Here is a 288,358-nt window from a genome sequence, read left to right as displayed (position 1 = left end):
TCTTTATTTTCCTTTAAGAGTTGATTTTATTGCAGTTGTTGTTCAAGCTTTCTTGTAGAATACTTTTTAAGTTTTGAGAAATCATTTAGAGATCACCACAATCATCCACATTTCACTTGCTTTATTACATTTCCATCACATCACAGTAGGAAAGATACATTCGAAAACAAACTTAAAAAGCTAAAAACGACAAAAGACTAAGAAAACGGTTACCTAAGTACATATAGTACACCTCACTTCATCACCTTACGAGCCCCGGGTTGACATTTAAAAGTTGCAATTTAGACATCACTAAATTGACCAAACATTTTGGCACCGTTGCCGGGGAAGTGAAATTAGGTAGCCAAATTCTTAAAAAAAAAAACAAGAAAATTTCAAGGAAGGAAAATTGATAACATCTCAAAGTATGCTCTCCTCTTGCACTTAATGTGATCTGGAGGATCAGAAAAGAGAAAGTTATTGGTTTAATAGTTTCTTGAGTATGCTCTCTTCTTGCACCTAGAGTGACTTGGAAGATCAGAAAGAGAATTATTAGCCCGACTTGAAGAAAAAAAAAAAAAAAAAAATGACATGCATAGAGCAAGAGATTCTAGGGGAAGGTTTTTAGCTAGAGCCAAAAGTTCGATTTTTACAACTCCATCTACTTCAAGGAATAGACAAGAGACACCTCCATCATCTCCAACTTACACTCCTAGCCCTAGGATTCCTGGAATTCAAGAGGCAGGAGTCGACTCTCCCACACCTTCCATCAAATCTGAACTATAAAGAGATCCTTTCCTTCCTTCTACAGAGAGACAAATTGTAATTGAAGAAGTAGAATCATCTGAAGAAGAGGGAGAAATTCCTTCTCATACACCCTTAGTAGAAGAACCAGAAGACTCTGAAGTCTCCAGGGAAACTACCATGACAGAGGAAGGAGCAACTGGATTTGGTAGAGGTAGAGGTAGAGGAGGAGGAGGAAATAATGGAGGAGGTAGAGGTAACATTGGGGGAAATAGGGATGGGGATAACTCATTCGGATTTCCTATAGTCGATGAGGACTCCCGAGCCACAATGAAAAACATCTCACCATCTGTCCTCCCAAACTTCCATGGGTTCAGGAATGAGGACCCTGAAACATTTCTATTTGAGTTTGAGGTAGTGTGTCGAACTTATGATTATTTGGAAGACTCTCAAAAACTCAAATTGTTTCCTTCAACATTGAAAGGAGCAGCCTTGAAATGGTTCATGGGATTACTCACTCAATCCATTAGGTCTTGGAATGATATGAAACAAGCATTTTTGGATAGGTACCTGGACTATTGTATGCCCACCAATCACAAGGATGAGGTATTCAAAATGATGCAAAAAGAAGATGAAAACTTGGAGGAGTTACTTGAAAGATTTCAATATAACCTGAAAAGAGAAAAAATGAGTAACTTGGATGAGGAGACCTTGAAAGCCCTTTTATTAAAAGCCATTAGAGATGAATGGATAGATATTTTGAACATGATGGGAAAGGGAGATATATCTCAACTTCCACTTTTTGATATAGCAGAATTATGTGTCCATCTCTCAAGGGGGAAATCTAAAACTCAAAAAGGGCCTAGAGATCCTTCTCTCATCAGAGCAAATAAATCTGCAACTGGATCGGTAAGTAGGGCTGAGATTGGCAACATGCTTGATGAATTCAAAACTGATATCTTAGGGAGTCTTAGTGAGCAACTAGACACCCTTAAGATTCACAATAAGCAGAAAGCAGAAGCTGAGGCTTTGGCCATCTTTTGCCCAAAGTGTAGGAAGAAACATGCTCTAAGGGAATGTCCCTTGGATGCAAAAGTTGTAGAAACATGTGTAATTTGTTCAGAGAATCATGAGACCAAGGATTGTCCTTCAATTCCTGGGCTCAAAGCTGTCTTTCAAGAAGATCCAAATACAATCGAATCTCTCTGTTTTGTTGCAAGGAGACCTTGGCAGGGGCAACAAAATCAAGGGTTTAGCAACTCTATGAATTTTCAACCCCCACCAAATTGGAATCCTTGGCAACAACCTTGGTCCCAACCTCAAAATCCTTTTCAATCATGGGTACAAGGTATGCAAAATCCTTATGGGAGATTTGCTCAATTTTACCAATATCCTCCATCTTTTCAAAACCAACAAGCTCCACAACTTCCAAATCAAAATCCACAACTATCATTGCCATTTCCACAACAACAACAACAACAACCTTCTCAACAGAATCCAAATTCTCAACTCTTGCTTCCATTCCAACAGAAGTCAAATCAACTTCCTTCTCAGCCATTGCCAAACCCCAATAATAAAAACCCTCAAAATGCTTACATGATGGAAGGTCAACAATTTCCTACCTATATGATTGTTCCTCTCAATGATGTACAACTCAGATCAGGTAGAGTCCTAGATAAACCTTCTATAAATGCTCAAGAGCAAAGCATTTTTGAGGAAGAGTCTCTTGAAGCCAATAAGGGTTCTGAAGCATCTCTTCAAAACCCAAACACTCAAAAAGAAAAAGAAAAAGAGTTAACCCCCACAACTCCCATAGTTGAGCAACCTGCATCTTTATCCACACCTCCTTTTCCTGAAAGATTACAAATTGACAAAGGAGTGGAAAAACAAATTTGGTTGCCTGACTATAATTTTCTAGATGAATTGAAGAATGTCTGTATCAAGATTCCCTTGTTACAAGCCATTAAAGAGATTCCTATTCTAGCAAAAACAATAAAGGAGTTGAGTCTTAAAAGACCAGGAAGGAAACCAAGAGATACCAGAAGAATCCACCTGGTAGGGAAAATTGCAGATATCATGATGGGAAAAATTACTATGCAGAAATATGTAGATCCCGGTAGTCCAATTGTCAAAACACATATCAATGGGGTAGAAATACCAAATACTTTGATTGATTTAGGGGCTGCTATCAACATCATGAGTAGACAGACTATGGAACAGCTAAAACTTCCTAACCTTCTTTTTACACCTACTTTATTGCAACTTGCAGATCGATCAATTATTAAACCAGATGGTGTATTAGAAGACATTCCAGTCTCCTTAGACTCTTGGGAATATCCAGTGGATTTCATGATTTTAACTCCCAAGAGTAATCTAGGAGGACATCCTCTTATTTTAGGAAGACCTTGGCTAGCCACAGCTGATGCTTTCATAAGTTGTAGGTCTGGGGATATGTATATTTCTGATGGTAATTCGACAAAGAAGTTCAATCTGTATCCTCCAGCAAAAGCAATTACAGAAATAGGAGATAATGAGTGGGTTGATGATGAAGATACTATACAACCTGTCTTTACCATTTCTGAGATCAGTGAAGATAGTCAAATTCTGAACACATTAGAAAACTTTGAACCATTTTCAGAATATGACCACACACAATTTCAGTTGGATTCTGACATTGAGTGTCTATCATCTAGACAAATGTCTCTTTTCTCTATGGAAGAATTTGGTAGTTCTGCCATTGAGATTTTTCCAGGAAAAACATTGAATATCAACAAAAACTTGGAAAAATCACAACAGGAAGAGCTAACCAAAGTCTTGCAAAAACATTCTACTGCATTTGCATGGGAGTATACCGATATGAAAGGTATTGACCCGAAGACTTGCATTCATCACATCTACATTGAGGAAAATAGTAGACCAATCAGACAATCTCAAAGAAGGATGAATCCAAACCTTAGGGAGATAGTGAAAGAAGAGCTCCAAAAGTTACTTAATGTAAACTTCATTTACCCCATTTCAGATAGCCGGTGGGTTTCTCCTTTGGTTATAGTACCTAAAAAGAATGGTAAATGGAGGGTTTGCATTGATTACAGGGAATTGAACAAAGCAACTTTGAAGGATCACTTTCCTTTGCCCTTTATTGATCAAGTATTAGATACTTTAGCAGGCAAAAAGTATTTCTCATTTTTGGATGGTTTTAGTGGTTACAATCAAATTCAGGTAGCACCTGAAGATCAGGACAAGACCACATTTACCTGTCCATGGGGAACTTTTGCTTACCGAGTACTTCCTTTTGGATTATGTAATGCACCCGCAACATTTCAAAGGGCAGTACTGGGAATCTTTTCTGATCTAATTCATGATTGTGTAGAGGTCTATATGGATGATTTTACAGTTTATGGTAATTCATTTGAAGAGGCATTAGAAAATTTGGAAAAAGTCCTTATAAGATGTAAAGAAACAAATCTTTCATTAAGTCATGAAAAATGTTTTATGATGTTTACTGAAGGGATTGTTTTAGGACATCATATTTCAGGAGATGGAATTAAAGTTGATAGATCAAAAGTTGAAGTCATCTCCAAGTTACCTATTCCAAATTGTCAAAAAGATGTTAGAAGTTTTCTTGGATTTACTGGATATTATAGAAGATTTATTGAAAACTTCACTAAGATAGCATCTCCGCTTTTCAAATTACTTACAAAAGACTGTGAATTCAATTGGGATCCTGACTGTCAATCTGCATTTGAAACTTTAAAAACAAGAATATCTGAAGCACCCATTTTGAGAGGGCCAAATTGGAAACTTCCTTTCCATATTTCTACAGATGCTTCAGATACAGCTCTAGGAGCTGTGTTGGGTCAAAAGGATTTAGTTCCTTATGCCATTTACTACACCAGTAAAAATTTGACTCCCACTGAGTTAAATTATACTGTGACTGAAAAAGAGTTCTTAGCTGTTGTGCATGCAATCAACAAGTTTAGACATTATATAATAGGCTATGAAACTTTTGTCCATACTGATCATTCTGCAATTAGATATCTCATGAACAAACCTGTTACTAATGGCAGAGTTACAAGATGGCTTTTACTTTTACAAGAATTCAATATTACTGTGTTAGATAGACCAGGGAAACAAAATACAGTAGCTGATTTCTTGTCTAGAATCCAAAATACTAACGAAGATTCTCCTGTAGAGGATAAGTTTCCAGATGAATATTTGTTTGCAGTAACTACTAAAACTCCTTGGTATGCAGATATTGCTAACTATTTGGTTACAGGGAAGCTACCTCCACACTTATTTCCTAATGAGAAAAGGAAAATTATTCAGGAGAGTTCAAATTATTCATGGATTTCTAATGAATTGTTCAAAACAGGGCTAGATTGTGTGATCAGAAGATGTGTTCGGGAAGATGAAATGCCTGACATCCTTAAGGCATGTCATGATGAACCGTGCGGTGGACACTTTGCTGACAAGAGGACGGCCTATAAAATCCTTTCTTTAGGATATTATTGGCCTTCTCTCTTCAAAGATGCAAAACAATATGTTAGAAGGTGTGACAGCTGCCAAAGAGTTGGGAGACCAACTCTTTCAAATGAAATGCCATTACAGCCACAGGTACTCATCGAACCCTTTGAAAAATGGGCTTTAGATTTCATTGGACCTATTAATCCACCATCTAGACAAAAGAAGTATATATTGGTTTGCACTGATTATGTTACTAAATGGGTAGAAGCCAAGGCATTGCCTTCTGCCACTGAAAATTCGGTTGTTCAATTTCTTTTTGAGGATATTTTTACTCGTTTTGGTGTCCCAAGAGAAATTGTGACAGATCAGGGAAGTCAATTTACATCTTACTTGATGGAGAAGCTGATGGAAGAATACAAAATCAAGCACAGAAAATCTACTCCATACCATCCGCAAGCAAATGGTCAAGTGGAATCTACAAACAAAGTTCTTGAGAGCATCATCACCAAAACTGTTCATCTCCACAGAAGAGATTGGGCAGAAAGGCTTCCTGAAGCCTTATGGGCCTATAGAACTACATGGAGGAACACAACAGGACATTCTCCCTATGAACTTGTTTATGGGAAAGAAGTCTTGCTCCCCATTGAGTTTCAAGTCAAGACCTTCAAGATGGCAGTTCAGTTGGGGATGAATCTATCAGAAGCCCAAAAGCACAGAATGGAGCAGCCGAATGAGCTAGATGAAATAAGACAAGATGCAATTTTAAGGACTGATCTAGTTCAGCACAAAAGAACTAAGTGGCATGACAGATATATCAAAGAGAAAAAGTTTCAAAAGGGAGATTGGGCGTTACTGTTTGATTCCAAGTTTAAAGACTTCAAAGGAAAATTTCAGACTCATTGGCTTGGACCATATGAGATTGATGAAGTCTTTAGCAATGGAGCAGTTCGAGTCAAGACTATTGATGAGTTTCAAACTCCTCTTATTGTGAATGGCCACCGATTGAAAATTTATCATAAGCCACTCTCAAAAGAGGACTTTGTCAAAATGTTTCAAGAAAATTCTGCAATGAGGCTGGTGGAGAAGAATTCTTCTCCTCCATCAGCCTAGTCTTTGTTTCTTTCAGTTGAAAAAAAAAAAAAAAAAAAAAAAAAAAAAAAAAAAGAAAAAAAAACTTTTGTATAAGCCTGAAAACCAATCATAGATTGGCAGTCTTATACAGAAAATGTAGAGTGAAAATCAGGGACACCTGACACTCTATATTTTCCAAAAAAAAAAAAAATCTCTCTTCCTTTCCATCTTCACTCCACCTCACTTGTCATTTCCATCTTCATCTCCATTCCACTTCACTCCACTTCATTTCCATCTCATTCCACTCATTTCATTCCACTCCATCAATAAAAGTCCCTCTCAGGACTATTTTCATTCAGTTAGTTCTTTTTCTAACTATCTTTGTGCAGTTAAAGGGGTGTTGTCTTAGTTTCTGCAGCTGGAAACCGTTTCCGCAGCTAGAACCAGTTTCCGCAGCTCGAAACGATTTCCGCAGCCAGCATCACTCTGTCTCTACAGCCAGCAGCACTCTGTTTTAAAAAAAAATCACAGTCAAAGGTTAGCATCATCATCACCAAAGGCAACAAAGATATGAGGCATCTGCAAGATCAAAGAGCAATAATGGTTCAGAAGCCTTAATCAACAAATGGCAAAATTCCAAAGGTATGATCAAAATCTCTACCAAATAACAATTTAATGTCATTGTATGCATAGTTATTAGATCATGGAAATTTCACTAAATACAATGATTTGATACGGCAAGATCCATATCACTCCTCTTCCACGATGATAATCCATCCACCTCATTCCTTTCTAACGGTCCCATAATCACTATTAATTCAAACTCGAAATGGGGCTGCTCTTTCATTTATTGGCCGTACGTGGAAGAAGTGACCTACTGTACTACGGCTCTCCTCCACCATAATTTCCGCAGCATTTATCACTTCACTCCCGCATGCATTTGAAACTAAACCCGTGACTGTTGCTTACCTCGGTGCTCATACCATTCTCTGCTCTCCATTTCTGCTGCAACCTCCATAGCTTTGCTCTAAACCCTGATTACAGCCACATGCATACGCTTTGCATTTCAATTACGGCCACTCCACTTACCTTAAGAATCCCGTAATCAGTTCGTTTTTCCCTTGAACATCCACACACATTAAAATTTTCAGCCGGGGTTGAAAGCCGAGAATGGGAAAGTTACTCAGAGCTGAACCTGAGGGCCCAAAATACCTGGAGGGGTATCCGCAGACGAAGGAGTCATTGAAGAAAGCAAAATGGCTGAAATTTATTCAAAAGTTCAGAGGTTATAATAAGGAAGTCACTAAAACCTTTTCTCGGTCCTTTAATGGACACGTAGTGGAGGTAGGGGACTTGAAATTTACAATAACAGAGGCCACAATAGCAGCAGCAACCAGTTTACCACAAGAGGGAGACAGATGGTTTAAAAACAGAGGTCTGGATGATCAAGGATGGAAAGTCATGCTCAAAAACCTAGGTATGGATACTTCTATATTTACTAAAGGAATTCCTGTGCATGTAATCAAAGAGGAATGGTCTGCACTGTTATTACTTGTTCAGAAGTTTATTACATGCGAGGGTCATTTTGGCACCATGTACATGTATCATGCAAGGATTATGATGAATTTTATGGAAGGCCATGCCCTTAATTTACCTTACTTTCTGTTAGCAAGCCTGAAGAAAATGAGCTCTACTGTTCAGAAACATGTAGGCCATATTGAATCCCACCTTTACCATCACGGGCTCATCAGAATTCTCATTGAAGATCAATTGAAAAATAATAACGATACTTGGGAAAAGTTTTTGATCAGAAATCACTTCCAAGAAGTGACTGAAGCCTCTGCCAGCAGTTCCCCAAAAATCCCAAAAAGAAGTAGGAGGAAAGAAAGAAATGTTACAGCCCAGGACCTTCCTACAGTAGACACTCAGGAAACTGTTCAGGAGGAAGAAGAAGAGGGAGCTAGAAATAAGAAGCAGAAAAAGGACAAAGGTAAAATAACTATTCAAGAGACATATCCATCCCCTGAACCATCTGTAGAAGAAGAGTCTCAAACTCTGGCCGATAGATTAGCACATCTTCATGCTGCTGCCATCAAAAAGAGAAAACAAAAAGAAAAACACAGTGCACAGAAAGAGAGCACTAGTCCACATGTGAGGAGGAGCAGTAGGCACAAAGGAAAGAAAAATGTAACCCAAGAAAAATAATCACACTTTATTGATTTAGGTGAAGGAACACCTGAAAAAGGTCCAGCTCAGCAAGACATTGAGGCAAGTCCTCCACGTGAGGAAAGTCCTTTTCAGCAGGAAAGAGAAAAAAATCCTCCTTTACCAGAATTTGAGTTCAGGCCGAGAAAAACACCTGAGGTAGATTCCACCCAGCAAGAAGCATATAACTACTTAGAGTCCTTGGAACAATCAGCTGCAGGACCAAGCACTACCTTGCCACTTGATGCACAAGTACAGTCTTTAAAACAGGAAGTGTTTGAGCTAGAAGTCCTAAACAGGCACATTAAACAAGAAAATGAAGCATTAAAAGAGCAAAGTAAAGTGGACAAGATTGTCCATGACAATACCATGCTTCACTTAGGACTGTGGCAGAAGAAGAATAGAAAGTTGAAGAAAAAGTGTAAGAAGCTGAGCAGGGCATTGATTAATTTGAAGTTCAAGTGTCTAGTTAAGAAACCAAGGACCATTTTGGCATCAAGAAGAAAGAGAAGAAGGCTGGATGTTCTTGCAGAAGCATCAGAGCACATGGATTGAGGAAAAGAATTAAGTTTTGGTTGCATGAGGACATGCAACACCTTCACAGTGGGGGTATGTAGAGCCTTGAACCTGTACCTTCCCATACACCTCTCAGCCTCCTTTTCCCACTCATTTCATCCACCAAGTTGATTAAATCATTGTATTTTAGGACTTTTTACATGGTTTTCTAACTATGCTAATGACTGTTGTTTGGTTTAGAATTTTGGTTCAGAGTGCTGCGTTTCCGCAGCCAACACAGGTTTCCGCAGCTGATCCAGGTTTCTGCAGCCAGCACAGGATTTCGCAGCCATTTTATTAAATGATATGTTACAGGTGTCCTCTGAGAAGATGAGCCACATGGGCAAGTTCCAGGGGTCAAGGACATGGCATGTGTCCCTCCAGATCACCCAGAACAGCCATAAAAGCCCTCGATCAACGAGGAGGCAAATACCGGTCAACAGGAGTGTTCAGCGGTGGCACGGCTCTGCGTTGCTCTGTTTTTGGGCACGTGAAGCTAGGTGGCATCATTTTCAGCCACAGAGACAATCTAGAAGCACGAATCCAACAACCATACTCTCCAGATTGAATGAACACGATGACAGTTACCTAGATCCGGGGACGCAGAGGATTCACGTGTTTTTAAACAGCTGGTTGAATAGCATAGATCTCGTTAAAGTAGTTTGCTTTGTCCTTATAAATAAAGCGTCCTTGAACGATGTAGAGTTAATCGTTTTGTAATCGTTTTTAATGTAATTTTGAGCTCCCCACCGTACTTTTACGTTTGCTGTCAATACATGAGAAAACTGTTTTGCATTTAAGCGTATAACTACTCCTTGAACCGACTGAAGTAGGCAGAGGGCCCCTGTTTGCTGAAGCCCCGTACAGTAACCTTTAATTTCTTGCATTTCTTTTTCTTGTTTCATGTATATTAGCTGTACAAATGTCTTTTAAATTGCTATGTTTTTATTTCTTTTCAACATGTATATTAGCTGTACATAAACTTTGATTTCTGTTGATTTACATTTCTGCACTTTTATGTTCATGACTGATCAATGTGTTATGCAGGTTTCTTAGGCAAGCCCGGGACAATTTTCCTTCTTTTCTTTTCATAACTAGTGGCATGCGTGATCATCTTGTCTATGTTGCTGACCTTCATTGTTTTGCAGTTTTGATTTTCCTTACTGTCATTTCTTTAACTTGCATATTTACTTTCTGCTCTTAGATATCAAGTTGTTCATCTATTGATGGTTCCTTTCCATAATCAAATAACTTTATTGGGAGCCAAAATATCACTTAGTATAGCTTGATTTAGTTTGCTTTAGAACTCACATTACTTGACTTATTCATAACTGTTTCTTACATGATAAATTCAGCTGAAAGGCAAAAGGTTAAGAGAAAGTTAAAGTATTGTGACTAGTCTCTTTTATGTAGTTTCACTTAGATTTCACATTGCTTAACATTTCATGATATCTTTTCATAGAGAAGATTAAGTTGAAGAGTTGAAATAGTGTGAGATAGTTGTTCTTACTTCTAGTTGGATTTAATATAGATTTCATTTTCATTTTCATTTAGCAGCAGAGATACTGGGCCGATGTCATTAGTCCTTTATTTGATGTCTTTATTTTCCTTTAAGAGTTGATTTTATTGCAGTTGTTGTTCAAGATTTCTTGTAGAATAATTTTTAAGTTTTGAGAAATCATTTAGAGATCACCACAATCATCCACATTTCACTTGCTTTATTACATTTCCATCACATCACAGTAGGAAAGATACATTCAAAAACAAACTTAAAAAGCTAAAAACGACAAAAGACTAAGAAAACGGTTACCTAAGTACATATAGTACACCTCACTTCATCAGCTTACGAGCCCCGGGTTGACATTTAAAAGTTGCAATTTAGACATCACTAAATTGACCAAACAACCGGTTCACGGCCAAAAGGTGAAAATGGTCAAAATGAAATGCAGTGGTACAACTCAACACAAAGGAGCCTCTAGGGTATAAGGCCAGAATGAAACGAAGAAGCAAAGAGGAATGAGGCTTCATCACATAAGTCATGGTGGGACTAAAGAGGACTCCTGAGCCTACTCAGATCAGAGCAGCATGGGCAACAAACGTCAGTGAGGTGCTAACTACGATGCCCATGTAAAGGATGGCTTCTACCATTGTGTCATGATTTAAGGAATCGGCGAGTGAAGATGGCTTATGAACCATAACATGATGGGATCGAACCTATGGCAGATGTATCGAAAAATGGAGGCTAGTATGCATAATGCAACGGAAAAATGGCTTCCCTAACCTATATGCCAGTGAGAAAATGATACCTGCCATGACGGGTCAGCAGTCATGGAACCGTCTCGAAACTGTCGAAAAAACGTCCAAAATGTCCTGAAAATCAAACCATTCTTGACATTCCAAGCTCCCAAGTTAAAAGTTACATGAGGCCAAACAAAATAAAATTTTGAAAAAAGTTTTGCATTTTCAAAACCTATAAAAGAGTTTTTGGACTCACCATTTTCACCATTTGAGTTTGAGAGCAGAGAAGTGGAGCAAAAGGAGCAAACTTTCCATATGCCAAATTCAACCGTTCAGATTCTTCAAAAACCTCCAGGTAACTCTTATACTTGTCTTGCAATCCATTGTGACTAGTTTTAGGATTTTTAATTAATGTTTTACCATTGAATTTTTTGCCAAAAATTTCACCGTGGCGTATACGCGGGTTGGTAATATGAAACCCGCGTACATGCGGGCCCTATACGCGACTGTGTGCAAAGGGACCCGCGTATACGCCGCGAACATTTTAAACAAAAAACGAACAGTTAAAAATCATTTTTCCTTCAGGATGCCAGTCACTTGGCGAGAAAGAGAGCATACTGCAGTGGATGATGAGGTCATGAACGATCATGATGCTTTGGATGCCCTACGAGGATGTGGTTTGCTTAAATTCTTCAAACTGTCGAATATGAAAGCAAACACACGTCTGCTTTAGATGCTCATTAGTTACTGGAATATCGAGGAGGATGCCTTTATGATTGACTAGATGCCACTCTGGATAGAAGTGGAAGATATCTACTTCATCACAGGCCTTTCTCGAAGGGGAGAGGTAGTACATTCCCGGGGCAGGACACGGAGTAGTATCTCGATCGAGGACTACGTACAGATATATTGCTCGGGACATTCAAAGAATGTTGGAAGTCAAATTTCCATCACACATGTGGCGAGTATATCGCTGAGGATAATCCTGTTCACCATAGCTAGGGTGAATAGATCAGCTTCTCTGCACCAGGCATCACGACTAACCATGAGCTTGGCGGTTGACTGTCTCTCCACTGCATTTGACTGGTGTACTCCTCTTCTAGCCAGCATGAAGAGCCAGCTCACTTCTATCAAGAGGGGGTAGACCAAAAACTTTGGATATGGGACTATTCTGTGTTCTTTCTTTCTTAAGAGGGTCCCTGCACTCCGTCCTAGGGTAGCAGTTTCCATTAGCACCCCACGAGATCCACGCATGGGTAGGTGGGCCGACCTGATGAAACGTCTAGGGGGTGGGGAGGTCCCATAGACTGCATTTGATGATGACTTCTTTACCTGGTGGGATCAACACATCATTGCCATAGATGACTACCCTTATGCTGGGTTGGATTTCCGAGGAGATCCCGATCTAGCATTACCACCGACCGCAGCATGGGGCGACATTGGTAAGTATTTTTTGATTTTATGATTTTTTTGATTTTTCAAATATAATAATGAATTTTGAAAAATATTTTTGGTGGGATTCGAATGACTAATATGATGATCATGTTCCAGATATTGGGCCGGTACGACCAGATGGGTTCCCGCGGCATGGACGGCGCGACCAAGGAGCCGAAGAGGTGGCTGCTGATACAGAACGACTTCTACATACAATTCAATGATACTTGGTGAGACATACTCATCGAGTACCGATGGCTGCCGTAGAGGACCTTCCGGAGGATATGCAGCGTCATGTGGTTGGCATGCCACGTGACTGGGTTCGCACTTTTAGGCGTGTAGCCAATGCGATAGCTACCTACTTAGCCGCTCATCCTAAGCCGGGGCATTAGATATACCGGACATGATTATGGGCATTTGAGTCCCAATTTTGTATATTTTTTGGACAGACTTATGTACACTCGAGATGTTTTATGATATATATATATATATATATATATATATATATATACAGTTCGACTTTTTGATGCTTGATTTTATTGTGATGAATGATTGATGTGCTAGTCTAATGCTTGATTAGCGATAGAATCTGCTAACCAATTATGAGATCTTGGAATGTGCAAATAATTAATATAAGTAAATGATCTTTGCAACAACCTCACCCTTAAATACTGGCGATATAAACATGGATCCCTTACCCGATAAATGTTGTTCAATTGTGACACTATCAATTGTGAATCAAGATAAACTACCAACGAGTCGATTCCATAAGAAATTGCCTCGGATAGTAAATTAATGACGACAGTATACTCAGCCATATTATTTGAAGCGGGACCAATGCATACGCCCCTTGATACCATCAATTGACTAGTTGGATAGTAGAGTACCCAAGCTGCGGAAGCGAGATTCCGAGTGTGCCGACTAGCACCATCGACGAACCCAAAATAGACCAAGTCATCCATCAACACCTGCCACAATAGACCAAAAAGTGTTGATATCAAAAACTCTCGATGAGATATGTACAAATATACATAATGTACAAAGAAGCCATTGCCTAACTCCTACTTAAGAAAAGTACTTCTTTAGGTAGAGCCTGTTTTGGGGCTCCGCCAACTTGTTTCCCTCAAAATCGATTAACTCATACGACCCTTTTTCTAAAACTCGTTTAATAATGAAGGGACCGTACCACATAGGCTTAAACTTGCCTACCCCCAAGGTGTCCTTATCTTGGTCATAGACCAAGACAAGGTCACCTTCAGAAAAGAGTCGAGGACAAACAACTTTATCATACAGAGTTTTAACCCTTTTCTTATGAGCCTCATTCATTGTGGTAGCATCTCGACGCTACTCATCGAGATGTTCCAAATGAAGGAGGCGCTCTTCGAGACTCGAAGTCTCTGGAAGGAGCTCAACAGCTAACTTAAGAGATGGAATTTCACATTCAATAGGGAAGATAGATTCCATCCCATAAACTAACTGAAAAGGTGTAAAACCAGTAGCAGTCTTCACGGAGGTCCGGTATGCCCAAAGAGCTGGATACAACATAAGATGCCAATTGGACTGATTTTTGTCGATTGTCCGTTGCAGGATCGTCTTAAGAGTTTTGTTAACTACCTCGACCTGTCCATTGGCCTGAGGATAATAAGGAGATGAATGCTCCTGTCGGAAACCCAATTTGAGAGCCAATTCAGACATCAGTTGATTCTGGAAATGACTGCCATGATCAGTGACAATCTCTCTCGGGATACCGAATCTTGAGATAATTTGATTAAAAAGGAACAATGCTGCCGTGTCACTATCATTTTTATAAGTGGGCATGGCCTCGGCCCACTTCGTAAAGTAGTCTACAACCACGATAATGTACCTGTGATTCGCCGCTGAAGGCAGATTACAAGTTGTAAAATCGATACCCCACTTAGTAAAGGGACCGACAGCGACAACGGGAAAAAAAGGAGCTGGATGAGGGCGCATCTTTTGAGTATAGATTTGATAGGGGTGACAACGTTTGACCGCTTCAACAGAGTCTTTAAAGAGCGAAGGCCAAAAATAGCTGGTACGCAAGATGCGCTGGGCTGTAGCAAGCCCTGATAGATGACCACCACAAGCTCCACTGTGGCAGTCATTTAGCACTGACTTTGCTTCCTCTATGTTAAACAGAGCCGAAGGATTGAATCAACCCCTCGATGATATAATGTATCACCAGTGATAACATAATTTTTAGCCAGGTGACGTAATTTTCGACGTTCATCCTTAGAGAAAGTAGAGGGAAACTTCGAAGTCTGGAGATAGACAATGATATCTCCATACCAAGGGTCGAGTGAAGAGATGAGGAATAAATGTTCACCGGGAAAACTTTCCTCATAAATAGTGTCCTCTCCACAAGGCAGCTCGAAAATTAGCTCGACAAAAACCATAGATCTCTTAGACTTGGCGGACAAGAACTCGAGATCAAATTCTTGTAAAATGACTATCCATCGATTATATTTGCCCCCAATCACTTGCTTACTGAGGACAAACTGAAATGGATTGGCCGCTGCTAAGACAAAAGTTTTGCGTAGCAATATATAATGACGGAGTCACTGGACAGCTGCCAAGGCCAACTTCTCAACCAGAGAATAGCGAAGTTTAGGACCTATCAAGCCTCGGCTCAAATAATAAATCACATGCTCTGTGAGAGCATTGTCTTCCTGAACGAGAACCATACCAATGGTTGATTCTGCTGCAACGAGATATAAAAGGAAGTCCCTACCATAATCCGGTGGACTCAAAAGCGGGGCAGAGACTAATGCCTTTTTCAAATCATCGAATGACCACTGCGTGTCCCATACAAATGGAACTCCTTTCCATAGCAAACGCATGAACCCTTTAGTGATCTTGGCATAGTTCACTATAAACCGTCTTAAGAAATTAACCTTCCCTTGAAGACTTTGAAGTTGTCGAATTGAGGACGGGGGAGGCAACTGAATTATTGCCTCTACCTTGAAGGGATCAACCCTAATACCTTCATTTGAAATGATGAATCCTAATAACCGACCTAACGTAACCGCGAAAACACACTTGTTGGGATTCAACCAGATTTCATAGAAACGACATCGCTCAAAAACCAATCGAAGATGACTAGGGTGATCAGTTCTCTTTCAAGAACGAGCAGCGAGATCATCCAAGTATGCTTCAATGATATGTTTGATTTCGTTGAAAGCATATGACATGGCCTGCTGGAAAGTGGCTCCATTGTTTTGAAGACCAAAAGGCATCTTTCTGTATGCAAAAGTACCCCAGGGACATATAAAAGCTATCTTATGTTGATCTTCAGGACGGATAGAAATTTGATTATAGCCGGAAAAACCATCCATGAAGGAAAAAATCTCATTACCCGCACACTCGTCAATAATCTGATTAATGAATGGCGTGGGGTAATTGTCTTTCGGACAAGCCTTGTTTAGGTCCCTAAAATCGATGCACACTCGGATTGTTCCTTGATTTTTATCCACAGGGACTAGATTAGAAACCCAATCAGTATGAGGAACAGGGTATATAAAACCTGCCTTTAGCAGCTTCTCAACTTCAGCTTTAATTGCTGCTGCTTTCCTAGGATTAACCGGTCGAAGCCTTTGACGGACCGGTTTGGCACTTTCATACGTCTTGATCTCATGTTGAACTATAGAAGGATCAATGCCAGACATTTCTTCATAAGACCAAGCAAATACATCTCAAAATTCCTTGAAGAGGTCGGTGTAAATTTGAATTTCTTTAGGGGAACATTCGATTCTGATGAAGAGATTATCGATCACGTTAGGGTCCCTAGAGATATTTATAGATATCGTTTTTAAAATCACCGACATATTACCTTCGACACGAAAGTGTGCTGGAGCCAATGGACTTGATATCGTACAAACATCACTAGTAAAGAGCTCGAAGAACCTAGATTCTACTTCCTGCAATGGAGGAAGAAAGTATGAAAGATGGTGTAAGTCTTCCCAAGGTTGATCTATACCCATCATCGCTTCGAGGATTGCTTCTTCAGAAGGTAAAACCGAATCTATGCAGTCCAAGGCAGAGGTAGAATCAAGGCTCTAGGCTGGGGCCACATCACCATCTAACTCCTCTTCGGAAAAAGGAGTAGAGTGGTCGTCTGCAGAGTTAAAGATAGCCTGATATCTCAACTCAGCTGCAGACATAGGGAATGCCAGTCCATTTACTTGTCCTTCAGCTAATGTGGTCGTAGGTGAAGGCAAGCTCCAAGGGTCTGAAAAATAATGAGTTCGGAAGAACTCTTCTTGAGGAGACTCCTTAGATGATGAAACGACATTGATTTTAGCGATAGGAGAGGGAAGATCAAAGGTACCCATCAATGAGGAATACATCCCAACTCCTAGATTCTCAGTAGGCGGACGAGGGTTATCCACTAAAGGAATAGTAGAGTCAGAGATTGCCTGGGGATCGACTGGACAATAATCCAATTGATCAACCTTAACAATTTTCCCTTCATGAGGAAAGCAAATGACATGAAACAGAGTTGAAACAATGGCGTCCATTTCGTATACCCAGTTCCTTCCTAAGAGGAGATTGTAGTCTAGGTTAGCATCAATGACTTCTACTTCAATGTTAACGACCTTCCCCCCAACACATATGGGAAAGGCCAGGATAATCCCATGCGGCTTATGAGAATGACCATCAAATGCAGTCAGGACGGTAGGTGAAGGAACAGCCGAAGGCGATCCAATAGCCTTCCAGCATGACATCGCCATGATGCACGTGGAAGCTCCTTCATCAATAACGATACGAAAAATGTTAATATTCCGGTACGTAGAATTTATTTGGAAAGCCATATGATGAGGGAGTCGCTTTTTGACATTAAACATGTCGAAAGTGAGCACTAAAGAGTTAGTTGGATCAACTGCCCCAATCGCGGAAAGTAAAGCACTTTGTTGAGCCGGACACGAACTGGAGAACCTCTAAAGTGGACATGGCGCATGGACTTTGAGCTAGATCCTCAACAATGGAGTAGTTCTGGGCGGCCCTAGCATTAGGATTAATAATCGTGCGTTTAGCGGAACCTTTCAGTATCCGTGGTATAGTCTCGACAGGGGGTCACTCAATATGAAGGTTGGTATTTTCGGGAGCAGTCTTGTCCTTGGAAGTTTTGGCTTCACCGTAATCACGTGATCGAGTGGCCACATGGAAATTGGAACCCATCATGAAAACATTGGTAACTTTTCCCCTTCCTGGTTGCCCCCTGCGGAGGTTCCAGGGTTTGAACTTGCGCCAACAAGAAGTTGTTGCCCTTGGGGAAAAGGGTTGGTTAACATAGCCTGAGAACTAGAAGTCCCTTGCTACCCTAACAAGCACTGAGCATCTTCAATCTTGGGGTAGAGGTGAGTTAAATGGTCTCCACCACATAACTTGCATGGAAACTTGACTTTCTTTTTAGACTCATTTCTACCACCACCAGCATTATTGCCAGGATTATTTGCATCAGTCTTCCCATCTTGACTCTTTTTCTTACCTCGTCCTTTATTCTTCCCATTGGAATTTTGATTTCCTTTGGGGTTGGATTAGATGGCATTAATTGAAGAGGGTTGGGAAGACAGAGGGTTAGACGATGTGACTTGGTTGTAAGGAGCAGTTTGCAAAGACAACTGCTGCCATTGGCTCAACAAGTTCACCGCATTTGTGTCTATCGATCCAACAATACCATCCGCATGGGGACTTGGCTTCGACTTGGATATATCAACCTTAGACCCAGGAGCATCTGGAAAGTATTTTTGTAGGATCCCAGACTGAGATTAGATCAATTCTAATTGCAGGACCCTAAAAATGGCTTGCTCCTCAGAATAGACTCCGGACATGGAGACATCCTTAGAGATCTTAGGTCGTAAAGATTTCAAAAACCATTTGAGACACTACTCTGGAGGGATTTCGGCTTTAATGAGACTCTTTCTCTGTCTCCATTCCTGAATATGATCAGAAATGTGAGCTGCGGTGTCCTGACGAAAATTGGCCAGAAGTTCAGTTCTGGCATCATAACGGACAGACTACTGAAAATGATTTAAGAAAATATTAGCTAAGTCGGCAAAAGATGTAAAGCTTCCCCCTGGCAACTCTATATACCATTTGGCTGCATTACCAGTCAAGGTGCATTGAAAAAGTCTCAACCTAACCGAGTCATTGATAAGGGAGTTAGATCAGCACCACAAATGGAATGTGGTTACATGGTTGCCTGGGTCTTCACCACTCTTCCCTTCGACTTTTGGAATGTCCGAAGGGATTTTGGTTGGGACCGGAGGCTAGGCTGGGTTGTATTTGATTGGATCGTTTGTTAATTTAGTGAGATTCGGCAAGTTCAAGGTTGCCAAAAATGGAAGCCTAGGAGGACCTTGGGGATTCCACCTAGACTAGTCGGAGCTCCCAAAGTTCTGAAAAGATTGGCCTGGATTTTGGAAGGCACTAGGCTGCCCGAAGTAACCAGCAGAACCAACTGAACCAAAAGGCAAGCCTTGTGATCCAGCAAAATTCAGAGTTTGACCAACTCCGACCGCAAAACCTCCATAACCGGAGAAGCTTCCTCCTAAAGGATTATAAGGAGTGGATAACCCCTGATAAGGATTCCAAGTAGAAGCTAAGGGAGGAATACTTCGAAATGAACTAACTGTGGAGTACGGACTATTCCCTTGCTGGCCAAGAAACGGATTCCCAATTCCCATGCCACTAACCACAGGGTTAGTCCAACCTTGAAAGGGATTGCTACTTTGCCCTAAAGAAGAGAAAGGCATAGATCCAATTGTTGGGTTGGAATGTGGTATATGACCACTTCTAAAATGAAAACCTTGGAATGAAGCCGATCCACCCATCATGGATGTGGCGGCACTAAATGGAACTGACAGAATACCCTGTGAATGGGTGCCAAACGGGAAGAATCCAAAACTAAAAGCATTGGTTTGGGAATTTCCACTCATGGAAGGAATGGAGGTAGACCCAACTAAAGATGTGCTAGCAAAATACCCAAACAAAGAAGTAGAGGAGATGGAAATCGTTCCTCCCCCTTGTACTGATGTTGGAGTCTGCATAGTTGTAGCACTTGTAGTAGAAGCCATGCTTCTAGTAGTAGTCATCGACGGTAAGTGCGTAATGTGACCTGGACTTGACGGTCTATGCGTCGGAGTCCCAACATATTGTAATACTTCCAGATGGCTAGATGGTAGGGGAGAATTCAGAGCCGCTAATGACTCTGAAAGTTCTTCTACCTCTATGTTATTCTCTGTTTGAAAGAGAACTCGAGAAAGAACTGGAGTGTTCCTCCCTTGTTCTGCGGAAGTGCCAGGCCTTACTTGAACACTAATGCCCCCGAGAGGAGGATCAATCCCCGATGCATCAGCTGCCGTGGGACAAAACCCACCAGCAGTATTACCTCTGTGCCTTCTAGGAGAAGGCTCTAAACTTGGTGGTGAAAGAACACGAAGTCTTCGAGACCGTTTAGATGATCGATCAACCACTTTGAATTTTTTATTAATATCTAACTAAAGACTCAAAAAATTGAAAGCTAGGCCAACTAAGAGCACAGAGCACACACTATAAAGTCCCTAAAAGATATCAGCCAGTCAAACAACTTCCAAGTATTTTCGCTCTGGGTGGTTAGGACCGGACACCAAAATACGAGAAAGTGAATTAAGGGGCCTTCTGAAGATAGTCTGGGATAATGATGGCCCAGTCCTATCAGCGAAGGTAATAGAGGAAGTTACACTGACCTCCTAACAACAGCCTGCGCCGGTGCAAGCCCCCAAGCTTCGCAAGGGTGCCCTCCAATAGTACTGTTGAGAGTGATGCAACGTCGACCTCAGGTGCCACGGGATTCCCCTCTGCAGCCACCTGTGTAGATCCCTAGGAGTAGCAACTATGGATACCAACTCGTTTAAGAAGCTAGGCAAAACAGTCGCGAGGTAGGATCGGACAAGTAGGAGAGGGGGTATCTCTCTTCCCTGTCTTCAAAAACCCTCGTGTTTAACTCCCAGATCCGGAGCTTTCCTGGTCTTCCTAACGCTATTGGATTTTCACTCACTATTCAGACTCCTATGTTTGACAGCTTAAATGGCCTCGGAGAGTTATCTCTCCACTCGCCTAATCCAAGGCCCTAAAATATCCTAAAACTTGTTGGTGTGTCTAACTTGACAATTATAAAAAGTTCTAGTATATTTTAATTAGCGCTTGTTTTTAAATGGGTTGTTCTTTAAGTCAACGGATAAGTGGAAGTGAAACTAATGGTGTTTTGACGCAAAAGAAATTAATAAAAACCAAACTACATGCAAATGCACTTGTTTTGGTTTTTCGATGAAAAGAAATTTCTATAGGGTTCAGAGGAACTTCAAGAAAAACAACAAATTTTCTTTTCTTCTCTTTTACTCACACTTCACACTCACAAAAGTTAACAAAGCTATGGATGCTTAAAAATATGTGCAAATCTATTCTAATGCAATGAGTACATGCTAATGCAAGACTTAAGACTACTCTAAATCAAGAAATGAAAGTTGTTTATCAATTTTTATTTTGCCACTTAAAATGTTTAGATGGAATATGAGCCACTACCATTCATTTATTCTAAACACTAAAAACAAGTTTCAAGACAAACAAACATGCACTTTCATTCACTAAAAGGAAACTAAATCAAAACAAAGTTCAAGAAAGAAAAACCAAGTTTTTCAAAAAGTTTTCTTCAAAAGCAAAAACAAAAATGTCTTTTAAAAATTTCTCTCAACAAGACTGGAACTTTATGATTGAAGAATAGGCAACAAACACTTTTGCAAGTTGTCAACACACAATGGATGAAAACTCAACAAAAAGAAATGTGTTTAAAGATGCTCTTAACAATCAAAAGCAGGAACGAAAGCTTTGGCAACAAAGACCAAAATATAAAAAAGACAATTTTCAAGAAAGCGTCAATCAACAACTTTCGTGAAACAAGAAAAGTAGATGGTAACAAAAAGCAGTTTTGTCAAGCAAACAAAAAGGTAACCAAAACAAGATTTAACACAAAGATTGAGATCAATCTTCCTGCCCCGACGAATCAGAGCAACCAAGATTCCAAGCAAGAAATCTTGCGTGCTTAAACAAAAAATGATGACACTTGCAAAAACAAAAACAAGACCAACACTTCACAATCAGAGAGAATTTGAAATCAGATACTTGCTGTAAAACTAACAACTGACACTGAAAAGTAACTGTTCAGGACTGAATCACACTAGCAGACAGACCTTTAGAGACAAAAAGATTTAAAAAATCTTGAAAATTGCAAGATGTACGCGACTGTATTGATGTACAATTGCGTGTATACATGACTGTGCCTAAATAAACCTGTGTATACGCGGGTTCACTTAAGGAAACATGTGTATATACACTTCTGTAAACAAGAAAAACAATGTATATAAAATATTTCAAGAAAAAATAAAAAACAGTCTGAAGGAACTGACCAAACTTACAATTCAAGTTCCTACAAGAACAGACTACACAGCAACAGCAAGCAAACAGACAGTTGAGCCCTGATTGGCTTGAACACACCCAAACTAGGAACAACAATGATGTTGTCCCCAGTGGAGTCGCCAATTCTGTTAAGGGAAAAGTTCCCCTTGGGTCTTGGGCTGATACCCTAGTAGACTGAAAGTTGTCTATACAGAGAAACACAAATACCATACAACCATAATGCTAATATAAGCAAACTCTACGATAAGGGGCGTACCTGAGGTCCTACGTTTGAGAAGGTCCTTCCAGGGTCCAAACCCTTCTTGGAGTTCCTTTTGCTCCTTTGACCTGAAAAACAACTAATTCAAGAAAGTATAGCAGTATATGGACCAAACATCATAAAGAAACCATCTTCATATTATAAAGAAAGGTAGTTAGTTATGAAATTAAACAACCATTCATACATGAATCATAACATGGATATCATAAACATGAAGAAGATTTATATCAGGAACAAAGACATGTGTTTCTTTTATTATAGGCAAATAAAGTACAGAAAGGAATAATTTCACCTGAGTCGTCCTTTCGCAGGCTCCAAGCGGAACCGACCTCCGGATTCGTCTAGTCTCAAGCCTTTAACAAACTCCTTCGATGACTTACTCCATGATATCACAAGTAGTAGATGGACATCATCACCCAAGGAAATAAGGGTTTCTTGTAAAAATGGGGGAAGTGCAGGAGGCACTAGGATCTTCAAACCTGATTAGGGAAATCTCAACATAATAACCTTTCTCTCTCTTCTCTCCTCCCTTAGGCCTTCCCATTGAAGCCTTTTTATAATTGTCCCAAAGTAGTTTTTTAGTTGGGAATTCATTGGAAACAGTTGGGCCACAGACACTAACAGATGATCAGCAGGTAAAACCTATGATCTCCGCCCGAAATTAAGGAGATTTAATTTTTTTAAAGTGTTTTAAGACATATACGCAGGTTGGGTATACACAGACCCGCGTATACACGTGTTTAGCTCAGGGAAATGTCGCGTATAGGGAATAAAACATTGTTTTTTAAAATTTTGGACCAAGTCTAGAAGGAGGGGTTGCCCCGGGCCATGAGTACAGCATCACAAACCATAAGAGTGAGATTTGGAGCTATAACATTAATGTGGGAGAAATATCTTACTTGTAAATTTATTTAATGAAAATGACATTAGTAATATCTAATATCTATTATTAATCATTTTAAAAATCAAAGTGAATTGTGAATAAGAATAGTAATGGAGTCATTTTTATCAAATACTAGAGGAAAGAGGGTAAACTAACTAAATTAGTTATTGCAAGTGTTTAATATTTATGCTTGAAGTGTATGAATATGTTATATTAAAAACAACATATAATCGATATTCCTCTAAAACATAGATTTCTTACATTATTTCTATTATAATTAATATATATCGTTTTGTTTTAAAACCAAGTTCATCAAGATTTAACACATCAGTAATTGATTGTGTAAGGAATTTCGTACCTATAAAACTATTTCAGTACATTTAAATATTGTGTTTGTTACTACTATTAACTATTTTAATGTTGACATTAAGTAATTATTTTCTTTATGTTTAATATACGTTATTATACTAGTACAATGTTCACATGCCTCTAAAGTCTAGAAGTGAAAATATTTTGTAAGTTTACATGTGTCATTTGATGATCAAAATTATTTCTTTTTTAAATAGAAAGCAACAAAGTAGTACTATTTGATTTACATCAAATATAATAATAAATATTAAGGAAAGATCACTTCAAAATTTATTTCAATTGTCTAGAATCTATTCATGAAGTGTTTAAATGGTTTATATTGAAATTATCTACTTTAATATTATTTTAATATACCAATTCTAAAAGATATTGTTTTTAAGTGTGCCACTAAATTTGACTATGTGCATTTGATATAGCAAGAATTTATAGTCGTTTAAAAAATATTTGAACTTAAAAGTTGAATGAAAGTGTAATGTAATTCGCATAAAGTATAATGCTACTGTTGTGGAGCTCCTGGATCACCACTTGGCAATGTTTGGTGTTTCCCTTAGAATTTCTTGATCATGTTGCTGGATGGTGCTGTGAGGATGCTATAATGAAGGGACATAGGGAGTAGGAGTGTATGTGGATGCAGAGATGATGGTAATGGTTGAGGTGATTATGTTAGAAAACACAATCTTCACCTGAATTGAAGCAATGAAGTGAAAAACAATAGAATTGATGGAGGGATGCATGGTAAGGAGTGGAGGAGATGAATATAAGTGAGGAAGGGTTCCCTTTGAATCTTCTCTTTGCTCCTTGCTTGTCTTTTTCACCCACCTGCAAAAATCAATTATGTTTTTTCTTTTATTATTATATTTTTTTAAAGAAACAACTAGGCTACCTCAGAGAGGTTTTCACCCTAGATATCTGCCCTGGGCGCCTCAAGGAAGGTTTTCACCCAAGTATATTCTTACTCTTTTTCATTTTTTCTCATCCTTGGGCTGCCTCATGAGGTTTTCAACCAAAAGATGGGACTTAGGCGCCTCATGGAGGTTTTCACCCGAATCCTGATTCTTTTGTTTTTTCCTTTTTCAGTGAACTGATGAGGGAGGCGCTGGAACTTGATCTACCATCATCACTGTCTTATTGATACTATTAATGAACTCTTGTTTTCATAAAGGCCTCTTGTACATTTTCAATCTGTGTCCATTAACTAACAATGGAATGGATTCTTCATTAATAGTTCTGATTTACACTGAACCATTGTCATGGCATTTTTCCACCACATAAGGTCTGACCCATCTTGTCCTTAGCTTGCCCTTGAAATATTTAAGCCTAGAATCATATAACAATGCCCAGTCTCCTTCTTGAAATTGCTCCTCCTTGACGTTCTTGTCATGCCAGATCTTGCTCTGAAGCTGAACTATATCTGTATGTAGGAGGGCCTGCATTCTGAATTCATCAAAGCCATTCAAATGTAACAATCTTTCTTTCTGTGCATGGCTGAGAACCAAATCTAGTTGGGCTGCTATCCTCAATGTGTTATATTCAAACTCAATGGACAATAAAGCCTTTTTCCCATAGACCAACTCATACAGTGTAAATCCAATGGTGGTTTTCCATGTTGTATTATAGGCCCAAGTGGCCTCAACTAGTCTCTCTACCCAATCCTTCTTGCTGCTACTCACTACCTTGGTTAATATGTTCTCCAGTGCCCTATTGGTCACCTCCACTTGCCCATTAGCTTATGGATGATAAGGAGTGGAGGTCCTATGCTTGATTTTGTGATGGCTGGGCAGTTCTTCAATCATGCTGGAGGTAAATTAGCTTCCTTGGTCTGTGACTAGCTCTCTAGGGTACCCAAATTTGTCGAATAGATTCTCGCTTAGGAACTCAGCCACCTTCTCTTCTGTCGCTGCCTTAATTGCCTTGGCTTCAGCCCACTTAGTCAAATAATCAGTGCACACAATGATGTGCTGTTTTTTGCTTTGAAGGAGGGTTGATAGGCCCAATGAAGTCAATGCCCCACTTGTCAAATGGCTCGAAAGTCACTTGAGGTTGTAGGGGCATTTCATCTCTTGGAGTAGGCTTTCCCATCCTCTAGCACCGATCACACTGACTAGTATACTTTTTCACATCCTGATGAAGAGTAGGCCAATAATAGCTTGCTTGCAACACTTTGAATGTTGTCCTCTTTGCTGCAAAGTGACGTCCATAAGGCCCATCATGACAGGTCAGAAGGATGTCAAATAATTCCTCTTCCCTTACACACCTTCTTAAGATTTGATTTGGGCCAAGTTCGAATGGATTTCCCCCAATCCAGGTGAAGGGGGCGTTCTTTCTGACTATCTTGCTCTTTTCTTTGGAGGGCAAGTTTGGTGGGAACTGTGATGATACCAGATAGTTTTCTATATCAGAAAGCCATGGGGAGAGAATTGAAATAGCAAACAAATGCTCATCTGGTAACTGGTCATCACCTGCAGGTAGATTTATACTAGATAGAAAGTCAGCAACAACATTTTCCTTACCAAGCTTATCAACAATAGTTAGATCAAACTGCTGTAATAAAAGAAACCATCTTATGATTCTAGCATTCACATCTGGTTTATTCATTAAATATTTGATTGCATCATGATCAGTATGCACAAATGTTTGATAGGCTGTAATCTAATGCCTAAATTTGTTCAATGAATTCACAACAGCCAGGAGTTCCTTTTCGATCACAGTATAGTTTAGCTCAGCCTTTGATAGGTTCTTACTGATAAAATAGATAGTATAGGACAATTTCTCCTGTTCCTGACCTAAGGCTGCTCCTATGGCTTTGTGTGAGGCACCAGCATGAATATGAAAAGGGAGGCCCAATTTGGGCCTCTAAGGATTGGTGCAATGGTTAACTTACCCTTTGGTATGTCTAAGGCCTCTTGATAGTTCTTTGACCATATAAACTCAAAATCTTTGGCCAACAACCCATACAAAGGAGAGGCCAAGTTGTTGAAGTCTTGTATGAACCTTCGATAGTATCCAACTAACCCTAAGAAACTCCTTACATCTATCTGGTTTTGTGGAGGTGGGACCCTTTAGATGATTGCTATTTTGTTTGGGTCCACCTGCAGTCCTTGCTGAGATATTGAATGAGCTATTACAGTCCCTTCAATCATTAAGAATTCACATTTTTCTGGACTAAGAGACAGATTCATTTCAATGCATTTGTGTAATACTTTGCCTAGGTTAGTTAGGGCTTCTTAAAAATCATAGCCATAAGGTGTAAATTCATCCATATAGATTTCTACTACATCATGTATTAATTCATAAAAAATACTCAAGACTGCTCTCTCGAAGGTGACAAGATCATTGCATAGGCCAAAAGGAAGGACCCTATAGGAAAAAGTACCCCAAGTACAGGTGAATGTGGTATTATCCTGGTCTTTTGGGCAGATTTGGATTTGGTTGTACCCACTGAATCCATCTAGGAAAGAAAATAACTTCTTCCCTGTCAGGCCATCTAACACTTGGTCAATGAAGGGTAGGGGAAAATTATCTGTCTTTGTAGCTTTGTTCAACTCCCTATAATCTACACAAATCATCCATTTACCATTTTTCTTGGAAACTAACACTAAAGGAGACACCCACTCATTGTCTGAGATAGGGTAAATGAATCTTGCTTCTAGCAGATTTTGCAGTTCTTCTTTGCCTATGTCTTTAAGATTTGGATTCACCCTCCTTTGTGGTTGCCTGACTGGCTTGCAACCTTCTTTGATTTATATGTGGCGAGTACACACTAAGGGGTGTGCTCCCTTCATTTGCTTATAACTCCAAGTGAAGGCTTCTAGGTCCTCTCTCAACATGTTGCATAACTTTTCCTCTTCTAAAGTGGAAAGAGATGGATTAATTTGCAAAGTTTTATCTAGGCCAAATTCTATGGTTTTAACACAGAGTGGGTTGGAATTGGCCAAGAATAAGTCCATGGGATGATTTCTTTGGGTTTCCCTTACCTCTTCTTCTAATGGTAATGAGCTAGGAGTTGGACTTTGGAGCAGGTGTTCAATTAAGTTATCCTCATCTTGTTTTCCTCCTCCTATTATTGCTTCCTGAGTATAAAGCTAGGCAGAATAACCCTCATCTTCTTCCTCCTCCTCCAACCATAAAGGTAAATCATGCTCTAGAGAAGGTTGAGCAGGATGGTATAGGACTAATTGTTTGGACATATGCCCATCCTTATGGTCATATTCCTAGCTCTACAGCTAATGTAAGCATCAGATATGGCCAACCATGGCCTCCCAAGGATGATAGGGTAACCAGTAAGCTTAGCTTTAGGGTGGAGAACTAGGAAATCTGCAGGGTACTCCAAGGAGTCAATGGAGACCATCACATCCTCCACAATTCCCTCAGGGGTGACTGTGGAATGGTTTGAAAGTTGCAGAACTGTTGTGGTCTTCCTCAATGACCCTTGGAGGTTGAGGTTGAGCATGGTGTCCTTGGTCATCACATTAATGGCAGCCCCAAGATCAATCAAAGTGTGTGGGACAATGGTGCCATTGATGTGTACATCTACTACAGGGTTTCCAGGGTCCCAATATTTTGGATATATTACCTACCCCAACATTAAGTCAAACAACTGCCCAATGACATTAATGGTAGGGGCATCCCTTTTTCTTCTTCCTGGATGCTTGAAGCACTTCTCCTTAATCAATTTATTGCAAATGGGAACATCTTTGATTGCTTGGAGAAGTGGGATCTTTACATAGATTTTTCAATTCTCCAAGAAGTTCAGTTTCTTTTGGGGCAGGCTGGAGTGGTTGGGTTAATCTCTCAGGAAAGGGTGGATTTACTTTAAGGTTACTTTCCTCTTTTTCTTCCTCAACCTCCCTATGTGGAGAGGGAGGTTAGTTATCAGCGAGAATTCTCCCAGATCTTAGGTTGATCTCCTGGATTTCTACAACATAAGCTGGGTCTGATGTCTCTCCACTGTATGCTTCTTGAGCCTACCTATTGTTTGGGTTCAGATTTGGCTAGGCAGGCATTTGGGGTTGTTTGGGTGGAGCAGAGTGCAGGAGTTGTGGTGGGGTAGGTAGTGGATGCAATAGGGTTGGAACGTTGTTGAATTGGGGCCTCCACCCCTGGTGTGGGGTATTCCACTGATGTTGTGGCTGAACATAAGGTTGAAATGACTGGCTGGGATTGATACTGAGATGCATTGGACCAAGGAGGGGGTGTAGACCAGGAAGGATGAGCAGGGGGTACCCAAGAAGGTATATTTGTGGTTTGGTTGGGGTTGTAATATGCATGGGTTGACCCTTGCATACCTTTCTGGTATGGTCTAGACTTAGGGGGGTTTCCTTTGGTTGATGTAGCGAAGCTGCTCAGTGACCCCTTCAGCTCCTTGATATACAACTTTGAGTCCAGGTAAAGAAGGGCACTTGTCTATGGAGTGGCTTTCTTCACAGACTGAGCAAATCTTAATACAGTTCAATGGACATTCATTCCTAGGATGTCTCCTGGTGCATCTATGTCAAAATATGGCCAAGGCTTTCTTTGCTTCCTCTTGCTTCCTTTTGATGTTCATGGTTTGTAATTACACGACAAGGGTTTGCATCATGTCACTTTTGAAATCTTCCAACATATTTCCAATTTCACCCTTGATGGATAAGTTGGAGGATGATGTAATGGCCATAGGCTGACTACCCCTACCATTTTTCTTGGCTGCCCTAGAATTGTTTCTAAAGACAGTCTCAATATCCTCATAGGGTAATTGGTAGACATCTCCTCCTGCTATCATATTTTACGTATCCAGAAGATCCTCCCTTACTCCTCTAAGTAGGACTAACTTTAGTGACTGAAGGTCAAGTGTGCACTTGACCCTTTTCTAGGGATTCATCCTGGCCTATGGTCATCCTGAAAATCTCTTCTTTAGTATCCTTTGACCTACAACAGTCCATATATTTGTTGTTAAAATTTTGTTGCATCTAAGCCCAAGTTGTGATGCTATCTCCAAGTAAACCCATGAACCACTTCAATGCTGCATCCTTGAGGGTAGATGGGAATAGTTTTGACTTTTTCTCATCATATGTATAGTCATAGGTTTGGCATATAACAACAAACTCAAATAGAAAAGTGTCTGTTGGAAATAATACTGAGAGGGGGGGGGGGGGGTGAATCAGTATTATCAAATCAATAATTTTTTTTGATTTCCATACTTTAGATACATATACGCTACTTCAGTTAATGGAACCCGCGTGTATACGCAATTGTGTCTAATGCAACTAGCGTATATCCAGAATACTTGTGATTCAGTTAATCCATTAAATGTTGATCTTTAGTTAGTGCATCAGAACTTTATTAACCATATGAACAGTAAGCAGGTGTAGTAAAACAGAACAGATCATCACACACAAGAAGCACACATGAACACCATGATATAAGGTGGAAACCCAATGTGGGTGAAAATCACCTGCTGTAATATGTCTCTATCTTCTTTCAATTAGAAACTTCTTTTTACAATGATTCTGTACTGGTGCAGTCCTTTACCAGTACGTAGGCTACAACCTGTAGAGGGCTACAACCCTCTCTCGTTTTCCAGACTCTCCTGGATGGGAGCTACAACCCCCTTAGCTCTTGTACTAGCCAATCCATTTACTAGTACGTAGGTGCCTGCCTACTGAATGCTCCAATCTTCACTCGTTCTCTAGCTGCTACAGGAAGGGAGTTACCACCCCCTTAGCTCTTGTACTAGCTGATGTACTAGTACGTAGGCGCTGGCCTACAATCTCCTTTCATCCTCCAGGGACCACATTTCATACATTTTCAGACTGGATACTCCTGAAGCACAACACTATAATCTGAAGGTCATGTTTCATCCAATTTTCATACTGGACCGATTAATATCATTGAAGCACAAAATCAATCAATACTAGCATCATCAATCTCTGAATTACTGAAACACTGAAACCCTGTCAACAACACAGTCACCAGAACAGATAACAGAACTCTGTAATAACAATCAGACCCAATTGCAACTTCAAATATCATACTTCATAATGTGTACGCTACTACGATGAACCAAACCCGCGTACATAAGCGCTTTCACCAAAGCCAACCCGCGTACAGATCTATAAATATTCAATCATGACTTGCAGCTATTTCAAACTTAAGTTATACCCAGTTCAGAACATTACATGCGTCAGTATATAGATCTAAAATAAGCATAATCAACCATATAGAGATAGTTCACTTCAAACCATTTGATCCCGATCTATCCTTAGATTTTGTTCTCCATCAACCGATGAGATCCCTCCTTAGCTCAGATCATGCAATGCATCATAACCCATATCCTGCATACTGGATCTCATACTTCATCAGATATTCAAGAATTTCTCCATCCATTTGCCTAATGATCTTCTTCTCCTTTTATAGTCTTAGGCCTTACTCAATACCATGGTCCAAAACCATTGAGAACCAATACTAGGGACCCAATACCTGGGTTCAACACTTCGAACGCAATATTAAGGACCAAAACCATAGGTCTAAATACCACAGACCCAAAAATAAGCTTTCCCACATGTACGTGCTTTTCCGTGCATGAAAGTGCGTGCATACGCATACGCGACTTTTGATCAGCAATCCCGCGTGTATATGCATCTTTGTATATAGAGAACCTGCGTGTATACCCTACTTGGTATATAGCGAACCTGTGTATATATGCGACTTGGTACATAGTGAACTTGCGTATAACCTGCCTATGTACGTGACTTGGTATATAGTGAACCTGCGTATATACTCATCTTTCTTCATTCTTTGTAGTCTGATCATCAATTCTTTGCTACTGACCTGCTGCACTATAATCTGTCGTCTTGCTATCAAGGACAACACTTGTATCATAATGCCAACAATCTCCCCCTTTGGACTTGATGGCAAAGCTAACTTGTCATACTGAGAACTGTCATCTGATTCCTTTGAGCTGTGCTGCATCCCATGTATTCTGTCACATCTGGTATCTCTTCTGTAGATTCATCTAGTTATATATAAGTGAGTTGTTCTTCTACGAGTGGGTTGCCATCAAGTACAACACATGCATCATAATGCCAACAATCTCCCCCTTTGGACTTGATGGAAACAACACCAAATCACTCTCCCCCTTTGACATCAAGGGCAAAGGGCGGACCAAGATATTCTCTTTCCTTGATAAACATTTTGCTGTCCATACTCCCCCTGAGTACCTGTTGAAATCTCTGAATGAGCTCCCCTTTTGTATATATAGAGGTGTACCAATCTGACCATGCTACCTCTGAGTACACACTGAAGTCTCTGCTCTGCTGAAGTGTGCAGTTCATGCTCCCCTTGACTGTAAGCAAGGTCTGCAAAAATATGTTCTACAAGACAGAACATGACTCTATACATCATAAGTGACCTTCCTAGCACCGAATACTCATACATACATCCATCTCCAAACCAAGTGGGGATATACCAGAATTGACTCATCTATCCAACCAAGTGGGGATACACACCAGAAGTTTACATATGACAAATAAGTACATTACATTATTGATCCCAGCATAGTGGGGAAACCAACATAGGCCGTTACATGACCTTGATAAGAAAATATATACATGACATAGAGATGAAATATTTAAAACAATTCTATGAGAGTCATCAGCAGCATCTGTCAATCATCATTCAGATCAACTACCATGTTCTCCTTCTGCACTTGTTCTACCTGAAATCAAACCAACATATACGTGACATTTGTGAAAAACACCATGGTCATCTCATCATCATCAAGATCTGCATGATCCAAGTATCATCACTTTGGGAACATCTGCATTAATCAACATATGTAAGTATCAACCTATCATCATAGAGGTAAGAACTCATCATCAACATGTCTCCAACAATGAAAATTTGAGTAATCATTCATGTATCCAGCACTATGTATCTTGAGCTCAAGATCATCTGTCAAGACTTCTTGATATCATCAACAACAACAATCCTCATCCATGTGAGCGACAATAATTATAGGAAACTTGCATCATAACTGTATTATATGATCTTTATGCATATGATGACAGCAACATATGAGTAACTCATCATCAAGTAAAGAAGATGTGTATTCAAGCTTTGTACTTCTCCTTATCCTTATGAAGATCACAATGTAAACACCATATATGCATCATCAGAGAATCAACCACAAATATGATCTGAACATCACTATGTAACCCCAAGAATCATATGAGACCATATCATAGCAAGATATATCATTTAGCCACATAAGCATCATCATCAAGGACATAATGCCAAAAATGCATTATTCAAAACATAAACTCCCCCTGAACCTGTGCCATCTGTTTACTGTTAGATCCTTTTTCTGAGCCTGTCCCTTCTGCTTTTCTTCATACTGACATATACGTGACTGTGCAATGTATAACTTGCGTATATACGCGACTTCCCTTTATGAAACTTGCGTATGAGATTTAGGACACTAAGTTTTTACAATTTCAGCTCCCCCCGAGTCTGTTATGTCTGTGCTGTGCTGTGTCTGAGTACATTGTGCTGTGCCACATCTTTCTAACTATACTTCCTTCTTCTTCCATATCTTTAAACGTGATGATGCTTTCTCCTTTTGGTATGGTGCCCGTACTTTGTTCCTACATTCCTTTGCTATATGTCCAAGCTTGTTACATGCATAACATCTTACCTGTTTCATATTCTTCTTGTAGCAATCAGCAGCTTTGTGACCAAACATATTGCAAGAAAAGCAATATCCATTAAAGTACCTGGAATGTGATGATCTTTCTGCATGACGGTCTTGAACCACTCTTCTTTTGCATCTGGCTGCAGCATGTCCAAGATTATGACATACATAACATTCAACATTATTCATTGGAGGAGTAAAAGATTTTCTTTGAAGAATTTCTTTCCTTGGCTGTTGATGGGGTTGACCTCTCATCTCCTTGTTGAGCATTTCAGATTTTGCACTAGATTCCCTTGTCTTACTTTGTGAACTAGATTCTTCTTTAACAGATTCATGAAAACCAAGACCAGCTTTGATAGCAGGAGATCATTGACTACTAAGAATACCATCCAAGATCTTAGTACTATCTTGAAATAGTAAGAGCTTATCTTTTTCTTCTAATTTATCTTTTAGAGTATTTACCTCAACCTGATGTTGCTCTTCCTTTTCAAGATACTGCTTCTTCATGTTTTCTTCAACATTTCTTCCTTCTTCCAACTGATGTCTTAGATCAATAACTTCATTTTCTTGTTTTTCATGAGCTTGGAGTAGTTATTTATTCTGCTTCTTTGATTCTTCAATATCTTCCTTTAGCAAGAGGATCGTAGCTTCAAGCCATTCATAGTAACTGGATCTATCTCCGAGTTTCTTGATTGTTGTGCTTCTTTCATTTACTTCATTTCTTAATGATGTCACTTCATCCTGCAACTTTTGATATTTTTCCTTGAATAGCTTCCTTACCTTGTTACCTTCCTCTAGTTGAGCTTTTAGTTTGGTAGCTACTTCCTTGAAGGCACATTCCCTTTTGTTCAATAGATCTTGTTGATCTCTAATTTTGTCTTTTAGCCTTTTAAATTCTGCCTCTATTTGATATCTTTCTTGCTCACCCATAAGAGCAAATTCAGTTGTTTCGCTATCGCTTTCATCGTCTTCAAATGGATAAATAGATGTATCACCAGAGGATAACAAATTCATACCTGATAGATCTTCATCTTGAAGTGATTCTGAATCTGAAGTGCTTCTTCCACATATTCCCCAATTGATGCTCCCACTATCATAGTCTTTCTGAGATGTCTTCTTCTTCTTAGATGCTTTCTTCTTAAGATTCTTTCCTATTATTCCACGGATCCCTTCAAGAGATCAAGCTTCTACCAAACGACTTGCTTTGATTCCAATTGTTGGAAATAATACTGAGAGGGGGGGTGAATTAGTATTATCAAATCAATAATTTTTTTTCATTTCCATACTTTAGATACATATACGCTACTTCAGTTAATGGAACCCACGTGTATACGAAACTGTGTCTAATGCAACTAGGTATATCCAGAATGCTTGTGATTTAGTTAATCCATTAAATGTTGATCTTTAGTTAGTGCATCAAAAATTTACTAACCATATGAACAGTAAGTAGGTGCAGTAAAACAGAACAGATCATCACACACAAGAAGCACACATGAACACCATGATATAAGGTGGAAACCCAATGTGGGTGAAAACCACCTGCTGCAATATGTCTCTATCTTCTTTCAATTAGAAACTTATTTTTATAATGATTCTGTACTGGTGCAGTCCTTTACCAGTATGCAGGCTACAACCTACAGAGGACTACAACCCTCTCTTGTTTTCCAAACTCTCCTGGATGGGAGCTACAACCCCCTTAGCTCTTGTACTAGCCAATCCTTTTACTAGTACGTAGGTGCCTGCCTACTGAATGCTCCAATCTTCACTCGTTCTCTAGCTGCTACAGGAAGGGAGTTACCACCCCCTTAGCTCTTGTACTAGCTGATGTACTAGTACGTAGGTGCCGGCCTACAATCTTCTTTCATCCTCCAGGGACCACATTTCATACATTTTCAGACTGGATACTCCTGAAGCACAACACTATAATCTGAAGGTCACGTTTCATCCAATTTTCATATTGGATCCATTAATATCGTTGAAGCACAAAATCAATCAATACTAGCATCATCAATCTCTGAATTACTGAAACACTGAAACCCTGTCAACAACACAATCACCAGAACAGATAACAGAACTCTGTAATAACAATCAGACCCAACTGCAACTTCAAATATCATACTTCATAATGTATACACTACTACGATGAACCAAACCCGCGTACATACGCGCTTTCACCAAAGCCAACCTGCGTACAGATCTATAAATATTCAATCATGACTTACAACTATTTCAAACTTAAGTTATATCTAGTTCAGAACATTACATGCGTCAGTATACAGATCTAGAATAAGCATAATCAACCATATAGAGATAGTTCATTTCAAACCATTTGATCCCGATCTATCCTTAGATCTTGTTCTCCATCAACCGGTGAGATCCCTCCTTAGCTCAGATCAAGAAATGCGTTATAAACCATATCCTGCATACTAGATCTCATACTTCATCAGATATTCAAGACTTTCTCCATCCATTTGCCTAATGATCTTCTTCTCCTTTTATAGTCTTAGGCCTTACTCAATACCATGGTCCAAAACCATTGAGAACCAATACTAGGGACCCAATACCTGGGTTCAACACTTCGGACGCAATACTAAGGACCAAAACCATAGGTCTAAATACCACGGACCCAAAAATAAGCTTTCCCACATGTACGCACTTTTCCATGCATGAAAGTGTGTGCATACGCATACGCAACTTTTGATCAACAATCCTGCATGTATACGCGTCTTTGTATATAGAGAACCTACGTGTATAACCTACGTGTATACCCTACTTGGTATATAGTGAACCTGCGTATATACGCGACTTGGTACATGGTGAACCTGCATATAACCTGCCTGTGTACGCGGCTTGGTATATAGTGAACTTGCGTATATACTCATCTTTCTTCGTTCTTTGTAGTCTGATCATTAATTCTTTGCTACTGACCTACTGCACTATAATCTGTCATCTTGCCATTAAGAACAACACTTGTATCATAATGCCAACAATCTCCCCCTTTGGACTTGATGGCAAAGCTAACTTGTCATACTGAGAATTGTCATCTGATTACTTTGAGCTGTCCTACATCCCATGTATTTGGTCACATCTGGTATCTCTTCTGTAGATTCATCTAGTTATATATAAGTGAGTTGTTCTTCTACGAGTGGGTTGCCATCAAGTACAACACATGCATCATAATGCCAACATTGTCAGGGTCCTCTGTGGTTAGGCCATGGAAATGAGGTAGAGTAGATTGGCTTATATTCTTCATCTTAGTGTTCCCATTGGTTTCCCTGAAGGGGAAGGCACTCTCAATTCTCTCTCTATCTCCTCTTTCATTTTGGTTTCCAGCCATTGGTTCAGTAGGAATGGGTTCTTCCTCTTCTTCTTCCCTTGTAGATTCTTCAAATATGTAAGGTTCCTCACCTAAAGGTTCTTCCAGTTAATAGTCACCGAAGAAGATAGAAGGTTGATTGTTGGATGCAGTGGGGGTATTTGTCAAGAATTTACCTGAATTGTCCCTATTCCTATGAGGCATGAAAGGAAATATTTTTGGGTTGGTTTTTGTGAGATTTTGTTAAAGCTAGAAAGTACTTGCAGAATGAAATTGCTGATAATGACAAATGAAAGAAAGGAAGCTAGATTAATTTTGCAGAAATAAACTAATGGAGGAAAATTGAAGAGTAGAAGTACAAGAAAAGAAGTTTGTAGACTAGAAAATAGAAGAAAGCAGTAATTACTTCTACTTAGACACCTCCCCGACAACGGTGCCAAAAAGTGATGAGCCTAGGTATTGCAACAATAATGTTGCAACTCCCAAGGCTACCAACTTTACTTATCAACCTAGGGTTCGTACAAACTTGGAGGTGATAGTGCTATATGCATAAGTAGAAGTGAAGGTCCTACCTGTTGTCACTATTTGTCTAGAAAGAGACCCTAGGGGTTCCAAGCAACTTCTATAGGGTCCGAAGAAGCTTAATTCTTTGATGGAAGGAAAGCAAACCTATTCTAAGAGAGAGCTACTCTACTGCAGTAAAGAAGAAAATAGCATGAAATGCTAAACTTACACCATAACCTAACTAACCAATTAAACAACTATGCTAAGCAGAATTGCTAAATTAACACTAACCTAATGCTAATTATCTAAGTTGCAGAAGTAAAGAGCATCAAAACTAGACTAAGGTGTAACAAAGAAACTTAAGCTAAATCGGGTTTCAAGCAGAAAAAGAAATCAAAGGTCAAAATTAGTGAAAGGAGGACGTGAGGAAGCAACAGTAGATAAGAACCGTTGGATCAGTCGGGTGAAAGGAAAATGAATGGCGGAGATTGGATCACAAGAGGTTACGTAGATAGGGAACAAAGTAGATGAACGGTGGAGATCGTGTCATGAGGGATTAGGTGAGTGCATGGATGAACGAGGTTAACAAGAGATGAATGGCTGAGATCTAATCGCGTGGGTGAAGTCAAGAGATGGACGGACGAGGCTAACAGAAATGATGAATGGTTAAGATCTTATCACGCAGGTGAAGTCAAGAGATGGATGGTGGAGATAATATCGCGGGGAAAAGAAACATGCAGAAATGAGGTAGCAGGTTTCTAAGGCGGTAAGTAGTTTCTCGTGTGCCCTTCAGGCTGTAAGCGATATTTGGAAATTTCACGCAATTAGCCTTACTTTGCGACACGTAGCATGAGAAAAACACTTTTCTTGCATGCTCTCTGGTGGATAATGTTTGTGCACTAATCCGTGTGAGATTGTGCGATAGCCATTGAATCAAGAAGGGCTGATCAACAGTGGAGATCAACCAAGATAGCTGGTGATCGGGTGAAACGACAACCATCAGATTAGGCAAGGTAGATCGACGATGGGGGTTAAAGCGTCTAAAGTGATCGGGTGACACAATAGTCATCAGATCAGGTGAGGTAGATCAATGGTGGGGATTTAAAGTTCATAAAATAAGTGGTGGACTCAACGTGAGGCAATAATTGGAGAAAATAGTGAATCGGACGGTGATTGTGAAGGTTTGTTAGTGAGCGGATGATGAGGAAGTGATGCATGAGGAACGTGCTGAAGGCGGTTTCAAATGAAAATGACAGAGAAAACTAGTGAAGGTGAACAAATAACTGCATTAAATAACGAACTCCATAGCTCATTTGAGAACCATAAATTATGTTTTTTGGGTTGTTGAAGGGTGTCATCCTCATGTCATGGTCCCAGAGGGAGGAGATGAGGCTGAGACACCTGTGCACAACCTGATAGTGATCTTTTTCCTCTAACTAACCTGTGAACTAAAAAAAACACAAATGGAAGTAAACTTAAAGGTAATGTAGCTACTGAAGCAAATGAACAGAAATAGGAAGCTATTCAAATAAATGAACAGAACAAAAAAGCTACTTAAACAAATGAATTAGGACCAAAAAACTACTTGAGAAAATGAACAAAACATAACTCTATGCTAGCAGATATGTACAATGAAGAGGAGCTTTGGCTGCTTGGGTCGGGCCCTAATCCAAGAGATTTAGCCCTTAGAGTTAACTCAGAGCTGGCTTAAACATAACTCATTCTTATTATAAAAACAATGGATTACAGAGCAAACTGTCACAAGTCTTTGCGGCTCAGAAACAAAATAGAGTTTTACAATAGAAGTTTGAATCCTACTGAGGTCCTAGGCCTCTCTATTTATACATTTGAAGTCTCTAACGACTTCCTTCCCTTTAGGGTGGCTTGGCCTATAACTCAAGAAAAACTAGCTTCTGTCCCTTTCCCTTGCTTGACTATCTTTTAGTCTTCAAAGTGATGGATGTGTGCACTTCGAGTTGATGGTGGAATATTCGAATGGAGGGGTAGTAGATGAGGAGGATTTACCTCCTATAGTTACTCTTCCTTGTCCCATTCGAGTCTTTACCAAAGTCTTTGACATAGTTCCTTGTTGTTATCCTTTATACTTGCATTTCTCCTTGCTTTTATCTTTTATTCCTGCATTTACATGCACATTAGACCACAAAGCCAAACATCCAACTCTAAATCATTTCATAAACAAAATATAATCAAAAGTATGCAATAAGTTGAGAGAATAGTTGGTTTGACTAAGCTAGGAGGTGAATTAAGGCCAATTAAGGCCCATATAATTACTCAATGATGAGGCTCTTCAAGAAGACGAGACCATCTTAGAAGAAACACAAGTACATCCAACGATGTAGTTAGACGACTAGCACACAAATAAAAACAAAGTATGGAAATTATACTTTGATGGAGCAAGTTCCAAAGAGTGAAATGGAGCAGGAGTATTGTTGGTATCTCCTGAGGGCAGCTTGATACCCCTCTCATTCAAGCTGGAGTTTGAGGCAACCGACAACGTGGAAGAGTATGAAGCATTTCTCCTTGGAATACAAATATCAAGGAATATGAAAATTGAATGCTTAACTGTGCATGGAGACTCCGAGCTGATTGTAAAGCAGATCTGAAATCAATGCCAGGCTAAACACCTCAGATTGAGGATTTACCAGAGTGAAGTATGGGATTTAATTGATAACTTCTTCCTGGCCTTTAATATCCAATTTCTGCCAAGAGAAGGTAATAGAATGGTTGATCCCCTTGTTGTAGCAGCAAGAAATTTCAAATCTCCTCAAAATTCTCTTCTCATGTACGAGGTGGAGGTGAGACATAGATCCTCTATACTTGATAATGTCAAGCACTGGCAAGTATTCAAGGACGATGATCAAATCAAATGATTTATAGAAGTAGTTGGGGAGTTCACTAGCTCAACTATTGATCAAGGAGAGGAAAAAGAGGTAGATCAAGAACCAACTTCGTGGGAAGACATAGTGGCTGGACAAAAAATTATACAACTAGAAGGGAATACTATTCCTCGTGGGCTAGTCCCACTGGAAATATTATTTAATAAGAATGATGTAGCCTCCGAACCAATGGATCTGCAGATGGATGAACAAGTAGAAGAATGAAATATCGGTTTAGAAGATGAACCCTAGATGGTGAAACTATCAAAAGGAATCCCCTCACAATATAAACAAAGGTATTTAAATCTCTTCAAAATCTATAAGGATGTTTTTGCTTGGTCTTATGAGGATTTAAAAGCATTTGATACTAACATCATGCAACATAAGATTCCTTTAAAGATTGGAATAAAGCCATACAAGAAGAAGCTCAAGCAGATTAATCCACTCTTACTCCCCTTTATTGAAAAGGAAGTGAGGAAAATTCTACAATCTAAAATCATAGTGCCTTAAGGTACTTAGAGTGGGTGGCCAACCTAGTCCCAGTCCAAAAAAAGAATGGAGAAATAAGGTTATACGTAGATTTTCATAACCTTAACAGGGAATATTTGAAAGACAATTACCCACTGCCCAAGATGGATTACATATTACAGAAGGTGGTTGGATCAGTTAGAATGTCCATGATGGATGGGTTCTCTGGTTACAACCAAGTGGCAGTCCACCCTGATGATTAGAAGAAGATTGCTTTCACCACCCCTTGGGGAACTTTCATGTATGCTCACATGCCTTTCGGTCTTATTAATGTAGGGGCCACCTTTTAGAGAGCTATGGATATAGCTTTTGTAGGAGAGAAAGACAAGTTCGTAGTGGTATATTTGTACAATATCACTGTCTTCTCTAAGACCGATGAAGAACACGTCCTCCACTTGAACCTCACCTTTGAGAAATGCAGGAGGTATGGGCTATCTTTAAATCCCAAGAAGTCTCAATTTTCCTTGAGTGAGGGGAAGCTACTAGGACACATAGTAGCACAATAAGGAGTGAAAATTGATCCTAACTGATTCGAAGGTATCAGTCACATTCCTTTACCCAGAAATAAGAAAGAGGTCCTAGTATTTTTGGGGAGAACCAATTTCTTGAGAAGGTTCATACCCAACTATGCAGAAATAGCGAAGGGTATTATAGATATGCTAAAAAATGAAAATGAACTCAAATGGAGCCCCACCTATCGAGATTAATTTACTAGAATTAAAGAATATTTTATTGAAGCACCGATACTAGTTAGCCCAAACTACTCAACACATTTCTATATCTTTTCTTTTGCTTATCCACATACTATTGCCGCAGTCCCGCAATAGAAGAATAAATACAGTTATGAACAACCCATCACCTTCTTCAACCAAGTCCCGAGGGATGCTGAGCTAAAATATAACATCTTGGAGAAACAAGCCTATGCTCTCGTCAAAGCTTTGAAGACATTTCGAGTGTATGTGCTACAGTCATAAATCACAACATTTGTCCCAACGACAGTGGTCAAGGAAATTCTTGTGCAAGGAGACAATGAAGGAAAAAGGGGTAGGTGGATAGCAAAGATACAAGAATATGAGTTAGACATAAAGCCTACTAAGCTCATAAAAGGCCAGGGGTTGGCCAAGATTTTATCAGAATCAGCCTGCCAATATTTGGGAACAAACCTGATAATAGAGGAAGACTGAACATAAGTTCAACAGAATGGAATTAAAACAACAGAGAAAAATATTTGTGTTATATATGAGGGATCACCTTGGTATAAGAATATCATCCATTATCTCTTATTCCCGAGGTGCCCACTAGGGATGGATAAATCCAAATACATGACGTTGAGATTGCAAGCTCAAAATTATACCATATCCAATGGTCAACTCGATTGGAAAGACCCGATGGGAGTTTCACTATTATGTTTAGTAGAAGGCGAAACTCATAAAGTGATTGAGGAATTTCATGGAGGAGTTTGTAGAGGTCATTACAGCTGGAAGACCACAACTCACAAAATCCTCAAGGTAGGATTCTAATAGCCTACCCTGTTTGGAAATGTGCATTTACAAGTTAGGTCATGTCGGAAGTGCCAAGTATTTGCTGAGAGAAAAAAAATTTCTTCTCTTCCGCTGATCCTAGTGGATGTGGAAGAACCCTTCAGACAGTGGGGACTATACTTCATAAGAGAGATAAACCCACCTTCTAGTGGCCAGCATAAGTGGATATTAATGGCCACAGATTATTTGACCAATTGGGTAGAGGCCATCCTAGCCAGAAATGCTACAGAATCAGTGGTAATTAAGTTTATGGAGGAAAACATATTATCATGTTTTGGTTTCCCTACCAAAATCATCACTGGCAATGCTCAAGTCTTCAAGTATACAAAATTCATTAGCTTCTATCAGAAATTCAATATCATCATCGGGCACTCCACTACCTACTATCCTGAAGGAAATGGTTTAGCTGAGTCCTCAAACAAAACTGTGGTGAGAGTGTTGAACAAGACCATCACCGAAAATTAGAGGAATTGGGACACCAATTTGAAGTTTTCACTCTGGGCTACCCGAGTGACTCCTAAACGTTCCACTGGAAAAACGCCTTTCGAGCTAGTGTATGGTAAGGCTGTAGTATTCCTAATCCAATTAGCAATGCTAGTGGAAAAGTTACTACAAGAAGATGAGAAGGGGCCAAGTGCTTTGACACGAAAGATAAACCAACTGGTTGAGATTCATGAAAACAGGGAACAGTTGGGGGCTAAATTGGCAAATTACCAATAGAAAATGAAATCCCTGTTTGAAAAAAAGGCCAAGGATCGACTTCTTCAACCGGGAGATTTAGTTCTCCTACGGTATGTCCGACATGAAGAAAAAAGTAAACACGGAAAATTTGGTTCACTTTGGTTTGGCCCTTTCAAAATTTTAGAGGAAAAGGAAATAATACGTAACTACTCGAAAGTCTGGAAGGTGAATCGTTGGAGCTGCCAGTAAATGGTCAGTTCCTCAAACTCTATTTCCAGAGTTAAAGGTACCTATCTTGCGCTCATTGTAAATATCGGTGTGTAAATTGTAATTATCATATGAAATTTCCAGTTTTTTATTTAAAATTTCACTTTCCCAAAATTTTCACTTGTTTGAAAAGACTCCATGCCCAAAAAAGAGAATTTCACATAATGCATGTTCTCAACGCATTGTAATCCAATTCCTCGTCCCAAGGTGGATCCAATGTTGTCACCTTCTGCAAAAGGAGTTCCAGTTGTACAAAGAGGGAAAAAGAACAAAGACATTTGGAGCTTGCCTGTAATGCGACATAAGCACTCAAAACTAAATCAGACCCTCTCCACTAGAATGTTCTCTGAAGCATCTTTCCAATAGTATACAGAACTCCCCATATGGACTCTAGAATCAAATGTTAGCATAGATTGAAGGTTACCTTTGAAAATCAGAAAATCAGAAGTCTCGACGTATCAGAGGTCCCACACATTGGAGGTCTAGAGCACTATTGGCATATTGACGATCGGGGGTCCATGGCGCATAGTATATCGACATATTGACGATCGCACTCAGAGAAGCATGGCATATCGACCCATCGCATGTCAGATGCCCGATATATCGGAGGTCCTGTATCAGTGGGATCACATATCGATGAGGTTAGAGTAAACTTGATATTAGTGATCACCGATATCAAAGATCACATATCAGAGGTCCGAATGGTGCACATATAGTGCATCACACTTCATCAGTCTACAAACCTCGGTTGATAATTCATGCAAGAAATTTAGGACACTAAATTGACTAAAAATTTTGGCACCGTTGCCAGGGAAGTGTAATTAGGTAACTTCATCTCTTACATAAAAAAAAAAACGATGTGCGTAGAGAAAGAGACTCTAGGGGTAGATTCATAGCTAGAGGCAGGAGTTCAATTCCTACAACACCACCTACTCCACCAAGACTAAGAAGAGCTACACCTCCATCTCAAACTCATATTCATAGCCATAGACCTCCTGAAGTTCTAATGTCAGAAATTCAATCAAGAGGATCTCCTACTTCATCTACTGAGGCAGTCCTAGAGGAAGAAAATCTTGGATCTCCAACATAAGGAGTAGCCTTTTTCACCTCTATAAGAGAACATATTTTAGTTGAAGAATTAAGAATACCTAGTGGAGAAGAAGAAGTAGAACCTTTCTTCCACATATCATTGATAGAGGAACCAGAGGAAGAGCAATTAACCTTGCAGGTTGAATCTTATATTAACTCTGAAGAAACTATAATGGCAGAAGAAGAAGAGGATGGAGAATTTTAACTATTTGGAGGAGGAGGAGGTAGAGGAAGAGGTAGAGGAAATAATGGAAGAGGTAGAGGAAATAATGGAGAAGGTAGAGGAAATAGGGAAGTTGATAATTCTTTTGGATTCCCTACAGTTGATGAAGAAATAGATGCCACAATGAAAAATATCTCACCTTCTGTCGTCAAAAATTTTCATGGATTAAAAAGTGAAGATCCTGAAACCTTTTTTTGAATTTGAAGTCTTGTGCAAAACTTATGATTATTTACAAGACTCTCAAAAACTCAAATTTTTTCCTTCAACATTGAAAGGAACTGCTTTAAAATTGGTCATGGGATTGGTCACTTAGTCTATTAGAATATGGAATGACATGAAGAAAGTGTTTTTGGATAGGTATTTGTATTATTGCATGCCTATCAATCACAAAGATGAAGTGTTCAAAATGATGCAAAGAGAGGATGAAAATTTGGAGGATTTAATTGAAAGATTCAACTATAACTTAAAAAGAGAAAAAATGGTTAACTTAGACCAAGATACTTTAAAAGCTCTTTTATTAAAAGCCATTAGAGATGAGTGGATAGATATCCTTAACATGATGGTAAAGGGAGATATATCTCAACTCCCATTGAGTGACATTGGAGAATTATGTGTTCATCTCTCAAGAGGAATGTCCAAAACTGGGAAAGGTCCAAGAGATCCTTCTCTTGTTAGAGTGAATAAATTTGCAACTAGATCAGTGAGTAGGGAAGAAATTGGAAACATGCTTGATGAATTTAAAACAGATCTTCTAGGGAGCCTTAGTGACCAGATAGACACCCTTAAGTTACAAAACAAGCAGAAAGCCAAGACTGATGCTTTGGCTATTTTTGTCCCAAATGCAGAAATAAGCACGCTTTAAGAGAATGCCCTTTGGATGCAGAAATCATAGAGACTTGTGTGATTTGTTCAGAAAAACATGAGACCAAAAGTTGTCCTTCAATTCCTGGTCTTAAGGCTGTTTTTCAAGAGGAAACAATTTCAAATCCAACAGAATATCTTTGCTTTGTCTCTAGAAGACCTTGGCAGGAGCAACAAAACCAAGGTTTTAACAGCCAAATGTATATGCAGCCCCCTCCAATTTGGAATTCTTGGCAGCAACCTTGGCCTGAATCTCAATCTCAAACTCAACCTTGGGCTCAAGGAATGAAAAATCCTTATGGAATATTCTCTCCATACTATCAATATCCTCCATCATATCCTTACTATCCTCCCCAACAAATTCCTCAACAAAATCAATAGCCCCAACTTCAAAACCACAACCCTCAACTTTCACTGCCATTTCCACAGAGACCAAATCAGTTACCTGCCCAACCATTACCAAACCCCAACAATAAAAATCCTCAGAATACCTATATGGTGGAAGGACAACAATTTCCAACTTATATTATCACTCCATTAGATCTCAATGTTGTCCAACTGATATCTGGTAGGATATTAGAAAAGAAAAATCCTTTTGTAGTTATTCAAGAACAAGACAATTCTGAGGAAGATTCTCTACAACAAAATAAATTTTTTGAAGGAATATCTCCTCAAAACTAGAATACTGAAAATGAAAAACAGAAAGAACCAAAAAACTCAACTCCTGTCATAGAGCAACCACTAGTATCCACTTCTACACCTCCTTTTCCAGAAAGGTTACAAGTTGATAGAGGGGTAGAAAAACATATTATGTTGCCTAATTATGATTTTCTAGATGAATTGAAAAATGTATGTATCAAAATCCCTTTATTACAAGCCATTAAGAAGATCCCAATTCTAGCAAAAACAATAAAGGAGTTGAGCATGAAGAAACCAGGAAGAAAAAAAAAAGAAGTAAAAAGAATTCAGCTAGCAGGAAAAATAGCAGATATAATGATGGGAAAAATTGCCATACAAAAATATGTAGATCCAGGAAGTCTAGTTGTAAAAACACATATCAATGGAGTTGAAATTCCGAATACACTGATTGATTTAGGAGCAACAATAAACATCATGAGAAAAAAAACCATGGAACAACTCAAACTTCCCAATCTTCTTTATACACCTACATTACTGCAATTGGAAGATAGATCTATAATCAAACCAGATGGGATATTAGAAGATTTTTCAGTGTCCTTAGACTCTTGGGAGTATCGTATTGATTTTATGATCCTAACCCCAAAGAGAAATATAGGAGGACATCCACTTATATTAGGAAGACCTTGGCTGGATATAGCTGATGCTTTCATTAGCTGTAGATCTGGTGATATGTATATCTCGGATGGTAATTCAACTAAGAAATTCACTCTATATCCTCCAGCTAGAACAATCACAGAGATAAATAAACAAGAATGGATTGATGATGAAAATGATATTCAACCTCTATTTACTATTTCAACAATTAGATAGTCAAATCTTAAATATAATGGAAAATTTTGAATCATCTCCAGAATATGAACATGATCAATTTCAAGAAAAATCCAATGTTGAATATTTTTCATCTAGGTAGATGTCTCTTTATTCTATGGAAGAATTTGGTAGCACTACAGTTGAAATCTTTCCAGGGAAGACATTGAACATAAACAACAACTTGGAAAAATTACAACAGGAAAAGCTAATCAAAACTTTACAACAACATTCTTCTGCATATGCATGGGAATACATTGACGTGAAAGGAATTAGTCCTAAGACTTGTATATATCACATCTACATTGACGAAAACTGTAAACCTATCAGACAACCTCAACGAAGGATGAATCCAAATCTTAGGGAAATTGTGAAAGGAGTTGCAAAAATTGTTGAATGTAAACTTCATTTACCCAATTTCAGACAGCCAGTGGGTTTCTCCTCTAGTGATTGTGCCTAAAAAGAATGGTAAATGGAGGGTATGTATTGATTATCGAGAATTGAATAAAGCTACCCTAAAAGATCATTTTCCTTTTCCCTTTATAGATGAAGTGTTAGATACATTAGCAGCTAAGAAGTATTCTCATATTTGGATGGTTTTGGTGGTTATAATAAGATTCATGTAGCACCTGAAGATCAAGATAAAACCACATTAACCTGCCCATGGGGAACTTATGCCTACCAAGTAATCCCTTTTGGATTGTGCAATGCACCTACAACATTCCAAAGAGAAATACTAGGAGTTTTTTCTGATCTAATACATGATTGTGTAGAGGTGTATATGGATGACTTCACAGTTTATGGGAATACATTTGAAGAAGATTTAGAAAATTTAGAAAAAGTTCTTAAAAGATGTAAGGAAGCAAACCTTTCACTAAGTCATGAAAAATGTTTTATGATGTTTACAGAAGGGATTATTTTAGGAAATCACATTTCAGGAGATGGAATTAAGGTTGATAAATCTAAAGTTGAATTCATCTCTAAATTATCAATTCCAAGTTGTCAAAAGGATGTTAGAAGTTTTCTAGGATTCACAGGATACTTTAGAAGGTTTATAGAAAATTTCACTAAAATAGCATCCCCACTCTTCAAATTACTCACCAAAGATTGTGAATTCAATTGGAATTCTGACTCCCAGTTGGCATTTGAGACTTTAAAAGCAAAAATTTCTAAGGCACCCATCTTCAGAGGTCCAAATTGGAAACTACCTTTTCATATTTCAACAGATGCTTCAGATACATCTCTGGGAGCTATATTAGGACAAAAATATTTGATCCCTTATGCCATCTATTACACAAGGAAGAATTTGACTCCCACTGAGTTAAATTACACTGTAACTAAAAAGGAATTCTTAGTCATTGTTCATGCTATCAACAAGTTCAAACATTACATAACACGCTATGAAACCTTTGTTCATACAGATCACTCTGCAATTAGGTACTTAATGAATAAACCTATTACTAATGGCAGAGTTACAAGATGGTTATTACTCCTGCAAGAATTCAACATCATTGTTCTAGATAGACCTAGAAAAAGAAACACAGTTGTTGATTTCTTGTTTAGAATTCAAAATATTAAAGATGACACTCCAGTTGAAGATAAATTTCCTGATGAATATCTTTTTGCAGTAACTACTCAAACCCCTTGGTTTGCAGATATTGCTAATTACTTAGTCATAGGAAAATTTCCTTCACATTTGTTTCCTAAGGAGAAAAGAAAAATCATTCAAACAAGTGCAAGTTGCTCATGGATTACTAATGAATTGTATGAAACAGGTCCAGATCTCATGAGCAGAAGATGTGTTCGAGAAGATGAAGTGCTTGAAATTCTTAAGGCATGTCATGATGAACCTTGTGGTGGACAGTTTGCTGACAAGAGGACAACCTATAAAATCCTTCATTTAGGATATTATTGGCCCTCCATCTTTAGAGATGCCAAGAATATGTGAAAAGGTGTGACAACTGCCAAAGGGTAGGGAAACCTGCTCCTTTAGATGAAATTCCACTAAAAACTCATGTACTCATTGAACCTTTTGAAAAAGGGCCTTGGATTTTGTTGAACCAATTAATCCTCCATCTAAACAAAAGAAGTATATTTTGGTATGTACCGATTATGTCACCAAATGGGTAGAGGCTAAAGCATTACCTTTTGCTAATGAAAAATATGTAGTTAATTTTCTTTTTGAGGACATCTTCACTCGTTTTGGTGTTCCAAGAGAAATTGTGACAGATCAAGGATCTCAATTTACATCTAAAATGGTGGAGAGACTTGTGGAAGAATACAAGATAAAACATAGAAAGTCTACTCCTTACCATGCACAAGAAAACGATCAAGTTGAATCTACCAATAAGGTGATTGAAGGAATTCTCACTAAGACTGTACATCTACACAGAAGAGATTGGGAAGAAAGGATTCCTGAAGCCTTATGAGCCTACAGAAATACATAGAGGAACACAACAAGACATACTCCCTATGAGCTTGTTTATGGAAAGCAAGTCCTGTTCCCTATAGAGTTTTAAATCAGAACCTTCAAGATGGCTGTCCAATTGGGACTGGATTTATCAGAAGCACAGAAACATAGATTGGAGCAACTCAATGAGCTTGGTGAAATCAGGAAAGATGCAGTTCAAAGAACCAGTTTAGTCCAACAGCAAAGGGCTAAATGGCATGATAAGTATGTCAAGGAGAAGAAGTTTCAAGTAGGGGATTGGGCACTTTTGTTCGATTCAAAATTCAAAGATTTTCAAGCGAAGTTTCAAACTCATTGGCTTGGGCCATATGAGATTGAAGAAATATTTAATAATGGAGTAGTGAGAATAAGGACAATAGATGAAAGAAAGGTACCTCTTCTTGTGAATGGTCATTGGTTAAAGATATATAATAAGCCAATTTCAAGAGAGGATTTTGTCAGAATTTTCCAAGATAACACTGAAATGAAGTTGGTGAAGAAGAATTCTTCTTCTCCACTAACTTAGTTTTTCCTACTATATATCTATATCTATATCTATATCTATATCTATATCTATATCTATATATATATATATATATATATATATATATATATATATATATATATATATATATATATATATATATATATAAATAAAATAACATAAAAAATATATAAATGTATAAGTATGAAAACCTATTGTTCATTGGCATACTTATACAGGAAATATAGGGTGAATATAAGAGATTTCTGACATCCTATATTTCTTATTTTCTTTCTGTAATAAGTAGTGACATAAAGCTACATTCATTTGCAGTTCCTAATATGAAAATTCATTTCATTTCATTTCAGCTCACTTCACTTTCATTCCCTTTCACTGTTATATTCCATTTCTATTTCATTTCACATTCATGTTCCATAGCCATACTTCATCTTTATCATATTTTGCAACTAATTCCATTCCATAGCTAATTTGATTATGTAGCCATATCTCATTCCCGTAGCTTTGTTCCAATCAAATGATGACTATAGGGAATTGAAGAACCTTGTTTTTGAAGATCGATATGCTAAAAAGGGTATCTACAGATCAACATGAAAGAAAACAACAAACAAAAAGGTTAAGTTCTAAGAGGTAAAGTGCCAAAATTTATTTTAAATAGCAAGGTTAGAACATAAAGCATGTATAATATGGGCATTCATATGTTTCCTTAGCGAATCATCATTTGATTTGATTGCAATCTCCATCTTACTGCATATCTACCACATCCTCCATATTATTATCATATAATGGTCCATAATTAACTCCCTCATTGTTTTTAACGATCATGACTACGACACATACTTGTCCTCGTTTCTCCAAAACCCTTACCATCTACTTATTTCATACAAAACTGCAATTCCTTTCACCATATTCGCAGTCAGTTCATTTCATAAACCAGGAAGGGTAATTCTGAAGGTTGAGGAACTCTGCGTAGTAGAAGGCATGGGGCTCATTGTTAGATCAGAACCGGTAGGAGCAAAGTATATGGAAGGATACCCATAACTCAAGGAAATGTTGCAGAAGGTTGGATGGCTCAAATTCATTGAGAAATTTGATGGTTTTCATAAGGAGATCACAAAATCCTTTGCTAGATCTTTTGATGGCACAAAGGTAGAAATTGGAGATATTAAGTTTGCAGTAACTGAGTCATTCATAACCGAGGCTACAGAACTTCCAAGGCATGGTGAAAGATGGTTCAAAAACAAGGAATTCCATAGTGAATCATGGAAATTAATACTCAGAAAGCCAAGTATGGATGTCTCTATTTTTAGAAAAGGAATTCCCATTTCAGCTCTTAAAAGTAAGTGGAGGAACATGCTTTTGATATTACAGAAATTTATCACCTGTGAAGGGAGATTCGGTTGCATGTATGTCTACCATATCCGTTTACTGATGAATTTCCTAGAAAACAGAGAAATCAATCTTCCTTTCTTCCTGCTAAATAGTTTAAGAAGGATGGCCTAAAATGTGCAAAAGAAAATAGATTTCATAGATACAACCATGTATCATCATGGGTTGATAAAGGTATTGATTGAGTTTCATTTAAAAGGCATAGGAGATACCTGGGAGAATTTCCTCATTACAAACCATATCCAAGAAGCACTAGAGTCACCTAAAGAAGATAATGTTAGAAGAAGTAGAAGAAAGAAGACTGGTATAACTATTAAAGATAGACCTAAGTCTTCAATACAGAAAGATGATGAAAAATTAATCTCTTAAGAACTGAGAGAAATCAAGAAGCAAATCAGGGCAAGAGTAAAAAAAGAAAGGAGAAAATGGTCAAAGAGGAGGAGAATGTAAGTCATTCACGACCTAGAAAAAGCTCTAGACTCCGAGGTTTGGTAAAGAAAACATCGTCAAAAGGGATAGAGTTTATAAACTTAGACGAGGAAACCCCAGAAACATCTCCTGTTAACATCCCTTCTGCACACAGTCCTCAAAATTCTCTTGATCATCATTTTGAAGGTAGCCCAAGTAGAAGATCTCTAGGCATAGACCTAGTGCAGCAACAAATATATGATTATATAGAATCAATGGAGAAGAGAAGTGCCTCAATGAACCCAAAACCTTCTGTCAATCCACAAGAACCTCTAATTGACTCTCTCAAACAGGAAATTTATGAATTAGAGATATTGAACAGACATATCAAATAGGAGAATGAAACCTTGAAGGAAAAAAATAAATTAGACAAGGAAATTCATGATAATACCATTCTGCATCTAGGACTGCGTATAAGAAAAACAGGAAGTTGAAAAGAAAGAATAATATTATGAACAAAACAATCATTAACCTCAAGTATAGGATTCTTATGAGGAAACCCAGAATGACAGTCACTTCAAAGAAAAGCAAAAGAAGAAAATTGGATGTACTAGTAGAGGTGTCTGAGCAAATGCATTAGAGAAGAAGAACTCACATTTTTGGCAAATTTCATGAGGACATGTAATGATTTTGCAGTGGGGGTATGTTGAACCTTAGAATTACCTTCCTCTTGAGATTTTTTCTCACCTTTTTCTCTCATTTTATCATAAGACTATATATCTAATTAATGATAAATGCTAGGTTTTGTCTTAGGAAAGCATTAAAATCGTCACCATATTATATTTTCATGTTCTTGCTATTTTAATAGATTTTTTCAAATTAGCTACAGAACACAGCCAATTCTACAACTAACTGTGGATTTTGTAGCTACTCTCTTGGTTTGGTAGGTTACAGGTGTCAAATAAAGAACTACGCCACATGGGCATTTCCATAATCATATCCACATGGATTCTATCCTATTCACTTGGTCCAGATCGGCAGAAAAGCGTGCCTAAAGTCATGGTCAAAGGTGGAGTCAAATACGTTATGTAGAAGAAGTAGGACTCTTGATTTTCTCTTTCGTAGCTAATCAAGAGTCTAGTAGTTTTGTTGAGGAGTTAATTCGAATTAAGCTACTTGTAGCTGATCAGAAGTTGGACAGTCCTATTACAATTTGAATTAAGCCACTTGTAGCTGATTAGAAGTTGAATAATCCTATTACCATTCGAATTAAGCCACTTGTAGCAAGTTTTTCTCTTAAACCAATTATGTTATTTTCCTATAAATATCGGTTGCATGAAACCGAGAAGTAGTTAGAAACTAGAAGGAATTATAGGCTTTTTGTTGATACTCTATATTCAGACTTCGTTTTGTTCATAATACAAATTTTGTTTTGTCAATGGTGGTTTAAAGTGCATCTTTAACTAGCTAGCATTCATCCACATCAATTGCAGAGGGCCCCTGCACTGAAGGAGGTTTTTCACTTGTTGTTTTTAGTTTAATTTCTATTACTCTGTTTTCTACAAGTCTGTTTTCTCTAATTTAGAATGATGTTTCATTTCAGTTTGTAACCAATAGTGTAGGGATAAAATCACCACTGTGTAGCCTTGTTCTTCTGAGATATTTTATGGAAAAATGACTGAATGAAGATTAAAGTAATAAGAATACATAGTTTCTTAGTTTTCTTACTGTTTTGTTACTCATTTCCTTAGCATAAAACTGTCAATTAGCTGTATTAATATATGTTCTCAAAACCATTTCAAAATGATGATGATTCTAACTTAAATGGTTAAATATCTAATTCATGCAATGATTGAATTTAATCAGTACATTGTTAATTTTACATGCTTTTACCTTTTCTTTTTTGCTTTCGGGTCCTTACTTAGTTGCATCACTTGACATTCCAAAAAATCATTTCAAGGAGATTGATTCCATCATATTCCAAAATTGAATGGTTGAATGTTTAAATGAATGCAATTACTGAGTTACCTTCTGCATCAATATCACTTCTGGTTTTAAGAATTAGATTGATGGATTAGGACTAATGATAAGATAAGGTAGATGCTCTGTTTTCTTATTAGGTTCTAACTAGTCAACAATTCTTGGTCCATTTTTAGGAGATTAGACTAACTCAGGAACCTTCCCTTTTCTTTAAAATTCATTAGATCCATATAAATCTATCATAGATTGTATATTCTTAGACATCAAATGATCTAAAAATGGGGCACTTAGGCTTCTTTCCTAACTTGTAATAACCTCTCCCACTTCCAAAGCTTAAATATTCCCAAGTCTTATTGATTAACCAATGTGGAATTGATAATATGCTTGACAATGTAGTGTATGCTTGTGTTTACTTTAAACTATTCAGGTGCTGTAAATTGATTTGCTTAAACTGATATAAAGCAAATAGCAACAATTAAGACAACAGATACAAAGCAACAATGAAACACACACAGAACAGCTATATTAATTTGGAGTTCACCCAAAACTCTTGGGCTATGTCTCCATGAGCTCTAGTCAACTCGACTAGGATCTTTGGGATTATATTAAGGTCCTTTTACAAGCTCCCTGGCTCAAATCCATGGGTTTTACACAGAAATAATGGGTTTAGACACCATTTTATCCCCGGCTCTTGAAGCTCTTGTATTTTTGGCTCTCAGCTCTGGCTCTGGATCTTGGCTCTAGCTCTGGCTCTGGCTTTTCACTTGAACTCCAACTGGCTTCCTTGGCTGCTCTGCGCATTCAGCTTTTGCTCTGCCTTTTGCTTTCTGTGCTGCTCTCTTTCTCCTTAGCTTCTTGCTTTGGCTTAGCCTTCTACACTCCTGTCTCGGCACTCTCCTGTGCCTATTCTCTTCTCCCCACCCTTTTTTCTTTCTCTATCATTTTGTGGCTTTAACCCAATCGGTGTTGTCCATTCACTTCCTTTTCTCGGCTCTCTGGCTTCTGGACTCTCTTCGCTCAAATCCCCTTCTGAGCATTAGAAATCATGGGATAACGTCTCTAGGGAAGGTGGCCACCTGTTCTGCAACGGGAGGGACCATCGTTGCATTAAAAAGCCCAAAAATAGTGTTCTCGGCTTACACAGGAAAATACACTAAACACGAGAAAAATCCACAGAATCAATGTTTATCAGACTTCAAATGTTATGAATTCCACCTGATTTTCCTTTGGGTCCACCTTTATGTCGCTTATCGCATCCCCACCATTGATCTGGGAGATCTGGATCCAACGGCTGAGGTTCATTTCGGGCGACTCGTTCATACGGTGGTTAACCACCCAAAAAGGGTGGTTTTCTCTCTCTAGCACCTAGACACGTGGCAGCCAGTGTATGGGCTTGGGCGGACCCAGCCAAAACCACTTACCGCCTACAGTCTGCCCGAAATCCCGCTTGTTTTATGATTTGCCTTTGTATTTAAAAATACATTAAAACGTTGCAAAATCCCATAAAATGGCTTTATATGGACTTGAAATATTATATATTTGCATTCCTAAACCCTTTCGGGTCCGGTTTGATCGCATCGGCGCTTCCCTTCGTATTTTGTTTAATAAATGAAATATACGAAAATACATAGAAAACTGTTGTTTGATGGATCACAAAATATATCAAATATTGTCTATAGCCCCATCGGGTCCGACGATCACATCGCATATATATAACAGCCCTGCTCCTTTGTAATGCTCCGACACGATATTGCAATGTGATGTCGCAATCGCATATCACATAAGCCTAAGGTCTTTTCTTATGGTATGGCCTATGCCAACGCTAATTGCGATTCGTCGATTTCAGCGATCGTGATATCGCATTGGCCCAGTCTTATTGCATGTATGCCTATGATATCCTCTGCCTGTCACCGCTGATTGTGATATGCTAATTGGATTTGGACCGTTGATCGGCCAGAGCCAACGGCTCCTGTGCGTTTCTCCTTTGACCATCGATAAGTCCGTTTTCCACTATTTCTTCATATTTTTGGGTCCCAAAAATGTTTTCCGCCTTTTTTGAAGGTTCTCCTTTTGCGATAGTTTTGGTCTTTATAAGACTTAGAGGGTTTTTTAGGACCCATTTTTAGGGGATTTTGCCCCTTTTTACAAAGGATAAAGGGAAGCTTCATTTTAGGATAACTTCCACATCCTAAGTCCATTTTTTCCCATTCAAGTTGCAGTAGATTCAGAACTAGACGATCTCTGCAATGGGGCTAGTTCCAGGAACTTCCTTGGACTTTTATTTTCCTCAGTGAGGAACACTTAGACTTAGGAGTCTATCCAAAATCCATTTTGGATCACGCCTTCCCACTTAAAGAACTTTGGTCTCCAAAAGACTGATATACTGATCTGAACAGTAAATGAGAGTGACTCACCCTCTTCTTTCAACCTCCACACACTTGCCTTGCATAGTGTCTCTGAACCAAAGTCTCTGACCACTTCCCCTCCTGGATGGGCTAGTCTTCCTGGGAAGAACTATCTTCCTCCTTGCATTCCTACAAAACTTCTGCTGAAATGGTCATAGAAGGTGGTTTGAACTTCTTCACCTTGATCATTGATCCAAGGTGGCTCAAACAAATGTGAAGTTCATCTGCTCCACAAAACTTTCATTTGTATCTATTTGACAAGCTGTCAACAACAACTGTTAACAACAATAGAAATACAGACAACGACTAGATGGCCTAAACTCCTGCTTCAACAAAAGAAACATATTTCACAGCTTGTGAACACCTCCATGTCTTACATCTGCATACAAATTATGGACTAGATAATAAACCCACAAAACATGCCTTTAAACAAATGACTCTTCAAGTCAAGCATTTAGAAAAAGACCATTAGGACTCTTATTAAAATATGAAACACTTCATTATTAACTTCTCCCAAGTCAACATTGCATCATATGCATGTCAAAGCAATCAACCCTATAAGTTAATTACACATACATGTTCAGAACAAGGAGAACATCAACATCCCTGTGTTCATGCACATCATGCTTATGCATGCATTTCATCCTTCAACTTTCACTTAAGAACATCATACTTTCAAAGCTGAAATGAAATATAATGTTGTAGCAACAAAGTGAGTCTCCTACTTAAATTCTCCCATTCACCTTCTTGGTAAAATCATGCAACTTGCATCTGATCAACAAATAAATGCAAATAGATGCATCAATAGACATGCAACCTTAATTGGAAAAGAACTCTAGCCATTTCTTACCAATCCAATTCCAAGGTCTTTCCTTTGTCTGCACATCAACATCAACATGTAAATCATTCTGAGACACATCATTCATGGAAACTTCCTTTCCATTTATTCCATCTTCTCTTTCCACTTTCCTCAGCTTGTGTGGAAGCATTGTTGGATTCAGAGTCTAACATCTTTCAACAAGATGCCCTTGCTTGTGGCAGTAAGTGTAACACATGTGCATCCTTTTGACAACATGCTTTGCCTTGTCCAATGGACCTTTGGCTTTCTGCTTCTTCTCCTTCAAAAGTTTCTTGTATGTGGCCATTCTTTTCCAACATCTGGAAACATGATGGTTATCCAAACCACAAAAGGAACATGCAATTCTTCTCCCATGCTTATGTGGAAATTTACCATGCTTTGCAAAATCCAAAGGAGTATGTTTTGAACCAGATTTATACATGCCTCTTTCACCTTTATTGCCTTCATGAGGAGGTGAAGCAAATGAAGAAGTGGCTCCCTTTGGAACACCCTCAATCTCTTCAATGCTTTCAGAATTTCGACAATTCTCTGGTTCAAGTGTGTGCTTCTGAACACTTGCATCCTGCAAGTGATGTGTCAAGCTATTGCATTCCTCCTGAACACAATCTTCACACTATGCAATGCAACTCCTTCTTGGAGCTATTCTAATGGTCTTCATGGTAGCATTGGAACTCTCTCCATAAGACTGTCCATAGTCAAGACCCAAATACTTAGGCCTTTCCTCAACCATTATTGGTTCAACAATACCTTGTGCATGCTTTCCCAAGCGCTTTCCTTCATAGCCCATCTTGGACATTAGCTTGGAACCTATGCCTCTAGTAAGTTTTTCATAAGAACCAATATAAGCATTCTTAGAAGAATTTGAAGACAAACTGGAATGGCTTACCTCTTCTTCAAGCTGATAATTGAACAAATCTTCTTTGGCAACAAAGAGCTGTGACTCCAACTCATGCATCCTCTTCAGGTTCATATTTGCAATATGAAGTTGCCTCTCCATTTCCTGCAGTTTGTTAGAAAGCAACTGCTTCTCTTCCTTCATGCAATTGAATTTCTCTCTAAGTTTGTTGCTTTTCCTTCCACCCTCATACATTTCTCTCACCATATTCATCATGGTGGACAAGTCTTGCTTCATGTCTTCATCAAAGAGTCTTGTGATGAAGAAAGAAGAATTCGAGGACTCACTTGTAGAAGTTGTCATTATGCCAATGACAAAAGAACTTCCAACAAGAGTAATAAAGAGCTTATTCAACAACCTTTTGCAACAAACCTCTTGTTCTCCAAGGATTGATCTGAGGTCCTTTGGGATAGAAGAATGCCTTAAACCCTTCTTCCTTCTTGTCCTTCCTGGACTGAGCTATCAATAGCTTTCCCTTCACCTCTGCAAACTTAGAAAATAGTCAGTCTGCAAACAAGCATACAATCAACCTCTGACTGTTTAAACACCTTTTAGACAAGCAATCTTTGCTTTGTCAATCAAGAATTCTAATATAACCTTCTTTGAAGGTGGGTTTAATCAAACTTTGGCTCTGATACCACCTGATCTGAAAATGGGGCACTTAGTCTTCTTGCCTAGCTTGCAAGAACCTCTCCCACTTCCAAAGCTCAAATATTCACAAGTCTTTTTGATTAACCAATGCGTAATTGATAATATGCTTGACAATATAGTGTATACTTGTGTTTGCTTTAAACTATTCAGGTGCTGTAAATTGATTTGCTTAAACTGATATAAAGCAAATAGAAGCAATTAAAACAACAGATACAATGCAGCAATAAAACACACACAGAACAACAATATTAATTTGGAGTTCACCCAAAACTCTTGGGCTACGTCTCCATGAGCTTCAGTCAACTCAACTAGGCTCTCTAGAATTATAGTAAGGTCCTTTTACAAGCTCCCTGGCTCAACTCCATGGGTTTTACACAAAAATAATGGGTTTAGACACCATTTTATCCCCAGTTCTTGAAGCTCTCGGATTTCTGGCTTTCAGCTCTAGCTCTTCGGCTTTGGCTTCTTTAGTTCTCAGCAATGTACAACTCTCTAGCTTTTCACTTGAACTCCAAGTGACTTCCTTGGCTACTCCGTGCATTCAACTTTTGCTTTGCCTTTTGCTTTCTGCACTTCTCTCTTTTTCCTTAGCTTCCTACTTTGGCTTAGCCTTCTATGCTCCTGTCTTAGCGCTTTCCTATGCCTATTCTCTTCTCCTTTTTTTTTTTTCTCTTTCTCTCTCATTCTGTGGCTTTCAGCCAATCAACGTTGTCTGTTCACTTCCTTTTCTCGGCTCTCTAGCTTCCGGCCTCTATCCGCTTGAATCCCCTTTTGAGCATTAGTAATCATGGCATAACATCTCCAAGGAAGGTGGGCACTTGTTATGCAATGGAAGGGACCATCGTTGCATTAAAAAGCCCAAAAATAGTGTTCTCGGCTTACATAGGAAAATACACTAAATACGGGAAAAATCCGCAGAATCAATGTTTATCGGACTTCAAATGTTATGAATTCCGCCTCAGTTTCCATTGGGTATGCCTTTATGTCGCTTATCGCATCCCCACCGTTGATCTGGGAGATCTGGATCCAACCGCTGAGGTTCATTTCGGGCGGCTCGTTCGTACGGGGGTTAACCGCCCGAAAAGGGTGGTTTTCTCTCTCCAGCGCCTAGTGATGTAGGAGCATGAGACTTGGAGGGAAAATATTCAAACTTATTCCAAAAATCCAAAAAAATCTATAGGCAAAGGAGTGGGGTCCTTTAGCAAGCAATTTTCATGTTTTTTTTAGTTTAAGATAAGGATAGAATAAGAATAAATCATGCTCTAATAATCGCTTATGGATAAGCTGTAACAATCTTTATGCATAATTTCTTTAAATCGATGTAAAAGGCATGATTTTGTGTGGATAAGGACCGAGAGAGCTTATCTATTATTTATAAAATGAAATAACAGGACGCTCTGAGTTAGAGAGGGGGACTGAAGCATTATCATCTGCAAAAACTCTTTTTGTGCATCTAATTGATGGTTCTCTGTTAAACTGTTATTTTATGCGTGTATCAGTTCGATTCTTTTCTTCTAAGTTTTATATCAGTGATTTGGCCTAAAATTTCCAATTAACACAACAGTTGAAGCCTTTAACCTATTTTCCTTCATATTGGCGAGTTTGGCTTCTTTATTTGCTTAATAGAGTTTCGCGGCAAAGCTCTGTTTTACACAGGAAATCGTGAAATTACTTAGTCGGAACAGAGTTCTAGACCTGAAATATTATCACCTCTGGACTATAACCTCGTCGGGTCCGAACCCTTTATCGCATTGCTATGTTGGCGCGGGGAGAGACTAGCCTTTGGAAGCATCAAAGTCTGAAGTGCAACTTCCAGACCCAAAATAATATAGGAGTGATTGGATAGTCTATCGGATCCATAAGACTATCGCATCATAAGTTTAGTAGGGAGGAAGATCTATATTAAAGAGACCATTGTCAATCGCCAATAGAGATAGCGATGTCACGATGGACCTCCATAGCGCTGATAATTGGGAGTGATAGTGACTGCCGATAGTATATCCCCGTGTGTGGATTATTTCCCTTGCAAAACCCGCCGATAGTGTATTTTCATTCCTTTGGAACGAAAGCCTCCACCTATATATATTTATTGCATTTTAAATGCATTTTCACTTATTTTAAAGCAATGATAGTCTATCTTTATATTTCCTATGGGATTATAATCCTGATAGAAGAAAACAGGTCTATGAGATTATTTGTGCCCAATAATAAGGGTTGGGGTGATAAGAGGAAAACCTCATGAGACAGTTAGTCTAACATTAGATGACCAATACACCTGGGGAAGCAGAAAGAGGAATTCAGCCAGAAATTGAAGAAATTATATCAGGCTTCAGCCGTTTGTCCATATCACATGCACCCAGGCCACCATTAGTGGTATTAGAGCAACTAGCTGACATTGAATTGAATCTCAGAAGAAGGAGAAGGAAAGTTACTATGGCTTTGAGAGTTGGAAGAGGACGAGGACATGGTGGAAGAGGATGGCTTGTTGCAAACGCTGAAGTAATGAAAGCTGTGCAATAGATGCAAGCTAGATTGGATTTATTAACAATAGGCAGAAATATAGATGATGGAGATGTTAGTGAACCCGAGGTTGAAGCTGCAGAGGAGGAAGCTGTAGTAGTTACCCTTGAGAGGAGATTCTTCCAGTCAGTGTTGAGATCCACAAATATGCCAAAGACCGAGGTTCCAATATATGAAGGAGGACTGAATCTAGAAGAATTGATAGACTGGATTAATGGCATGGAGAAATTCTTCGATTATGAAGAAAAAAAAGATGAGAAGAAAGTCAAGTTTGTTGTCACCAAGCTAAAAGGCCATGTAGCACTTTGGTGGGATGGTGTGCAGGTAGAAAGAAATAGACTTGGAAAGCAACCTATCAAGAAGTGGAGCAGGATGGTAACAAAGCTAAGAGGTAAGTTTTTACCAAGTAATTATCAACAAACCTTGTTCAGATAGATGCAGAATCTTAGACAAAGGTCTTTGACAGTGAAAGAATATACATAGGAATTCTACAAGGTAAGCAGAAGAGCTTGAGAAGCAAAGGATACATATGAGAAGGTGGCTAGATATGTGAATGGACTTAGGATGGACATTCAAGATGAGATAAGTCTACTGTCTCCTAAAATAGTAGAGGAAGCTTATCAGACAGCACTAAAATCTAAAGAAAAACTCATGAGGAAGTAGTCTGCCAGAGGGAGAGGTACTTTCCGAGAAAGGGAAGTCAAGGTGGTAGAGGGAGATCTAAAACACCTAAAGATGGAGCTAGCAGTAGCTCAACCCAGCATGCACCCATAGGAGGTGATGCAAAAGGTAGAGGGATTTTTTCTAGAGGAAGAGGAGGCAGAGGAAGAGGAAGAGAATTAAGATGTTACAGATGTAACAAGCTGGGAAACAGAGCTTTTGAGTGCCCAGAGAATGCGGGAACAAGCCAGAGGAATGCAATTTTTGCTCCAGTTGAGGGAGAAGCACCAACAACAGTAGTGGCAGAAGAAGAAAATATACCAGAGAGAGGAGAATATTTGGTAGTTAATAAAGTTTTTCTCAAGCCAACAAAGGAGATAGTTGAACCATCACAAAGAAAGACTTTATTTAGAACAATGTGTAAAGTTCAAGGGAAATGTTGTCAGATGATCATTGATAATGGCAGCACTGATAATTTGCTCTCTATAGAAGTGGTGGAGAAATTGAAGCTGAAGACAATGAAACATCCAACACCTTACAAGGTGTCATGGTTGCAAAAGGGATATCAACTGTTAGTGAATGAATAGTGTGAATTGGAATTTCAGGTGGGAAAATATAAAGATAAAATTGTATGTGATGTGATGCCAATGGATGTTTGTCACATATTGCTTGGAAGACCTTGGAAATATTACAGAGGAGCCATGCATGATGGAAAAAGAAACACCTACAAGTTTGGAAAGGATGGTGTCAATCATACGTTGCTGCCGTTGCAAGAAGAAGATGTACCAGGAAAGAAGACTGATCCAAAAACTCTGTTATTAGGAGGAAAGGAATACTTGAAGTAGATTGAAGAGAATGAGGTAAATTTTGCTGTAATTTGCAAGCCCAAGGTAATAATGACTTCTACTAAAGTTTTGATTTACCCATTGAAATTCAAGAAATGTTGGAAAAATATTGTGATATTGTTGTTGATGATTTGCCAAATGAGTTGCCACCCATTAGAAGAATTAGCCATCATATAGATTTGATTCCTGGAGCAAGTATACCTAACAAAGTATCTTACATAATGAATCATACAGAAAATGAAGAGGTTAGAAAGCAAGTGCAAGAATTGCTTGACAAAGGGCTGATCAGAGAAAGCTTGAGTCCTTGTGCAGTGCCATCAGTGTTGAGTCCAAAGAAAGATGGAGGCTAGAGAATGTGTACAGATTCAAGAGCCATCAACAAAATCACAATTAGGTACAAATTTCCTTTACCTAGAATTGAAGATTTAATGGATTTCTTGAGTGGAGCAAAGTATTTTCCAAAACTAGATCTTAAAAGTGGGTATCATCAGATAAGTATAAGAGAAGGGGATGAGTGGAAAACCACTTTTAAGACAAATGAGGGATTGTATGAGTGGAGAGTAATTCCTTTTGGGTTGTCAAATGCACCAAGTACATTCATGAGACTCATGAATGAAGTTTTTAAAGATTTTATTGGTAAATTTGTAATAGTATATCTGGACGATATATTAGTTTACAACAGGTCTAAGGAGGAGCATATGAGGCATTTGAATTATATCTTACAAAGGCTACAACAGGAGAAATTATTGCTGAATTTGAAGAAGTGTTCATTCATGAAAGAAGAGCTAGTGTACTTGGGCTTTGTTATTTCTGCTGAAGTGCTGAAGATGCATCCAGAGAAGATCAAGACAATCATGGAGTGGCCTTCACCCAAGAGTGTTTTTGAGGTAAGAATTTTTCATGGTCTTGCTAGCTTTTGTAGAAAATTTATTAAGAATTTTAGTAAGATTAATGCACCTATTATTGAGACCATAAAGAAGGACAAACATCCATTTAGATGGACTGCTGAAGTAGAAAAAGAATTTCAGTTGTTAAAGAAAAAAATCACTAAAAAACCTATTTTGGTTTTACCTGATTTTAGTAAGCCTTTCCAAGTGAAGTGTGATGCCAGCGGAGAAGCTATTGGAGGTGTATTAAGCTAGGAAGATAGACCTATAGCCTACTTTAGTGAAAATATAAATGATTCCAAAAAGAAATATCCTTCTTATGATAGGGAGTTCTACGCAGTTGTACAATCATTAAAGAAATGGAGGCATTAACTAATGTCAAAGGAATTCATCCTTTACTCAGATAACCATGCACTACAGTATATTATGTAGCAGCCAAAGCTTAGCCATAAACATGCTAAATGGGTAGATTATCTTCAAGGTTTCCATTTTGTTTTGAAGCATATAAATGACCAATCAAACAAAATTGCAGATGCCTTAAGTAGGAGGAATGTATTATTTCAAGAGAGTCAAATCCAAGTGTTGGGTTTTGATTTTCTTAAAGAATTGTATGAAACAGATCCAAATTTTAAAGAGGCATTTGAAGCTTGTAAAAATCATATTTTGATGGATAGGAGTAAATGGTTGGATTACTTCTTACAAGATGGATTGTTGTTTAAGAAAAATCAGCTGTGCATACCAAACTGTTCAATGAGGGAGAATTTAATCAAAGAAAAACATAGTGGAGGACTTGCAGGACATTTTGGCATAGAGAAGACTTTTGAACAGTTGAACATATTTTATTTTTGGCCGAAAATGAAATCTGAAGTGGAGAAGTATGTGAAAACTTGCAAAGTCTGTCAACATGCAAAGGGAAGGAGCCAAAACACAGGTTTGTATATCCCATTACCAATTCCAGATAGGCCTTGGGATATGGTAAGTATGGATTTTGTTTTGGGCTTACCAAAGACTCAAAGAGGTAATGATTCAATTTTTGTTGTAGTAGATAGATTTTCAAAAATGGCACACTTTATTCCATGTTATAAGACTAGTGATGCTTCTCACATTGCTAATTTTTTTTTTGAGGAGGTTGTAGGATTGCATGGGTTGCCTAAGAGTATTGTCTAAGACAAGGATTTCAAATTTGTTGGACTTTTATGGAGGACACTATGGAAGAAATTAGGAACTAAATTAAGTTTCAGTTCTGCCTATCATCCACAAATTGATGGACAGACTGAAGTTGTGAACAGGAGTTTGGGCAATCTTTTAAGGATCCTTACTGCAGAACATCTAAAGCAATGGGATCAGGTGTTGGCACAAGCTGAATATGCATATAATGACTCACCTAATAGGAGTACATGACAGAGTCCATTCCATATTGTTTATGGAATGCATCCAAGAGGAGTAGCTAAGTTAAGAAACTTGGGAAAAGAAGAGATGAGAAGTGCAGAGGGTGAAGATTTTGCTTCAGAAATGCAAGCAATACATGAACAAGTGAAACAACAGTTGCAGGATAACAACATCAAGTACAAAACCAGAGCAGACATGAGAAGAAGAGAGGTGAACTTTGAAGTTGGAGATTTAGTTTTAGCACATCTCAGAAAGGAGAGGTTTCCAAAGAGGGAGTATAACAAATTGAAGTTCAAAAAAATTGGTCCATGCAAAGTGTTGAGAAAATTTTCTGCAAATGCCTATGAGATTGAATTACCCCCGATGTTGGAATATCACCAATTTTTAATGTTGTAGACCTGTACAAGTATGAAGGTGAAACTGTAGATGATACAACACAAGATCAAGAGACCCAAGAGATTGACTGGGTAAAACAGTTACCCATAGCAAAGAATTTTCAGCCAGAAAGAATTCTGGACAAGAAGGTGTTTAAGAAAACAGGGGGATAAGAATACTTCCAGTGTTTGGTAAAATGGAAGGATTAGCCAACCGCTGAAGCTACTTGGGTTACAGAAGACATGCTATAGAAACTGGGCAATTCTGTAGATGAGCTCATGGATAGGAGCCCATGAAGAATTTTGTCCTTAGGGGTTTGATGTAGGAGCATGAGACTTGGAGGGAAAATCTTCAAACTTATTCCAAAAATCCTAAAAAATCTACATCAAAGGAGTGGGGTCCTTTAGCCAGAAAATTCCATTTTTTTTTTAGTTTAAGATAAGGATAGAATTAAGAATAAATCATGCTGCAATAATCACTTATGCAAAATCTATAACAAGCTTTATGCATAATTGCTTTAAATCGATGTAAAAGGCATGTTTTTGTATGGATAAGGACCCAGAGGGCTTATCTATTATTTATAAAATGAAATAACGGGACGCTCTGAGTTAGAGAGGGGGCCTGAAGCATTATCATCTGCAAAAACTCTTTCTGTGCATATGATTTATGGTTCTCTGTTAAATTGTTATTTTATGCGTGTATTAGTTCGATTATTTTCTTCTAAGTTTTATATAATTGATTTGGCCTAAAATTTCCAATTCACACAACAGTTCAAACACTTAACCTGTTTTCCTTCATATTGGCGAGTTTGCCTTCTTTATTTGCTTAATAGAGTTTCGCGGCAAAGCTCTGTTTTACACAGGAAATTGTGAAATTACTTAGCTAGAACAGAGTTATGGACCTGAAAGATTATCACCTCTGGACTATAACCTTGTCGGGTTCGAACCCTTTATCGCATCACTGTGTTGGTGCGGGGAGAGACTAGCCTTTGGAAGCGTCGAAGTCCAAAGTGCGACTTCTGGACCTGAAATAATATAGGAGTGATTGGATAGTCTATTGGATCCATAAGACTATTGCATCAGAAGTTTAGTGGGGAGGCGGATCTATATTAAAGAGACCATTATCAATCGCCGATAGTGATAGCGATATCGTGTCGGACCTCCATAGCACCGATAATTGGGAGCGATAGTGACTGCCAATAGTATATCCCTGTGTGTGGATTATTTCCCTTACAAAACCCGTCGATAGTGTATTTTTGTTCCTTTGGAACGAAAGCCTCCACCTATATATATTGCGTTTTAAACACATTTTCACTTGTTTTAAAGCAATGATAGTCTATCTTTATAATTCCTATGGGATTATAATCCCGATAGAAGAAAAAAGGTCTATGAGATGATTTGTGCTTGATAATAAGGGTTGGGGTGATAAGAGGAAAACCTCATGAGACAGTCAGTCTAACTTTAGATGATTGATACACCTGGGGAAGTAGAAAGAGGAATTCAGCAAGAAATTGAAGAAATTATATCAGGCTTCAGTCATTTGTCCATATCGCCTGCACCCAGGCCACCACTTGGCATGTGGTAGCTAGTGTATGGGCTCAGGCAAAGCCTGGCCAAAACTACTTACCGCCTACGGTTTGCCCGAAATCCCACTTGTTTTATGATTTTCCCTTGTATTTAAAAATACATTAAAACATTGCAAAATCCCGTAAAATGGCTTTGACGGACTTGAAATATTATATATTTGCATTCCTAAACCCTTTCGGGTCTGGTTTCATCGCATCGACGCTTCCCTTCGTATTTCGTTTAATAAATGAAATACGCGAGAATACATAGAAAACTGTCGTTTGACGAATCTCAAAATATATCAAATATTGTCTATAGCCCTATCAGGTCTGGCTATCGCATTGCATATATATATATATATATATATATAATGGCCCCGCTCCTTTGTAATGCTCCGACGTGATATTGCGATGCGACTTATCGCAATCGCATATCACATAAGCCTGAGGTATTTCCATATGGTATGGCTTATGCCAACGCCAATTGTGATCTGCTGATATCAGCGATCGCGATATCGCATCGACATGGTCCTATCGCATGTTTTCCTCCAATATCCTCCACCTATCACCGCCGATTGCGATATGCCGATTGGATTTGGACTGTTGATCGGCTAGATCTGACGGCTCTTGTGCGTTGCTCCTTTGATTGCCGATAAGCCTGTTTTCCATTATTTCTTCATATTTTTGGGTCCCGATAGTGTTTTCCGCATTTTTTGAAGGTTCTCCTTTTGCAATAGTTTTGGTCTTTAGAAGACTTAGAGGGTTGTTTAGGACCCATTTTTAGGTGATTTTTCCCCTTTTTCCAAAGGATAAAGGGCAACTTCATTTTAGGATAACTTCTGCATCCTAAGTCCATTTTTGCCCATTCAAGTTGCAGTAGATTTAGAACAAGACGATCTCTGCAATGGGGCTAGTTCGAGGAACTTCCTTGGACTTTTATTTTCCTCAATGAGGAACACTTAGACTTAGGAGTCTATCCAAAATTCATTTTGGATCATCAAAGAACAAAAACCCCTAAAACAAACATAAAAATACAAAACAACGAAGTAAGAGAAAAGTTAACTAAGCACATATAGTGCATCACACTTCATCAGTCTACAAACCTCGGTTGATAATTCATGCAAGAAATTTAGGACACTAAATTGACTAAACATGTGGCATGCAGATATAGAATTTTCAAGGGTCCAAAGGGGGCATATCCAGGATAAACGTGTCACCACTAAAAAAGTGACACGTGGCAGAGTGATGATGTCACTAATCAAAGATCGATGATCACAGGATGAGGCATGTTGTTACATCAAAGTTGAAACCTCGATTGTGATCTGCCAATAAAGGGTCTCCGATACAGGGGCTAGCCCATGGTCACATAAAGAGCCAAGGAATCAAGGGCTAAACACAAAGGATAATCGACGATCACAAGTTTCAGGAGGATTGTTTCTAGGAAAATTATTGTCTTTTCGAACGACTAACCCTCTAGGTTTGGCAACTACCATAGAAACAACAGTTTAAATCAATTCAATGATTTTTCCTATGTGTAACAGATAAGAGAAATATAGTGGAACCAACCTGGAACTTCCGCTTAATCCCTTGCTTGATCTCTCTCTCCTTTGGTAGATCCTGTAACTCCTCCCTATACTTAACACACTTGGAGAGTACCTGCACAAGTACAACAACAAAAAACCGTCAAAGCATCATGATCTATTACAACATAAACATTACAGAACATATATATAATGAACAAAACGATAGCATTCACAATTGCAAAATCATATGGGAGAAAACTTGAAGAGCTTTATTAATAGAAAGGATAATTACAACCCAGTTGTCTAATCCAACGCCATCCTCCCAGCTTCAATCCTTCTTCACTTTATGAAATAACAAGATCACAGCAACAAGAATACAAAGCTCTCTCCTCAATTACAAACTATCAACACTTGCAATTCACAACATTCCAGCCTTCTGATCTCTTGGATTGGAGATCCATTTATAGATATTTGCAAGGGTGTGAATCATCCATGGGGTTTGATTAGTGTCATTCCACTTGTTACAATTGGTTCCACAAGAGAGGGGAATTGGAGATGGTTTCCTAATTCCCTTGGTCATCCTTGGGCGAATTCAGAGAGGCAAGTGGCACAGGAGAAGTTTCTAGAAGATTCCATGAGCAACCAACTAACAAACTATCCCGAAAATTGGTCCATCCTCACCCATCGCACCCTATAGAAGGCCTAAACAGTATGCATCACACCTTGACAGTGTAGCAGTAAGTATGCATCGCACTTTGACAATGAAGCAGTCAGTATGGTTTAGTTTAGGTAGTTTCTGGATGATTTCTGAGATGGAACTTTTGGGGAATCATGCACTTAGATGACTAAGTTCCTTTAGGTATGAAACAACTCTTTTACGGGTTGATGAGCCCTAATACATCGACATATAAGTTTGGGGTTGATGTGCCCAAATATGTCTATAAAAATTGCCCCCTAAAGCATGAGGTTGTAGAATTCATGTCGGATGAAATTCTTTATCATGAGGATCCAAAGTTTCGAACTGGAAGGTGACCTGCATAAATTACAATACAATACATCATCATAATATGATTTTTCATGATCTAGCTGAGGGAGGCATTCCCATGCTCAGCTTTATATATTTTCATTTCATGTATATAGATCAGATAGTCATCTGCAAATACAGACTTGTGATTCTACAGATATAGAGTTGCAATCCATGATTAGGATGATCATCTGTGTAGAGCCTTTGTACATTTGATGTTTTTGTATCTCTGAATATATCGCAGCTCGGATGGATGAAACTAGATCCGGGGTCTTCAAAACTCGTTCAATCTTCACTCGATGTACAAGTCAAACCATGTGAAAAGATGTCCTGAAGTCGACCATGGAAAGACATCGCCTGATTACCAGCCAATGATGTGAGCTGTTAACAGAAACGAGAGGAATCACCTATAATGATAATGATCCTCAAGGTACTACAGTACATTTCACGTGGTGTGAATACATGATCCGATGTTGAACTCCACACAAAATCTTTCGGTCGAAGGCCATTGATGTCAACCTGTCGCCAGAAGTGAGAAACTTGCCATTGATGTAAACAAGCTTCAAAGCACTGAAAGGGTGTTTCTAAGTCAACTTCTTGGATAATGAGCTGATGTCAACAAGAAGCGACTTGCCGTAGGAGGGCCTTGATGTATCCCACATCTAGGACACAAAGCAAAGCAATTGATTTCTGGAGGTGAAAATGAACTGACGACATAAGGTTCAGGAATGGCGGTCATGAAAAATGAAGGTTGGAGGTATTGCAGTGTATAAGACATTAACTGGATGATGACTTCTCAACTGAATGACTTCTCTTGAACATGTCGGCGACAATGAGATGAATTGGTAGCGTTAACCCCAAAATATGGATGGTATGAAAGACCAATGGTATGATGACCGGTGAATGGAATAACCCAACCCAACTCAATCATGGAGATGAAGTGAAAGTGCCATGTTCAAGAGTGACTTGCTAACATAAATTCTTCAATTATTTTCCCTTTTTTCCAAATCATTGCTGACCAGTACCTCTTTATTTTTGTCAGGCTTGAGGAGGATAACATATGCTTGTTCTATAATTCGCCATTCTAGAAAACTTGTCGCTATTTAATATTTTAACGAGTCTAGCAACAGTGAAACTCGGTCTCGTCTAGATGGACAAGTTTGCCGCTATTATTTTAACGATTTAAACGACAAGGATAACTCGGTCCTTTTCATGTTTAGAGAGTTTGAAAAGGGATGAAAAGAAAACTTCATAAGTTCTTTTTCGTTAAGTAATCCCTCAGGTCCGAAAAAGGATAAAATAATACAGGAGGGATGACATTTCCAATACTTTAACGAGCTGGAAAGGACAAGCACTCAACAATCTTTTCATGTTTAATGAGTTTGAAAAGGGTTTAAATAGGACTCTATTTTGAGGAACGATTGGTGTCTACGGTAGCAACTGGTTTCGGTGATGTTGGAACTTCTCAAAACATGTTGATTTATGTGAAGAGGCTGGCTAATTAGACCACTCATTACAATTGTTCCTCAAAAAAGGGTAAAACAACCAAGTGAAAATGTATGATCGGCCAAAGAGATGGTGGTGATGGGATGAAAACAACCAAGGCTCATATGATAGAAAAGGATGATAGAATGGAAATCACGAGGGTTAAAAATTGAAAATGGGTTCATTTTTAGACAAGCTTGAACCATAGGGAATTATTCTTGGATTCAGTTTCATTTTTACACAAGCTCGAAATGAAAAAATATGCTTGAATTCAGTTTCATGTTTATAGAAGCTTGAAATGAAAAACTATGCTTGAAAATGGTTTGCATGCCCCTAGCATGATGAAAAGGAGAGTGTCCTGTAACCAGATGGAAGTCACTGTGGTGAAGCAGGATGGTTATCCAACACCTATTGTCTTCATCTAGATAGACAAAGGTGAATGGGGTGATTCCCTTCACATAACCTACAAGGAAACTTAACTTTACCATTAGGTGGATTCCCCCCAAGCTTCATTACATTCACCTAAGTAGATGACTCATGGCTATCAAGTGGATAGAATGAAGGTTCTTTTACGAGATCAAGTGAAAGACTTGACTGGGATTTTACGAGATCTAATCATAGACTCCACTTTGAACTTGGGACCTTGTTCCATTTTTAATGAGGTTGACAGAAGACAACGAATTGTCCTTGTATGCCCTTGATTCCATTTTTTTTAACGAGGTTGACACAAGACAACGACCTTTCCTCGGATACCCTTGATTTCATTTTTTAACGAGGTTGAGACAAGACAACGAAATCTCCTCGTGGGAGCCGTTTCATTTTTTTAACGAGGTTGACGCAGGACAAGGAACTCTCCTCATAGGCCTGTTTCATTTTTTAACGAGGTTGACACAGTAAAAGAACTATCCTCATAGACCCTTGATCACAACCCATAAGAGGTCATGAAGGAGTGATCCGATTCTAATGCCCCTAGTACATGATGTACAACATCACTGAATTTATCATCAGTTGATGTAGGTATGGAACAGGTTGCCACATAATTAACCCATGGCGGGGATGATACCATTGGTACATAAGGACCATTTAGGGAAGATGATTGACTAGGAGCCATATTTGGACTGGGAAATGAAAGTTGGTCAACTGTGATAATTTTACCTTCATGTGGGAAACAAATCACTCAAAAGAGTGTTGAAACAATAGCTCCCATGCCATAAACATAGTCGCACCCTAGAAGTAAATTGTAATCTAAAGATCCTGGGACTACCATCACGTTCAGATAAACGGTTTTTCCTCCCAAAGTGATAGGTAACTGAGGAAGGATCCCTAACAGTCGACTGGTTCCTTTGTTAAAGCCCAACAGATTCTGTGTAATAGGCACAAGCGGTGGCGAACCGAGTGCTTGCCAAGCAGTTGAGGAAAGGATACTCACTGATGCACCTTCATCTATAATAGTGCTAGATACAATCATTTTACAAACTTGTATTATGATCTGGAAAGGAACATAAGAAGGAAAGCAGAATCCTGCCAGTCGACTCCAATCAAACGAAGTGACTAGACTACTTGGAGGGGGTACCATAGAAACAGGAGAATTAACCCCCTGAGTTATGAGAACTTGAGGATTTTCCTCCTGTCTTGATGGAACAGGTGGACTGCCCCCAAGCTCATTTGAATCCGAGGTAACAAAAAAAACTTGAGTGGTATGATTTTCACTCTCTTCGGGAATGGTACGATTAGCTGAAGGTGAAATCGGGTCAACTGTTACCTCGACTTTTTGATTTGGATCAGGCATAGACTCATAGGATTCACTTTCAGAGAGAGTGGTTTCGATCGATGGTTGATTTTGGTTAGTCGGTTCATTAACTAGTGAAGGATTTAGGGAGAGTTTCCTGTAACCAGATGGATGTCGCTGCAGTGAAGCAGGATGGTTATCTAACACTTTCTTGGCTTCATCCAGATAGGGACAAAGGTAAATGGGGTGATTCCCTTTACATAACCTACATGGAAACTTAACTTTTCCTTTCTTTCCATGAACTTTACTATCACTAGTTGATGGTGTGTCATCAACATGATCTCCATAGGTTGATGACACGGAATGATGTGAACGTGAAAACTATTCTTCTAAAATCTGAGGAATATCAAGAAAATTTCGAAGAAGATGGTCTCCCACACAAAGTTTGCATGGATATTTTCCTTTGTGAGCTTAATGAATGAATTTTCATCAGATGTTGCATTCAAAGCAATGGTTGCTTAGTTGCCCCCTTGCTGAATTGGCTTCTTCTTCTTCTTCTTCCCTTTCTTCTTCTTCTTAGCCACCTGGTTACTAGTACCAATACTTTCACCAAGCGAAGAGGAAGAGGGGGAGGGAGAAACAAACGAGGAAGAAGGCAAAGGGTCAACTTTAGGATCAACTGGAGGTTGATTTTGTCTAGTTGGAGGTGTACTCGATTGCGGAGAAATCACGACATTTTGAACCAAGGAGGTTGAAAACAACCATACGGGCAAGCCAATGGTAAATCTCGGAAGGGACAATGTAACGATATAAGGAGCACCAATATTTTCGAAAGAAGGAAAAAGACTAGGATTCCCATCAAAAGGGATTCCTTGATCGGTGGAATCTGGATTTGTCGCCATCTGTTCCAACCTAAGATCAACTAAGGAATAGGGATGTTATTCGCGGTCAATTAATTTTAACGACACCTGGACACAACTTTTCTTTTTTAGTTTTAAAGAGTCGAGAAAAAGCTAAAGATGACTCTAGTCTCCTTCGATTTTTAATGAGCCTGAAAGGACAAGTGCTCAGATGGACCTTTTCTTTTAGAGAGTAAAAAAGGAACGAAAGTGACTACTCTGGAGAATATAGACAAAGGGTTTACCAAACCAATCACAAAAATTCAATATACACCTTGGTGATAAATTAATGAGAAATTACCAAGGACTTATGTATGGCAATCAATCTTCCCAAATGCTGTGTTCAGTGCATTGCGATCAATAAGGCGACAGGCTCAGTTTCCTATGGATAAATGATTTAAGCCTATGGGGGTCTCCCAATATATACACGACAGTACGGGGAGCACAAGTCCATGCTAGCACTTGTCATACAAGGAGGAGGAATCACCCAACCTTCAATGAAAACGATAGCCACTATTTTTAACGATGCTGGAACACGTCTCTAGCCTAGAGCTCTAGATATGTTGTGTTAAGTTCCAAAGTGTTGTTAAGTTAATTGAGGTTCATTTTAAGTTGATCTTGCTTAAAATTTGCCTTTGAAGGTTCACCATGTGATGTATGTTCGCAATTCCTAAAATGCAACTATCATGATAAACAAACTTTTGATTTAGTTTGAATGATGAAAACCTTAGCTACTAAAGGATAGAGCAATAAGATCTTTGACAAAGAGCAAAGAGCACATCTAATGCAATTTCCCTAGCTATTCCTATCAAGCATTCACAAAATTTAATATGAATAATGCAAAATGCATGTATTTCTTTTCATTTTCCCTTAATGTGAATGATACAGAAAGGAAAATTAATGCACAAACGATCAAAAATCTCTTTTCATAAAAGCGACGATTTACGACAATTTCTCTTAAACGAAAAGGAAGACTTTACGACACTTTCGATTTTAAAGAGATGAAGAAATACAACACTTTAAATGAAAAGACAAATCATATGCACATATAAATCAATTGATCTTTAATGAATGAAGACTTTACGACAATTCAGAATTCGAAAGAGGAACGACTTTATGACACTTCTTTCGACAAAGATCAATCGACAAGAAAAACAACTTTCAACTAAAAATTGCAAATGATAAAGTAATACATAAGAAACATTTAACAATCCTAGTCTAAGTGGGGCTGAATTAAGTGATGCAAGTAAGCTTTAGTGAAGAGACATTGTTCATTTGCAGCAAAACAACCAAACAAAACTGAAAACAGGTAAAAAACCCTCAATTTCTAGATGGAAAAAGAGTTCACTCAATCATCGCACCTAGGCTTCACAGAAATTGAGATGCATCACACTTTCTGCACCCTGGAGGTGGGATGCATACTCGGACATAGTGGAAGACAATGCAATGGTCCAGGGAGCACAATTGAAGAGGTTTTTGGCTCAAATGTGGAGCAGTTTTCAATGAAATCAAGTTTGGTTTTGATGAACAATAATGAGCAAAGTATGATGGAATGCCTTGAGAGGTTATTGAGGTACCAAAAGGGCATCTAGATGTGCTTGCAAGTCAAATGTTTAATTCATAAACTAAACCAGAGATTGACTGAAGCAACATTCATCTACTATGCAATTGCAAAGGAAGAGCAGTTCGAAAGCTACCTGGCTACCTTCAATCTCTGTCTATAGTTTATAAAATTGAACATAAAACAAACAATAAAAACAAACAAACATCTGGTTTCCCCAGTGGAGTTGCCAATTTGTTTATGGGAAAATTAGTGTCTTGTCGAACGACTAACCCTCTAGGTTTGGCAGCTACCCTAGAAACAACAGTTTAAAGCAATTCAATGATTTTTCCTATGTGTAACAGATAAGAGAAAGATAGTGGAACCAACCTGGAACTTCCGCTTAATCCCTTGCTTGATCTCTCTCTCCTTTGGCAGATCCTGCAACTCCTCCCTATAATTAACACGCTTGGAGAGTACCTGCACAAGTACAACAACAAAGAACCATCAAAGCATCGTGATCTATTACAACATAAACATTACGAAATCAGATATATAATGAACAAAATGATAGCATTCACAATTTCACAATCATATGGGAGAAAACTTGAAGAGCTTTATTAATAGAAAGGAGAATAACAACCCAGTTGTCTGATCTAGCGCCATCCTCCCAACTTCAATCCTTCTTCACCTCATGAAATAGAAAGATCACACCAACAAGAATACAATGCTCTCTCCTCAATTACAAACTATCAGTACTTACTTGCAATTCACAACATTCCAGCCTTCTGATCTCTTGTATTGGAGATCCATTTATAGATATTTGCAAGGGTGCGATTCATCCATGGGGTTTGATTAGTGTCATTCCACTTGTTACAAGGATGCACCAAGGACGTTTATAGGAAATCACCGATTTTCCAACCTCCAATATTTGGCCAAGCACCCGGTCACAGCCTCCAGCCATATGATGAATAAATATCGAAAGGGATCAAAGCAAAAGGGGCTTAAAGAGATCGAAATTCACAATTTTACAAATCTTGTCCAGTTTAAAGTTCTTGAACAACCTGATCTCCAATACAACTGTAAAACTATTTCACAAGGCATGTATGGCTCTGATAATGTTCTGTAGGAAGTCTAGAGGGAGAGATAAATTGGCAGTGGTGTTCAGGATATTTCATGGCCACTACGTAGAACCACTTTCGAGTTCCGGTAAGTGTAGAATTGAAACTGTTGAGACCGAAAGCGACAGGGAATTGGCCAAGAGAGAATGAGGCATAATGCAGCAAAAGCGTGGTTGGACCAAAGGCCAACAAAGAGAGTGGCGTGGAGATATTTTTTCAGGACCATCATTTCACTTCACTTGTTAATTCTGTTTTGTTGATTTTGATTGCTATTGTTATTCTATTTTATTTCCAAGAAAAGTACCTTTCTGTTGTAATAATTGGAGGTGACAGAGACTACATGCCTAGACAGCTAGTCATGTTGACCACTAGAAGCTCTTGCATGATATGTTTTGTAACTAATTTCCATGTTCTCCCTCTCCTTATAAAATGGAGGAAGAAACACTTAGAAAAGGTTATGAATCCTAAATATTAAATACGTTATTTTTGAGACAGTATGACTTCAAGATTTGCATCTTTTAGAATATTAATGGTGTTGATTCCTACCTTCGAGTAGTACAGTATGTTACCTCTCTGTTAAAATTCCATTATGTTCATGTTTCTTCTTTGATCTCATGTAATTGTAGCTACTAGAAATGTTTGATATGTTCTTACAGATTCATTTGTGTTGACTCGTTAATGCACATGCTTGTATGGATCTTTTAGATTATATCTTTAAAATTGCGCTCCATGAATCATCCCACCCAATCCTCTTTCATCTGATATGTCTATATTTAACTCAGATAAGTGTAGAACTCCTTATGTTTCAAGCTCTATATGATGAATTATTCTATCTCCTTCTCTTCTTTCATTGCTCTGCCAAAGATGATTAAACTATAGGTCCTTGAACAACTCAACCTCCACTAGTTTATACATATATTTCTTTGAGTTGTATATGTGAAAGAGTACCAGAAATACATGGCATATGTCCTTGGATGAATGAACCAACCCATGCTATGTATTGTATATATATAAATATAGGTTCAACATATATGTGATGTCTCCAGACTCCTGAGAATCATATGAGACACACGAAAATATAGATGTCCGAGGCATTGGTCTTGTAAGAAATCTGAGGCTGTCTCTGGAAGCGACAACACTTTCCTTCAAATTTGTAGGTTCATCACCATTTTGAATCTGTGATAGGTGATCTGGTCCAACATTCAGTTGTCCTGGCTTCACAATTACCTCAAAGTCATATTCTTGAAAGAGCAACAACCATCTACATATTCCCCCCCACAACACAAGCTTGTTGACCAACTACTTCAAAGTAGAATGGTCTATGTACATATTGAAGTGTGCATGCAACAGGTAGTGCCTGAATTTCTGTAGCACATACACCATTGCTAGTCCTTCGCGCTTTATGGTTGAATAATTTTTTTCTTCCTTCGATAACTTTCTACTCGCAAACGTTATTGGATGATCGATATCACCTTCACCTGGTTGGGTTAGTACAGCTCCTAGTGTTATGCAAGATGCATCTACATGGACGTGGAACTCCTTCTTCCAGTTGGGGAACACTAAAATGGGTGTAGTGACCATTTTTTCCTTCAAAACATCCAAACTCTTCTAGCAATCATTGTCCCAAAAAAATGTCGCATCCTTTTTTAGAAATATTTCCATGGGTGTAGTGATCTGCGCATACACTTTGATGAACTTCCTATAATATCCTGTGTGGCCTAATGTTGTGCATAATTGTTTAAAATTCTTTAGAGGCTCCATATTAATAATCACTGCAATTTTGGTAGGGTCTACCATCAACCCCTTCTTACAGACTACATGGCCTAACAGTATCCCATATGGTATGCAAAATATGCATTTCTTCAAATTAAGGGATATCTGATACCTTCATCAAGTATCCAACATGAGGTGAAGACTGGAAACATGTCTCTTAACTAACTGAAACATTGTCCAATCATCAAAGTAAATATCCAAAAACTTGTGAATAAATTCCTTGAAGGTTTTGACTACCACCCTAGAGAAGATTGCAGGGGAATTCTTAAGTCCAAAAGGCATAACTGTATATTGGAAACAACCCATTCATTAACAAAGGTAGTCTTACTTCTATCCTCTGGCACAATCTTGATTTGATAATACCCTGAGAACCCATCAGTAAATGAATAGGCTTGTTGACCTCCAACATTTTCCACTACTTCGTTTGTAAATGGCATAGGAAATGGGTTATGGACACAAGCATCATTCAACTTGCTTAAGTCTATGCATATCTGAATCTCACCCTATGTCTTCTTCTTCTGAATAACCATGGGACTAACCGAGTATGATTCCTTGAGAGGTTCAATAATCCCAGATGCAAGCATCTTATTTAACTCTTCGCGCACTTTTTCTTTATACTTAAGATTCAACCGGTAAAGGTGCTGCTTCACTCGCCTCGCATATGGCTTTAGAGCGATCTTCATGACACCTAGATCCCCTACTATCCATTCCAGGTCAGATAACTTGGTGGGAAACAAGTCTTGATACTCTCGTAGTGGCTCCGCGACTTTTTCCACTGTATCCTCATCCCAATAGTCGCCTGTATTTGCAAACTTCGGTTGCACTTCCGATCTAATATTCACTTGCTTGGTCTTCAAGGGTTGTGAGATATTGGGGACTTCTAACATAGGACCCATGACTTGGTGTTGTCCTTCTGATTCAGGAATGTTGATGTTCCTAGGATCTTCTTCTCCTTCCTCAGTGGTCACATTGTAACATTTGAGTGCATGGTGCAGCTATGTACTCCAATCTAGTTGTACCCATGCAATAGGTTCTTCAGGCATTCTGAATATTGCAACTTTGATCTCCTGTAAAGCTTCATGAATACACTCAAATCCATCTTCAAAGCTAAAAGTGAGTAGAAAAATTTCCTTGAGAACATCTCATTCTACAGTCTCGTGTCACAACTTCATTTCTAGATACCAGTTCATCAAAACCGTATCCAAAGTATGGCAGAATATATGAACCCATTATGGCTATGGTTCTTCTCCCCATGCTTTCATCCATCAAGCTAGATGTTTGCACAAATTGTCGTTCCCGTATGTTTCTCTGTAATGCACGTATTGGCATACCCAAACCGCAACTTCATTGTTATGAAACCAGCTCACAAAAAGATAGAAAAAATAGATCAACTCCTTAGAATTCAGCCTCTTCGAGGGGGCAACCTCCTTTACATTACATAAATGAACAATTCTTGGATGATTCAAATGACAAAACCTCCTTTCTATATATAGGAGTCTAAGGAGTCACAATATAACCCAGCCGACCTAACAATAATAATATAAAGCCACAAAAATAACAATAGAGGGATTCTATGGGGCACAATAATAACAATATGGGGACAATAGGGGCACAAAAATATTAATAAGGGATACAACTATAGTAATGGGGCAATCACTAGTATTATAGGGACCTAACATGCCCCTCTCCTTCAAAAAAAGTGTTGTCCTCAATGCTTGAGTAGTTTTGGATGCTTCTGTATAAAATTCTCATCCTCCCATGTGGAATCTTTAGCGGATAAGTTCTTCCACTTGATGAGATACTCTGAAATTGATCGATTTCGTAGCTATCGAGTTCTTGTTTTAGTGACTGCTTCCGGTTCCAATATAATTTTTCCTTCCTCGTGAAGTTCTGGCAATATTGTTTGAACTGGGAGCTTGTCACCTATAACCTTCTTTAAACATGAAACACGAAAAACTGGGTGCACTCGAGAAGCTGCAGGAAGCTCAAATTTGTATGCCATAGTACCAATCTTTCGCAACACCTTGTACGGACCATAATACTTTGGTGATAATTTATTATCCTTCTTAGCTTGCTTGAGGGATATTTGTTTATATGGTTGTAGCTGTAGGAATACCCAATAACCTACATCAAAACTTCTTTCACTGCGATGCTGATCTGCCTGTTGTTTCATTCTATTCTGTGCCAACATGAGGTTATCTTTTAAGAGTTGGAGGACTTGTTGTTGATGTTCGATGTGATGTTCCACTGCTTGAACCTTAGAATTTTCTCTTAAATATGATGTGATGGATAGTGGCTGATATCCATAAAGTTCCATAAATGGGGTCATTTTTGTTGTTGTATGGAAGGAAGTGTTATACCACCATTCAGCCAGGGGCAACCATTTGACCCATTGTGTCCGTTTATCAGATACAAAGCAATGAAGATATCCTTCCAAACATTTGTTTACTATCTCAGTTTTCCCATCAGATTGAGGATGATAAGATGAGCTATGAGCTAACTAAGTACCAAGACAAGAAAATAATTATTTCCAAAAATTTCTAGTGAAAATGGATCTTTGTCACTTACAATAATCTTTGGATTTCCATGTAGCTTTTGAATTGTTTCCATAAATGCAGTAGAAACTGTATTGGCTTTAAATGGATGTGATAATGCACAAAAGTGTGCATACTTGGTAAGTCTGTCAACTACCACCATGATGCATTCTTTCCCTTTGACTTGGGTAAACCTGTGATAAAATCCATCCAGACCTCCTCCCAACGTTGGCTTGGAATGGATAAAGGCTGTAATAGACCCGGGGTCTTAATTGTTTCAACTTTATTTTGTTGGCAAACCAAAAGTTCTGCCACAAACTTTTGAATATCTGATTTAAGGCCATCCAAAAAAAATTCCTTCTTAACCCTGTGGTAAGTTTTTAAAAATCCTGAGTGCCCTCCTAAGGGAGAAGTGTGCAATTCCATAAGAATATTTTGTTTGAGTTGGGAATTCTTACAATGGTATAAGCGATCTTTGTACCATAACAAATCATTTTGCCAGCTAAATGTATCAGATGTACTGGAATCTTGTCGTAACTTTCGAATAAGTGCCCACACTTCTTCATCATTCTTCCATTCCTCCCTTGCTTCATTTATCCAATCTGGTTGGATAATAGAAATGGCACACAACAATACTTCCACATCCTCATCCTTTCTTGAGAGTGCATTGCCACCACATTTTGCTTCCCTTTTTTGTAGATGATTTCAAAGTCATAACCCAACATCTTTGTAACCCACTTTTGTTGCTCTTCAGAGGATAATCTTTGTTCTAAAAATTATTTAAGGCTATCATGATCTGCTTTTACCTTGAAGTGTCTCCCCATTAGGTAGGGTCGCCATTTCTTAAGTGCATGTAGTATTGCCAACATTTCCTTCTCATAAATAGATTTGTGTAAAAACTTTCCCTTGATTGGACGACTTTCAAAAGCAATGGGTATTTCATCTTGCATTAAAATAGCACCAATTCCATTTCCTGAAGCATCACATTCCACAATAAAGGTTTTTGTGAAGTTCGGTGTAGCTAAGACCGGTGCTTGGCACATTGCTTCTTTAAGATATTCGAAGGCCTTTGTTGCTTCTGGAGTCCATGAAAATGCATATTTCTTCAATAATGTTGTTAGAGGTGCTACTATTCTCCCATAATTCTTAACAAACTTGTGATAATAACCTGTCAACCCAAGAAATCCTCGCAGATGCTTTATGGATGTGGGGATTTTCCATTCCTTAATGGCTTTAATTTTGCTAGGGTCTACCTTAACTCCTTCATGAGATACAATATGACCCAAATATTCCACCTCTAGTACTCCAAAGAAACATTTGGATCTTTTTGCATATAATTGTTTCTCCTCCAATAGTTGTAGCACCCTGTCAACATGTTCAACATGATCCTTCCAAGACTTGCTGTAGATTAGTATATCATCAAAAAACACTAACACAAATTTTCTAAGGAAGGGTTTGAAAATGGAATTCATCAAACCTTGAAATGTAGAAGGTGCATTGGTAAGGCAAAAAGGCATGACCAAAAATTCATAATGACCCTCATGAGTTCTAAATGATGTTTTCGGAATGTCTTCAGTCTTCATTTTGATTTGATGATATCCTGAACGAAGATCCAACTTGGTGAAGTAAATTGATCCATGCAATTCATCGAATAATTCATCAATGACAGGAATGGGAAACCTATCTTTAATAGTGAGCTTGTTAAGCTCTCTATAATCCGGACACATGCGCCATGATCCATCCTTCTTGTGCACCAATACTACTGGAGCAAAGAAAGAACTTTGACTAGGTTGAATTATACCAGCCTCTAGCATTTCTGCAACCATACGTTCAATTTCACTCTTTTGGGCATAGGGATATCTGTACGGCCTGATGTTTGGAGGAACACTTCCTGGAATCAGATGAATAGCATGATCATGATCAAAAATAGGTGGGAGACCTTTGGGAGTCTCAAATACTTTGGAATGATTGTTCAAGGCTTTTTGGATATCTGGAGAAATAGATGATTGCAATGTGGAAACATCTAGCGAACATAATTTTGAAATTACACCTCTTTGTTCCTTTTTTAGAAGCTTTGTCATACCGCTAGAGCTGATTATCTTTCCTAGTTTCTCTGCAATACCCCTTAATTCAACTTCCTTTCCTTCCGCAGAAAATTTCATGAAAAGTTCTTGAAAATTAAAAGCTATTGTACCCAAGGATTGTAGCCATTGGACTCCTAGTACAACATCAACACCTCCTATTGGAATGGAAAGCATTGGGCTAGTCAATACATATTCTCCCATGGATAGCTTGATATTATGGCACTTTCTAGAGCAATTTATCGTTCCTCCATTTGCAATCATCACTTGACACTCTGGTGCTGGATATAGGAAGCAATTCAATTCTTTTGCTACCTTACAATGAATAAAATTGTGGGTACTTCCTGAATCAATCAACACTATTACCTTTTTCTTCTTGATTTGTCCTTCTATCTTGATGGTTTGAGGAGTGGTAATTCCAGCCAATGCATTACAAGCTATGGTCGGATTAATTTATTCTTTATCTAGGATTTGTTCCTGTAGTATATCCTCTTCTTTTGACCTTTCTTGCTCCTTTTCTTCTTCCTCTTCACAATCTATGTAGAATAGTTTCTTCTCAGCACACTTATGACCTTTAGTGTATTTTCTATCACAACTGTAACAAAGCCCTTTTGCTCTTTTTTCTTCCAATTGTTGTGGTGTCAACCTTATAGGTTGTGGAAGATTAGGGGAAACAACACTTCCATCTTTATAGTTGTGAGTGGTATGCTTCCTGGTTGCCATAATTTTGCTTTCCATTTTTCTTGCTAACCTGAATGCCTTCTCTAATGAATCAGGTTCCCAAAGGCGAACATCATGTTGGATATTATCCTTTAAAGTCCCTATGAACACATCAATCCTATGCTCCTCTGGAATGTTTTTTACCCTTATGTTCAATTTTTGGAACTCCTCAATGTGCTCCATTATTGAACCCTTTTGTTTGAGACTTATCAATTGGCTAAAAAAAGTGTTGCTTTTTGTATCCTCATAATGCGCTGTCAATTATTCCGTAAAAATTGCCCAAGTGATAATTTGTTTACGAGAGCAAAGCCATTGATACCATACAAACTGATTTGGTTCCAAATATAAAGTTGCAATATGTACCTTTTGTGTGTTTTGCACATTATTGAGATCGAAAAATTGCTCCATCTGTAATAACCATGTTGCGGGATCCTTGCCATCAAAATTCCTCATATCGATTTTTGGAATATGGTGGGTATTCAATCCAATATTAGAGTCTATGAAATCATGATTAACATTTCTTTTTTTCTAATCATGAGTTTCCTTTACTACCCTTTCACCATTAGTAAGAATTTATTGTAGAAACTTTGTTAAATCTGTCTTCAAATCTTCCATGTCTGTCTTCAAATCTTCCATGCTTTTCTTCAAGTTGTCCATCTTAGCTTCCCCGTCATTCATCTTAGTTTCTACGCCTTTCTTTAAACAATCCATCTTAGCTTCTACGCCTTTATTTAAACCAACCATCTTAGCTTCTACATCTTTCTTTAAACCATCCATCTTAGATTCTGTTGCTTTTTGTGCAAGTGACACTTGTTGCACTTGGTCTCATAATTTTGATATATCATGTTGCATTTCTTCCTCTTCTTCATGAGTCATGCTAGAGCTTTCAGGTTGCTTACTAGGTGTTTGCATTTTATTTCCTCTGGGCATCAATTACTGATAATAATGCTTTACTATGCCCTTTCAATTCCTTCAAACTAATTTTTCAAACCAAGCTTATTAAAAAATTTGAAAAAAATTACAGACCTTTTTTCACTTTGTAGGAGCTAGATATTGAATCTGATGTATCTTTGTAATTTCAAATCATCTAGTTTTGAAATTGCAAACTATGGTAGCCCTCTATGTCCTCTTTCCAATGCCACCAGTCTAATCCAAATTGGATTCTCCAGGGAAGAGCTATGCCAAATCTCCCACAGTGACTTGATTATAGACTAGTTTAGTAGAGCGAACTTGTATGACGTGCCACGAGTCACTGTTTTAACCTTTGGCTCTGAAAAATATATGCAAGAAACTACAGTCCATCCTCTTTCTGTACCTTCTTACTAAATTTCAATTCGATGCTCAAAGAGAAAGTTATGACGATTTTCCCCAGGTCACCTGTTTTGAATGTAATTCAGGAGTCTGCAAAAAGACCAACTTCCTCAGATCATATCTCCGAAAATATAGTGCGAAAAGCTCTGAAATTTGGACCCGAGGTTTAGCGCGATGTCTTCTCAAATGGGTTTTTTTTCAAATTTTGAAACGTCGCAGAAAAAATTTATAGCGAAAATGCCGCGATGACTTATTTGGAGCAGCGAAACCCTAGAATCCAAAGCTCTGATACCAAATGTTATGAAACCAGCTCACAAAAAGATAGAAAAGATAGATCAACACCTTAGAATTCAGCCTCTTCAAGGGGGCAACCTCCTTTACATTACATAAATGAAAAATTCTTGGATGATTCAAATGACAAAACCTCCTTTCTATATATAGGAGTCTAAGGAGTCACAATATAACCCAACCGACCTAACAATAATAATATAAAGCCACAAAAATAACAATAGAGGGATTCTATGGGGCACAGTAATAACAATATGGAGACAATAGGGGCACCACAATATTAATAAGGGATACAACTACAATAGTAATGGGGCAATCACTAGTATTATAGGGACCTAACAAAGTTGTCCTTTTGATTCAGGAATGTTGATGTTCCTAGGATCTTCTTCTCCTTCCTCAGTGGTCACATTGTAACATTCGAGTGCATGGTGCAGCTATGTCCTCCAATCTAGTTGTACCCATGCAATAGGTTCTTCAGGCATTCTGAATATTGCAGCTTTGATCTCCTGTAACGCTTCATGAATACACTCAAATCCATATTCAAAGCTAAAAGTGAGTAGAAAAAATTCCTTGAGAACATCTCATTCTATGGTCTTGTGTCACAACTTCGTTTCTAGATACTAGTTCATCAAAACCGTATCCAAATTATGGCAGAATATATGAACCCATTATGGCTATGGTTCTTCTCCCCATGCTTTCATCCATTAAGCTAGATGTTTGCACAGATTGGCATACCCAAACCACAACTTCATCATCTGTCGTATTCCTTCCAGTCTGAAAAGTTTTTCTTATGCATACCCCACCATCTGGAAGGTGTAGCTCTCAGCACGATGTCTAATGCTTGGAACCGATGTTCTTCCGGTACATCTCTTTCAAATTTATCCAAAAATAAATTGACATCTTCTAAACCATCATAATATGGTAAGTTGCGTACGTCAGTGGATATACATCATAGTGACTTTGTAATTCTGTTGCATCACAACGACGATACCTCATGCAACTTGTTTTTCCAGTGTTCGAGCTCCTTGTCTGAATCTAAATTGCAGGAGCTGTCCTTCTCCCACATAATTCGTCCATCCACGGTAGGGTTGATCCAATCTTCATCTTGCACAGTGAGCGTATAGATTTTCTCAATATTGTCTTCCTCATTATAATCATAGACTAGTTCAGTATATTTCACACCGTCGTTAGGATCAAATGGAATAATAACCCTTAGTTCCTTCCTTTCAAATGTCATATTGTGCTTTATAAGGTTGATGATTGCATTCATATCAAATGCCCAATCAATTCCAAGCAATGCTGGTTATGGGATACTGTTGTCCACTATTTCAATCAATTTAAAGTTAGCTATGGAGCGTGCCCCTTCAATATCCACAATCACCCCATGTAGGCACCCCATAGGAATAATCTTTTGCTGATTTTCCATTCTCAGTTGGATCAGGGACCATTGTAGTGCTGGTCTTCCCATTCGTTCCGAAGTTTGCTTCAATAGAATATTTGCATCAAACCCCAAATAAAGAATTACCTGGTCCATTTCGAATTCCCCAATGTGGGTAGTCAATCTCATTTCATGACTAGTCCTTTTCTTGCTTTTGTCCACCTTATGTACCGCGTGTTGTTTCGGTAGTGGCTTATTCTTTCCAGTGCAATTATATATCAATTCTTGCAGTCCCTATACTTCCTTCTTATCCTTTAAGAGCTTCTTGCAAGTTTGTAAAAATGATGCTAATAATGAGGGGTCTGCCTCTTACACAATACTAATGTGTTCAGGCTTCCCCGTGCACGTACCTTAAGTCCTTGATGTAGAAGCTCCTACATCCATGAAGCTCCTTTTTTCTTCCATAAACGTTTCCTTTACTTTATTTACATTGAATCCAACCTCCTTGTTAGTAGCCTTGCAAACCCATACATTTTCCTCTTGTTGCTTCCTTTATCCTCCTCGGTATCTATGACACTTCGCATGATGATATTAACACTATGAACCTCTACGCACGGTTCAGATCTCATCATCTAGATGTTCTGAGTAGGCTGTTGGGTCTGAGTCTTATTTTCTTGCATCTTTGCGATGAGCATGGGACAATATTCTATGACATGATCAAACTATCGACAATATTGACACGAGGGGTGCATTGGATTCTGACAGTCTCGCACAAAGTGACTTGGTTCTCTACAATTGTAACAAATGATCTGGCCATGACCTCTTCCAACCCCTCCTCCTTGTCCTCCTCCTCGACCTTGAAATCCTCCACGCCTTACAGTTTCACCTTGATCCTGACGAAGAGCCTCCATCTGTACTCTATATGTTGGTGTTTTTTCCATCATAAATTCATAACTTTAGAAATTTCACTCATCATGACCCACAAACTTACAAAAATTGCAAAACAACTGCTGGGGGTCTGCACAAACTTCTGCAGCAAATGAAATTATCCATCTTGTGTTTTCTTGTAATATGACAAATAGCGCACCAGGGTACTACTCCTGTACTTGTCCTAGTGGTGTTTTCTGGCTTCAGGGGGACATGGCGCCCCCCACTAGATAATTCTGGTACACTGGGCAATGATCCTTATCATGACCATGTCCCTTACATGTCAAACACCATACTTCCGCGCAGGTCTCATTCTAGACTTCTTTTCCCTTTTTGAGGCTCTGCAACTCCATATGTAGGCTAGCTAGCTGTGACTGAATCTGTTGTACTCCTAGATTTGTATCATGAATAGGTGAGGCTTCTAATTTCATAGCAATATCTAAGGCCTTAACCTACGTTCCAATTTGCTGTTGCGACAATGGAAATCTCAAATGGGGCAATAGCGAAGAAACGTACTAGTCCTTGTGTTGGTCATCCGTGATCTGCATATTAGCCTGCTAGGGTAGACATTTCAACCTCTAATCAAAGTCCCACGTGGACTCATTCACCTTCTGTTGAATCTCTTTGACCTCCATTACTGTCTGGTCTTGTGAATTAGGCTTCTTGAATTCATTATTTAGCGCTTCCTTTGTTTCCTTTAGTGTCGCATTGGGATGAGTCGAACAATACTTAATATACCAGCTCAACGCTCAATCTTGCAACCGCTGTGACTAGCTGTGCTTTCTTCAGGTTGTCATCTATAACCTGTTGTGACTTCCACACAACATCTGATACAAACCAAAACTTCTCAAGGTCTTTTGTCCCTAGACCCTTAAATACAGGCATCTTCATAGCTTTCGCCATATTAAATAGTGGAGGCAGAGGTGGAGGAAAAGGTGTAGGTGTAGGTGTGTGAGGTGGAGGTGATGGTGGAGGTGGAGTGGATGAATGTGGTATTCCCATGATACCCTTATTTATCATCTACAACAGACCTAGAGGTGTTTTCAGAATACTACTTTCTTTGTCACTATCAAACACTCCCAACAAAGCACTGTACTCAACACCTAAATCTAGATCCCTTCTAAATGTCTTTCCACTTCGTGTAGTTCCTGTAAAATATCTTCTAAACATTAATTAAATGGCATAACCCTTTTCTCACACAATAGCATTTTAATACAGGTTTTTAGGGATTTATGATACTTACCTCTTGGTCCCTTGAAAAACTGGCTTTTAGCTTCGTTATAGCTAACAGATGTTTCGATTTCAAACTCAGTAATGAAACCACCCAAAATGTTATTGATCCAGTAATCAACAACCTTCGCGATATTGTTCTTGGACGCTTCCAAGTGCTTCACCAAATCTAGAGTCCACACAATAGGGTTATCCAACTTCCACGTACCTTGGTTTTCCACCAATTTAGAAAACTACTGGAGTAATTCACACGGAAAGGATGGATTCTTCTATATATAGGTATCTATTCAACCACTCTTCTTTCAACAAGTATGGATTCTTGTTTTCTTGGGCTGCAAATTCGTGCAGTTTCCGATCTATCCACTTATTAATTTACTTATTAGTTCATAACCATTTATTCAACATCACACATTCCTGAGATAGATCTTGGTCCTAGAAAGAGAACCATTTGTTGGCTTAAGGGGGTCTGGACCCAGGTTCAAAGTTACTTGTGCCAACCAAAAAAACCCTACACTATCGGCCCTTTCGGCAACAACCTGCGTAGCATAGGCTGTAGTCTCACCTGAGGCAGTATTAGGGGATGATAGAACTAAGTTTCTAAATTCATAGGTCCATGTGATGGGTTTCTGTTACTTCTAGGGCCTTATCCTGACCTTCACGAACCCTAACCCTTGAAATGCAGAAATTGTGATAACTTACAGATAACAACATCTAACTTTGTGCATCAAGTAAAATGACAGATCTACTGCTTTTGTGCATCAATTAAGTGTTTCTTATGATTAATGCAAAAATAGAGCGAATACACAGAAAATGCAGATGTAAAAATAGAGACACAGATACACAGATATTGCTCCAAAACAATATTTATTAGCTTTAGATCTTTTGTTACAGATTTTTTCTTCCCTACACACATAGCTATAGGGGCCCATGCACTCAGTTGTGGACTTACCAAGGTCTCTGCGAACAAAACTATAGGAGCCTTCCCCTTCGCCTAAGTACATAAAACAGACCCTTCTGACATAGATCACTTGCCCATATATATATATATATAAATTTTTATTATTTTCTATGACTCGTTATGACTCCTTTTTATATGATCTTTCTTTACAATACCATGGTTTGCGAACCATGGGCAGGTCACAAAACAACTGAACTTCTAACACATTAAGGGGCTTTGACCTTCCTAAATCCCCTTTGACTTCTAATGACCTTCACACCCCGCTCCTCAAAATGTGGAGACTTTACAAAAATAACAAAAACTATTACAAAATTGACCCCAGGGGACCTTGTCCCAACAATTTCCCATCATATTCTTTGCCTTTTTTATCAATGACAATAGATTTCTAACAATTTCCCCCTTTGGAATTAATGGCAACACCACGATCAAACAAAACAACACCACCAATAATCAAGAAAATATGAGTGTACTTATCTTCTTTTCTCTTCTTCTTTGTGGATGTTTCTCCCCATATGATGCATTTCTCCTTTGGGTACAACTACTCTAGTATACTTTTGGTAGTGGAATTCTCCTTTTGATTTATCACCAATACTTCTCCCCATTTTTGTTTTTGTTTGAGATACATATCTTCCTTTGAAATCAATGAGAAACATACCAACATGCTCCCCCTATAAAAAATATCCCCATTTCTTATTGATCATGGGGACCTTTCAACTACTTCTTCTTGTGTTGAAAACTTTGGGTATCTCTAATTTGATCCAAGAAACTTCCTTTCTATCCTATGAAAAAGACTGAGTTCAAAGGAGTAATTACTCCTAATCTCTACCTCAAGTAGTCAAGAAGGATCTTTTACTAAAGAAACACATGCTTGTACAATTGAGTCATAGGAAAAATCATGCCCGTTGGTCTAAGTCTCACGTAGGATTATATTCATACTAGTGCCTATTCCTGGACACATACACCTGACCTATAGTAACAAAAACAACCTATCCTATGCATGACTAACACCATCAACTTTTCAAGTGCTGAAAAACAAAGTAAAACACGTAGAAGTGCTTATATGTCGAACATAGAGGGACTCTCACCAATGCATGCCCAGACAAACAACTCGTCATATACTCTACTTGACATACTTATAACGGTAGCAGAATCACCACATTAAACTTGGCTCAACATGAATATTAGCATGTAAGTCAGGTATCTTTCAACAACACTTGGATTGATAATATCCTACTAATAATAAGAACACCATATTTTGACAAAAATCTAATGACAATTAATACAAATTTATAGTACTTGATACCAAGTGTCAATACCTTTGAGATACCAATAGTTTGATTATTGCCACTAATACTAGTTGTTGAGCACTTTAACATTGAGTGTTCTCCCCTTGTGATCGTGATATTTTCACTAAGATTCATTCTCTCTACAAATCTTATGTCTGATACTAATTATTAATTAGAACTATCTAAAGGCATCAAAATAAACATAGCATTCATCATATATGCAACTTAAACTCTAATCATTAAAAAACATTAATTTGTAGCAACCACCATTATCCATTTTCTTCCATGCTTGTCCTTAAGAAGAAAACAACTGATACGAATTAATGATACCAATTGTTAATAGAAAAATCTGATACTCAAATATTAATTTGAATATACTCCCCTTGTGGTTATGCCCCCTCTTTGGCATAAGGAATCTATAAGCATACTTGCATAAGACAAGGAAAAGAAAAAAAAAATTGACAGTAAACATATCCATATTTTGTCATCACCATCTATACATAGACTAATAATATGATTTGACAACAACATTAAATCAACCACAATAATCAACAACACCAATGTTGCATCTAAATTTGAAGGAGCTATTGCTCCGCGATCTTATGTCCAAATAAGATCAACGGACAGAAAAAGGAAAGACCAATAGAAACACAATAACGTCCCAACCTAAATGATCAAACATGCGTCAGGCAGTCGGTTCTATGCACAACAAGGAAATATGTGTGCACCTGGCCTCCTCGCAGGCTGGGGAAGTATTTTGGGTTTGATGTATATTCCCGCACTTTGCTCGAGTGATCTATCTCGTCTGCACCTGATCTCGATCTGCACCCTCTTTGGCATTAGGAATCTGTAAGCATACTTGCATAAGGCAAGGAAAAAAAAAACTTTGACAATAAACACATCCATATGCTGTCATCACCATCTATACATAGACTAATAATATGATTTGAAAACAACATTAAATCAACCACAATAATCAATAACACTAGTGTTGCATCTAAATTTTCGAGGAGCTATTGCTCCACGATCTTGTGTCCAAATAAGATCAACAGACAGAAAAAGGAAACACCAATAGAAACATAATAGCGTGCCAACCTAAATGATCAAACATGCATCAGGCAGTTGGTTCTATGCACTACAACGAAATATGTGTGCACCTAGCCTCCTCGCAGGTTGGGGAAGGACTTGGGTTTGATGCATATTCCCACACTTTGCTCGAGTGATCTATCTTGTCTGCACTTGATCTCGATCCCTACATAAAACCACAAACAAATAAAGACAACAAGTGACGTTTCTCAGAAGATTATTAGATCAAAATATCATAGAAATCACCATAAATCATGTTGAATACAAATGGAAATGGGGGAGGAACATATGTTTCTATTAATTAGGAAAAATTAGATTACAAGCATATACCTTCACCTCAAAGCCTCCTCTCTCTGATCCGACAAAGTCCCCCCTCTATAACAAGGAAATGAGCATGAAGAGAAACACTTAAGTAACAAGGACCTCACAACATCTCTCTCTAGATGCAAGATAACAACATAGACTTAAGATCTCTAGCTCTCTAGAACTTTGGCACTCCAAAACTCTCTGGTCCAAAAACTTCCTGGACCCTCTCAAATGGTCTAGTATAAATGGGTAGAAGAGATGTCTTAAGAGGATGTATGTAGATGCTCAAGACAACAAGAAATCATATAAACTTCTAAATGATAAGTCATGGCCAACTCGAATAAGTGATAAGTCGCACTAATCCCCTAGGGACCAAGGAACTTTAGAAGACATCCCCAGTCACAGGCATAGAAAAAAGTGAGAAAGGCCATAGTCACATGCATAAATAAGGCTTGTGAGTGACTGGGAGGCTCTAGTCGCTCTCATAGGTCAACATCCATGCAAATATGGATTAAGACTGGAAAACGAAGTTCTAAGGCCTGGAAAAAATCAAACAACCATGACGATCAAGGAACACTAACCCTGGGGTGTAAAATAAGTTGATAACATATGCCCCCTAATGTATTAGGTCAGTAGAGAAGCTGATGGCCAAAATACATTATGATAAAGCTCAGATGTCAAAACAAAAGTGAGGAGACAAATCCAGGAATGTGGATTAGAAGACTCTGGAGCTGAAGTCTCATCTCTAAATATAGCATCCCCAAGGTAGGAATACTCATGCTCAGTCATAAGAAAATACTGAACATGGCCACCCAAACATACCTTGCGATCCATGACATGAAATGATAGAGCATGACCAATAATATATACATAGTGGATCCATGTGAATTAAGAGAATGAACATAACCACTAACCAATACAATTGTGGATCTATGTTAGAGTATACATCAGTAGGACTATGGACACATGATAGACAGAGACGTGTCCTAGGATAATCCTCAAAGTACATAAATGATACATAACTCAAACATAGTCTGTGAAGGATTCCATATAAGGGTGATATGTCCCTAATGCAAGGTCTTCGACATAACCCCGATGGTACAAATGTACATCATTAGAATATATGAGTTGATGTTGAGCATGGTAGAAAATGTATGATTACTAACCAATGAGGTAAATTAGTAATAGACGTGAGGGAGACCATCAATGAGGAAAATGGACCCTAAGGTACCTAGTACAGTATACTAAGTGTGAATAGATGAGATGATGCCAAACATGAGTGAAATAAACCAATCAAGAACCAATGATGTATAGCCATGGTCGATCGCAAGGAAGCCTGCCAGTGAGGTCTACAAGCTCCAAGGTACTACTGGTTCCTAGATCAAACTTGTGGATAATGAGCTGAAATCGATAGGAGAATATCCATTGAAAGAGGGCCTTGATGTATGCCCCAACAATCGACACATAACATGCCAGGATGATGTGATGTATATATGAATTCATGAAGCGATTAAGTACAACTGACACAGGGATGGTCGATGCAAAAAGGACAATAGGCTACTGCAAATGGTTGACACAGGCTGATACTCCCCTTGAACACATAGCAACATGACATGAAAGTGACTTGGTAGCATGATGAATGAGTACCTTGTGTTATCATTTCAAAGATGTAGGAGGCATCGAAGCATGCTCCATATGACTAGAAGAGTAACTAGCCGGAAGAGTAAAGAGACTCATATGGATGGTATGGCTCTTGCGCAAGCTAAAACCCAACTATGAGATAATGAAACAGATAGGTGCCATGTTCAAGGGTGATGAAAATAATGCTTTCATTTGATTACTAATAGAAATAAATGTTCTCTCCCTTTTCTTTTTATACGTTCCTTTTTCATATAGTTCTCCCCCAAACCCGAAAAAGAGATAAAATTATACAAGGGAGAACTTCCTAGCCACAGTAGACTAGAGTATTCATTTTTTGTAACTAGTCTATCCCATTATGGAAAAGGGTTAAACTTATACTGGGTAGACGATCCTTCAAGCACTTTTATGATCATGAAGGAGACAAGTTCACTCAACAATCTTTTCTAAATTAAGGAGTCTGAAAAGAGCTTAAAGAAAACTCCTCCTAGAGGAACAAGTGGTATAGATGATAGAGACTGGTTCCGATAATGATGCAACTTCTCATGACATAAAGAGAACAAGAGGTTGGCTAATATGACCACTCCTGGTAGTGGTTCCTCCAAGAGAGGGTAAAACACCAAGTGAAAGTGAATGGTCAGCTAAGCAGATGTTGACGATGGAATGAGGAAACCAAGCCTCATTGTGCAAACTAGGCTAATAAAGAGTGGAAATCACAAGGGATAAAAGTGGTGGAATCCTCCTGGGTATAGCCATAAAAAATACGAAGAAGAGGACATGAGGCTCAGATTCTAAGTCATGGCAGGTCGGAAGGAGGGATTCAAAAAGGTAATACAAATGACTATATGGACACCAAGATGAAAAAAAGGTGTTAACTAGGGTATCCATGAGAAGGTAAGCTCTACCTCCAAGCGACGACATGCATAGAGGAAAGAGGCTAAAGTTGCAACTTGACAGGGTTGGACCTAAGGCATAAATATGGCACTAATGATCAAAATGAAATGGTGATGGCGAAAATAACCTACACTTATATGCTAGGTTCAAGAGAAACATACCTAAGGTCCATAGGATGTTACAATAAAAACACCACCATGTCCTGTAAAAACCATAGAGGACTAAACCAATGGTTAAATCACATAATGAAAGAAATAAACATGGATGAGGTAAAAACTGGACCATATATTTTTATTGATTTTTTTAGTTTTCTAATTTTTTTTGGATTTTTGGCATATATAAGGCATGAAAAATACTCACATCACACACCAAACCAAAAATAATATAAAGCGTCACACTCCTAAGTGCAATGTGTACAAGCACAACACAGTCTAGTAGGTCATGTTATTGTGTGCCCAAAGTAGGGCACAGGCCAAGGGTTTTTATATGAAAACTCATGGAGGGTAAAGGTACTATATGTTTCACCAATGTAGTTCCATGCCAAAGGAAATAAAACTTCCTAAACCAGAAAGGTTGACCATGCCAGGGACATTCTAACATCGTCGTGCTCTCGAAATTAACCTGATGACATAAAAGAGGATGAAGACATAAAATGTTAGGCCCCTATAATACTAGTGTAACCCCTTATTGTTATTAGTACAACTCCCTTATTATATTTTTGTACCCATGTAGTCCCCATATTGTTACTATTGTGCGCCATAGAAGCCCACTATTGTCATTATTGTGCCCTTACATTATTATTGTTATGTCGGCTCTAATTATATTATGACCTCTTAGACTTCTATATATAGAAAGGAGGTATTGTCAATTGTATCATCCAAGAATTGTTCATTTATGTAATGTAAAGGAGTTTCCCCTCGAAGAGGCTTATTTCTAAGGCATTCATCTATCTTTTCTATCTTTTTGTGAGCTGGTTTCATAACATTTGGTATCAGAGCTATGAATTATAGGGTTTCACTGCTCCTGTTAGAAATACTGAGAGGGGGGTGAATCAATATTTCTTACCTTTTTTTTATTCCAGTGATTGCCAAAGCATATATAGATATGTATATGTATACACAGAACACAGAAACCAGCAGTTGGAATAAATGCTTTTATTAAAAATTCAAGACAGTATAATGAAATAAATACAATATAAATATATATCGGACTGTGAATAATTGCCAAGCTCCAACTTGGACTTCAGTGAGGCTCCAACCTCTAGAGCACCAACTCTGTTTTGCAGTGGTTCTGCACTTAGGAGCATCTACCCCTAATGACTTTAGTCCTGTTCAGTTCTGAGTCTCCAATCTCTTGGGCTCCAACCCAATCTTAGTATCAGCTGTTTTGCTATAGTTTTCTACACCCAACCCTGCTGAGCTTCTTCCTTTCTCCAGTTCTCCTGCTTCTCTGGTCTCTCCTGCCTCTCACCTGTTCTTCGGCTTCCTCTCTTATAGATTGTGCATACATTCACAACACTTCACCTTGTGTTTCTATTTTTATGTGTTTCAGGCACCTCTGACTGATCATTTCCAGTTTCCACTGCCTTTTTGGCTTCCTCCTTGGTCACTATAGATTCCTCTGCCTCACTTGATCCTTGGGCTTCCCTCCACAGTCGTTGTGGCTTCCTTTGAGCTGTTCAAGTTCACTACCATCCAATCATTTATCAGGCAATCCGACGACGTTAAACCTCTCCGCCGTTCTCCTGTCACAACAATCAGAAACCCGTGCGATTGAACGTGCACCATTCGATCATCGCATCATGATCTCACGGTCTCCACAGCTTTCGTCACGCACGTTAAACGTCATTCTCTTTCCCACAATTGATCACATCCATCGTGAAATCTAACGGTAGTCGCAAGCCCCGATCGCGCCACTTGCGTGCGCGTTAACCTGCGGGGGTAGTGTTAAACCCCGTGCACTTTCCTCATCATTTGACCGACCATCGCACGATCGGACGGTAGTCATAAGCCTCGATCTTGCGACTTGCATGCATGTTAACCTGCGGGGGTGGTGGTTTTTGTCTGCCACGCATCGTGATCTTACAGGATCGCACCATTGTATATGGATACCGCTGAGCTCCGGTAAGCGGTGCGGGGGAACCTCCTACCGCTCGAAACTGCTGTTCTCTCGCGTGTTAATCTCCATGCATCTTCTGCCTCCATCAACCGTTAGATCTGCCACATCCAGATCCAATGGCCTTCGTTCCTCCATCCATATTTCCTCACGATACCTCCTTCTGATGCGATCTCCATCGTTGATTTATATGATCCGACGGCTCATAATGCACTCCAAGATTTTGTCCTTTGTCTTTCTCCCCCACAAACCATTGGCTATTCGGTAGGTAAATTCCACCAATTTTCCAAATCTTAAGGTCATGGATCAACCAGTTGATGGAGGTATCAATATCCAAAATTCCATTTTTTCAGTAGTACTTAAACGGGGAACTGCAAATTTGATGCGGAGTTTGCGTTGCAAATATGCAACAACAGCATCCACAGAATAGTTTTTTTCTTCTTATCGTACGGGTGTCCAATGTGACTCATGATTATGAGCCTTCCACCTCGTTCCACTATGTTGTACATAGTTGGTAGAGTCACGTCGATTTTGTACTGATCTAGTACTTTCCCTTCCTTGACGACATTGTGGCCGACTCTAAGAAGAACGACTTTGTCTTTGAGATCGGCCTCCTACAACAGAGGCAACCTCGGATCTAGCTTCATTTGCTCTGATGGCTTTGTGTGCTCCTCTTCTTTAGCTTTGTCTACTCCTCGAATATTGCCATATTGACATCAATGACAATCTGTGTCCAACAATCTCCCCCTTTGTTATTGATGGTAATATTCTTTTGCTTTCTCCCCCTTTGAAATCAATGGAAAAGGGATGCATATGGACTCCCCCTGTCAAACTGCTTCCCTTGTCCCGCTACATCTTTATGAATGAACTTTAGTGATGATAAAGAAATAACCCCCATCTTTTGACACAGATGTTTGAATGCTTCTCGACGAAGAGGTTTTGTGAAAATATCAGTTATCTACTGCTTAGTACTGATATATTCCAGGACGATGTTTTGTTTAGCTACTTGTTCACGGATGAAATGATACTTGATTGGTATGTGTTTGGTTCTTGAGTGCATCATAGGATTTTTGTTGAGATTGATAGCACTTGTGTTGTCACAATAGATGGAAATTGGTTGATCTGTACATATGTCGAGATATTTTAGAGCTTCCTTCTTCCATAGTATCTGAGAAAAACAGTCTGCTGTAGCAATATACTCAACTTCGGATGTGGATAATGATATGGATGACTGTTTTTTGCTAAGCCAGGATACCAAACAGTCTCCTAGGAAGAATGCATTTCCACTAGTGCTTTTCCGATCATCTATACTTCCAGCCCAATCAGCATCGGTGTATGAAGTTACAGGTAGTGTTGAGTCCTTTGGGTACCAAAGACCAAAATCAGAATTTCCCTTCAGATATCTGAGAATTCTTTTTACAGCTAATAAATGGGATTATTTGGGAGCAGATTGAAATATTCCCACCATTCCTACTGCTTACATTATGTCTGGTCGTGTAGTTGTTAAGTATAGAAGGGCTCCAATCATTGACCTGTAATGAGTTGCATCTACTAGAGGGGAGTCATCATCTTTGCTCAGTTTGCAGTTTGTGGTCATAGGTGTGCTCATGGGTGCACAGTCCTCCATTCCATATTTTTTGAGCATGTATTTTAGATATTTGGTTTGAGATATACACAATCCTGCTCTAGTTTGAGATATTTGAAGTCCAAGGAAGTGGGACAACTCTCCTATCATTGACATCTCAAACTCTTTTGACATGTTTTGAGAAAATTCATGGCTCATTTCATCATTATTACTAGCAAAAATCAGATCATCGACATAAACAAGAGCAACTAGTAACTTACCTTGATCTATCTTTATGTATATATTGCTTCCAGCCACTCCCTTTTTGAAGCCTTGTTGTTGTAGATAGTGATCCAGTCTTGCATACCAAGCTCTAGGAGCTTGTTTCAGCCCATATAAAGCCTTTTTCAACTTACAAACTAAGTCCTTTCCTGCTGTTAGATCAAAACCTTCTGGCTGCTCCATGTAGACTTCCTCCTTGAGTTCCCCATTTAGAAATGCTGATTTCATGTCCATTTGATAGATTTTGAATCCTCTTGAGCAAGCAAATGCCAAGAACATCCTGATAGCTTCCATATAGGTCACTGGTGCAAATGTCTCTTCAAAGTCAATTCCTTCAATTTGTGAATAGCCTTTGTAGACAAGTCTTGCCTTGTTTCTGATAACCTGTCCTTCCTCATTCATTTTATTTTTGAACACCCATTTGGTTCCTATTATGCTTTTGTCCTTTGGATGAGGTACCAGCTCCCATGTCTTGTTCTTCTCAATTTGGGTCATTTCTTCTTCCATGGCTTTTACCCAATGAGGATCCTTACTTGCTTCTGCAAATGTTTCTAGTTCTATCATGGATAGGAGGGCAATGACTATTCTCTTGGGTGTGATTGTTATCCTTCTTCGGGTCTGCACACCTTCATCTCTATCGCCAATGATCTTCTCTTCTGGATGATGTCTTTGGACATACTTCATCTTTGAAGGGGTATTAGGTGGTTCTCTTTCCTCTTCTTCTTCTTCTTCTTCCTCATCTATTTCTTCTTCTTTAGGTTCTTCTTCTTCAATGAGAGAGTCATCTTGATGTTAGTCAATTTCCCTTTCTAGAAGATCTTCATCAACCTTTACATCAATGCTTTCCACTATTTTCTTCAGTCGATGATTGTAGCACTTGTAGCCTAGATCCGTGTAGAGTATCCAAGAAATATCCCTTCATCAACCTGAGAATCAAAATTTCCAGGTGAGCCATCATTTATTTTTCTGAAGCACTTGCTTCCAAAGATCTTGAAGTGCTTCACCGAAGCAGGTCTTCCTTTCCATAGCTCATAAGGAGTTTTTTCACAATTTGGTCTTAATTGAGTTCGATTTAGTGTATAGACAACTGTTCCTACTGCTTCTCTCCAGAATTTAGGTTGTAAGTCTGCTGCTAACAGCATAGTTCTCACCATTTCTTGGACTGTTCGGTTTCTTCTTTCAACTACCCCATTTTGTTGAGGTGTTATGGCAGCCGAGAATTCCCTTTTAATTCCATGAATATTACAGAACTCACTAAACTCATTTGATGTGAATTATCCTCCTCTGTCTGTTCTGAGGCACTTAATTTTTGAATCTTTTTCATTTTCTACAAGGGCTTTTAGATTCTTAAAACACTCAAAAGTTTCAGATTTATACTTTATGAAATATATCCACATCATTCTAGTATAATCATCAACAAATAACACAAAATACCTTTCTCCTTGGAGTGCTTGATTTCTAGTCGGCCCACATACATCAGCATGGATGATCTCTAAGGGCTTCGATGTAGAGTGTTCCTTTGTCTTGTGGCTGATTCTGGTCTGTTTTCCATATTGACATGGACCACATACTGCTTGATTTGGTTTGAACAGCCTTGGGATGTCTCGTACATATTTGATCTTGCTGATTTAGATCAGATTTTCGAAGCTTGTATGTCCAAGTCGCTTGTGCCACAACCAAATCTCAATTGTCTAACTCAGGTAGCATTTATTTTCTTGAATCTTGTTCAAAATGTAAATGTTTTCTGGTGTCCTCACCCCTTTTGCCACAAGTTTCCCTGAGGCAGAGTTCCTTATTTCACAGTCTTTGGTGCTGAAAACGACCTTATGTCCTTGATCACAGATTTGGCTGACAATCAGGAGGTTGTCTTTGAGTCCGTCAACTAGCAGAGCATCTTGAGCTTTTCCTTTTCCATTGATTAGAGTAACTGTTCCTTTTCCTGCAATTCTGCCAGATCCACTTCCAAAGGACACATTCCCTTCCTTTTTGCTCAGTGAGACAAACTTTCTTCTGTTTCCTGTCATGTGTTTGGAGCACCCACTATCTATAAACCACTGGTTTCCATTATTTTGAGCATATAGAGCCAGGCCGCATTTATCCATGCTGGAGTTCTTGCTACTCATCTTTCTTCCTTTGAGTGGGCAGTCTTGTTCATAGTGTCCATTATTGTAGGAGAAAGAGCAAATCAGATCAAATTTGGTCAAGGGATCAAATGAATTAAAGGATTTGATTTGTCCCTGCCTTTTGGGGGCATATGAGTTGATTATTCTATCCTTTAGCTTTGTCTTTTCACTTCTACGAGCCATGCAATGTTTGGCTTGATGACCGAATTTTTTACAGTGAAAACAACGTCCAAGAAATATGGTTTTATACTTGTTGAAGCAACCACGATTTGAGTCGATTTCCATCGTCGAAATTACTCCTCCTTCATTCTTCGGATTTGCATTAGGCCTTTGGTGGAGTACAGGTTTGTATTTGCTGTATTTTCCATGATTCGACTCCACATTCTTCTTTGGAACAACTCTCTCTTCATTCTTGGGATCTGGGATGCACTTTTGATAACACACTTTTTCATCTTTTGAATTGCAGGAAAGTGCATCGGCATAGCTTTTCGCATTATTCTTAGTGCTTGAGGATTCTCCTTTGAAACCTATTCCAGACTTGTCATGTTGAGGTTTTTGATTTTTCAGAATAGTCTCAAGTATTTGAGAGCTTTTACAACCCTTTTTAATTTGCTCCAACTTCTTTCTCAGAGACACTATTTCGGCCTCACGTTCTTCACAAGTCTCTTCCTTTTCTTTAAGCTTTGCTTCCAAGAGATCTTCTCTCCTTATTATTTCCTCGTTTTCCACTTTGAGAGAAATGATTTTGTTCCGTAGTTTCTCATTTTCTTCAATGGCACTTATTAACAGTTCATCTACATTTCCTTCCAACCCTAAGTCATCATCATCTGCTAGTGCCATGAATAATGCTTCTTGGATTTCATCATGATCACTTTCCTCATCTGATTTCTTTTTGATGACCATAAACTCATCCTCATCGGACTCATCTTGCTTGGAGAAGAAGTTTTCTTATTGAACCCTTTCTTATTATGTGCCATTCTTTTAAAATTTCCTTCATCATCACTGTCATGTTTATGAGGACATTTTGCTGCATAATGACCTATTTTACCACATTTAAAACAAATAAGAGGATACTTGACTTTAAGCTTAGATCCTCTCTTTAGCTTTTGTACAAATTGTGCCAATTTGGATTCCACATCTAAATCATCACTACAGTCATTCCTTTCTTTCCCCTTCTTTGACTTTGAGGCCTTGAATGCTGCATCTTTGGATCTTGGGCCACCTTTCCTCATTTCATAGGCATTGAGAATTCCATGGAGTTCATCCATTCTGAGGGTATCTAGATCCTTTGCTTCTTCTATAGCGCTTATTTTGGAGTCAAATCTGTCTGGAAGAGACCTTAATACCTTTTGAACAATGGTACTTTCTTCCACTTTTTCGTCCAATCCTTTCAGGGAATTTACCACTTCAGCTACTCGGAGGAGGTATGCTGCAATATCTTCTTCATCTTCCATCCTCAAACTTTCAAATTGTCTTCTGTGGGTTTGAAGCTTTGCCTTTTTGACTTTTGAGTCTCCATCGTACAGGCCAACTAGCTTCTCCCACATTTCTTTGGTAGAGGTACAATGCATGATTTTTGTAAACTCAGAATCAGTGATTCCACTTGTGATGGAGTTCATGGCCTTTGCATTTGCGATGTAGGCTTTCCTCTCGTCTTAGTCTGTTGGAAGAGTGGAAGTAGTTTTGTATTCATTTTGAACAAAATTCCAGACTTCAGGTCCAAGGGACATTAAGTAGTAGGTCATTCTTTTCTTCCAGAAACCAAAGTTAGTGCCATCGAACAAAGGAGGTCTTCCTGATGCTTCGTGATTTCTCATCATGGCTGCAGATACTTCTTCAAGTTGTTAGGCTAGTATGAAGAAGCCTGCTCTGATACCAATTGTTGGAAATACTGAGAGGGGGGTGAATCAGTATTTCTTACCTTTTTTTATTCTAGTGATTGCCAAATCATATATAGATATGTATATGTATACATAGAACACAGAAACCAGTAGCTGGAATAAATGCTTTTATTAAAAAATCAAGACAGTACAATGAAATAAATACAATATAAATATATATCTGACTGTGAATAGTTGCCAAGCTCTAACTTGGACTTCAGTGAGGCTCCAACCTCCAGAGCACCAACTTTGTTTTGTAGTGGTTATGCACTTAGGAGCACCTACCCCTAATGACTTTAGTCCTATTCAATTCTGAGGCTCCAACCTCTTGGGCTCCAACCCAATCTTAGTATCAGCTGTTTTGCTGCAGTTTTCTACACCCAAACCTGCTGAGCTTCTGGCTTTCTCCAGTTCTCCTGCTTCTCTGGTCTCTCCTGCCTCTTGCCTGTTCTTTAGCTTCCTATCTTACAGATTATGCATACATTCACAAAACTTCACCTTGTGTTTATGTTTTTATGTGTTTTAGGCACCTCTGACTGATCGTTTCCACTTTCCACTGCCTTTTTGGCTTCCTCCTTGGTCGCTGTAGATTCCTCTACCTCGCTTGATCCTTCGGCTTCCCTCCACAGTCATTGTGGCTTCCTCTGAGCTGTTCGAGTTCACTGCCGTCCGATCATTTATCAGGCGATCCGACGACGTTAAACCTCTCCTCCGTTCTCCTGTCACAACAGTCAGAAACCCATGCGATTGAACCCGCACCGTTCGATCATCGCATCACGATCCGATGGTCTCCGTAACTTTCTTCACAAGAGTTAAAAATCGTTCTCTTTCCCACTGTTGATCGCGTCCATCACGAAATATAACGGTATTCGCAAGCCCCGATCGCGCAACTTGCGCGCGTGTTAACCCGCAGGGGCAGTGTTAAACCCACACACTTTCCTCATCATCTGACTGTCCGTCGCACGATCAGACGGTAGTCGCAATCCCCGATCGCTTGACTTGCACGCGCATTAACCCGCAGGGGCGGTGGTTTTTGTTTGCCACGCATCGTGATCTTATGGGATCGCGCCATCGTATACGGATACTGTTGAGCCCCAGTACGCGGTGTGGGGAAACCGCCTGCCGCCCGCAACCGCTATTCTCTCGTGTGTTAATCTCTGTGCGTCTTCCACCTCCGTCAACCATCAGATCTGCCGCGTCCAGATCCAATTGCCTTCATTCCTCCATCCATATTTCCTCTCGATACCTCCTTCCGATGCGATCTCCACCGTTGATTTATATGATCCGATGACTCACGATGCACTCCAAGCTTTTTTCCTTTGTCTTCCTCCCCCGCAAACCATCGACTATTCAGTAGGTAAATTCCACCAATTTTCCAGATCTTAAGGTCATGGATCAACCAGTTGATGGAGGTATCAATATCCAGAATTCCATTTTTTCAGTAGTACTTAAACGGGGAACTGCAAATTTGATGCGGAGTTTGCGTTGCAAATATGCAACAACAACATCCACAGAATCATCCTCACGTATAGAGATAGTTTTTGTCTTCTTATCGTACGGGCGTCCAATGTGACTCATGATTATGAGCCTTCCACCTCGCTCCACTATGTTGTACATAGTTGGCAGAGTCACGTCGATTCTGTACTGATCTAGTACTTTCCCTTCCTTGACGACATTGTGATCGACTCTGAGAAGAACGACTTTGTCTTTGAGATCGGCCTCCTGCAACAGAGGCAACCTCGGATCGAGCTTCATTTGCTCCGATGGCTCTGTGTGCTCCTCTTCTTCGGCTCTGTCTGCTCCTCTCGTCTCTATCTGCTCCTCGAATATTGCCATATTGACATCAATGACAATCTGTGTCCAACAGCTCCAAATAGGTCATCGTGGCATTTGCGCTATAACTTTTTTTTCTTCGATGTTTCAGACGCTAAAAAAAGAAGAGAAAAGGGCTTTGTTATAGTTGTGATAGAAAATACACTAAAGGTCATAAGTGTGCTGAGAAGAAATTATTCTACATAGATTGTAAAGAGGAGCAAGAAAAGGAATAAGAAATGTCAAAAGAAGAGGATATACTCCAGGAACAAACCCTAGATAAAGAAGTAATGAATCCAACCATATCTTGTAATGCATTGGCTAGAATTACCACTCCTCAAAATCTCAAGATAGAAGGACATATCAAGAAGAAAAAGGTTCAAGAAGTGAAATATCACATCGAGAAAGAAGAAATGAATCCAACAATCGTTCATTTGTGTAATGTAAAGGAGGTTTCCCCCTCGAAGATGCTAAATTCTAAGGCGTTGATCTATATTTTCTATCTTTTTGTGAGTTGGTTTCATAACATTTGATGTTAATCATGATTTCATAGACTCTAACGTTGGATCTAATAACTACTGAAGCATTGAGGAGAACATTTTTTGAAGGAGAGGGTCATGTTAGACCCCTATGCTACTAGTGTAACCCCTTATTGTTATTAGTACAACCCCCTTATTATATTTTTGTACCCATGTAGTCCCCATATTGTTACTATTGTGCCCCATAGAAGCCCACTATTGTTATTATTGTGCCCTTACATTATTATTGTTATGTCGGCTCTGATTATATTATGACCCCTTAGACTCCTATATATAGAAAGGAGGTCTTGTCAATTGTATCATCCAAGAATTGTTCATTTATGTAATGTAAAGGAGGTTTCCCCCTCGAAGAGCCTTATTTCTAAGGCGTTCATCTATATTTTCTATCTTTTTGTGAGCCGGTTTCATAACATAAATAGGGTACAAGACACTCGTTGACACGTGGTGAGGATTTGGACACTTTATTGGAAAGTTAAGTAGTGGAATCCTAAGAATTGAGTTGGTCCATGGGTGGAATTTCCAAGGAACACTGAGGAAATTTCCCTTGAGTCGATTCAAGATTTTGTATGCCATGTTCTTCCTTTTCCATTTCAGGGAGACTAGAGACAGGAAGAGGCATAATATCCTTATGATTATCAATTGATAAATCCATGAACTCCAAATTTACAAACTTGGGAGGATCATCATCGAGGGAGTCATGTGGAACATGCGGAGGGGCGGCCTGTGTGGGAAAATAAGCCTGGTCATATTCCATATTGGGATGGAGTTTTTGACTAGCATCAAGAGGTACTGATGGGTCTACCGAAGAGGCAATATCTTCCACAATAGGTGGCAGAGGGTGTTCCCTAGCTTGATCGAATTCCATAGAAATAAATGACACCACCCAAGGATCAAAAGGTCTATGGGGTCCACAAGTGTCAGAAGAGATCATATGCATAGGAGCTTTGGAAGAGGATGAAGGAATTTTGAGCAGCGAAAATTGAGGAAATACCCCAATAAGAGATGATATTTTAAACAAGCCGATGCCAACACTCTAATACTAACTAGGGATATCTACCACAAGTGGAACTGAAGTCCCTGTAGTGGAAATTGGGGCTGATGCTTACAATAGTCAAGCTGGTCAATGGTAACAATATTGCCTTCATGAGGAAAGAAAAGTACATAGAATACAAATGAGACCACTGCGGTCATGGAATAAAACCAATTACGGCCAAGGGAAAGGTTATAATCCAAAGGAGCATAGACAACTTAAACATTAAAATATACATTTCCCCCCTAACTCAATGAAAAAATTTGGAAGAACCCCCTTAGGTACAAAGTTGTGCCTGTCAAAAGCTTGGAGAGTAGTGTTGGATGTGGGGAGTGTCGAAGATCCAAGATCCTTCCAGCATGATGCAGATATGGCACTAGTGGAAGATCCTTCATCCACCAAAGTGTGATGAATATTCTTGTGGAAAAAATGTATGATAATCTAAAAAGTGATCTGATGGGAAAGGTGAGGAGCAACCTTGTTAGCATAAAATGTGATGAGACTTGAGTTAGATAGATCGAATCCATCAATCGTAGACAACAAGGCCTTGCGCTACTGAGGAAAACTTTGTAAAACCTCTAGGGTAGACATGGCACAAGGATCCTGGGCAAGATCTTCAACAATACTGTAATGCTGAGTGGCTTGGGCAGAAGGATTCTGTGTTTTCTTACAAAGAACACCCTTTGGGGGGCAATAGACAGGTTCCACAGGATTATCCAAAATGAGTGGTCCAGTGGAAATAGGTGGAGTTGGTGAGTCCTTAGAAGAAGAACTCGACTAAGAAACATCATATGATTTAGCTCATATGGTCACATTCACATCTTCCTTGCACATAAAGATAGATGAAATATGGGTGGGATGAAAAAATGACCCCTCATGGCCCCCTTGCGGAGGTGGAGGAGGTTGAGAAACCATCTGTTGCTGAGGTTGCACAGGGAATGGATGAGTCAAAACAATAATTTTTTGAGTGGATGGTGGTGAAAGGATCCTATGGACTTCATCCATCCGAGGGAACTCATGAATGAGGTGGTCACCTTGATAAATTTTTCAATGGAATTTGATTTTACAACAATTTTCACTGGTGTCCCCTCCCTGACTTTGAGGGTTGGTTTGGGGTTCCTGAGTAGTTGGTTCTTTTGTTTATTCTTCTTATTATTATTTTTACCACAAGATCGTTGGTTTTTATTCAATTGAGTTGACTTCACCATAAGAAATTCAGTGGACTGCTAAGGAGATGGTGCTTTAGCAGAGCCAGACACACTTGTTGGGGCTTGATATGTAACTATCAAGTGCCCGAGTTGAGCAGAAATATAGCTCGAAAAATCATAAACATACCCAATCATGCCATTGACATGTGGGCCAGAAGCAGGTTTAGGAAGGTCAATAGAAGGCCTAGGGGCATTAGGCAACACTTTGTATAGCGTAACTGATTGTGAATAGATAAGATCCAATTTTTGGGCAACTAAAATGGCTTATTCATTGGTAACAACTTGAAACATGGACACATCCTTGGCAATTTGGGGTTGGAGAGAGTGAATGAACCATTTATGTAAGATTTCATCAGGGAAATTGGTTCTCAATAACCTCTTGCGATGACACCACCCATGCATGTGGTTAGAAATTAACATGGCATCATCTTGCTTGAAATTTGACAAGAGATCAAAGTCGATATCATACCGAGTAGGCAACTAGAAATGTGTCAATAAGGTTTGAGCTAAGGAGGAAAAGTCATTGTAGGATGCAATATCTAACTCGATATACCACTTTGCAGTATCCCCAGTTAACGTAAATTGGAATGAGTGAAGTTTAATCGAATCAACTACCAAATAATTATAGGAACACCATACATGATAGGTGGTAATGTTGGTGGATATATTCTCCCTAGGCTTCCCTTCAAACTTGGGAATATCATATGACAATTTAGCAGGCATGGGTGGTCACCAGTGATCATGTCATATGGGGTCATTAGTCAGCTTTCCCAACTTGGGTAAATTAAGAGAAGATAAGAATAGATTGTGGAGTTGGCTAAATGGATCATAGGCAAAATAAGCCCCTGACCAACCTTATGGTCCCCCTATATAGGGATTGTGATGCATGGATTGTTAATGAAGGAATGGGTTCACCCAAGCATATGACTGTTGCGGGCCAAAGTGAGTGGTGTAAGTATTCTTCCCCCTACGGTACGTGCCCTTAGAGAGAAAAGGACCCCCAAGAGCATGACTCCTCACAGGGTTGTAACTAGGAGAATAAGATGGACAAGGCTGTGTGGTAGGACCGACATAAGGAGAATAACCTATATGAGTGATAACACTAGCAATAGGGTTGCCTCCAGGTAAATTAAAATCTCCAAGAAAAATACTAGTAGGTGGCACCCCTCCAATCAAAGAACTATACCAAGCTTGCAACATGCTAGAAGAAACGTTGCCCAAAGGCTGACTAGGAACAACGAATGATTCCCCCCACATATTTCCAGAAGTAACCACACCTAATTAAGGAACAAGAATCATGGTTGAGAAAAGTTGGGTGAAAATATTCCTGATCCTACCGGATGACTAGGGTGAGGCACCATGGCCAGCATAGGAGATCATGTAGGCATGGAAACATTCGAGAAATTTCTAGGAGCTATAGATGAGACCAGTGGAATGCCCCAAGAAGATGTGAGAGGTGCAGACGAACGAGTAGGTATGGCCACACTAAGAGGTGGAAATGATGCTATGGTAGCTGATACTGTCTATGTAGAGGGTAAAGAGGTCTCAAACTCCACCATAGGATAGATAAATCACAAAGTTACAAAAGTATAAGTAGGTGTAGAACCTTTAGTTTTCATTCGCAACTACTGAGGTCCTAGTGGACCGGTCAAGGGTGGATTGGCAGGAGTAGCATAATAATTTGCCAAAGTCTCAATAGAGATCATATCACTACCAGAAGGAATAGGTATAGATTCCAAGACTATGTGTTGATCTAAGTCTTGAGCACTGACAGACACTCTCCATGCAGGAGTGATAAGTCCACCTCTTTCTTGAGGAAAACCATGAAGATGTCGTGACTAATGGTGAATAAATTTAGCTAGGGTGAAAAAGTATAATTTAACACAATTATGTTAGTGCAAACACCCTAAGTCCAAAAATATTGACTCATACCAGACATCACACACTAGAAATGTCCTAAAAGATAGCACATGCAAACCAAAAAAAAAACTTGGCAGTGGAACAATTATACTAGCGACCTGCTTCCCAACCCTTTTAGTTGCGAACTTGGTACAAGTGCCCTTATTAGCCACGTGGCACCCTTTGAGATGACTGAGAGAGTATGACTAATATTTTTCTCAAGTATAGAGAAGACGAACCTGACCCTGCACCCATGTATGACACCTAAGACATAGGCCACTATGGTTACCACCGACAATAACACAACCTGGGGGGAGAGTTGCAGGACAAATCCACACACAAGGGATGGACACTTAAATCATATATCCAAGACTGGAACCCCCTTGAGAGTGTCCTCCCAAGTGGTCCCCAAGTGCTAATAACACCATTTGTATACGTGCAAATTCCGCTATATTGTGCCACCTGAAACTAGGTGAAATGGGTTGTATCACCTCACCTAGCCCAAGTGTGACCTCTTGATTAACCCTATTGTTAGAAGGTTTCCCAGACTACACTACTGCAAATGGATTAACTCCCTACCACAAGCTGCTATGTTTTTTTTGTAGTCTTGAAGCGGCTCACTCACACACCTATCTCCAAGATCCTAGCCTAATATAGTGTTGGTATACTACCAGTCCGTTGATGGTGTTGGACCCACCAACATGTCAAGGGGATCTACTTGGTAAGAAGTCCCAATTAGACCTCAGACTGTTTGGTGTAGGAGTCTCGGAAGTGGGTCGTGAGGTAATGCCTTGACCGCGATGTTACACAGAGGCAAGTAATATAACTCTGTCAATAGCAAGGGTGTGACTGCTGCACTGAGTCAAGGAAGGTGAATGAGAGGTTCTAACACATGGGGGGTGAGATGAATGCGCCCCTTAGAAACCTGTAGTAGTACTCAGCTGAGAAGGGAACACATGAAGATGCATCACAATCTAGAAAGAAGATTAGTCGACAATCCAAAGTTATGTTAAACCAACAACAAATCTTTAACAAGATTCATATACTATCATACGAAGCAGTTCATACACAAATACGTAAGTTAAAAAACATATATTGCTAAGGAACCGAAGCATTCCAACTACAATAACAACATATGCATGAAAATGTGTTGGCTCTTATTATATAAAGAAGTGTAAGTCCCAATCATACAATACATCCATGTAAACCTGCTAGCCCCAACAGTGGAACATTACAGCCACATCTGCCTGCTCCTCCAAAGAGATGAACTAGCTCCATGCAGTGGAGAAGCCAAGGCGTGTTACAATATTGTCCAAGCTTTCTTCAAGATAGTCTTATCAGAAGCTTAGTTGACCAAAAGCCTATACAATGAGTTATGAGGGACTATTTATAGCAAAGCGTGGGGTGACCCTTGACATTCCCATTTGTGACAGTTCATCTACCCTCATGACTCTTCATCTACTCTATGACTGTTACATCCAACTGTTGACACTTGACGTACACTTGACATGAAATTACATTACAATGAACATGTACTCATGTGAGACAACATGGCTTGAGCAAGCCACGCAAAACATCACTTACACTTGGTCTGTTGTGATGAGACCAACTCTTTGGCATGCTTGTGATGGTGAAGGTGGTGAGTTGATGCCAAGCTTGGTCGTCTATGATGGTGTGCATGCATCTCATGGTGACATCTTGCTGAAACGAACTCTTGCCTTCGTTGCAATCGATGCATTGGTTTGGCTCCGTCATCCAACTCATCTGCTAGCGCATGGTCTTCTTGGGTGCGGTTGAACTGGAAATAGATTGATGTATAGTGTCCATGCTGATCTTCAAGTGTGTGCTGGTGGTCATGCACATCAACTTTTCGAAGTACATGTTTAGCTCCAGTTGGACTTGCCTCTTGTCTTCACCTTGGTGAGTGTGTTGAATTGGCTGGATTGCATGCATGCGTACAATGACATGCATGCTGCTGAATCCCCTGCATCAAATCAACAACACTACTCACCATGTCTACTCTGTGTCAGCTATTGGAATGGATCTTTAACTTGTACAGGTGCAGTTTCATCCGTGAGTGCATGTTGCGCCCAATGTTATCCCTTTTCTTGCTGCAACTCATTCGTCTGTCTGTGCAACTTCATTCTCTTCCTGAGTTGCTGCTTCAGCACATGCAACTCCTTCTTTGTTCCATTATCTGTATTCACGTGATCTTCATGTTTCAATGTCACCTCATAGCTTGAGTCTCCAAAGTTTCTTTCATTATCAGTGGATCTGCTTGATCTTGCAACTTTGTTCTGTCTCTGTGTTATCAACAACCTTCCACTTGCATTCAATGCATTCGCTGCATTGGGTATGATACCTTTAGCTTCTATTCATGATGCTGCTCATGGTGATGTTGTTGCTGTCATATCTTGATGTCCTTGTCTACGAACAACTTGATGTCTTCATGAGTAGGCAAGCTCATAGACACTTGATTGACTGCGTCCCCAAGTGTGCTATGAACGATGTCTCTAACTTTTCTCTCTTGAAACCATTGTACCTACACTACTGAGAGGCAGATGAACACCTACAATACTTGGAGACATGGCAACACTCATGGAAAGAAATCTGTCAGTTGAAAACCAAAATGAACTTGAGAACTGACTTGCATCATACTTGTGTGATTGATCATGAAGATTGCGCAATTTCAGCCAGGAGGTCGGAAGACTAACTGCCAAGAATGTGCAAGACATAGTCTGGGATGCTAGGAGACTAATTGACTACAGGAAATGCGTAATGCACAGTCCAGTCTGGCTCCTAACTATTGGAATTGTGCAATGAGCAACCTCAACTGGAAATGGCTGCAGGCTCAGTGACTGCATTTCACAATTTTCTGGATCAGCAGTCACTGTCCCTCAGAAATGCGCAAAACATTCCTGGGGGATAGTCATTGGGTAGAAATGTGCATTTCCTAAGAGGAGGACAGAGCCTTTCCTCTCAGTATTGTGCAATGATTTCTTACTGAGGCTCTTAGTGAGGCAAAGTTCGGGCCAAGGCTTTCTAGACTCGCCGATGGGAAACTGAAAGTGAATGTGAGTGTGAATGCATGGTGATACTGAGTGTAAGAATAAGTGAATGATCATGCATGAAAATGGAAAATGACTCATTCAGAAAATGGAACAACATGCATGTGGGTGAGGCGAGTCACCAAATCGGCGACCGTTCGTGAAAAATAGTTTCATGCATGCGACAACAGTGAGATAGAAACGAAAACTGAAACAGTGCTAGGACAAGCTAATATACATGTAAATGACAACAAGCGCTCACTGAAATCAAGCAAACAATACTCACATAAGCGAAAACACAAAAAGTGACAGAAATGCAACACAAGGCATGGGAAGTGAGCTTACCCCAAAACAGCTGAGCTGAATGTGCCGACAGCTCCTAGATGTGATGTGGGATGCCAGAGTTGAAAGTTTGATGTGAGGAATGAGCTTTGCAACGTCCGGTTGATGAGTTTTGATAACATTGAGGTTGTGACGCACATGCCACAAATCTAGGGAAAGTGACACTTGGTCGGAGGTTTTTGAAATGATCCTTGCATGTAACCACCAACTACTAGAAAAATATTCCTAAAACAAGGGATGCCTTTGCATGCTACCTTGGGAGAAGAAACCCATGCATGCAAGTCAGTTTTGCTTGGTCCCAGAGGGAATCGGTTAACTCAGTTGCACATGCAGGAGACTGTTCTACTGCTGGGAGAAAATGCCCATTTCTAGCTATGAGCTGGGCTGGCTGCCCAAGAGATTTGCACAATTTCTGGGCAGATCAGTTGATTGCTACCCAAATTTGTGCAAATTATAAGCTAGGTAGCCTTGCTAGGGAAAATTTCACAATTCCTGCTTGGAGTGTTGAGTGGAAGAATTGCGCAATATTGGAGCCCAACAGGCTGTCGGGTAGGATTGCGCAATTTTTGGAGGGAAAGATAGTTTCCCTCTAGAAATGCGCAATTTTCTTGGGGAAGTTGCTTAGCTTGCACCTGGACCATGTCTGGGTGAATATCTTGTGAGGGGAATGCATCAAGCTGTGATCGACACACTGCCTTTGTGCAATAAAAACACTGAAACTTTTGAACTTGATGAAGTAAGACAAGCTGCTATAAAGGTTGGAAGGGAGGCTCCAAAACGAAGCTAAGGAAAAATTTCGGAGGGTGGTTGTAGCCGCTACAACACTTGGTGAAACACTCATAGAACTCCAACTCTTTGAATGGACCTTGTTCAAGAAAAGAAAGTATAAAACCTCCAGAAGTATTACTCAGTTCTCAACTCCTCCTGGTTTCACACTAGCTTGATTGTAAGATGTAGCATCTACCAAACTCTTAGTTGATTGACACACATTCCAAGCCAAGTCAACACAGTTGTTTTGATTGGGGCTGAGGGGTATACTGATGCACAAGAAGTATAGTCATCAGAGTCTTGGTTTCATCTTTGGTGTTGCTCCGCTGCCAGTGGGCCTGGACAGTACCCCCACAGAGTCACAAGGGAACACAAGCATGGCTCTACCACCAGAGATCCTAGCCAATACCCCGGTGGAGTTACTTGCATCACCCCTTTGCGTAGGAATCCTTTATCTTATTTCGCCTTATTCATTTTCATTTTTTTCAAACTTTTTTCACCTTTTCATTTTTTCATTTTTGTCTACGTAACTGTGCATATCACTTATTCATTTAGAGGCAGAAGAGGGATCTCGACTTATTGAGAGCAGAAGAGGTTGCTCCTACAAAAAAGTAGTTCATTATACCTCTGATGCACCTGTTAAGGTTTCCCCCCTCACCTTACTCTACTTGACTGAGCTGACAAGGGTTAACCCAAAACAACCGACTAGAGTAGGTGACACTGGTTAGCACGCAAGCATTGTGCTTTCACCAAGGTTCACTTCGAATAATACGTATTTTCCATTGATGTATCATGGAATGAAACTAACAAGTTCTTCATACAGAGGGGGGTTAGTAGATAACGAACTAGTGATAGCAGGACACGACCTCTTGTACTTTACCCAACTTGCTTCATACATGGTTTCATGAAAAACAATCATATGAAATGAAACAAGCGAACTAACAAATAAACAAAGCAAAGCAAGAGCAGAAGCAAAAGCAAAAGCAAAACAAGTAAGAAAAAAAAGCAAGTAGACAAACAAATCAAAAGCAAACACTACTCCTACTCCTAAGCTAACAATGCATGGGTCATATCACATGAAATGATACTTCCAATGCAGCCGCTGGTGCATTGGTTGACCCATGTTGGTGAAGGCAAGGTTCGTGAACAAGACTGTTGTGCGAACCAACAAACAAGAAAGATGTAACAATGAAGAAAAACACACTTTGAGCTTAAAAGTGACCATAAAACAAAGTTGAGTGATAGTTCATGACCTGCATTCTGTGGTGCTACCATGATGTTGTGCTACACTACGTGCAAATGTTGAGTGTATGCATTCTCTTCACTGTGACATGCAAGCAAACATGAGAAAGGTAGACCACTTGTGTCATGTATGTGTGCTTGCTATGTAAGATTCCTCCAATGCATGAGCAATGGGATTGTGTAGTTCGAGTGGAGGAAGTGAAATCTAGGTGTTTGGTTGATCTTTAGTGCAAAGCAGAGAGTGATGAGGAACCTTGAGTGTTTCAACAATTTCCTGAATGGAAGTGAGAGAAACCTCAGTACAACGAGGGCTTGACATTACCATCAGCTTGGGCTGAAGTGCCTCGACAATCTAGGGAGTTTTGACCTCAAGGATAGATATGTCATCATAGACCAGTGTCTTGCATAGATTAATAATGGTTGAATCAACATTGTGATCAGATGAGGAAGTGAATAGATCACGACAACCAAGATCAGAAAATTCAAGATTCTTGTTAGCATCCTCATGATTTGATGAACCGGGTAGAGGGATAGATGAGAAGCAAAGATGTTAAGCCTCTGTGTTTTCAAGAAAGATAAATGACAGATTGAACAGATTTTCCGAGGAAGATGTGTCCTCTCTACACTGTAATGATAGACTGACATCCAAGGTGTCTTGTGAATGATTAGAAGTAGAAGCATCCAAAAATGAGTTTTCATAGGGGAAATCAGTAGTGGTAGAACCACAAGGGATGTTAGGATGAAGTGGATGAGGCACAACAGGAAGGGAGTCACCCTTCACCGTGGGCTCTTCTTTAGATTCCAAAACACACTCATCATCAATGATGGCACAGGCTGGTTGCATAACACCAACTCTGTCGACAGCTTGATCCTCATTCACAATAGGTGAGGAGTCCGAAATGGAAGAACACAAGATAGTACAATCTGAAGGATCAAAAGAACATGAGGACGGAGGCCGAGGGAACGATTCCATGTGACAACCAGCAGGCTTGCAAGCCAAATTTGTGCAAATATCAAGAGCAGGTGGGGTGGGAGGATGTGACAGTGCAATCGAGGTGTGTGTATTATCTCCCACATGACTCCACGGTGGTGGATTTGTTTGATGAGCTGAAGGTGGACAATCACTTGTGACAGCAATTGTGCCTGCCTGTGATTGTGTAGCTCCATCACTAAAGTGTGCTGAGTGGGGCTCAGATATGTGGAAAATATACTCAAATCTTCCATCAAGAAATTCCCAATCAATATCATCTTCCAGGAATCGGTATGCAAGATTACAAAAGCGCGTGTAAAACTGTTCAAAGGATTGATCGGGTTCTTTTCGTAATTTTAGAATTTCTTTGTTGAGTGCTTGACAGTCGGAGTGATTGAAAGAATGATCTATCTCTGCGACCAGATGAGTAAGAGAATGAATGTATTTTTTGGGCAGTGTGGCACACAAGTGCATTGGGTGCCCTTGAAGCGTGTAGATGAACAACGCACAGCTCATGTATTCTTCAAAGAATCCATGTCTTTCACATGAGCCTACAACATCGTCCGCATGCCTTACCAAGGCCTTGTAGCCTTCACCATCAAATGTTTTATGAGACAAGTTATCTGATAGCTTTTTCAAGATGATGAAATTGTTTCCATAAGAAATACATTTCGGAAGAGAAACTTGGTAGTTAGTCATGATAGATGTGTAGACATTCAAAACAGATGTAAGGACTCAGCTTGTCATCTAGCCCTCCTTCTAGCGCCGGAAACGTTGACAATGCTGGACCCACCAACATGTCAAGGGGATCTCTCTGGTAAGAAGTCCCAATTAGACCTCATACCATTTGGTGTAGGATTCCCAGAAGTGGGTCGTAAGGTAATGCCTTGACCGCGATGTCAGACAGAGGCAAGTAAGATAACTCTGTTAGTAGCAAGGGTGTGACTACTGCAGTGAGTCAAGGAAGGTGAATGAGAGGCTCTAACACATGGGGGGTGAGATGAGTGTGCCCCTTAGAAACCTGTAGCAATAATCAACTCAGAAGGGAACACACAAGAAAATATGCATCACAAGTTGGAAAGAAGATCATTCGACAGTCCAAAGTGATGGTTAAACTAGTAGTACATTTGCAACAAGATTCATATGATTACATACGAAGCAATTCATACACAAATATGTAAATTAAACAACACATATTTCTAAGCAACCGAAGAAGTCCTAGTACAATACTCACATATGCATGAAAATGTGTTGGCTCTTATTATATAAAGAAGTGTAAGTCCCAATCATACAGTACATCCATGTAAACCTGGTAGCCCAATAGTGGAATGTTACAGCCACATCTGCCTACTCCTCCAAATAGATGAACTAGCTCCGTGCAGTGGAGAAGCCAAGGCATGTTACAATACTGTCCAAGCTTTCTTCAAGATAGTCTTATCGGATGCTTGGCTAACCAAAAGCCTATACAATGAGTTATGAGGAACTATTTATAGGAAAGGATGGGGTGGCCCTTGACATTCCCCTTTGTGACAGTTCATCTACCCTCATAACTCTTCATCTACTCTACGACTATTACATCCAACTGTTGACAGTTGACTTACACTTGACATGACGTGACATTACAATGCACATGTACTCATGTGAGACAACATGGCTTGAGCAAGACATGCAAGACATCACTGACACTTAGTCCATTGTGATGGGACCAACTCTTTGGCATGCCTGTGATGGTGAAGGTGGTGAGATGATGCCAAGCTTGGTCATCCATGATGGTGTGCATGCACCTCATGGTGACATCTCGTTGAAGTGAACTATTTCCTTCATTGCAACTAGTGCATTGATTTGAATCCTTCATCCAACTCGTCTGCTAACAAGTGCATGGTCTTCTTGGGTGAGGCTGAACCGACAACACACTGATGCATAGTGTCCATGCTGATCTTCAAGTGTGTGTTGGTGGTCATGTGCATCAACTTGCCGAAGTACATGTTCAACTCCATCTGGACTTGCCTCTTGTCTTCGCCTTAGTGAGTGTGTTGAATGGGTTAGATTGAATGCGTGTGCACAATGACATGCCTACTGTTGAATCCCTTGCATGCGATGAAAAACACTACTCACCATGTCTACTTTGTCTCAACTGATGGGATGGATCTTTAACTTGTACAAGAACAATTTCATCCGTGAGTGCATGTTGCGCCCACTGTTGTCCTTGTTCCTACTGCAACTCATTCGTCTATCTGTGCAGCTTCATGTTCTTCCTGAGTTGTTGCTTCAACACATGCAAATCCTTCTTTGTTCCATTCTCTATCTTCACACAATCTTCATGTTGTGCCATCACCTCATAGCCCGAGTCTCCAAAGTTTCTTTCATTATCAGTGGATCTGCTTGATCTTGCAACTTTGTTCCGCCTATCTGTTGTCAAAAACCTTCCACTTGCATTCATTGCATTCCCTGTGTTTGGTATGCTGCCTTCAGCTGCTATTCATGATGTTTCTTGATGGGATGCTATTGCTTTCATATATTGATGTCCTTGTCTACGAACAACTTGATGACTTTGTGAGTAGGCAAGCCCATAGACACTTGATCGACTACATCCCCAAGTGTGCTCTGAACGGTGTCTCCGACTCTGCTCTCTTTAAACCATTGTACATTCACTACTAAGAGGTAGATGAACACCTACAATACCTGGAGACATGGCAACACTCATGGCAAGAAATTTGTCAGTTGAAAACCAAAATGAACTTGAGAACTGACTTGCATCCTACCTGTGTGACTGATCATGAAGATTGTACAATTTCGGCTAGGAGGTCAGGAGACTAACTACCAAGACTGTGCAAGGCATAGTCTTGGCTGTTGGGAGACTCTCTGACTGCTGGAACTACGCAATGCATAGTCCAGTTTTGCAGCTGACTACTGGAATTGCGCAATGTGCAATCTCAGTTGGCAATAGTTGCAGACTCAATGACTACATTGCACAATTTTCTGGACCAACAATCACTGTCACTCGAAAATGCACAAAACAGTCCTGGGGGACAGTCACGGGGAAAGATTACGCATTTCCTAATAGGAAGATAGAGCCTTCCCTCTCAGGATTGTGCAATACTGTCTTGGTGAGCCTCTTGGTGAGGCAGACTCTGGGCCAAGAATGCCCAAACTCGCCGATGGGCAACTGAAAGTGAATGTGAGTGTGAATGCATGGTGATACTAAGTGTAAGAATAAGTGAATGATCATGCATGCAAATGGTGAATGACCGATTCAGAAAATGGAACAACATGCATGTGGGTGAGGCAAGTCACCAAATCAACAACCGTTCTTGAAAAATAGTTTCATGTATGTGACAATAGTGAGATAGCAACGAAAATTGAAACAATGCTAGGACAAGATAATATACATGTAAACGACATCAAGTGCTCATTGAAATCAAGAAAACAATATAATATACATGTAAACGACATCAATTTTTCACTGAAATCAAGAAACAGTATAATATACATATAAACGAAATCAAGTGCTCACTGAAATCAAGCAAACAGTACTCACATAAGTGAAACAAAAAAAGCGACAAAAATGCAACACAAGGAAGGGGAAGCGAGCTTATCCCAAAACAGGTGAGCTAAATGTGCCAACAGCTCCTAGATGTGATGTGGGATTTTAGAGCTACAAGTTTGATGTGAGGAATGAGCTCTGCAGCGTCTGATTGATGAGTTTTGATAACATCGAGGTTGCAATGCACATGCCACAAATCTAGGGAAAGCATCACTTGGTCAGAGGTTTCTGAAATGATCCTTGCATGTAACCTCCAATTGCTAGAAAAAGATCCCTGAAACAAGGGATGCCTTTGCATGTTGCCTTGGGAGAAGCATCCCATGCATGCAAGTCATTTTTGCTTGGTCCTGGAGGGAACTGGTCAACTCAACTGCACATGCAAGGGACTACTCGATTGTTGGGAGAAAATGCACATTTCTAGTTGGGAGTTGGGTTCGATGCCCAAGAGATTTGCACAATTTCTAGGCATATTGGCTGACGCTACCTAGATTTGCGCAAATTCTGGGCTGGGTAGCCCTGTTGGGGAAAATTGCATAAGTCCCGCTGGGAGTGTTGACTGGCAGAATTATGCAATCTTGGAGCCCAACAAGTTGCTAGACAGGATTGTGTAATTTCTGGAGGGAAGGCTGGTTGCCCTCCAAAAATGTGTAATTTTCTTGGGGAAGCTGCTCAACCTATAGTTGGACCAAGTTTGGGTGAAAAACCTATGAGGGGAATGCATCAAGCTATGATCAACACGCTACCTTTATGCAAGAAAAACGCTGAAACTTGTGAACTTGATGAAGCAAGATAAGCTGTTGTAGATTGTTGGAAGGGGGGGTCCAAAACGAAGCTAAGGCAAAATTTTGGAGGGTGGTTGTAGCCGCTACAACACTTCCCAACACACTGGTAGAACTCCAGCTCTTTGAGTGGACCTTGTTTGTGAAAAGCAAGTCTAACACCTCCGGAAGTATTGCTCAGTATTCAACTTCTCTTAGTTTCACACTAGCTTGATTATAATATGTAGCATTTGCCAAACTCTTGGTCAATTGACACACATTCCAAGCCAAGTCAACACAGTTGTTTTGATTGGGGCTGAGGGGTATATTGATGCAAAAGCAGTTTAGTCTTCAGAGTCTTGGTTTCATCTCTGGTGTTGCTCCACTGCTAGCAGGCCTGGACAATACCCCCACGGAGTCACATAGGAACACAAGCATGGCTCTGCTATTAACGAGCCTGGTCAATACCCCGATGGAGTTACTTGCATCACCTCTCTACACAAGAATCCTTTCTCTTCTTTTGCCTTATTAATTTTCATTTTTTTCAAACTTTTTTCACCTTTTCATTTTTTTCATTTTCATCTTTGTAACTGTGCATAGAACTTATTCATTTCAGCGGCGGAAGAGGGATCCTGACTTATTGAGAGAAGAAGAGGTTTTTCTTGCAGAGAAGTAGTTTATTATACCTCTGACGTTACTATTAAGGTTCCCCCCCTCACCTTACTCTACTTGACTGAGCTAACAAGGGTTAACCCAAAACAATCGAATAGAGTAGGTGACACTAGTTAGTGCGCAAGCATTGTGTTTTCACCAAGGTTCACTTCAAATAGTACGTATTTTGCATTGACGTATCATGGAATGAAAGTAACAAGTTCTTCATATAGAGGGAGGGTAACATATAACCCAGTAGTGATAGTAGCACACGACCTCTTGTACTTTACACGGCTTGCTTCATACATGGTTTCATGCGAAACTATCCTAGGAAACAAAACAAGCAAACTAACAAACAACAAAGAAAAGCAAGAGCATAAGCAAAAGAGAAAGAAAAGAAAGTAACCAAACAAGAAAACAGAAAAACAACTCAAAAGAAAACACTACTCCTACTCCTAAGCTAACAGTGCATGGGTCATCACACATGAAGTGATACTTCCAATGTAGCCATCAGCACATTGGTTGACCCATGTTGGTGAAGGCAAGGTTTGTGAATAAGAAAACTGTGCGAACCAACAAACAAGAAAGATGTAACAGTGAAGACAAACACACTCCGAGCTTACAAGTGACCACAAAACAAATATAAGTGATAATGCATGACCTGCATGCTGTGGTGTTGCCATGATGTTGTGCTACACTACGTGCACATGTTGAGTGTATGCATTCTCTTGATTGTGACATGCAAGAAAATGTGAGAAAGGTAGACCACTTGTGTTGTGCACGTGTGCTTGTTGTGTAAGATTCCTCCAATGCATGAGTGATGGGATCATGTAGTTCAAGTGGAGGGAGTGAAATATTGGTGTTTGGTTGATCTTTAGTGCAAAGCAGAGAGTGATGAGGAGCCTTGAGTGTTTCAACAATTTCCTGACTGGAAGTGAGACCAACCTCAGGACAACAAGGGCCTAACATAACCATCAGCTCAGCTGAAGTGCCTCGACAGTCTAGGGGGTTTCGACCTCATAGACAGATAGATAAATGTAGACCAGTGTCTTGGATAGATTAACAATGGTTGAATCAACATCATGCTTGGATGAGGAAGTGAATAGATCACGACAACCAAGATCAGAATATTCAAGATTCTTGTCGGCATCCTCATGATTTGATGAATCGGGTAGAGGGGTAGATGAGAAGCAAATATGTTCACCCTTTGTGTTTTCAAGAAAGATAAATGACAGATTGAACAGATTTTCCAAGGAAGATGTGTTCTCTTTGCATTGTGATGACAGACTGACATACGAGGTGTTCTGTGAATGATCAGAAGTAGAAGCATCCAAAAATGAGTTTTCATAGGGAAAATCAGTAGTGGTAGAACCACAAGGGATGTCAAGATGAAGCGGATGAGTTGCGCCCAGAAGGGAGTCACCCTTCACCACAGGCTCTTCTTTAGATTCCCGCACACACTCATCATGAATGATGACGCAAGTTGGCTGCATAACACCAACTTCGTCGACAACTTGATCCTTTTTCACAGTAGGTGAGGAGTCTGGAATGGAAGAACACAAGACAATACAATCCAGAGGATCAACAAAATGTGAGGGCGAAGGTCGAGGGAATGATTCCATGTGACAAATAGCAGGCTTCCAAGCTAAATCTGTGCAAATATCAAGAGCAGGTTGGGTGGGAGGATGTGACAGTTCAACCGAGGTGTGTGTATGATCTCCCTCATCACTCTGCGGTGGTGGAGCTGTTTGATGAGGTGAAGTTGGATAGGCACTTGTGACAGCAATTGTGCCTGCTTTTGATTGCGCAGCTCCATCACTGAAGTGTGCTGAGTGGGGCTCAGATACGTGAAAAAGATACTCAAATATTCCATCAAGAAATTCCCAATCAATATCATCTTTTAGGAATCGGTATGAAAGATTACAAAAGCGCCTGTAAAACTATTCAACAGATTCATCGGTTGCTTTTCATAATTTCATAATTTCTTTGTTGAGTGCTTGATGGTCGAAGTGATTGAAAGCATGGTCTATCTCTTCGACTAGATGAGCAAGATAATGAATGGATTTTTCAGGGAGCGTGGCACAAAAGTGCATTGTGTGCCCTCGAAGCGTGTAGATGAACACCGCACAACTCATGTATTCTTCAAAGAATCCATGTTTTTCGCATGAGGCTACAACGCCAACCACGTGCCTTACCAAGGCCATGTAGCCTCCAGCATCAAATGTTTTATGAGACAAGTTATTCAAGGGATTTTTAAGGATGATGAAATTGTTTCCATAAGACATACATTCCGGAAGAGAAACTCAGTAATTAGTCATGATAGATGTGTAGAGATTCAAAACAGTTGTGAGGACTCAGCTTGTCATCTGGCCTTCCTTGTAGCACCAGAAATGTTGACGATGCTAGACCCGCCAACCTGTTAAGGGGATCTTCCCGGTAAGAAGTCCCAATTAGATCTCAGGTCGTTTGGTTTAGGAGTCCCAACAGTGGGTCGTAAGGTAATGCCTTGACCGCGATGTTGCACAGAGGGAAGTAAGATAACTCTATCAGTAGCAAGGGTGTGACCACTACACTGAGTCAAGGAAGGTGAATGAGAGGTTTTAACACATGGGGGATGAGATGAGTGTGCCCCTTAGCAACCTGTAGCAGTACTCAGTTGAGAAGGGAACACACGAGAAAAAGATGTATCACAAGATGGAAATCAGATCAGTCGACATTCCAAAGTGATGGTTAAACCAACAACACATCTGCAACAAGATTCATATAATTTCATACGAAGTGGTTCACACACAAATACTTAAGTTAAACAACATATATTTCTAAGAAACCAGAGTAGTCCAACTACAATAATAACATATGCATGAAAATGTGTTGGCTCTTATTATATAAAGAAGTGTAAGTCCTAATCATACAATACATCCTTGTAAACCAGCTAGCCCAACAATGGAATGTTACAGCCACATCCACCTGCTCCTCCAAAGAGATGAACTAGCTTCGTGCAGTGGAGAAACCAAGGCGCATTACAATACTGTCCAAGATTTCTTCAGGATAGTCTTATCAGAAGCTTGGCTGACCAAAAGCCTATACAATGAGTTATGAGGGACTGTTTATAGCAAAGGCTGGGGTGACCCTTGCAATTCCCCTTTGTGACAGTTCATCTACCCTCGTGACTCTTCATCTACTCTATGACTGTTAGATCCAACTGTTGACACTTGAATTGCACTTGACATGACGTTACATTACAATGCACATGTACTCATGTGAGACAAAATAACTTGAGCAAGCCATGCAAGACATCACTGACACTTGGTCTGTTGTGATGAGACCAACTCTTTGCAATGCTTGTGATGGTGAAGGTGGTGAGTTGATGCCAAGCTTGGTTGTTTGTGATGGTGTGCATGCACCTCATGGTGACAACTTGTTGAAGCGAACTCTTTCCTCCATTACAACCAGTGCACTAGTTTGCCTCCTTCATCCAACTCATCTGATAACATGTGCATGGTCTTCTTGGGTGTGGCTGAACCAGAAACACACTGATGCATAGTGTCCATGTTGATCTTCAAGTGTGTATTGGTGGTCATGCGCGTCAACTTGTTGAAGTACATGTTCAGTTCGAGTTGGACTTGCCTCTTGTCTTTGCCTTGGTGAGTGTGTTGAATGCGTTGGATTGCATGCGTGCACACAATGACATGCATGCTACTGAATCCCTTGCATGTGATCAAAAACATTGCTCACCTTGTTTGCTTTGTGTCAGATACTGCGATGGATCTTTAACTTGTATAGGCATAGTTCATCCGTGAGTTCATGTTGCACCCACCTCTATCCATGTTCCTACTACAACTCATTCGTTTGCCTGTGCAGCTTCATGTTCTTCCTGAGTTGCTTCTTCAGCACATGCAACTCCTTCTTTGTTCCATTATTTGTCTTCATGCGATATTCATGTTGTGTCGTCACATTATAGCCTAAGTCTCCAAAGTTTCTTTCATTATCAGCGGATCTGCTTGATATTGCAACTTTGTTTTGCCTTTGTGTTGTCAACAACCTTCCACTTGCATTCATTGCATTCGCCGTGTTTGCTACGTTCGGTATGTTGCCTTCAACTACTGTTCATGATGCTACTTGTTGTGATGTTGTTGCTGTCATATCTTGATATCCTTTTCTACGAACAACTTGATGTCTTCGTGAGTAGGCAAGCTCGTAGACACTTGATCGACTACATCCCCAAGTGTGCTCTGAACGGTGTCTCCAACTCTGCTCCCTTGAAACCATTGTACCTACACTTCTGAGAGGCATATGAACACCTGCATCATACCTGTGTGACTGATCATGAAGATTGTGCAATTTCGGCCGAGATATTAGGAGATTGACTGCCAAGATTGCGCAAGGTATAGTCTGGGCTGATAGGAGACTGACTAACTACTGGAACTGCGTAATGCATAATCCAATCTGGCTATCGACTGCTGGAATAATGAAATCCAGAATCTCAGCTGGCAATGTTTGCAGGCTCAGTGACGCAATTTTCTAGATGAGCAATCACTGTCCCTCAGAAATGTGCAAAATAGTCCTGGGGGATAGTCACTGTGCAGAAATGTGCATTTCCTAAGAAGAAGACAGAGCCTTCCCTCTTAGGATTACACAATGCTGTCTTGGTGAGCCTCTTAGTGAGGCAAAGTCTGGGCCAAGGCTGCCCAGACTTGTAGATGGGCAACTGAAAGTGAATGTTAGTGAAAATGCATGGTGATACTGAGTGTAAGCATAAGTGAATGATCATGCATGCAAATGGTGAATGACCGATTCAGAAAATGGAACAACATGCATGTGGGCGAGGCAAGTTGCCGAATCGACGACTATTCGTGTAAAACAGTTACATGCATGCAACAACAGTGAGATAGCAACGAAAAGTGAAACAGTGCTTGGACAAGCTAATATACATGTAAATGACAACAAGTTATCACTGAAATCAAGAAAATAGTACTCACATAAGTGAAAACAAAAAAAGAGACAGAAATGCAACATAAGGCATGGGAAGCGAGCTTACCCAAAAACAGCTGAGCTGAATATGCCGACAACTCCTAGATGTGATGTGGGATGTCAGAGATGCAAGGTTGATGTGAGGAATGAGCTTTGCAGCATTTGGTTGATGAGTTTTGATAACATCAAGGTTGTGATGTGCATGCCACAAATATAGGGAAAGCGACAATTGATGGGAGGTTTATGGAACGATCCTTTCATGTAACTTCCAACTGCTAGAAAAAGATCCCTAAAACAAGGGTTGCCTTTGCATGCTGCCTTGGGAGAAGTAGCCCATGCGTGCAAGTTAGTTTTGCTCGGTCCTGGAGCGAATCGGTCAACTCAGCTACACATGTAAGAGGCTGCTTGATTGTTGGGAGAAAATGTGCATTTTTGGCTGGGAGCTGGGCTGGCTTCCTAGTAGATTTGCGCAATTTCTAGGCAGAGCAACTGACTGCTGTCCAAATCTGCGCAAATTTAGGGCTGGGTAGCCCTGCTGCGGAAAATTGCGCAGTTCCTACTGGGAGTGTTGACCGACAAAATTGCGCAATCTTGGAGTCCAACAGGGTGCCAGACAAGATTGCGCAATTTTTGAAGGGAAGGTTGGTTTCCCTCTAGAAATGCACAATTTTCTAGGGGAAGTTGCTCAGCCTGCAACTGGATCAAGTCAGAGTGAACAACCTGTGAGGGGAATGCATCAAGTTGTGATCAAGAGGTTGCCTTTGTGCAAGCAAAACACTAAAACTTGTGAACTTGATAAAGCAAGACAAGCTACTGTGAAGGTTTGAAGGGAGGCTCCAAAACGAAGCTAAGGAAAAATTTTGGAGGGTGGTTGTAGCCGCTACAACACAGTAAAAGAAAAAGACAAGTCCAGTTGCTTTTATTATTGCGTTAATTTAAAGTGGTTGTTGTTTACACAGTCAGGTTGCGGTGCGAAACTGAAATGGTATGAATGACTCTTTGTTAGTAACCATGATGAAACTATATGAAAATTCTTGTTTTATTTTGATGAATTCTAAGTACAGGAGGGTAAGAGTTTTTCCACACAACACAAGAATGTCTATTAATGTACCTCTCACTAAATTTTAATATGAAAATTATCCCAACTTTTGTTTTATATTGATGATCCAAAAAAAACTGAAAATGAAAATCAAATTAACCAAAAATAGACCAAAGAAAAGTTCCCAAGCAAGAAGACAAAGCACTCCAAAAGCGTTACAACTAGGAAAGCAAAGCCAAATAAATAAACACACTCAAATTAATCAAAGCAAAAGCCAAAAGTGAAAGAGGGAAGGAAATGTCAATAATGCTAGTGTCACACGGAATGAGTCGATCTTGCGGATAAGATTGACCTTCCTAGAATCTAACGATATCTAGTGACAAGCAAGCCAATAAAAAACTATCCTTCTCTAAATATGCAATTCATAAACAAAGGCAAACAAGTGTTTTAGGCCTACCTTGGGTTCAATGCAAGTTTGTGGAAGCCTCGCTCCTTTGATCCAAATGAGCTCCCTTGTAGTGAATCTGCTAACACAAACAAGCAAACAATTAAATAGTACCTGAAAAGCCAATATCATAAAGCATACTTATCACGATGATCAAGGAATTCATGAAACAAATGACATAAGACAATTTGTTGATAAAAATGAATCTGATTGTATTAATTAAAATCAAAGAAGAACTTTACAACCTATGCCTTGATGCTGTACAAGCTCCTCCCAGGGTCCAACAAGAAGTCTCTTCTACTTTGACAAGTTTCACTCTCTTCCCAATGAAGCCAAAAGGTATGTGATCTCTCCTATCAAGCTTAACTAGGAAGTCTCAATTCCACTAGCATTTACCCTAAAAAATGTTCAACTTCTAACCTCTCTAGCAACCAGCCCAATGCCTTAATTTATAGTGCAATGGAGGGAAGTTACTAGGTCCTTCTTCAAAGGGATAAAGCCCTCCTTCAAAGGGATAGCTCCTCTCATCAAGGGATTAGCTCCTTATCTTTTGGGATGCATGAACCACCTAAGAGCGAACAAACCACGTCAAAATTCCTTCTAGAATCATCTAGAATTAACCCAAAGTGAGTTTTTTAGAATAAACTTGCACCTTTTTTACTTTCACAGGGGTCCGCACCCACTCCCTTAGAGACAGAGTAGGTAGGTCCGCAAGTATTGTGAACAGGGGGTGCGAGACTGCAGGCAACAGTGAGAGGAAGTGCGGAACCTGAGCTTTGTTGATTTTTAATGTCTTTCTCTCATTTTCAAAGCTTGACTTGAAGAGCTGAGGTCTGAGACTTGTTTAGGAGGATAGTATAAGTGATGATAGACCCATACTAACTGTACATAGTCATGGTGACGATATTTTTGTGTAACAGATTGCCCCCTAAAGTGCGAAGTTTGTAGTAGATGAGGATTTCATTTATTATCTAGGAAGAGTGAAGTACTTTATCATTTCGAGGATCATCTTGTGGAGAGCCCGGTTGGAACCTATAAAAACATTCAATGCAAAATATATATATGAGATCATATCATCGCTGAGGTAGGCATTCCCATACTCAGATCAAAACTGACTAGAAAACTAACTACTGCTCTGACATAGGAATGATCTTGTAATACATCACAAGTATAGACACATGTAGACACAGTATGGACGCAACCATCTATTTATGAATAGTCCACAATATAATGAATACAAAATTCCTCGCAGTCTGGATGGCGGAAACTAGATCCAGGGTCTTCATTTCTACTTCCCGAAATAGTACAATTCTATCCATGCGAATGAATGTGTTGAAGTCGAACATGGTAGAAACCGCTTGATTACCAGTCAATGATGTAAATTGTTAACAAGCGTGAGAGAAACCACCATTAATGTCAATGGCTCTCAAAGTACTCAGTACAATCCATGAGATGTGAATAGATGTGTTGATGTTGAACATGTCACAGAGTCCTTTGATCGAAGGTCAATGATGCAACCTATCGTCGAAGGTGAGAAACCTGCCATTGAGGCATGCAGATCCCAAGGTACTGACGATTTCTAGATCATCTTTCTAGATAATGAGCTGAAGTCGATAGACAACGATCTGTCGTAGGCAAGCCCACAACACGAAATCATAGATCAAGTTTGAAGAAATTTAGTTGCAAGGAATGACTCAGGGATGGTTAAGATGGATGACAGATATTTTGCAGATGAATGGCTTATTTGCACTGACCTCTTGAACACATAACGACAAGGCAGATGGTTTGGTGACAATTGACCCAAAGTTAATACCAAGAAACCGGTTGAAGACTTTCAATGTGGTTTGATCAACTGTTAGGCAAAGGATTTCCCAACCCAGGTGAATAAAAGTGTCATGTTCAAGAGTGATTACAAAGTATGACAAACAGGCTCATTTTTCTCTCTTTTCCCCCACCATTTCTGGCAAGTACCTCTTTATTTTTGACAAGCTTGAGGAGGATAACATTTGTTTGATTATAAGCTCATCCTTTGGATGAGTCCAACTTAGTTTAAATTCGAACCCTAAGAAGGAGTGGTCCGTTCCTATTTGTAAATGAACAGGTCCTTTACTGTTAAATTTTAACGAGTCCAGTATAGGAGAAACTCGGCGTTTTTCAATTTTAGAGAGTCTGAAAAAACTTAAGAAGTCTCCAGGGTTGACCTTTTTCGTAAATTTGTGTCTCCCAAGCCCGAAAAAGTATAAAATAATACTTGAGAGAACCACTTGATCATTACGAACAAGGAGTACTTTTCGTAATTAGTGCCTATGATCTGAAAAAGTAAAAAAGTGATCAACGAATCTGCAAACACAAACAAGCAAACAAATTAAATAGAACCTGAAAAGCCAATATCATAAAGCATACTTATCATGATGATCAAGGAATTCATGAAACAAATGACATAAGACAATTTGTTGAGAAAAATGAATCTGATTGTATTAATTCAAATCAAAGAAGAACTTTACAACCTGTGCCTTGATGCTGTACAAGCTCCTCCCAGGGTCCAACAAGAAGTCTCTTCTACTTTGACAAGTTTCACTCTCTTCCCAATGAAGCCAAAAGGTATGTGATCTCTCCTCTCAAGCTTAACTAGGAAGTCTCAATTCCACCAGCATTTACCCTCAAGAAGGTTCAGCTTTTAACCTCTCTAGCAACCAGCCCAATGCCTTAATTTATATTGCAATGGAGGGAAATTACTAGGTCCTTCTTCAAAGGGATAAAGCCTTCCTTCAAAGGGATAGCTCATCTCATCAAGGGATTAGCTCCTTCTCTTTTGGGATGCACGAACCACCTAAGAGCGAAAAATCCACGTCAAAATTCCTTCTGGAATCATCTAGAATTAACCCAAAGTGAGTTTCTTAGAATAAACTTGTGCCCTTTTGACTTTCACAGGGGTCCACACCCACTCCCTTAGAGACAGAGTGGGTAGGTCTGCAGGGATTGTGGACAGGGGGTGTGGGACCACATGCAACAATGAGAGAAAGTGCGAAACCAGAGCTTTGTTGATTTTTAATGTCTTTCTCTCATTTTCAAAGCTTGACTTGAAGAGCTGAGGTCTGAGACTTGTTTAGGAGGACAATATAAGTGATGATAGACCCATACTGACTGCAAATAGTCATGGTGACGATATTTTTGTGTAACAGCTAGGGCTATAGCACAATGGCTCAAATAAGGTTAATGTTTTACAAAGGTCAAAACCAAACCCTAGAGGCACGAAGGCTTAAACAAGATCAAGTGAGGTTGATAAGAAGCAATGAAAACACACTCAAAATAACTTTTCTAGATGACAACTACACAACCAATTACAACACCATCAATTTTGCCAAAAATAACCAAAATAAGAAGGATATCACTAAAAAAAAGTGACAAAAGTGCACAAAGGCAACAAGAAACCCAAAATGGGATATCAAATAGATCTAAGTAGACATTGAGAGCAACCAATCAAATATGAAATTGCTATCTAAAGATGATAACACTAGTCCTCAACTAAAGTACAAAAGGAATCCTTTAAGGGAACCTTGAAGAATAGAATAAATGGAGGTCCAAGCCAATATATAACAAATGGCTCAAATCTGATAGATATCAACAACTAACAACAACAAAACAAATAAATTCAACAAATCTCCAATAGATTAGCAAAAAACATGAAGATCAATGCCCAATACAATACAAAACCCCTCTCCCATTTGAGGATATAAAGTCTAAGGAAATAAAGCAAAATAAAACAGATTTGGACCAGATCAAGCAAGTAAGTAGGAAGCTCAGATTGATTAAGAATAGAAATAGGAACTTCTAAAGACAAAAATTGATTTTACAAGGCTAGAAACCCAGTCCCATGCACAAGATAGGAAAATTTCGGACGATCGCACTGTTGCCAATTGAAAGGGAGTGAATGGGATCCTCTAGTTGCACATATGACTCCCTGTAGGAGAAACTAAGGGAAGAAATTATTTTTTTTGAAAAACGAGTTCAAAAGCTGAGAAAAAAGAAAAATATTTAGAAAAGAAACCTTGAAAATTGCTGCAAAGAGTCGGAAAAATTGGAGAAAAATCAGGAAACCAAGATGGGAGAGAAATCAATAAATATTAGAGGCAAAGTTGAAACAAAGAAAGTATGCTATCATTGAAATCACCACTTTTGTTGCATCTAAATTTGCAAGAAGTTATTGCTCTATGGTCTTGTGTCCAAATCAGATCACCAGATAGATTAAAGAAAGACCAATAGAAATACAATAACTTCCCAACCCAAATGATCAAACATGCATCAGGAAGTTGGTTCTATGTACTACAAGGAAATATATTTTTACCTGGCCTCCTCGTAGGTTGGGGAAGGATTTTGGGTTTGATGTGGATTCCCACACTCCACTCGAGTGATCTACCTCGTTTGCACCTGATCTCAATCCTTACACATAACAACAAACAAACGGAGACAACAAGTGACATTCCTCAGACGATCATTACATCAAAATATCATAGAAATAACCATAAAACATGTTGAATACAAATAGCTTCATGGAAGGAACATACATTTATAAGAATCACGAAAAATCAAATTACAAGCATATAGCTTCACCTCAAAGCTTGTTCTCTAGGATATAGTAGAGTCTCTTCTCCATAACAAGGAAATGAGCATGAAGAGAAAAACTGAAGTAACAAGGACCCCATAAGCTCTCTAGCTCTCCAGAACTTTGGCCCTCTGAAACTCTCTGGTCCAAAAAAATCCTCTAACCCTCTCAAATGGTCCAGTATAAATAGGTATAAGAAAGGTCCCAAGAGGATGTATGTGATGCTCAAGATGAAGAGAAGTCATAGGAACTTCTAAATGATAAGTCATGGCCAGCTCGAATAAGTGATAAGTCAAACTGATCCCCTAGGGACCAAGGCAATCTAGAAGACATCCCTAGTCACATGCATAGAAAAGAGTGAAAAAGGCCATAGTTGCACGCATAAAGAAGGTCTGGGAGTGAATTGGAAGCTCCAGTTTCTCTCATAGGCTTCGATCTATGCGATTGGGGGGTAAGACTAGAAAAAAGGAGGTGTAAGGCCTGGAAAAATTCAAACAAACATGAGGACCAAGGAACACTGAATATGGGGTGTAAAATAAGCTGATAACAACTAGTCTTCTTCAACAATTTTATAAACTAAGAAAAAAAGGTGGCATGCTTCCCTTATCCTTTAGATGCATTACTTGGCATGTTCCTTTATTCTCCTTTCATCTATCTTTTACAGCTTCTCTTGAAGCCAACCTCTTCTTTTCAACGAGGAGGAAAAAGGGATCTACTCCCCCATAGTAGATTATCTCCCTTTTTCTTCCATACTTGGATATGTTGAGTTTTTATTGGGGAAACACCATGAGTTGATTTCCTACATTGATCTGGTACTCTTTCCTAACTAAGTGACTTTTTAGCATTGTCTAAGCATACAAACCACTGGCTATTCCTCTTGTTAGCACCGATTAAAGACAATATTAAAATTAATTGTTGCTCTTCTTTCTCACTGTTTATGCCTTCTTTATGTCTGTACTATATTGGAGAAATTTCTAGGTTGTTGTTGCTTCTTTTATCTAATTGAAGTCTTTTCTTATTGAAAAATATGTAAGAGAGATCAAACACAAGAATTTCTGGTTCTGATCTACTAATATTTTTTTGATAATCTTGAAATCCAAACAATGGTTTGTGTTGCCTCCATGCAACCTTAGGATCTTGACCCATCAATAGAACTTATCCTTCTCCTTACGCTTAGGTTCCTCCTTGATTCAGATCCATCTATGCACCATAACCCAATGACTAGTGTTCTAGATCTTGCCTTTCATAAGATATTCAATACTTCGGTGAATGCCTTTACCCAATGTTCTCCTTCCCCTTTGATAGTCTTAGGCCTTACTCAATACCACGGTCCAAAACCATAAAGGATCAATACCATGGACCCAAAACCTGGGTTCAACATTTCAGATGAGATACCATGGTCCAAAACCATAGGTCCAAATACCAAGGACTAACTACCACGGGCCAAAAATAAGTTTTCCCACATGTACGCGCTTTTCCTTGCATGAAAGTGAGTGCATATGTATACGCGCCTTTTGAACGTCGATCCTGCGTGTATACACAACTTGGTTAAGAGGAAACTGCGTATATATATTTTTCCTTCATTCTGAGAGCCTGAACTGTGATTTGTCATCTGAGTGAGTTGCCATCAAGGAAAACACCTGTGTCATAGCGCCAAACCTGTGTCATAGTGCCAACAATCTCCCCCTTTGGACTTGATGGCAACCCCAAGTCACTCAAAGTCATTCTCCCCCTTTGACATCAAGGGCAAAGGGTTCTGCTCCCCCTAAATACATGCTAAAATCTCTGCTCTGCTGTGCTGTCCATGCTCCCCCTGACAGTAGGCAAGGTCTGCAAAAAGATGTTCTACAAGATCAAGAAACATGACTTTATACATCATGCATGACCTTCCTATCACCAAAGACTTATACATACAACCATTTCCCAACCAAGTGGGGATACACCAAAAGTTTACATAAGATAAACAAGAACATTACATCATCCATCCCAGGCATAGTGGGGGAACCAACAAAGGCCGTTACATGACCTTAATAAGAAAACATGACATAGAGATGAAATATCTACAACAAGACTAGCAACCATCAGCAGCATCTGTCAATCATCATGCAGACTAGCAACCATGTTCTCCCTTTGCACCTGTTCCTCCTGAAACCATAAACAACTGTGAACTTTGAACCAAGATCTTCTAAAATAATGCCAACAATGCATTATTAGAAGTATATGCTCCCCTTGAGCCTGTGCCAAATGATCTCTGTCAAACCCATATCAGACTCTTTTCATCCTGAGTCTGGCCCCACTGATTTTATTCAACCAAAATATACGCGAATGTATCCACAGAAACCTGCATATGTACGTGGATACGCTTCAAGAAACTCACGTACAACCATTGTTCTCTGAAACAGATAATTTCAACAGCAAGATGATGCATCAAATACTCCCAGCTTCTGTATGAGGTATTCAAATGTCTCCCTGGGAAATGGTTTGGTGAATATATTAGCAACTTGTTCCTTGGAGGGGACATACTCCAATTTGACCTTTTGTTCAAGCACTTGTTCTCAGAGAAAATGATATTTGATAGGTATGTGCTTGGTCTTCGAATGCATGACTGGATTCTTTGAAATACTGATTGTACTTGTATTATCACAAAAAATGGAGATAGGTGGAGTACAAGTGATTTGTATGTCTTGCAATGTTTGCATCATCCAAAGGAGTTGTGTGTAGCAAGATGCAGCAACCACATATTCTGCTTCAGCCGTAGATAATGCAATTGAACTTTGTTTCTTGCTAAACCAAGATACTAATCTGGAACCCATAAAGAATGCCCCACCACTAGTGCTTTTTCTGTCATCCATGCTTCCTACCCAATCTGCATCTGTATATGCATGAAGTGTGAGATCTGTGTCTCTAGGATACCATAAACCATAGTTTTGAGTTCCTTGAAGATACTTTAAAATTCTCTTAACTGCCTGAAGATGAGTTTCCTTTGGATTTGCTTGAAATCTTCCAACTATTCCCACTGCATGCATGATGTCTGGTCTGGTACCTGTTAAATAGAGCAGACTTCCAATCATGGATCTATAGGTTGGTTGATGCACTGCTGCTGATTCATCATTTGCACTGAGGCTGCATCCTGTTACCATAGGGGTAGATACTAGTTTCGAATCCTCCATCCCATATTTCTTCAAGATTTGTTTGAGGTACTTGGTTTGTGATAGAAAGATACCGTCTTTGTTTTGTTGGACTTGTAAACCAAGAAAATATGTGAGCTCACAAAGCATGGACATTTCAAATTATTTTTGCATCACGAAGGCAAAATTTTGACTCATGTCTTCTTCGTTGCTACCAAAGATGATATCATCAACATACACAACAAGTATTAGCAACTTATCATTGTCAATTTTTATATATAGATTGCTATCTGTTGAACCTTTTGTAAAACCTTGTTGATGGAGGTACTTATGCAAGCGATAATACCAAGCCCTTGGAGCCTGTTTAAGGTCATAGAGAGCCTTTTTGAGTCTAAATACAAGTTTTGGATCGTTTCCAAGGATAAACCCATCTGGTTGTTCAATATACACTTCTTCTTCTAAGTCTCCATTTAGAAATGCAGATTTCACATCCATTTGATATACTTTGAACTTCTGAAAGCTAGAAAGAGCAAGGAACATTCTTATGGCATCAAGTATAGCAACTTGTGCAAAGGTTTCTTCAAAGTCTATACCTTCTTGTTGAGCATACCCTTTGCAAACAAGTCTGGCCTTGTTTCTAATAACATCTCCATTCTCATTCATCTTGTTTTTGAATATCCATTTTGTTCCTATGACATTCTTATCATTTGGTCTAAGAACTAACTCCCAAGTATTATTCTTTTCAATCTGCTCAAGTTCTTCATTCATGGACTTGACCCAGCATTCATCTTTGCATGCTTCACTTACATTTTGTGGTTCACTGGAGGAGAGAAATGCTAGATAGCTTGAAGCTTCTGAAATAGTTCTTCTTGTTTGTACACCTACCTCTTTCTGCCCCAAAATTTGAGTTTCTGGACGATTCTTTTGAACGTACCTAGATGGAGTCTTTTCTTCTATCCTTATCTGTTCTTCTAGAGCCTCATGGGTTTCTTCTTCATCATAAGTCTGATTTGATGTTGAAGGATAGTCCTCATCATCTTCGAAATCTTCGGATTTTACCTACCTAGGAATGTTTCCTTCTTCATCAAACACTACATCAATACTTTCAACAATTTTTCCAAGTCTTTTATTGTAACACTTTTATGCTTTGCTGTGGGGAGAGTAACCAAGGAGAATGCCTTCATTTGCTCTAGGTTCAAACTTTCCAAGGTTTTCATTAGTCCTTTTGATGTAACATTTGCTTCCAAAAATTTTGAAGTATTTTACCGTGGGAGTCTTATCATACCAAAGTTCATGAGGAGTTTGAGTGCTGTTCACCCGGACGTTTGTCTTGTTGGGAATAGTAACGACAGTGAATGCAGCTTCACCCCAGAAGGTTGCGGGAGTTCCAGACTCATCAAGGATAGCACGAGCCATTTGTTGAACTATTCTGTTCATCCTTTCCACTACTCCATTTTTCTGAGGAGTCCTTGCGGTAGAGAATTCCCTTCTTATTCCATGTTCTTCAAAAAAATTGAAAATTCATCCGAGATAAATTCCCCTCCTCGATCAGACCTGAGGCATTTGATTCTGCGATTTGATTTGTTTTCGACCAAGGATTTGAATGCTTTGAACTTTTCGAAATATTCATCTTTATGCTTCAGAAGTCCTATCCAACACATCCTATAAAAGTCATCAATAAACAATATAAAGTATTCTTCTCCTCGAGGTGACATTTTCCTAGATGGACCACATACATTAGTATGGAAAATTTCAAGTGGCCTGCTAGCTAATCCTTCCTTCTCTAGGAAATTAGTTCTGGTTTTCTTATGAAATTGACATGATTTGCATATTGTATTGTCTAGAATTCTGATGTCAGGGAGATCACGAACTGTCTGATATTTGCATGCTTTCCTTATATGAGAGAAGCTTAGATGCCCCAATCTTTTGTGCCATAGCCAGTGTTCATCATTCTTGCTTAGATAGCATTGTTTTTGTCCTCCCTTGAGTATGTATAAATTATTTGGAGTTCTTATGCCTTTGATCACTGTTTCTCTTGTATCAAGCTCACGAACAATACATCCATTTGATCGAAATATTACCTCTTTCCCTTGATCACACATTTGACTGACACTCAATAGATTATGCTTTAGGCCATCAACATACATAACATTTCCAGCTTTGAACTTTTCTTTCGAAAGAACAGAACCTTTACCTTTTATGAGTGCAGCGGTGTCATTTCCCAATGATACCTTTCTTTCCTTTTCTAAGGCACTATATGACTGAAGTTTTTCTTTATCACCTGTCATATGTTTCAAGCATCCATTGTTGATGTACCACTTATTTTCCTGTCCTTATGCATATAAGGCTATCCCACATCTTTTTGCTTGCTGTTCTTTCTTTCTCCATGTTTTGGGACTCAATGAAGCTTGCTCCTTCTGAGTTGTTTGTCGAAACCTACTCCTACATTCAGAATCTTCATGACCGAAGTTGTTACAAATAGAACATTCTATTTCATTCTCAAGAGTAGAAAAGTTATTATAGGTCCTTTTCATGATCCCAGTCATACTCCTTTGTTTTTGAGCTTCTCTAGTCATGATGGTCTTGTAGGAAACACATTGAGCAGCTTTGTGTCCAAAGTTATGACAAGAGAAACATTGGCCATTGAAGAAATTCCTGTGATTATCAAACCTACCGACTAATTGATTGTAGTTTCCATTGACATTCATTCTTGAGGCAAATTGAGAATGATATACCTGTGGTTGGTTGTAGCTTCTGTTTATCCTTGAAGTAGATTTCCCCCAATTTACTTGGTGATCTCTTTTCATTCTTGAAGTAAATTGTCCCTGATTTACCTGGTGATCTGCATTATGCTTTTGCTGTCGATTGTCAACCTGTTCACTTCTCCTTGCTGCATCAAGATAACTTTTGGAGGTGGATGGCTTCTGTGCTTCTTCAGTATATCCAAGACCTGTCTTGATAAGAGGAGAACGCTGCACTTTGATAATCTCATCTAAAGTTTCATATCCTTTATCAAATCTAAGATCAAGAGCTTTTGATTTCTAAATATCTTTTCTAAGTCCCACAATTTCACATTCTAAATTTTCATTGTGTTTTTCCCATTCAGCAAGTTCGAATGTCAGAGTATCTATAATCATATCCTTTTCTTCTAAACAAATTTTAAGTTTAGAAATTTTTTCATAAAGACCTTCTTCATTTATAGCATCGAAGAAATCATCATCTTCAAAGGCCATCAAAAGTCTATAATGATTACATTGTTCATCTTCATCACTATTTGAAAATCCATCACTGTCTTCATGTGTATAATAGCTCTTCTTACTTACATTCTGTTTTCTATTCCATCTAACTGGTTCCTTACCTTTGTCAAGCTTATCTTTATGAGGACACTTGGCAGCATAGTGACCGACTCTTCCACAAGAAAAACATTTGAAAGGTAGCTTACCTCTGAATCTTCCAGAGCCCCATTGAAGGTTCTTGACAAAGTTTGATTCTTCCTCTCCTTCTGACATATGTCCTGACTCATTGTAATCTCCTTTTCCTAAGGCATTGAAAGCAGCTTCTCTCCTGTCTGATGGTCCCCCTTTTCTCATTTCGAAAGCAGTTAGGATTTCGTGTAGCTGTGACATGGTAATGCTCTGTAGATTCTACTTTTCTTCTATGGCAGAAACTTTTGATTCAAACTTAGAAGACAAAGATCTTAGAACCCTTTCAACCAAGGTAACTTATTTTATTTCTTCACCCAAGTTTTTCATACAATTAACAATCTCATCTATACGTAAGAAATAGTTAGCCACACTTTCATCATTGTGCATTCTAAGATTTTCATACTGAATTCTGAGAGTTTGTAGTTTTTCCCATTTTACCTGATCATATCCTTCATAGCTCAGAACGATCTTGTCCCATATTTATTTTTCAGTTTTGAGCTGCATAACCTTGATGAATTCTGATTGAGATAGACTCCCTAATAGAGTATTGATAGCCTTTGCATCTGTTTCATTCTGCTTATTACCAGCCGCATCTGTAGGAGTTGTTGATGGAAATGTGTATCCTGTTTCCACGATATCCCAAACTCCTGTACCAAGAGATTGAAGATAGGCTGTGATTCTTACCTTCCAATAGACGAAGTTGCTCCCATCAAAAATTGGTGGCCTAATCGATGCCTCTTTTTCATAGTTGCTCATGATGATAGATCTTCCTTCAAGCGATCAAGCTTCTTCTGAAGACCTGGTCTGATACAAATTGTTGGAAATAATACTGAGAGGGGGGGTGAATCAGTATTATCAGGTCAATTATTTTTTATTTCACAATCAAATTTGTATACACTACTTCAATTAGTGAAAACCGCGTATGTACACAACTATAGTTAAGGAAACTAATGTATAACTAGCAGACTTGTAATTTAAATTATTCTTCAGATGTTGATCATTAATCTGTGCATCAAACATTATAAATAGTAACTAGGAACAGTAAAACAGAACAGGCAGTCACACATAAGAACACAAGATATAAGGTGGAAACCCAATGTGGGTGAAAACCACCTACTGCAATTCGTCTCTATCTTCTTTTAATTAGAAACCTCTTTTTACAATGTTTCTATACTGGTGCAGTCTTATACCAGTATGTAGGCTGCTACCTGCAGAAGGCTACAACCTTCTCTCATTCTCTAGCTTCTTCTGGAAGGGAGCTACAAACCCCTTAGCTCTTGTATTAGTTGAGGTACTAGTACGTAGGTGCTAACCTACAGAAGGCTACAACCTTCTCTTTTCTTCCAGGGACCACGTTTCATAAATTTTCAGGCTGGATCCATAAATAACATCAATCAAACATCAAATATATCTGCATCAACCAATCTCCATTGCACCAAACAAAACTGAATCAAATAGTCACCTCTCTGAATGCAGTACCTAGAAAACAGTAACAGTAACTAGACACCAATTCTGAACCCAGAACACTGCAACAATTAACAGAAGTAGCTAAAACATATTTCAGGAGACGTATGCTACTTCAATGTGTACAACTTGTGTGTATACGCTGCTAAATTAAGGCCAACTTACATATACGCTATTTTGAATTACCGAACCAGTGTGTATACGTGCCTTTGCTTCACTGAACTTGCATACAGATCTATAAAAGATAATTTATCCTTTTCACTTATTCAGACATCAATTATACCTAGATTATCATATTTATAGATCAAGTCATGTGCCAAATGTAACAAGTCAAAATCACACAAAGATACTATTATTCAAGCCTTAGGATCTTGACCCATCAATAGAACTTATCCTTCTCCTTGCGCTTAGGTTCCTACTTGATTTAGATCCATCTATGCAGCATAACCCAATGACCAGTGTTCTAGATCTTGCCTTTCATAAGATATTCAATACTTCGGTGAATGCCTTTGCTCAATGATCTCCTTCCCCTTTTATAGTCTTAGGCCTTACTCAATACCACAGTGCAAAACCATAAAGAATCAATACCATGGACCCAATACCTGGGTTCAACATTTCAGACAAGATACCATGGTCCAAAACCATAGGTCCAAATACCAAGGACTAACTACCACAGACCAAAAATAAGTTTTCCCACATGTACGTGCTTTTCCTTGCATGAAAGTGAGTGCATACATATACACACCTTTTGAACGTCGATCCCATGTGTATACGCAACTTGGTTAGGAGGAAACTGCGTATATATCTTTTTCCTTCATTCTGAGAGCCTGAACTGTGATTTATCATCTGAGAGTTGCCATCAAGGACAACACCTGTGTCATAGTGCCAAACCTATGTCATAATGCCAAAATCTTTTTATTGTTGTAATAAATCATGTGCAATTGTACTTATTGTCTCCCAAGATGATCCATATCTCTGTTTGACTTGTTCCAGAAAGAAGGTGAATTCTTTCCAAGTTTACATATAGATGCATAGTGCCAAAAAATTCCACCCCTATATAATTCAACATTGTTCAAGAAAGGGGCAAAGGAAATATTCTTCTTACCAAAGCTTTTTCCCATCCAATTTCTTAGAATGATACTCACTCTATTGGTGCTTTTGGTCCACTAGAAATTTTTCCTTTGAGGGAAAGGAGCTCCCTTGACATGTCTATTCGAATTTCTCTTAGAAACTTATGACTATTGCTGAAACATATAATTCCACCTATGTCGTTGCACCTTCTTTTTCCTTGTTGGACACTTAGAGGTAAAGTTCCATGTGTTACCATACTAAAGCCATATGAGGGGATGCATACCTTTGCCTTTATTTCTGGAAGTCTTTTTGGCTCCTTGGTGTTGCATTAAATTCTCTTCTACTGTAGTGTTGTAATGTATTTCTTTAAAAAATATAGGTGGCCCCTTTAATGATGTTGGTTAGTCACTTCCACCTTCCAATATTGTCTCGACCTGAAGGGGACTTTGGCTAGTTCAAATCTCTTCCAAAACTTTATAATTTTGAAACCTGTTCAACTTCTCATTTAATATTATGTTATCCACTTCCAACTCCATATTGATGACTATGAGATTAATGATCTCCTCAAGTTTTGTTATGAGTTTTTTTTCAAATAAGTATTTTATTCATGATCTTCTTGTTTAATACAGGGGATACTAGATTCACAACAAATGTCTATTTCACTCACTTCTTGTTCAATAACTTGTTCCCTTGCTGACTCTAGGGATTCTTCTAATGAAACTAGATATATTTTATCTTCTTCTCTACTAGGGGTGCGCCCATTGAGTTCTTGAACAATAGTTAGATCCTCTATTTCTATCAAAGTAGTTCCTTCTTTACTACAACTAGATGAGTAACTCTCTCTTTCACCATAGCTTACATTGTGCAACTTCAAGATAAATGGCTTCTTGTTATACAATAAAAACAAGATAAAAAGTTACTTGTAGATTGCATCTCTTCTGAATCCTCTCTGTGTTGATCAACAACTTGGCCTCTTGATACATGGGAATAATCCTATGATTCATGATATTCAATACGCTTCGAATCTTTCACTGATCCATTCTTTGGAGGAAGGGTCTTGAAATCACATGCAACTTCTATGTCTATATCATAGATGGATTGTAACTCATTCCATATCTCTTTGGTAGTCTTACACCTGATTACTTTCTCGAGATCTGACAAAGATAGTCCTTTCATGATTTCCTCCTTGGCTTGTTCATCAACCTCATTGTCTGTTAATCAATTCTCCACAAATAAACATACATCCAAATCAAGAGATTGAAAGAGGATTCTCATTATTACCTTCCAAATTATATATTTTGGCCCATTAAAAAAATGGAACTCCATCTGAGGTAATCCAGTCCTAGTTCTCCATGATCCCTGATCTTCCTTCTAGCTATTAAAATGATCCTCAAGGAAGCTAGTTCCTTTGATACCAAATGTTAGAAAAAATGGAAACCATGACACTACTAAGGAGGGGGGGCGGGGGGGGAGGTGAATCATTAGTGTGACTAAATTATACAACTTTTCACAAATTACACTTTTCATTTACTTTAGAAACCACTCATGTAATCAACAACATAACGCAATCATGTAAAACATAGCATAATACATTATCATACACATGTGAAACACACACAAACACACACACATATGACATAAATATTATTTTGACAAATATAGATTTCAACTTGCTATTACATCACTGCCACAAAAGCTTCACTTGTAGGTTTATCAACTACTATTAGAAGGAACTTCTATCCATGCTCATATATCAACTACCACTAAAATGGATTGTTTCACTTGCTCTTTTATCAATTTTCATTGAAAGGGGCTACGTCCATTGCTCATTTATCAACACTACTGAAAGGGACTATTTCCTCTACTCGTTTATCAACCACTGCTGAAAAAGACTATTGCCCTAAAATGCAATCTTCTACTTGCTAGCCTTGTTGATCCATATTTCATTCATTTTTAAATTCGAATTGATAAGCCACAAACAAACTGCTCATATCAACTACACACCAAAACCACCATTAAAACTCCTTCAACAATATCTGATTACTAAACAAATCACCAAACACACCAGCAACATCAAACCCTAATTATTACTAATTTCCACCAAAAAATCACCTTTGTTTAACACACCAAAACACCATTCACCAATTCATTCTAAACCTTCTCAAACACCTTTTGAACACCAAAATTGATCTCTAATTCACCTTTGGTGCATATTCACACTATGCACCTCGTTTCACCAAAAACAACTCACACACAATCCTTGGTTGCTCGAATTTTTCTTATAAATATATTATGGACTGATATTTTTGGTTATTGAAATTTAGTAATATTCAACTATTTTATTGCATTGATCTTTTATTTTTTCCTGTATATTGATTTTTTAAAGTCTTCTAAATCTTCTCTTCAAGTCATCAATCACTGCTTACCTATTTCTGTAAGAAATGTTTAGATATATTGTTGTTTTCCTCCATTCTAGTAAGTTGCAGGATTTTTCAATGCTTCTTCTATTTTTGACAAATCTCCAAACTTAGCGTTTCGACCAAATTTTCCTCCAAACATATCTAGGCCACCAAACACTATCACTAACCCATTCATGTTTTCTTTTAAGCTTTTAGTGTTGTGATGTTATATTTGGCATAAACGCTAAATTTTAAAGTTGTTGACTCCTTCATCCAAATATGGCGTATAATGCCAAAATTCATGTTGTTGACCCATCCATACATAAGCCCTTTAGCATAGGACCGAATTAATTTTCATATAAAACACCAAGTTGTTGACTCATTCATTCATGTTCCCAAATCAATTTAATACCAGAACACCACAATATATATATATATATCTTCGTTGGGCCTAGGTACCTTATTTCAAAAAATCCACATATAACTTTCCGCAGGCCTATTTCCCTTTAAGCCCCATGGACTTATTTCCTTTTTAATTCTTCGATGCCCTTGGTTTTACACTTGCACACAAAACCACATCTTGGTCCTTTAAGCTTAGTCTTAACTCCTTCTAGGATTATGTGCCTGTGTGGGTTTGCCCTAGCCCTTTTTCAATTAGTCATTGGCTTTGTTGTCAGTGACCAACATTTCTTGACACTTAGTCATACCATCCTCCTCTATTGTACTCAATTGAATTCTTATGGGTTTTGAGAACCAATATGAGGTGTCTTGGTAGGTACCACCACCAATATTTTGCACCAATTAAATGCAAGATGAGCTAATTATTTTTTACAACTGCCACATACACCTAGTGCCTAGTTAGCATGAAGCTCTTCCTTTGAGATAAGTTAAATCCTTCTAGGGTCTAGGTACCGAGATGATGTCATTCTTACATCATAGACCCCACGTGGTGCCATCTAAGTGGTGATACGTGTCACTCATATTTTTCGCACTAGGCCACCCAAAAATTCCAATTTTGCATGCCACATGTCTCATGTACCAACATCATGCTGATGTCATCTCAGGTCAATAAATTTTTTCCACACACCTATCGGAGTGGAGAGAGAAAAAGGTTTCACAAACCTTGGTTTTTCGATAAAATTTCTTTGTTAATTTTATAAGGGTCCCGAACATATATTTTAAAAGTCTCGAAACTTGCTACATTGTTCCCACGTTTCCCATCCATATATCATCACGGGCCTAAACCTCTATGCGCACGCATTTCTTTTGGTCTAGCTTTCCCTAGTTAAGTTGTATAGTGGGGACCTCCTGCATTGAACCTTAGCCAATTAAAATTATTTTCATTATTGTTTACTTTGCTTGGAGTTATGTCATATCCAGCTTCACCTACTGCCAATAAAAATACTTTCGCTACTCCTTTGTCAAACCACTTTTTCCCGGTCCTTTGAATAACTTCTTCACTAAAAGTCTCCACCACGCTTGTCAAAACTACTAGACTGAACTTTCTCCAATGCCAATTTTGTCAACAAGTTTAGCCCTGCTACCAAATTTATCTCTACAAGTTTAACTTTTTGGGGTATCTAAGTTTGATTGCGAATAACTTGTGATCTAGGAGGCCATTCAAGAACTTCTATATACCACTAGAAATATCTTCCAGAGATCTATCCATGTCAGTGGGTTCCAACCACATTTAAAGTGATATACTATTCTATAAATGGATCCAAAGTCTATGCACCTTTACCAATTATCTCCACCACTATTGTTCATGAATTTGCTTGGAAAAATATGAGCTTTGCCTTTTCCATACACATGTTGATCTTCATTCTTCCTACAATCTTCTATTCTTTTTCCATAAAATTACCTTTGATCTAGATACTACACCATTAACACTTATGACGTCAATGAACTAATGAAAACACATTTTTCAATTCTTGACCAACATCCTTCTTATGCCAAAAACACCTTTGACTATAAAAACATATCAATACTTGCCGTCAATTACTTGACACCAATGAGCACCTCCTTGGAAAACATATTTAACAATATCCCATTATCTTCTTTGCCTTTTCCATCAATCAAAACACATTTCTAACACAGCGTATAAGTATGAGAGGATTGAGTGGAAGCTTACATAGCTAGTGGATGAAGGAAGAATGACCTTGAGTCATCCTAATTCAACTGTTATTTTGGTTGAAGTTTCCCTCTAAAAGCACTCCACCTCAAGCTTTGGAATCTGGCTCAGAGGTGACAACTATAAGTAATAGTGGTTGTAGCTCTTCTATGGTTGGGTGGAGAGTCAAAGTCCTGATCTTAGTTGCATGTTTATTTGGTTGTATAAGATAAGTATTTTTGCATACTTCTTATATTTGAATATTAAGTACATGTCATTTTACTAGTTGAATGCTTATGTTGATGATAACAAATGTGATTTCCTAAGTGTTAATGGACATTGGATTTGTTGGATGTATGGTTAAGGAATGGCTAAATTTCACTAAATTTTATGTAAGCACGAAAATTTGTGGTTATTTCATTAATTAGACAAGTATGAGTTGTTGGTTTTTACTATTTATTTTCTCGGTGTATGTGAGGTGTTTGATTAAAGGAAACATGTTTTCTACTATGTGAGGGAGCTAGTCAAGCTCCCTCTAATTATGGAGAAATGTGCTCGAATGCACCTTTATTTAGTGTAATCTCTAGTTCATGTGTTTTTCCAATATTCTTCATTGAATTCTTGTGTCTTTGAGCAAGTAGTCGCATGTTGTAGCACCGGTGTAAACTAGGAAGAAACTCGTAAAATTTTCTAAGTGTTAAAGGCCTGAAAAACTAGTTTGAGGTCTCTTATAGGACCTGCCAAGTCGGGGGTCAAGAGGTTGGTGGCGATGCAGGTTTAATACTAGTTGTGCCAATATGCCGTCTTAAAATACCCATAGTACCAAACTCATGCCAAAAGGTTCTTCCTTAATCAATTAATGGAAAATAATCCCCTTTTCATACGCATTTAAAATCTAAGTGGGAGAAGCCATAAGGTTATAATCCAAACACTTTTTTTAAAACCACTAGATCCAAGGCCTCTTTGTAGTAATTGCCACCAGAGCCAAGTGCATATGCACATCATATATAAGTGTGAACTTTATTAGCTTCCAACACTTAAACTTTCCTCCCACTTCGCATTATGCAACCAAGGCTCATGACCTGATTCCAATCCTTTTCCTTGGTGCGCAATTCTTTATCTGCCCAAGACATGTTTCCCAACCCTTTGACTTTCTTTGCTCTCCTTTTTAATACTTAGCCACTCGTGGAAAAACCTTCCATGACACATCAATTTATTTCTTGGTCTCACAGACTAGTGCACTTGCTCCATGTCGCCACTCATTACATGTCATCCCAACTTGACACCATCTTGACTTGTCCAAAAATGTGTGCAATAGTCGAGAAATAGACTCTGTGTAACATGAATATTTTCCATCATCAACTGATCCCGGACTCTGTTAAATAACATTTTGGACCTTTGACCTCTTCTACTACATTGACCTTTTGGGAAGAGTAAGCATCCTCCTGGCCCCCTTGTCAGTTGTGCATCCAATAAATAAACTTCACATCACTCTGACATTTGGCATGTTGGTTGTCTTATATGTTATTCGAATCTTTTAATTAATGCACAAAAGGCTTGTGATTCCAGGAGGAGTCAACACTCCCCATGGCTTCTTGTTCATCATGCTATCTAATAGAATGGTTCCAAATCATCCTTGTGTTTTACAAGTTAAGTTACTTCCATGTCCGCTGAGCATCTAATCGTCCACGCGATCCTTTGGTTGGTCCCTCTTCGACCTTCTGGGGAAGAAATTCCAGGACATATCACCCTAATGTCATCTCTTGATGGAAATTTTCTGAAAGAACTTTATGTTTTGTTTTCTTATGCCAATTTACGTACTCCTAATAGCTTAAAAAAAAACTAAGTCTTATGCTCCTTTCTCCTTTATGCCCTTGATTATTATTGTGATACTCCTACACAAGAATCACTCCAAACTTCCATGCACTAATCTCTATGGCATCCTTTTGACTCTTTATAGCTTCCATGCCTCCTTTGCGTTACTCTGTCTCTGTTCAAGGAATAATATGTTCTTCAAAGTATCTACAATCTTTGTATACTCTTGTGTGTTCCTTCCATGTTGAAATCATTCCCCAACTTAATTTCATTCAATCATCATCACATATGACTAACAACGATTACAGGAAAACATTCATAGTAATGTACATAGGCTCAATTTCACACATTCAACGCTCAAAGTAGAGTGCTTCCTCTATTAATGAATATATATATATATATATATATATATATATATATATATATATATATATATATATATAATTTATAGAAGGCCCTCCTATGTCCAAGTTTACATTGTATTGGCCTCATGACCATACTTGGCCTCTAATCCTCTCAACTCTCTCTCCTCTCTGTGATCATTCTTTGAATTCCTTTTGGCTTACAAAATATACAAAAGGATCCTGAACTAGAATTAGTTCAGATCCATAATTCACTCAACTAATAAGCTCCTAAGAATCCTCTAGATCCACAAAATCTTCTCAAGAAATCTAACCTATCCCAATATCTCTCTAACTCACTCAACTTCATAATACTTCTTCTTAAAATAATATCTGATTACACGCCAAATTATATCAATATTAAAATCGTTATAGATTTCCTAAAAACATAGAAAAATACAAATAATTGACAATTAGGGAACCAACTCCCTTAGTAAATGAAATACCCCTAGGTCTTAGTCAAAGGTATTTTACTTTGAGGTTGGATGCTCTTGCACAATACTCCCAAGGTGAAAAAAAATCATGATCTCTTGACCATGTGCTTTCATAACTTGATTGAAATCCTCCTAGATCCCAAACTTTATGTTGTAGTTGTTCTGCTTCCTTGATGCAATATGTTCTTTGTTTTCCATCTTGATGCATTTTCTGTTGCACATTCTCCTTTCCAAGATCCCATTTCTTGTTTTTCTACCTACTCATAACCCTATTGATACAATCCCTCTTAGTCCATGAAAGCTTATTGCTGACTACACTTTCCATTCTATGGAAACTCCATCAGGTTTCCTTCTTCATTAATCTCCATGCTCCATCAAGTCCAATTTAAAGCTTTGTCTTCCATTGGTATACCTCATTTTTAAAATTTGTTTGTTGTTTATTTCTGCATGAAATTTGTATGACCATTATCATTTCCAACTCTTTATACTTCTGCTCATTCTAAAAAAATTTGTGCATCTAACGCCGCATACCCTTAAGTTGCAAATTTAGATTGTCTGTTTGCTCCAACAAATTCACATTTTGAATCTTTCTATAATGACAGATTTTCCACAAATAGTTTATACCTTTCTACAAGGTTTCTTCCAAGGTTTTTCTCTATTCACCTTCTGTGTGCTACCCGAAACAAGATTATTATGACCAAATTTAACATAAAACATCATACTTCACTTATAATATCCATGCCAAGATTTTCCTTTGATTCGTTCTACTGAATCTACTTTATGTTAATCTTGCTTCTGTGGATTCCATAATTTCTTTAATATCCCTTAGCTTGTGATATTCCTCCTTTTTATTATTAAACAAGATCTGCAACTTCAATTTCTTCCTTAGGAATTCATCTTATAATCATCAATCCCCAAATTTAATGTTAATTGCAAAATGAAACAATTTACCTCATTCAGATCCTCCAAATATGACTCCGCGACCCTATTTCTGAAATAACTTTCTATTCTACGATCTCTATATACTTTTCTTTCTCCATTGCTTCTCCAAATAATTTAACCTCTCTATTTTGAGGTTCATAGAGCATTCTATCTCTGATACCACATGATGTCGACTTAGTATTGGTTGTGCCAATATGATGGCTTAAAATCCCCATAGTACCAAACCTAGGCCAAAAGGCACTTCCTTAATCAAAATTAAGGGAAAATAATCCCCTTTCCATATTCATTTAAATTCTAAGGGGGAGGAACCATAAGGGTATATTCCAAACCCTTTTATAAAACTTCTGGATCCAAGCCTCCTTCGTAATAATATCCACCAGAGCTTAGCGCGCACACACACACACACATATCTCACATATAGGCGTGACCCTCTTTATTAGTTCCCGGTGGCTAAAATTTCCTCTTGCTTCACATTATGTGACCAAGACTCATGACCTAGTTCTTGATCTTTTCCTTGGCATATGGTTCTTTATCTTCTCAGGACATGTTTCCTAGCCCTTGAATTTATTCGCTCTCCTTTTTAATACTTTGGCACCTGGCGAAAAAAAATTCTGGGACACATCACTGTCTTTATTGGTATCGCCAACTAGTGCACCTACTCCATGTTGTCACCCACTAAATGTCATCCCAACCTGTTTAAAAATACGTGCAATAGAATCCTCTAGGAAACAAACTTTGAGGAACAACACTATTTTCCATCATCAACTGATCCCGACCTCTGTTAAATAAGATACCTAGCCTTTAACCTCTTCTACTGTATTGAACTTCTAGGAGGAGTCAACATAATTGTGACCCCCTTGTTAGTTGCATGTCCAATAAATAAACTCTACATCCCCTGACATTTGAGATGTTGGTTGTCTTCCACATTATCCTACTCTTTTAATTAATGCAAAAAAGGCTTGTACTTCCAGGAGGAGTCAACACTCCGCATGGGTCCTTTTTCACCATGCTATCCAATATAATGATTCCAAATTATCCTGATGTTTTACATGTTAGCTTACAACCACGTCCTCCCAACGTCTATATATCCCAATGCTCCTTTGGTTACTCCCTCATTGACCTTCCACGAAACACCTCCTGGGACATGTCACCCTGATGTAGTCTCTTGATAGAAATTTTCCAACAGAACATTGAGTTATGTTTCCTTTGCATAATTCTATTGACATACTCTCGATAGCCTTAAGAATAAATAAGTCTTCTTCTCCTTTCTCCCATATGCCTTTATTCATTGTTGTGCTTCTCCTAACACAAGAATCACTCCAAATTTCCATGCACTCATATCTATGGCTTCCTTTTGTTTCTCTATAGAGTCCACACCTCCTCTACACTAATCTAGCTCTATTCAAAGAAGAATTATATTCTTCACAATATCTGTGATATTTTTATACACTCTGGTGTTCCTTCCATGTTTAAGTCCCTTCTGAGCTTAATTTTGTTCATTCTACATCACATATGACTAACACACATTACATGAAAACATTCACAATAATGTACAAAGGCTCAATTTTGTATATTCAAAACTCAAAGTAGAGTGCTTCCTCCATTAATGAATATAAATACACATAATTTACAAAACACCCTCCTCTGGCCAAATTTACATTGTATTGTCCCTTATTGGCCTCGTGACAATACTCAACTTGTAATACTCTCGAATTTCTCTCCTCCCTATGGCTTACAAAATATACAGAAGGATCATAAACTAGTATTAGTTCACATCCATAATTCACTCAAATAATAAGCTCCAAAGAATCTGCTAGATCCACTAAATATTATGCAGAAATATAACCTTTCTCAAGATCTTTCTAAATCACTCAACCTTAAGAGAATTCTTAAAACAATATTTGATTACACAATAAACTAAATCGATATTGCAATCTTTATAGAATTCCTCAAAACATAGAAAAATACAAATAATTGACAAGTAGGAATTGTAACCAACTGTCCCACATTTACCCAGTTTCACTGGCTCGCCAAGGTAAACATGAGAGGAGGAGCCACTATGACATGACCCGACCTCCCAGGTTCCATTAAGGAAGTGGGGCCAACCATGGAAGATAAAATGACATCCCATAACATTCTACAGGGGCTACAGGTCACTTAGAGGTTGAGTAACCAACCCAGGTGGCCAAAACCTGAGATGGAAACCCTTTTCTCTGACCTAGGTCCTAGACTGCTACCACAACAAGGCATCCATGTGGTTGGGAGCCTCTAACTTCATGTACAAGCCTACCTCCACACGGTTGTAACCCAAATTTATTAGTTAGAAGCATGCGGTCCTGAGATCTAATCCTAGATTCCAGTTCAACCTCCGTACCACTAACCAAAACTTTCTGTAACTTCTTAGAATCAATAATGACATGAAAATAATGCTAGAAATATAATTTTGAAGGAATAACTTGACCTATGATTCCTAGAACATGAAAGCCATGTCCTCAAACACATTGCAAACAAGTAAGCTATAGGTCATAAATTCATATCTGATATTAAAAGTTTGAGATTCATCTGAGAATCACCGAGAACAATGTGTGTCCTCTCCACATAACTGCAATACCACTGATTATTCTAATAATTCATCAACCATCCATATATTCATCAAACATGTCAAGAACCATATACAATATACATAATATAGCCAACATATAACCAACACAGAAACCAACAAATAAACAACATATAAACCATGGAAACTCAACCATAATATCACCAACCTAATCAATACATATGTTCATAGATCAAAATAGAAAATACCTCATATTAATATATGAAAATTCCAAACAAGTTAGGGACTCTCACGTACCACCTGACCATAGATTGGGTTGAACCAAATATTTCTTTCAACCAATCACCCCCATGCCATATTCCAAGCATGAATGTGGGATCTCATGGAATAAACCAAATAAAAACCAAACTAGGGCTTGCAGAGGTCAAACCACTTCAACCCTTAACCAGTGACTCCACCTTACAGTCAAACATCGATAAAAACAACCAAATGGGTCTCTACCGAAGCTATCTAGGGCTTTGTATTATTTTTTACAACTGCAGCTCTAGGAACTAATAACTCAACCCACAACCTTCCAAGGTTCTAGAGAGTTTTTCCAGCCTGACTCCAGGGACTAGTAACTCAACCCCACCAAGGGTTCCATATCATTTGTCCCAACCTAGGCTCTAGGACTAGTAACTCAACCCAAGTTTTTCTAGGGCTTCCAAAGCATTTATTCCAATCAACCACTTTAGGAACTAATAACTCAACCCAAAAACATAAGGAACTTGAGTACCAACCAGAAAACAACAAGTGAAAAAACCCACAACACCATAGCTATCTAGGTAATGGCAAGGGAAGGCTAAAAACACTGTCAATCTAGGAAAATATTCGTGCCAATAACAACACATAACCAAGAAACCACATACATATGCCATGCATGCCAAAAATAGCAAGGAAATCATACATGAAACTCAATACATGCAAAGAAATATAGTAGTAGCTACTATCCAACTATTCCCTTGCACTTTCTTGCTTTCCCTTTCCTTATTTCTCAAAATTCAATGTATGCCAAAGTGCTCCAAGAATAATCCAAGTGTGTAAGATTATGAGAGAATGAGATAATAGGATAGAGATCCATGCTAAACCTGACAAAAGTTTCAACCAACAATAGGTATGAACTGATCCTCAGAATCCTTTTTATCATTGATGCCTATATTTTCTTCATTTTCATTCATTTTTCCTTGAATTTCCCTCTCATGCAATCTATGTCTCTTCACCATCCTTTTGTCCTATCTTCCTTTATTTCATAAATAAAATGCCAAATAATGCCACTTTTCCTTTTCCAATGCCTTTTTACAATTTCCTTAGCCATAATAAACTGAAAGTGACACCCACTAGGATCCTTTACCCACCATTCAACATGGAATACATGTCCCGTTACCTTGGTCTTATATTTTTTTTAAGTGGAAAATCAACTAGGGGTTATGACAAACTCCTCTGCCTTGGGTGTTATAGACATTTTTGGGCACTACAACCCCAATCATAAATGTCCATAAAATAAGGGATCCTAAGTCCCTAAAGGTGTTGTTCCAACCCCTAAAAGAACAAGGTCAACTGATTACATCATCTCCCAGAAGTTCTCCATGAAAAACTACTCAGAACTGGTCAAAACTGGATCATTTCACTTGCTCCATGGCCAGGGTGCGATGCATCTCAACTTGTACACATGGGAAGTGCGTTGAATTTCAAAAAGCCCTTCTATGGGGTGCGATGGACGAGAAAAGACAAGTTGCGGAGACAGTTTGTGAGGTGGATGATCATGGAATCTTCCAGAAACTTCTCCTGTGACACTTGCCTCTCAGAATCGCCCAAGGATGAGTAAGAGATCAATGAGATCTGCAAGTGGAAGCAAGAACTATCAGAGAGAAGACACTAATAAAAAACCCAGAGCTGACTCACACCTCTACAAATATCTATATATAGATCTCTCATCCCAGAGATCCAGAGGGGGGACGCTGGAATTTTGCATCTTGTAAAGAATTGCTGTTGGTTTCTTGAGGCAACATCATAGTGTCGGGTGATCTAAGCTTTGCATGAGGTGAAGAAGGGCTTACTTGCTGAGAGGATGATGCTGGGTCAGAACAACTAGTTGTAACTCTCTTGGCTCTTTCTTGATTATCAATAAAACTATTCAAGTTTTCCTCCATACTCTTGTGTAATTTATGTTTTGTGCATTTGTATGGTCAATTTACATCTGATCCTAGATTGTTTATGATAATAGATCCATGTTCTCATATAGTGTTATGCTGCTTTGATTCTAGAGGTACTCTGTGAAGCTAGGTATACAAGAAAGCAAGTAGCAAAGGACTATCAGAAGAGAGAGGAATCGAGCAAGGAACCAAGCGCAAGACAGAGGTTGGTCTCCTTTATTCTTCTCTCATCTATCTTTCATAAAGGAAAACGAAAGTAGTTTTACTTTGTTTGTTTCTAAGGTAGCTACCCACCTTAGTGGGATTAGCAGTTCTGCATAGAAACTTTTCCCTGTAACATTGGGGGAATACCGTCCTCATCGTTCTATGATACCTATGACCAACCAACCATTGAAAAATAAAACATACTGCCTATGGAGCTTTATAACCCAGCTCGTTGCGGTATTTACAATGACCATTATTCAAAACATAACAAACATATTGTTTAATAGAGCTTTATAACACAACTCATTACCATATTTATAATAACAACCACATACATAGACATGCACATTTTCTTCAACCAACAAATAATTGTACTATCTATGGAGCTTTATAACCACAAATTGATACAATAATTATAATAATATACACATATGCACATTTTCTCTAACCAACAAATACAAGGATACAATGCTCGCATTAGTCAACAAGGGAATCCAGAGGCCCACACCTCCACCCTCAAAAGTAGTACTAGGATTCACCTCCTTCCCAGTAATTCCAGAATGCACTGCCAAAGTCAAACTTGCATCCAATGTCCAATGATATGACCCTTGCGATGCTTGTCCTTTCAGTGAATAGTTACCAACTCATTGTTCCAAGGCACACTCCTAATGTGAATCTTTTTCCATCTAGCAATGATAATGACAAAAAAAAATGCATCCTTGACCTTCCCTTCTCTGCTTCATAGTCCATTGGGAAATCTGGTCACCCCTTTCTGTGCAGTCACACAACTTCCAAGTTTCGTTGGCATCCCATTCTATGCTAAGCAGTCCCTCATGCGATCCATCTCTTGGCAAGTTTTCCTCGCATCAGAAGTCCCAAAACCAAGGCATATCCCTACCTCAAAACCATCATACCGGTCATAGCATGCCCAATCAATGGACACTAGGTACTAGTGTTCCACAATGGCCCATATCCTAAATTTCTTTACCAACATATTGTTGCCTTTTCCAATACCTTTTTCCACTGCTACTAATTCTTATAATATGAGTTTCAACCACCAAAACCAGGCATTTTCGATGCTTTCCTATAACAAGCACATAATTTTCATTAGATTCAAAATGAATTGAAATAAATTCAAATCATACCTCATTGGTAGCTCATCAATAAGGTACACCTACAGTTTCGTTTACTTCCTGTCACAACAAGTCCAACTAGCTCTTTGATCAAATCATCATGTGTAAACATATCACATCTAGTTAGCTCAAAACTCAACCATCATAAATCAAAATCATAGATCACATGTAACCATCATAAATCATAGTCATGAATCACATGCATAATTAAAATAAAATAAAATATTAATACTTATCTCTCAATCGTTTCTTTGCTTCTATCTTTTTCCTTCATCCTTTCCGTACACACACTGGATTGGTTGCCACACCCGACATGCACCCAATACTTCTCTTCTATTCAATCACATACACATACACATAGTTTACATTACATGCATACACCCACACACCACGTACAACACTACACATAAACCTACACTTGGTGTACAAAACAACACATACACCTACACCTGGTGTGCCACAACACATACCTACCTCCAGTGTACAACACAACACATAAACCTACACCTAATGTACAAAACAACACATACATCTACTACCAGTGTAAAACACAACATATACATGTACACAAAGTAAAACACAACGAATACACATATCACCATTAGGGGAATTTTGAGGTGTAAAATGGGCCTCCTAAGGAAATTATAAAATAATAGTCGAAATAATAAAACAAGATTATATTACATAATCAAATTTTAGAGGGAAAAAAAATCAACTCGTATTTTCAACTTATCTCCTTATGGGTTTACTCAAATTTTGAGCAGAAACACTAGTTGGATGCAAAATTTGATTCCTCATCCAAGGTGTTGTTAGGTCTAGAGACAACCTCAGATTGCTACAATACTAGTGCCTAGAACATCTAGATCTCAGTTGTCTCAGATAATTCTTCAAATACAAGAGACATCACATATACATTTCTTATACAAACATATATATATATATATATATATATATATATATATATATATATATATATATATATATATATATTAGATATCGTAAACAACATTTGTTTGGTTCATTCATCTAAAAGACACTCTCTATCTATTTATGGATACATTCACATACACAGGTAACACCCAAAAACATTTACGATAAATTATGGAGGCCGAGTAGCTCAACGATTTATAGTTCAATTAATTTAGCAGGGGATGAAGGAAGATGAAAAGAAAAATAACTCATCACACAGAGCTTGAAATATCAAGAATTCTATACGTTTCTGAGTTAAGAAAGACATAATGGATCAGTAAGATATGAGTGTGATGATTCACGGAGCACAATTAAAGAGTTAATTTTGAAGATTCATACAAGCATCATCATTAATACTTTAATACAAATGAATTTGTAAGAACATATGAAACATGTCTGGCAACTACAATGATGTGAGATCAGAGAAGAAAATTAACATAATGAAATTTCAACAGAGAGAAAACATATTGTGATACTGGAATGAGGAATCACCACGATTTCATTAACATTCTGAGAGATACATCTTCAAAAGCAATACATTCTCAAAAATAACATAGATTCTCTTCCGGATACATCGCATGAGGTTTCTTTTTCATTGACGTTTCGAACCAGCAACGGTGGTTCATCTTCAGGATGTGAAGATGAACCACTGTTGCTGGTTCGAAACGTCGATGAAAAACAAACCTCATGGGATGTATCCGGAAGAGAATCTAAATAATAATGAAACTCGTAGAAATATCAAAGACAAAATAACATAGAGTTTCTTCTTTCAGATTCTGAACTTGTTTTCCTTTTTTAGGAATGTATATATACCAAAAATCCTCTGGAGTATAGGTCGTTAAGAAGATATTCCTTCTTGATCTTGCACAAAGGTACAACTCTCTTAACCATAATAGAATGTATTGTTAAAAGCATAACAAACATAAGGTAAAAATAACTAAAAACTAAAATTGAAATCCATCACTGGGTCAATAATCATGATATTCATGGTCGACGAGACAATGTGGATGTTTGGTGCAAAGCTATAGAACCCTGTGGGCAAACCATTTCAAGCATGGGAGGAATGGAAAATTGCTTGCATCGCTACCACATAGCTAGAGGAGGAGGTGGAATAGAATTGAATTGTCGATGGTGGAGTCAGAGATTAATCACCCATGCATAGTCTAGTTTATGCTGAGAGAATTCTTTAACCAAGTCGAGGAGGTGAAATTCCTTCTTCAAGAAGTTTGTTATAGTTGTTCCTTTTAGGACTGGTGTTTTCTTAGGAGATGCACCTGTCCTCCTCTTGCTCTTGGTCATTTTATGGTTGTATTCTTCCTGCATGAGAAATTATCCATTTAATCCCCACCAGTTAGGTAACCCGACCTCGAGATGCTAATTGAACTTGACATCAAAGCTTGACAACTCTTTCTGTAGCTTTTCCAAACTTTGTTATGCCTTAGCCCTGGCTTCCTCTTTCGAGATAACCTTAGAAATCTCTGCTACTATTTCCATCCTATCTAATATGTCAAGTGGCCTCAACTCCCTGATTTTTCTTTTAGTTAAGAACTGAATGTACTTCTTAACATATTGGGAGTTAGTAATACTGAATTGCTTGTCATTTTGAAGAGAAGGGGAATATTCATTACAAAGCTTCTTCTGATCATGTATCAGAGCTACTTTCTCCCAGCTGCGATTAACTTCCTGGATGATCTCATCCCACACCCCCTGATTGGCTTCTATGAGGGCTAGATTTCCTTTTAGTTTGGTCTTCAACTCCTTGATCTCTTTAGATGTACTCTATAAATATTGTGTAAGCTTGTCTATTTTCGAATTTGCAGCTGGGAGTTGTCTCTCTTTCTAGGTCACCTGGATTTTGGTTGAATCCAACTCCCTTTGAACTCTCACTAACTCGCCCTCAGAAATTTTCAGTTATGTTAATGCCTTGTAAGGTGATCAGTAGGGTTCTGAGAATCATCTGGGATGAATACAGTATAGACATGAGAATTAATCCAGTTATGTAAATCTTCCATTGTTCGTTCCATGGCTACAACACTTTCTTTTCTTGTGTTCAACTCCTGTATTAGCACCTCCTTTTCCTTATCACTTTGGATCATCTCAGGGGTTTGAATATGCTCACCTCCAAGCATCTTTAGTTTCCTTCTCAACTCTACTTTCTCCCTCTTGGTTTCCTTTAGTACTGCGTCCACTGCTGCATCGTCTCCAAGGTCAAGTCCCATTTTCATGATCATTTCTTTGTAATATTCCTTCTATTTAAAGAGAGTGCGAGAATTGACCTTCTCAACCTTTACATTCTCGATGATTTTGTCTATGTAGACTTGACCCCAATCAATAGTCTTCTGGTTCTTATTGATGTCATTGTATAACATTTCTCCCACCTGCCTATGTAGGTTGACCTAGTCTGCCAGAGGGACAATGGTCAAAGCCAAAGACACATCCAGGTATTGAAACTGGGAACCTGAAGGAAGGGTTTGGACAGATGGGTTTTTCAACCTAATTTTCATCTCTTCTTTCTCTAGATCCATTGCAGCTAATAACTGAGTGTGTCGAGGGGTGATCTGTGAAGTCATGTCTTGATGTAACTTCTCCTTTTCCCTCCTGTTTCTTACTTGGATATTATTTCCTTGGGCCCAACCTATTCCTACTACATAAAGAATTTCCTTTGACTCTGGGATGACTACTTCAGTCAAGGATGTTGTTGAGACTTCTAGAGATATTTTCAAATTAACCTGAAATCCTGGGTTCTCATACACTTTTTTTTGGAGCTGGATGCTTGGTTCTTCCACTTACTGTCTTTGTTCATGCTCCTGTTCCTACTCATGCCCTTGACTTCTGTCCCTTTTATGAGTCATTCCTTCTTCCATTTCAGTTGTCTGTAAAATGTCGGCAGTCCACTTTTGTGTCTTGTTTGTGCTGGCTAGGGACTCAGTCTCCACGTCTGTATTAGGGGGCCAAGAATCAAAGTTAGCTTTCCATTTGACCTCAGGCTTAGGATCATGAACATAAGTTGAGGCTTTAATATTTTCCCTTCTTCGAGAAAGGAGACCTCGAGGATTGTAATGTTAGATTTGTCCTTTCTCAAATTCCATGGCTTTAAGTATGGCCTCCACTATCTTGAAAGCTTGTCTAGTGTTTATCACAAAAGTTCCTACCAACTGTCCCATTTTAAAGATGGTACCTTTCTTGTCCGGTTCAAAGTGAAGCAGGTCAAAATTGAGGATCTGCCTTATGAGCTCGAGGGTGAAGACCCTCATTGGTAGAAACACTGGCAATTGATAAGGAGGGAGTTTGCACCTGTAAACTCAAATCTCTGTATAGTCCTCATAGAGGTGCCAATCTCCAATGGAAACTTTCTCATGGAGTTGGCGAAGTTCCTTTTGCTCAGTGAAGATCCTAGGGGGTGACACTTCATGGATGATTGGTAGGAAATAACCATGAAGGATGAGAGGAATTGAGAATATCCTCCCAAGCCGGGTCTCTTTCTTATGGAGGTATTCTAGTCAAAGTCCGAATTTCTCTCTTTATCAGGGGTAAACACATCCAGGTGAAGACTTTAGAATTCTTCAATGTGAGTATAGATAAACAAGTAAAACAATAGCGAGTAATAGCGAAAGCATGAGGAGGCTCTAAGATAGCTAAAATAGAAGCGAATAGATGTCGAGAGGTATTTAGGGATGCTTAACTGACATCCGGGTTGCCTCATCTTATGTAGACACCTGTTATAGATCTAACCCAAAAATATATGATAATGGAAATAAACCTAGAAACACTAAGATAGAAATAGATAGAAATGCTTCTTTATTGATATCACTTGTTATAGAATAGAAATACACCCAAGAAATAACAGATAGAAGTAGATAGAAATGATTCTCTTTATTGATCAAACCCTTAAGGTAGGGCAACACCATACATTCACTCCTTAAGGAAGGAGAACACTCCACAAGCCATATGCCTGTTCATACAATAATCCTTGACAATATTTCTTGACATCCCTCCATGTGGAGTCTCTAGCCTCTATATAGGCATCATACATACAATACCATGGGTCATTACCATGGTTCCCTCATACCATCAAACTGATACCATGGGCCCATTACCTTATTACTAACTACTTGTGGTCTCTTACATGATATGGGTTAACCACCTTATTTATTACTATGGCCCATTCCATTATTACATTATTACCTTGGGTACCTCCCTTTGTACCCCATATCCCCCCTAGGTATATAACATTCCACCCCCCTTAGCATGTTTCGTCCCTAAAACATGGGAAGAACAAAAATAATAAGATCTACTCAAAAGAGTAGTCAACTGGTACCATGCACGTGCATCTAGCCATCCAAGAGAAAGGTGACCATAGTAGCTCTTCTGTGTTGATGTGTAGTAGGTGGATCATCATTCCTCTCTATCTGTCCTACGGGGGTTGTTGTCCTTGTGGCTAATTGGTTGCCATCTTGATGGTTGTTGTCTTGCGGGGTGATGTGGGTGATGATATGTTGAAGTTTTAACCCATGGTGTCTTTTTTTTTAATTCACCCCTTACTGGAGCCTGACTGTTATGTTGTGGTGCTTGCTGTGGTGTCTTATCTTCCAATATTACTTCCACCACTGAGCCCTCATCAGATGTATCAACACCTGTAACCTTTTCGGCTTTAGCCTCTGTTTGTGTTTGATTGTTGAACATCAACTGCTCATTATCTGATATGTCAGTCCCTGGAACATCTTCTGCGTCAATCTCCGTGGACTCTACCTGTTTATTGATGGAAATATCCTGTAATGTAATTTTCTTCCTTTTATACCAGAGATTCAGGAATTTCTTCTGCACATTAATATTGATAGTACCCACTGATTCCATCCAAGGATATCCCAAAAAAACATCCATATTATCCATCTCTAAAGTATAAAAATCACCATGCAACACATACTTATCCATAGAAATCTTCAAATCCTTATACACTTGAACATTCTCATCATCCACCTGTGTGTGTTCAATGTGTTTTGCTGGAATTTGCAATTTTTTTGCCAAATTAACATTGATAAAATTATGCTTGCAACTAGGATTTATAGAAACAATGATCTTCTCCTTCTAAATCAATCCATGAACCTGCAATAAGGACATACCGGCAGAAAATAGCCCTTTAGGTTTCTTGGTTTCCTTCTTTCCTGTAAAAATAAAATCTTTGCTAGGCCGTGTGTCTGTCTGTGTGAGCTTATCCACAAGATTAGCTTTATGGTCAAAGTGGTCCATAAGAGCTTTTGTGAATGTGTCCCAAGTCAAGGGCCTTCGATAGTAACGTTGATGCCATTGCCACCATTGCTATCTTTCATTGTCCAAGTACATTGTTCCCACACTCAGCTGAGTCTCATCATCCATGATGTAATGAAATCTAAAAAATTTCTCCATTCGTGCTATCCATTTGGCTAGATGAGAGCCATCAAATTTATACAAGTCCCTCGAATTCTGATCTAGGCCCGCCATCACAAAAAAATTGCCGAAAACTTGAAATGGCCACAATTATGTCAATATTGCTCAGAATCCTTATTATGACCTATTTTTGGAAATGAAACAACCATTTTTCATCTACCCATGTGATAGAAATCCTGATCCAGGCACTAGAATTTCATATCTGCGCTGCAACTCTCCCGTCGTCACCCAAAAATTCTGGAAAAAAAGCTGATTTTAAATCAGCGATATCTCCCTCATCCGGACTCCGATTCAACTGATTTTTTTTTTTTGAAATCGGGAGTTTTTCACAAAGAATTTAGATCTACAACCATATTTTGTAGATCTTGCACCAGGACGTCCAGATCTGCGCTGCAAATTCACTGCCCTGAAAAATTGTCTGCAACCCCACTGATTTTTAAATTAGCGATATCTCCTTCATCCGGACTCCGATTCAACCGAATTTTTTTTTTTTTTTTTTTTTTTGTTTTTTAAATCTGGTATTTTTTCACATAGAATCTAGATCTACAATTAGATTTTGCAGATATTGCACCAAAACATATAGTTCTGATCTGAAAACTTGTCGCCCCCAAAATCCTGCAAAAATAAAAAATAAAAAATTCTCCACTTTTTTGCCCAAGAAAGTGCTATGATACCACTTGTTATAGATCTAACCCAAAAATATATGATAACGGAAATAAACCCAGAAACACTAAGATATAAATAGATAGAAATGCTTCACTTTATTGATCAAACCCTTAAGGTAGGACAACACCATACATTCACTCCTTAAGGAATGAGAACACTCCACAAGCCATATGCCTATTCATACAATAATCTTTGACAATATTCATTGAAATCCCTCCATGTGGAGTCTCTAGCCTCTATATAGGCCTCGTACATACAATACCATGGGTCATTACCATGGTTCCCTCATACCATCAAACTGATACCATGGGCCCATTACCTTATTACTAACTACTTGTGGTCCCTTACATGATATGGGTTAACCACCTTATTTATTACTATGGCCCATCCCATTATTAAAGTATTACCTTGGGTACCTCCCTTTGTACCCCATATTATCCCCCTAGGTATATAACAACACCCGTGAGCCACCCTACTTAATTGCAGAGTGGTGTGTCCACCCAAAATACCAATTATAGTGGCTAAGATTGGTTGAACACCGAGTCTAAAAAGAGCTAATGAGAGTTGGATATTTGAAGGCAGGGTTTTGGCTCTGAGAGCGAGGATTTTCTCTAGGAAGGGTTGTAGCTCTTTCACAGGGAGTGCTATAAAATGCCCATCTAGTGTTGTATCATTAAAGGTGCACATAGAGGGAGATGAAGGGAAATTAAGAGCTCTCTAAATTAAAAGAGGGGTTATTTCAAGGATTACCCTTCCTAAAGGAGAAACAAAATGGTTCTTCTCACTTTGATAAGAATCCATAAACCAAGTTATGAATTCAGGGAGGTGATGAACTGGGGGAGAAATTTGGTAGTATAACCCAAAAGCCACAACTGTAAATGGGTCCCCAATCTTCACATGGTCTGAGAATATTTCGTAATATAGGTCAGCAAGGGAAAAGGGGTAGATGGGGTCAACAATGTGGGCTTCAGTGTCGGTTAGAATACTGTCACCAGTGTTCTTGACCTCATGAGTATTGGGGGTCATAGGGGCCACGTGCTTCATTCCTTCGAATGAAACAAAACAAGCAAACAAGGAGGCTGGGGGTGTCGGGTTACCTGGAGCCCACAGGGGAATGAAAGCAACTTGGGAGGGCACATGTGACTTTTGGGATAGTGTACAGAAGGCTCTTGTGTAGTTTTTTAGGCGAGAGATTCTTTGACAAGGATGAATAATCGTTATCGGTAATAACCTTAGGGCTTTAGGTGTTTTATGTAGAGACAAAGATGTGTAACTAGGTGGTGGGAGACAAAGGCAAGTGGGGACGACACGTGACAGTTGAGGGTTGGCTCGGGAGTACAAGGGATGAACTCATACAATCAGTGAGTAACTTTATCTTTCACCGTTTACTCAGACTTCACCATCATACCTGACACTTGTACCTTTGAGTGGAAAATGAGGGGAGACCACCTGTTAGGTGGTCCCTACCTATTATGACATATTATATCATGGAGTGGGAGAATCCTTTGTCGTGAGCTAGAGTTGATCTAAGCCATTCATCGAGCACTAACTATTCAATGACGGGGGCCTGTGGTGGTGTTAACCCGCTTGTCCCTTCACTGTTGGAACTGCGCTTGGATGTGATCATATTTAGATTACGGGGGGGGGCGCCTAGGTCTTTAAGTGTATAATATTTTAAACCATGGCCCATTCTATATATTTAGTTTAAACTTTTTCTCATCACTCGAGTTTGGATCTTTTTATTCTCCGATTGCGGACACGTGATTTTTAAACTTTGTAGGTTAAGTTGCTCACTTCAAACCTTTCTTGCCACTTTTATGCGAACAACATCTCATCTCGTTTCTATGAAGAGGCCTTATTGTGAGATGGTGATAAAATTTGGCTCCACCTGGGGATGAGGCATTATATTGCAATGCGTCGAGAATTTGCAGTCTGGGAACTTCTCTCTTGGGCATGGAGTTTTATTTAACAAACATTTTTTTTATGAAAGTGAACATTTTAGCAAAAAACTATAAATTTCATATGATACTTACAATGTACACACCAGTATTTACAATGTGTGAAAGAGGGGTACCTTTAATTCTAAAAATAGAGTTTGAGGAATTGACCATTTAATGGTAGCTCCAATAATTCTCCTTCCAAATTTTTGAGCAGGTACGTATTATTTCCTTTTTATTCTGAAATTTTGAAAGGGCCAAACCATAGTGGGTCAAATTTCCTGTGTTTACCTTTTTCCTCCCTTTGGATGTCCGATTGGAGAACTAAATCTCCTGGCTGTAAAGGTCGATCCTTGGCTTTCTTTTCAAACAAATATTTCATCTTCTGTTGGTAGTTTTCCAATTTAGTCCTTACCTGTTCCTTGCTTTCATGAAGTTCGACTAGTTGGTTTATCCTTCATATCATAACATTTGGTTCTTCTTCTGCTTCTTGCATCAAATTCACTATGGCCATTGCCAATTAGATTGGGAAGATTGCAACCTGTTGTGGTCACCAACAACCCCCCTCTTTGTTTGATATTAGTAATAACATCAAGCAAAGGGGGACCCTTAACCAAAAATCCAAAAAAATATTTTGTTTAAAAAATATTTTGTATTAACTCCGTAAGAGCTGTATCGCGTCGCAAAGGTAGAGAGAAGCGTTTTCCCTAAGCGCATAAATACACTGAAAAAAGAGCGACGCGAGAACCCATCGCATCGCGTGCATTAAAAGTGCTCAAAAAGGGAAAACCTAAGGAATCGCCGACGGCCGATATGCGACGTCGCACGTCGCGATGTCGCATAAGCAGCACAAAGTGATAAAGCGAAAATCTTGCGATCTTGCGATCTGCGATCTTACAGATCTGCGATCTGCGATATTGGCAATTTGCGATAACACTTAATGACGTCGCAGTCCTCGATACTGCGATTCCAATCGTAGAAAGGACTCATCGCAAGAATTCTCTGACATAAACGGTAAACCCAAAATTGAGCGCACACCTTAAGGGAAATTAATGATCGCATGCTTCAGTATCCAAGAATGATTGTATCGCGTTTTTCGAAGAGTCAAATCATGATGAGTGTCAGAATTACGCATTCATTAGAACTTAATGCTTTCATGTCAATCTTTTCGTCATTTCTCTTCTTCTTTGCGTAAACTGCAAGACATGTAACTGATATAAATCTATATGCAGGAAACATCTAAGGAAAAGAGGAAAGCGCCAATGGGGTAATAGAGAGAAGATGCCTCCGCAAATGGATGCCGCATGCAGCAGGACTGCGGATTCCAGAGTATCACCCAACAGGCGCTGATGAAAATAGACTATCTAAGACTCAGAGTCAAAGGCACACAAAAGCAGCGTGTTTGCAAAAGATCTTGAAGCTCAGACTGGGTAAAGAAAAAAGAGAAACGCAAAAGAAGGAGGACGTTCCAGAAAAGCCTGGAACAAAGAACGGAAGCAATTCTCGATACAGGGGATTGTCCATACAACGCGACTCCTAACTCATTGAGTCATTCGCACGACCGGAAACCGAAATAGCAACAGCAAAATTAGTTCGAAAGGAACCTGGGTTGTACTAAGTATACGCACAGTGAATACACCCAGCTAGAGAAAGGTTTTCGAAAATATCTTCTAGTCTGTCAGAAAGAGGTGCCAGCTCTTGTCATTGCTAATTTTCAAGCTCGAACAAAAGGAAAGGACAACTAGCCGACTCTTTCACGGCGAACAGCGCATTGCTTACAGCACTAAGGAGCAGATACAGAAACGGTTAGAAATTAGATTTGATTTTTAGAAATAAATTTGCTTTTAGTAAAAGGGCGGTCATTTGAAGCCGTTCCCTAAATTTGTGTAATTAAGATTAATTAGTTAGTAGTATTTAACCCTTCTCATGGCATTTGGAGAAGGGTCCGGAAATCTGTCAAAAAACTTGTCCTCAGAACATGCACTTTTGCACCCTCGGAGGGGGTTTTTGATGAATGGATGGATCAAGATTTATTTATGTTTGCATTTTAATGTCTGTTACTGATGTTGCACTTCTGTACTCTTAGCAGATATTAGAACAAGTAGAAATAAATCGTTATTGCTTGAAGTTTATTAGTGAAATCAGTCATAAATGGTACTTTTATCTCTTGATTGATTTCTTCTTATATTCCTAAAGTGATATGCAGCTGAGTTCTTTATATGTTAATGTATGAATGTGTGTATTACCATTTGGCACTTTTGTACGGTGGAGTCATTTATTTATGCTTGACATATGAATAACTAATTATGCGATATGCTGTTCACAACTGTTTCGCCTAACTTTTTATGCAGAATGGTTTATCTTAATGGATTTCTATTCTTATGATAGCTGAATGATCTTTATTACCAGCTATTGTTCGAAATCTTTTTAGATCGCATAATAGAAGAAAAATACCCCGGGTTAGCGTAGATTAGATGTATTGTTTTTCATTAGATTACAATAGCATAGAGTTAGTTTAGAAGTTAGAATTAAATTAGCTTAAAAATACCCCTAGATCAATACCATCAAACTCTACACACACACACACCCCTCACATTGGGAAACTGGTCCCATTACCCCCAGTCGGACCCGCTACTCCAAACGGGCAAGGAGCCGCCAACCAGGTTCCGGACCGGGTGGGTATCACCCTTGTTGTCGACCCGATTTCGGGGCCCTAACCATATTTGGTGCTAGAAGGAGGGCATGAGCTATGAATGGCGCATAAATCAAAATCTAAATACCATTCCGAGAGAAAATCACCCTCACCAACTCCCCCGACTTCTCCGGTACGATTAAACTCGGAGCGAGAAGTCGCTCGGGCATCCACCGCTGCTACACACTCTAATATATCAGACCAAATTATCATTGATCCCCCTGAACTTCAAACTTTAATTCGTAAACTCTAGGGATACTCTATTTTTACTCAGAGGTCTGATAAATCTAAAGGCAGCGTGACTTCACAGTACAATCCTGCTCATCCCCTGACCAGATTGAAGAGTGAAAAGTTTGGCATCCAGCCAACTGAAATCCCTCTCCCCACTAGGAAAAGAGCAAGGAAAGCACTTCCAGAGTCTGACAGAGAGACTCTTTCATCTACCTCGTCCATTTCAACTCCCTCACCGCGAAGTCAGCCACCCACATCTTCACCCCAGATCACTCACCCATCTTCCACAACCCTTCCTCTTCAAACATCAAAGACCTTAATATCTTCATCTTCTCAGCATCAGGGATCATCTTCTGCACTTCCATTGACTAGCAGCTCAACGATGGCCCAGTCTCCATGGAACAATCCTGGGGCGGTTTTAATGCCTCCACCCCTGAGCCCTATACCGGCCCATCCTGAGAAATGGCTGCCTAAATTCAATCCAGAAGCAGGCATGCTAGCCGAAGAACATATCAATAATTTCATGCTTTCTGTTAATCTCAACGGAGTTACTAACGAAGACGCTGTTGTCTGGCTTTTCCCTTATACAATGCAAGGAACAGCCGGGTCGTGGTACTTTTTGTTACCTTCTGGATCCATCACAAGCTGGGACATTTTTCAAAGTCAGTTCCTCACCAAGTTTGGTGATGACAGATCCACGGCGACATTGATCAATGACCTATCTAATCTTAAGGTTGAGGCTAGAAAACCCATTAAAGATTTTAACTTACGGTTCAATAAGATCCTCAACAAAATCCCCACTGCTTCACAACCCAGCGAGGAAGTAAGATGTGAATGGTACATCATGGCCTTACCATCTAACTTGGCTATCTTCGTAGATAGGGCAAGCAAGACAACCTTAGTTGAAAACTTAACAGAGGCGTTAGCAGTTGAAAAACGCGTAGTAGCCCTTGAAAAGAGATCTGCAATTAAAGAACGTAAATCTAAGAAGATCTCTTTCAAAGAAGACACCAAGAAGAAGCAAACAAAAGATCCTTTCGATATGGAAGGAATACAAAAAGTATTAAACGCCATGTCCAATGAGATGATTGATATAAGAAAACAAGTAGCAGAAACGTCTTCAAGAAAGCCTTTCAGGACTTTTAAAAGAAACCCTCCCATGGAGACGAAGCCACCCAACGCTGTCTCAAACGTTGAATCTGAAGAAGAAGAAGAAGAGAATACCATCGAAGCACAAACCGACGATGAAGAAGTGGTGGAACTACAAGGAATGTGGGATTTCATCCTCCCACAAGAAGAGGATCAAGAAGCATTTCCGGTTAGCACACGAAGCAAAAATCAACTTGATCCTCCCCAAACTACCCCTAAACAGAAGGGCGCAAGCCCTGCAGCAAAAGATAAGGTCGCAACAAAGAAAACAATCGCCAGAGCGACCCAATTTAGCCCAGTCCAATCAGACCAATCGCCTCCATCAAGAACACTGATAGTGTCGGATGAAATGGAGTATAACATCATCGATGACATGAAAAAGACTAGGGCTAATATCACCCTTTATGAATTGAGTAAATTGAAACACCAGCAGAAAATAATGATGAAAGAATTACATGCTGTGCCTACTACACCTTTACCTACGGCTGTAGCTTCCCACAATGTGGGAAGACCTCCAATCAACACGATCAATGAGATTGATCCAAACGACATCGCCTTGATTGGAGGAAGATCAAGATCTCATACTCCTCCTTTTCTTCTCACATATGAAATCTTCAATAAAAACGTGCACAATTGCTTGGTCGATTCTGGTGCTTCAACGAATATTTTACCCAGGTCAATATGTGCCAAATTGAATGTGCAACCTCAAAAATCCGTAGCACGTATAGTTCAACTTGATCGATCCCAAGTCGAAGTGATTGGTGAACTTAATCAGGTGACCATAAGATTGTCGTCTAACCCAAAAGTGTGTCAGGTTATCGACATTCTAGTAGTTGATATCCCTGAGTTCTATGGTTTGATTCTTAGCAGGGATTGGTCGGAGAAACTCCACGGATATTTCTCAACCGACTGGTCGCACATGTGGTTACCATACAATGGTAAACCAAATCAGATAAGGGTTGAACGAGAGTTGCACCAAAAATACATAGTGACAGAACTGGAAGGAGAAAATGAAGCCATAACATACAATAGCAGCATTGTAGGCAATTACGCAGTAGATTCTTTCCTCGGCAATTTCAATGCTCATATTTCACCTTACTTAGAGAATTCAATTTTATCCCAAGTTGAAAATTTCTCCCAAACTGATGACTCAAAATGTTTTAGTTTTTTAGATAATTCTGTAAATACATCTTTATTTTGGAAATTATATTTTGACGGGTCTAAATCCAATGAGGGAGCAGGAGCAGGATGCGTTCTGATTAGCCTAGACGGGAACAAGATTATGCTCACATGCAGACTTGAGTTCGATTGCACGAACAACACAGCGGAGTACGAAGCCTTGGTTCAAGGCCTATACAAAGCAATCGGATTGAACGTTAAGTATCTTCAAGTCTTTGGAGATTCTGAGATCATCGTAAAACAGGTACGTAACACCATACATTGCTTGTCAAGTCATTTAAAGCACTATCAATCGTTAGTTCAAGATCTCACTGCACATTTCATAGCATTCAACATCTCGTCAATTCCAAGAATTCAAAACGCGAGCGCAGACCTGTTAGCTAACGTAGCCTCTAGACTTATTCCTTCTGAAGATTTTAGTCCTGATAGGTTTTCAATAGAATTAATCTTTAGACCATCCATCCCTGACAACATCACCAATTGGAGAGTATTCAACGAAGATCCTGACATCGTAAATTTCCTTACTTCTGAAGGATCCTACTCAAACCAGATAATCGACGAAGACTGTCATGATCACCAAATAAAGCAAAGTAGCACTGACAATGCTATACCGAAATCAGTGGTCAAGTTAGAAGATTTATATGATTTGAAAAGTCGGTTTAAAAGGTCCGCCAATGCTAAACTTTACAGTTCTACCCTGAACTATGAATTAGTAAACCTAGGGACCGATCAGAAGCCACAAAACGTTAACCTAGGCCACGACCTAGCCCCTGAAGAGAAATCAGAATATATCCGTCTTCTGAGACAGTACAAAAACGTTTTTGCCTGGAATTACGATGAGTTGAAGACTTACAACACTTCTATCATTCAACACACTATCCCTATGATTGGCAATGAAAAACCTGTCCAGCAGAAGCTCAGAAAAATACACCCTAACTTAGAAAATCAGATAAAAACTGAGCTTAATAAGTTGTTGAGAGCCAGAATAATTTTCCCCGTCAGGCATTCCAAATGGGTATCCAATATGGTACCCGTTAGGAAGAAAAATGGAGACATTAGAATCTGTATCAATTTCCGAAATCTCAACAAAGCCTGTCAGAAAGATAACTTTCCCCTCCCACCTATGGAACAAATATTACAGGCAGTAGGAGGCTCAGAATTAATGTCTTTCCTGGATGGATTTTCAGGATACAATCAAGTACTGGTGCATCTCGATGATCAGTTAAAGACTACGTTCCGAACCAAATGGGGCACTTATGCATATCGGAAGATGCCATTTGGTCTGATCAATGCCAGAGCTACCTTTCAGAGAGCCATGGACATCGCGTTTAAAGGGTTAGTCAATAAATCGGTAGTGATTTACCTGGACGATATAACAGTGTACTCCAAGAATCGAAGCGACCACCTCAAAGATTTGAAGCAAATCTTTCAAAGATGTTTGAGGTATGGGATTTCGCTCAACCCAAAGAAATCTTTCTTTGCATTAAGCGAAGGGAAATTGCTAGGATTCATAGTGTCAAAATCTGGTATTCACATTGAACCTGACAGAATCAAAGAAATTTCCGAGATATCCATGCCCCATAACAAAAAGACCATGCAATCCTTCCTTGGACAGATCAATTTTGTCAAAAGATTTGTCCCGGATTTTTCACGTATTATTTCTCCTTTACAAAAAATGATAAAAAAGAATTCAAACTTTAAATGGGGTCTAGACGAGCATGAAGCATTCAACTTGATCAAACAAGCCATCATCAACGCTCCATCTTTAGCAACCCCAAATTTTTCAGAACCTTTTATCTTATACACGTTTGCCTCAGAGAAATCTTATGCTGCGATTTTAACTCAAGCAAATCAAGAAAAGGCAGAAGCTCCAATCGCATTCTTTAGCTCGAACTTATAAGGTGCTGAACTTAATTACTCAGACGTAGAGAAACAGGCGTATGCCGTTTTCAAAGCGATCAAATATTTCAGACCTTTCTTGCTAAAAGCCCATACCAAAGTCATAGTACCGTTCCCAGCGGTAAGAAAACTCCTGATACAGAAGGACGTGGGCAAAAAGAGAGTGAATTGGATCACCGCCTTACAAGAGTACGATCTTGAGATCAAGCCAGCACACATCGTGAGAGGTCAAGGCTTCTGCAAGATGTTAGCTGGAGCATCGCAAATTCCTGAGAACTCATCTGAAGAGGTACACACGTATGAGGTAAGCCTAAACGATGCAAAATCATTATATGCTGACACCATTTATTTTCTTAAGAACGGGTATGCTCCATTTCACCTGGATCACACCAAGAAGAGAGCCCTGAGATTGAAAGCTAAACAATACCAGCTCATAAATGATGTTTTGTTTAAAATAAATTACGATTCTGTGCTTCTTAGATGTCTTGAGAAAACTGGAGCCGCAAAGGTTTTGCAGGAACTTCACGATGGACCAGCAAGTGGACACTATGCTGGAGAAGCCACCGCACATAAAATCTTGCGTGCAGGATATTACTGGCCCACGCTGTTCAAAGACTCATACAATTACGTAAGGAAATGCCGAGTCTGCCAGACTGCTGCAGGGAAACAAAAGAAGTCATCCATGCCACTGCAGCCGGTTAACATTGAACAACCGTTCAGTCAATGGGGCCTGGACATAATAGGTGAGATCGTTCCTCACTCTTCTAAATAGCATAGGTATATCCTCACGGAAACTGACTATTTTACCAAATGGGTAGAAGCAGTTCCTCTCAAGACAGCTAATTCTGAAAACATTATTGAATTCATAGATCAGTTTATCATCACTAGGTTTGGATTGCCAACGGCCTTAATGTTTGATAATGCATCATATTTTTCTGGAAATGCAATGACTGAGTTTGCGCTCAAAAGAGGGTTCAAACTGAAGTATTCTGCCAACTACTATCCGCAAGGTAACGGGTTGGCCGAATCAACAAACAATAACCTAATCAGGATTATTAAAAAGACAGTCGACCAAAACCAAAAGAATTGGCACAAAGCGCTGGTAAATGCCTTATGGGCAGATAGAATTACAAAGAAAGCTTCTATCGGCACTTCTCCCTTTAATTTAGTTTATGGGAGAGAAGCGGTTCTTCCGACTCACCTAGTCATTCCCTCTTTGTCTTTAGTGCAATACATTGATGAATTACCTACTTCCTCCTTACAATTAAGACAAATGGAAATAACCAAACTAGAAGAATGACGAGAACAAGCTAAGAAAACCCATGCTCACCACCAAGCGCTAATAAAATCCTCTTTTGACTCAAACATAATGACCAAATTTTTTTTTCAGATGGGAGATTTAGTTTTAAAATGGGATAAGGCTCATGAAGAAAAGGGAAAACATACGAAATTCCAGAAGCTGTGGCTTGGTCCTTTTCAGATTGTAGAGGTCATAGGCCCATCGACTTTTGTGTTGCAGGATTTAACAGGCAGGAGAGATTCTCTGCCTGTGAATGGACAAATTCTCAAAATATATTTTCCATAGAAGAGAATTCTTCTAGTTTTTGTAGGATAGATTTAATTTTTAGTTTTTATTTTGTTTTTTTTTTCTCTTTTTATGAATAAAACCCGTTGTAAATGATCATTTAAAAAGGATTCATGAAAGAGCACGCCAATTCTCTATCAGATTTTGATTTCGCTTGTACAAATAGCAAAATTTTTGAAAATCTGAATTTTATTATTAACAAATAGAGTTAACTTCACCTTGATTACGATGCTAGTTTCAACATCAAAAAACTTTGACGAAAGCAACCTTTGGTAAAGAATTGTTTTGTATCAGCACAATGAAAGGTATCATCAATAATAAAATAAGTATTCTCTGCAAAGCTGTTGTTTTCAAAAACTCTATTATTGTCGTCCAGAGCTTTCTTAAGGAAAAACAATGACTTCCTCCCTGCTAAAAGGAAATTGCAGCATTCAGAGAAACAATCCAAGGAAAACACTATATCTCAAAGAATAAGAGGTCTCATCACGAGCCTGCTTATCATGATCACAGATATTATAACTTGCTGACTTTGCCAATACTGTCTATCAAAACAGGGCAACGACTTAAGATTGTTGCAATCAAAAGACAAGAGGTCTCATCACGAGCCGGCTTGTTCAGCAAAAGTGTAAATCAAGTGAATGACTGTGTCATAATTTGGCCACCAAACCAAGACATTGTTCTTTAGAGAATTAAAAAAGGAAAAGTGTGTCAAAAAGGATTTTTTTTTCTCTGGAATGTTGCGAGTAACCTCAAGCAGGAAAAAGGATCATTGCTGGATAACATGGTAACCCTGTCGAGGCTATGGACGCTTGCGGGCAGCAGAGGCTCTACCTACGACAAATGAGCATACTTTTAAGCCAGTACGCAGAGAAGACCTTATTTTATCTTTAATCAAGACCAAGTAATGTCTGGTGCGAATGCAAGAAAAAGCCTGAGGAAGCAAGCAATTGGGATATAAAAAGGTTGAGACAAAGTATCGTTGACGAGGTGAGGGGTAATCTACTCTATCTGTCCATAACAAAATTTAGACATATAAAAATTTTGCTGTTTCGGAAGTGAACGGTCAATAGAAAAGCAGAGATAACTGGTTCTTCACAGTGAATCGCCATTGTTGTGGTCACCAAAAACCCCCCTCTTTGTTTGATATTAGTAATAACATCAAGCAAAGGGGGACCCTTAACCAAAAATCCAAAAAAATATTTTGTTTAAAAAATATTTTGTATTAACTCCCTAAGCGTTGTATCGCGTCGCAAAGGTAGAGAGAAGTGTTTTCCCTAAGCGCATAAATACACTGAAAAAAGAGCGACGCGAGAACCCATCGCATCGCGTGCATTAAAATCGCTCAAAAAGGGAAAACCTAAGGAATCGCCGACGGCCGATATGTGACATCGCACGTCGCGATGTCGCATAAGCAGCACAGAGTGATAAAGCGAAAATCTTGCGATCTTGCGATCTTGTGATCTGCGATCTGCAATCTTACAGATCTGCGATCTGCGATATTGGCAATTTGCGATAACACTTAATGATGTCGCAGTCCTCGATACTGCGATTCTAATCGCAGAAAGGACTCATCGCAAGAATTCTCCGACATAAACGGTAAACCCAAAATTGAGCGCACACCTTAAGGGAAATTAATGATCGCATGCTTCAGTATCCAAGAATGATTGTATCGCGTTTTTCGAAGAGTCAAATCATGATGAGTGTCAGAATTACGCATTCATTAGAACTTAATGCTTTCATGTCAATCTTTTCGTCATTTCTCTTCTTCTTTGCGTAAACTGCAAGACATGTAACTGATATAAATCTATATTCAGGAAACATCTAAGGAAAAGAGGAAAGCGCCAATGGGGTAACAGAGAGAAGATGCCTCCGCAAATGGATGCCGCATGCAGCAGGACCGCGGATTCCAGAGTATCACCCAACAGGCACTGATGAAAATAGACTATCTAAGACTCAGAGTCAAAGGCACACAAAAGCAGCGTGTTTGCAAAAGATCTTGAAGCTCAGACTGGGTAAAGCAAAAAGAGAAACGCAAAAGAAGGAGGACGCTCCAGAAAAGCCTGGAACAAAGAACGGAAGCAATTCTCGATACAGGGGATTGTCCATACAACGCGACTCCTAACTCATTGAGTCATTCGCACGACCGGAAACCGAAATAGCAACAACAAAATCAGTTCGAAAGGAACCTGGGTTGTACTAAGTATACGCACAGTGAATACACCCAGCTAGAGAAAGGTTTTCGAAAATATCTTCTAGTCTGTCAGAAAGAGGTGCCAGCTCTTATCATTGCTAATTTTCAAGCTCGAACAAAAGGAAAGGACAACCAGCCGACTCTTTCACGGCGAACAGCGCATTGCTTACAGCACTAAGGAGCAGATACAGAAACGGTTAGAAATTAGATTTGATTTTTAGAAATAAATTTGCTTTTAGTAAAAGGGCGGTCATTTGAAGCCGTTCCCTAAATTTGTGTAATTAAGATTAATTAGTTAGTAGTATTTAACCCTTCTCATGGCATTTGGAGAAGGGTCCGGAAATCTGTCAAAAAACTTGTCCTCAGAACATGCACTTTTGCACCCTCGGAGGGGGTTTTTGATGAATGGATGGATCAAGATTTATTTATGTTTGAATTTTAATGTCTGTTACTGATGTTGCACTTCTGTACTCTTAGCAGATATTAGAACAAGTAGAAATAAATCGTTATTGCTTGAAGTTTATTAGTGAAATCATTCATAAATGGTACTTTTATCTCTTGATTGATTTCTGCTTATATTCCTAAAGTGATATGCAGCTGAGTTCTTTATATGTTAATGTATGAATGTGTGTATTACCATTTGGCACTTCTGTACGGTGGAGTCATTTATTTATGCTTGACATATGAATAACTAATTATGCGATATGCTGTTCACAACTTTTTCGCCTAACTTTTTATGCAGAATGGTTTATCTTAATGGATTTCTATTCTTATGATAGCTGAATGATCTTTATTACCAGCTATTGTTCGAAATCTTTTTAGATCGCATAATAGAAGAAAAATACCCCGGGTTAGCGTAGATTAGATGTATTGTTTTTCATTAGATTACAATAACATAGAGTTAGTTTAGAAGTTAGAATTAAATTAGCTTAAAAATACCCCTAGATCAATACCATCAAACTCTACACACACACACACCCCTCACATTGGGAAACTGGTCCCATTACCCCCAGTCGGACCCGCTACTCCAAACGGGCAAGGAGCCGCCAACCAGGTTCCAGACCGGGTGGGTATCCCCCTTGTTGTCGACCCGATTTCGGGGCCCTCAACACAACCTTACCATTTACTAGCTCGAAACGTGATTTTCCAATAGAGAGTTTAGGATTCACTTGGTTAGCCCAGAGGGAAAACTTCAATTGAGTGTCCCTGTTTCTCTGATTCTCAATGATGGTCTTCTTCAACACTCTCACTACAATTTTATTTGAGTATTCAACTAAACCATTTCCTTGAGGATAGTAGGTAATGGAGTGCCCAATGATGATATTGAAACTCTGACAGAAGCCGACGAATTTGGTGGATTTGAAGACTTGAGAATTGTCCATGATAATCTTTGTAGGGCAACCGAAACGTGATAATATGTTCTCCTCCATAAAATTGATTACCACAGAGTTACTAGCCTTTCTGGCCGGGATAGCCTCTACTCACTTCGTGAACTAATATGTGGTCATTAATATCCACTTATGTTGGCCACTAGAGGGTGGATTTATCTCGCTTATGAAATCTAGTCCCCACTGCGTGAAGGGTTTTTCCACATGTATTGTGATCAGGGGGAGAGGGGAATTTTTTTGCTTCTTAATGAAGACTTGGCACTTCTGACATGATCTGACTTTTGAATGAACTTCTCTAAAAAGCATGGGCCAATAGAACCCCACTTTGAGGATTTTGTGAGCAGTGGCCTTCCAGCTGTAGTGGCGTCCACAAACCCCTCCATGAAATTCCTTAATTACCTTATGAGTTTCACCTTCTACCAATCATAACAACAAAATTCCCATCGGGTCTTTCCCGTAGAGTTGGTCATTAGATATGATAAACTTTTGAGCTTACAATCTCAATGTTCTATATTTCGACTTATCAAATGCTAGTGGACACCTCAAGAATAAGAGACAATGGATGATATTATTATACCGGGGTGACCCTTCATATTTGACACATATTTTTTTCTTTAAGGTTTTGATCTCATCCTATTGAACTTATGCTCCACCTCCTCAGTTATTAGGTTTATCCCCAAATCTTGGTAGTTAGACTCTGATAGAATATTGGTTAGTCCCTGGCCTTTTATGAGATTAGTAGGTTTTATGTCTAATTGATATTCCTAGATATTAGCAATCCACCTACCCCTTTTCCTTCACTGTCCCCTTGCACCAAGATATCCTTGACTGTTGTTGTTGGAACATATGTTGTAATTTATAACTATAGTACATATACTCGAAATGTATTCAAAGTTTTGACTAGTGTGTAGGCCTATTTTCCAAGATATTGTATTTCAACTCAGCATCCCTCAGAACTTGGTTGAAGAAGGCAATGGGATGTTCATAACCATTTTTATTTTTTTGTAACAAAACTGCAGCAATAGTATGCGGAGATGCGAAAGAAAAAATGTAGAAAGGTGTTGAGTAGTTAGGGCTGACTAGTACTAGTGCTTCGGCGAAATCTTCTTTGATATTAGCAAAATATTCCTAGGAGGCATGCCTCCATTTAACCTCATTTTCCCTTTTTAGCATATCTGTAATACCCTTCACTATTTCTGCATAGTTGGGTATGAACCTTCTCAGGAAATTGATTCTTCCCAAAAAGACTTGGATCTCTTTCTTGTTTCTAGGTAGGGGAATGTGATTGATAGCTTCTACTCTCTTAGGATCAATTTTCATTCCGTCTTGTGCTACTATGTGTCCTAGTAGTTTCCCCTCACTCAGTGCAAATTGAGATTTCTTTGGATTTAAAGATAGCCCATATCTCCTATACTTCTCAAAGGTGAGTTTCAAGTGTATGATATGTTCTTCATCGATCTTAGAGAAGACTGTGATATCATCCAAATATACTACTACAAATTTGTCTTGCTCCCCCACAAAATCTATATCCATAGATCTTTGAAATGTATCCCCAACATTTATTAGGCCGAAAGGAATATGAGCATACATGAAATTTCCCTAAGGGGTGGTGAATGTCGTTTTCTTTTGATCATCCAGATGGATTGCCAATTGGTTATAACCTAAGAACCCACCCATCATGGACATTCTAGCTAATCCAACCACCTTTTGTAGTATGTAATCCATCTTAGGAAGTGGGTAGTTATCTTTCAACGATGCCTTGTTAAGGTTCCAGAAATCTACAAATAACCTTATTTTCCCATTATTTTTCGGACTGGGACTAGGTTTGCCACCCATTCCAAGTATCTTAAAGGTACTATGATTTTAGATTGTAGGAGCTTCCCCACCTCCTTTTCAATAGAGGGGAGTAAAAAAGGATTAATCTATCTGATCTTTTGTTTACATGGTTTCATTCCACTTTTTAGAGGAATCTTATGCTATATAATGTTAGTGTCAAGTGTTTTTAAATCCTCATAATACCAAGCAAAAACATCCTTATAGACTTTGAAAATATTTAAATACCTCTGTTTATATTGTGAGGATTCCTTTTGATAATATGACCATATGGGGCTCATCTTTTGAGCCAATATTATAATCTTCCACCTGGTCGTCCATCTCCGGAGCTGTTGGTTTGGAAGCCACATCATTCTTATTAAATAATCTTTCGAGTGGAACAAGCCCAAGAGGAATGGTATTCCCTTTCAGTTGTAAAATTTTATGTCCAACCATCGTGTCTTCCCACAAGGTTGGTCCTTTTTCTACCTATTTTTACTCTTCTTGGGTAATAGTTGAGCTAGAAAATTCCCTAACCACTTCTATAAAGAATTTGATCTATTCATCGTCCTCGAACACTTGCCAGTGCTTGACATTATCAGGTATAGAGGGTCTGTGTCCGGCCTCCACCTCATACCTGAGAAGAAGAGTTTTGAGAAGGTTTGAAATTGCTTGTTGCTAGCAAGGGAATTGACCATTTTGTTTCCTTCCCTGGGAAGAAATTGAATGTTAAAGGCCAGAAAGAAGTTGTCAATTAAGTCCCCATACCTCATTCTGGTAAGTCCTCAATCTGGGGTGTTTAGCCTAGCACTGATTTATCATCTTCTTTACAACTAGATTGGAGTCTCCATATACAGTAAATCATTCAATATTCATGTTTCTTATTATTTGTAGTCCAAGGAGAAGTGCTTCATACTCAGCCATGTTGTTAGTTGCCTCAAATTCCAACTTAAATGACAGTGGGATCAAGCTATCCTCAGGGGAAACCAACAATACTGCTTCTCCATTTCCCTCTTTTTGAATTCACCCCATGAATGAAAGTATAATTTCCATACTTTTCCTTTATCTTTGTGTTGGTCATCTAATTGCATCATTATATATACTTGTGTTTCTTCTGAAATGATCTCATCTTCTTCTAGTAGAAGGAAAGAGATGTCACTTTCTTTCTCATACACAGGATAATTCTTGGAACCTTCCACTTGGGTCACTGTTTTTATGAATCTTGACTCCCTATACAACCTTCCTTTTTCACCTCCAAAAGTGGGAATAATGGCATAAGTTAGATCTAACTTGATAGAAGCCCCCACTTTGGAACCCCACGACCTAGATAGGAGCATGCCAAATCGAGTAGGGATATCTACTACCACAATATCCATTACTAGGTTTTTCACAAGAATCTGATCCACATTCACTACCAGGTATTTTATCATTCCCAAGAATTTTACCCTCTTAGAGTTGAAGGAGTAGAGTTCTTTGTAAGGTCTGGAGATTTGTAAACCAAGTTTTTCCATCACATCCAAGGGCATGAGGTTATGCGAAGCTCCATATTCCAACATACAGTTATGGAATGAGATGTCATGAATCACCAGGGTCACATAGAAGGGTGAAGTGGAAGGGTCCATCTCTTCAACATGAGGCCCAAGAACAACCATTGGTCTTTCTTCCTGAAGGTTTAAGCAATCATGAGATGATATTGAGGTGGATGGAAGCATGAACTAAGAGACTTGGGCTTTTTAAGTGGGTTGCTTTAGAAGTTCAATTAGAGGAATACGGATCTTTATCTTTTCAATTTCCCTCTAAAGATTAAATATAGATTTACCTTTATCCACTCCTCTTGATTCTATCTCCCTTTCCTTTTCACAGATAGCTTTTACCAGAAAATGTGTCTTCTCTTCTGTAGGTTCCTCATACCGATTGCATTCCTTATTAAAGGGGGATTTTACCTTGGATGTGCCATGATCCATCTTCCCTTTCCCTTTATTTGGTGTTGGGGGAGTATCTTGGGGAGAATCTCCCTCTTGTTGTTCAGGTTCCCTTGACCTCTACCTTGAATATCTGAGATCATACCTTCGGTGTAGTTGTCCTTGCATGAAGTTGGTGAATTGTTTACAATAATCGTCCATGTCCTCCTCATTTACTGTTTTTTCCTATCATGACCCATCTCATGATGAGTCATGTCATCCTATTCTCCTTCAAAGAAGGAGGAGTACAAGTTACCCTACATCTCATGGGTATCTTGTGGTTGTTCATCTGGGTCATCTTATATGTATAGTGGAGGGAAAATTTGATCGAGTTGATCTTTTCTTTGCCTTTGAAGTATCTGCAAAGGTGGCCTTCTATATTGTGCATTATAGCCTTGATTGTTACCTTGAGCAGTCTATTTAGGGAGATTTTTGTTCTCTAGCTCAAGCTTCACCAACTTATGTGATAAATTCTTAATCAGTTTATCCATTTCTTCCCACTTGAGATCTTGTGATTCTTTAGCCTGACTAGAGGAGGATGTTTCCTCTTTCCCCTTTTTCTTCTCAGTAGAATCATTCTTTCCTTTGGACTTCCCTGCCGAGGTGAAATTTGCTTCTACCTCAAGAGCATCAACCTGGAGTTGATCCAAAGTGTTAGACCTCCTTTCTCTTAGGGTAAAACCAAATTCTGATTCAAAGGCTCCCACAAATACCACGCGGGCAACAACTTGAGGAGGTTTTATCTCAATAGGCAGGTTGTTATATTGCTTATTGAACCTTTTTATAAATTCTGAAATATCCTCTTCTGGCTTCTTCCTTATAGCATTGAATTCTGCAAGGACATATTCATGATCCCTCTTTTCACCCCACTTTTGTGTGAAACAGCGTTCGAGTTCCTCCTAGGTGGTGATGGAAACATTAAGAAAGGATTTAAACCATTTTCTAGCTTCACTGTCAAGGGATTGTACAAAGAGCCTCAGGACAACATCCAATTGTTCTACATTTAGATTCTTAGCAAAATCATAGAAGGTTTCAATATGTCTCTGTGCAGTGTTCTTGTCCTCCCCATTGAACCTAGGTAAAATTTTTAGGTAGTCCCGAGGCATGGCACTCAGGGGTTGGGGAAAATCAAGAGGGGCATACTTATTCAATAAGAAACCTGGAACAACCATCTGTATTAATGTGGGAGGAGTGAGATTTGCTAAAGGAACTTGGGTCAGGATAGCAGTGGTCGAAGTGGCTAGACTAAGAGCAGTGGAACTGAATGCGCACTGAATATTGCAGATAGTGGGGATAATTTTAACTTTTCCAATCTCAAGAGGAGGAGGAAATGAAAAAAAAGAAGTTTTAACTGAGACTTCTTCTTCCTTAACTTCTGATTGGAGGATATGATGTCCTAGGTCATCTTCTGTAGGGTATATTAGGACCTTAGGAGTAAAATATGAACAATGAATGATCTCACGCTGAGAGCTGGATGAGGAGGCTTCAAGGAATGATGAGACAATATCATTTGTAGCGGGGGTTTTCTCCTTCCACACTCTTTTGAAAATTAGTTTCTCTGGGTTAGATACATGTAGGGTTCTCTATTGAGAGGTATCTGAACAAGTTTTGGGCTTTCTAAAAGCCAGGACGATAAATGAGAATGGGATTTGAGGAGTCGCCAAGTTGATGAATATGAAATCAGGATGTCTTTTCTCACCTTCACAAAGGGTGCCTTAATGTCATATCCTAGGGGAAAAGTCCTCTAATTCAGTCCTCAACAATGACGCCAAAAGATGTTGTCGATTCTAAAGACAACCTCAGATTGCTACAAGACCATTGCCTACACATCTAGATCTTAGGTGTCTCAGATAATTCTTCAAAGACTGGAGACATCACATATAGATTTCTTACACACACACACACACACACATACACATATTTAGATATCGTAAACAACATTTGTTTGGTTCATTCATCTAAAAGACACAGTCTATCTATTTATGGATACATTCTCATACACATGTAACACCCAAAAACATTTACAATCAATCGTGGAGGTCGAGCAGCCCAAGGATTTATATTTCAATTAATTTAGTAGAGGGATGAAGGCAGATGAAAAGAAAGATAACTCATCACATAGAGCTTGAAATATCAATAATTCTATATTTTTCCGAGTTAAGAAAGACATAATGGATTAGTAAGAAATGAGTGCAATGATTCACGGAGTGCAATTAAAGAGTTAATTTTGCATATTCATACAGGCATCAACATTAATACTTTAATACAAATGAATTTGTAAGAACATATGAAACATGTCTAGCAATTACATTGATGTGAGATCAGAGAAGAAAATGAAAATAACGGAATTTCAACAGAGAGAAAACATATTGATACTAGAACAAGGAATCACCACGATTTCATTAACATTCTGAGAGAAACATCTTCAAAAGTAATACATTCTCAAAAATAACATAGAGTTTCTTCTTTCGGATTCTGAACTTGTTTTCCTTTTTTTGGAAATGTATATATACCAAAAAGCTTATGGAGAATAGGCCATTAAGAAGGTATTCCTTCTTGATATTTATCATCATTACAAAAATCACTAATCAAAATTTGATCATGCGCAAAGGCACAACTCTCTTAACCATAATATAATGTATTATTAAAAGCATAATAAACATAAGGTAAAAATAAATCAAAAGTAAAATCAAAAGCCATCACTGGCTCAATAATTATGATATTCATGGTTGACGAGACGACGTGGATGGTTGGTGCGAAGTTGTAGAACCCTGTGGGTGAACCATTTGAAGCATGGGAGGATTGGAAAATTGCTTGCATCGCTGCCACATAGCTGGAGGAGGAGGTGGAATAGAACTGAATTTCCGATAGTGGAGTCAGAGATTAATCACCCCTACATAGTCCAGTTGTGCTCAGAGAGATCTTTAACCAACTTGAGGAGGTTAAATTAATTCTTCAAGAAGTTTTTTATAGTTGTTCCTTTCAGGACTGGTGTTTTCTCAGGGGTTGCAACCATCCTGCTCTTTCTCTCAGTCATTTTCTAGTTGTATTCTTCCCGCATGAGAAATTATCCATTTACTCCCCACTAGTTAGGTAACCCGACGTCGAGAAGCTGATTGAACTTGAAATCAAAGCTTGACATCTCTTTTTATAGCTTTTCCATACTTTGTTCTTCCTTAGCCCTAGCTTCCTCTTTCGAGATAACCTTAGAAATCTCTGTTACTGTTTCCATCCTATCTGATATGTTAAGTGGTCTCAACTCCTCAATTGTTCTTTCAGTTAAGAATTGAATGTACTTCCATTAGAGGAATTTTGAGGTCTAAAATGGGCCTCCTAAGGAAATTATAAAATAATAGTGGAAATAATAAAATAAGATTACATTACATCATCAAATTTTAGAGGGAAAAAAGAAAAAAATATTTTTGAACTTGTATTTTCAACTTATTTCCCTATGGGTTTACTCAAATTTCAAGTGGCAACACTCGTTGGATGCATAAATTGATTCCTCATCCATGGAGTGCCCATGTTGCATACTTTCTATGGACCCTGCTACATGAAAAATGTGAAATACATTAAAAACATGATTTCAATCATGTTTTTTCATGTATTTCTCACTTTTCATGTAGCAAGGTCCATCGAAAGTATGCAACATGGGTAATCCTTGGATGAGGAACTAAATTTTTCTTCCAACAAGTGCTCCCACTCGCAATTTGAGTAAAAACTTAGGGAGATAAATTGAAAATACGAGTTGAAAAGGTAGTTTTTATTATTTTATTATTTTTTATTTTTTACTCCAAAAATGGTGAATCATCCCCCATAGTTGACATCATCATATTGAATCCTATTGGTTCTTATAAACTTTATTTTTCTTGTACATTTTCCTTAGGAGGCACATTTTAGACCTCAAAATTCCCCTAATGTTAGCATATTGGGAGTTAGTAGTACTCACTTGCTTATCATTTGGAAGAGAATGAGAATATTCATTACAGAGCTTCTTTTGATCATGTATTAGAGATACTTGCTCCGAACTGCGATTATCTTCCTGGATGATCTCATCGCACACCCCTTGCTTGGCTTCTGTGAGGGCCATATTTCCTTTTAGTTTGTTCTTCAACTCCTTGATCTCTTGAGTTTCACTCTGTAAATCTTGTGTAAGCTTGTCGATTTTTGAATTTGCAGCTTGGAGTTGTCTCTCTTTTTGGGTCACCTAGATTTTAGCTACATCCAACTCCCTTTGAACTCTCTCTAACTCACCCTAAAAAAGTTTCAATTCTGTTATTGCCTTAGTAAGGCGATCAGTAGGGTTCTGTGAATCATCTGGGATGAATACAGTACAGACAAGAGAATTGATCTAGTTTTGTAAATCTTCCATTGTCTGTTCCATGGTTGCAACTCTTTATTTTATTGCGTTCAACTCTTGTATTACCACCTCATTTTCCTTTCACTTTGGATCAGCTCAAGGGTTTGAATATGCTCACCTTCAGACATCTTTAGTTGTCGTCTCAACTCTACATTCTCGCTCTTGGTTTCCTTTAGTATTGTAGCCACTATTGTGTTGCCTTCAAGACCCAGTCCCATTTTCATGTTTATTTCTTTATAATATTCCTTTTGTTTAAAGAGAGTGCAAGACTTGACCTTCTCAACCTTTACATTCTCGATGATTTTGTATATGTAGACTTGAGCCCTATCAATAGTCATCTGGTTCTTATTGATGTCATTGTATAGAATTTCTCCCACTTGCATGTGTAGGTTGACCTTGTCTACCAGAGGGACATTGGTCAAATCCAAAGACACATCCAGGTCTTGAAGCTGGGAACCTGAAGGCAGGGTTTGGACAGATGGGTGTTTCAACCTGATTTTCATCTCTTCTTTCTCTAGATCTATTGCATCTAATAACCGAGTGTGTCAAGGGGTGATCTGTGAAGTCATGTCTTGATGTAAATTCTCCTTTTCCCTCTTGTTTCTTATTTGGATGTTCCTACCCTGGGCCAAACCTATTCCTAGTGCATAAATACTTTCCTCAGAATCTAGGATGACTACTTCAGTTGAGGATGTTCTTGAGACTTCTTGGTCCAAACACTTGTTTTTGAAGCTGGATGCTTGGTTCTTCCACTTCCTGTCTTTGTTGATGTTCCTGTTCCTGGCCCTACCCTTGAATTCTGGCCCTTTTATGAGCCGGTCCTTGTTCCATGTTAGTTTTCCCTGAAATGTCAGCAACCCTCTTTTGTGTCTTGTCTGTGTTGATTGGGGACTTGGTCTCCATGTCTTTATTAAGATGTTAGGAATTAGAGTTAGCTTTCCATTCGACCTAGGGCTTAAGATCATGCACATACTTTTAATCTTTAATCTTTTCCCTTCCCTGAGAAAGGAGACCTCGGGGATCGTAATGCCAAATTTTTCCTTTCTAAAATTCCATGGCTTCGAGCATGGCCTCAACTATCTTGAAGGCTTGTCTAGTGTTTATCACATAAGGGCCTACCAGCTGTCCCATTTTAAAGATGTAACCTTTCTTGGCTTGTACAAAGTGGAGCAGGTCAACACTGAGGATCTATCTTATGAACTTGAAGGCGAAGACCCTCATTGGCAGAAACACTGGCAACTGATAAGGAGGGAGTTTGCACCCATAAACTTGAATCTCTATATAGTCCTCATAGAGGTACCGGTCTCCAATGGAAACTTGCTCATGGAGTTGGAGGAGTTCCTTTTGCTCAGGGAATATTCTACGGGGTGACACTTCATGGATGATATGGTAGGCAATAGCCATGAAGGATGAGAGGAATTGAGAATATCCTCCCAATCCGGGCCTCTTTCTTATGGAGATATTCCAATCAAAGACCAAATTTCTCTCTTTATCAAAGGTAAACACATCCAGGTGAAGACATTGGAATTCTTCAATGTGAGTATAGAGAAACAAGTAAAACAATAGTGAGTAGTAGCGGAAGTATGAGGAGGCTCTGAGGTAGATGAACTGGAAGCTAATGGAGGCCGAGAGGTGTTCAGGGATGTTTAACTGGCATCTAGGTTGCTTCATCTTATGCAGACACCCGAGAGCGACCCTGCTTAATTGTAGAGTGTTGTGTCCACCCAAAAGACCAATGATAGCAGTTGATATTGGTTGAACAATGGGTTTAAAAAGAGATAATGGGAACTGGATATCTGAAGGCATCGTTTTGGCTCCAAGAGAGAGGATTTTCTCTACAAAGGGTTTTAGCACTTTCGCGGGGAGTGCCGTAAAATTCCCATCTTGGGTTGTATTAATAAAGGTACACATAGAGAGAGATGCAGGGAAATTAAGAGCTCTCCGAATTAAAAGAGGGGTTATTTCAAGGATTACCCTTCCTAAAGGAGAAAAAAAATTGTTCTTCTCACTTTGGTAAGAATCCATCAACCAAGTTACAAATTCAGGGAGGTGATGAACGAGGGGAGAAATTTGGTAGTATAACCCAGAAGCCACAACTCTAAACGGGTCCTCGTTCTTCACATGGTCTGAGAATATCTCGTAATGGAGGTCAACAAGGGGAAAGGGGTAGATGGGGTCAGCAATATGGGCTTTAGTGTTAGTTAGAAGACTAGCACCAGTGTTCTTGACCTCATGAGTGTTGGGGGTTACAAGGGTCACGTGCTTCATTCCTTCGAATAATAAAAAAAGCAAACAAGGAGGTTGGGGGTGTCGGGTTACCTGGATCCCACAGGGGAATGAAAGTAACTTGGGAGGGTGATTGTGAGCTTTGGGAGAGTGTACAGAAGGCTCCTGCGAAGTTTTCTAGGCAAGAGATTCTTTGACCTGGATAAATAATCATTGTCGGGTAATAACCTTAGGGCTTTAGGTGTTTTATGCAAAGATAAAGATGTGTTCCTAGGTAGCAGGAGACAAAGGAAAGAGGGGAAGACACGTAACAATTGTGAGTTGGCTTGGGAGGATAAGGGACAAACCAATACAATCAGTGAGCAACTTTACCTTTCACCGTTTACTTGGACTTCACCAGCATACTTGATACCTGTATATTTGAACGAAGAATGAGGGGATACCACCTGTCAGGTGGTCCCTACCTATTACGACAGAGTATATCATGGAGTGGGGGAAGCCTTTGTTGTGAGCTAGAGTTGATCTGAGTCGTTAATTGGGTGCTGACTAGTCAACGTCAGGGGCCTGTGGCAGTGTTAACCCGCTTGTCTCTTCATTGCCTAAACTACACTTGGATGCGATCATATTTAGATTATGGGAGGGGAGCTAGGTCTTTAAGTGTATAATTTTTTAAACCATGGCCCATTTTTCATCGTTAGTTTAAACCTTTACTCATCACCTGAGTTTGGATCTTTGTATTCTTCACTTGCAGACATGTGATTCTTAACCTTTGTAGGTTAAGGTGCTCACTTCAAACCTTGCTTGCCACCTTTATGTGAGCAACATCTCATCTTGTTTCCATGAAGAGGCCTTAGTGTGATATGGTGATAACAGAAGGAGTACCCATGTTGCATACTTTCGATGGGCCTTACTAAATGAAAAATGTGAAATACATGAAAAACTTGATTGCGATCACACTTTTTCATGTATTTCTCATTTTTCATGTAGTAGGGTGCATTAAAAGTATTCATCATGGGTACTCCTTAGATAAGGAATTAAAATTTTCATCCGACGAGTATTCCCGCTCGAAATTTGATTAAAACCTTAGGGAGATAAGTTGAAAAAGTAGTTTTATTATTTTATTATTTTTTAATCTTTTTACTTTTTTACTCCAAAAATGGTGAATCATCCCCCATGGTTAACATCATTATATTGAATCCTATTGGTCCTTATGAAGTTTATCTTGGTTGTACATTTTTCTTAGGAGGCCCATTTTAGATCTCAAAATTCCCTTAATGGATACAACAACTACATAATACATGTAGCATAGTACCATGTACACAACACAACATGTACGACATGCACACAATGCCACATGTACAACACGTACATAGTACCACTTACAAAACATGTACACAACACCACATCTACATAACACCACCTGTGCAACCTATACACAAAAACTCATGTACATAGCACCACCTACACAATGTGTACACAACATCACATGTACACAACGCCACCTACACAATGTGTACACATCACCACATGTACACACCACCACCTACGCAGTGTGTGCACAACACCACATTCACATAGCACAACATGTACAACACATTCACAACACCACATGCACAGAACACGACATGTACAACATGTACACAACATCGCATGTACACAATATCTTATGAGCAACATGTGTACCACACCACATGCACACAACACCATATGCACAATGTGTACACTACACCACATGAACACAACACCACATATACAACATGTGCACAACACCATCTATACACAACAATGCATATACAACCATCGATACACAACACTTCATACACAACATGTACACAACACCAATACTGCACATTTGAAGACCACAATGTCTCTACCATGAAACCTTGCTTCTAGTGTCTTTCCACTATCCATACTTGTCCCAACATGCCTCAGATTGCATTACTTTCATTATGTTGATGTATCCTTCAGTGTTACCTACCATAACATAAGCATATGCATAATATAAGCACATAATATTAATTCATATCCACATGATACTGACCTCATACATCTGTCAGGGCTACTCTTCCCACTTGATCCCTCATAAGACCAAGAACCTCTTCATGTCATTCACCTGCATAAACAATCATTCCTCCACAAGCATGATCCCTGATGATCCTATACGACAATGGCATACATACATACATACATACATATATACATATATAAACATTAGCAAAAAGAAATCATGATCCTTGATGACCCTATCAGACAACGACATAGGTACATACATGTATATACATCTATAGACATCAACATAATCATAATCACAACAAAATTAACTGATATCATAAGGTTGAGGTTAAGATAACTCCCTTTATTCATGCACAATATGCAAAACATTGAGAAAAATAGTCCCCGACATAGCCAAGGCATCTGACGCCTCAAATCCATTCATTTTACATTTCCTGTTACATTTCTCATGATTGTTCTCCCATCATCCATTTACCCCAATGGACCCAACCAATCCAACGGTTGTCACATTCTTGCCTTCAGCTACCTTTATACATGCATCGAGCTTCATTTGGGTCTTACATTACCTATTGGGTTTCATTTAGCTTTCCTGGAGCTCCATTAACTTCCCTCTTTCCCTAACCAATTCCAAAGACCATCAAAACATAAAAGTCAAGACAAGAAACAAATAAGAAGAAAACCATGGAAAACCAATAGAAATACAAAACCATAATCAAAATGGCATGGTCATGCACCAAACATAAACAAAAATGAAAATCAAGTACAAAAAAATAAAAAATCACCGAAAGGACAAAGCTAGCAACAAACACCATGACTCAAATCCCCACGGGTTCCCAATGCTTCCAATGGATAGCTCAACCTGAGCCTTATTTCCAATTCATGGAAGTCTCTTTTTCCATGCAATCCCCTACATCATATTGCCATAAACATTTAACTCTCAGTGCATAAATAAACATAACAATATACCAGTTACCTTACCTCTCTGTACCTAGCATGCTGCCTATAACTAAACACGTACATATATAATCTCTCAAGTGGCTCCAATTCCTTGACGAATCGAACCATAACTTGAAACCAACTGTTATACCTATCAAATACATGTTCATGAATATAGCACATATCCGCATAATGTTAGATAAAATCAATGTTAAGAAGACTTTTTTTTTTTTCATGCAACACACTTATTCGTTTGAAACTATGGTTTCCAAACATAGCCAAAGGACTTCTCACCCAATTACTTTATTTTAATTTTTACCTTGTTGCAATTGAGTCTTTTTATGCCTTGTCACATCACCCAACTATTAGTTATATAAACAAATCACTTGTTACCTTGTCATGCTAATGCCAAGCATTTTTCCTTGCAACTATCCACTCATGCCATTCACATGTTCCAAAGATCAAGACATCATGTCTATTAACTTGAAATTGGTATTTACCAAGACTAACAACCATGTTGTAATCAATAACCAACTCACAATCATTAGTCATAATACTACGACTAACACAAACTTGTACTCAAGTGCATATCAATTATATCAACACATAATGTGCTAGTACAACTAGCTTAAAATAAGATCATTCCTTCATGCAGTGTTATAGACACATACTCATACCATGCAATTAATAAAACATTCAAACAACCTGTAAACATACCATGTTAGAAAACCAAATAGATGGCATAATCAAACTCATACCTCAATGTATCTTAGCAGAGGCTATCACATATGGACAAGTCAGTCTAGATTAGTATGACACAATATCACAAGTATATCGACTCATACCTAAATACCATAACCATAACCATCTAGAAAGGACAATCTAGATTAGCACGATGCATGTAACATCAAGATCTTAGCTACAATGACCACAATGCATATAACAACAATTTACTAGCATTCATGATTGTCTGGTGCATGTGCATATGACCAGACTGATTAACTAGCATCTATCATGCATGTAACTACAACAAAAATAGAATGAAAAGCATGTACATATCCATAATGCCTATAACAACCATTAACCAAGGTACCTGCATGCCCTACATGTGAACTTGTATGATGACCTGCTCTTACCTCGAGGTCTCGTGTTGCAACCTCGCTCTGATGATCTGCATCTCTTGCTCTATCTCAATAAAATGTTAGCCTCATAACATACCAACAACATCATATATTGCATAATGAACGCCATGATGCATGAAAAATAAACACATAGACGACTAACATGCATGCATGACAAACACATTTCACCCATCTAGTCCAAGTACTTGAACCATGCTTTGATACCACCATGTAACCACCCCTCCCACATTTACCCAGTTTCACCATCCTACCGGGGTAAACATGAGAGAAGGAGCCACTATGAGATGTCCCAACCTCCTAGGCTCCATTAAAGAAGTGGGGTCGACCACAGACGACAAAATGACATCTCATAACATTCTACAGGGGCCATAGATCACTCAGAGGTTGAGTAATCATCCCAGGTGGCCAAAGCCTGAGTTGAAGACCCTTTTTTCTAACCCGAGTCCTCAACTTCTCCCAAAACAAGGCATCCATGCAGTTGGGAGCCTCCAACCACATGCACAAGCCTACATCCATGCAATTGCAATCCAAATTTCTCAATTAGGAGCATGTAGTCTCGAGATCTGAGCCTAGATTCCAAGTTAGACTCTAGAACACTACCCATAACTTCTTGTAAATTTTCAAAATCAATAATGGCATGAAAGAAATGATAGACATACAATTTTGAAGGAACAAATTGACCTAGGCTACCTAGAACATGACAAGCATATCGTCAAACATATTGAAAACAAGTATGCTACAAGTCATAAATGTATATTTGATCATCAAAGTCTAAAATTCATCTGAGAATCACTAAGAACACCTTGTTCCCTCTCCACATAGATGCAACATGATTGATTAGTCCATGCATTCATTAACTATTCATATATATTAATTAAACATGTCAAGAACCATATACAATATACATCATATAACCAACATATAACTAGTAAATAACCAACATAGAAACCAACAAACGACCAACATATAAACCTTGGCAACTCAGCCATAATATCACCGACACAATCGATACATATGCTCATATATGACAATAGAAAATACCTCATATTAACATATGAAAATTCTAATCAAGTTAGGGACTTCCACGTACCACCCAACCATAGATTGGGCTTAACTAAATCTTTCTTTCAACCAATCACCCTCACACCATATTCGAAGCATGAATGTGGGATCTCATGGAATAAACCAACAAAAAACAAAACCAGGGCTTCCAGAGGCCAAACCACTTTAACCCTCAATCAGTGAATCTACCTCACAGTTAGATATCACTAACACCAACCAGATCAGTTTGTACCCAAGCTGTCTAGGGCTCTAGAGCATTTATTACAACCATGGATCCAAGAACTAATAATTCAACCCACAACCTTCCAGATCTCCAGAGCATTTGTCCAACCCTACTCGAGGGACTAGTATCTCAACCCACCAAGGGCTCTAAAGCATTTTTCCCAACCTAGGCTCCAGGACTAGTAACTCAACCCAAGTTGTTCCAGGGCTTCCAGGGCATTTGTTCCAACTAACGACTCCAGGAACTAGTATCTCAACCCACAACCATAAGGAACCTGAGCACCAACCTGAAAACAAAAAGTGGGAAAACCCACAACACCATAGGTATCCATGAAATGACAAGGCAAGGCTAAAACCACTATCCATCAAGGAAAATATTTGTGCCAAAGACAACACATAACCAAGAAAACACATGCATACACCATGCATGCCAAAACTAGTAAGGAAATCATACATGAAACTTGATACATTCAAATCAATCCAGTTGTAGCTGTTGATTCAACTGTTCCCTTGTTTTTTCTTGCTTTCCTTTGCGTTCTTTCTCCAAATCCAATGTATGCCAAAGTGCTCCAAGAATAATCTAAGTGTGCAAGAGTATGAGAGAATGAGAGAATAGGAGAGATCTCTAAGCTAAAAGTGGCAAAAGTCTCAACCAACAAAAACTATGAACTGATCCTCAATTTTTTTTTATTTTTTTTATTTTTATCATTGAGGCCTTTATTTTCTTCATTTTCCTTCAATTTCCCTCTCATGAAATCTATATCTCTTCACCTTCCTTTTCTTCTATTTTCCTTTATTTCATAAATAAAATGCCAAATAATGCCACTTTTCCTTTTCCAATGCTTTTTCCAATTTCCTTAGCCATAATAAACCGAAAGTGACACCCACTAGTATGATTATCCCACCATTCATCTTAGAATATGTGTCCCATGACCTTGGTCTTATATTTTTTTTACATGGAAAATTAACCAGGGGTTGCTATAGGAATCAAATACCTTAGAAAATGAAATATCTCTAAGTTTTAGTCAAAGGTATTTGACTTGGAGGTTGGATGCTCCTACATCAGGTGGAAAGGTAAGAACTCAGGTGAAGTTGTGGCCGGTCTAGAGTGTGTAGGCTTAAGACATTGGTGGGACCCACAACTCGAGAGTTGGGCCAGGTCGGGCTGGACATCCTGATCGGGGGCTGGGTTGATCGAATAGGTTGGGTTCAACTAATCAATGCCTAAGCGAAGATATTCCTAGAGGGAGGTCGAGGGTCAAGGGTTGGGCCTCATTGTTAAGTTTAATGTGTTGTGGAGTTGGAATAGGCATACCTACAATTTCTTGGAGGAGTGTGCTTTTCCACATGGGTTTGTCCATAGTGGAGAAGTAGGCACGTTAGTTTCCACGCATGGCATTGTATGATTTCCACCTGGAAATTAGTGATGATGTGGAAATATTGTAATTGGCCTATCTTTGAATGATCATATCTCACCGTTCGTAAGTTGATTCGAGGTAAACTTTATATCGTTGGAAATATATTGGTGAGACGAACGTAATGATTTCATTTATTTGAGGTTTTCGGAAATTGCTAAATGTAAAATAATTTAAATGTTGTATCCATAATTGAACCTTGGAGGTTGGGTCAGCATTGTACTTGCCTCTTTCTGCACTTAGCCATGGCTAGAATTAGAAGAGGGTGTGTTACAGAGTGGTATCATAGCTTCGAGGTTCAATATTTGGATTGGATGGGCTCTATTGCATAAGAGACATAGACAATGGTTTTAACCCTAGAGCTCAGGGATTAAATAATGCTCTGTTATAACTTAACAAAGAAGTAGATCTAGTGCTTGGATCTTTAGAGCTAGGGTGGGACTGTAGCTCTAAGCGACATAGTTGAATATGGATAATATTACATGTCATTATAACACTAATTGAGGATTGTAGGCTGATGGTAAGGATGCTTTATTTCTTGGAAAATGCAATGGCATTGCATGTGTTTGCTATTAGGCATTGTGAAGGTCTCCATAGTCTATTGTTGTGACTATGGATGCATGTTGATTTTCATTTTTGGTAGAACTTCCTACATAGTTTTTAGTATAATTGTTTGAAGGGTAATAGTGCTACTGGTTAAGTGGTGTAATCTTACAAACTTGGAATAAGTGTGCATGTGATTTATCTCGTGATATGAGGGATGTGGGGAAATCCCTGTGTTGTTGTAGCTTGGATAACATGGTTTGTTTCTAATAATATGTAAATATATGTATATGTATATATTGATTGGGATGTGGGAGTCCCATGGTTTGATTGTTGTATGGAAAAGAACCCGGATAGAGGTTGACTATTTTATATGATTATTTCTTGTTATTATTTTTTTCCTTATGAATTCTTTTATTTCATCGTTAATGCCTTCCTTGTTTAAGGAATAGGGTGTAACATATGGAAATGGTTGGTTGAAGCCTATAAAGTTTGTTATCTCAATATGTGATAACACCTCCATGTTCAATACTTGGACGTGATGAGTTCAAAGGTAAGGGTCTTGTCTAAACCTTGAATATAAAGGATTTATAGTCCTACCAGATAGTGATGTGCCTGATGATTGCTTGTTTGTGTTGGTTATGGCACTGTGTATGTGAATGGTATGTTGATTTCTTTCCTGTGCAAGTAGGTGCTAGAAGTAGAACAATGATTGAATGTCTCTATATATACATTGATTGTGATATTTCCTTGATATATATGACACATTTCATAATTGTGAAAAGTTATAAGTTATAAAGTGACAAATGCTTATATGTTAATTTTTTAGATTTTTCTATGTTGTTTCAATTACTTCAGCCCAATTCAATTCTTCATTTAGCATTGCATCCAGTTATTAACAATCTTTCCAATCATAAACAATAATTGAAGTTAGAATAATATATGCAATGAAAAAGGAGACAATAGCACAACCACAAGGGACACTAGATTGGTCAAAGACAAGCGAAAAATCCCACTAGGGGGAAAACCCTTTCAAATATTCTTCTTATTAGACTGTCATAAAATGTTTCAGGAAAGAGTACAACGAGTCCAACACATAATCATCCAAAAAAGATCTACCCAATACAAATTATAAGTAGGGTTCCAAAATTACCGTACAATAGAGAGAAACCTTCCAGCCATCAGTCATCTGAGGTCAACTGTAAAACCCTAGTTTAGAACCCCATTCAAACTAATCAAGTTATTCTATGAGTGACTGTGTCTTCTCGGTCGCTCCCTGAGACATTGTGAGCATGCAACTATGACTTCCTAGTCGCTCTCCAAAGCACTGTAAGTGAGCGACTATGGTTGAATTACCTCAAAGCCTCAGTCACACCTTTTAAGATTTTATGCGAGTGATTGTGGATTCCTAGTCACTACAAGCATGAGACTGCAGTCATATTTGACCTGTGACAAGAATTTTACCGTAAAATAGAAACCCTAAACAAGTGTGAGCCTCATACCTGTAATTTCGGACCTTGTGTGAACATCCTCTGTCAGACCTATGCGAACCAAACAATAGAAGAAGAGAAGAATATGCTTGATGATAATGATCAAATGAGCTTGAGTTCTATTCTACTTACAGGCTTCCATGGGGGTTTAGTTGAAGTTGAGGCCGACTTGTAACAATGTACATGAGTGGGTACATAAATTCAAAAACCAACTTCTGCTTTTCCAAATGAGGCGATCTTTAGGTCGATTTTGGTCCTATAAAAAAAAGGAATTCAATGAAATCCTTATCTCCATCATATGAGCTATCCAAGGTGGAATTTGACCCTAATTTAATAAATTAACACTCCCTCTCTATTGATCATATTATCACCCTGCCATATTGTCATCATGCCATGTCGATCTCTATTCAACTCTATCTTTAGAAACATTCTTGAATCTAAAAGAGGAAGAATCGGGGAGGATTAGCTTCCACCCTCTATCTCATGGGGGAGTCACATATATCAACCCCATATCGAGAAATATGATATCCAAACACACAGGGGAGCACATCTCAACCTTGGAATCACATCATAGAGTGCATTATCAACCCAAAACCACGAAGGGGAGAAAATATCAACCTAGTCCTATTTCATTTTGATCTTCCCATCAATGACCCTCAAGAGTCATGAGGTAGAGCACCTACATTATAATTAACTTGGACTGTACACCCCAAGTACTCTCTCAACCTGTTGGACAAATGGGGTGCAGTATTCCCAACAAGCTTGGCTTGTGGGTGTGATGCCAATGAAGGTATACTCTACATAAACAAGCTAGGGGAGAAACATCTCCAACCCTATAAGTAGATAGGGGAGCAACATCTCAACCATATGGGTAACAGATAGGGGTACTACCCTATTTTCCGTTGATCCCTCAACCCCAAGAGCACTCTATCTCAATTCTTCACCTTGGGACCTCAACAGGGGGGAAGAGTTGGCTCAGTATCCTAGATTAGTGTTTGCCCTTATTAGGAGGGGTCACATCCATTAGTCTAAGCTACTATTTCAAGGATAAGAACTTATCTTTCGATAAATAATTTGTGAGAATATCTGCAATCTATTCATCTGTCAATATGTGATGGAGTCTAACAACTTCTCTCGGCACCATGTCTCGAATGAATTGATATCGAATCTATATGTGCTTGGAATTGTCATTAAATACATGATTCTCTGCCAGGTGGATCCCACTCTTTTTATCACAATATATTATTGTAGTATCTAGCACCCACTCAAATAACTCTCCAAACAGCTTCCTTAACCAAACTACTTCACAACTAGCCATGTTAGCGATAATATATTTTGCTTCGGCGGTACTCAATGCTACATAATTCTGCTTCCTGATCATCCAAGTTATCATTGTAGATCCAAGAATAAAATAAAATCTAGACATACTCTTCCTGTTGATAAAATTTCCTTCCCAGTCAACATTGGTGTGTCGATGAAATCGAACATCTCGAGTAGAATATATCAGACCAAGTGTGATCATCCCATGCCAATATCTCAAAATGTGTTTGGAAGTGATCCAATATGCATGGAGAGGCTTGGTCATGAATTGACTCAATGTGTTCACTGCATAGCATAGGTCTGGACGAATATTTACTAAGAACATTAGAGCCCCAATGAACTATCTATACTTAGATGTATTCACCAAATCGGGTCCTACAACTTCTCCACATAACTTCTTGAATTTCTTTCCCATCGGTGTGGCCATGAATTTTCATTCTGTCATTCCAAATCTCTTTAACAACTTCACAACACATTTTCATTGTAAGGGTGTTTTCCACACCTCAAGGCCTAGAAAGTAGTGCATGAGTCCACTGTCCTTCATATCGAATTCAAAGGCTAGCTCCCTCTTACACTCAATCATTAGAGGCTCACTACCTGTCAAGAATATATCGTCAACATATAAAACCAAAATCGATAACATACCTTGGACTACTTTGAAGTAGAGGTTGAAATCAACATTTATTCTTGTGAACTTGATTCAAACCATACAATTCCTTCTTCAACTTTCAAACATGTGTCTTTCGATACTCTACTTCAAATCCCTGTGGTTGCTTAACATACACTTCTTCTTGTAACATGACATGGATGAATGTAGTATTTACATCCATCTGATGAAGAGTCCATCCTTGACTAAGGGCTATTATGAAACAAATGGTTGTGTAGCAATCCATAGATACAAAGATATCATCATAATCCTCTCCCTATTTGTGTAGAGTCCCTGAGCCATGAACCTAGCCTTGTATTTCTCAATGCTACCATCAATTCCATGCTTGGTATTGAATATCCATTTTGAAGTCACCACAGATTTCCCCTTCAGTCTTGGCACAACATCCCATACACAATTCTTCATAATTGGTTCATATTCCTCGGCCATATCATCTTTCCAAACTTGTTCTTTTATGGATTCTTCAAATGTGGAAGGTTTGGTTTGAATCATAGTGCTCATGGCTACAATATATCCCTAGTACCTGCATGGCGGCTTCCTTTCTCTAAATGATCTTCGAACGAGAATATGTCTCTCAGCATCCTATAGAGTGTCACGAAGCCAAAGTGGTATCTTCCTAGTAGGAGGATCACTTGGAGGAGGATCTAAGGGATCCATATGCTCCATGGGATCATCAACAATATCATTCTCAGACTTGGGCATGGAAGGACCATCTAGAATATCCCTATCATCATTCCTCTTCTTGGGAGGAGGAGGTGGAGGAAGGTATTTTCTTTTCCAATAGCAACATCTTCATCGAATGTTATATCCTTGCTATTTTCAACTTTCCTTTGAACAAGAATATATATTTTATATGATTTATAATTTTCACAATAACCAACAAACATACTTTTCTTCCTATAGCTTCCATCTTGTTCCTTTTATTCCTCGGTACCTAAAATTATATGGGGCATCCAAAGATATGGATATGGCTAATGTCGGGCTTGACACCCATGAACTCCTCTTCAGGGGTCTTGTTTTCCAATGCTTGATGAGGCACCCTGTTTTGAACATATACAACATCATGCGTTGCTTCTCCCCAAAGGAAATTTGGAAACTTTTGATCATGGAGCATGGCACATGAAGCTTCTAATATAGACTTGTTCTTCCTTTATGCTAATCCATTTTGTTCACATGTATATCGCACAATTGTTTCCTTTTTTATTCCTTATTTCTTGCAAAATGATATGAACTCATTTGACATGTATTCCCCACCATTATCAGACCTGAATACTTTAATTCTCTTCCATGTTTGATTTTTGACCAAAGCTTTGAACTCCTTGAACATGTCGAAGGCTTCATCCTTTTGTTTCAAATAGTATATCCCTGTCTTTCTTGAGTAGTCATCAATGAAGGTGATATAGTAGAGATGGCCACCAATAGACTTCACAAGCATTGGACCACATATATCAGAATGGATGAGATGGAGAATGTCAGTTTTCTTGTTCTTTTTAGAGGGGAATGGTCCCCTTTTCTTTTTTCGACTCACAAAACCTGGACATACTCCATCATGATGGGCTTGAACATCGGGAATACCAGAGACCAATTTCTTTAATTTCGGAAGAGCATCAAAATGTAGATGATCCAATATCCAGTACCATAAATCGCTTAGCATTATGAAACAATGCTAGAAGTGGTCTTCTAGTGACTCAGTAGAGTCCTTCAAATCTTGATCCTAATGTGAATGCATCTCTCATCGGTGAACTAGAAAACAAAGCCATAAATTTTACCTTAATGAAGGCAACCCTCATAGCTTTATATTCCAAAGCGGATATAGATACTAAATTCTTCATTAATCTTGGCATATACATAACATCATGAAACAAACCAATTCCCCAGAATTCAAATGAAATTTGACAGACCCAAAACCTTTCATGGGATGAGTTGAGCTATATCCAAGAATAATCTTCATCTTAGTCTCCCTCTCTATTAGAGAACTTCCTTATATCCATAGAAATGATGAGTGGCCCTATCAACCAACCAACTATCCCACTAATACAGAGGAGAAGAACTAGTAAGGGAAGAAATACAAATGTATTCAGATTGATTTACAACATTACTTTCATACCTAGGAAATCTTTAGTTCTTTCGAGGACGATGATCTTCTTCACGATCACTTGAGGTATCTCTTCTTCTTCTTTCATATCTTTTATTGAGGTCATTTATTTGATCATATTTTCTTCTTTGATTATTGTAGTTGTTGTTTTTTCTTCTAGTTGTTTAATGCAGTCCTTTGTTCTTCTTGAATCTCGAGCATAATGATCCTTCTTGTGACAATTATAACATTCAATATGAGATGGTGTTCTATCATTCCTTCTTTTTTCATTTTGAGGAGAAGGCTTTCTTGATGGACCTCCTTTTCCCTTCTTCTTCTTTTTGTCATCAGTGATATATGCAGCAGGCTCTCCTTCTTCATGTTTTTGAATTCTTCCTCTTGATATCATCCGTGATTCTTCTTGTGTAATATTTCCAGCAATTTCATCAAATGACGGGAGGACATTGTTGTCGCTTATAGTAGTAATGAAGGTTTCCAAAATAAGAGGGAGACCTTGAGTCACAATTACTAATTCCATGTCAGGTACAAATTATCCAACTCTCTGCAATTGATCTCTAAGGCAAGATATCCTCATGATATAGGATTTTACAACTTCTCCTTTATTTATCTTGGTGTCTTTGAGTTGATCGTTTAAAGTGATGATATTGTCGAGGCAAATTATAGACTTATAATTTGACAAACATAAATTATCAACCAGGGATAATCATAGCCTTGTGAGGTGCAATGAAAAATATATGCAGGTTGAAACTTTCAGTGTCTGAAAGCCACACATAGTCCTAAATCCCTCTTCTCTCTCTCAGCACTTAGCAGAAAAGTCTATGGAGTAGATAAGTCATCTCTCTACAACACTTAAGATTGCTGATGTAGATCAAGAAAAGATTGAAGATAAAATAACAACAATTAAATCACACCCATTCCCAACCATTCAATCTCAATTTCATAATGTAAATCTGAGAACAAGATGCATACCTAGATATATACTTTAATAAAATTGAAATCATTCATGCAATAAACTCAACCATTAACCATTAAAGGCACGCGTTGCTGTAAGAAAAAAAATTAGGAATGGAACTATGTAAAAATCTATTTTTAATATAGAAAAACAAAGAAATTAACAAACTGTAGCTATTGGAGTTCTGAGTAAAGGGGGCCCTCCTTCACTCACAACCCCTTGATTAATAAAGAACTTTAAAACAAGATCAACAGAACATTACTTGTATTAATATGAAAATAAATATGATTACACAACAATACAGAAGTTTGATATATGTCTCTCTCTGCCCCCCATATAAATCGAATACATTTTTTTTTATACAAGTCGTAGGCTAGTGCCTTTGCCCAACTAAGTAAACATTACAACTGTTGCTAAAAATAAGGAAATATAGCATATTGAGATAGTTGGTTTGATCCATGACTGGAAGCATGGATAAAAAAAAACTCTGCTAATTGTGAATAGCTTTCCCCAATTCGGCTGAAATGATTAAAACAAAACATGGGCAATTAGGAAAACCAAATTTGGAACAATCGGTAGGATAGAATCCATGCGGATCAGTTTTCAAACAAAACCCATGTTCCCATTTCTCCTGAGGATGATCGTAACATCTCTAACCTTCACGGTTTCTGCAGGAAAACTGCCCGCTATAAGGAATATGCTATAGGAAATCGACATTGCTACAGGAAATCGACGTTGCTGCATGAAATCCCTTGTCTTCTACACGAAATCACGGATCTGTTCAAAGATAATTGATCCGTAGGAAATTTGATTAGTACCTTTCAAAGTCGTATATTAGTCAATTAGGTACATTCAATCATCAAATTGATTAAGAATAAAGAGAAATGACACATTTGAGTTATTTTCATACCTTAGAGTGAAAATCACCCCTTTTGGTCAAAATGAGGCACTGGATAACAAAAGGATGGTGACTAGAAAGGAAAAAAGAGTCTTAAAGGGGGAAGCAACCTTAGAAACACTATAAAAGAGTAGCCAAAATCTAGGTCCAACATCTGCCATACACCTAGCATCTTGCATGTCCTGATGCAAGAAAAACTGATCTATATATATATAAAGAAAATTCAATTTTCTCCTTGTGTTGTAGCCACATCAGCCAACTAGTCCAACTATGCTTTGCTGGATTTAGCCTCCTTGACTTTGTCTCTGTACTCCTCATTGCACTTCTGCAGATGTCCTATTTGGACTGGTTCTTCTTCAGCAACATGTCCCCCTTTTGGTACTTGGTTTTCCACTCATCCAACACTTTTTGAAGGCGCATGCTGTTTTCTTTAATAGTAGCATTTTCCTTCCGCAGGAATCTTTCGGACACCATAAGACCAGTTATAACTTCCTCCAGCTCCTTGCGCGACCATTTTCTCTTGGAGGTTACTTCATCTTCTTGAGGTGAATGAGGAGAGTTATGTTCCTCCAGTTCTTGACAGTCCTCGATGGTTTTCTCCATGCTTTTCTTTAGCTATTAGGTTTCTTGGGATGCTACTTCCCAGTCCTCCTGAGTAAAAAAAAATTCTGTCTCGATCTGTAATTTATTCCCTTTGGATTCCTTAGTCTTCTTGCATGTTTTTGTATGCGGTGTGCCCTCCTTTTCGCTTTCTTGTGTAGCCATCTCAGTAGCTTGGCTCCTAGTAAAGCGTTTGGTAGGAGGAGTGGAACCCATTGGTGGTGTTGGCCCTTTTCCCACAATATCCTTAATTACCATAAATTCCTCTTCTTTCTCTAGATGGATATGGGTTTAGGGCTTCTTTATAGGTTTCAGGTTTGGCTCTTCCTTCTCGGTCTGGGACACTTCCTCTTGGTTATGAGTCCATGAATTTTTCTTTGATTTCTGACTCCACGTTGCCTCGTCAGTCTCTGGCCATTTAAGCACCTTCTCTAGTTTGGTAGGAGTTTGGGGCTCTTTCTTTAGCCTCCTACTTGACTCTGCATCTCCAGTTTTTGATTTAGGCACCTCTTCCTCATCCACGAAATAGTTTTCCACCAAGAATTCCTCCCAAGTTTTCTTTTGTTTCCTTAACACTTCCAACATGATAATCTTAACTAGACTGTGGTGGTAGAGGTTCTCCTTTATGTTAGTCACCCTCTTCTGAGTGGAAGTAGCCATTTTGAATAGATACATCCTCAAATAATGAGGCAAATTCAAAGGCTTGTCTCGAAAGTGACTAAGAAGCCGAATGTGGAATAGAAAAGCCAACCCGAACTGACCCTCACATGTAATATATTTTTGAAGTAGAAATAGAAGGCGTTGGTACTTACTTTAGAGTTAGCTTTCTGGAATTATGTTTCCCAGATCTGGATTTGCATGCTCCAATTCCTTTATTTTTAAACCAACGTTCTCCTTCTCATGGGACACCACACGCTTGAGCTACCGATTCTTCGGTTAATCTAAACTTCACATTGCCAACCCAAACCCATTCTCTAATCCATGTTCAGAGAAAACACCCTGGTCACTTTGGAATTGTGCCCATCAAACTTCAAAAACAACAACAACCACATTGCCTTCTCCAATCGTTTCTTTCTCTGAGGGTATGCGTGTAATAACTTCGGACCCTGTGGTTCAAATTGGACATCCGACGTCATTTTTTCCATATGCTGTGAGTAGGGGAGTGCAGGGTTTCAATTCATCCCTTTCGTAGTTTTCCACAGGCTATACAGAGAGTTATCAAATGGGAATGAGGATGGATCAAATAGGCAAGTGACAGTGAAATAAAGGCAAGTTTGTGTAGCGCAGAACACGATCATGATCTGTTATACAATATTTCATTGGAGGAATGAATGTTGCACATTTCTAGGTGTAGCAGGATTGGGACCTTGCATAGGACAACCACCAATTTAAACAAGGATGATCATGACTCATAATGGTGTAAACATTTTAAAAAAAATCATACCATTACCTTATTCCTCAAGCAGTTGACATTGAAATTTACCTTTTTAACTTATCGTCCAATGTTGGGTACCTGGAGATGATGCACACCCTTGCCTTTCAATGATGAGCCATTTTCTTGAAAAACATATCATGTATGGGATCATGAAATCTCATGGATTTTATTATCTTTGAAGGCTTCGATTAATCAAATTAATGCTTATCAGATCCTTGAAGAGATGTTCTACTAGAATTATTTGAATAATATTAGGTGTTGGGCATGGAATTCCCCCAAGGCATGTTTTGGGGCTTAAAGCCCAAGTTTTGACCAAGTCCTTTGTAAAGGCTCCACGATTTGTGTGCGCGGAGCACAAAGTCATAATAGAGTCAAAGGGTTGTTCGCCCTTGTTTTTGTAATGTAATGTCGGCTTGATAGACCTACCCATGGTCCGCAGACCATGGGATTGTATAAATAGAGTGAGTCTCTAAGTGTAGAAGATAGCGAATAGAAAAAGAGAGAATAGAAGCATGATGAGCTCAAGAGATTGAGTTGAAGTGTAAAGTGTAACTTTGGGTTGTAGAGTAAGAGAAGGCTCTGCAGCTGTGTGCGTAGAGGCCTAGTAGTCCGTAGCTGAGTGCACATGATAGGTTGAGTCTGTAACCATTGGAAGCATTAATAAAAAGAAGTTTTATCATATTTTTGTGTATTTTTTCTTGTTTTATGTATTATTGGGTATAAATTGCAAGTTTACTGTTTATTTGCTGTGCGAACTCATATGAATGTGTTGTATAAATAAATATAACTTAAGGCATCCAATTACGCGAAGATAACTCACTGGTGTAGGAAGATAAGTGAATAGTGTAGAGCGCTACTCCAGTAGCGCAGAGGCCCCATAGCCCTTGGTTAGAGCTATGCGAAGATAAGTATATCAGAGCGCAAGGGACAGGGAAGTACATGAAGTAACCTGTAGAAGGGACTAACAATTGGACCAATTCAACCTCTCAGACATATCAAGGGTGTGGAAACCTAGTTCCAGCACCCCCCATACTACTTCGAGTGAGACCTCAGTCCGCGCTTCACGGATTGTTGCCAAAAGGGCTAGTAGTACAGGGATTTGTTTAGATAATTAACTCCAAACCTGGGTCAGGCCCCAACAAGACAACAAATGGTTCTATTTCTAGGACCGAGATCTGCATAGAGATGTTTGATGTCATATCACAAGAGTCCAACAAAGAAATGAATTGAAGATTGGTTGGATAGGAAGATCCGAGATCTACATAAAGATGTTTGATGTCATATCATTGGAGTCCAACAAAGAAATGAATTGAAGATTGGTTGGATTGGAAGATTCATGAATTCACGGCACAGGAGAAGAGGAATCCGTGACTATCAAAAGAAGAGTGGTTAGACTGCTACTTATACATAGAGATCCATGAAATTTTCTTCACATCTTTCCCTACTGAGCTATATGAGTGGATCGTGAAGCTAGAAGATAACCAAGGAAGGTGTAAGCTGGATAGATATATTGTGTGGACTCCAGAATTGGCGCGCAGATTGGAAGCATCGGAGGATAATATCGCACGTGTTGTTGATCATTGGCTCGATTGAATTATAGGAGTATTCATTACTGAGTTCACGGTAGATACTTCAGTCAGCCATAGCGAGGCAGAATGATGCTTCCTCAAAGGACCATGAGGTAAGTACGTTAAGTCTTTGAACACTTGGATTAAAACAATGCCATGTGAAAAGTGGGTTATGCGAATAAATTGATGTTTGGGGCTACGCGAAGTGGGAGAATCTACAAAAACTAAGGTAGTGCAGAACTAGGAGCCAACCCTTTCATTTCACCTCCACGAGGGGATGAGGAATAGATCATGAAGGTCTCACCAAGAAGTGTGATCAATTTGATTAGGTAGAGGATTCTGCACATACCACCCCCACCCACACCACCACCATTTTCACCGTCTTCACCCCCATCTTCTCCCATACCACCTCCACCACCATCATGAATCAATATGGCAAGCGCGATAAAGTTGCCAATGTTCAAGGGAGTAGGGAATGAAGATCTGGACCAGTTTTGGTTCATGATAAAAGTTGTATGGGAAGCGCAGGGAATTACAAATGAAAATATAATGAAAGCGACGTTGGTTAGTGCTCTGCAGGATCACGCACTGACCTGGTACATTAAGCATTCCAATGACAATCTGAATGCAGGGATTGTAGATATTAAAACTGTGCTAAACAAAGAATTTAGCAGGCTAAAGTCAGAGGCGTAGTCGATCATTGGGTTCAAGGAAATCAAAATGCTACCAGGTGAGACCCCTTGAGAGTTGGATCAGAGACTAAAGTGCACAATTCGTGAAGCTAGCATGACGTTGACAGATGGACAACACTGCGAATGATTTGTAGCATCGTTAATGCCACATCTAAGGAACACACTATCACAACAGAGGCTAACAACTCAGGTTGAGGCCTTGGAGGTTGCAATGAGATTGTACGAGACCCCGATATAAGATCCCAACTTGGGAGTTCAATAGATTCACGCGCAATTGAAAAAATTGTGCCTTGAGATGCAAAGTCTGAAGCATGACAGGACGGCTTGCCTAGAAGTATGCGACAAGGTATGGTGCATAAAGTGCAAGGGTCAGGGACATGATAAGGACCAGTGCCTGGTGTTCGTGAACTACCTTGCAGGAGGAGGACCAATGCCATTGACACCAGAGGCACAAGCAGGACCAAGCACGGTGCCTGCATTATGGTGCGCGATTTGTCAGATAGGAGGAAATCATGTTATAGATAACTGCCATTTATTGCAGAAGTACACACATAATTCATAAAAATTGTTTTGTAATTTTTGTAGATCAGTGAGACATCATGAACGCACTTGCAAAATTTATGAGTTGATGATGGATCAGACTCCTACCTACAGAGTTCAGGCCAAAATGTGGCCCCTTGACCAGAACACAGGGATGGCGCAAACCAGATTTCAGGGGCGTGAACAAGGCCAAGGTGGAGGAGGGCCTAGAAGAGGTCGCAGAAAACTGATATGTTACAATTGCGGAGGGCCAAGACATTATGCCCACGATTGTACAAATCCAACGTGGCCATCATGCTTGTCTTGTACATTATTTGATCATGAGATGGAGGATTGTCCCACACTAATAGCGCGACTTTGCGATAAAGGAGCGCTCCAACCTCCCCCGAATCAGAACCTGCAAATGATGAGGTCTGAGCCGTGCAAGGAAGACCCTAATATTAATATTGTGCTCCGAAGTGGAATCATGACAGGGGAGGACAAAGGCAAGCAACCTGAAGAGATTACTTGGGTTCGCAAGGCTCCAACGAAGGAACCAGAGTTTGATTTGGAGCATGCTAAGGAAACCTTCATGGAAGCCAAGAAGAGCTTCGCTGATGCCTCCACTTCAGGATGCAAAGAGAGACGGAGTCGGAAATGGACCCATTGATGCTTACAACATTCCTGGAAACATGCATGAAGCTGCTACGCGATAGCAAGGTTGTAGGAACTCATAAATAGATGTGATGGGACCGCGCTAGGAGAACCGCACATAGTTCAGAAGCTCGTAAAGCACACAACGTGAATGGGAAGGGAAATGAGATTGACCGCGTAGATTGGAGAATATGAGATGGACCAAGTGATTCTGGATCTAGGATCGAATGCGAACGTTCTGCTGAAGCAGACATGGGAGCGCATGGGAACGCTTACGCTGCAATGGTCTCCTATCCAACTACGAATGTCAAACCAGCAAAAGATCCTATCTATGGGAATATTGCAGGGAATCATAGTGGATATTGAAGGAGCAAGCGCGCTAGCAGATTTCAAAGTGATAGAGATTGTTGATGACATCAATCCCTACCCCACGCCATTGAGAATAGATTAGGCCACTGACATGAATGGGGTGATAAATCTGAAGAAGCGGAAGATGATTTTTGAGAAGAAGTCTCTACGCGTAGTTGTAACTTTGGACCCTACAGAAGGATCACGCTACATAGAGCTAGTGCGCGACTATGAAAGCGGCGATGACTTGGACTACATCTACAAGATAACCATGCGAGAACAAGACTGGATGAATCCAACCATAGATGGACGAATCTCATGGGAGCGTGAAAGCTCCTACACCTTGGATTCTGACAAGGAGATAGAACAATGGTAGAGCCGATTACACGAGGTAACCACACTGAATTATAACATGATGACGAAATCGTTGTGCTGCATATCAACGAAGGTAAGGGATTTGCCTACGTATGATGGGTTGTGTGAGGTGGATGACTTCTTGAACATATTTGAAAGAGAAGTGTTGGAACAACAACATTTTGAAGCTTTGAAAGGGGTACTGTGATCTACGCCCGCGAGATGGTGGGGTATGCACCAAAGAAGCTTTGAGGACTGGCACGAACGCATGAAGATGATGCACATGTGGTTTAGGAAGCCTCATATGTGGTTAAAAGACAAGTATGATGGATAGGATGATCTACGCGCACACCTCGCCAAATGGAAAAAGGTATATGGGGAAGAACCACAACCTGAGTGGGTGCAACTATTCTGTCATACCCTGGAGATTATACCCATGAACTGGTATATAGAGATGGAGCTCCACCATGGAATGAGTGAATGGGATATCTTGCGTGAAGGGTTCCTGTTAACCTTCACGTTTGAGGATCATTGGTGGGATAATGTTGATGATGTGCTACAAGTGGTAAAAGAAACTATCTTTAAAATACCACATTAGCCATTAGAAGTGATTCAGCTGGAATGGGCGACCCAGCTGAGCTGCACACTGGAGTGTTACAACTTAAATACTGAAGAAGACGACGAAGATCCGTGTAAAGTTAACATTCTAGAAACTGAAGGCTACCCCAAGGTTCAAGGGCCATTGATTGAGGACCCTTACATAACCGCACTAGTAAAGACAAAGTAGGTAAACATTGATATGGAGACCAAACCTAAGTATGCAACACTTGACGACTACTGGGATGACACGATGGTGGATAAGGTCGCTGAATTAATTTGTGAGTATCAGGACTTATTCCTGAACAAGATCATAGACTTAAAGGGAATCGTTGGCGATTTAGGGATGATGAAGATCAACTTAAAACCCGATGTGAAGCTGGTTAAGCAGAGGCCTTACCACTTGAATCCAAAGTACAAGGAAAAGGTCCATGTAGAACTAGAAAAAATGCTCGCAGCTGGAATCATTGAGCCAATGGAAGAATCCAACTGGGTAATCCCTACGGTAGTACAGGAAAAGAAGCAGAAGGGTGAGATAAGAATGTGTGTGGACCTCAGGAAATTGAATGACACATGTGTGCACGACCCATTCCCAACTCCATTCACAGATGAAGTATTGGAAAATGTCGACGGACAAGAAGCATATTATTTTACTGATGGGTTATCATGGTACCACCAGATCAAAATCATGCTGGAAGATAGGAGCAAGACCACCTTCACGATTGAGTGGGGTTGCTTTCAATACAACATTATGCCGTTTGGGTTGAAAAATGCGTCATCCATCTTTTCGCACGTAATTGTTGCAACATTCAAAGAATATATCCACAAATTCCTGGAAGTCTATCTACATGATTGGACTGTATTTGGATTGGTTAAGCACCATGTAGCGAGCTTACACTTGATGCTGGATACTTGCCAACAACACCAAATTGCGCTGAACCTTAAGAAGTGTACGTTTCTCGTTCCCTTTGGGAACTTGTTGGGACATGTGGTCTGCAAATAGGGACTGATGGTAGACCCTGCGAAGATTGCAATAATCCTGAATTTGGAAGCACGGTGAAGTGTTAAACAGCTGCGTGCTACCCTGGGACATATGGGGTACTATAGGAAGTTCATGAAAATCTATGCCCAAATCACCACGTCAATGGAGAAACTATTGAAAAAGGATGTCACATTCTGCTGGAATGGTGATTGCATGAAGAGCCTAGATGTACTAAAAGAGAAATTGGCCTCCGCGCCAATCCTGGTCTTCCCAAAATGGGATGTGGAGTTTAATGTCCATGTTGACGTGTCATGTATAGGTCTGGGAGTGGTACTAACACAAGGGGGTGGAGAGGGCTTAGATCACCCTATTGCATTCACAATTCACAGGTTGTCTAAAGCAGAAAAGAACTATTGCACAACTGAATGTGAGGGGTTGGCTATGTTGTACGTGCTCCAAAAATACTGGCACTATTTGCTAGGGGGATGCTTCAAGATGTATACAGACCATTCCATGCTAAAATACTTGGTCAATAAGCCTGTTTTGGGGGGCCGCATATGCAGGTGGCTCTTATTTTTCCAGGAATATGATTTTGAGGTTGTTGTGAAGCCTAGACGCTTGAATGCGGGACCAAATCACTTGTTGCAAATTGAGACGGGAGAGGAACCTACTAGTTTGGAGGAAGGATTACTTGACGCACAACTCTTTGCCGTGCGTGTAGTGTATAAACACTTTGAAGATATAATCCACTTTCTAACAACGGGGACTACATCGAAAGAATACTCCATCCAGCAGAAGAAGGAACTGGTGGTGCGCATGGCTGATTTTTCTGTCATCGTAGGGCACCTATATAAGATGGGCAATGACGACATACTGCGAAGGTATGTACTTGAATTCGAACGAAGTCCGATCCTCGCAGAAGCGCATGGGGGGGCTACAGGATGACACTATGCAGGGCGAGCGACTGCGCAAAAGATTCTCCGCGCAGGGTTGTGGTGGCCAAACCTTCATCAGGATTCAAAAGCACACTATAAGGCCTGTGATATATGTCAAAGAACAGGTAAACCATCACAGAGGGATGAGATGCCTTTGAATCTGCAAATGATGCTGCAGCCCTTCAAAAAGTGGGTAATTGACTTTGTATAACCTATCAAACCTCAAGGAAAGACGGGAGCGAGATACATTATCACCGCGATAGAGTACCTGACTCGTTGGGCAGAAGCGCAGCTGGTCAAAGACTGCATGGCCACCATGGACGGAAAGTTTTTGTTCGAACACATATTGACTCGATTTGGATGCCCGAAATGTTGCCATTATGATACAAGTGTTGTCCTTGATGGCAACTCAATCAGAGGTATGATATAGGTGTTGTCCTTGATGGAAACTCAATCAGATGATAGATCATAGTGCAACAAGTAAAGAGAGAGGTATACACGGGTTGACCTTGATGAAAGTGCGTATACACGCGAGTTAGCGGAACAAAAGGCACGTACACGTACACATGCAGGTTCACAGAAGGAAAGGCATATATAGGTTGGAAACCATGGTTTTAGTCCGTGGTATTTGGTCCATGGTATTTTGGTATTAGTCCATGGTATTTGGTTCGAAGTGTCAACCCTAGGTAGTGGGTCCAAGGTATTGGTTCAACATGGTTTTGGACCATGGTATTGAGAGAAGCCTAAACCTATATAAGGAAAGGATCATTAGGCCAAGAAGTAAGAGTGGAGAAGGTGATGAATATCTGATGAAGTGTGAGATCTAGTATGCTGGTTATGGGTTTGTGATGCTTAGCTTGATCTGAATCAAGGATGCACCTATGCGGATGATGATGGATGATGGATCAGGATATTAAGGCTTGAATTTTTATGATTATATGGTTTGATTATGGATAGAATAGATCTGAATTATTGACGCATGTAAATGTCTGAAATAGATGCAAAGTTATAAGTTAGAATTTGTAGATTTGTACACGGGTTGTATTTGGTAAAAGCGCGTATACACGCAGGTTGGGTTCGTCTGAGTAGCATATACAATATGAAGTATGATAGTTGAAGTTGCAGTTGGATTTGGTTGTTGTTGCAGAGTTCTGTTGTCTGTTCTATGTTCTAGTGACTGTGTTGTTGACAGGGTTTCAGTATTGGGTGATTCAGAGATTGATGATGTAGGTGTAGTTGATGATTGTATTACAATGGTGGTTGTTTTATGGATCCAGTATGAACATGTATGAAACGTGGTCCCTGGATGATTGTAGAGTTCAGTAGGCCAACGCCTACGTACTGGTAAACATATCGGCCAGTACAAGAGCTAGGGGGTTGTAGCTCCCTTCCAGGAGCAGCTGGAAAATGAGTGAAGGTTGGAGCCTTCAGTAGTCCGGCACCTACGTACTAGTAAATGGATCAGCTAGTACAAGAGCTAAGAAGGTTGTAGCCTTCTGTAGGTAGAAGCCTGCGTATTGGTATAAGACTACACCAGTACTATTGTAAAAATAAGTTTCCTATTAAAAGAAGATAGAGACGAATTGTAGCGGGTGGTTTTCACCCACATTGGGTTTCCACCTTATATCATGGTGTTCATGTGTGCTCCTTATGTGTGATGATTTGTTCTATTTTACTGCACCTGCTTACTGTTCATGTGGTTAATGAATTTCTTATGCACTAACTAAAGATCAACATTTAATGGATTAACTGAATCATAAGTATTCTTGATATACACTAGTTGCATTAGACATAGTAGTGTATACACGCGGGTTCACTTAAATGAAGTAGCGTATATGTATCTAAGTATGGAGATGAATTTTTTTTATTGATTTTATAATATTGATTCACCCCCCCTCTCAGTATTATTTCCAACATGAAAATCCTAATGAGCAATCGCAATACACATTTCCTGAATGAAACAATCAGTGCACTAACAAAATAATTTCAGGTGTATCATCAGAAAAGCACACTATATCACCCAGAAGGAAATGGGACAGTAGAAGCATTCAACAAAACACTGAAGACTACGCTGACCAAAGTATACAATGTGCAGTGGAGTGATTGGGACATGCGCGCACCTGTAGTACTATGGGCTTATCGGACAACGTGTAAGAAACTGACACGAGAGACACCTTTCCGGTTGGTTTATGGCATGTAAGCTATCATGCTAATGGAGTATATTGTGCTGAGTTCGTGCATAGGAGTGCTCACAGGTATGACGGACCGCGAAGCCCTAGAAGAGAGGCTTGCATAGTTGGAAGAACTTGAAGAGGAACGGTTCCTGGCTGGCTTCCATTAGCAGGTACAAAAACAATGCTAGAAGGCCTGGCATGATTTCCATATTAAGTTGCACACCTTTAAGGTAAATGATTTAGTGTTACTGTATGACAGTAAGTTTGAAAAAATCTCGGGAAAGTTCAGAATGCATTGGTTGGGACCATACATTGTTAAGGAGGTCACAGAGGGAGGCGCGATACAGCTAGTAAATCTAAATGGAGAACCATTCCTAGGAAAAGTAAATGGCAGTCGATTAAAGCCCTACATGGGTGGCCCAACTATCTGACTAGCCAACAGAAGCACAGTCTTCCCGCTCCAAGTAGTCGGACGAAGGCGCGGTGTTATAGAAATTTTTGGGCACTGCAACCCCAATCATATATGTCCATAAACCAAGGGCTTCTAAGTCCCTAAAAGTGTTGTTTCATGCCCTAAAGGAACAAGGTCAACTAATTACATCATCTCCCAGAAGTTCTCCACAAGAAACTGATCAAAACTGGTCAACACTGGACCATATAGACTGCTCAGTGCTGAGGGTGAGATGCATCTCACCTATTACACATGGGGGGTGCGATGCATACTGAAAAGCCCTTCTATAGGGTGCGATGGATGAGATTAGACAAATGGCGGAGGCAGTTTGCTAAGTGGATGATCTTGGAATCTTCCAGAAACTTCCCCAGGACACTTGTCTCTCTGAATTCACCCAGGGATGAGTAAGAGATCATGAAATCTCCAAGTGGAACCAAGAACTATCAGAGAGAAGACACTAATCAAAATCCCAGAAGCTGACTCACCTTCTTGCAATCATCTATATATGGATCCCTCATCCCAGAGATCCAAAGGCTGGAATTTGGTATTTTGTAAGGAAGTGTTGTTGGTTTCTTGGTGGAACATCATAGTGTTGGGTGATCTAAGCTTTTCATGAGGTGAAGAAGGGATTTCATGCTGAGAGGATGACGCTGGGTCAGAACAATTGGTTGTAATCCTATTTTCTATTCTTGATATTAATAAAGCTATTCAAGTTTTCCTCCACATTCTTGTATGTTTGATGATATATGCATTTGTGTGGTCAATATATATCTGGTCCTATATTATTTATGATTGTAGATCTCTGTTCTTCGATAGTATTGTGCTGCTTTGATCCCACAGGTGCTCTTTGAAGCTGGGTAGACAAAGGAAAAGCGGCAAGGATCTGTCAGAAGGGAGAGGAACCAAGCAAGGAATCAAGCGCAAGACTGCGGTTGGTGTCCTTTGTTCCCCTCTTATCTACTTCTCATAAAGGAAAGAAAAAGTAGTTTTAGTTTGTTTGCTTCTAAGATAGCTACCAGTCTTAGTGGGACTAGCAACTCCGAGTGGACACTAGATTTCCTGATAACAAAATGGCGACTCCGCTGGGGAACGAATATATTGTTTGCTTGTCTATATTTGTTTGTTTTATAAACTTACAGACGAAGGCTGAAGTCAAGCCAGCTAGCCTTCGAACTACATTTTCTATGCAAGTGCAAAGTAGATCAATGCTGCTTTAGTCTATCTCCGGGTTTTTTTTATAAACTGAACAATCGATTTGTAAACCTTCTAATTGCCCTAGTGGTAGCTCTAGTAACCTCATTAGATCAGCCCCTGTGATTCCTATTTACTGGATATCATTAGCTCGGCCTAAATCCCTGAACTAAGCTGCAAACTGTGACCCGAAACCAAGTTGAAGTCCTGTCCCTGGACCATCGCACTTTCTTCTCTTGGGAATCTGGATGCATCGCCCCTCCTGTGTGCAGTAGGTGCGCTGCATCGCACTTTCCCTATGTTGCAGGTGCGCTGATCAGACAAGACCTCTTCTGCTCTCAGATTTTGGTTTCTGTGTTCACTCTCTTCAGCTTTATTCAGGAGTTTTGCTATCTGTGATCAGTATACCACTATAGAAACTCCCTTATTTTGCATGATTCTGCCTCCATAGTACAAATAATTGTGAATGTTTTTATGTATTTTACGCCATTTACAATTCTCTTTTACAAAAAGTAACATAATCAAACTATCGTCTTTTGATTTGGAAGTGTCGCAAGTGTCATTTTCAGTCAAAGAAAAGAATTCTATTATTCTTGATGGTCAATTATACAGTTACTCTTGTATTTGATTTGAATTAGTAGTTTTTCAAGTGTCAAAAGCAGTTTTCAATTCAAAATCACAAAGTGTCGTCATTATCTTCCTTTCATTTTTGAAGAGAAATTTGTTAGTACTGTTGCTTTGAAAAGACAATTCAGATTTGTACTTAGCATTCTTCTTGTCATTCACACATTAAGAAAGCTGAAAAAAATACATGCATGTGCATTTGCATTTAGATTGCTTGTTGGTTTGATTTAGGACAGTGCATCTAGTGTGTGCTCTCTGATCTATGTTGAAATAATATCATCTCTCTTTCTTTAGTAGCTAGGATTTTTATTGTAAAAAGAAAATTAAATGATTGTTTATCATCTTAGATTTCATTTTAGGAATTGTATATCTACATCACGCGGTGAACCTGAAAGGCAAATTTCTTAAGAAAGATCAATTGTAAAATAAATTTAATGAACATAAAAACGCTTTGGAACCTAATGCACAACATCTAGAAGTCTAGGCTAGAGACGTATTCCGGTGTCATAAAGCCTGGTAACTGTCGCTTTCATTGTTGGTTGGGTGATTCCTCCTCTTTTAGACGACAAGTGCCAGTACGGACTTGTGCTCCCACGTACTGTCGAGTATATATTGGGAGACCACAATAGGCTATATCCATTATCCATAGGAAGCCGTGTTTGCCGCCCTATCGACTGCAATGCACTAAACACAACATTCAGGAAGATTGACTGCTGTACCGTAAAAAGTATTATGTAGTTTTGTGATTGGTTTGGTAATCCCTCTGTCTAGATTTCCAGAGTAGTCTCTTTCATTCCTTTTCAGACTCCTTAAAGGAAAAGGTCCATCTGAGCACTTGTCACTTCAGGCTCATTAAAAATCGAAGGCAACTAGAGTCATCTTTTGTTTTTTCTCGACTCTTAAAAATTGAAAAAACAAGTTGTATCAAAGCGTCTAACATTCATTTAATTCGGAATCATTTTCCCCTTTATTTTTAGTTGATCGAGTAAGCCGCAATCGTGGAGGAAATTGAATTGAAACCCCGTCGTTCGTGGAGACTTACAAGTCAATCGTCTTTGTCTCCAGAATGAAAACTATTCCGGAGAAAGAAAACTCGTTTAATCAGTTCAAAGTCCCTTGGTCTGGTTGGAACAAGTGTTCCGACACCCTCGGAGACTCCGGTTACTCCAAACATTTCTGGTATCCCTGCCTCTGCAGAAGAAGTTCCATAGACACCAGAGGACAATAGAACTGATCCTAGTGTGAAGGTAAACACTTCTATTCCTTAACCGGCTCCATCTATAGCTGATTCAGAAGGTGTTATTCCCCAAACATCTGTCGCTACAGAATCTATACCTTCTTTGGCACCAGAAATATTTTACGCCCCTAACGGTCTACCTATTCCACCTAGATTGATTGCTATAGAAGAGATTATTGAGGATCCCCCATCTAGTACTCCATTGCATTTTGGAGTTGGGATCACCCTATATCCTTCTTCGTCAGAAATTAGTCTACTGTTTTCAGAAGTTCCTGTAGAATTGCTAGGAAATATTTTGGATAGACTAGATATGTCTGAACAACCGTCGACATCTAGGACTGTGTCATCTGACACAGTGGCGGCAGAACTTCTTGCTGTCACTCCAACAATGTTCGCCGGCGTACCGTCTGTCGCAACTAGCTCTCAATCACTAGGTGGAATCCATCCAGGGGATGTTTCGACGGTATGGTCTGTTCCCGTTTGTTCGTCTGGAATAATATCTGGAATCTCTTATGTTGAGTCTCAGCAAATTGATCCTTCGCAATGTCAATTTTGGAAATCCGATCCTTAAAGGAAAATCATTCCCTTAAGCACCGGATTATCGCCGTATGGGGGGCAATATGCCCTTTCGTTGTCTCCTGAGGAGAACAAACATACGAGAGTTCGCAACAGAATTCAGGTTATGCTGGAATTACATCCAATGGTTGGATACCAATACTGCCTCAACAACCAAGAGTTGTATACTCGATACAACAAAGTTTACCTGTGTCAAATATCCCCACTACACCGGCTATTGTGACGGTGTCACAAGTACAAGATTTTCTTGTTGTATGCCAACCTCAAGTATCTCAGGTCGCAATTCAACAGCCTCTTGTCTCTACGACGTCACCACAATCATCAATTCGTGGCTCCTTAAATAGAGTGACCCAGACTCAAACAGGTACCATTACCCCTCATCTTGGTCAAACAGCCAGTATTGGACAACAGAAAATGGTCTCACAACCATGGCTGGTACAATATCAACAACCGCAACTCCAACAAGTTTACTAAGGATCTGAGCACCAAATCTTTGCAAGTAATGGGTAGCCGTATATTCAAAATGGTCAACATCAACCATTTCATAATGGTTATGCCCATCAACCTTACCAAAATTATCAGCATCAAATGCACTATGCTGGTATGCAAAGACCCATTGCTTAGGCAATCCCATCTTATCCTGGGTATGCTTCGCCGAACCTGAATCAATAGTTTCCCTTCGTGGCAACTTTAGAGTTACCAGATCTAAATCGGCTGACAAACGATCCAATCGCTTATGCCCCTTGGTGGCCAGCGATTCCTCATAAACTTCCGTCAGATATTCCTAAATTTAATGGAAATCTGGGTGAAGACCCATCGAATCATGTGATGACCTTTCATCTATGGTGTTCATCCAACACTCTCAACGATGATTCGATCAGGCTTCGCCTTTTTCAGCAAACGTTAACTAGTCCAGCAGCAAAATGGTATATCGAATTGCCTAGAGCTTCATTCGATAACTTCAGCGCCCTAGCCACAACCTTTTTAAACCATTTTCAGTTACCCATAAGGTACAAAATAGGAACAGAGCTTCTTACCAATTTCAAACAAACGACGGCCACTCACATATCTGATCATATTCATGAGTGGCGATGTCGTCGGAGAATGGTAAAAGCATATGTTCCTGATCAACTGTTAGCTGAATGGTTTATTAAGTCATTTTACCTTCTATCACAGAAGATGTGGAAAAGGGAGGAGTCATCACTGAAGAGAAAGTCTTTGCTCATGCACAATATATAGACTTTATCTATACTCAGTGTGGCACGCTCTACGATAAAATACCTAATGCTCCTAGACCGGAATTTTCCATTCCTCCCGCTCCTAAATCAAATAAAGACTCTCATGCCGGCCATGGCGTGATAGGTACGACTAGCACAAAAATCGTAAAGACTGCATCAAAGAAAGCTCGTACGGTTTCGATTCGTAATGCAAATGAGGAACTTCTCACCTCGGAGGTAAATGCCATGTCGACTGACAAAGGTAAAGAACTGAAGCAACCGGGGGGCAAGAAGAAAAACAAAGGGAAAAAGAAGAAGTAGGATGATTCATCTCTTGAAAAATCTTCTGCAAACCCTTCTGGGCAAAGGAAACCTCCTTCGGGGTGTCAGATATGCGATGAGGATCATCGGACAAGAGATTGTCCGCATAAAGCTGAGATTAAGAAATTCTTTAAGAATTCAAAAACTTCAGTGGTATTAACTGATCCATTTCCAAACCCAGGAGCCAATCTGGCTGCTAGTGACAATGCTTCCCTGTCCCAAGTGCTAATGTTTTCTGTTTTGAAGTAGCTAAATGATGCTTTGATATCGACCAAAGTAGTTCAACAACAACTTCGACCAAAGTTGTGCCACCCATCATTCCTGAGCTAACAATAAAGCCACCAAAGGGAGTAGTACACAAATCAACGTTTAATCCTTGTGCCAGAGTAGCACAACATTATAATATAGTGGAGGATCTGGCCCAATCGTCGTCCGCTATGTCAACAATTGAGGTACAATAAAATTGCCCCTCCTAAAAGCAGACTTTATTATCAGTGATAGGTGGGATTAATCCAACGGGTTCCAATCTTGTGTCCTTTAATAAAAAAGGATATGACCCTCAGTTACCAGCTCAACTAGCTTTCCTTATTCAAGTGAAAGCCCTCAACAAAACTGTTCATCGAACAATTATTGATGAGGGGGCATCTACATGTATTATGTCAATGAGTTGCTGGAAAAATTTAGGCTCACCACCCTTGTCGTGATCGTCAACGACATTAAATGCATTTGATTGACGATCATACACTCCATACGGGATTTTAAGTAACTTGCAAGTTGAAATGGGGGGCAAAACAATAGAAATTGATGTTGAGGTTATCGATAGAAATCTCGATTACAACATCCTACTGGGAAGGCCCTGGATTTATGATATGGCTGCAGTTGTGTTGACATACTTCAGAAAGATTGCATTTCCCTTCCAAGGAGGGATTACGATCGTCGACCAACAAACCTTCCTCCCCAATAGTTCACAAGTTACGGGAAGCATTCCAATGATCCATGGAAGCTCTTAATCGCTTCAAAATGTCGGAGTAGGCCTACTAAAAGACCCTACATTAATGGGGAATTTTTCCCTACCGCCTCCAAACAATCTGGCAGAAGTAGCCACTGCGGGAACCTACAATATGATGTCTTCTAGCTTCAGAAGATCCCTGAACATTTTGACAGCATGGACCATCGCCATTTTAGAAATATTGTAGCAATCAATTTTCTTGACCTGGGGGGCAGACCCAAATCAACACTCATTGAGTGTTTGGATAGATAGGTCTAAGGAATATGGCACCTCTTTAGAACCTTGGTCGCATGTACATTCTATAGACAAAGGAATCATTCAGTCAATAATGATAGGAGAGGTATCATGGGAAGATTACCACCATCACTCCCATCTTTCGGATTACCACGAAGATTATTCCAGCGACCTTAATCATCATTCAGTTTTTGATTTTCTATCAAATACTGTAAATATGGTGGATTCTGAGGATAGTTATTTTACTGTGTCAACCTCATTAAGAAATGAAACAAATCCCTTTCCAAGTCGAATCTTTGATTACGATCTCGTAAAATCCAAGTCGAATCTTTCAAAGATCTCGAAGGTAAACCTTCATTCCAACCACCGTGTTGAATGCAATGAAGCTTGGGGGGCATGCACCTCAATTTGCGTGACTATGCAGGGGGCATGCAAACTTATCATGAGCAGTGTTACCACAGGGTTAAAGCTCGTTAAAAAATAGACCCGCCACGAGCAATTTTACGCAAAGTTCAAGCTCGTTAAAAATTAAACTTAGCAATGAGAAAATGTTTCACCCAGAGTTTAAGCTCATTAAAAAATGAACCGATTTCCGGTAAATAACCATTGTGAATGCATTATCATCAGCTTTTGAGCCTTGGTCGTGTTCTCATCATCACCTCCACTCTGTTTTAGCCGATCATACGCCTCCATTTGATTGTTTACCCTTTTTGAGGAACAGCTGCGAAGAGTGATACTGTTAGCCATCCTTGTGACACTGCCATGATTGGAAAATTCCAAACCTTACTTGGAATCAGCTGTTACCTAAAATTATCACTCGTTCCTCAAAAAACGAGTCTCCTTTAAGCTCTTTTTGTCTGACTCGTAAAATATGAAAAGATTTCCGAGAAGTTGGCCTCTCCAGCTCGTTAAAGCTACTGGGAGTGCTATCCCTCCTCTAGATTTTAATCTTTTTGGACCTAAGGGATTATTACACAAAAAGATCGAGCGCTTGTTAAAATTAACGAAAATTCATCCCTTTCGTATTATTTTATACTTTTTTGGACTTGAGGGAGTATATGACGAAAAATGATTATTGGAGTTTCCATTACATCCCTTTCAGACTCTCTAAAATTGAAAAGGACCGAGTTATCTTTGTTGTTAAACTCGTTAAAACCAATAGCGACAAACTTGTCCATATAGACAAGAACGAGTTTCACTGTCGCTAGGCTTATTAAAACATAGTGACTGGTTTGCCCGAAGGGTAAATTATAGAACAAGCATATCTTATCCTCCTCAAGCTTGATAAAAATAAAGAGGTACTCGTCAGCAGTGACTGGGGAAAAATTGGGAAGAAAACTTGAAGAAACTTTATTGGTAGCAAGTCGCTCTTGAACATGACACTTTCACTCCACGTCCGAGTTGGGTTGGGTTATTCCATTCACCGGTCATATCACCATTGGTGCATCGCACCATCTATATTTGGGTTTAACGCTACCTATCCATGTCAGTGTCGCCAGTATGTTCAAGAGAAGTCACTCAGAGAATTCACCTGTGTCTCATCTGCTGCAATACATTCACGCTCCATTCTTTCATGACCACCACCCTGAACCCTGTATCATCAGATCGTTTTCACCTCCAAAATCATTTACTCCGTTCCGTGTCATAGATGTGGGATTCATTAAGGCCCTCCTACGATGGGTCGCTTCTTGTCGACATCAGCTCATTATCCAAAAGTCGATTTAGGAACAACCCTTTCAGTACTTTGAAGTTTGTATGCCTCAATGGCAAGTTTCTCACTTCCGGCTGTTAGAGTCGATCTAGTTATCCCTCCGTCAGAGATCAAAGCTCTTTTGCATTTCATGATTAGGTGTCCCATCAGTTTTGATCAGTTGCATTTCGTTAGGCATGCCATAACTCTGATGGGGCGGTTTGTGTCATTCATTCCCCTCGTGCTTAGCACTATTGGTTCAGGCTTGTTTATTAAAATAAGTCTTCAAAGGTCATTTACAATCATGTTTTAAATTTTGAGGTCTTAGGTCTAGGGTTGAGTCAATTTTGTCTTGAAAAGTCTTGGAAGACCAGCAGGCCAGAGGGATGTTTTTGATAGATCATTACCTCAATAATTTTCATCATTGTATAGATGAATTAGGACTTATCTTCAAAACTCTGTTTTGAAGATAAGTCGCCATCTCATTTTTGTAAAAATTGTCAAAATTTTCAGTTCTTCAATCGTTCAAGTGCAGCCTTGGTCTCCTTTTCCAGAGCATATTAGAGCTATCCCTGCAAAAAATTATTAGAGAAAATCATTATTTCAACCAATTTTAAAGGGGAAACCAAAAAGGTCAGAGCCTATTAATTTTGAAAAAGTGTCAACAACCAAACATAAGAAAATGGGTTTCGGGTTAAGAAAAAATCAACAAGGAGTCTATATGAAGATATTTCTCCTCATTTGCAACCCATTCCACATTCCAAGAGAAAAGAGCATTGTTCTAAGGCGATTTTGTGAGTTTGTGAGCAAATTGGGCCGTTTCCAGGGCGCGCTACGCATCAGGTTGGGTGCGCGATGCATCAGTGGCGCGCGGCGCATCAGGCGACAAATTTCAGTGTTATTTTACACGCGTGAGGTGCATCAGGAGCGCGCGACGCGTTGGGTGAGGCGCGCGGCGCATTGGAGTTTATGCCCAGACTTTGTCCAAAACACACTCAAACACCTCTTCTCACGCATCAAATCACAGGTAGGCTTTATACACGACTCATTCTTGGTTTTGAAAGGTTTATGTAAAGAAATTATGCTATATTTTCCATGAAAAACCAAGTGTAAAAACCCTCCTTTTCCATTAGTTTGCTGTAAGGATTTAAATGCCAAGATTGCTGTAGGGTTTTCAAAAATAAATGTTGCCAAGGTTTTCCTATTTCCTTTGTTTCCCACCCCCTATATTCACCAATATTTTCCCCAATAATTCCTCATAAAACCCTACACTATCCTCCCTCAAATCCTAACCCCTCCCTTCTACTACAAACATATTTTCCCTACCCTACCTCATCCCAAACCCTAAAACTTCAAGATTTCCATGCCCCTTCCCTTCCCTAAATTCCTTGTTTTATTTCCATTGTCCCCATTTCCCTAATGTTTTCCCTTTCTTAACAATTCCCTTGTATATTTGTGTCCCCTTGGTCACAGCATTTTGAGAAAAAGAAAAAGTCTACAGTCAATTTTGCACACAGTTGTATATCAGCATATATATATTCAAGCTACCTTGATTTTAAAGAACATGTCAGAGACCGAGTCAGCTTATGAGCAGGATTATGATAGTGATTCTACACCAGAGGTAAACGTGCCAAGGAGGTATCACAAAGGTGGCAAAGGTGGTCAGCATGTCAGGGAGGAGCCTACTTCTTTGGCTCAATTGCAAGCTTGTCCACTTGCAATGGACTATTTTCGGTATCAATCATGTTTTGAATACTGTGAGCGGATCTCACAAATCCAGCATTATCGGGAACTAGTCCGTTTATTTGTTCTACATTTGCAGGATGGTCATGTAAACCTTGCCGGAGTGAATTTAACCTTGTCACCTGAGATTATTGCTCAGGCCACTGGGATACCAAATGTAGGGGAGGAATGGAGTAAACGCCAACAGTTAGACAGATTCTACTATGAGCCATATATCAAGCCCGGGTATATAAGACACTTGACTGCAGTTTTTCCTTTCAGATTCCTAAGGGATGAGTATGCACCATTGATGAAACTCATCATTCGATATTTCAGCTGCGAAGGCAGATTCTCACGTCTCTATGCGTACCATGTCCGTTTGTTGATGCATTTTACAAGGGTACGTATGATGAACATTCCGTTTTTTATGTGTTGCAACATAGAGAGGATGGTGCCTTTAGTACAAAGGAAGAGCCCAACACATTAGCATAAGAGCATCTATCATTATGCATTGGTTAAAATTGTAGTGATGCATCAGTTGGCACAGCAGGGCATTACTTGGGAAGATTTCATCTCCCGTGATTACTTTGCACCATTACAGCCACCTCCCGAGATAGTTCATGATGAGGGAGAACCTTCCAACCAGCCAGACATTCCCGAGACTGAGCATATAAGTGCTCCTCCATATGTGACATACCAGCAAGGTCACAGGGCATTGTTTGCATCTACACGACCAGTACTATCTCCACCCGGGGTGGAAGGGGTCTCGTTGACTTCATCAGCACAGCGAGTGTTATCTCCACCTTGTGTGGAAGGGGCCTCGCTTTCGACAGCAGCACCGCAGGTACAGGATAAGGGCAAGAAGCCCAAGCATGAGGAGGGGCCTTCAGGTGAGCCATCCGGTTTTGTTACTATTCATGATGAGACAGCTTCAGAATCAGAGAAGACCCAATATATCAGGTATCTAGAGTAGCGGAATAAACAGCTTGAGGACCAGCACATGATCATAGAGCTACAGAACATCCATGAGAATCGCCAAGCTACCAAACATAGAGAAATTGAGTTCACCTCAACAAGTAAATGAGGATCGAGAGGCTAATCTCGAGAGGGTCAACATCTACTTGGAGGAATGGCTAAAAAGGGCCAATAGAGACCATGCATTATTGAAACACATGGTTATGCATTACCAGGTTTGGAACCTGGTTTGCAAGGCGCGAATTAGGAATCTTAAGGCAAAATTGAGGAAAATGGTCAAGAAAAAAAAAAGACAAAAGGAGCTTGATCATCTTTGGATTTTGGCCGAAGCCTCTTTGACTGAGCATAGTACTTGATTAGGGACCCCCAGCCCAAATTTCAACAAGTTTGGGGAAAATTTTGTCAATTTTGAAATTTTTGTGTAAAAAACAGGTTTTTGGGCTCAACGCGTAGCGTGCCGCGTGCTACCCATAATATTGGGAGGTCCAAATCACAAATGGTTTGCATTTTTGGATTTTTCATGATGAAATACACCTGCTCAGCTATTGCCAAGGCATTTCATCAAGGTTTGGGTCCCCAAAAGGTCAGAAAACATGCAAAAAATGACCTCACTGCCCCTTTTTGGACACACAGGAAGCAGCCTTGGGAGAATGCACTTTTGGAGGGGCAAATGGACATCAAATTGGAAAATTCCACCTGGGTTGGAAAGTAGGAATCCAGGGCTTTCCAAAAAGCCAACCTGAGCTCAATTTGGATGCCGGAAAGTGCCCCAAAAGCAGGTGGAAAGGCGCGTGGCGCATCAGGGTTTTTTGCACAGTTTTCATCTTCAGCTCAGGAAACGAAGCCAGTTTGACCAGTTTTGACTTGTGATGGGATTTTTCACCCTCCTTGATGTAATTAATGTAAATTTATGTTTACTTGACACTTATTTACCTATTATATATGATTCATTCATAAAATAGCAAAAATTTAATGAATGAATTGGTTTCCTAGCTTATAGAGGCAAGTTGTTTTGACTGCCTAGATTGTAGTGCTTTGTTTAGAATTGGTTGAAACAGCTCCTAGGATGATGAGCTCGACCCCTAGAGGCAAGGGAATGTGTTAGCTTGCTTATATTATGTATTTTCTTAGTCATTTTCAGGGTTGGACTCTTGGGAATAGCTCGATACACTATTGTACATATTTTATCTGCAATTTTGGCAAAGGATAGACCAGGGTTTTGCAGCACTATTTGGGATTCATGTGGCCTTATGTGTTGATGGTGTGTTTCTCTCAGTAATTGTAAGTTTTTTATGTGTACCATTTTCCTTATTTAATCTTCTGCAATTAAACAAATGAAGTGTTAAGGTAGAATCCATAAATTTTCTATGCTCTGCCTTTAAGTTTGTTTAATTTTCCATGTTTTCTTCAGTTTAAGGAGAATCCTTGAGACTTCCTTGCTCTCCTTAGCTCCTCACCTATCAGGTCTATTCATTCAATCACTTTAAAGGCATCAAAACAATCACCTATCTTGCCCCAAGTAGACCTCTGCAAAAGCTGTGCCTCATCCCCGCACCCAAAATTGCCTTTCCCTTGAATTCAACAAAACTTCAAAAAAATAAATTCCATAGTCCTTGTACTTCATACCTAGCCTAAAATTAGTCATCAATTCAGTCATCTCAAGCCTCTTTTATTACCTTTTGCCGAGATTGACAGGAGAGAGCCCTCTCCTGTCCTCGTAGGGCTAGCTACGAGGTTGAGCTTGGTTTGATGTTGCCTCAAGTTTTGCCTTCCTCAGCCTAAGGCAAATTCGAACGCTAACACCGTCGATAGGTTTACATCAATGGCCTTCGACCAAAATATTTTGCGTGGTGTTCGACGCCAAGTCCCTTTTTCACACCACGCGAATTGCACTACCATACCTTGAGGGTCATCATCATTATCGGTGATTCCTCTCGCGCCTGTTAACAACTTACATCATTACATGGTAATCAGGCGATGTCTTTCCATGTTTGACTCCAGAACATTTTTTCACATGGATCGACTTGTACTTCAGGCGAAGATTGGACGAGTTTGAAGACCCTGGATCTAGTTTCATCCATCCGGGCTGCGATATATTTAGGAAAATAAACACATCAAATGTACATCATTGCTGCACAGATGATCATCTGAATCAAAGGATGATGGCTTTATCAGAATCATCAGTCTGCCACACAGACGGTTGTCTGTCATATGTACATGAAAATGAATTTATAAAGCTGAGCATGGGAATGCCCGCCTCAGCTAGATCATGAAAATATTATGACGATAATGTATTGTATTGTATCTTATTACAGGTCGCCTTCCAGTTTGAAAACCTCAGATCCTCATGATAAAGCATTTCACTCGACATCAAAAGATTAACGACCTCATGCTTTAGGGGGGCAACTGTTATAGACATTTTTTGGCACTGCAAGCCCAATCATATATGTCCATACACCAAGGGTTTCTAAGTCCCTAAAAGTGTTTTTTCATGCCCTAAAGGAACAAGGTTAGCTGATTACATCATCTCCCAGAAATTATCCACAAGAAACTGCTCAAAACTGGACCATACAAACTGCTCAGTGCTGAGGGTGAGATGCATCTCACCTATTACACACAGGGGGTGCGATGCATACTGAAAATCTCTTCTATAGGGTGCGATGGAAGAGAGCAGACAAATGGTGGAGGCAGTTTGCTAAGTGGATGATCTTGGAATCTTCCAGAAACTTCCCCAGGACACTTGTCTCTCTGAATTCACCCAGGGATGAGTAAGAGATCATGAAATCTCCAAGTGGAATCAAGAACTATCAGAGAGAAGACACTAATCAAAATCCCGGAAGCTGACTGACCTCCCTGCAATCATCTATATATGGATCCCTCATCCCAGAGATCCAGAGGTTGGAATTTGGTATTTTGTAAGGAAGTGCTATTGGTTTCTTGGTGGAACATCATAGTGTTGGGTGATCTAAGCTTTTCATGAGGTGAAGAAGGGCTTTCATGCTGAGAGGATGACGCTGGGTCGCAACAATTAGTTGTAATCCTCTTTGCTATTCTTGATATTAATAAAGCTATTCAAGTTTTCCTCCACATTCTTGTATGTTTGATGATATATGCATTTGTGTGGTCAATATATATCTGGTCCTATATTGTTTATGATTGTAGATCTCTGTTCTTTGATAGTATTGTGCTGCTTTGATCCCACAGGTGCTCTTTGAAGCTGGGTAGACAAAGGAAAAGCGGCAAGGATCTATCAGAAGGGAGAGGAACCAAGCAAGGAATCAAGCGCAAGACTAAGGTTGGTGTCCTTTGTTCCCCTCTTATCTACTTCTCAAAAAGGAAAGCGAAAGTAGTTTTAGTTTGTTTGTTTCTAAGATAGCTACTAGTCTTAGTGGACTAGTAGCTTCAAGTGGACACTAGATTTCCCGATAACACGCGGGACTATAAACGGAGGAAGGAGATGTAGGAATAGATGCAGGGAAGCAATTCTGACACCACAGTATAAGAACAACGCGTACAGGAAATTCAGCAGGCAGTCGCCCAATGCGATGTAGACCTTGTAGCAGTTCGAGCAGAGTTGGAGGGACTTCACACGAAGATCTCTGCACCGACAGAGTGACTCGAGGGCGAGTCATGATGTTTGTATTGGGGGCCTGTTGGGCATGGAATCCCCCCAAGGCATTTTTTTGGGCTTAAAGCCCAAGTTTTGACCAAGTCCTTTGTAAAGGCTCTGTGACTTGTGGGCATAGAGCGCGAAGTCATAATAGATTCACATGGTTGTCTGCCCTTGTTTTTGTAATGTAATGCGGCTTGATAGACCTACTAATGGTCCACAGACCATGGGATTGTGTAGTAAAATTCTTCTGCAGGAATTCGTAACTTCTATAGGAAATAAAAATGTATGTGAAGGAATCCCATTGTATTTTTAACAAAATGATAATGCAAATTTTTTGTGATAAGTTGCTACCTCATTTATTGCTAACTGGTCTTTGATTTGTCGGCAGGAAAAATATTGAACTCCATCTTTACCTATCCTTGTACAGTTCACTTCTACATGAATAAAGGTGTTGATGTCGAATGTGCAACGATCTCATTGGATTACCAATCATTAATATCAACTATTAACCAACACGAGGTCCATCACCAATAATGAAAGTGAGGAACAAGGTACAACCGATGCATCCTAGTAGGTGTGAATGGATGAGTTATTGTTGAACCCCCAGCAGGATCCATTGTTCAAGGAGCCTTGATGAATCTCCACTGCTGTAGTCGAGATAGCTTACCACTGATGTATGCAGGATTCAAGGCATCATATATCTCTGACCTTGAACCCAGATAATGTGCTGATGTCGATGGGACAATATTATTGGAAGGTGGGCCTCAGAGAATCCCACATCAGTCCAATGTAAGAAAATCAAAGATTTATTAAGGTATGAAACAAAATTTACTTGGGGATCCTGAGGGATCTACTGCCTTGTGATTTTAATGAGACCAAGGCAGTTCATGCTCACCAGATTTCAATTTTAGAGAGTCTGAAATACTAAAAAAGAAAACTCCAATGGGGTTCCTTTTCCGTAAATAGTCTACTGGGCCCGGAAAAGGAATAAACCTATATACAATAGAAACTTCTCTCATGGTTTAATGAGCATGATAAGGAATAAAGTAAGCTCAATTTATTATGGCAAAAAGTCAAGAAGAGGTAGTGAAAGAGATACCCCTCTTTCCTGCCATTTCCAACACTTTCTTCTTCACAATCTCCTCCAAAAATTTCTCCTTTGATTGGGGCTTCTCATATAACTTGAGTCTATGCCCATTAACCAAGAAGGTCACATTTCCATCATATATTTTTTTGACTCAAACAAATCCATTATCAAATACTTTATCGATCTCATAAGGACCAAGCCAATGTGTGTTAAACTTTCCTTTGAAATTCTTGAATTTTGAATCGAACAACAATGCCTAGTCTCCTTCCTTAAACTACTTCTTCTTAATGTATATGTCGTGCCATTTAGCCCTTTGTTTGCTGGATAAGGTCAGTATGCTGAAAAACATCTTTCCTAATCTCATCTAGTTCGTTGAGTTGCAAGATCCTCTATTGTTATGCCTCAGTGAAATCTATGTCCAAATCTGCTGCCATCTTAAAAGTTCTGATTTGAAATTCAATTCGCAATAAAACTTGTTTTCCATATACCAATTCATATGGAGAAAAAATGGTAGTGTTTCTCTAGGTGATTATGTAGGCCCGTAAGGCCTCTGGAAGTTGATCTGCCCAATCCTTTTTATGTAGTTGCATTGTCTTAGTCAGGATTGTCTCCAGTACCTTATTTTTTTATTCCACCTAACCATTGGCTCGTGGATGGTAGGGAGTGGACTTCCAATGAGTCATATGATATTTTTGCACAATTCCCTACATAGGCTTAGATACAAAATGGGTACCCTAATCAATAACAATTTCCCTTGCTACCCCAAATCTTACAAAAATATCAGAAAAGAGAAAATCTACCACTAATCTCTCTATTGATCTAGGAACTGCTTTGGCTTCCACCCACTTTGTAACATAATCATTACACACTAAAATATACTTCTTAGCTTTGGAAATGGGATTAATGGGTCCTAAAAAATCAAGAGCCCACCTCTCAAATGGTTCTATGAGAACTTGTGGTTGCAAAGGAATTTCATCTACTTGAACAGGCTGCCCTATTCTTTAGCAACTATCACACTTTCAAAAGTAGTCCTTTGCATCTTTAAAAATACTATTCCAATAGTAACCTGGGCAGAGGATTTTATAGGCTGTTCACTTGTTTGCAAAGTGCCCTCCATAGGGTTCATCGTGGCAAGTTCTCAAGATGTCGTCTATCTCGTCTTCTCTGAGACACCTGCGGGTAATCAGATTAGGTCCAGTGAAAAAGAGGTTTCCTTTTATACAAGAGTAAGAAACACTTTTTCTAATAAATTTAATTTCTGATTAGATGAAAAGTAAGGTGGTAACTTCTCTCTAGCAAGGTAATTAGCTATATCTGCAAACGAAGGTGATTTGACACAAATGGAAAACAAGTTCTCATCTGGGAAGCTATCATTAACAGGAACATCCCCACCTTCATGGTTAAGCCTAGAAAGGAAATCAGCTACCTGATTTTCTTTTCTTGGCCTATCCAATATTGTGATGTCAAATTCCTACAGTGGCAAAAGCCATCTAGTAATTCTTCCGTTAGTAACTGGTTTATTCATGAGATACCGAATAACATAATGGTCAGTATGTACAAAAACTTCATAGCTGGTGATGTAATGTCTAAACTTATTAATAGCATAAACCATAGTAAGGAATTCTTTCTCAGTTACCATATAATTCAGTTAAGCATGAGTTAAATTTTTACTAACAAAATAAATAGCATAGGTTACGAGGTTTTCCTTTTGGCCCAATACTGCCCCTATAGCTGAATCATAGTCATTAATGGAAATATGAAATGGAATTTTCCAATGTGGTCCTCTCAAGATTGGTGCCGAAGAAATCTTCTCCTTGAGTGTGTTAAATGCAGTTTGACATTCATCATTCCAATGAAATTCAAAATCTTTTGTCAATAATTTAAGCAGTGGCGAGGCTACCTTTGTAAAATTTTCAATAAACCTTATGTACTAGCCTGTATCCCCAAGGAAACTTCTGACTCCCTTTTGGCTGGTTGGTGGAGGCATCTTCACAATCATTTCAATCTTTGTCGGGTCAAATTTAATTCCTGTAGTAGAAACATGATGACCAAAACAATCCCTCCAGTAATGATCATAAAATATTTTTCATTACTTAATGAAAGAGTAGTTTCTCTACATATTTGCAAAACTTTTCTAAGATTAAATAAATCTTCTTCAAAAGTTTCACCCATTACTGTAAAATCATCCATGCAATCATGTAAAATATCAAAGAAAATACCAAGTATTGCCCTTTGAAATGTGGTTGGTGTGTTGCATAGACCAAATGGTAATACCTTATATGCATAAGTACCCTATGGACATGCGAATGTTGTTTTATCTTGGTCCTCTAGAGCTATCCTGATCTGATTGTACCCCCTAAACCCATCTAAGAAAGAAAAGTACCTCTTTCCTGCTAAGGTGTCCAGCACTTGATCTCTAAAATGCAAGGGAAAATGGTCTTTTAATGTAGCTTTATTTAGTTCCCTATAATCTATACACACTTGCCATTTCCCATTATTCTTAGGGACAATAACCAATGGAGATACCCACTGGCTGTCTGAAATAGGATAAATGAATCCTACGTTTAATAGCTTCTGAAGTTCATCTTTTACAATTTCTCTTAAAGCAGGATTCATCCTCCTTTGTGGTTGCCTTATAGGCTTGGAATTTCCTTCTATATAAATATGATGAATGCAAGTGTCTGGGTGAATGCCCCTCATATTCGTATATTTCCAAGAAAATGTATCTAAAAAGTCTTTCAATGTCTGAATTAATTGATTTTCATGTTCATGAGTTAAGGCAGAGTTGATATTTAAAGTTTTCCCAAGAAAGATTTCGATTACCTTGCTTCCACATTCAGTCATTGAACATGTAGGAAATATAGATAGAAGGGTTGAATTTAATTCAGTTGTTGTATTATTCTCTTGGAAGATTTTCTCTAGCAAATTAGCAATGACATCTGCCTCATGAATTGACTGTCCCTCTGAATGATGAGAAAAAATAGGATTTGAAATATAGCAATTAGTTAAATTTTCCTCATTATTCTCTTTAAGGCTCATAGCTTGGGATATTGTCAAAACTAGATGGATAATTTTTGAATTATGTTCTTCATCAATCCAATGAGTATCTTATGATTTTAAGAGGGGTTTAGTAGATGGATATAGATTGATGTGTTTATTTTCAACCCCTTGGGTGATGGTCATGTTTCTTGACCTACACCCTATGAAGGCATCTACTGTGGCCAACCAAGGTCTCCCAAAGATCAAAGGGTACCTTCCCAAACTGGTTTTAGGTTGAAGAACATAAAAATCTATAGGATATTTCCAGGAATCTAATGAAATGACAATGTCTTCCAATACACCTTCTGGCTTGACCTTAGATCTGTATGCTAATTCTAACACAGTAGGGGTAGGAAGCAAGTTAAAGGATCCTATATGGGACGGTGTTTCCATTGTCATTACATTAATGGCTGCACCTACATCAATTAAAGTATTTCTTATTGGATATCCATTGATGAAGGTGGTAAACATAGGGATTCCAGGTTTTTCATACTTTTTAGTGGAAAATTCGGTAGACATAAGGCTTGCAAGTTTTCCACCTACTTGAATTGTAGAGGGTTCTTTCTTTTGTCTCCCTGGATTTTTGGTGCATAGTTCCCTAATTGTTTTAGCATAAATTGGGATGTCCCTAATTGCTTGCAGTAAGGGAATCTTGATGCATACATTTCTTAATTCAGATACTAGATCAAACTTGAGTTGTTTCATTATTTCTTTCACCTCCAACCTCTTTGGAAAAGGAGGCTGGACAATTTGAGATGAGGAAGGTTTTTGTGAACTTAGAATGTTTTTTTCTACTGTTTCTTGTATATTTTTTGTTTTAGGTGTATCAGGGGTTTCTTCCTCTATAACCTCTTCAATTTTTCCTCGTTGGGTCACCACTTTTCCTGACCTAAGTTTAATTTCCTGTAGAGATGCAGGAAATTCCTACAACAAAGGTACATAAATTTCCTACAGAGGTTGAGGTGTGATGCAATAGGTAGGATAAGTGGGATAAGTGGTTTCTCCAACATTGTGAGTAGGTTGAAGAAATTTGTTGTTGGGATTGGATACTGGCTGGGCAGGAAGTTGTGTGGGACGTGGTTGAGTTGGTGGGGCAGGCAACTGAAGTTGTGGTTGTGGCTAAACCACTTGTTGTGGCATGGGTTGTGGTGAATATAAATTTTTAGGGGGATAAGTTGGTGATACTGCTTTGGTAGGAAGTTGTGTGGGACATGGTTGAGTTGGTGGGGCAGGCAACTGAAGTTGTGGTTGTGGTTGAAAAACTTTTTCTCGCATGGGTTGTGGTCAATAGAAATTTTGAGGGGGATAAGTTGGTGCAATAGGGTAAGGAAATTTCCCCTGCCAAGGTTGTTGCAGAGGCCAGGGCTACCATGGCATTGGAAAATTCCATATCTGATTCTGGGCATAAGGAAATTGAAAATGTTGTTGTGTCATACCTATAGGATGTGGTTGCCATGGATTTTGATGTGTCGTTGCATAAAGTGCATTCACAACTTCTTGATCTGCTAAGTCTGTTTCTTTAATCTCTGGAAGAGAAGGTAATTTATTAGTAGAATGATCAACTTCACAGATTTGACATATCTCTATATTGGATGCAGGACACTCCCTCAAGGGATGTTTCTCCCTACATTTGGAGTAGAACATATCTAGGGCCTTTTCCACTTCCTCCTATTTCTTCTTAGCCTGAAAAAAATACAACCGTGAAGACAAAGTGCCAAGAATGTCAATTTTCAAATTTTCAAATAAATTACCCATTTCAGCTTTGGTTACCCTAGCCCATTCAACTGATTTAGTTAATCTGGAAGAAGTATCCGTTGATCCTCTCCCAACCTTAGAATTTCCCCTCGAATATTGTCGACACAACTCGCACACATCATCATAAATCAATTTTGATACATCACCTACTCCCATCAAGTTCAAAACCTCGAGAGATTCTGGTCTTATGGCCCTTAGAAAAATTGTTCTCAAGGTTTCTTTGTTCAGCTGGTTCATCTTGGATCTTTGCAAATTGTACTGGAATCTTTTTAGGAAGTCCTCTAGGCTTTCCTCCTCCTTTTGGGTCATGCCAAATATTTCTTCTCTGATGTCCATGGTTTTATAGTAATCCTGATACTTTCTCAAGAATACCTTCTTCATGTCATCCCATGTTGAAATGGAGTTTGCACTCAATCCCATAAACCACATGAGGGTTGCATCTTTTAATGTGGCAGGAAACAACTTCAAATTTTTAGCATTTGAAGAATAATCATAACTCCTGCACAATACATTAAACTCGAATAAGAAGGCATAAGGATCTTCACTAGAGGTACCACAAAAATTAGGAAAAACAGAGGGAGGAATGTTTTTCATCTGATTGGCTCCAACATAATATTTGATAAGAAATTTGAATGTAACTGGTTCCTCTTCCTTCTCATGATAGTCCCCATCTGTAGTACCAATACCCTCTAGGTGAGCCATATCGAACTAGAAGGGAGTGGGACACCAGTAAGCTACAAATCTTTCAGAGTCAGTTGTTTGGAACTTTGGTTCTTGAATAGGATTGAAGAGGAATTCCTCTTCAGGCTGACCACTGAGCAAAGATGATGTCCCCCTAGTAAGAGGAGATTCTTGACGAGAAGCAACAAAAAATTCTCTAACAAAAAGATCCTTCTCTGATGTGTGGGTATTGATCGACTTAGGATTAGCTTTCGATCCCTATTCAGAATTGTCAGTCCTCTGTTCAGATTCCCTTGTTTCCTTTGCCTTGTTATTTACAGACTTCTTTCTTCCTGCCAGTTTATTAGAGGACGAAGTGGTGTTCACACCACCACTAGAAATACTTGAAAATCTAGTTTTAGGATATTGGCCCCTATTCATACATTATACAAAAAAATTCAGAACTTCTACTTACCAAACAATCAGGACGTGGCTTTGGCGAATTCTGATCTCTGTATGTGCGTAAGCCTTACCCCATGTCTTACCACTTCGAATCTCCCTGTCTTAAAAAAATTAGACAAAAAGAAGTCATACTAGAGCACTTTTAGTATCATCCCTTAGCACCTCCCTGAAAACAATGTCAAAATGTTGAGTCAAATTATAGACTTATAATTTGGCAAACATAAATTATCAACTAGGGGTAATCGTAACCTTGTGAGGTACAATGAAAAATACATGTAGGTTGACACTTTCATTGTATGAAAGCCACACACAATCCTAAATCCTTCTTCTCTCTCTCAACACTTAGCAACAAAGGCTATAAAGTAGATTATTTGTCTCCCCACAACACTTAAGATTGCTGATGCAAATCATTATCTCCCTCATATGAGATATCCAAGGTGGAATTTGACCCTAGTTGCATAAATTAACTTGTAGTACTTGTAATATCCCCTAATAAAAATAAAAATAAATAATAAATAATATAATATAATATTAAAATATAAGTAAATAAATAATAAAAAATAAAGAAAAGATAATAATGGTAAATAAACAGTAAAATATAATGAAAAGATAATAATAGTAAATAAATAATAAATAACGAAGATAATATAATAATAATAAATAAATAAAATAGTAAATAATAATATGGAGTGTTATATCTATATATATATATATATATATATATATATATATATATATATATAGTAAAAATAAATAAAGCTAGCAAAAAGTAAAAATGAATAACATAAGAAAGAGTTAAATTAAGTAAAACTTAAAATAAAGAAATAAAAATGGCATGTTCACACATGGAATGTATGTATGCAAACCCCATTCCAGTTTTGGGTCTATTTAATGGACAATGAGGAGGATGCTATTTAGCATTGCTTGCTTCATTCTCTTAAGAGAAAAGTTTTGTGAGACAAAGGATTCCATGGCAATAGTACGTTGATTGAAGGCTCGGAAATATTATGTGAAGTTGAGCCTACGGTTGGGTGGAGATTCATCCCCAAAATATTTGTTGCAGTGAGCAGAATTCAAGGAGCATTCAACTCCAAAAGCACAAGTAAAAAATATCGTCAATACAGGTAAATTGTCTCTACTCATATTTTTCAAAATTCTATGTTAATTAGTTAAATAGTTGTGTGTTGATTATTAATCATATAAATTGATGTAATTACTTGTATATTTTAAATTGGAGTTGTTACATATGGCAAAAGCGTAGATTTCAACTCTGTGTAACCTCTACATACAAATTTGAGATAAATAATTAATTATATTTATCAAGATTTTTCTTGAAAAAATAAAATTCAATCCAATTTTGAGTTTTTGCCATTATAATTGAGCTATTTGTTAATCTTTATTTTTATCATAATAATAATAATGATGAAAAAAGTCGTGATATATGCTCATTACGCCGTAAGGCGTTCCCTCTGAGATGAACTTTCCTGTGGTCTTTGCTGTCATCGTTATCCTCCCTCTGTTTTGATGTTAGACGATTCGAATAATTGCTACCGTTGGATCAAATATCCGGTTTCCATCACTAACTTTTCAAACTACCTAGTGCTTGCCATACTCAAGGAACCATTGTTTCTCTCTCATCTTCGGCAACTGCAGAAACATGTCAGAGATTGAGATGAAGGTGGAGCGTTATGGAGAAAAGAGATCTGTTTCTCTGAAGAATGACTGTACATTTTGATGAAAGACGAAGAGGAAAAGCTCATCTGGAATGCTTTGGATCCGTTATTAGCTAAATGGCACATCTTGCCACCTATTCCGGCTTTTATATATGAGGAGGAATTCAATCAAGCTACGGGATGGAGTTTATGTAATGCAATGGGAGCATCGGGTTACAGGCTAACAGGTTTTGTGAGGGCTAGTTTGGACGGAAAGATTCTCTAGATAGAACAACTTTTTGTGGTTGTGCCGTAGGGGCCATTAATGGATGCCTCTATGTTCCGGGAGGGTTTGCTAAAGCATCTGCTCTCAAATCCGTCTGGCGTTATGATCCAAGAATAAATGCATGGACAGAAGTCGCACCTATGACCACTGCAAGGGCTTATGGTAAAACAACTTTCCTGAACAAGAAGCTTTATGTGGTAGGTGGAGTGAATAGGGGCAAAGGTGGATTGACTCCACTTCTGTAGGCAGAGGTTTATGATCCTGTTACAAATACCTGGACCCAAATTCCAAACATGCCATTTGCACGAGCTCAAGCTCTACCCACAGCTTTTTTGGCAGATATGCTAAAACCAATTGCTACTGGAATGATATCATTTAGAGGAAAACTATGTGTACCACAGAGCTTATATTCGTGGCCTTTCTTTGTAGATGTTGGCGGTGAAGCCTATGATCCTGCTACTGATTCTTAGCTGGAGATGCCAAACGGTATGGGAGATGGTTGGCCTGCAAGGCAGGCAGGGACAAAATTAAGTGTTGTGGTGGATGGTAACTTGTATGCGTTGGATCCTTCTAGTTCATTAGACAGCGGTAAGATTAAAATGTATGATCCCCAGGAAGATACATGGAAAGTCATTTTGAGGAAAGTACCTGTTGTAGATTACACAGATTCAGAGTCACCTTACCTACTAGCTGGATTCTTGGGAAAGCTTCATGTTATTACGAAAGACATTAGCGACAATGTCGCTGTTTTGCAGGCTGACACAAGCGAAGGTGCAGTTACATCATCTTCATCGTCATCGACCTTCGATCCTTCTACTAGTATTTCTGATTCTGAGGTTGATAGGAAGAGCATTGCTAGTCGACATTTTGGCTTTATTGAGCTAGTTAGCTGTCAGGTCCTTCAGATCTAAGACCAAGGTTAACATTTATTTTTCTTCCATGCTGTGGTTACTTTGTAAATATTATGAAAGGAGAGCTGCTCAGGGTAACACGATTCACTGTATGGGGCTATTTTTTAACTCGAAACCTCGTTTTTCACAACCACTCATTGCTTTGTCTCTCTAAGAGTTTACATCTCTTACTGAAACAATTGATTAATATTGTACAACTCTTCTGACAACACCTTATATGGATATCTTAATATATTATTTTCAGAGATGATGGTCAACGGTAGTTTTTGCTGGCAATAATTTTATGCATAATATGAAAATTCTATGCAGACAACACCTAAGCATGGGTAAGGGCTGGAACGGAAGTTTCCTTGTGCCATAAATAACAACAGAATGTATACATAACACATTTTCCATTTTGATCTGGTAGTTGATGCTGGAATTTGATGGGATCGATAAAAATGTCCCTTATAACAGTTCTATTGACATTGTGAATCAACGATCTTTGTATTACATGCTCTGTAGATATGTCTTATCTGTCTGATAGTAAAGTAATCATGTGGTATTGCATTGTATTTGTTTTACCTTTTCTTTGGCTAGTTTTGTATCGTTTGTTTATAAGAATAAATTTATCTTAGCCCAAAATACCAACTTTTCACCACATAAAACGTCCATAGTAAAAGTAAGTTTTATGCATAAAAGGTTATGTGTTTAGTTTTCCTGCTTTCAGCTTTAAATGTTGGACATTTATTTTTTCGTTTGCATTCAATTTTTCTAACAATTCTGTAAGTAGACCTTGCTTGTCTTTATGAAATGAAAAGGGTAAAGAAAAGTGACTTCATATATGGTTTTAGGAATGGCGTTGTTGTTATACACTAAGTAATAGTGTATATAAATGTTATCAACTCCATGTTGAGTACCAAAGGAATTAACAGCCCCCTCATTGCATTCACTGTGTTAAGTTCCTTTCACTAAAGAATCCCTTTCAAACCCACCAAGGCTAAAGAATGCACTTGTTTCAAGTAACCATACATTCATCAAATTGTTCGTTATGCAAATGGATCAATGTATTTTTTGAAAGGCATAATTTCATACTAATTTGTTGTGTAAGGTGTTTTCCAAATTCATTGGCAAGGGTATCATATGTAAAGATGCAATCATTTATCCAAAACATAAAGTGATTTTAAAACTAATCTGAAGTCTGATGAGACTAATAGAGATTATTGATCAAAATTGAATCCTTCCTAGCTCTTTCAAAGGGTTTAAACTTGTTCTAAAAAGGTAATTCAAAAACACCTTGAAAAAAAAGTCAAAATTTTACATCGCTTATCATTTGTAAAGGAAAACAAATATTATATATTTCAAAAGAAGAATTACAATTTTAATGACCCATCTAAGCTCTCAAAGCTTCATTGCTTAGTGACAATTGTACCTTAAATATTATGTGATGTAAATCATAAGATTCAAGTTTTAGCACCCAATACTTCACTTTGGCATTTAAACAAGTGATGAACTATATAATTGTAATGGAGTGATGGGTGATAAGATGATAGGTCTGTGGAAGAAACAAGCTACTAGAAGGTTACAAACAAGGGGAAAGAGAAACAAATTTAGAACAACAACTTTACGGGGTTGACACTAGGTTACTCTTGTTGACATAAGGTGGCAAAAAGGGCTATAACAAGCTTAATAAGAGGTTTTATGCTTAGCATGGGGATTTGCCTTACAACTCAACATGTCACTCCCATCAAACAATCAACACATGAATAACTTTTGTTTTTTATGCATGAATAATTGATTTTCCCATATCACATCTTCCACTGGTAGGTTATTCCATTTGATGAGGTACTCAATAATTGCTTAATTTTATAGCTACTTAATCCTTGTTTCAAGGATATTTTTTGGTTCAAGTATGATTTTTTCCCTTCTTCATCTCTGCTAAAATAGTTGGGATTGTGATATTGTTACCAATTACCCTTGTTAAGCAAGAAGTTGTTAGATTATGGTAGCAATGCTAAAATAGTTGGGATTGTGATCTTGTTACCAATTACCCTTGTTAAGCAAGAAGTTGTTAGATTATGGTAGCAATGGACATGTGTTCTAGTCTCTATGATGTCTAAGAGGCTAAGGAACACAAGATCTCCAAAACCCAGAAAAGGCTAAGGAACATAAGATCTCCAAAACCTAGAAAAAGTTTCATGAGAAAAGACTTGGAGACGTCTCAATTAAATTAATTAGCCATAATTGGGGAAGTTCAATTTTTCTCTGGAGGCTTCTATGATGAATTCAAATTGATTTTAGCATTAATTGAGATGTAATCATGGCAGTTGAGACTCCAACAAGAGATTATAAGAGTGGGTCTAGGGGATTGGGGAGTGCATAGAGTATTTGGTGAGCAGTTTGGCTACCCAATTGCAGTTATTCACCAAGGGCACAATTGAAGCTAGGGAAGCATCAAAGGTAGAGGGATAAACAAAGATTTGAGAGCAAGAGTTTGGAGGAATTTTCCTCAGTGTTTTCTAGTGTCTGGGAGACAGGAAGAGGAGGTCAAATTCATCTATAAAGGAGGCCGCTACAACTAGTGCGAGTAGCCAAATTTCCCAGTGCGAGTTGCTGGAGAATCAATGTTTCAGTTGCTAGTTTCCATATCAGTATCCCATAGGCAAAGCGAATGGGTTTCAGAAGAAAAAGGAGGCAAAAAAACTTGCTGGAAGGTGATTATGGGGTTGTACGAATTTTCCTCAGCCAGATCTGCGCATTCTAGGAGGAAGTGTGAGTTCCAAAAAGGGAGTGCGAGTGGCTAGTAGGAGTGTAAGTTGATTGCAGAGGGAAACAATTTATCTCCAGTTTATTTTTCCAGTATTAAATGGATCTTTGTCAGTGACAGGTAAGCATGTCATTGTACTCTAGAATTGTTGAAGAATTTATAATAATATAACCATCATCTATTGCACTAGTTTTCCCTTCACAGTTTTTCCAGGGACATTTGTCCAAAAACAACGATGTTAATTTTTATTGTGTGTGCATATTTCTAAGTTCCAATTTTTATATTTAGCAACATTTTTGCTTTGGAGATTGCAATCAGTGAATTTATAGTTATTTTCCATTAATAATTAACAAAAGACAAATAAACTACAATTTGTTAGGAGATAAATATCCAGTAATTGCAATTGTGGAAACATAGAAACATGGAAGATAATATATACATGTGAATATGGAGTAAACTCCAATCTGTAAGCCATACTTCTCATCCTCTGCAACACCTTATAGGGGACATGACACCTAAATGTTAATTTATTGTCCTTCTTTTGTTGCTTGAGGGACATTTGTTTATATGGTTGTAGCATCAAAAATACCCAATCCCCTACTTCAAATTCTCTTTCATTGCAATATTGATATATTTGTTGTTTCATCCTATTTTGTGCTATAACTAAGCTGTCCTTCAATATTTTGAGAACCTCTTATCGGTGCCCTATTTGGTCATGCACTTATAGAACCTTTAGAGTCCCTTTCTAGGGTGATGTGATGGATGAAGGATGATATCCATAAAGTGACATAAATGAAGACATTTTTATGAAGTTTGTAAGGATGTGTTGTAACACCATTCTGCCAAAGGAAACCACTTGACCCATTGTGTTTATTTATCGGATGCAAAGAAATGAAAATGACATTCTAAACATTTATTCACAACCTTAGTTTTCCCATTGGATTAAGGATGATACGATGAGTTTAGCCTTGTAGCAAATTCATTCGACTATAGAATAATCTTCCTTAGTGCTAGTTCAACATTACATCTGTCCTTGAAGTTTTTATCACATTTAGATAATTTTGATATTCGAGATCAATTAAATGCTTGCTACAATAAAGTACATTGAAACACTTCTTTAACGGCCAACAATATCATCATTTTATGAGATTAATTTGACAATCCATCCAAAATTTAAGAGCCAGGGCATTTCAAATCCAAAGCGAAGGCTCCATCAAATGAATTTGAAAACCACCCTGTCTAACACAAATGATCCACCAAATGAAATTGGGAACAACACTATATAGAAGGTTGTCAGGGAAAAATATTTGTCTTCATCAGCTGAATAAGTAGGTAACAGATTTTAGCTGCAAGGAGCTTTACCAAAAAGAAATTAATTATAAGGATAAACTGTACTTGATGGTTTGAAATATTGACAAAGAATTTCAATGCGATGATACCAGAAAATAAAGCTCAACTCAGTTCAAATCACAAAAGCCTCGATCTTGAAAAAAATTAATCCATTAAGTTGAAAGATACAAATCTAACACAAGAAAGCCAAAAACCAAAAATATTGGAAACTATATGGTTTAAGATAACCGGGAAAAATGAAAGAAATTTTAAGCAATGTTCACAAATACAAATAGTCAAGTGGGTTACTATGATAAACTGAATTTTCATTATATTGGCTTTGGTTCTATTCACCCGAAGAACATTGTGCAAGTAAATTGTACTCTGTTGTGACATTTCATTGTTAATTGTGTCTAGACGGTTTATCATAGGTACGAGGCAGACGAGGCCAAGTTCCTATCCCATAAGGGTCTTGCACAAAACGGAATTTAACCAAACAAACAAACAAAAGACGTCGCAAATGGAAGACTATAACATGAAATATAAATTCAAGCAAATCTTACCATCGCAAAAATCAACGGATCCTTAGGGCTTCAGCTCAAAGTCCTCAAAATCATAATTTCCACTACGAAGCCTTTGACAATTTTAAATAATTTTCAACCATAAACCTGCATAAATCAAGATGGTAGCATTCAGAAGCGAACGAAATTGTAGCTAATTTACCCACAGAAATAATGAAGAAATAAAACCCTTCAATTCCACAACCCTAAGTCACAGTTTAACGTAAGATAACGAATCCCTAAGCCTTTAGCCAAAACATATCGGAGACGTAATTCAACCGTAAACGAAGCACACCCAAAAAACCTAATCTTTTAAAGCCAGCGAGAAACTTGAAATTTCAATTGCTTATTAAGTAGGCAATTTCTCCCCTGCCCATACCTCCAGAATTCTTCAATTTCAACCCGAATTTTCCCAAAAACAATAGAAACCCCAATGCTTAAACAAGAAACCAGTCCAAAACACAATTCCAGCAGTGGAAATTTAAAGCCCCCATTAATTTTAGCGGTTGATATTTAAATTTTGTAGGTAAACTCATAGAAATTCAACTCACCTGATGGAATTTGGGTCTGAAACTATTGAAATTCAACAGCCATATTCTCCACCTTCACCTCGATCTCTGACATGTTTCCCTGGATCAAACCCTCTCTGAAGTTAATATTTTCCTATTATGTATGGGACAGATCCTCCCCATTTTGTCGAAACAATGATGGCACAGATTTTAGATTGGGTTTCCAGCAAACAGCTTCAATCAAAATTCCTACAGGTGAGGTGCGCCGAGTCGAGGAGGAACGTGAGTGAGCTGCAGGGGCCGCCTCGAGTTGGTTGGGCGAGCAACCCGCGGTTTCCAAATTCGAATTGGAAATTGCATTAACTCTGCGCGGCGACGATTATGTCAGGAAATTAATGTGGAGCAGTGGACGAAGGGTGGCAGAGCTAGGGGAGCGTGGCGGAAGGATTGCCGACGACCGGAGCCGGACGTTTTTTTGGGCGGCGATGGAAACCCGACAATTCCTCCGCCTAGGTAGACTACTCCGTTGGTAATTATATGGCACCTTTTTCGCAGGTGAGAAAACATGTAAAGGTTTCTATTTGTATGATGATAGACGGAAGGCCCCTCCAGACCCTGAAATCAAGAAATATATCGAGAAGTCGAGGAGAATGGATGGTTTGATTGTTGATGGCAAAGTAATTTTTACTTCTGTTGCAGTACATTATTATTTGGAAATATTTTCTTCATTCCTGTTTTATTTCATACCACTTTTTTAGGACTGAACTAATTGTTATAGTATGTTTTCTCACTTTTGGCAGCCAATTTCCTTGATGGATAAGGATATAGTTGAGACGGTATTCTTTTCAGATGTGAATGAAGCTTGACGAGTTTTAGGTGAGGAAATCATGGTTCAAGATTCAGAGCTTGATATTTTCGTTGTAATCGGCATACCTTACAGGTAAGTTGAAAAGTTCATTTTTCCCCATATTTGTTGCATCCTATATCCTATATTACAGTTCTTTCTTTCTCAAGCAAATGTATTTTTCATTCTAGAATTAAAATCAAATATATATTGTCGCTGCTAGCTTCATTCTGTGATTTTTGTTGTGTGCAATACTCTGTTTTATTCTTTAGTTGGTAATTATATGGCACTTTTTCCGCAGGTGAGAAAACGTGTAAAGGTTTCTATTTGTATGATGATAGATAGAAGGCCCTCCAGACCCTGAAATCAAGAAATATATTGAGAAGTCGAGGAGCATGGCTGGTTTGATTGTCAATAGAAAATTAATTTTTACTTCTGTTGCAGTATTATTTGGAAATATTTTCTTCATTTCTATTTTATTTCATACCACTTTTTTAGGACCGAACTAATTGTTATAGTATGTTTTCTCATTCAGACCTTGATATTTCCTCTGTAATGGGCATGGGATTCCCACCCTACAGGTAAGTTGAAAAGTTCATTGTTTCCCCATACCTGTTGCATCCTATATCCTATATTATAGTTCTTTAGGTTTTGAGTTAGAAATAAAAGCCAGAAATATTGTTAAATTTACCATATATCAATAATAATAATATTGAAGATTTACTTTTGAAACTGAGTTTATTCTCAAAATGGAGAAATGATTTTATTTTATTAGTTGATAATGAACAAATGATATTAAACTCTATTCATAATTTATTGCATCGCCAAGTATTTTATAGGTCATTAGGAGAAGATGTCACATAACATTAAGTAATAACAAAAAAATATATAAATGCATATGCATATAACTATATGACAAAAAAAAGTAAATAATTAAAGTAAAAAATAAATGTTGTTATAATTTTATTTTCCACACTATATCACACCGTATATTAACCTTCTCCTCTTTCTCTATGTCAAGTGAATAGCTATTAGCTCATAACTCCCAAAAAGAAGACATATTATATACCTTGAAGAGATGTTGTATACCACATTACAATATTATGGGCTGCTAATTGAGCGAGACAAGTAGGAGGACATGTTGTATACCTTGAAAACATGTTGTATGCTACATTACAATATGATGAGTGACTAATTGAACACATTGTATACGTTGAAGACATGTTGTATGCCACATTACAATATGATGGACTACTAATGTCCTATGTAGAATTCACTACGATGTAGAAGACGAGATTTGACTATATTTGCCACAGTTTCTTTCGAGAAATTTTCTTGTAGATCTCTAAAGATGGATCCTAAAATGTTTCATATGAAAATGCTTTCACTATCTGCATTGCCTTATTTTGAATATTTCATATGAAAATGCTTTCACGGTTTGCCTTCCCCGTTTTGAAACAGACCTGGGTCTTTTGACCCTCCAATCTGGTCCAACTTGTTCTCTCCATATCAAATTCAAAAGAACATATATGCCTTTTTTTTTAATTGAAAAAAACATTTAATATAAAGGGATGTGAAAAATAATAAGTTTAAATGGATAAATAATAACCTCTCAAATTTTTTAAATTTATCCTTTTTAGGTTTCTTTTATATATTAAACATAACCCACGATTATACCAAGAATATAAAGAAATATTTTGCAAGGTGGCTTTCATTCATGAGAAAGGAAACTTCTATGAATTCATTCACTTAGCCTTCCTGCATTGACAACGCACGGTACATATCAGGTCCAACTATCCAAACAAATCATTTCAGCATGGGATAAGTTGCTTCTAAATGCGGGTTTTTTACCTGCAAACTACCCTTTTCACCTCTGTTTCAGTTGTTTATTTCTTTAATGGAAATGAAAGGAATTTTTCGGGCATTTGACACTAAAACACTTCCAACTTTATGTGAAGGTCAAAGAGCAAATTTCTTTCACGTACCATCAAGTTCAACCGAACACGCAAACAAAATTTCCTTCCCTTTACTTTCAGAACTTACATCGATGATAGGATTAAGCAATAAAAGAGATAATTGACTTGAACTTTGTTCTTACTTTGTCCCATGGTCGGAATTTGATGGGTGGATTGTGCATCATGCGACAATTTAGCCGTCAAATACGACTGACACTCTAGCCTACCCCTCATCAAACAACTTTGAAAGATGTAAAACGTTTAGCCGTCCTTCGATCAACCATGCCTATGATAATTATGGACCCCGTATAGCACAAAAATGTTGCAAATGACTTATTGACCTAAGCAAGCCCCCAAGTAACAAGGGTTCTATTGGAACTTGAAAGAGCATCTTCGAACATTAAGAGGCAACCTATTTTGGAAATATAATGTAAGTGATTTGTATTTATCTTCTAGCTTGAATGACAATTTGTTTACTAGTTTCTATCTTCAATGATTTTTTTTATATATCATGATTTTTCTCAAATTTATGCCTTATGGCGTTTCCTTTGCAACATTTGGTGCAATTGCTAGTATAATAAATTTTGAAATACATTTATATTAACCTTTACTCGTAATATTTGCTCATATACATATTACAAATATATAATAAATTTTGTTGAATTTTTATTGGGATTTATTTTGTATATGATTAGTGGACAAAACTACAAATCACTACAAAAGTTAAACAATTGATTTAGTGAAGAGAATTGTTACAAAAGTTAAACCATTGATTTAGTGAGAGAACAACTTGAATTACATAGTGAGTGCAATATTACTCTTGAAATATTAACGAATTACACTGTAAACCAAATATGTAATTACCTGTGTAATGGGTGATATTCATTAAAGGACTAGCAAACTACTCTAGGATTGGAATATTTTGTATATATCGTGAAATTGGTTGAAAAGAGACAATAAAGGGACTTATAGATTTTAGAGGAAAAATAAAAAATACATTTACTAGCTAATAAGGTTTGGAGAATAATGATAATACACTTTCAATTTAAATTTAGTTCTCTTCTCTCTGTTTCTGAGAGCGTTAGTTTTTCATTCAGAACTTGGTTTCTAAGATCCGCCTCCCTTAATGTTGAAAATTTGGATCCAATCTCACTCGTCACCTCCAATCTCTAACTCTGTTCTTGGCAAGTATTGTTCAAAACGATAGAGCACAAGGGCATCAAAGGTTTGTACATTGGGTACACCCTTTTCTGGACTTTATTCAATGTTAAATCGAAGAAAGCCGAGAGCTAAACTTCTAGTTTGGCTGCCTGATTTATCCAAATGGACCCTTTCTATCTTGGTCTATACTCACCCATCCGACGGGCATTTATGCATAGCCACAATCAAATGAATCCCTAATTTATTAGAGCTCGTGGAGCGCAATATCTTATTCCGCCATTGGGTTGATGTCCATCAACGACTCGGAGGTCATTATTTTGGCTAAAAGCAACAAACTTGCATGGAATAAGCCATTAATATCAGGAGGATGCTTGTGTGTGGGTCACTATTTTCTGCTTTAGGTGTATCAGGGGTTTCTTCCTCTATAATCTCTTCAATTTTTCCTCCTTGGGTTACCACTTTTCCTGACCTAAGTTTAATTTCCTATAGAGACGCAGGAAATTCCTACAACAAAAGGTACATAAATTTCCTACAGAGGTTGAGGTGTGATGCAATAGGTAGGATAAGTGGGATAAGTGGTTTCTACAACATTGTGAATAGGTTGGAGAAATTTGTTGTTGGGATTGGATACTGGCTGGGCAGGAAGTTGTGTGGGACGTGATTGAGTTGGTGGGGCAGGTAACTGAAGTTGTGGTTGTGGCTAAACCACTTGTTGTGGCATGGGTTGTGGTGAATATAGATTTTGAGGGGGATAAGTTGGTGATACTGGCTGGGTAGGAAGTTGTGTGGGACGTGGTTGAGTTGGTGGGGCAGGCAACTGAAGTTGTGGTTGTGGCTGAACCGCTTGTTCTGGCATGGGTTGTGGTCAATAGAAATTTTGAGGGGGATAAGTTGGTGCAATAGGGTAAGGAAATTTCCCCTGCCAAGGTTGTTGCAGAGGCCAAGGCTACCATGGCATTGGAAAATTCCATATCTGATTCTGGGCATAAGGAAATTGAAAATGTTGTTGTGTCATACCTGTAGGATGTGGTTGCCATGGATTTTGACGTGTTGTTGCAAAAAGTGCATTCACAACTTCTTGATCTGCTAAGTATGTTTCTTTAATCTCTAGAAGAGAAGGACATTTATTAGTAGAATGATCAACTTCACAGATTTGACATATCTCTATATTGGATGCAGGACACTCCCTCAAGGGATGTTTCTCCCTACATTTAGAGTAGAACATATCTAGGGCATAAATTAACTTGTATTACTTGTAATATCCCCTAATAATAATAAAAATAAAAATAATATAATATAATATAATATTAAAATATAAGTAAATAAATAATAAAAAATAAAGAAAAGATAATAATGGTAAATAAACAGTAAAAAATAATGAAAAGATAATAATAGTAAATAAATAATAAATAATGAAGAGAATATAATAATAATAAATAAATAAAATAGTAAATTATATATATATATATATATATCGAAAATAGAAATTCAATGCAATCATTATCTCCTTCATATGAGATATCCAGGGTGGAATTTGACCCTATTTGCATAAATTAACTTGTAGTGCTTGTAATATCCCCTAATAATAATAATAATAAAAATAAATAATAAATAACGAAGATAATATAATAATAATAAATAAATAAAATAGTAAATAATAATATGGAATGTTATATATATATATAGTAAAAATAAATAAAGTTAGCAAAAAGTAAAAATGAATAAAATAAGAAAGAGTTAAATTAAGTAAAACTTAAAATAAAGAAATAAAAATCGTCTGTTGACACATGGGATGTGTGTATGCAGACCCCCTTCCAGTTTTTGGTCTATTTAATGGACAATGAGGAGGATGCTATTTAGCATTGCTTGCTTCATTCTCTTAAGAAAAACGTTTTGTGAGACAAAGGATTCCATGGCAATAGTATGTTGATTGAAGGTTTGGGGTGACCAACTATAGAAATATTATGTGAAGTTGAGCCTACGGTTGGGTGGAGATTCATCCCCAAAATATTTGTTGCAGTGAGCAGAATTCAAGGAGCATTCAACCCCAAAAGCACAAGTAAAAAATATCGTCGATACAGGTAAGTCGTCTCTACTCATATTTTTCAAAATTCTATGTTAATTAGTTAAATAGTTATGTGTTGATTATTAATCATATAAATTGATGTAATTACTTGTATATTTTAAATTGGGGTTGTTACATATGGCAAAAGCGTAGATTTCAACTCTGTGTAACCTCTACATAAAAATTTGAGATAAATAATTAATTAGATTTATCAAGATTTTGCTTGAAAAATTAAAATTCAATCCAATTTTGAGTTTTTACCGTTATAATTGAACTATTTGTTAATCTTTATTTTTATCATAATAATAATAATAATCATGACAAAAGTCGTGATATATGCTCATATAATAAATTTTGAAATACATTTATATTAACCTTTACTCGTAATATTTGCTCATATACATATTACAAATATATAATAAATTTTGTTGAATTTTTATTGGGATTTATTTTGTATATGATTAGTTGACAAAACTACAAATCACTACAAAAGTTAAACAATTGATTTAGTGAAGAGAATGGTTACCAAAGTTAAACCATTGACTTAGTGAGAGAACAATTTCAATTACATAGTGAGTGCAATATTACTCTTGAAATATTAACGAATTACACCGTAAACCAAATATGTAATTACTTGTGTAATGGGTGATATTCATTAAAGGATTGGCAAACTACTCTAGGATTGGAATATTTTGTATATATCGTGAAATTGGTTGAAAAGAGACAATAAAGGGACTTATAGATTTTAGAGGAAAAATAAAAAATACATTTACTAGTTAATAAGGTTTGGAGAATAATGATAATACACTTTCAATTTAAATTTGGTTCTCTCCTCTTTGTTTCCGAGAGCGTTAGTTTTTCATTTAGAACTTGGTTTTTGAGATCCGCCTCCCTTAATGTTGAAAATTTGGATCCAATCTCACTCGTCACCTCCAATCTCTAACTCTGTTCTTGGCAAGTATTGTTCATCAAAGGTTTGTACATTGGATACACCCCTTTCTGGACTTTATTCAATGTTAAATCGAAGAAAGCCGAGAGCTAATCTTCTAGTTTGGCTGCCCGATTTATGCAAATGGACCCTTTCTAGCTTGGTCTATACTCACCCACCCTTTCTAGCTTGGTCTATACTCACCCACCCGACGGGCATTTATGCATAGCCACAATCGAATGAAGCTCTAATTTATTAGAGCCCGTGGAGCGCAATAACTTATTCTGCCATTGGGTTGATGTCCATCAATGACTCAGAGGTCATTATTTTGGGTAAAAGCAGCAAACTTGCATGGAATAAGCCATTAATATCAGGAGGACTCTTGTGTGTGGGTCACTGTTTTCTGCTTTAGGTGTATCAGGGGTTTCTTCCTCTATAATCTCTTCAATTTTTCCTCCTTGGGTTACCACTTTTCCTGACCTAAGTTTAATTTCCTATAGAGACGCAGGAAATTCCTACAACAAAAGGTACATAAATTTCCTACAGAGGTTGAGGTGTGATGCAATAGGTAGGATAAGTGGGATAAGTGGTTTCCACAACATTGTGAGTAGGTTGGAGAAATTTGTTGTTGGGATTGGATACTGGCTGGGCAGGAAGTTGTGTGGGACGTGATTGAGTTGGTGGAGCAGGCAACTGAAGTTGTGGTTGTGGCTAAACCACTTGTTGTGACATGGGTTGTGGTGAATATAAATTTTGAGGGGGATAAGTTGGTGATACTAGCTGGGTAGGAAGTTGTGTGGGACGTGGTTGAGTTGGTGGGGCAGGCAACTGAAGTTGTGGTTGTGGCTGAACCACTTGTTCTGGCATGGGTTGTGGTCAATAGAAATTTTGAGGGGGATAAGTTGGTGCAATAGGGTAAGGAAATTTCCCCTACCAAGGTTGTTGTAGAGGCCATGGCTACCATGGCATTGGAAAATTCCATATCTGATTCTGGGCATAGGGAAATTGAAAATGTTGTTGTGTCATACTTGTAGGATGTGGTTGCCATGGATTTTGATGTGTTGTTGCAGAAAGTGCATTCACAACTTCTTGATCTGCTAAGTATGTTTCTTTAATCTCTGGAAGAGAAGGACATTTATTAGTATAATGATCAACTTCACAGATTTGACATATCTCTATATTGGATGCAGGACACTCCCTCAAGGGATGTTTCTCCCTACATTTGGAGCAGAACATATCTAGGGCCTTTTCCATTTCCTCCTGTTTCTTCTTAGCTTGAAAAAAATACAACTGTGAAGACAAAGTGCCAAGAATGTCAATTTTCAAATAAATTACCCATTTCAGCTCTGGTTACCCTAGCCCCTTCAACCGATTTATTGAATCTGGAAGAAGTATCCGTTGATCCTCTCCCAACCTTAGAATTTCCCCTCGAATATCGTCGACACAACTCGCACACATCATCATAAATCAATTTTGATACATCACCTACTCCCATCAAGTTCAAAACCTCAATAGATTATGGTCTTATGGCCCTTAGAAAAAATGTTCTCAAGGTTTCTTTGTTCAGCTGGTTCATCTTGGATCTTTGCAAATTGTGCTGGAATATTTTTAGGAAGTCCTCTAGGCTTTCCTCCTCCTTTTGGGTCATGCCAAATATTTCTTCTTTGATATCCATGGTTTTACAGTGATCCTGATACTTTCTCAAGAATACCTTCTTCATGTCATCCCATGTTGAAATGGAGTTTGCACTCAATCCCATAAACCACATGAGGGTTGCATCTTTTAATGTGGTAGGAAACAACTTCAACTTTTGAGCATTTGAAGAATAATCATAACTCCTGCACAATACATCAAACTCGAATAAGAAGGCACCAGGATCTTCACTAGAGGTGCCACAAAAATTAGGAAAAATAGAGGGAGGAATGTTTTTCGTCTGATTGGCTCCAACATAATATTTGATAAGAAATTTGAATGTAACTGGTTCCTCTTCCTTCTCATGATAGTCCCCATCTGTAGTACCAATACCCTCTAGGTGAGCCATATCGAATTAGAAGGGAGTGGGACCCCGGTGAGCTACAGATCCTTTAGAGTCAGTTGTCTGGAACTTTGGTTCTTGAATAGGATTGAAGAGGAATTCTTCTTTAGGTTGACCACTGAGCAAAGATGATGTCCCCCTAGTAAGAGGAGATTCTTGATGAGAAGCAACAAAATATTATCTAACAAAAAGATCCTTCTCTGTTGTGTGGGTATTGATCGACTTAGGATTAGCTTTCGATCCCTATTCAGAATTATCAGTGCTCTGTTCAGATTCCCTTGTTTCCTTTGCCTTTTTCTTTACAGACTTATTTCTTCCTGCCAGTTTATTAGTGGACGAAGTGGTGTTCACACCACCACTAGAAATACTTGAAAATCTAATTCTAGGATATTGGCCCCTATTCATACATTATACAAAAAAATTCAGAATTTCTACTTACCAAACAATCAGGACGTGGCTTTGGCGAATTCTGATCTCTGTATGTGCGTAAGCCTTACCCCACGTCTTACCACTTCGACTCTCCCTGTCTTAAAAAAATTAGACAAAAAGAAGTCATACTAGAGCACTTTTAATATCATCCCTTAGCACCTCCCTAAAAACGACGCCAAAATGTTGAGTCAAATTATAGACTTATAATTTGGCAAACATAAATTATCAACTAGGGGTAATCATAACCTTATGAGGTGCAATGCAAAATATATGTAGGTTGACACTTTCATTGTATGAAAGCCACACACAATCCTAAATCCTTCTTCTCTCTCTCAACACTTAGCAGCAAAGGCTATAGAGTAGATTATTTGTCTCCCTACAACACTTAAGATTGCTAATGCAAATCAAGAAAATATTGAAGATAAAATAACAACAATTAAATCACACCCATTCCCAACCATTCAATCTCAATTTCATAATGTAATGATGGTTTGCAGATTTCTGTGGTGTGGTTTTTGAGGTTCAGAATTCAGATATTCCACAATTTTCATTTTGTGTTGTCTATGTTTCGAGTCTAGAACAAGACTCATCCTCATGACTGATTTACAAAGAAGAGAAACCCTAGTTATAAATATGTTTCAAGGAATTGTAAAGTAAAGCCAACTAGTTCAATATTGTTAATTTTATTTATTATTTTGATTATTTATTATTATCTTCTTCCTACATTATTTTATAAATTTCTCTATTATTTATTATGTTTTAATAATGATTTGTTAACATATTAATATATTTTATGGTTATAATAATTGTGGTAATAAGATTCCTTACCTTTTTTTTTTAAGATTAGTTTCTTTAATTAATTAATTTTTTATGAGAAGTGTTTTATATAAATTTAGTTTATTGAAATTATATTCTAATTAAATTTCATTAGTTTGTTTAACTACATTCAAAGCGTTAAATTATTATTATAGGACATATAGGTTTAAGATTTATTTTTGTTTATGTTAATGGTTAGTTTCTAAGGTAATAAATGAATCCTCATATTGTTTTATATAAAGACATGTTTTATAGAAATTTAATTTATTGAAATTATATTCTAATTAAATTACAATGGTTTATTCTTATAATAGGCAAAGTGTTAAATTATTGCTATAATGCTTATAGGTCTTAGATTTATTTTTTATTATGTTATTGGCTAGCCGTAAGGTATTTATTAAAATGAATCCTAATGTTGTTTTAAAATGGGGTTGATTTATAATGTAAATTTGAGAACAAGATGCATACCTAGATCTATCATTTAATAAAATTGAAATAATTCATGCAATAAACTCAACCATTAACTATTAAAGTCATGCATTGTTGTAGAAACAAGAAATATGAATGGAACTATGTACAAATCTATTTTTAATATAGAAAAGAAAATAAATTAACAAACACTAGCTACTAGAGTTGTGAGTAAAGGGGGTCCTCCTTCACTCAAAACCCCTTGATTAATAAGGAAATTTACAAGAAGATCAAAAAAACATTACTTGTATTAATATGAATATAAAGATGATTACATAACAATACATAAGTCTAATATATGTCTCTCTCTGCCCCCCAAATAAATTGAATACATTGTTTTTACACAAATTGTAGGCCAGTGCCTTTGCCCAACTAAGTAAACATTACAACTATTGTTAAAAATAAGGAAATATAGCGTATTGAGATAGTTGGTTTGATCCATGATTGGAAGCACGGATCAAAACCAACTCTGCCGATTGTGAACTGCTTTCCCCAATTCGGACGAAATGATTAAAACAAAAGCTATGAAGTTAGGAAAACAAAATTTGGAACAACCGGTAGGATGGAATTCATGTGGATGGGTTTTCAAACAAAATGCATGTTCCCATTTCTCTTGAGGATGATCGGAACATCTCTAACCTTCACGGATTCTACAGGAAATCCGCCCACTCTAAGGAATTTGCTGCAAGAAATCAACGTTTTACAGGAAATCGATGTTGTTGCAGGAAATCAGTGTTGTTGCAGGAAATCCCTGGTCTTTTGCAAGAAATCAAGGATACCCCCAAAGATAATTGATCTGCAGGAAATTCGATTAGTGCCTTTCAAAGTCGTAGATTAGTTAATTAGGTAGCATTCAATCATCAAATTGCTTAAGAATAAAGAGAAATGACATGTTTGAGTTATTTGCATGCCTTAGAGTCCAAATCACCCTTTTTGGTCAAAATGAGGCACTAGATAACAAAAGGATGGTGAACAAAAAGAAAAAAAGAGTCTTAAAGGGGGGGAAAGCCTTAGAAACATTGTAAAAAAGTAGCCAAAATCTAGGCCCAATAGATATCATCCAAATTTTGATTTCATACATGCCAATGATCTTATCATACTTATCTTTGGACTTTCTTAAATTCCCAACACATGCAAGTAAATGATCTTGTCACAACCATTAGTTATAATTTTATTTTCTTTGGACGCACTTGTCTTGTACTTGTTTTTGAGAGAAATAGAAGAATTTTATGGAGGCTTGGGAATTATTCCCTGAATGTACTCCAACACATCATTGTTGTCAGCTATGATCTCCAACTCGACTTTCCATACAAGAAATTTTGATGAGTCACCCAACATCTCATGCTCCTTGAAGGTAGAGGAAGACATCTTGACTTTGACTAGATAAACTACTTCAACTTTCCAAAGATAATGGCTTCAATGCTTGTCTCCTTTTGGGCTTGTCCTTCACCTTAGCTTTGATACCATGTTAATTTTTTTTAGATTGTTCTATTTTGTTTCAATTACTTTAGCCCAATTCAATTATTCATTTAACATTGCATCCAATTATTAATAATGTTCCCAATCATAAACTATAATTGAAGATAGAACAATATATGCAATGACAAAAGAGACAATAACACAACCACAAGAGGCACTAGATTGGTCAAGGACCAGGGAAAAACCTTACTAGGGGGAAAACCCTTTCAAATCTTCTTATTATTAGATTGTCATAAAATGTTTTAGCATAGAGTATAATGAGTCGAAACATACTCATCCAGTAAAGATTTACCCAATACAAATCAGAAGCAGACTTTCAGAATTACTGTACAACAGAGAGAATCCTTCTAGCCTTAAGACATATGGGTTCAATTGTCAAACCCTATTTCAAAACCCCAGTCACATTGATCAAGTTATTCTGCGAGTAACTGTGTCTTCCCAATCGCTCCCTGAGACACTGTGAGCAAGTGACTATGACTTCCTGGTCGCTCTCTGAAGCATTGCAAGCGAGCGACTATGGTTAGATTATCTTAGAGCCTTGGTCACACCCTTCAATATGTTATGCGAGCAGCTGTGGCTTCCCATTCACTCTCTTAGGCATTGTGAGAATGCAAGTAGAGTCAGATCTTACCTTTCGACAAGCGTGCAACCGAAAAATGAAAACCCTAAACACTTGCGAGCCTCAGACCTGTAATTTCAGACCTTGCGTGAACATCCTCTGTTAGACTTGTGCGAACCAAACAATAGAAGAAGAACAGAAGATGCTTGGTGATAATGATCAAATGAGCTTGAGGTCTCTTCTATTTATAGGCTTCCATGGGGGTCCATTTGATGTTGAGGCCAACCTTTCCAATTGGACATGTGTGACAAGCCGACCTAGCCTAATGTACATGAGTGGGTACATAAATTCAAAAAACAACTTCTACTCGTTCAAATAAGGTGTTCTTTAGGTCAAATTTGGTCCTTTCGAAAATAAAAATTCAATGCAATCATTATCTCCCTCATATGAGATATCCAAGGTGGAATTTGACTCTAGTTGCATAAATTAACTTGTATTACTTGTAATATCCCCTAATAATAATAATAATAATAATAAAAATAAAAATAAAATAATATAAAATAATATTAAAATATAAGTAAATAAATAATAAAAAATAAAGAAAAGATAATAATGGTAAATAAACAGTAAAAAATAATGAAAAGATAATAATAGTAAATAAATAATAAATAATGAAGAGAATATAATAATAATAAATCAATAAAATAGTAAATAATATATATATAGTAATTAAAAGTAATACACCCTATCCTATTCTCCTTATAGAAGCAGGTCTTTCTTCTATTGAGAGCCTAGCTATGCTCAGGTTTCTGATGTACAAGCACAAGCTCAATAACATAGACAATCATAGACTTCCTAAGCTAGCTTTAAATTCCAGCCAAAATCACCTAAGGCTTAACCGAGGATGGCATAAAGACACAAGGGCCTGGTTAAACTATTGGGAGATCAATGAGAATGATGCTTTGCAAAACATAAATAACATTAAAGATATTGTTACTTCTAAGTTCAAAGAAAAATTGTGGTGTGAGAAAGATTTAGCGTCTAAAAGAAAATTAAGTTATTATAAGAAGGTCATCAACCCCACCCTTGAAGATCAAAAGTATCTCTCTATTCTAACTAGCTCAAAAAAGAAAATTAATATAGCAAAGATTAGAACGAATTCTCATGAGCTCCATAGTGAAACTGGCCGCTGGGTAGTTCCTAAAACGCCATGGATGGAAAGAATCTGCCATATTTGTGAGAATAGGAGCATCGAGGATGAAAACCACTTCCTCTTAGAGTGCCCTGCATACAACCACATTAGATCTCAATTTCACAACCTTTGTTACAATACTGACCTTCCTAGCCTTTTACAATGCCAAAATTATAGTGAACTCGGGAGGCTTCTCTCCAAGCTTTTTGAGCATAGGAATAAAATCTTAAATCAAAATAAATAATTTGTCTTTTTAGGTCCGATAGATCATTATTTGGTCTCATCGGACGTTAACCATCATCATCATCATCATCATCATATATATATATATATATATATATATATATCGAAAATAGAAATTCAATGCAATCATTATCTCCCTCATATGAGATATCCAAGGTGGAATTTGACTCTAGTTGCATAAATTAACTTGTAGTACCTGTACTATCCCCTAATAATAATAAAAATAATAAATAATAAATAAATAATATAATATAAATTAAAATATAAGTAAATAAATAATAAAAAATAAAGAAAAGATAATAATGGTAAATAAACAGTAAAAAATAATGAAAAGATAATAATAGTAAATAAATAATAAATAACGAAGAGAATATAATAATAATAAATAAATAAAATATCGGGAACTCAAAGTGGGCGAGGGAGACGGAAGACTTCCAGCCATTATCGCGGGTCTCCATCCTCGACAGGCTCAACCATTTTCACATTCAATAGATCTCTGCATCGGCCTCAGATAACTGCCCACATTTCTGTGTTCTTCTATGAAACAACTCAGCTGGAAGGTTCTGATTCCCATCCGGAGGGCTCAAGAGCGGTTGTTGGTCCCTCCACTTCGATTCACTTTGGCATTGGAGTGGCGCCGCTGCAGGCTCAGGTAGCCCTAGGATGTAGCACGCAGGATGCTGAGATGGTGCCGACGGATCCCAAACCCTCCAATCAGGTAGCTGCTCCTGTTGATGATGTGCTAGAGTTCAGTTGGTGCCAGATCGTGGAGAAAACGCCTGCTGACTAGTTTGTTCTCGCTGACGTGGGTTTGTCTTTTGGTTTTTGTAATGGTTTATTTCGGGCATGTCGACTATAGTTTTGGGTAGAAAGGCAAAGGTATGCCTATGTTTTTGTTGTTTGGGCTCATGTGATTCTCGAGATAAGCTTCATCCCGATCCACTGTGTGGGTTCTGCTACCGGTTTTACATCTGCTTTCTTGGGAATTTTGGCTCTTTTCAGAGCTTTTTTGACTACGGTCCTTATGTAAATATTTTTCTTCTTTTTTAATAGATTTAGCCTTACTCAAAAAAATAAATAAATAAATAAATAAAATAAATAAAGAGAGAGAGAGTGTGTGTAAAAATAAATAAAGTTAACGAAAAGTAAAAATGAATAAAATAAGAAAGAGTTAAATTAAGTAAAACTTAAAATAAAAAAATAAAAATTACATGTTGCGGACCCTTTTCCAGTTTTTGGTCTATTTAATGGACAATGAGGAGGATGATATTTAGCAATGCTTGCTTCATTTTTTAAGAGAAAAGTTTTGTGAGACAAAGGATTCCATGGCAGTAGTACGTTGATTGAAGGCTTGGGGTGACCAACTATAGAAATATTATGTGAAGTTGAGCCTATGGTTGGGTGGAGATTCATCCGCAAAATATTTGTTGTAGTTAGCAGAATTCAAGCAACATTCAACTTGAAAAGCACAAGTAAAAAATATCGTCGATACAAGTAAGTTGTCTCTACTCATATTTTTTAAAATTCTATGTTAATTAGTTAAATAGTTGTATGTTGATTATTAATCATATAAATTGATGTAATTACTTGTATATTTTAAATTGAGGTTGTTACATATGGCAAAAGCGCAGGTTTCAACTCTGTGTAACCTCTACATAAAAGTTTGAAATAAATAATTAATTAGATTTATCAAAATTTTACTTGAAAAATTAAAATTCAATCCAATTTTGAGTTTTTGCCGATATAATTGAGCTATTTGTTAATCTTTATTTTCATAATAATAATAATAATAACGAGAAAAGTCGTGATATATGCTCATATAATAAATTTTAAAATACATATATATTAACCTTTACTCGTAATATTTGCTCATATACATATTACAAATATATAATAAATTTTGTTGATTTTTTATTGGGATTTATTTTGTATATGATTAGTGGACAAAACTACAAATCACTACAAAAAGTTAAACAATTGATTTAGTGAGAGAACAACTTCAATTACATAGTGAGTGCAATATTACTCTTGAAATATTAACGAATTACATTGTAAACCAAATGTGTAATTACCTGTGTAATGGGTGATATTCATTAAAGGACTGGCAAACTACTCTAAAAATTAAAAATACATTTACTAGCTAATAAGGTTTGGAGAATAATGATAATACACTTTAAATTTAAATTTAGTTCTCTCCTCTCTGTTTCCAAGAGCGTTAGTTTTTCATTCAGAACTTAGTTTTTGAGATCCGCCTCCCTTTAATGTTGAAAATTTGGATCCAATCTCGCTCGTCACCTCCAATCTCCGACTCTGTTCTTGGCAAGTATTGTTCAGCACGATAGAGCCCAAGGGCATCAGAGGTTTGTACATTAGGTACACCCTTTTCTGGACTTTATTCAACGTTAAATTGAAGAAAGCCGAGAGCTAATCTTCTAGTTTGGCTGCCTGATTTATCCAAATGGACCCTTTCTAGCTTGGTCTATACTCACCCATCCGACAGGCATTTATGCATAGCCACAATCGAATGAAGCCCTAATTTATCAAAGCCTGTGGAGCGCAATATCTTATTCCGCCATTGGGTTGATGTCCATCAACGACTCGGAGGTCATTATTTCGACTTAGAGGTCATTATTTTGGGTAAAAGCAGCAAACTTGCATGGAAGAAGCCATTAATATCAAGTGGACTCTTGTCTGTGGGTCACTGTCGTCAACAATGAAAGCAACGCGCAGTGTGGTTAGAAGTGAGAGCAGTGAATAGTGAGCAGTGTGAGAGTAGAGAGTTTTTATGAAGCATAAATATTGAGCAGCGAGCAAGGAGCAGCAATAACCTGAACAACAGGGAGCAGTGCGAAGTAATCTTGGCATTTTATAGATCCACATATTTCTCGAAACAAGTTGGATGACAAATGCATTCAAACATGACAAAGGGACAAGAGATTTCAGAACATGTGGAGACAAATGATTTAGGGCAAGTGAAAATTTCATCATCTGCCAAATATAGGAAGTGGGTTTGGGTCAATGCCAAACAATATCGGGACATTTTAAAATGAAGACTAGCCCATCTAAAATGGGAGCAGACAAGGAAAAAACAGTCTAAAAAGGAAAGTATTCGAGCCCTTCGCAAGAAGCACTCAAACAAGTCCCCTCTACAAGCACATGGCAACAAGAAGTCCAAAGGAAAAGTCATTGACGATTCTGCCTTATATAGTCTCACATCCACACCTCACCTGGTCATTTGATCTTTATGTGAAAGAATTGTTAAATGCAAAACAAAGGTTGGAGGTTTTCGAAGTTAAAGTGTGGGAAAGAGATCATAAAATTCATATAGTAACAACTAAGAACAAGGCTTTAACAGAAAGCAATAAAGTTTTAAAAGAACAAGTGGCATTGCTACAGGAAGCCTTCATAATAGGGAAAAAAAAATAGCAACGCATGAAGGCGGATGTGAAAAACATAAAGAAATATGTAGTGGAAAGTACAAAGGTGGTGAATGCGAAATCATCCCAGGATAAAGGGAAAATGATTGTCCAAATAGACTATCATGAAGAGAAAGCAAGAGAAGAAAGGAAAGGAGATTCCACTCAAGTTTCTAAAACTTGGGCTCAAGTTATTTGCAATTCTGCTAATAAGGAAGGAGAAACAAATATTTAGGTTGACAACATGTAAGATAGAGAAGGCAAGGAAAGACAAAATAGGGCAACAAACATAATTATTAAAGGGGTGAAAGACTATGGAAAAAATGAATGTGCTCTTGACCTTGCAAGAGAATTCTTGAAAGACAAGTTGTTATGGCAATGACAAATATGCCAAGCATGGAGGGTGAGTAAGTTTAACAGGTAGACAACCAGGCCCATAAAATTCATCATGCCTAGCTTGCGTGATAAATATATCATTCTAAGCAAGAAGCATCTCTTGAGGGGTTCTCGTTTTTTCCTAGAAGAAAATTTCACTGTAAAAGAAAAAGAGGAAAGAAGGGAGGAAATGTTAAAGGTCAGGGAAAGAGAGCATGGATTTATAAAGCCAAAGCTGTGATAGTGCGATTTGGACCTCCTTCCAAAACAGAGCAGCAAGATGGTAATAAAGAAGAGGCAACAAACTCTTCAACAGGGAATCAGGAAGCAAGGTCAATATGGGAAAATAGGGACAAAGACTCAAATGTGAGTCTTTCATGTAAAAAATAAATAGCAATCAAGTCATACCCAGGTTTCCTTAAGATTAATTTGTTGGAGCTGCAGAGGTTACCCATGGAGACGAGGACTTGGGTTAGGGCCTATTGCGGAAGATAGAGACATAATTTGCCTCATAGAAACACATGAGCATGAAGGGTGCAAGACACCTTCATTTGAAGGATACTGGAATATGGCAGTGTGGAACAAGATAGCAGGGAATGGCAAAGGGCACGGGGGTATCATGGTTTTAGTAAGGGAGAGAGAAGGTCGTCTCATTCAGTTAGAAAGAGAAGACTCAAATAAGCAATTCATTTGGTTTAAAATATCAGAAAATGGAAACCACATCAGAATTGCAACATGTTATTTTGCGCCTCAAGTTCCAAAAATCTACAAAGGTAGAGGGCTTGAACACAAAGATCCATTTGCAACCTTAAAAACAGATATTGCAACTTATTTGTAGCTAGGTGAAGTCCTTATAGTGGGTGATTTCAATGCTAGGACTGCAAGTGAGCAAGCTAGCATTCTTTGCTGTAAAAATGATTGCAACTCTATTTGGCTTACAGAAGAGAGTAATCATCACTGGGAAACAATTTTAGAGGACAAGGGCTGCAATCTCTTTGGTGAACACTTGCTTACTCTATGTGGGGCCTTTGATTTAGTCATTTACAATGGCTTGACTAGATGGGCAAATTCTGGTAATTTCACTTGCAATACTTACATTGGAGCAAGTGTAGTAGATTATGTAATTTGCTCGCATGGTTTGTGTAAGAAAATGGAGGAAGTCTTGATTGGAGATTAGCTGTGGGACTTAAAATCAGATCACAAACCAATTTATTTATGCTTCTCTTGGACTGGAAAGAAACAATTATAGTAAAAAAATTCAGCATGTCCAACAAAACCTCCCACAGGGTAGAATTCTTTTGACCCCTGAAAATTGTAATACCTTCAAAATGACGCTAGAGAGGCTCTTCGAGAAAAAGAAAATCACAATTCACAACCTTCATAGTCATGAATTGACACATTTAATTCATTGCACACTTGCAAAGTGCAAAACAGCACAAATTAAGAAGTCTGAAACAAATTTCTTTCTGGTTAATGCTTGGTTTGACGAGGAATGCAAAAAGGCAAGGAGAGTGTGGAAAGAGTCAAACAAGGATAACATAAAGCTCAAAGCTTACAAGCAGTTATTAAGCAAGAAAAAGACTAGTTTCGTGGTTTCAAGGAGGGAAGAACTAATCTTCCTTAGGAAAAATAATCTCAGATTATTTTGGAAGGAGCTCCAACCGAAAAAGATACAAACTGGAAATAGTATTACAACTTCTAAATGGTTTGACTATGCAAGACAACTCTATGAGCAAGATCCCAAGGGTGACCCTCCCCCCTTGGTCAACATTGATACTGAACTCTTCACGGTGCAAGAGGTAGAGATGGGTATCAAGAAGTTGGGTGTTGGAAAAGAAAAAGACTTAGTTGAAATTTAAGTAGAATATCTAAAGTGGGGCTCAAAAATTCTTGCACCTCACATTACAACAATTTTCAACAACATCATACAACATGGGTTCCCCACAGATTGGACAACTAGTATGGAAATACCTCTTTTCAAGAGCGGTGACGTCAATAATCCTTCTAATTATAGGACCATCATGATAAACCCTTTTTTTGCAAAGCTATTTGGAAGCATGCTAGAACATAAATTTAGCAAGTGGGCAGAAGAAAGAGATAAGTGTGCTAAAGAGAAAGCAGGTTTTAGACCTAAACATTCCACAATTGATGATTGTATAACTTTAAGGCACATCATTGGAAAAGTTTGGGAGAAAAAGGAAGAAGTCTTTTGTTGCTTTGTTGATTTCAGAAAAGCGTTTGACTTGGTTCCTAGGGATAAGCTTTGGCACAGAATGGAGGAACTTGGGGTTCCTAAACATTTGAGAGAAGTTGTGCATAGGCTATATGAAGAGGTGAAAGTCAAAATTAGAATGTCAGTAGGCATTTCTGAAAGTTTCAGAAGCAATATCGGGATCAAGCAAGGCTTCCCACTATCTCCTACCCTTTTTCGTTTATATATTGACAAGCTTGAGGAGTGGTTAAATTCGTGAGGGGGTGATGGTAACTATTTGGGCAAGTTTGTTATAAGGCTTCTTTTGTATGCAGATGACCTTATTCTGCTTGCCAAATTGGCTCTTGGTTTGCAAGAGCACTTACTATCTCTTGAGCATTTTTGTAGAAGTGTGGGAATGCAAGTCAATATCAGCAAAATGAAAGTAGTAGTTTTCTCTAAGAAAAGAAAACATAACCAACATAATTTCTACTTTGAAGGCAACATTCTGGAAGAAGTTATGGATTACAAATATCTCAGAATTGACTTCAACAAAAATCTAAGCTGGAATGGTTGTAGATAGAAAAGAAATTTGGGGGGTTGGAAAACATTTTATGCTTTTCAAAATAGGTGTAGAGAGGTAGAGTTATGAGACTAGAAAACCACTCAAACTCTTTTTGGGATTCTAGTGATTCTGGTGATTCTCTATGGTTGTGAACTATGGGCCAACAGTACATCTGACATGTAGTGGAGACAAATTGTGAAAATTCAGAAGCGTTTGATTACAAACAAATTCAAGATTAAAAGTGCATTTCCTTATGCTATATTGTTAAGTGAAACATGGACTCTCCTATTGAAGCAATTGCTATTGTGCGAGTCATAAGGTATTTAAAAAGAATTGAGCAAATGGAAGAGGGTAGATGGTCTAAGGTTGTCTTTAATGATAGATTGTGTAAGAGAAAAAATACTTGGATGCAGCAAAATAAAAAATGGTTTAGTAAATGGGGTATTTGCTTGAATGCGTGTCCCATAAATAGCAAAGAGATAAAAACTTTTGTTATGGGAAAGTTCCACAAGCGTACTTGGGTTAAGGAGCTAGGAAGAAATAAAAAGTACTATATTGAAGTGTTTAATCCCACTCATAGTCATCAACCAAAAGCATACATAGAGGCCAATATCTCTTAGAGAGCCAAAATTCTTATTGCTCAATTAAGGACTAATTCTCATCAACTCTATTCTGAAACAAGGCGTTGGAAAAAGTCAAAAGAGGTGTGGGAGGAAAGAGTATGCATTTTTTGTTCTTCTGGAAAAGTGGAAACAGAAAAACATTTCATTTTAGAATGTGAGGCCTTCAAAGACAACAAGGAAAATTATGCAGATATGTTGGTAGCGAGTTTTTGGGATAATCTATTTAGCGAGGGGTTTGTCGAGAAGCTGAGAGCATTTATTTGGAAGCTTCACAAAAAAAAGGAATACATCACGCAAATGAAAAAGCAATTTTTCCCATAAACTATCTTTAGCCTCGTAGACAGTTAAAACAATTTTCTTTTTTTCTTTTTTAACTTATTTTTTTATTTACATACATACATAATAATAATATAATAGTAATAATAATACACTCTAACTAAAAATATCTTCCTATCCATCCCTCATCTTCACTTCCACTTATGGAATTCTTCCCATAATAAAATAACATGAAGTTGGTTTTTGCATATGCTCGATACTCATGGATTTCTTTTTCGCTTTTCTAGCATAATTGATTCACGATTTGAGGTTTGTTAGAGTTTAAAAACTTTAAATTCGTTTTTCACCTCCTTTTTGATTAAAGAGATGGCTTACACGGCTTCGTTTATTCCAATACTAGATTATACGCTGGTTAAAATCAACCTATATTCCCTCTTTATTCTTTGGTTTAGAAATTTTCTTGACCAGGAATTTTTAATTTTAAAATAAACAATCCCAATCATCATGGGATTTTAAATAAAAATTTCATATTTCACATTCCCAATCATCATGGGATTTTAAATAAAAATTTCATATTTCACATTCCAATATTTACTTATTTAAAATTATATAGGATAATTTAAGGTATATACTATAACTGATTCCGAATTATGTGTAAATATCGATTTTGTATTTCTTCACCTACGTGGTGATCATATTTTATGAATACAAGATAATATCAAAAATAAAATTGAATATAAAATAGCCATACTTAAGAACTAAGTCATATTTCCCTCAACAGATGATTGTAACCCATTTATATGAGAACTGGAATAACGCAAATAAGGTGGGAATATTTTCTTTGTTGGGAAGAGAGTGGTTAGAGTAGAGGTTATACTGATTAGTTTAATTGTTTTACTAAAATTTTACTTATTAGTGTAAATGGTTTCGTTTTTTACAAAGATAAATTATAGTTGTAAAATGTGGTGGGTGAAGTTAAATTATTAATATTTTTAAAACTTTTTTTTTAAATTAGCAATTTTTTTTTTTTTTTTTAATTAATGTTTATTGGGTATAAATTATTTTGTCAAATTTCTCTGAAATGAATAATTTTTTATTTTGTTTATTATAATATTTAATATAATTAATAATTTGGCTCTTACTAAGTAATAAATATATTCTCTATATCAATTGTTTTTAAATAAAAATTTATGAATTTAATTTCTATTCAAAAATATATGCATGCATGTTATAAAATAGTTCATGCAACCAATTGTGAATAACAACAATATGAAATTTAACGATGTATTTAACTAACTAATATGTAAATTGTCAGCTTTTTAGTTGAAAGAAGTGGAAATGATTATTGAAAAGTAATTGACAACTTGATTAAAACATGAGGCTAAAAGTATTGGTGAGATATTTTGGATCCTAAAGGGATGTTGAATAATCTTATTTCATAGTTGGTATTCATTGTTTACACATGCAAATGAACTTGATTTTTGCGGATGAATCATGATAAGAATGTTTATGATGTACTATTGCTTTATATTTTATATGTATTGAGATGATTCTCATATTTATGATATTATGGGATGAGGTTGTGTTAACGTGTGGTTCCATTTATTATGTGATGCCATGATATATCTTTGAAGCAAATATGTTGATGTTATAACTTATAATGGTATTTCATCATGTGAAGCATGTGGTAATTACATGCAGATTTTATGACATGTATGAGCATGCAATGCACCATTATTTAGAATGTTGTACTTAACAATGACATTATGTTCTCATGATGACATGCAAGACTTGGCATATGGATTATTTTATATGATATTATATTGTTATAGCTAATGCATTAATTGTATGTTGAGATGTGGTGATTGACAGTGTCATGTCCCCATTTTTATTATTCTTTATGGTATAGTGAGAGTGGATTTCCATGGTAGGGGATGGCCAGGTTAGTGGAGCAAGTTTATGTCATCAGGGGTCCCGATGGAGTTTTGAGGAGTTTCGATGGGATTTGATGACATTCGCTTGGCATATTCCACCATCCTCATAGTTTGACTTTCATTTCGTCACATTCCAACAACTTTCAAAAAACAATGTTATTATTGGGCATAGCTTAATTAATTATGCTCGAGGTGGCATTCCGGGGATATTAATTGATGGAACACATCAGTGTAATAGCTCGTTGGAACCAAAACGAGAAGATCTACAGGATGGGATGCTGAGAAGAGGCTTTGAGTGGCCAAAGAGAGTATGGTAGGGATTTACCTTTTTCCTTAGTTAAAAATGACTTTAATTAGTCATTTAATTAAGGAAAAATAATTAATTAGAGAAAATGGGCAAAGGTGACTTACGTAAAATAAAATAAAATAAAAAGGGGTCACTTAAGATCAAGTCAATGGAGGAGCTTCTAGAATAATAATAAAATAATAAAATAAGATGCTTCTAGAGGCTTGGATATCTATCCATCAGATCTATAAAAAAAGGGACGAGAAGATCATTTGGGACATCTTGTATCTTGGATTTGATATTGTTTCTTGTATGAGAGATTGAGAACCTGGTTCTCTACTCCATCGATAGCCCCAGGAGGGAAACCCTCGAGTGATTCAGTGAGATTGGGGGAGCACCCATCGAGGGTCATTCCCAACTATTGTATTGACATCTATTTCTATATAATAAAGCTAGATTTTGTTGTTGCATTTCTCATTGTTCTTCATGTTGTGATCCTTAATGAAATTTTAGTGCAAATTGTGGGTTTATCGTTTCTATCAAATTTATGGTAATTGAGTTTTTACATGGCAATATTCTGTTAAGTACATGATAATTTTGTGTGAAGAGTTTGTTTCAAATTTTTCTCATTTAGGACATTATAGTGGTATCAAAGCATCAATCTCGGGTCAGCCTGCAAGTTTTCCATTTTCACTTGCAGTTATTCTGATTTGAGGGTTTTTCATTGAGTCGTCAAATTTATTAGAGGTCAAATATTTTATTATTTGTACAAATTATTAAAAGGGACATTGCAGTGTGCAAAGTTGGGGAGAGTAGGAAACTTGCACTAAATTGGGGATTTTTGTATCTTCTAGAATCTACCCAAAACTTTTCTGGGTTTTTCTGGGTTTTATGCAAGGAGTTCGTGGTTAAAATTTCATAATTTTCTAGGTAGTATGTGGGATGTAAATCAATATTCTTTCATGAGTTCGTTTTATGAGTGAACTCGATAATTCACAACACTTGGTGATCTTGATCTTGGCTTGGATTTAAGCCAAACCATTTCTGGGTTTTTATGGGTTTGGTGTGAGGAACCTCATATTAAATTTTCAGAATTTTTGGAGTAGTACTCAGGGAAAAACACCAGTTCATCTTCAACAACAACAACATAATCTATGGGCAGTGCGAATTAATTATTTACGTAATTTTGTTGGGCCTTTGCAACATCAGTAAAGGGAGCTTGGAAATTTCAAATTTGTTGGCTTATGGATGAGTCATTTGAGGCAGCTTACAGCCCTTAGCGCTGACCCTCTTGTCAGAAGAAATTTGATAAGGAGATTTTTCGGAGGGTTCACATCTGGAAAGATGAGGAGCCAAAGAAAAAGCAGTCTCCAGAACCCCCAAATAAGAACATAAATCAAATGAGAAGAGAGCATATATGTTTTACATTTCAAGGAGCATGGACACTAGATCACAAATGTAAAATTAGAGGAGATAGATAATCATACGAGATTGCTAAAATTAAAGCAGAGTTGGCAAGGAACTCAAGTCAATTGATTATGAAGAAGATTGAAGGGCCCTTAGTTGAACATGAGTCTACTATAGAGGAGTCCATTGGTTCTTCTGAACCATCATATGGACATGTTAACAGCAGCCTTGATGTGCATCCATGTTTAATGGGTGAACCTGACACACAAAAAATTGTCTTTGTGAAGGGAGGAGACATTTAGAGAGATGAACTCCCAGTGAGGATTTGGCATGAAGAGCACATAGAGAAGCATGAGTTAGATCTGAAGGGTATTCCTTCTAACTCTCATGATGAGGATTCTTCTTCTATATTTGAGTCCTTGGATACCTCTGAGGGACATGAGCAATCAGGGGATGTTGTTGGCAGTGGCTCAATGATGCGGTCATGTTTGGTGGAGGAGATTGATGAGCAACGACTTGTACTCATTCAACATGTGTAACCCACAGTGGAGCACAGCATATGTGATGGGCCATTTTGGAGAGTCATCTAGTGGCTCATGTTGAGTCCATGGTGGAGGAGGATGAGTAGACATCCTTGGGGCCAACGACTGATGAGGAGTGGACAGATGTGTAAGCAACAAATATGATGGTAGTATGTGTTGACACTTTTTGTCAGAAGGTGTTGGAGCTTGGCATAATAGTTTTGCAAGAAGTTAGTAGATAGGAGGAACATGGAGTTTCTGATCAAAAGAGAGAGGAGTTGTTAGAGATTGTGGTGCATCCATCTTTGGGCCAACTCACTGATGAAGTGCGGGTCGCTGCACAGGCAGCTGGTAGAGCTGCAAGACTTTCAAGGAGCATCCCCCTCTAGGAGTACATAGATAGGGCTTGTCCACTTGTACCCATTATAGGGAGAGAGGTAAGGAATTCTCGATGGATATTATTGACTGACCAGGCGAGGTTGCAGGAGTGGGGCACGGTGCAGCATAGTGGAATTATCAACTATACAGATACCCATGCATTTGATTCTTCCCCCAGGATGGATTGGCAAGAGATCATGAGTTGGTATCCTATTGATGGTACGATATTCTTAGTCAGGGGCATAGTGGAGCAAGGATCCTTAGACACGATGGATACTTCATGTTCTAGTTGGAAGTGAGATACAAGATGATAGTTCTTCAAAATTCCTTCCCAGCATCAGGAGAGATGGATTAGTGGTGGATTGAGTTAGGGGTTGGACTGGAGAGAGGTGATGAGTTGGTACGCAGTTGGTGGGGAAACATTCATAGCATGAGCTATAGCACAAAATGAGTCGTGGAGAATTGATGTTCCTTCTTGGTGGCATTGGGATCTAGGAGGATTTTTTGATGACAGGTTTAGTCAGAGATTGGTTTGGGATTCGAGCATTGAGGGGTCCATTCATGGTGGGATGACACAGGAGCAGAGCATCACCCAGTGGTTCATATGGGATCCTGGCATTAGGCCTCAGTCGCGTCAGACCACCAGATTGATCCACATATTTGGATTGCTTGAGGACAAGAAATATTGGGGCGGGAGGACTATCATGTCCCCATTTTATTCTTCTTTATGGTATAGAGAGGGTGGATTTCTAGGGTAGGGGATGACAAGGTCAGTGGAGTATTGAGTTGGGTGCCTACCTTGGGGTAGTTGAGGTTTGAGCCGGGCATGAACTTTGGGGCTAGCCTTGGGCTATGGTACAGACCGGTGAGGTTTATGCCTAGTTCCGAAAGTGGAAAAAATGACAGAGATTCCTTGAGATTTCCTAGGCATTGTGAAAACTTTTGATGCATGTTGGTTTTAATAGTTCAACAGAGAGTGTAGGGCAAGCGTGAAGTAATAAATAACTAAATAAAATAAAATGTTAAATGATTCAACTTAATTTTGGGACAAAGTTCCTTAAAGAGAGGGAGTATGTAATGTCTCGTAATAATAATAATAATAAATAATATAATATAATATTAAAACATAAGTAAATAAATAATAAACAATAAATAAAAGATAATAATGGTAGATAAATACTAAAAAATAAATAAAAGATAATAATAGTAAATAAATAATGAAGATAATGTAATAATAATAAATAAATAAAATAGTAAATAATAAATTGGAGTTATATATATATATATATATAAGTAAACTATAAAAATAGTAAAAATAAGTAAAGTTAACAAAAAATAAAAATGAATAAAATAAGAAAGAGTTAAATTAAGAGAAATATTAAATTATTTAAAACTTAAAATAAAGAAATAAAAATTGCATGTTGACACATGAAATGTGTGCATGCGGCCCCTTTTTCCATTTTTTGGTCTATTTAATGGACGATGAGGAGGATGTGATTTATCATTCCTTCATCCATTCTCGAGAGAGAAAAGTGGTGTGAGACAAAGGATTCCCTCGCAGTAGTACGTTGATTGAGGGCTTGGGGGTGGTTAGCTGTAGAAATATTATGTGCAGTTGAGCGTACAGTTGAGTGGAGAGTTGTTCCCAAAATATTTTTTGTGGTTAGCAAAAGTCAAGGAGCATTCAACTCCAAAAGCATTAGTAAGAAATATCGTCGATACAGGTAAGTCGTCTCTACTCATATTTTTCAAAATTTTATGTTAATTAGTTGAATAATTGTGTTAATTATTAATCATATAAGTTGATGTAATTACTTGTATATTTTAAATTGGAGTTGTTACAACACTATTATTGAATATATATATATATATATATATATATATATATATATATATATATATATATATATATATATATATATATATATAGACACACACATTGATTGTGATATGGCCTTCATATACATGACACATTTCATAAATGTGAAAAGTTATAAGTTATAAAGTGACAAATTCTTATATGTTAAATAGCCTTAACTGACCTTTGAGACTACAAATGCCTTGTTGTTGTTGGCCTTGGATAAAGAGGTTGAATATACATCTACTACTATTGTTGCTTGTTGAAAAAGTTGATTTCTCTATTAGTGATGATGGTCTCGATAAAGAGGCTGAATGAAGCTAATGAAGGCTAACATTCTTTTTAAATTTGAAGGTTGATTTTAACAGGGGATAATATGGTTCTTGGTAAAGAGGTTGATAGTGATTAATGCTGACATTTTTGGGTAAAAGTCTTAATTTTAATCCTATAAAAGCATGATTATTCATGAACTAATATGCTCATATGGATGAAAATGTTGATTTTTTAAAAAGTTATAAAATATGCATACTTTGAGACATATGACTAATGAATGAATCAAGATATGCATGTAGATGTAAGAAAACATTCTTGGTATAACATGGCAGGGCAGTAGCTAATATGTGTTAATTGATAATATTAACAATTAAATAAAAATGGTAGTGCTTAAAAAGACCGGCACAATAAGAAGAGAGCGTCTCACAAGAGCTCTCAAGCACTTGAGCCAACAAAGTTTAATGTTGCACAAGAGGGAAGAGGAGGGGAATTTCCCTCAGGGCCCTCTGATAAGTATCAAAGGACTCCTCCTGGGAGAGATTGTAGGGGAATTACAAGTTTAAAAAGGGTTTCAATGAAATCTTGGAGAAGGATGGGACTAATATTTTATTCATGAAGCATTGAAAACACTGGAACTCATGGGGATTGCCTTGTTGTGGTTGTTGAATATTTAATGTTTTGTGTTATTCGATTGGTTTTATATTTTATTTTCCATTTTCCATTTTTATTTGTGCATGGCCATGCTACCTTATTTATGGTTTTATATTATTGTTAGGATATTTTATGATGTTTTTTTTTTCATTTTCTTCTTGTTTTTTCCTTCTATGGTTTTGTGGGTCTTTGGAATTTTTTAGGGAGAAAAGAAAACTAATGGAGCTTAGGGAGAGCTTAGTGGAACCCAACAAGAAATGTAAGACCCAGATGAAGCCCAATGAATGAATAAAGGGTAGCTGAAGGCAGGAAGGAAAAATATGATAGCCAGATGGGCTAGCTGGGTCCATGGGAGTAAATGGAAAGTGGCAAGACAACCATGAAAAAGGCACAAAGGGAAGCTCTATGATATTTAAAATGCATGGTTGATATTGATGCAGTGAAGGAATGATGATTTTTCCTGACATGACAGGATTTTAGTCAAGCACCACCATAGTAGTTGGATAGGCAAGTTATCGCTAAAAATATGACATGTGAATGGAAGAAAATTGTGATTTCCTTGTTTGGGTAACTGGTGAAGGTATATAAGGGGTTCTAGGAAACATTAAACATTATTGGAAAAGTGGGTAGAAAGGAAATTTCTAGAAACTTCATTGGAATGATGTTCTTGAGTGTGAGTATCTTGAACAAGAAATACGAAGTTCATGGAATAGTTGTCCATTGCAGCAACAAAAATATCAGTTGATAATGTTGATGGTAGAAGAAAGGAAAGGTGAAATAAATGGATTTGGGGTAACAAACTCCTAGATCCAATCGGGAACATTTTTTCAATGTTGTGCATGCTTTGCACGGATAAAAGGAGTTATCTTAACCTTGAATTTATGGACACTTGTAATTGTTTTGTGTGCATGATCATGCTGATGAGTGAATAAATGTATATGGTGCCACTTTTATTGACAATTTATTGTCTATATCGTTCTTGTGAATGAATGATTGATCATGCGTGTGCATTTAGCATATGGATGGATGGGATGTTCGTTATTCCCAGTTATGTGAGAAATAAATTGGGTAAAATTAGCCCTGGATGATTATGATTTTAATATCACGTGAATATGATTCTTATATTGTACCCATGTTGCATTATTAATAGGGAATGTTGAAGGATGTATCAGCAAAATGAAAGCAATGTGGTTTGTCGCATGCTAGGACAAGCATGGAAAATTGAAGGAAACACATACCCGAGATTTGGGTTGTGGGTGCACGTGGCAAAAGCATGGAAAAGAGAATTGTTCAGGTGAAGGAACAGGGCCCTTTGGATTCCCGATTTGGGTGGAGGCCTTGTATCCTTTGGATTCCTAGTGTATATGGGTGGAGACAGACCACGATATAGTATTTGGATTCCCAATGATATGAGATTGTGGGATTGCAGTCAATTATAGTGTTGTAAATTTTGGGTTGTGCTATGTGTACATGTTATGTTGTATATGTGTATATGTTGTATTGTGCCATGTGTACATGTCATGTTGTATATGTGTATACATTGTATTGTGCCATGTGTATATGTGTGTGTGTTGTATAATGTGTTGGGATACGCAAGTATGGGACTGTTTAGACCCTTGTGCTATGTAAAGTGTTGGGTGGAGGTGATTTTTCCTCTGGATGCCCTTGATGGTTGAGGGTGGAGGTGAGCCCTTGTGTTCCCTTTTTTCTTTGCCAACAGATCCAACGTATGGAAGTCGAAGAGAAGATAAGGGACTGGGTGCTTTTTGGGTGTGGAAATCGATCTATTGTGTGTATGGGAAAAGAAAAGGCCATTGGATACTTGTTGGGATGGGAAACCAATATAGTGTATGTGAAGAAAGGAGCAAACAAGCAATTCAAAGATACATATCAACATTTCATTGATTTCTTAACTTTTAAATTATGAATATGATTTAGTACTATTATTTATGATAGTTTGGGTTTTGAGCTAATGAAATGTAATATTATTATTCATGATGATCTTATTTATACACTAAGTTAACTTTTTATGACAGGAACCAAAATATAATTGCAAATTTCACCTCATTGATAAGTTGTTAATGAGGTATGATTTAAATTATTGCAATTTCTTATGATGATTCTCATAAATAATTGTGTGCCCTGATGTAGGAAAGCACAAAAATTTCTCTATTGGGTGAATGGACTTGGCTGAGGGGTGAGCAGCAACAACTTGAATATATTAGAGTGCACAACGACACACTAATTAAAATATTTTAGGAACAAGGCCATTATGGAACACTAGCACCCAATGGTGCCAACTGATTGTCATGAAGCATGCTATAACTGGTACAAAATCATTTAGGCGAGGAATTTCCTTGGTTATGAGACTCTTCTGATGCAAGGAAATCTTTCCAAGGAATGGATTGCCTGAGGGAATGGTAAGTAGAGAACAGGATGTCTGGACTTGGAAGTTGTGTGACAACACAAAAGGGGGTGATCATATTTCTCGAGGGACTAGAAAGTAGAGAAGGGAAGGTCGGGAAGTAAATTGGTTTTTGATCATGATCATAGTTGATTGGAATCAAAATCACATTAAGGGTGTGCTCGAAAACAATGATCAAGTAACTATTTTCTAAAAGAAAAAGAAGCACAAATATAGTAGCATTGGACATTGGAGGCAGGAAAAACTCCTGAGAAAAGGAATGAATCCAAGTTGGATTGAGCACATCAGAGGCACCAAAGACTTTAAAAAGGGCCATTGGGAGATGACTGAATTAAAGAATTAATGATTATCGAGTGGTTGGGTAAGCTACTGTGCATATAAGATGCATTGTAAAAGCTGAAACGAGCTATGTATATAAATCTCCATGATCAACAATTCTTGGTCTAAAAGCACATTTTGTTGTATATGGTTATTAAACACTGAGGACGATGTTCCCCCCCAAGGGGCAGGGAACTGTGACATCCCCTAGTTAATATTTCTCTCTTGTACATAATTATAATTATTCAAAATGGTTAAGGGAGGGGAATGGATTCTATTGCTCGAGGTAGGAGATTGCTTGAGGGAATGGTTGTTTTAAATATTAGTCCTAGTTGGCTGAGTGGTTTTAAATGGGTTGTCTATGCCATAAATTAATTGAAAGAAGAAGGGAAGGGTCTAGGTGTCCTTTAGCTCCAACAACAAGCAAGAAGCGGACAAGAACTTAAAGGAAACATAGGCTGCATTATCTAAGAGGTTGAGTGTTGTGAAATAGTGGAAGGGATGGGTAGTTAGTATATTAGGAAAAGGAAGGAGGACCTTCATAAATTCATCCATCCATACAAACACTCTCCCACACACATGCACATAGGCATATGCAGAGAGAACGAGATTCTTGGGGCACACAAAATCAGTGGAAGGAAAGCTCACAGAGAAGGATGCCATTAAAATTGAAAAAGAAAATCCTCTAAGGGTGGAGGTGAGAATAAAAAATGGAGTAGCATTTAGGATCCCAACTGAAAGATCTAGAGAGATTAAAAACCAGATGAAGAACCATCTCAAATGATTTCTGAGTAAAAGAATCATGGAGAGTAGTGGCTTGTCTATGAGGTTGAAGAAACCACTGGAAGTTTATGGATTGATGAACTTGCTGAATTGGGGAGAGTCACCCAGGTGCTTGTGAGGGATGAAGAACCACCAAGAGTTGCCTTGGGGTTCAAGCTTTGGTGCCTAACTCACTATTGAACCACCATGAGAGTGATTTCTTTACCCGTTATTAGCTTACCCACTCATGAACCTTCTTTTATTGTCGACACTCTTCTCTTGAAAGTGAGCTAAATATATCTATATTGTGATATCTTGGCATGTATTTTCGTAGTATGTGAAAGTATGGAAGGACTGAGTGGAAGCTTACATAGCGGGTGGATGAAGGCAGAATGGACCTGAGACATCTTGTTTCAACTGTTTTTGTTGTTGAAGTTTACCTCTGAAAGCACCCCACCTCAGAGCTTTGAAATCTTGCTTGTGGGTGACAACTACAAGTAATAATGGTTGTAGATCATCTATTGTTGGGTGGAGAGTCGAAGTCCTAATATTGGTTTCCTATTTATTTGGTTTATAATATAAATGTTTCCTCATACTTCTTATGTTTGACTATTATGTACAGGTCATCGTATTGGTTGAATGCTTATGCTGATGATAAGGAATGTGATTTTAGTGTTTGTTAATGGAAATTTGATTTCCTAGATGCATGGTTAAGGAAGAAAAGTTGTGGTCGTTTCATTAATTTGACAAGTATGAGCTTGTGTTTTCTGCTACATGATGAAGTTGCAAAAGTTCCTTGTGATTCTAGAGAAATTCTCTTGAATGCATCTTTATTAAGTGTAATCTCCATTCATGTACCTTTCCAAGTTTTGTCATTGAATTCTAGTTTCTTCTAATGAGTAGTCACATGTCATGGCGCTAGTGTAAACCAAAAATAAAGTCATAAAAGTTTCTAAGTGTTAAAGGCTTGAAAAATTGGCTTGATGTCACTTCTAGGATGCACCATGTCGATGGTCAAGAGGTTAGTGGAAAGGTGAGGTTGCGGTTGATCCAAAGTTTGCAGGCATAACCCATTAGTGGGACCTGAAAGTTAGGAGTCAGGCCAATTTGGGTTGGATGCCCTAGTCGGGGGTTAGGCCAAGTTAGGCTGGATGCCCTAGTCGAGGGTTGGGCCATGTCAAGTTGGATGCCCTAGTTGGGGGTCAGGCCAGTAGGACAAGTTGAGTTCAGTTAGTCAAAGCCAAAGTGGATATGGTCCTAGAGGGAGGTCGGGTTGAACTCTAGGTTGGGGGTCAAGGGTTGCTCCTTGTTGTTATGTTCAATGTGTCGCAAAGTTGGAATAGGATTACCTCTAATTTCTTGGAGGAGTGTGCCTATTCATATAGGTTTGTGCATGGTAGTGGAGCAGGTGCACGAGGTTCAACATGATTCATTCTTTCATTTCCACATGGAAATCAATGATGATGTTGCAAGGTTGTAATTGGACTATCCTTAAATGATCATATCTCATGATCCATAATTTAATTGGTTCGAGGAAAAATTTATATTATTGGAAATATCTCAGTGAGATGAATGCAATGATTTCATCCATTTTAGGTTTTGAGAAGTTGGGAGAGGCTGAAAAATTAGACTCCATCTCCATAACTGAACCTTAGAGGTTGGGTCAACATAGTAACTTCCTATTTCTTCCCTTAGTCATGGTTGGGGTTAGACGGGTGTGTGTTACATTAGAGTTGATTGTCACATTGTTTGAGGAAAAATTTACACCTACAACACTTATAGTAGCTTCAAAGCATTTTGATGATGTGGACTAGTCACTTGGGTGAACTATGTTGATGTGGTTATATTGGGGGAATCATTTGATGATTTTGAGATTTATTTCCCTTGAACATATGGTTAATTGACACTTAGAAACCTTGTGATAACCTTAGGTTATGTTGTTGTCTTGTGATTTCATATGAAAAGGTCATCCCTTTGATTCGTGAAGGCCCATTTCTTAAAATAATGATATGAATTGGCACTCCCTCAACATAATATTGATGATGTGGAGGTGATTTAGGAAATTTTCTTGAATTTTTATGAGATGGAAATAAGGTCCAACCCCATTTATTTTAGATGCCACTTTATGAGGGGGGATTTTAAAGCCACTTCATGACTGAAACAGTCACTTATTTAATTCATGGAGATGCCTCAAAACAAGGTATTACCTTGTATCTACATGTGAAACACTATATGGGAATATTTGAGCATTATATCACATGATATTTGGAGTTTTTTCATGATCACGTCCCCTCTAAGGGTACATGTCCAAATTTCCATGTGGTTTTCGCACAAAAGGAGTATCAGTGTTGGAGGTTGGTTGAATTGGGAGGAAATTTCAAAATGCTTTCTGATTGGGTTCACTTTTCTTCAAATGAACATTGACCATCTTCAAAAACTTTGGTTCATTTGGAGGCTAGACATAACAGCTTGGACCATCATTATCTCTTTTTTGCTGGATCAACCGCTCTGTTTGAGGGTTTTAATCATCCTTCATTGTACATGTGGCTTGACCACTTTATTTCTATGATGTGCTAGTTTACTTCAATTTAGGATTTAGTTAAAATATAGTTTTCTCTAGTCAGGTCTAAGGAATTAAATCGAATAATGATATTTTATTAGAATGGAAGTTGGATCTCACTATATATAGAGGAGAAATCCCTCATTTTCAATGATTGTGGTGAGCCCTAGTATTTCACCAAGAATGTTGCAACTCCCAAGGGATCCTCAACTCAAATTATCAACCAGGGGTTCGTAAAAAATCAAAAGTGACAATGCTATATGCACAGTAGGTTAGATTCTACCCATGACACCCTCAGTGATTACATTAGATCAAGGTGTTCAAAAACCATTGTTGGTATTGAACTATAGTGAAATATTGCTGATGAAAGCACAATTGAAAACTAATTCTAGCTATGAAAGTGAAAATTCCATTTGTTCAACTTGTAGATGCTAATTAATAATTTCATGAAAGGAAAAGGGTTAATATACTTGCAGAAGGAAAGCTACTCTATCTTGCATAATTCATCAAATCATCAACATAATTGCATGTATCATCTATCTATTTCACACTTTCTTGAAAATAAAAATCTAACTTGTGTCATGCTTGTAATTGAAAAACACTAATTCTACTTTATTTTGAAGTGAGGAAAAGGAATGGTTGGAGTGGTCTGGGAGTTTCTCTTGATCATAAAATCACAACTTGGGGTCATTATTTATCTTGAGTGAGCTAATGTTGAAGTGGGGAGAAAAGTGGGTGAAGAAAAGTGGTGCTATAAGCCTGCTACAGGTGTTGCTATGGAGGTCTTGTATTGCTACAAGAGGACTTGTAATGATACAGGAGGGGTTTTGAGAGCCTTTTTAGGGTGGAGATGATGTCCCAAGGGCATGAAGAGGTAGATCAAAGTTGGATAAAGTGAAGGAAGGTTGGGGAATCCTCCTAGCAAGCCCAAGATGTCTCATAGGTCTATCTTGCACTAGGATGAATGCCCATTGTGTCCTAAATTTCCTAGGAAGAGTGACTATGGAAAACGATTTTTGGGGTAGAATTGAGGGATGGACAGAGAAGATGGAGAAGTCCAAAATGGATGTTGAAGAAGTTCCCTCCCTTGCAAATCAACACAACCTTGCAACCAACCATATACATACATCCATTGATCATTAACACAATGATATAAACTATGATGGAAAATATGAGTTGAATTTGAATAACATATATTTTACGCCATGAAAATACTCTAATCACTGAACTGACTCCTAAGTTATAGAAAGTAAATATTAAGGAGGACAACTAACATCAATCTATTTCCAAGAGATCATAAATGCAATGTTTTTAGCTGAGATTGTGAATCCTTCCAACCATTCTCCCACAAGAGAGGTGATGTAGAAGCTTGCAATCACATGTTTTTATAGCTTAACCTCTACTGTAATGAAAGAAATATATGAAATTATTGGAACTAAGAACAAAAAAAAAGTAAAAAAGAGGAACCAAAGACTCTGGGTTGGGCCCAAAGCCAAGGGTCTCAGCCCTTTGAAACTAACTCAGATGTAACTTAATAACCAACTTCTCATTATAAAAAAGTAAAAGTCTCATACATCACATGAAAGTAAAAATAACAATGTCAAGCTATGATCTCAATAGCTACACTAGGCTAAATCAAAACTTCGAAACCTAAGGAGCCTTTTAGCTTGTTTATTTATACAAAAGGGTAGCTGATAGAAACTCCCTTGAAAATAGGTGTGATTTCCTCCTTGATCTAGAAAATTGTGGATCTTGTCCTCCTTGAGCTTCTCATCCACTTGGAGTTACTCAGCTATCAGTGAATTCGAGCTTGTGAGTGAGGATTTGGTGATCTCAAGTCGAGTTAGAGAGTTAAGGAGGTGGAAAAGCCTCCCTAGATTCCTTCTTGATTGTCTTGATCAAGCCCCTGCATAGTTAATGCCTCCAAAATTCTTATTTTCCTGCAATTTAATCACATTAGGCCACATACTATGAAAAATAACTTTTACTCTTCTTACTAATCATATCATAACAAAAAATGTGAATAAATGTGAGAAAAGGATAGTTTTAAGGTTGGAGGATAGCACAATGAACTTCAAGATATACCTATTGATGGGACTCATCATCAGCCCCCTGTTGAAGGTGTTTCTCATAATCTGAGCAACTTAGTCATCCACATGAATCTCATTCATGGCCCTAGTGGCCTCTCTAATATTCCAAGGCACCTCAGTTAGTGTGCCCACAAGTGGATAAAACACTGCATTTGTCTCTATCTTTGTCCATACCTTTTGTTCCTCTGCATGGATCCCTTCTTCTTTTAAGCATAACAACAAAGGTGGACTGAATTTGATTCCTATCTATTTGATTGTTAGTCTTTGCATGATTCTTTTCTGCAATGGGGTTCTTTCCAAGGCATTCCTTAGCCTTTCAGGAGAGTGACACTCTCTTATTTGTAGACTGTGGGGTAAGGCATCCCACCTTCTCTAACAATATTGTAAACTATCTATTCCTAACATCCTAAAAGTGTCCTCAAAATGTAGAATGACTTGCTCTTGTGTTTCTATGTATCTAGGTGCTAAAACAAGATCAAAGCCAATAAGGTTATGATTGTTGATGACAACTTTAGGGCTTACTAGCTCTGCTTTGATATACAAGGGTTCCTTCTCTTCATTTTTCATTACCTTTTCCACCTCCTCAGCCCTTTCCTATTCATGATTCAACCAATATTCTAATGCCATTAGTTGTATGTCTCCCAATATTGAATTGGCATCCCAAAAATTCAGATATGTTAGAAAGAAATTGTGCATATATAATTTGGCTACTTTTCCCCTATCTTCCATACTATCTTGTTTGCAAAACTAAATAAATTGCCTATAGTCTTGAAAAGGAAAAGATCCATACTGTGCTAGTGTCTTAATTTGGAATTGCAGCCACTATTACTTGAGGAAAAGAGCATAGGATTTTGATGGTTTCCTGCACTACATGGCTTCCATAGAGAGACTTGCCATAGTGGCAAGTTGTGTATATTTCTCTTGTAGCTGCTCTCTCAACCTTATGTTTTATGTCTATAGATACTCCCTCATAATTGAATTTCTTAGTCTTAAATCTCTCAAATCCTTGCCCATTTCAGTGACTTTCTTCTCCACGAGGCCCACATCTTCTTCATTCTTAGTTTTGGCAATTTGCATCCACCTATGTGTTCTACCTCTCTCTATTTCCAACTCATATAGGAGTGGGACTGCAAAATTTTTAGGTATGATCCTTGCTCCCTCAATAAATTTATAATAGGACCCTATGTTGGGATGTGGATTAGGTTATTGAAGTTATTGAAGGTCCTTCTTAACTGACCTTGAGGTGGCTTCTTCTTCCTGTAGTTATTTTTTCTTCTCCTGTAGCATTCTCTGTTTCTCCTGTAACTCCTCTTTTTATGCTTTCTTAAGGGAAGCATGTGTCTTGGGTTTCTTGAAGGTCACTATGCTTATGATTGGCCTTCTCTCATATGTCACAGGTGGTTTGATTTTTCCCTTAGGAGAGGTAATCTCCTCAATTTTTCCTTCACTAGGCCCCACTTTCCCTTTTTATTGGATGACTCCTCAATAGTGATAGGGACTTCTAAAGGACGATGTGGTTTCCCCTGCTTGATTCTGGTGCTCTTCTTGGTTTGGAAATATAGGGGACCTTGTCTTGGTTGCCTCCTTTTGGGCTTGATAGGTGTGCCCAATGTTGCCAATGTTGTAGCTACTTCTTGTTTAGTATCCCCTGGAGATAGACTTGTTTGATGTGGTTGTTTCTCTGCTTCTTGGGGTTTAGAAGTCTCCTTAGGTCTTACTATTCCTTATACATGTTTCTTCCCCTCTCCTCCTTTAATGTTTTCTTCTCCTTCCTTTGTTTATGCTACCTCCTCTTCCTCTATTTTTCTTTCCTCTTCTTCTAGTTTTGTTGCCTCTTCCTCCTTTCTTTTTTCTCCTTCTTCTTCCTCTATTTTTCCTTCTTTACCTCTAGTGCTAGAGGATAGTGTTTCTCTGGGTGTGATAGCTTAGGTTCCTATGAAATTTTCCCTATCCATATCCACAAATTTAGTCCATAGGACAGGGATCCTTAAGTGGCTCAAGTAATCCATCACAATTAACTTGATGAGGCCATGGTGAGCTAAGTGTTGGTTCTTTCATTCCCTCGCCTTGTGACTCATCTCAATGATTGACTATAGGAGGAAATGGGGAACAATAAGTCTTTGAGGGAGAGGAAATTCTTCCTTGAATCTCAACTCATGGAGCAATATGAAGTGGTAGGAATATACCACACTCAATCTCCCTTCACAAGATATATACTTGAGGATATGGTAAGCTACCTCATCCCAAGGGTAAGGTAGGCTTCCTTTGCTTACTCCATTCTTATCTTCTATAGGCTTCTCTTTGAAAATGAAGAATTTGTTCCTAGCTATGACATTCACTGCCTCGTCTTCTTTTCTCCACCAAATTCTTAGGGGTAAGGTGGTCACTTTGCTTATGGTTTCAGCACTTAGAGAGATGGTGAACCCTCTGAAAACAATCATGGCATTGTCTTCTCCTTGAGAATGTAATGCCATGTCAAATTAATGAGTGAAATCATCATCATACCCCTTTAACAACTCAAAGAAACCCAACCATTGATGTCTTTTGAAGTTGTTCACTACAAGAGGGTGTTGGTGAATCCTCTTGGTGTATGATGGTTCTCCTATGTTAAATCCTCCCCCCATTTCTTCTAATGTCCCTCCTTAGTGCTACTTAGGTGTGGGATTTAAATTTTTTAAAACAATCTCACTGGTGAAACAATGTTAAATTCCTTGGTAGAAGTGAGGGAGAAGGATGCTATGATTTCTATCAAGCAAACTATTTTTCTCTGCTTCTAACGAAAACAATTTCCAAAAAGACCTCCTACTACTTAATTGACTATTACAAGCTATCAATTTCGGGTAGACTTCTCATGTAAATGGATGTAAAAACAAGGAAGGAGGATGTCACTTACTTCTTGACAAAAAAACTCTATATGTGTATGATAGTTTTGAGACAATTTCGAACCACTGCGGCTCCTTTTTCACCTTTCAATTTCTCCTGTAACTTTTTCTCAGCTCTCTTGTAGTATCTCAAACCTGCATGTAGATTCCTCTTGTAGCATGTTTAGACAGGGTTCAAAACTCCTCGGTGTCACCCTAGGTGGTCTGATAACAATAGCTTGTCCTTCCTCTGACTACTTTTTTTGAAATGAGTGAATGTGAAAATGAATTCGAGCCTAGTACATAATATTCTCTTTGGGGTAAAAGCTCAGAGCGCTTTGATGACATGGAACATACACAAGTTTCCTTTTTTGGACAGCTATCCCCAATCCTTGTAATCATTTCCCCTCTCCTCGTGATTATCATTCCACTCTTCGTGAACACCACCTTACTTCGAGTTGACATCTCCACATTGCATGGGTGACTAATACAAACTTAAGTTTACTAGCCGAGGGTGGCCAAGCTCACTAGTCACCTCCAACCTATTAAAACTCCTTTCTCGGCCATTACACATTTTAGTCATTTTATGCATAGGGAAGAGGTGAGGGTTCCCGTACTTGAGCCTACATGTCGATCAAATTACTAGAGATGGTTTCATTTTGGATTTGGGCCATATAACATCATGATATGAGAGGGATCTGACTCTTTTCCTTATTTATTATGCATGTCTTCATAACTTGATGATACTCTGACTGATAACTTTGTTTTGTGTGTACAGGTGCCTCCCTGATGTCCAAGCTGCTACTGCTGGTGGAGTGCCTTCCTGACGATGATGTGTCCCTTCCTAATTGTAGACATGGCTCCATAATGCTTTTTGTGGGTGGAAAAAAAGGATCTCATGGATTTCTGTTGTGACTGCACAGGCTACTACATGAGGCGTTTTCTCCCTATAATGATCATTTAATCCTCCCTTGAAGTCTTCATTTTCATGTTGGTATTGAGGGGAAGTGATGATAGGTCATGAGAACATGGTCAGAGTCATGAGGAAGTGGTGTAGATGTTGAAGGAATATAAAACATGTGTTTCTGTGTTTTTTTAGAGGTATGACATAGTGGAAATTTTGAGCAAGTTTTGGCTAAATGGAATGGATGGGTGATGAAAGAATCATTGGAGGACCCCCCCTTTATCATTTCCTAGAGGAAACATGGCCTTATGGTGTGTTCTTCTCACTGGATCCCCCTCTTGTAGCTTAACAATCTCCTCTTGTAACATTACAGGACATCCTGTAGCAATACAGGTCCCTCATATAGCATCATAGCGAGGAGTTTAAATTGGAGTGTTAGGTTGATTGGATGATGGAGAGAGATGGGTACGTGAATGGAGAGTATGGATATGAGGTGTGTGGATGGGAGGATAGATGGAAACTCTTAGGTTTTGTCTTGTAGCCATAAAATCTTCCAACTATGTGTAGTTCTGCAAAATAAAAATAATGTTAGTAGAAATGGTGTAAGAGCTCCTTCCATGTGTTTCTCTTTTCTCTTTTGTTTGTTTGTTTTTTTTTTTTTAGAGAAGAAGGTTGCCTTTGTAGATGCTTTCAGCCTGCATGCCTACCCTAGGTGCCTCAGAGGAGGTTTCACCTGGGGATGTTTTATTTTTCTTTTCCCTTTTTGGCTCTATTATAGCTCCAAATCTCACTCTTATGGTTTGTGATGTTGTACTCATGGCCTAGGGCAACCCCTCCTTCCAGACCTGGTCCTAAAATTTAAAAAACAGTGTTTTATCCCTTATACGTGATATTGCCCTGAGTTAAACGCGTGTATACACGGGTCTGTGTATACCCAACCTGCGTATATGTATTAAAACACTTAAAAAAATATAAAATTCCTTATTTTCGGGCGGAGATCGCAGGTTTTACCTGCTGATCACCTGTTAGTGCCCGTGGCCCAACTGTTCCCAACCAACTCCCAACTAAAAAACTACTTTGGGAGAGGTATAAAAATACCTCAAAGGGAAGGCCTAAGGGAGGAGAGAAGAGAGAGAAAGGTTATTATGCTGAGATTTTTCCCCTGACCAGGTCTGAAGTCCCTTGTGCCTTCTGCACTTCCCCCATTTGTACAGGAAACTCTTGTTTCCTTGTGTGTTGATGTTCATCCATTACTTGTGACATCATGGAGAGAGTCATGGAAGGAGTTTGTTAGAGGCTTGAGGCTGGAATGGATCCAGAAGGAAGCTTTGCTTGGAGCTTGCTGAAGGTGACTCAGGTGAAAATATTCCTTTTATGTACTTTATTTGTCTATAATAAAAGAAACACATGTCTTGGTTCCCAAAATGAATCCTCTTTATGTTAATGATATTCATGTTTAAAATTCATATGTAAATGGTTGTTTGGATTTCATAACTAACTACTTTATTTATAACATGAAGATGGTTTCTTTATAAGGTTTTGTCCATATACTGTTGTGTTCTTTGGAATTGGTTGTTTTGCAGGACAAAAGAAAAGAAGGGAACTCCAAGAAGGGTTTGGAACCTAAGGGCCTTCTCGAACATAGGACCTAAGGTACGTACCCTTTACAATAGAATTTGCTTATAATAGCATAATGGCTGTGTGAATGTGTGCTTCTTTGAATAGACAACTTTTAGTCTGCTAGGGTTTCAACCCAAAAAGCCCTAGTGGAACATTTCCCTCAATCATAATTGGCGACTCCACTGGGGACAACACTCTTGTTGTTCCTAGTTTGGGTGTTTTTCAAGCCAATCAGGGCTTAGCTGCCTGTTTGTTTGTTGTTGCTGTTTGGTCTGTTCTTGAACTTTAAGTTTTGCCAGTTTCTTCAGTTTGTTTTTTATTTTTCTTGAAACCTTTTATATATGTTGTTTTTCTTAGTTACAGAGGCGTATGTACACATGTTTATTTAAGTGAACCCACGTATACGCAGGTTTCCTTAGTTACAGTAGCGTATACACGCATTCTGTACATAAGTACAGTCGTGTACATCTTGCAATTTTCAAGATTTGTAAATCTTTTTGTCTCTGAAGGTCTGTCTGGTAGTTTGAGTCAGTCTGAAACAATCATTTTCCAGTATCAGTTATTTGTTTTACAGTGAGCATCTTGTTCCGAATTCTCTCTGAGTATAAGAAGTATTGGTATTGTTTTTTGTTGATTGCAAGCGTCATCATTTTTTGCTAAAGCACGCAAGATTTCTTGCTAGGAATCTTGGCTGCTCTGATTTATCAGGGTAGGAAGATTGATCTCAATATTTGTGTTAACCTTGCTTTTGGTGACTTTTTGTTTGCTTGGCAAAAACCACTTTTTGTGACCATCCACTTCTTTGTTTCATGAAAGTTGTTGATTGACACTTTCTTGGAGTTTGTCTTTTTGATCTTTTTGGTTTTCATTGCCAAAGCTTTCATTGTTGCTTTTGATTGTTAAGAGCACTTGTAAGCACATTTATTTTTGTTGAGTTTTCATCTGTTGTGTGGTGTCAACTTGCAAAAGTGTTTGATTGCCTATTCTTCAATCACAAGTTTCAGTGTTGTTGAGAGCATTTTTGAAAAGACTTTTTTGTTGTTACTTTTGAAGAAAATCTTTTTGAAAAACTTAGTTTTGCTTTCTTGAACTTGGTTTTCATTTGGTTTCCTTTTAGTGAGTGAAAGTGCTTTATGTTTGTCTCAGAACTTGTTTTTAGTGTTTAGACGAAATGAATAGTAGCATCTCATATTCCATCTAGACATTTTAAGTGGCAAGATAAAGATTGATAAGCAAGCAACTTTCATTTTTTGTTTTTAGAGTAGTTTTAAATCTTGCATCCACATATATTTGTTGCATTAGGATAGATTTTCATACCTTTTTAGGCATACATAGAGTTGTTAAATTTTGTGAGTGTGAAGCGTGAATTAACGAAAAGAAAAGAAAAATTTGTTTTATTAGAAGTTCCCCTGAACCCTATAGAAATTTCTCTTCATCGAAAAACGAAAAAGTGCATGTGCATGTAGTTAAGTTTTTATTAATTTCTTTTGCGTCAAAAAACACCACTAGTTTCACTTCTGTTACCTTGTGACTTAAAGAACAACCTATTTTAAAATCAAGCGCTAACTAAAATTCACTAGAACTTTTTGTTTAAGTCAGTTACACCAACAAGTTTAGGATTTTAGGGCCTTGGATTAGGCAAGTGGAGAGTTAACTCTCCAAGGCCATATAAACGTCAAACGTAGGAGTCTGAATAACGAGAGAAAATCCAATAGCGTTAGGAAGACCAGGAAAGCTCCGGATCTGGAAGTTAAGCACGAGGTTCTATGAAGACAGGGAAGAGAGATACCCCCTCTCCTACTTGTTCGAACTTACCTCACAACTGTTCTGCCTGGCTTCTGCGATGAGTTGGTATCCATAGTTGCTACTCCTAGGGATCTACACAGGTGCCTGCGGAGGGGAATCTCGTGGCACCTGAGGTCGACGTTGCATCACTCTCGACAGTACTACTGGAGGGCACCCTTGCGAAGCTTGGGGGCTTGCACCGGCGCAGGCTGTTGTTAGGAGGTCAGCGTAACTTCCTCCGATACCTTCGCTGATAGGACTGGACCCTCATCATCCCAGACTATCTTCGGAAGGCCCCTTATTTCACTTTCTTGTATTTTGGTGTCTAGTCCTAATCACTCGGAGCGGAAATACTTGGAAGTTGTTTGAATGGATGTTATCTTTAGGGACATTATAGTGTGTGCTATGTGCTCTTAGTTGGCCTAGCTTTAAATTTTTTGAGTCTTTAGTTAGATCATAACAAAAAATTCAAAGTGGCTGACCGATCTCCTAGATGGACTCGAAGACTTCGTGGTCTTTCACCACCAAGTTTAGAGCCTTCTCCTAGAAGGTGCAAAGGTAATACTACCGGTGGGTTCCATCCCACGCCAATTGACGCATCGGGGATTGATCTTAGGGGCATTAGTGTTCAAGCAAGGCCTGGCACTTCTAAACAAGAGAGGGACACTCCAGTCCTTTCTCGAGTTCTCTTTCAAGCGGAGAATAACATAGAGGTAGAAGAACTCTCAGAGTCGTTAGCGGCTCTGAATTCTCCACTACCATCTAGTCATCCAGACGTATTACAATATGTTGGGACTCCGATGCATAGACCGTCAAGTCCAGGTTACGCTATGTGCTTACCATCGATGACCACTACTGGAAGCATGGCTTCTACAAGTTCTATGACTATGCAAACTCCAACATCGGTGCAAGGGGGAGGAACGATTTCCATCTCCTCTACTTCCTTGTTTGGATCTTTTTCTAGCACATCTTTAGTTGGGTCTACCTCCATTCCGTCCACGAGTGGAAATGCCCAAACCAATGCTTTTGGTACTGGATTCTTTCCATTTGGCACCCACTCACAGGGTATTCCATCGGTTCCGTTTAGTGCCGCTACGTCTATGATGGGCAGATCGGCTTCAATCCAGGGTTTTCCTTTCGGAAGTGGTCATATACCCCATTCCAACTCGACGATAGGATCCATGCCTTTTTCTTCTGTAGGACAAAGCAATAATCCTTTCCAAGGTTGGACTAACCCTGGGGTCAGTGGCACGGGAACTGGGAATCCGTTTATCGGCCAACATGGGAATAGGTTGTACTCCATGGTTAGTTCATTTCAAAGTATTCCTCCCCTAGCTTCGACGTGGAATCCTTATCAGGGGTTATCAACTCCTTACAATCCTTTAGGAGGAAACTTTGCTGGTTATGGAGGTTTTGCGGCCGGAGTTGGTCAAACTCCGAATTTTGCTGGATCACAAGGCTTTCCTTTTGGTTTAGTCAGTTCTACTGGTTACTTCGGGCAGCCTGGTGCCTCCCAAAATCCAGGACAATCTTTTCAGAACTTTGGGAGTTCTGCCCAATCTGGGTGGAATCCCCAAGGTCCTCCTAGGCTTCCGTTTCTGGCAACGTTGAACTTGCTAGATCTCACTAAGTTAACAAATGACCCAATCAAATACAATCCGGCCTAGCCTCCGGTCCCAACCAAACTCCCTTCGGACATTGCAAAATTCGAAGGGAAGAGTGGTGAGGACCCAGGTGACCATGTAACCACATTCCATTTGTGGTGCTCATCTAACTCGCTTATTGATGACTCGATTAGGTTGAGACTCTTTCAACGCACCTTGACTGGTAATGCGGCTAAATGGTATATAGAGTTGCCAGGGGGCAGCTTCACATCTTTCGCTGACTTAGCCAATATTTTCTTAAATCATTTCCAGTTGCTTGTCCGCTATGATGCCGGAACTGAACTTCTGGCCACTTTTCGTCAGGATAAGGCAACTCACATTTTTGACCATATTCAGGAATGGAGACGGAGAAAGAGGCTCATTAAAGCCGAAATCCCTCCGGAGTACCGTCTCGAGTGGTTTTTGAAATCTTTACAACCCGAGATCTCCAAGGATGTCTCCATGTCGGGGGTCTATTCTGAGGAGCAAGCAATTTTTAGGGCCCAGCAATTAGAATTGATCTACTCTCAGTCTGGGATCCTAAAAAAATACTTGCCAGATGCTCCTGGGTCTAAGGTTGACGTAGCTAAGTCGAAGCCAGGTCCACACGTGGATGGTATCGTCGGGTCAGTAGACACAACTACCGTGAACTTGTTGAACCAATTGCAGCAGTTGTCCTTACAAACTGCTTCTAACAACCAAGTCACATCGTCTAATCCCCCGGCTTCCCAAACTTCTTCAATTAATGCCGTCCAATATGATAACCCCAAAGGAAATCAAAATTCCAATGGGAAAAAGAAAGGATGAGGTAAGAAAAAGAACCAGGATGGGAAGCCTGATGCAAATAAGTCCGGCAACAACACTGGTGGTGGTAGAAATGAGTCTAGAAAGAAAGTTAAGTTTCCATGCAAGTTGTGTGGTGGAGACCATTTAACTCATCTCTGCCCTAAGAT

General features: G+C 38.5%; 1 pseudogene; it reads left to right on the top strand.

The window, feature by feature from the left end:
• Window positions 1–108,173: 108,173 nt before the first annotated feature.
• Window positions 108,174–236,390, top strand: LOC149143646 (F-box/kelch-repeat protein At1g22040 pseudogene; annotated as a pseudogene).
• Window positions 236,391–288,358: the final 51,968 nt, after the last annotated feature.

The sequence above is a fragment of the Pinus tabuliformis genome, chromosome X (assembly GCF_031772625.1).
Source record: "Pinus tabuliformis cultivar Carrire ecotype Pingquan chromosome X, CPIR1, whole genome shotgun sequence".
Lineage (NCBI taxonomy): Eukaryota > Viridiplantae > Streptophyta > Pinopsida > Pinales > Pinaceae > Pinus > Pinus tabuliformis.
Note: the sequence above shows the minus strand (reverse complement) of the source record. Positions and strands in the feature narration are given on the sequence as shown.